At 42.0% G+C, this 288358-nt stretch overlaps 2 protein-coding genes and 2 pseudogenes across 2 annotated transcripts in view; 2 read left to right on the forward strand and 2 right to left on the reverse strand.

The window, feature by feature from the left end:
• The first annotated feature begins 22756 nt into the window (after nucleotides 1–22756).
• On the forward strand, nucleotides 22757–183895 carry LIPC (lipase C, hepatic type). Its single transcript, XM_068963907.1, has 9 exons — nucleotides 22757–22871; nucleotides 153782–153969; nucleotides 158290–158472; nucleotides 159246–159363; nucleotides 162046–162279; nucleotides 165114–165359; nucleotides 176862–176979; nucleotides 178515–178733; nucleotides 183654–183895. Exons 1-9 carry the CDS (start codon nucleotides 22787–22789, stop codon nucleotides 183763–183765), a joined length of 1503 nt encoding a protein of 500 aa, XP_068820008.1. The 5' UTR covers nucleotides 22757–22786; the 3' UTR covers nucleotides 183766–183895.
• Nucleotides 79587–80381, reverse strand: LOC138074244 (acidic leucine-rich nuclear phosphoprotein 32 family member E pseudogene; annotated as a pseudogene).
• LOC138074715 (5S ribosomal RNA) lies at nucleotides 120032–120150 on the forward strand (annotated as a pseudogene).
• A 17132-nt stretch (nucleotides 183896–201027) lies between the features above and the next one.
• Nucleotides 201028–288358, reverse strand: part of ADAM10 (ADAM metallopeptidase domain 10) — a 144957-nt gene continuing 57626 nt past the window's right edge. Inside the window, exons 5-18 of the mRNA XM_068992556.1 lie at nucleotides 278320–278438; nucleotides 276116–276274; nucleotides 254918–255018; nucleotides 244355–244504; nucleotides 240434–240526; nucleotides 237457–237640; nucleotides 230261–230424; nucleotides 226595–226778; nucleotides 219182–219332; nucleotides 216964–217147; nucleotides 216157–216265; nucleotides 215466–215686; nucleotides 205612–205738; nucleotides 201028–203862 (exon numbers count right to left, since the gene is read on the reverse strand). Of these exons, the coding sequence (XP_068848657.1) occupies nucleotides 203768–203862; nucleotides 205612–205738; nucleotides 215466–215686; nucleotides 216157–216265; nucleotides 216964–217147; nucleotides 219182–219332; nucleotides 226595–226778; nucleotides 230261–230424; nucleotides 237457–237640; nucleotides 240434–240526; nucleotides 244355–244504; nucleotides 254918–255018; nucleotides 276116–276274; nucleotides 278320–278438 (2041 nt within the window). The 3' untranslated portion in view covers nucleotides 201028–203767. The remainder of the gene's footprint in view (nucleotides 203863–205611; nucleotides 205739–215465; nucleotides 215687–216156; nucleotides 216266–216963; nucleotides 217148–219181; nucleotides 219333–226594; nucleotides 226779–230260; nucleotides 230425–237456; nucleotides 237641–240433; nucleotides 240527–244354; nucleotides 244505–254917; nucleotides 255019–276115; nucleotides 276275–278319; nucleotides 278439–288358) is intronic.

Here is a 288358-nt window from a genome sequence, read left to right on the forward strand (position 1 = left end):
GCAGAGGGAGGATGCTAGGAGGCTTCTGATTATAATGAAAAATATAAAACCCACAGTGAAGACAGGGATTACCAAAGCTAGAAATGCAAAGAGAAGGGATAAATACTACACAATTACCATATCAGAACAAGTAGATTTATATTAAACTCAATAACAACATAGACTATACATTTTTTTCAATGTATTGGGCATTAGTAGATATATACGAACTCTCAAATAAGGCCCCAAGACTAAATCAAGAGAAAATTTATATAGAACATTTTTGTTATTGTTGTATAGTCACTAAGTCACATCTGAATCTTTTACAGTCTCATGGACTATAGCCCGCTGGGCTCCTCTGTCCATGGGATTTCCCCAGGAAAGAATACTAGAGTGGGTTGCGTTTCCTCCTCCAGGGGTTCTTCCTGAACCAGGGATCGAACCTACATCTCCTGCATTGGCAGGCAGATTCTTTACCCCTGAGCCACCAGGGAAGCCACAAGGAAAATTATATCAATATATTTTCTCCCCACAATGCAATAAAACTCAATGTTAATGATATAAGTAAAATCAATGAACGTTTGGGGCAAAATAGTGATCTACTCTATAGCCTTGGAGGCAGACAGGGCAGGATTTGGATTATAACTCCATCCCTTACTGCTGTGTGACCTAAGCAATTTATTGAACCTCTCTGAACTTTGGACTCTTCATCTGAAAATGTGGCTCTACTTTGCAAAGTTGTTATGAACATTAGCTATAAAGTATTAAAATAATAAAATGCTGAGACTTATATGAAGACTAAAATTATATAGCATATAATATGATACCATATTAATGTACTTATATTTTATTTAACAAGAAAAAAATCCAGAAATTTTGTTGATTGAAAGCACACGTCTTGAATATATACATCTAAATACTAATGATGGTTATCTCTAGGCTCTGAAACTTGAGTGATTGTTGTTATTTTGCATTATTTTTCTACTCTGAATAAATACTAACTTCATAATAAGACAGCAATAAATATGAACTTCTTTAGATCATACTACAAGAAGAAAATAAATGCTCATCTATTAAGTGCCCTATCTGGAGTAGTTTCTGTAAGTATACAGCCACTTCAGTTGTCACCACTGTCACCTTCATTATTATCTCTCAACTTCTCTCTCTCTATATATATATAATATATATTATATATAGCAAATAAAATATATTATAAATTTAAATATAGATTATATACATTTATTTCTATTTATTATTCATATTTTATATTATATATAGTATTTCTATTAATTCTAACTATATATAAAATACAACATTGTGATAACTGACAATTATGGACGACAGAATTAGAAAATCATATTGTATCAATATGAAATTTTCCAATTTTATTAACCATTAAATTTCCTTTATAAGGAAAATGGGTTTTCTTATAAGGTTTTGTAAGAGAAAATGTCTGCCCCAGGAAATGGACATCGAAGTATTTAGGTATACATCTTACATCTGCAACTTATTCTCAAGTGGTTCAGAAGAAGAATTCATATATAGAGAATGAATTATAAAGTGATCAGAACAAGATAGAAACAAGCAAAATATAGACAAATGGTCAGTTCAGTTCAGTCGCTCAGTCGTGTCCACAGACTGCAGCACGCCAGGCCTCCCTGGTTGTAACCAACTCCCAGAGTTTACTCAAACTTATATTAGTCGAGTCAGTGATGCCATCCAACCATCTCATCCTCTGTCGTCCCCTTCTCCTCCTGCCTTCAATCTTTCCCAGTATCAGGGTCTTTTCCAATGAGTCAGTTCTTCGCATCAGGTGGCCAAAGTGTTGGAGTTTCAGCTTCAGCATCAGTCCTTCCAATGAATATTCAGGACTGATTTCCTTTAGGATAGACTAGCTGGATCTCCTTGTAGTCCAAGGGACTCTTAAGAGTGTTCTCCAACACCACAGTTCAAAAGCATCAATTCTCTCCATCAAAACAAATGGTGAATCTAGCTAAAAGTTACTCTGGTTTTCAACATTTCTGTAAGTTTAAAAGTATATGCAAGCAAAAATTTATAATAACAATAAACAAATACATGACTGACAGCTTCTAACAACAAAAACAAAAATTTTCCCGAGCAACAGGGTCAAGTTGAAAATTAAAAACATGATCATAATTTCCAAAGTACTATAAAAAATGAAAACACCACCTATTAAAAGTAAGAGTGTGGATAAATCAAGAGGGAAAGGTATAGATCTATGTGATTTTATTTTAGAAATAAGAAATAAATGAACTAAGCACTTGGTTTAAAATCTTATGAAGAATGTCAACGTAAGAGGAAACATGAAAAAATGACAGATATAAACTAAAAAATAGAAAATTGGTAGAAGTAAATTTAAATGTTCATTCTCTGAAAAGAGTATAAGATATATTAAAACCCTTGTAAATATAATAAATAAAAGGTATTAGTCAATAAAATTAAAAGACTGGTGATTTAAAAACTGATTTAATGGATTTTAAAATATAAATCATTGCAGTCACAATTTAGGATAATCAATTTGAATTGTTTAGCCAAATGGACAATACAAATACAAAATAAAAAGTTAGCAAAACAAAATACAAAAAACATGAAAATACTGATGGAGAAGGAAATTGAGAAAGTTGTTAAGAATTACCTCATTCACCAAAAGAAATATGGCCTGAACAAATATTCTGAATAATATTTCTATGAGTCAACACACAGATTTTCCAAATCACAGAGAAATAAGACCTGATACTTAGTTCATTCTAAGAGATAAGTATCATCCTCATCCATGGATTTGTGAAAAATATCACACAAGCACACTCACACATAAACACTAGGCTTAGGATTGTAAATATGCACAAGTATCAATTCCAATACAACTGGTTTGAAAAAATTAGGAGCAGACTCAGGAGGATAGCAGGCACATAGCAGATTTTTCAAAAACAGTTGTTGAATAAGTGAATAAATGAATGCATGGGAACACAAATGAATGAAGAAATTAATGTAGCCATTTAGCATTACCTCAGTAATATCAATAACCTCAGATATGCAGATGATACCACCCTTAAGGCAGAAAGCAAAGAGGAACTAAAGAGCCTCTTGATGAAAGTGAAAGAGGAGAGTGAAAAAGCAGGCTTAAAACTCAACATTCAAAAAACTAAGATCATGGCATTCAGTCTCATCACTTCATAGCCAATAGATGGAGAAACAATGGAAACAGCGACAGACTTTATTTTCTTGGGCTCCAAAATCACTGCAGGTGGTGACTGCAGCCACGAAATTAAAAGATGATTTCTCCTTGGAAGAAAATCTGCAATGAACCTAAACAGCATATGAAAAAGCAGAGACATTACTTTGTCAACAAAGGTCTGTCTAGTCAAAGCTATGGTTTTTCCAGTAGTCATGTATGGATGTGAGAGTTGAACCATAAAAAAAGCTGAGCACCAAAGAATTGATGGTTTAAAACTGTGGTGCTGGAGAAGACTTCTGAGAGTCCCTTGGGCTCTCAAACCAGTCCATTCTAAAGGAAATCAATCCTGAATATTTATTGGAAGGACTGATGGAAGCTGAAGCTCCAATACTTCAGCTACCTGATGCAAAGAAGAACTGACTCATTGGAAAGGACCCTGATGCTGGGAAAGACTGAAGGCAGGAGGAGACGTAGACAACAGAGGATGAGATGGTTGGATGGTATCACTGACTCAATGGACATGGGTTTGGGCAAGCTCTGGGAGTTGGTGATGGACAGGGAGGCCTGGTGTGCTGCAGTCCATGGGATCCCAAAGAGTCAGACTCGACTGAGTAACTGAACTGAACTGATTTAGCATTATAAATTATATCCAATAAGGGCATGCAAAGCAGGAATGTCTTGTGCATATCACTTATCTGCTTTTATTGAACATCACGTCAGGCCCAATAAGCATAGGCAGAAAAATCATTTTTAGCTGAACTTAGAGATTGTAGCTGTAGCAAGAACCCTTGCTGACCAATAAAGTTAAATTCTAGGAATGCAAAAATTGTGACAAATCACAGAATACCTTTGTATTGTTTTAAGCTACAGGCACTTGAAAAGCATCCTGTGAGAGGGGCATTCTTATCACTCCCTTTCCTCCTAAAATAGGAGATTTAAATCCCCATGTGGAAGATGGCTTCCCAGTAACAGGAGAAAAGAAACATTTTTTAATGGGGAATCAAAAGCAAGAAAATCCTGTACTAACAGACCCTGTTAAAATAATTTTTATCTGCCTTTAGCCTCTCTATATGATTTACTTTTCCACAATTGCCTCTCTTTGTTCAAGCCAGTATAAAAGCTTGTAAGTTTCACAGTTTCTTTGGGTCTTATAAGGGCTCCCATTGTCACATAATACTTGGATAAATTTGTATACTTTTCTCTTACTAGTCTGTCTTCAGTTCAGTTCAGTTGCTCAGTCACGTCCGACTCTTTGAGACCCCATGAACCGCAGCACGCCATGCCTCCCTGTCCATCACCAAATCCCCGAGTCCACCCAAACCCATGTCCACTGTGTCGGTGATGCCATCCAACCATCTCAACCTCTGTTGTCCCTTTCTTCCCCTGCCTTCAATCTTTCCCAGCATCAGGGTCTTTTCAAATGAGTCAGCTCTTTGCATCAGGTTGCCAAAGAACTGGAGTTTCAGCTTCAACATCAGTCCTTCCAATGAACACCCAAGACTGATCTCCTTTAGGATGGACTGGTTAGATCTCCTTGGAGTCCAAGGGACTCTCAAGAGTCTTCTCCAACCACAGTTCAAAAGCATCAATTCTTTGCCGCTCAGCTTTCTTTATAGTCCAACTCTCACATACATATATGACCACTGGAAAAACCATAGCCTTGACTAGACAGACCTTTGTTGACGAAGTAATGTCTCTGCTTTTCAATATGCTGCCTAGGTTGGTCATAACTTTCTTTCCAAGGAGTAAGCGTCTCATAATTTCATGGCTACAATCACCATCTGCAGTGATTTTGGAACCCAGAAAAATGAAGTCAGCCACTGTGCCACTGTTTCCACTGTTTCCCCATCTATTTGCCATGAAGTGATGGGACTGGATGCCATAATCTTAGTTTTCTGAATGTGGACCTTTAAGCCAACTTTTTCCCTCTCCTCTTTCACTTTCATCAAGAGGCTCTTTAGTTCTTCTTCACTTTCTGCCATAAGGGTGGTATCATCTGCATATCTGAGGTTATTGATATTTCTCCTGGCGATCTTGATCTTATATCAGTTTAATTATTAGGCCCTGCCAAAATACTCTAAGAGTATAAAGGTAAAAATCTACCTGTTCTACAGAATGTTCCTGAAGGAAAACCCTGATGAATCTGACGTGAAAATTTTAAATTCTATTCAAAAAAAGGCATCATAAGCAATATGAAAAGACAATGCAAATGGGAAGAAGATATTTTTCTTACTGAAAAACACTAATGAACTAACAGAAAGATGGATAAAAGATATGAACAAGCAACGTATAGCAGAGGAAATTTGAATGACCAATGGCACATATAAAACTATGCTCAACCTTAGCAGTAATCAGAAAGATGAAAATTAAAACAACGAGATACCATTTCATATCCATCAAACTGGTAGAGATTAAATAACTCAGTACTATCAAGTACTGGTGATGATGTGGAAAAATTGGAGAAATGTTCAATTTTGTTGATGATGTATTCATTGGAACAACCATTTTGGAGAATAAATTGTCAACATCTAGCAACACTAAGGACACACATGTCTCACAAGCCCTCAATTTCACTCTTCTAAGAGTAAACCCTGGAAGTTCACTTGTAGAAGATGAAAGTCCATTGCAACATTGCTTGTAACAGCAAAAAACAAGCACAAATTAAACCACACAAATACCCGTCAAAAGAATGAACAAATTGTGATATACAATGTGACTATTTATAGCAATTTTATCAGCAGAGGCAAATCCCAAAAATAAAATGAAAAAACAAATGATAGATAGTATAGTAATTTCTAAACATACAAAATAATGCTATATATTTATAACCATATGCCTAGGCTGCAAACATATACAAATAAAGATGAGGATTATAGGTACCAATTCAGGATGGAGTTGCCTTTCAGGAGAAAATGAAATTAGGTTAGGGTAGAGAGGTATACAGGTCCTATTTTTTAACAAAAATAAGAAGCATACACAGCAAAATATTAGGATTTGATGAATCTGGGTATATGGTGCTACACTCACAAACATTCATTATTTGTCTAAAGTGGCTATCTCTGGATGGTGAAATTATGGATCATTTTCACCATGTTTCTATTTTTGCTCTTAATGTCCTTATTTTTCAATAATCAACATTTATGGATTTTTATAATAGAAAAAGTAATTAAAAATAAAACACTCACCAAAATAAGCTTTGGTTGATTGAAGATTTAAATATAAAATCTAATTATAGAACTTGCAGAAAATTGAAAACAAGTGTTTATCACCTCTCTTTGGAGAAGGAAATGGCAACCCACTTCAGTATTCTTGCCTAGGCAATCCTATGGACAGAGGAGCCTGGTGGGCTAACGTCCATGGGGTCGCAAAGAGTCGGACACGACTAAGCGGCTAACACACCCACCACCTCTCTGAGGGAATTTTAACTTTCTCAACTTTGAGGCTATTTAAATAATTGCACTATAAGAATTAGCATTACTGAAGATTTTTTTTAAACAGGGAAAATATTTTTATTAAACATTACAAAGAATTAAGATCTATCAAAGCCAGCTGATTCAAATTTGTAAGATAAAATGTGAAGATTCCAAAAGACAAATAGGTAAAAGACAGGGCCATTCTCATAAGGGAATACAATTAACAGACAAACAGCGGGAAGATGTTAGAGCTCACTAGAAATCAAAGAAATGTAAATGAAAGCATTCTGAAGATTACAATTTACATATTCTAAAAGAACAAAAAAAAAGTTGAATGCTAATATTCAATGATGGTGAAGCTGCCCAGAAATCGATTTATACCTTCATTTACAGACTCTTGTTCCCACTCTTTAGCCAGAAATGTTACCACTAAGAACTTGCTCTTAAGAAATAATTCTGCAAAAGCAGAAAGGTCCCTCCTCACTGTCCTGACTTCTACATGCTGCAACTCCCAGAGCTTATCCCCTTGACATCTTCTCTTTTCCATCCACATGCATTGCTCAGAGGATCTCACCTGTATACCCAACCTTTCTCCTCATGGGTCTCCAGGGAGAAAGCAGAACCAAGCAGTAATTTTCCTGGGGAATGGGTTGGGGGGCAGGGGGCGGGGGGAGGGGGGGATGAAGGCAGTTCAGGGGCTCAGAACTCAGTAAAGGAGGGGGCAGCGAAGATAGGAAGGGCCAGCAGAGAGTCAGAGAGACAACCAAAGCAAGCTTCACTGCAATATTAATTCCTTACCATGTTAATAATTAGAGGAGGGCATGGTAACCCACTCCAGTATTCTTGCCTGGGAAATCCCATGGACAGAGGAGCCTGGTTGGCTACAGTCCATAGGGCCACAGAAAGAAAGTGAAAGAAAGTGAAGTCGCTCAGTCATGCGCGACTCTTTGCGACCCCATGGACAGTAGCCTGCACCAAGCTCCTCCGTCCATGGGATTTTCCAGGCAAGAGTACTAGAGTGGGTTGCCATTTCCTTCTCAAGGGAATCTTCCTGACTCAGAGATCGAACCCAGGTCTCCCGCATTGTAGGCAGACACTTTACCGTCTGAGCCACCAGGGAAATCCATAGGGCCACAGAGTCAGACACAACTGAAACAATTTAGCATGCACGCACCTGGTTAATAACTAAGTATATCAGGCTTTATTCACTAAGGAGTAGGGATGAGGTCCCCAGTACTTCCCACATTGCAATAGCCCTCAGTTCTCCTGCAGTCCACTAGATCTCGTCTGCCCTTGACCCCCACCTCCTAAGTCTGCAGGAATTATTTTTGCAAGGTAGCCCATTCATGTTTTGCCTTCCTCTCTGAAGCTCATGTAGGGGAGCAAAATTTGCCATTCCAAAACATCTCTTTGGCAGGCAGATTATTTTGAGCTGAAAACAATCAAAGCCCAAAAGACTCAGGAAGAAATTGTGACCTTATCCCTAACTACCTAAAAGAATTTAGATAGGTGCCCTGTTTCCAGAATAGAGCTAGCACCAGAGATCTCTGCGAAGAATATGGGTTAGCACTAGTCGGAAAACTCAGCAGGAACTAGAGATCAGAGTCCACTCTGTGTCCATCGTCTCTATGGTCCAGCAAATGACTGTTTAAACATATGTTGCCTTTTTAATCTTCATGTGAATTGCATTCCTCTGTTTTGAAGCCCCAAACCACTATCCCAACATCCTCGTGTATCTTTAGCTGAAGACGGTATTTAAGGTAAGGGCTTTGGCCATTTTGGCAAGTTACTCAGTTTTCCCAGATCTCTCCAGTGTTATTAAACTTCTGTTTCATTTTTCTCCTATTAATCTGCTTCATGTCATTTTAATTTTTAGACCAGCCAGAAGAACCTAGAAGGGTAGAGGAAATTTTCTTCCTCTTCAATACTCATAAACCACTTAGAGTGGGCATTTCAGCATTCCCTCTTTGCCTTCTAAGAGAGTCCTGACCTGCTAGGAACCAGACCTTTCCCTGTGTTGGTGGCTGCTGGCTGCCCTGGGCCCCTGTGGTAATGATAAGTATCCTGCTCTGAGGTCAGGAAGCAGAACCGTTTGGACCCCCAAGTCTGCTAAAATTTCTATGTTCCACAAACACACTCACCTACTCAACATCCCAGCCTGGGGTCTCTACTTCATGTGGGTTCTTTCATTGCTTAGGAATGTTTACATATTTACCATCCTTCATTTTCATGACCTTGTGAGGCTGGAATCACGGCTTTCATTATTCTCATTGTAGTAATGTCATAACTTACCCAAGGCAGAACTGGACTCAAACCCAGATCTTCTACCCTCAAATCCACGCCCCTCTCTGTGGCATATGACCAAAAGTCAGTATTGCTACACATAATGACAGGCTTTCCACTTTCTTCCTTGTTTATACATTGCCTGTGAAAAAATGGACAAGGGAAGTTACTTTTCTATCAAGAGCTAAAACAAGCAGTTTTGCTCTCTCAGAGATGATATGATAGCAAAAAAAATATAAAAGAATCCCTAGAGACAAGAAGCCCTGTGTAAATCTGACTGTGTTCTCCTAGCCCCGAGATTCCAATTACACACCGGCTGACCTCCGAGATCTAATCTTCACTGTTTCCTAAGGCATCGATATGATGGTTCACTCTCCCAAAATCCCCACCCTCCACTCAGCCTGACAGTCAAATTAAATGATAGGAGTGGAATTGTAGAGTGAAAAATGGCTCTGTTGGGGATATCACTCCCGTAGCCATGCATTCAAAGGAAGCTTAGACACAGCAGTATTTTCCTTCTCCTTTCCTTGAAATTAACCTAGAGGGAAAATCTTAACCCAACCTGGTTCACTCATATCAAGTGCTTACTGGAGAGTCTTGTTTCCTGCAAATCTCAGGCCACTAAGGAAAGGGGAGGACGCCTGTGGGCCTCACCTGAAGAAACTGGCAGTTTCTCAGGGCATGAGAACTGAAACTGGGGCTGATGGCATTGGGACTTTCCTGTTGGGCCCGTAATTGTTCTCCTGCCAGGTGTCATTCGAGCCAGTAGAAGGAGATTGACTTTGGTTCAGAAGCAAAGAAAGGCAGAGGAGTAAGAGCTCCTGCTGTAGAGTCTGTGGTCTCCCAGACAAGCCTGAGCGGGGGCTGCTTTCTAGGAACCTCCTCAGCAAGGGCGGGGCAAGGAGCTCACGAGAGCGAGGATCTCGCGAGGCTGGCCCAGGGTGTGCCCCTCACCTCCCCAGGTGCGGCATCTCTGCACACGGCCCACCACTGCCACCATCTTGAATTACAGCACCTCTGCACGCTCCCCAGGGCTGAGGTGTCAGGCACTACAGCCATTTCACACTAAGGATTCTGGTCTGAAGGGCTGGGTTCCAGGCCTCTGTACATGACCCCCTTAGAGCAAGTGAAACTAGACTAAGCACAGAGGAAAAGGAAAAAAAAAAAGTAGACTTTGTTACCCAGATTCTATTTTTATTTCTTGGGACTTGTTAATGGGCTTTGCTAGTGACAATGGGGTCAAATCCAGACAGGTATTCTGACCCAGAGACATCCAGGGCTTTGAAAAGAGTCCCTCCTCTACCCAACCCAAGGGGAAAAATAAACTTCCCAAAGGCAGGTTTGCACCACCTGTTCTGGGCAGAGCTGTGTGGTCGATTTTCTCCTTTGCCTGTGACATGCTGTGCCTCCCCCAAAGAAGACTCTCTGGCCCTCAGATGTGACCCCTGGGGTCTGAAGAGTCAGACAGGGAGAGACTCACCCACAGAGCTCCGAGTCCTGACTCCCATGAGTCAGCCTCCAGGTGGTGGGTCCTGCCCTGGGCGCCCCTGGAAGGACCCCTCTGAGGGCCTTTCCACTCTAGAGCCTGCTTTCTCTGGCCATTAACCTGAGAAAAGGAGCCAATTGAAAAGGAGTTTTTCAATTTAAATTCAGGATTAGCTGTTCTAAGACTGATGGTGGAAATCACTCAGAAAACAAATTTTTTGTTTTGGACAATGCTTTTTGTTTTTTTAAAAAATACAAAGGCATACATAACAACTTATGTAGTTAATTTTCAAAATCAAGACCAAGAAGCATAAACCCCATCTATACATTTTTCAAAACCACTATAAGTAGTTTTCCTATTCTTTATCATAGTTAAATGGGCAGAAAGAGAGAAAAGGAAAGAACACATAAGTGTAGGAGAAATAAAAAGCATGATGAAAGACTGTAATAATAAGGATGGTGGGCACTATGCTAAGCACTGTTCACAGGCTATTCTCATTTATTCATCCCCAATACTGTCCCTATTTTAGAGTAGGGAAATTGAGGCACAAAGATTTTAAATAATTTGCTTGCTACTGAGGCTAAAAAAGTGGAGATGCCACCAAGAAAATCCAGTTCTCTATTATAACAAAATATGCTCAATCATGTCTGACTCTGCAACTTCATGGACTATAGCCTGCCAGGCTCCTCTGTGCATGGGATTCTCCAGGCAAGGATACTGGAGTTGGTCACCATTTCCTTCTCCAAGGGATCTTCCCCACCCAGGGATCAAACCTAGGTCTCCTTCATTGCAGGCAGATTCTTTACTGTCTGAGCCACCAGGGAAGCCTCTACTCAAAAGATAAATATCAAAAGAGATAGCCTTTCCTCCAGAAGAAGCGCTAACCTATTATCTTAAAATTCTGCAGCTACATACTTCCTTTCTCATTTCTTAACACAGGAATTGTAAGAGAAAATTGTGCTTCGGTAGAAAACTATGCACTGTCCACACCCAGCGCAACCTTCCTAGGTTATCTGATTCCAGCATCCATTGCCCTTGAGGCACTCTGCAACTGTGTACACTGTAGGAAACTAACAAAAGTACAAAATGCTGTCCTGTAGAAGTTTAACTGACTTTGGAAGCTAGCTGCATTTCTATTTGCCCACATAAATTTTAGGAGATTTTAGCTTTTCCTTTGAACTAGTTATAACACCCTTACCAGCTTCCTCATTAATAAGTTGAATAAAATACTTACCATATGTTCAATTTTATATCTGAAAGTCATGATTTTACCTTTTAAAAAATTTTTGCTGTAACAGAATTATCAAAGCATGTCAAAGCACCTCGTCGTTTCATACTGGAGGACCCTTAGACATGACCTGGCCCAGATGGTTTCAAAAATAACTGGATGACCATTGATGATGTGTAAATTAGGTCTTTTGTAGCATAGTCTCACCCTAACAATTGCCTGTCAAACACTTTGTTCTGTACTTGTCAAAGGTTATGAGTAAAAGTTCCAGTCCCCTCATCTTGGCTGGTCTTTTTTTACTGCCAATTGGGGAAAATTAATCTTCATGTAAATTATATAAGTCTACCATAATGTCTCCATTACATCTATCTTCTGCTATGTTTCATGGACTGTTTCAGGCTACCTCCACTTAGAAAGGGCTTGAAAACATTTGTTTTTAAAAATAATGATAATAAACACACAATCTACATCTTTATCTGCAACGCAAGAGCACAACACAATCCCATTTTTTAAGTCTTAGATTCATACAGAGCTAACAGCCAATTCCTACTACTCTTGGCAAAACTACTTTTTGTTGTGTGTACTTTGAAGTTAGTGAAAAAGTGAAAGTGCAGTCGCTCAGTCGTGTCTGACTCTTAGCGACCCCATGGACTGCACCCCACCAGGCTCCTCCATCCATGAGATTTTCCAGGCAAGAGTACTGGAGTGGGGTGCCATCAGTCAGTTCAGTTCAGTCGCTCAGTCGTGTCCAACTCTTTGCGACCCCATGAATTGCAGCACGCCAGGCCTCCCTGTCCATCACCAACTCCTGGAGTTCACTCAGACTCACGTCCATCGAGTCAGTGATGCCATCCAGCCATCTCATCCTCTGTCATCCCCTTCTCCTCCTGCCCCCAATCCCTCCCAGCATCAGAGTCTTTTCCAATGAGTCAACTCTTCGCATGAGGTGGCCAAAGTACTGGAGTTTCAGCTTTAGCATCACTCCTTCCAAAGCAATCCCAGGGCTGATTTCCTTCAGAATGGACTGGTTGGATCTCCTTGCAGTCCAAGGGACTCTCAAGAGTCTTCTCCAACACCATAAACAAACACAATTCAGTTTTCATCCCACCACTTACTAGAGTATGGATATGGGTGACTGAGTAAGCTCCCTAAGTATCAGTTTTCCTCTCTGTATAAAGGGCATAATTATACATGCATCATCACAGGGTTATTTTGAGGTTTCAGCGAGATCACATCAGAGAAGGCAATGGCACCCCACTCCAGTACTCTTGCCTGGAAAATCCTATGGATGGAGGAGCCTGGTAGGCTGCAGTCCATGGAGTCGCTAAGAGTTGGATATGACTGAGCAACTTCACTTTCACTTTTCACTTTCATGCATTGGAGAAGGAAAGGGCAACCCACTCCAGTGTTCTTGCCTGGAGAATCCCAGGGACGGGGGAGCCTGGTGGGCTGGTGTCTATGCAGTCGCACAGAGTCGGACATGACTGAAGTGACTTAGCAGCAGCAGTACCAGTGAGATCACATAGAGAGTCTGGCATGTGGAAGCAGGCCCCTGAACTATTAACCCCTGACTTGTAGACCTGCCTAGGAATTGATTACTAACCTTGACAGTAAGACACTATGTATTAAAATGATGAGTCATTGGCAGCCCTTGAATCAGATCATTGTTCCTGATTTCTTGCAGCCAAGAACTTCATTTGCTAAGCTCAGAAAACTTCTGTGAAATGATTGTGTGACATGGAGCAAGTACCAGCTGCTGTAGAGAGGCTTGGGCCATTTGGACCTAAGTGACATCCCAGAACTGCCTGCTACTCAGAATAAAGACAGTGCCCCCTGGCAATCCCATTGTCAGAAGCACTGGTGTAACAGGAGAGAAAGGGGCAGGGCACAACTTTTGAAAGAATGACATAGCCCAAGGACATGACATTAACTGATTAGAATCAAATGGGACCCAAGATAGCAGACAAGACTATCCCTTGATCCTCAGTTAGCAAGTGAAATGACACACCTAGAGATGCCATGACAGTTCCAAGGCACTGTTAAAAGACCAAGGAGCGGGCAGTGGCCCAAACCCTGGAAATCTACCCCCTTCCCAAAAATCATTGAAATAATCCTCTCACTCATTAGCATATGAAATTACCCAGCTTATAAAAACTAACCATACCACATTTCATGACTGTATTCACCCTCTGTGATGGCTCACACGCTGTCTGTGGAGTGCGCTTCTCTCTGAATCTGAATAAATCCTTTCTTACCTAGCACTTTATCTCCCACTGAATTCTTTCTGTGATGAGGCATCAAGAACCTGAGCTTCATTGAGTCCTGAAACCAAATACCATAGTCCAAGCCACATGGGTTCAAGTTCCAAGCAAGATTTTGGCTGGGTTCAAGTCCCAGCCATATGGGTTAAGTCCCAAGCAGAGTTTTGACTGGGTTTGAGTCCCAACCACATGGGTTCGAGTCCCAAGCAGGTTGACTGGTTTGAGTCTCAGCCACATGGGTTCAAGTCCCTATCTGAGGTAAACGGTTTCACTGAGACCCAAAGAAAGGGAGCTGCTATGCTGATGGCCCAACTTCCCAACTTGTGCCCTTAGTTTACTGCAATCAGTCAATTCACTTCATAGCTCGGTTGGCCTCCCTTAGGAGCACAGCGTGACAACCCTTCACCAAGGCCAATCAACACCTGAAGCAGCTGAAGGATGCAGGCACAGAGTTTATTCTATGCTCACCTTCTTTCCCATGGGGAGAAAACCCTTGTCAAACTTGAAGGAGCCAGCAATTGTCTGTGTCTACCTAGTTGCTCAAAACCAACTTAATCTTTACTTCCTTTTGCTTCCAAGCACAATGTAAACAGAGGAAAGGGGGTTTTCCATTCTACTGGAACTGCTAAAATCATAAAGTGCACTATGGGTTCCAGAGCATCCAGTCACAGCTTTGGTTTCGTTTGTTGTTGTTATTCTTTCTTCAATTATTCCACAAACCAGTAGCTGTAATTCTGATAGAGAGAATAAGTGGGTCAGCCCAGAGCAGGGAACATAAAAATAAGTGTAAAAGGAGATCTCAGTTCTTTGTTCCCTAGTTTTTTCAGTTCAGATTCTGCAATGAGAGAGGATCAGAGTTTATAGGGACTCAGAAGTCCTCAGCTCCAATCTATATGTCTGACGTGTGACCTCAGACAAGGACTGTTAGGGTCTCAGCCTCCTCACTTGTAAAATGGAGGAAGTAATTTTTGTCTCATTTGTTACAAGTGAGAGCTGACTGTGCCGAGCACATTCCACGTGATAACATTCCACCCTCACACTTTCATTTTACAGATGAGAAAACGGAGGTAAAGAGAGGTTGCATTATTTGCATGAGGTCACACAACTAGCCAGAGGCAGACCTCATGGAGAGGTTAATCTTCAAATGTTAATCAATGCAAACATGATTATCTTGAATGCATAAACACCTGCTTGAAATGCTTGAAACGCTTCATTCTTTCAAATAGTCTAAAACAGCCTCTGCAACCTTGTGTTCATCTTTCATTTGTTTACCTGTCTTAAAAAGAAACAGATAAGGAAACGGTTAGATTCCAGTTCAACCCCTTTTCAAATAAGGACATGTTCCAAGCCAACTCAAAGAAGCGCCCCTACTTGCTTTGGTCATATTTCTGATGCCAAAAACTTGGCCTCTGCGTCACTGAATTGAATCTCAGAGACAGGGTTTTGGGTGAAGTAGACAAGAATAGCTTTATTGTTTTGCCTGGCAAAACACAGAGGGCTCCTGCACTCAAAAACTGTGTGTCCCCAACCCTGGAGGTTTTGGTGAGGAGTTTTATAGCAATAGTTCAAGGATGATGCTGTTGATAAGATTAGAATGTGGGTAGAGCCTGCACTCCTTTAAACTGCTCTCTTGATGAGCTTCTCTGGTTCCTTTAATCTGACTTCTCTGAAGATCTTCTCTGAAGAAGAATGCTAAATCTTCCACTGGAGGTTGTAGTTCTATAAAGAGCTTAAAGTGAAGTTGCTCAGTCGTGTCCGACTCTTTGTGACCCCATGGATTGTAGCCCAACAGGCTCCTCCATCCATGGGATTTTCTAGGCAAGAATACTGGAGTGGGTGGCCATTTAAAGATACTGTTATATGTATCCACTGAGGTGCAACCAGGACCCTACTCCAAGGCTGCACTATTGTTTCTTGGCTGCTCCCTCTCTTGTCTTTGCATCCCCTCCCTTCCTTTGCTGCTGCTGCTAAGTCACTTCAGTCGTGTCTGACTCTGTGCGACCCCATAGACGGCAGACCACCAGGCACCCCCGTCCCTGGGATTCTCCAGGCAAGAACACTGGAGTGGGATGCCATTTCCTTCTCCAGTGCATGAAAGTGAAAAGTGAAAGTGAAGTTGCTCAGTTGTGTCCGACTCTTCTCAACCTCATGGACTACAGCCTACCAGGCTCCTCTGTCCATGGGATTTTCCAGGCAAGAGTCCCTTCCTTTATCACTGTTCAAATCTGCCTTTCAGAACTCAGCGAAGGTCATGGAGGCTGAAGGTTGTTTCCTATAAATAAGGAATGGGGGACACAGAAAGTCTTCCATGCCCAGAAGCCCCACAGGGTCCTGCTCAGTTTCATTCCCTAATGGTACAAAACTGTCCATACAGATCAAGTTGGATCAATAAAAGCTTGAGCATTTTCCTGGTGGTAGTCTGGCTCAAAGCAGGTATAAGAGAGGTGGTCATTTTCCAATGACATGATCCTACAGATTTCATAAATTTAATCTTGGAAGTGGAATAGTGCTGAAGAAAGAAAGTTCAGTGTGGGGCTGAGAAAGGCCAGGGATTAAGGGCTTGTGGTTGAGAAAAGTGATCCTGGATTCAGGTGGTCTTGATTTCCCTGCTGTCAGCCTTTCTTGGATAAAGTATGGTTTTGTCCTAGTTCTTAATCTCTTAAATCTCAACTATGAAGTGAGGGAAATAATAGCACCAATCCAAAACTTACTGTTTTGATGATTTTTCCTATAATTCTACCAAGAGAATACCATTCTCAGGTATCCCAGTGTCTGATGATAAAAGCAGGAAAATCTGATTCAGAATAGAAAACCCTGCTTCTCTCATCAGAGATTTTTACCTGATACCATGGTTTCTCCCTCTTCTAGCTCTCTTTATCTATGTAAAATATTTTTCCTTCTGAGTAACTTTCTTATCACCATTACACTAAAAGGAAAGTTACATTCAGGTCATTAATACCCATCTTCTTGAAATCTCCATTTCTTCAAGAAGCTCTTCAAATTAAAAGAAAGCAAACACTGAGCAACTTTTAGGGATCTAACTTAAAGATCATTATTATTTTAGACTGAGGCTTGCAAAACAAAGTAAGCACTGGGCTCTACCACTATGCATAATGCTGATAACTCTCTGGCTTCAGGCTCCATGGGATCTAGCCTGCTCCCCTTTTCAGCTCATGGGAAGTGAAGGGTCCCCCATGGACTGCTGGGCTTTCCAGGGTGCTCCCAAAAGTATATGAATATTTATCTGCTCATAAATTATATAGCACTAATATCTTACATGAACTTCCCTTGTGGCTCAGTAATAAAGAATCTACCTGCCAATGCAGGAAACCCAGGTTCAATCCCTGGGTCAAGAAGTTCCCCTGGAGAAGGAGATGGCAACCCATTCCAGTATTCTTGTCCGAGAAATCCCATGGACAGAGAAGTCTGAGGAGCTACAGTTCACGGGGTTGCAAAAAGTCAGACACAACTTAGCAACTAAACAATAACTATATATTACATAGTGCTATATATAAATGATATAGTGTAAATATATAATAAGCATTGTATTTACACAAACAAAATGTTCAAAGGTGATATGTTGGTCTGTTTGACTGCTGTAATAGAATACCATAGACTGGGTGGCTTATAAAAAACAGAAATGTATTTCTCACAGCTATGGAGGCTGGGAAGTCCAAGATCAAGGCACTAGCAGGTGTGATATCTGATGAGGGCCTCATAGATGGCCATATTTTCACACTGTAACCTCACATGGAGGAAGGCTCATGGGATCTGTCTGGCTTTCCTTTCATGTGAGCACTGATCCCATTCATGAGGGCTCTGCCATCAAGACCTAGTCACCTACCAAAGGTCCTATACATCTACCATCACCCTGGGGCTAGGTTTCATGTACTAATTTGTGGGGGACACAAGCATTCAGCCTATAGTAAGTGATATGAGAAAAATTAGAAAGATCTATTATTTTCTTCTTCCTCCCCAACAGATCTCTCAAGCACCACCCTGAGGCAATGGTTCTCAAACTTTGGGTGAGCAAGAACAATCTGAAGAACTTGTTTAAAATTAAGATGGTCCAGGCCCCAGCCCTGGAAGTTCTTGTTTACTCTTTCATGGGAGGGGCCTGAAGTTTTTCCTTTTTCTGAGCTCAGGCTGACTCTGATTCCAACCCTCAATCCAATATTTTGGATCCACTGATCCAGACTCTTCTGTTTTCTTCCCCTTTTAATTTTCTGCTGAAATTTTAATCCTGTGATCTTGCCGGTACCTACCTCCTGGACACCCTCATGACTCCCTACATGAATTAAAACAATAAAAATAACAATAGCTGCTATGTATTATTTCCTGCTTGGCAAGACTGCCTAGGGTTTACCTCTCCTTTAATCTAATCAAGTAAATATGCATAGTCCCACTACACAGATGGAAAAATTGTCTTGCCCTAGGTCACCCAGTTAGTAAGCAATAGGCCAGGGACCTGAACCTAGATCTGTCTGATTCCAATGCCTTGACTGCTTCCAAAACAAGCCACTGTATTTTATTGAACCTCTACTATGAACTGAGGCTTCCCTGGTGGCTCAGTAGTAAAAATCCACCCGCCAATGCAGGAGACAGTGGTTCAATCCCTGGGTCAAGAAGGTTCCCTGGAAAAGGAAATGGCAACCCATTCCAGTATTCTTGTCTGGGAAATCCCATGGAGAGAGGAGCCTGGCAGGTTACAGTCCCTGGGGTCACAAAGAGTCAGACACAGCTGAGCGGCTGAGCACACACACTACTATAAACTCGGCACTTGGCTGGGCACTTCACATATAAATCTCTAATACTCATGACATACTTGTGCTTGCAGAGGTGTGAATCTCACTCCACAGATTCTGATGTAGAAGAAATAGCTTTGCTTTCTGTAACCCACCCAAATTATAATTTTAAGCTCCTATTTTTCAGGCCCTCCTGGGTTCTTTCTTGCTCCAGTCCCACATACCACCAGTTCTAGGTCAGACACAATACCAAGGCCTGGAGTTGGGGTGAGCACCCGGTCCTATCCCATCAGTCCACATAGATGATGCCCCATCCTCCCCGTCTTCATGACCTGTTGTCACTGGTAGCTCACTACTACTCCCAACCTATACCAGGCAGAGGGGTATATTTTGCCCCCCACTGACAAACTCACAGCCATTTCCTCTTTGAGTTCTTACTACCTTCTGGAAGCAACGCACTGTCCCCTCTACCCTCTAGGCAAATCTCCTTTTCCCCAATCTACTTACAAAGTCCAAGAAACTCTCTTTCTAGTGATAGGAAGGTAGGAATATTCTTTCTCCCTTCACATCCCTTTAAAACATTCTTAGCCTTTTGCTTGCTTTTGTTGTTTAGAATTCACTTATGCCAGGTCCTAAGCTTTAGGATGTTCAAGCTGGTTTTAGGAAAGGCAGAGGAACCAGAGATCAAATTGCCAACATCCACTGGATCATGGAAAAAGCAAGAGAGTTCCAGAAAAACATCTATTTCTGCTTTATTGACTATGCCAAAGCCTTTGACTGTGTGGATCACAATAAACTGTAGAAAATTCTGAAAGAGATGGGAATACCAGACCACCTGTCCTGCCTCTTGAGAAACCTATAAGCAGGTCAGGAGGCAACAGTTAGATCTGGACATGGAACAACAGACTAGTTCCAAATAGGAAAAGGAGTATGTCAAGGCTGTATATTGTCACCCTGCTTATTTAACTTCTATGCAGAGTACATCATGAGAAATGCTGGACTAGAAGAAGCACAAGCTGGAATCAAGATTGCCAGGAGAAATATCAATAACCTCAGATATGCAGATGACACCACCCTTATGACAGAAACTGAAGAAGAACTAGAGAGCCTCTTGGTGAAAGTGAAAGAGGAGAGTGAAAAAGTTGGCTTAAAGCTCAACATTCAGAAAACGAAGATCATGGCATCTGGTCCCATCACTTCATGGGAAATAGATGGGCAAACAGTGGAAACAGTGTCAGACTTTATTTTGGGGGGCTCCAAAATCACTGCAGATGGTGATTGCAGCCATGAAATTAAAAGACACTTACTCCTTGGAAGAAAAGTTATGACCAACCTAGATAGCATATTCAAAAGCAGAGACATTACTTTGTCAACAAAGGTCCGCCTAGTCAAGGCTATGGTTTTTCCAGTAGTCATGTACGGATGTGAGAGTTGGACTGTGAAGAAAGCTGAGCACCGAAGAATGGATGCTTTTGAACTGTGGTGTTGGAGAAGATTGTTGAGAGTCCCTTGGACTGCAAGGAGATCCAGCCAGTCCATTCTAAAGGAGATCAGTCCTGGGTGTTCTTTGGAAGGAATGATGTTAAAGCTGAAACTCCAATACTTTGGCCACCTCATGTGAAGAGTTGACTCACTGGTAAAGGCCCTGATGCTGGGAAATATTGAGGGTGGGAGGAGAAGGGGACGACAAGGATGAGATGATTGGATGGCATCACCAACTCAATGAACATGAGTTTGGCTAAACTCTGGGAGTTGGTGATGGACAGGGAGGCCTGGTGTGCTGTGAATCATGGGGTCTCAAAGAGTCAGACATGACTGAGTGACTGAACTGAACTGAAGCTTCAGGAAGACAAAAGATTTATAGCCCTCTGTTTACTTTACTCTTCTTAGATGAGAGGGAGGGTGTGAGGGAGAGTTTGGGAGAAATATATTATTGATATCTCAAAGTATTATCTCTGGCGCATGTTCTCTTACTTTACAGATGAAGAGATGGAACTCATGAAGGTTAGTAGCATTGTGCACAGCTAGTTGGTAGAAGACCCAGGATCTTGGGGCACATGGATTCACCAGTGTCTTGGTGAGTTAATCTGCAGAGTGAGGTCGGGAGTAGAGTTGGCTCCTGGCAGTACCCAGAAGACAAGAAATGAGGTGGGCTCAGGGGAGAGGAGCTAAGTAGATAGTCAGCTGTTTTAGGTTCCAGCTTTCTGGGAAATTAGTAAACGGGAACCTTCAGATTCTGCTTAACAGTGCAGGTAGGACGGAGCCAGCCAAAAAGCCAGCACAGAAGCCTCTGCTCAGGAATCATGCATCCAATTAGAAGGTCTCCATGCCATAGACCTCCAGAAGGAGGTGCAGCCACCAGACAGCCCAGTCTTAAGCTTTGCCCTGGGCTCAGTCTGTCCAAACTAATAGGACCAAATGAAGGTCCTGCTCAGTTCATTTCATCCAGGCAGTGATCATCAAGTCAGCTAAATACCTGCCCAACATTTCAACTTGGATGTCTACGAGGCATCTCAGACTCCACCTAGCCAAAACTGAATTTATGGTCTTCTACCACCCACTCTGCTGCACTCACAGCCTTTCCCGTCTCAGCTAATAGCAACAGCACTGTCCCACCTGCTCAAACCAAAGTCCTTGAAGTCATCTCCAACTCTTCTTGCTCTTCACCCCAGCAGTCAGGAAATCCTGTTGCACCTACCTTCAAAATACATCTACCATCCATCCATCACTCCCCAATTCCACTTTGACCATGCTGAACTAAGGCACCATCACCTCTCACTGGATCACTGCAATAGCCTCCTAGCAGATCTCACCAGTTGCATCCTAGTTTGCTAGTAATCTGTTCCTAGTCTTGTAAACTAGAATGACCTTTTACAAATAGTATAAAAATTATATCACTCTTCTGCTCAGAGTGAGTCCCCATGTCTCGCAGTATCAAAGCCAAAGTCCTTTTAATGATGCTTCCCTAGTCACCGGCCTCCTTGCTGTTCCTGGAACATTCCAGGCATGCTCCTGCTTCAGGCCTTTGCACTGGCCACACTGGCTGTTCTAACCACCTGACGCTCGCCTCCTCAACATGTCCACAGGGGCAATTCCCTCAAAGCCTTGCTCAGAATTCAACTTCCCAACAAGGCTCACCCTAACCATTCTAATTAAAATCACTACCTTCCCCAACCCCCTTACCTCAGCCAACTTTTCCTTCTCCTGTCACTCAGATAGTATTCTACCAATCTACATAAATCTCTCGTGTATTATACCTGTTGTCTCTTATCTGACTCTCCCGTCTCCCATGGTACATAAATACCACACGGACTGGAATCTTGGTCTGTACTGTTCACTTGTTCATCCCAAGTACTAGGACAGTGCCTGGCATGTAATAGGTACCTTTTTTTAAGTTGAAAAAAGTGGATAAAGTTTACCACGGAATATTACACGAGAAACATGGTAGCGTTTCCCCTGTCTGGTTTCGCCAAGTGGCCTTACCTCTCAGTCCTCTACACAGTTAGAGCTCCGTTAATACACAGGAGGAAACAATGTGCTTACTCATTTTTCAAAGCGGCCCCCAGCAAAAGCATCCAGTTCTGCATCTTTGCTCCTTTACCAACTCCTTTTTACACTGACATTAGAGGTTTTCTGCCCCTTTCAGTTATAGAAATTTTGCCCATCACTCTTCGACCACAGGACCAGTAGTTTTGCTAAACTCAAAAGAAAACAGACCCCATGGGGGCTCTCCTCATAGCAGAGTCCTTTCCTTTCTCTTTGAGTTTAGTCTGCATTTGAAATACCACTGCCTGTATCCCCTTTACAGTGCTGTCAGAGAGAGACTTAGGCAACTCTGTGGAAGCCACCTATCCCTGACCTTTGACAGAATTTCCAAACGTATTAACTTCAAACTGATGCATTTGGAACTGTGACCTTGGCCCTGGAAGGCAAGAATACATGACAAGATATTTTATTTTCAAAATGTATCAGGATAAAAAATACTTCTGTAAATCAATCTTCTCTTTTTTTGCATGAGGCAGATTTAGATTTGGGGGTTGGGTGTAGGAAGGAAAGAGTCTGAACACTAGAGAACATGTTTAAAAGGTTAATTATTAATGGACAGTCTTCCCTAACAAAGTATCAATAGGCAATCTTGTCTCTTTAGCTTCAGAAATTAGCAAGAGGACCTCGGACCCCAGGTGAAACAGGAGAAATGGAAAATCCCCTGTATGTCTCTATCTTCTTATTTTTGTGCATCTCGATCCAATCAAGTGCCCATGGACAAAGCCTGAGACCAGGTAAGAGCCTGCCTTTTCTCCAGAGATGGGCATGGACTTTCTTCTTTAAATGTACATTGCAGTGAATCCACGCCTTTTGACTATGTCCGATAGAGTTTGCTTCACAGTGTATTAGGTGATTCAGTGATCGGCATCACAGGTCATAGAGACATGTAGCTGTTTGTAGGCGTTTCGGAAAATTCTGAAATTTAAATTTTAGGAAACTGCTCTAGGAGTAGAAGTCTTCTCAAAGCGATGAAGTCTCTCTCATATCTGATTCAGAAATAGTCAGGCTAAGACTTCTTTGGTGGCAAATAATCTGAAAGAGTCTCAGATCTTCCTGAGAGTTAATTTGGTGTCTAATTTGCAGTTGAAGAGAACAGCTTGTAATGAAACCTTCTATCTTGCTGAGATTTTCTAATTGCTGGCTTTCTCAGAAGAGAGGAATTTGTAAAATCTTCTTTCCAGTCAGGTTGAACACGGAGCTATCATTGCACATTTTCTAAACCTCACTTTTCTGTCAAAGTTTTACTCTGAGACTAAGCAGTCACACCTATTTGTTCTGGAAATTCATAGGTTGATGGTCAAGGTGATCCAAATGCTTGATTAGGCAGGTGGATCACAGGTTCCTGGCTAAAGAGTGCATTGGATCAATACATGATGGATCTGAAGTGAACTGAACACTTTGGCCAAATGAGACAGGGCTTTGGGACTTTATTTTTGTGTTGGTTACTGGTTTTTCTTTCCTCTAAGACTATGACTGGAGGGAGCTCCAAAAAGAATTAGAAGCTTACTACCCAAAGACATACCCAAAAACTCCAGAATATTTTTTTTCTCCTTGAAGAAAAAAAGGCTATTCTTTGTATTTAATTATTATTTTATATATTAGGTCAGTTAATAACTTATTAGCAGTATTAATTATTACCATTCATTGAGCATTTTGTATGTCAACTACCAGGTTAGTTATTTTGCATACATCATCTCACTTACAAAACTGAGTCCAAAAATATTAACTTAGAGCCATGCAGGCAGAATTGTCCATAATTTTTCCTCCCTGTGTTCACAAGGATATTGGTGAAGGGCCTTTCCTGCCCTTTGGCCCAGAAGGTTTTTAATTTCTTATCGAAGCATAACATATATCTCAAAAAATACCTCTATCATAAAGTGCTCAATGAATTTTCACAACCTAAGCCAGCATCCCAGGAGCCTCCCTTGCACACGCATCCTTGGAGCCTTAACATAGATTATTTTGACTTTTTGGAGCTTTTCAGTAATGGTTGCATATAATATGTGCTCTTTTTGTTCTGGGCTTCTTTCACTCAACATTATGCAATTACATGTAGTATGACACTGTCACTCAGGTCACTGTAGCATCCTGCTGTAGGAATATACCACCTTTGGTTTATTTGTTCTGCTTCTGATCAGACCAGATGTTTCAGTAGAGACTTGGGGGTTGGACGCCATTAGAGTCAAGGTGAAGGATGAAAGGCAGGACAGCCTCCCCCGGGGTTGCTGGGTATTAGCCACATTTCTCTCAGCAAAGCCTGTGCGGGTCAGCTACTGCTTCCCCAGGGTCCTGGCTTGCCAAATGCTGAGGGAAGTTCCCATTAGCAGGAAGGTTCTTCAGAGAAAAGGATCAGAGACAGGAAGCCTTTTGTTTCCTTGAGAGCAGAACATCTTGGCAGAATATTTTCTGCGGGGAGTGAGTCAGATCTGTGTGCACTAGGCTGGTGTGACATCTTTCTCTTCCCGGGGCACTGCAGGCAACCAGGTACCCCACCACGGAGCCCTAGAAGGTTGAGTATCTATGCCTGGTAGGATAGTTTCCCAAACTGCCCCCCAGGGGATGTTTTTGGCTGTCAGAACCAGGGAGACAGTGCTATTGGCAAGTAGGGCTTAGAAGCCGGGGATATTGCTAACCATGCTACAGTGGACAGGACAGCCCCCACAGCAATGAATTATTCAGGACCAAGTGTCCATATACCAGGAAGAACTCCCATGGGATCCCTCCTCCTTAACCCCAGACCTCCCAGCTTACTTCTTTTTATTATTATTGATGACATTGCTAATGGACCCACTAATGTACTGTACACCCAGTATATGCCAGACATTGCACAAACATCTTACCCCACCTTCACCTTGTGGTGGAGTCAGACAGCAGAAAAACGACTTTCCGGAGATTCCACAAGAGGAGCAAGAGGTCCCTAGACTGGATCTATCTGCTTAATGCTATAGGGTTCTGGCCATTGTGCTCTCACCTCATGGTTTAACAGCCATGGATCCCTAGAAATCCATTCTGCTCAGTTCCTCTCCCAGGAGAGGAATATTGGGTAATTCCTGTCCACCAATGCCAAGGGAAAGAAGATACAGTGAGCATCCCGAAGACCCTAGGACACAGAGCCTCCATTACCCTCATCCCCAGACCCCACTCCTGAGGCCAACACTGCTTAAACGGTAGCCAGTGCTCCTAGACCCTGGCAGCCCCCACCGCCCACTGATATCCACCAGCACTGCCTCAGGAGCCTCACCCCTCCCTGCACTTCCCGCCACAGCCTCCACATCCCAGAAGCAGCTGAAGCCCATCCATCAGTCCCTCACTCATTTAACCAGTGTACATAGGCATCTGCCACATTGAAGGCGGCGCGTTAGTACAGAAATTCTCAACTTCCCAGACGGTCCCATTACACTCTCAAAAATTAGTCACAATTCCAAAGAGATCTTTTTTATGTGGAATACAGCTATCAGTATTTACTGTATTAGAGACTAAAATGGAAAACACTTTTTAATGTTTTGAATAATAACAACAAACTCATCACATGTTAGCATATGAAACACTATATTGTGAGGAATAACTGGTATTTGCCAAACAACAATGAAAAATGAGTCAGAAGAGTGACACTGGGTCACAGAGAAATTCTGCTACTTTTTTCATGTTTGGCTTAATAAAAAGGGCTGGGCTTTTTTTCATCTGTTTCTGTAATGAATTTGTTGTGAAATGTTACTTTGTCTGGACTACACAAAGAAAACCAGCCTCAGATATAGGGAAAGGGAGTCAACCTTAGAGGTCCCGCCAAGGCCCTCACTCAGAACTGCTTTGTTTGTGCAGCAGACACTGTACAATGTGGAGTGCACGGCCGCCCCTGCTCCCCGCAAGCTTACTGACGAATCAGGTTGACCAGGGGCAGGAAGACAGGAACTGCCTGCACTGCCAGAGGGCAGTAAGGGGGCCATAATCCATAGAGAATGTGACAGTAATAAAAACTTATCATCACGATTCTAAATAATGCCAGCGATAAAAATTAACACCTCCTCCAAAACAGTTCTTTTGGTCAGAGTTGTAAACAACTGCTATGGTTACTACTGAGTTTTATTAATGTATACAAAAACTTCAAATGATCACAGTCCATATCACTTCTCCTTGAATATATATGTTCTCTGTTAATGTCAATTTAGAGGACCACCCCCCCCCAGTTACATAGTTGGTCCCTGGTGTTCATTGACCACGATGTATGCTCATTGCAACTGTCTAATTGTTCAGTATCCTCCCAACTTACTTTGTCATCTCACATCCCAAATTCCATGGTATTTATTGCTTGTTTTTGCCTTTAAATAGAAATAGTAGATTTAAAATTAAAAATGATATCGTACTGATTTAAAAAACAAAGAAATAGAATCTGACTTCAATTCTGTTATCCTGTGTGACCGCTTAGACTTTTGGGTTTAAAACGTAAAACAGAAAAAGAGGTTTTACAGTGAACTGTGAGGTATAATATTTTGTGTGGGAAGTAAAAATGTGGGTTCTTCCAGGAAATATCTTTAATGGATTTGTATATCTTTAAAGTGGAAATGTATTCTTTTTTTAATTGTTGTTTTAAAACTAAATAACAAATCAAGAAAATAGTGATTATTACTGGTTTTTGCATATATGGATGCATATAACTGAAAATAGTTCTCATAGAACAAATGGTATTAAAATGATCCGTTCTGGGTTTTACATATATAAGGTATAAACAGTCTAATAAAGGAGATAAGATGTATATGTAAATTTTGTTTCAACTGGATCATAAAATGTGATGAGTACCACTGGAGAGGAGGAAAAAGCGGTGAATGTTTGTGTCCCCCACAAAATTCATCTGTTGAGATCCTAACCCCCAACAGGATGACATCTTAGGAGGTAGGGACTTTGGGAGGTGATTCAATCGTGAGGGTGGAGACCTTATAAATGGGCTCCTTCTAAAAGAGACCTCAGAGAACCCACTGGCTCTCTCTACCATATGAGGAAACCTGGAAAGGGGTTTTTACCAGAACCCCAATATGGTGGAACCCTGATCTCAAATTTCCAGCCTCCAGAAATGTAAGAAATAAGTTTCTATTGGTTACAAGCCACCCACTCTATGGTAATTCGTTACAACAGCCTGAATTAACTCAGTCAAGGCACAGGTAGAGATGAAGAAGCGCTCACTTCCAAGTACAGGTAGAAGACAGGCTTCTGGGAGGAGTCAGCCTGTGAGCAGAGTCTTACAGGATAGAATCTGGACAAACAAGAAGGAGGCTTTCCTTGTGCATAAGCAAAGGCACAGAGACAATAAAGTACACATGTTTTCCAAGCTCAAACATCTTCCAAAAACAGGCCTTCTGGGAAGGAGAAAAAAACTATAGGAAGGAGTTGACAGCAGCAGTGCATCACAACTGTCAAAAACTAGAGACAATTTGAGTGCCCAACAATAAACCATCAAGGAGGGAGCGGGCGGCTATTACTAAGTCCTCCTTTAAACAAGCATTGTGTTGAATACCTGCTACTAGAAGTGCCAGGAAATTTGTGGAGCAATAATGATGAGAATCTGAAATAAAAGCCTTACTGCTAACACTTAGGCACTTATAATGGCAAATTATCAAAAAGATCAGTGACCTCCAAAAGGTTACATAACAATTGGTCTTGTAGCTTTTAAAAACAAGTATGAGGAAATTTTATATGCAATAAAGTGGGGGAGAAAACAGGAATAAATGAATTATATATTGAATCACAACTACGATAAAAAATTCTTATATTTGTATATCACTAGGGATTAAAAGTATATGTAAAGATCGATAGAGTTTTAAGGCCATGGAATCTGTATGTGTGTCTGTGTTTTAAGTATTTACACGTAAAAGAAAAAAATTAAAAAACCACCTGATTAGCGGCAATTAGATCTGTCCTGGATTTACTGTCCCTCGGAGACCACCTCCACCCATCCCCACAGGCTTGCGAGGCCCAGAATTACATCCCCAATGGGGCCTGCAAATTCCTAACAGGCCTCCACAACTGCAGGAAAGGTCATTCATGAGTAACATCCGAGGTGGGATCCAGAGATGGAACTCACCCAGGCGAGTGCATGAAGTCGAATCAGCAGAAAGTCAGTCCATAGAACTCTTGTGAAATCGTGCCTGCCCTCTGCTAGAGCCCCTCCCACCATACTGCCAGACTTCCTGCCTGTGGCTAAGCCAGTCTGGAGCCCTCCTGAGGGCATGGTACCCAGAGAGGAGTAGTCTGGGGAGACAGGACTGCAGGCCATCTCCCACCCTGCTCGCCTTTCACAAGGGGCTCAGGACTTGAAGCCATATTTAATTCTGGGCCAGGTGAACAAGATCCCCACCACCACCTTTCCACTGCCCTGTTTTCCATACCAGCTGCCACACTGCTGTGAGGCATGCTGTGTCCCTGCAGATGAGTCAGCTGGGAGAGGGGAAGGAGAAGCAGGGCTGGGCCAGAGGCTTGCCCAGTTTTAGGCCTGGTGCACAAGACACGGCTGAGCAGTTCCAGTTACATTCTCCAAGGACACATGATCACCTTGACCTCAGCCTGGGGTGTCTCTGACATCCCTGAGGTCCACATAGGACACGAGGCACAGCATTTCTCATAGGTGTATGCTGGTTCTTAGAAGAGTGTTCGTTTTAGAGTAGGGCCCTGTCAGCCAGGGATTACAGTCCACCCCACTAGGGCAGGGGGCTGGCCAGGAGCAGGTAAAACATCTGCTGCTGCTGCTGCTGCTAAATCACTTCAGTCGTGTCCGACCCTGCGACCCCATAGACACCAGCCCACCAGGCTCCCCCATCCCTGGGATTCTCCAGGCAAGAACCCTGGAGTGAGTTGCCATTTCCTTCTCCAATGCATGAAAGTGAAAAGTGAAAGTGAATGTGAAGTTGCTCAGTCGTGTCCAACGCTTCATGACCCCATGGACTGCAGCCCACCAGGCTCCTCCACCCATAACCCCTGCCAAATGTGCTGAGGATCCTAGCCAGACTCTAGCCCCAGGGTTAAAACTAGAACAATGGGTCAGAGCCCAGCTAGTCCTGCAGAGAGTGGAGTCTCTGTTAAGGTAGACAGCAGGTGCACCCAGCTGCTGACACTCAGGCACCCAGCTTAGGGCCAGGAGACAACCTGGATTCAGGTCAGGGGGCAGCTGTACTTCTCAAGAGAAGGTATCATTCTTGGATGTTGCCACAAGGTAGCGTGGCGACTTCTTGGCAGCCTCAGGGTTTCAGGAAAGGATTTAGGTAAGGTAAAACCTGTGTTTCTGGATACCTCTGGAAAACTCAGGGCTACTGACTGACATCACTTTCCTCTCTGTTTATGACTATTTCCAGAAACACTCATAGTTCCGATGTTTCTGCGGGATCTGGGGGGAGGGGCAGGAAGAAGTACAGAGAAGGGGAGGCCTCCATGTCCGTCCCAGCACTTCCTCTTCCATGTGTGCCAGCTCACCTTCAGGGTCCTGGTGAGGTACACTTTGGCACAGCTTTTAGATAACGTATTGTGGAACTACTGAAAATAGTTCTCATGACCAGCGGCCCCCAACCTTTTATGTCACCAGGGACCAGTTTTGTGGAAGACAGCTTTTCACAGACTGGGGTGGGAGGAGATGGTTTTGGGATGATTCAAGCATATTACGTTTATTGTGCACTAATCTAATCTAATGTCACTGCTGATCAGACAGACAGGAGGTACCAATCTGTAGCTCAGAGGTGGTTGAGGCTGCTTATGATGATATAAAAGTGGCACACTGAATAATATTTTCATTCCAAGGCTAAGTGGGACAAAAGTAGCATACCTAATTGTGTGTGTCTTCTGATTATAATTCCATGAAAACACGTGTATTTGAGGGAAAAAAATTACTAAAGAAAAGGAACAAACATGTTCATACTTCAGTTGAGTTTACACCTAAATTTCTGTCTTCCAAATTTTATGTAATGTTATAGTTTGTATATACTATTTTGCTTGAATGATTTGAATAATTTGAAATTTTATATCAAAATGATAAACCAAAGGGATTTGACTAGTCAGACTCAAACTTTAGTGTGTACTAGAAGTCTATTAAAATATGATTTTATTAAATCTCATTTATTTATAAAATAAAAGGTTCTATTAAATTTGTTAGCAAGTTCCAGACTCAGTGAGCCTGGGTGGATCCAGGAATTTGCATTTCTAAAGGTCGCAGGTGTTGCTTCAGGTCTGGGGTCTACACATGGAGAGAGAACCACTGAAAAACAAAAATAGTTAATGCCAAAACATTAACTTGACTTGAACCCAGGTCCCCTGACTTCCTGGCTTAAAGTTCTCCCCTCAGAAATAATGCAAACCCTGGGGCAAAACTGGTTTTCATTTCTCAGTATCCTGCAGCAGGTAAATGGAGGGATATCAGTGTTCATGATCCTGAATATTGACTTCCCTCAAGGGAGAGTAAGAGTGTTGGTTGCTCAGTTGTGTCCAACTCTTTGTGACCTCATGACTGTGGCCTGCCAGGCTCCTCTCTCCATGGAATTCTCCTGGCAAGAATACTGGAGTGGATACCCATTCCCTTCTCCAGGGACTCTTCCCGATCCAGGGATTGAACCCGGGTCTCCCGCTTTGTAGGCAGATTCTTTATCATCTGAGCCACCAGGGAAGCCCAAGAGTAGCCATATTCCAAATAATATAAAACCACTAAATATTCGTGACAATTTAAATTGTTTTATTCTCCAGAATAAAATACCATCATGCTGAAAAGGCAGTGGTTCTTTAATTGAAAAAAGCAATTCCCAAGTTGAGATTTAGTTGTAATTGGTAGAAAAATACTAGTTGCAATAATGAATTAACCATACACAGTAAAGCATGCCTTAGCAGGCCTGAAAATAGGATCAAACAAATTCTTTTCCTATGAGCTGGGCATTACCATGAGTTGGGCAGAGTCTGTGATAATCCTAGTTGACTAGGACCGGCCTTTCCATGACTGAGAAAAACTTTCCAGTGACAAATGTTCCAGTCTCCTTGTCCCAGGAGAGACCAAAAGAGTGAAAACAATATACTTCTGAAATTTAACAAGATCAACAACAACAAATTACAGCATTTATTAACCCCCTACTGTGTACCAGGCCCCATGGTTTGTACAAAAAGGTGTTCCTGAGGATACAAAAATGAAAAAAGCACACTTCCATTCATCAAGGAGCTTCCCAGCTGATGAAATCTGAAGTCTCCTACAACTGTGTGTGTGTGTGTCTGTGCGTGTGCGTATTAGAGATTGGAAGAGGTATAATTTCAACATGGTGTGATAAGTGCACAATTAGATACAAAACATCACAAGGCAGGAAAGTTAGCAGAGGAGGCTTTATAGAGGAATTGATATTCGAGATGAGCCTTGAAGGAGAAGTAAAAGGATATGGCAAGCAGAAGGAAAAGCATGAGCCAGTCTTGGAGACTTGAAAACATAAAATGAAATTGGGAACCCCTGAGATGTTTGCTGGGCTTCCCTGGGGTAAAGAATCTGCCTGTAATGGCAGGAGATGCAGGTTCAATCCTTGGGTCAGGAAGATCCCCTGGAGAAGGGCATATAGGGTCATAAAGAGTCCAACACGACTGAAGTGACTAAGGTGACTGAGCATACACACAGTCTTAAATATAAATTGAGTACATGCACACAGACAGTTGCTATAGCTCAGGGTATGGCACAAAAGAAGTGGTCGGAGATGAGGGCCTCAGAGGCCACGCTAATGAGTTTGGCCCTCGCCCTGGAGGCAGTGGGGCTGCCACTGAAGTTGGTATTTGGAAAGGGGAGGGACTCTATCACTGGCTGCCTTTCCTGCTGGGTGGATGGCTCTGTCTCACAGCCTGGCTGAAATTCTAGCCACTCCCTGATGGAAAGCCATGTTATCAGCAGGAAAAGACAGGGGTGGGGCTCAGAAGTTACAGGCTCTGCAACCTCACCTGACTGAGGCCGACCAACACTCAGACTTACCCATGGGCAAGTCTGTTTGAAGTTTACATGTTAATTGCTATTCCTAAACACTAAATGATAGGAGAGATTTATACCAATGAAACTGAGGCAGGTACACATAATAGAACCTTGAATAGGAACCTACAATTTAAAAAGTATAATACCTTCTTCTGAGTCTCAAAAAAGAACCATCTGCAAATTCCACATCACACTAGTTTATAGACCTATGGCAATTTCAGTGTTAAAAACTCACTTTCCCTTGTGATCCAATGGCTAAGACTCCACACTCCCAACTCAGGAGACCCAGGTTCAATCCCTGGTCAGCAAACTAGATTCCACAAGCCACAACTAAGACCCAGTGCAGCCAAATAAATAAGAAAATACTCATTCAAAAAAAAAAATCTTGTTCCTACCTGCATGATGTCACTTGATTCACACAATATCCTGGGTAGGTATCATTATGCCCATTTTACAGATGCAAAGATTCACCAGCCAAGGGTACAGGGAACACACTTGGAATCAGATGATAGTTAGGATTATTTGGCTTACTGCAGCTAGGGAAGACATACTCCAGAGAAACTCGAGAGCATCCCTACATGAGGAGTTGAGAGGGGCTTCTTAGAAAATCTGGGCTTGTGCTGGGTGAGACTACAGAAAGGCTGGGGAAGCTGGGGAATTCTACAAGGCAGCTGTGCTCACCACTGCACCGTCAATGCTGCACAGTAGTAGCCGTTCTCAGTGGGATTCTGTCAAAAGGGGAGGGGATCATTCAGCTATCTGGTATCTTAATCTAATTAATTGTTGTGAATAGTGCTTAATTTAAGCAATAACATTCCAGCAGGCGAGGCTAAAACTGGCATTGCTACAGGAGCAGCAGTCAGTCCTTGTTAGCTGGAAGCAGGCAATGTCTGGTCACGTTTTTGGAGCCAGAGTGGCCTCCTTTCTGTCCTGTTGCAAACATAGATGCAGAGAGTTTTTGTAGCATGTTGCTTCTGTGTTGTGGGCATTGTCTATGTTCAGTTGGGAACATCATGGTCTGGCTGCCAGCAAGGCTCATTTTTGTTGCTGTTGTGTTTGTTTTCCTTTTCTCACTTACCCAGTAACCCAGGTAATGTCATTGACATCTCTTGATACCTCTGCCCTAGCCAAACAGCCTTGGGTGCCTGCCTTCACCTCCTGAGCCTACAATCTCTGACCAGTGTTGGCCCTTCCAGCACTGACAGCCTGAGTGTCACCAGGGCTCATCAAGAGCCATTGTGGTGCCCTGAGACCTTTAACACCTACCTCATCAGCTGTCAGCTATTTAACCATTAACGGGAGAGAGAAATATGAACACAAAGTTCTATCCACTTCAAACATGAAACATTGACCCTGCCTTAACCCTAGTGCAACAAAGTTGCCTTGAGCCATTCAAAGATTCCCAAACCAGAGGGATGAAGGTGCAGTTCCGTAAGAGCAAGCCAAGCAGTAGATAACCATTCGACCTTTCCTTTCCCAAGGCTGTTTTCTACTGGTCCAGACACGCATTTGCTTTCGGTTTGAGTAATGACAGTGAAAAATGTACATTTGATGTTTACATTGTTTTGAGTAGAAACGAGGTGTATGAAATAATGTGCTTAGTTGCTCAGTCATGTCTGACTCTTTGCAACCCTATGGACCATAACCTTCCAGGATCCTCTGTCCATGGGATTCTCCAGGCAAAAATACTGGACTGGGTTGTCATTCCCTTCTCCAGGGGCTCTTCCTGACCCAGGGATCAAACCCTGGTCTCCTACATTGCAGGCAGATTCTTTATCTCTGAGCCACCAGGTAAAGCCTATATGAAATAATAGTAACTACTAATTTTGAGAACTTTTAAATGTGCCAAATGCTTTGTCTATTTGTTTTCCTTTATCCATGCAACCTTCCTGGAGATAAGTATCATTGTCACTACTTTACAGGGGAAACTGTGGTTTAAGAGGGATGAAGCAGTAAGCGCAGCTCCAAGATCCCTGGGATCCTCACTGGTGCTTATTTCTGGTGATGCTGGCTCCCTTCAGAGCCCACATGGGTACATTTGCTTTCAGAGGTTTCCCACTTTGAATGTTACTCAATGTCAGGGGAGCCTCAGACATACTCTGAGCCTCTCTGGGCCTGGCCCCTTCTAACTAGAAGTTTGTACTCATCTTACCCATTGTGAGTGATGTCTACCCCTTAATGGCCCAGGAGAAAATCCACGCCTGGACAAAGTCCTGGTCCCCTTGTGTCTCAGCTCTCATCACAGCCACTGTTTCCCAAAGTCAAGCTCAGAAACAAGGTGCAAGCACAAATCCAGGCAGATGAAAAAAAAAGAAGAGGCCTTATAGCATCAAGCCTGAAAATTCTGGGCCAATTTAAGGCAACCAAGGATGCTGTGAAAAGGTTAAAATATTTTTTTCTTCACCCAAGAATCCTCTAGGAACAGAGTTATTTTCGCAAGCTGAGCCAGACCCTCTGCAGAGAGCTTGGTGACATCAGCAGATAGCACCTGAGAAGTCTCCTTTGGTGAGGTCTTGCCACTGTTCCATGACGAGGTCCTCATGGTACGTTGTCATAGCCTGGCCACCTCCTTCAGCCACACAGAGGGACTCCTGTCCCTGAGATTTATGATCAGAATAGGTGATATCAAAGTGAAACCATGTAACTCACATTTGGACTGGAACGCAGTCTCACACCTGGTCTCAGGAATTAATGAAACAGGTTCTCGATGTCTCATCACAGAAAGAATTCAGTGAGAGACAAAGTGATAGATAAGAAATTGATTTATTTAAAGAGAAACACATTCCACAGAGTTTTGACTGTCTCAGAAAATGAAAGCAGCCTAGGAATATGGCATGTTTAGTTTTTACGGGCTGAGTTTCATAGGCTAATGAGTGGGAGGAGTATTCCAACTATTAATATTTCAGGGAAGGGGCAAGGATTCAAGGAACTGGGCCACCACCCACTTTTTGACCTTTGATGATTGGCCTCAGAACTGTCAGAGCAATGTTAAGTGTGCCACTTAGCTTGCTGATGTGTTTCAATGATCATATTTTTGTTGTTCACTTGCTAAGTCGTGTCTGACACTTTGCCACCCCATGGACTGCAGCACTCCAGGCTTCTCTGTCCTTCACTGTCTCCTGGAGTTTGCTCAAACTCATGTCCATTGAGTCAGTGATGTCATCCAACCATCTCATCCTCTGTCACCCTCTTCTCCTGCCTTCAATCTTTCCCAGCATCAGTGTCTTTTCCGGTGAGTTGGCTCTTCACATCAGGTGGCCAAAGTACTGGAGCTTCAGCTTCAGCATCAGTCTTTTCAATGAATATTCAGAGTTGGTTTCCTTTAGGATTGACAGGCTGGATCTCCTTGCTGTCCAAGGGACTCTCAAGAGTCTTCTCCAGCACTACAGTTTGAAAGCATCAATTCTTTGGCACTCAGCCTTCTTTATGGTTCAACTTTCACATCTGTACAAGACTACTGAGAAAACCGTAGCTTTGACTATACAGACCTTTGTTGGCAAAGTGATGTCTCTGTTTTTTCATATGCTCTCTAGGTATGTCATAGCTTTTCTTCCAAGGAGCAAGCATCTTTTAATTTCACTGGTGCAAAATCCACAGTGATTTTGGAGCCCAAGAACACACTGAGACTCAAACTCTAGTGAAAGTTGACTTGTCCACCATCTTGGACCTATTTTGTTCTAAGCAGTTTATGTCATGTCCTGGGGCTGTCATTCGTTTAAAGTTTGTACCCTGCCTCCTTCCCTCCTGTTTCAAAAGCAGGAAGAGCTGGAGAGAAGATCTAGAAGGGAGGGTGGGGCTATCCACTCACACCTGGAGACATCCAGATGATCAGTTCAAGCAGTGGTGCCTGGGCCCGTATCTGCTCACAGATGTACCCACACACCAGCTCTGTGCGGGTCTCGTGTCTCTACCACATCCAAAATTCATCAGTATGTTCCTTTGCTGGGGCTGCCACAACACAAGACCACAGACTGGTGGTTCAAACAACAGAAATTTATTTTCTTCAGTCCTGGATGTTAGAAGTCAGAGGTCAAGGTATCAGCAGGGCTGGTTTCTCCTGAGGCGTCTCTGCTTGGCTTGCAGATGGCAGTCAGGCAGTCAGTCAGCCTGGGGCATCATTGTTCTGTCTGAGTTTCAGCAATTCCCTGGGGGTGGTGGCACTTCAGGATTAGAAAAAGAAGCTTATAAATACACCTGAGACTGGAAAGTAAGTATAAGTCTATACCCTCCAAACCAGGCCCAAACAAGGGGCTTTTGCTACTGGTGGTGCAGAAAGCTATGGCTAGCTCAGGTGCACAGGAGCCAGCTGGCAGCTTGTGGGGGAGGGGGCTCGGCCCTTTCCAACAGCATGATTAAGAGTTTCTGGCAACAGGAGCAATAACTGGCTAGAGACCAAAAAGGAGCCGTTTATCTGGCTGCTGGTGGGGGTGAGTGATAAAACTCACCCTCTGGCTCGGCGCCCGAGACAGGGTCATCCTCAAGGGAGGTGCTCACTGTGAGCCCCCCTGGCCTCTCTCTGGCTTGGGAAGGCGATTTTCCCCACACAGGCAAGCTGTCCCCAGCCAGGCCACTGCCTAGACTCACCCTGGCCTCAGTCAGGGATGGCTACCATCCTCTCCCAGGTGTCTGCTTTCTCCCTTCAGGCCCCACAGACTCCGAAGGAGGAGAGGATGATCGCCAGCCGGGAGACAAAGCAGGATTGGGAAGATAAACACCGCAGCTTCTCTTCGGGGAAGTGAACCACAGATCGTGAGGGAGACTGGGTAAAAGAGACCTGGATCTGGAGTCTAAAAGCCTCATTTCCATCCTGGCTATGTCACGGACTGCAGGTGGCCTCGAGCAAATCACCATAGTCTCCAGGCCTCTGCTTTTCAGTAGTGAGTGGGGTTGGTATTAGAGACCCAATAGGGCTGTTCTGAGGATGAAATGGGTCATCTAGGTATGTGAAACTATGTAAAGCAACTCTGCATGACTGGCCATAAAACATTTGTAAGAATGTACTCTTTGCTAAGTCGTCCTCCATTATAACGCTCTTCTGATTCACTGAATGCTCCCATTGCTTCCCCTACTTTTTATTACCAAAGGATCCCAGTACAGAAAAAATTGAAGGAAGAGCCCAAAGAATTGCTGTATACCCTCCAGATTCAATAACTGTTAACATGTTAGCATAGTTACTCTCTCTCTCTATGCATATTTATGTGTGTGTGTGACACAGAACCATTTGATTTCTATCTCTCACTGTATGTATATATATGAAAATGAATGTCTGTAAGTCTCTGTTCTCTTTCTTTCCCACATATATACTTGAGCCCAGTCTCTCAGGCCTCCAACGACCTCTCTTGTTCTTACATTAGCTGCTGATCTCTCTCTCCCTACTGGACTAGGAACACCTCAAAAGCAGGGACAAGGTAGTCACCATTGTCTCCCCAGGACTCACAGAAGCTGACATGGAGTAGGCATGTGACAAGTGACCATTGAGTAAATCCCTCTTCAACTAACCAACATACACTTTTTTTTTAAGTAAATCAGTTTTAAGTCATTTCATCTGGCAAATTCCAGATCCCTGCTGGTGATAATGGAAAAAAACACCCAGAGGTGCAGGATGTTCAGGTCTTGCTCTACTTCCCCCTCTAAAAGCATGGGGACTGAAGTCACTTGAGACGCATAGAGAGAGGCTGTACTCTACAGCTACGATGCAGCTATCTATTTGCAATATGGAAATACTCTCCAGACCAGAATCTACTCTGGAAAACACACATGCAGGGACAAGCTGATTCTGTCCCCACAATGGACCTCACAGAAGTGATGTAAGTCCTTCAGGTTTTCAGGGAACCAGCAACCCACTTTCAGACCAGTAAGGGTGGGAAGAGGGTATGTTGTTGTCTGGCCTATAAATTCCCTACAACGCTCATGAAATTGATGGGAATTTTAAGCTTCCCTCAGCCTCAGATGGGGCTTCTGAAGTAGCACTAGTGGCAAAGAACCTGCCTGCCAATGCAGGATATATAAGAGACATGGGTTTGATCCCTGGGTTGGGAAGACCCCCTAGAAGAGGAAATGGCAACCCATGCCAGTATTCTTGCCTGGAGAATCCCATGGACTGAGGAGCCTGGCGAGCTACAGTCCATCGGGTTGCACAAAGTAAGACACGAATGAAGCAACTTTGCATGCAGGCAACTTCAGATGGCTCTCTTTAAAACAGTTTCTCAAATTTTAACGTGCATATGAATCACCTGAGGAGCCTGATAAAATGAATGTTCTGTTTCAGTACATCTGGGATGGGCTCCAAGATCTTACGTTTCTACCAAGTGTTTGGGTCGTTCCAATGTGGCTGGTCCCCAAAACACACTTTGAGAAACAACATTCTGAAGAACACAAAATAGCTCCTCGGTTACTTGGTGAACTAGTAATTAGCACCTACTTCCAGATATAAGAGCTTCCCTGGTGGTTCAGAGGTAAAGAATCTGCCTGCCAAGCTGGAGACATGGATTTGATCCCTGGGTTGGGAAGATCCCCTGGAGAAGGAAATGGCAACCGACTCCTGTATTCTTGGCTGGGAAATCCCATGGACAGAGGAGCCTGGTGGGGTACAGTCCATGGGGTAGCAAAGAGTCGGACACAACTTAGCGACTAAACAACAACTAGATATAAGGCAGTGTGCCAGCACTGGTTGTACCTGAAAATGGGAAGAAATGCGAAGATGGACAAAAGGCAGGTCTTTGCCTCAAATCCAGCTGGATCTGCCTCATTACTATGTTTAGGCCTTAATTCTTACAACCTATAATCTATACAGTGGATATTGTTGTTCTCATTTTGCTTGTGAAGAACGGGGTTTATTCATTCTGTCTTATCCAAGCCAGTGAAAGGATACTGTGAGATCTGAGCTGAGGTCTCCCTGACTCCAAGACCTGTGTTTTCCACGCACCTCTCTCACACCTGGTCTTCATGTACTTCTCACTAAGTGCTCAGATAGAAGGGCAGGGAGTGCCCTTAAAGCACACCTCAGTAGCCCCTAGGGAAAGAAAGTGTGGTAGCAGCAGGCAAGAGACACTAAGTGACCACCAGAGAGGGGAGTTAGGACCCAGCGGGTACCTCGAGGGTGCCTTGCCTTGGGTCTTTGTCTGTCTCAGGTAATATATTTCCTCATGCAGTGGATCAAATGCAGCCTACACTAGTAAACGTCAGCCATGAATTATCGCCGGAACTTTGGATAAATCACTGCCCTCACCTGGACTCAAAGTCGGAAGCTGTTTAATTTCTTTCCTCTCTGACAAAAGTTCTTCCGGTCTTCCCTTCACCCTCAAGTCAAGGTGAATGTCTCTTTGCTATGTCCCCACTTGGGGTCCCCCAACCCCAACTTCTTAGCTCAGGACTGGGAGTTTCTGGGGCTCACTCTGCAGTCTTCCTGCTTTCCTTCCTAATTCTACCGTGTTTATGAGCACAACTGTGCCAGATGCTGTGCTGAAAACTGGGGATGTCAAGGCGATGAGATGACCACCCCCACACACATCAGTGTGGCCCAGGGATGTGGAGGATAGCAACTAACTCAGCATGGGTGGGGACAGGCAGCGCTGAGTGGGCAGCTTCCCCACCTGCCAGGGCTTCATTCCCCAGCAACCCTATGAGGTGAGTATGCATGTAAAATCACCCCCATTTTAAGATGAAGAAACAGGCTTACAAAAGTCATCACACAATTATTAAGGATCAAATAAAATATGCAAAACCACTTAGCAGAGTGTCCAACAAGTAGGAAATAAATGGTACCTACAATGCCTTCTTTAGGGGGAAGAATTAGGGGAGGAGACATTTAGGGAGTTTGAAATTGACATGTACACACTGCTGTATTTGAAATGGATAACCAACCAGGGCCTACTGTGTTGCCCAGGAAACTGCTCAGTGTTATGTGGCAGGCTGGATGGGAGAGGAGCTGGGAGAATGGAAACATATATGTATGGCTGAGTCCCTTCCTCGTGCACCTGAAACTACTACAACATTTTTAACTGGCTATACTCCAATGTAAAAAAAAATTTTTAATAATAATAAAAAATAAAATGCCTTCTTTAAACAGCAGAACAGAGAGGAGGGGCCAGTTAGCCTTGCTCTCAGTCACAAGAAACTGGAGAGTTGAAAAAAGGCCTCTTGACTCCCCTGGAGGACAAACAGCAGGCTTGGGACTGGCCACACATAATGAGAAAACTGCTGAGGAGCAAACTAAAAGAGCCATCGAAAAAGGGCTTGGCAGGGTCCAAAGTGCCCCAGCGCACCGGTGAGGGCAGTGAGAGCTCTGATGGAGGGGTGGCAGTGATAAGTCACTCTGCGGGCAGCTCAGACAGCAGTGGCAGCCCCACGGCCCTCTGTCCTTCTTAGACGGCTGCTCACCCCAGGCTCAGCTGGTCCACGTTTCAGCTGTCACACTCCCCATCTGGGTAATGGAGTGTTATGAAGCATGTTGGAGGCCATCAATTAGCGCTTAACTCCGTGTCTGTTGGGTCGTATTTCCAAGGATGCTCCACTCAGATTCACGGCAGAGGTAAATCTTGCTCCTTTTCATTCAATGACTTGGAGTTAAAATGCCGCCCAACAGTTTCTCCCAAAGAAATTGAGATTTATGGGTCACTGTCAATATCAACACATGTTGGCCATTATTTGAAAGCCTCCTAGGTCCTCGAGACTGATTGCTATTTACTTTGAAAGATGACTGTGGCTTTATAATCCACTCAGGTTGCTGCATTTGTTTCTTCCCTTGGAGACATTTTTATTCTGCTTCATGCTGTTTCGCCTGGTGGCATAACCCCATTCCCCCCACCCTCAACCCCATGGATACTCTAATGTACTTGAGGCTCTGGGACAGACACAAGAGGGACCTGCTCATCCTCAGTCCAGATGCCAGTGTGGCAATAGGGAAAAAGCACCTTAGTAACAAAGTGCCCCTATTTTATGGACTGAAGCCACTAGACACAATCTGAGGTTACCAAGGAGCTTGCTTGAGGGGCAATAGGTGGGGTCCCCTCATTAACACTTCTGGCCTTTGGTGTGGCTGGGCAGGGTGTGGATACTGATACAGGACTGAGTCACTTAGATCAGTAATATTGACATTGGTTCTCAAACATGAGCCAGCATCAGAAATGCCAGGAATGTTTGTTAACAGAGATTTCTGAGCCCCACTCCAGACTTCTTGGTTCAGAAGGTCAAGGGTAGGGCCCAGGACTTTGCATTTCTAATGAGATTCCAGTTCAGTTCAGTTGCTCACTAGTGTCCGACTCTTTGAGACCCCATGGACTGCAACAAGCCAGGCTTCCCTATTCATAACCAACTCCCGGACCTTACTCAAACTTATGTGCATCGAGTCGGTGATGTCATCCAACCATCTCATCCTCTGTCATCAACTTTTCCTTCTGCCTTCAATCTTTCCCAGCATCAGGGTCTTTTCCAATGAGTCAGCTCTTTGCATCAGGTGGTCAAGTATTGGAGTTTCAGCTTCAACAACAGTCCTTCCAGTGAACACCCAGGACTGATCTCCTTTAGGATGGACTGGTTGGATCTCCTTGCAGTCCAAGGGACTCTCAAGAGTCTTCTCCAACACCACAGTTCAAAAGCATCAATTCTTTGGTGCTCAGCTTTCTTTATAGTCCAACTCTCACATCCATACATGACCACTGGAAAAACCATAGCCTTGACTAGACGGACCTTTGTTGACAAAGTAATGTCTCTGCTTTTTAATAGGCTGTCTAGGTTGGTCATAGCTTTGCTTACAAGGAGTAAGCGTCTGTTAATTTCATGGCTGCAATCACCATCTGCAGTGATTTTGGAGCCCCCCAAAATAAAGTCAGCCATTGTTTCCACTGTTTCCCCATCTATTTCCCATGAAGTGATGGGACCAGATGCCATGATCTTCGTTTTCTGAATGTTGAGCTTTAAGCCAACTTTTTCACTCTCCACTTTCTCTTTCATCAAGAGGCTCTTTAGTTCTTCTTTACTTTCTGCCATAAGGATGATGTCATCTGCATATCTGAGGTTATTGATATTTCTCCTGGCAATCCTGATTCCAGCTTGTGCTTTTTCCAGTCCAGCATTTCTCATGATGTACTCTGTGTATAAGTTAAATAAGCAGGGTGACAATATGCAGCTTTGACATACTCCTTTTCCTATTTGGAACCCATTTGTGGCTCCATGTCCAGTTCTAACTATTGCTTCCTGACCTGCATACAGATTTCTCAAGAGGCAGGTCCGGTGGTCTAGTATTCCCATCTCTTTCAGAATTTTCCACAGTTTATTGTGATCCACACAGTCAAAGGCTTTGGCATAGTCAATAAAGCAGAAATAGATGTGTTTCTGGAACTCTCTTACTTTTTTGGTGATCCAGAGGATGTTGGCAATTTGATCTCTTGTTCCTCTGCCTTTTCTAAAACCAGCTAGAACATCAGGAAGTTCACAGTTGACATATTGCTGAAGCCTGGCTTGGAGGATTTTGAGCATTACTTTACTAGCATGTGAGATAAGTGTAATTGTGCGGTAGTTTCAGCATTCTTTGGCATTGCCTTTCTTTGGGATTGGAATGAAAACTGACCTTTCCTAGTCCTGTGGCCACTGCTGAGTTTTCCAAATTTGCTGGCATATTGAGTGCAGCACTTTCACAGCATCATCTTTCAGGATTTGAAATAGCTCAACTGGAATTCCATCACCTCCACTAGCTTTGTTCATAGTGATGCTTTCTAAGGCCCACTTGACTTCACATTCCAGGATGTCTGGCTCTAGATGAGTGATCACACCATCGTAATTATCTGGGTCATGAAGATCTTTTTTGTACAGTTCTTCTGTGTATTCTTGCCACCTCTTCTTAATACCTTCTGCTTCTGTTAGGTCCATATGATTTCTGTCCTTTATGGAGCCCATCTTTGCATGAAATGTTCCCTTGGTATCTCTGATTTTCTTGAAGAGATCTCTAGTCTTTCCCATTCTGTTCTTTTCCTCTATTTCTTTGCATTGATCGCTGAAGAAGGCTTTCTTATCACTTCTTGCTATTCTTTGGAACTCTGCATTCAGATGCTTATATCTTTCCTTTTCTCCTTTGTTTTTTGCCTCTCTTCTTTTCACAGCTATTTATAAGGCCTCCCCAGACAGCCATTTTGCTTTTTTGCATTTCTTTTCCATGGGGATGTAGTCTTGATCCCTGTCTCCTGTACAATGTCACAAACCTCATTCCATAGTTCATCAGGCACTCTATCTATCAGATCTAGGCCCTTAAATCTATTTCTCACTTCTGCTGTATAATCATAAGGGATTTGATTTAGGTCATACCTGAATGGTCTAGCGGTTTTCCCTACTTTCTTCAATTTAAGTCTAAATTTGGTAATAAGGAGTTCATGATCTGAACCAGTCAGCTCCTGGTCTTGTTTTTGTTGATTGTATAGAGCTTCTCCATCTTTGGCTGCAAAGAATATAATCAATCTGATTTTGGTGTTGACCATCTGGTGATGTCCATGTGTAGAGCCTTGTGTTGTTGGAAGAGGGTGTTTGCTATGACCAGTGCATTTTCTTGGCAAAACTCTATTAGTCTTTGCCCTGCTTCATTCCACATTCCAAGGCCAAATTTGCCTGTTACTCAAGGTGTTTCTTGACTTCCTACTTTTGCATTCCAGTCCCCTATAATGAAAAGGACATCTTTTTGGGGTGTTAATTCTAAAAGGTCTTGTAGGTCTTCATAGAACCATTCAACTTCAGCTTCTTCAGTGTTACTGGTTGGGGCATAGACTTGGATTATGGTGATATTGAATGGTTTGCCTTGGAAATGAACAGAGATCATTCTGTCGTTTTTGAGATTGCATCCAAGTACTGCATTTTGGACTCTTTTGTTGACCGTGATGGCTACTCCATTTCTTCTGAGGGATTCCTGCCCACAGTAGTAGATATAATGGTCATCTGAGTTAAATTCACCCATTCCAGTCCATTTTAGTTCGCTGATTCCTAGAATGTCGACGTTCACTCTTGTCATCTCGTTTGATCACTTCCAATTTGCCTTGATTCATGGACCTGACATTCCAGGTTCCAATGCAATATTGCTCTTTACAGCATTGGACCTTGCTTCTATCACCAGTCACATCCACAGCTGGGTATTGTTTTTGCTTTGGCTCCATCCCTTCATTCTCTCTGGAGTTATTTCTCCACTGATCTCCAGTAGCGTGTTGGGCACCTACTGACCTGGGGAGTTCCTCTTTCAGTATCCTATCATCTTGCCTTTTCATACTGTTCATGGGGTTCTCAAGGCAAGAATACTGAAGTGGTTTGCCATTCCTTTCTCCAGTGGACCACATTCTATCAGACCGTCCATGGGACTGCAAAGAGTCAGACACGACTGAAGCAGTTAGCATGCACATCCTCGGCTCTACCCAAACCTGACTGAGCAGCATTCACATGAGAGGGTGCGTCCTCTGATGGGGAGATGTCAGCCTGACCACAGGGGACTGGCTGTGAATCACGAGGATGTTGGGGGAGGCAAGGATGACTCCTGCTTCCTCAGGGACAAGCAGAACGACTTCTCTGTTCCTCACACATTGGGTCCCTGCTCAACGGTGTGCTGTAGCAGCTCATCTCCATGGCAGGGCTGGTGTGTGAACATGGGGAAGATCCCGGATAACCTCACAGACTCAGCTGTTTGTAGAGTGATGGATTGTCAATTCATTCTTTCATACAATGAAGCCGTAATGCAACTTTTAAGCCTTGATTCCTCCAGGGAAAGTAAATGGGTGAAATAAATAAAATTAACATTTTCATTGGCTTCTTTGGAAGTTCAGGAGCCTATTTTCAAAGCTGTGTTAAATACACACTTCAGTGATGCTCTAATCCATACCACAGTGATTCTCAGATTATAGTTCCCAGACTAGTAACGTTAACATCACCCAGGACCTTGCTAGAAATGCAAATTCTCAATCCCACCCCAGACCTACTAAGTCAGAAACTGGGTGTGGAGCCAACTGTCTATTTTATCAAGCCCTCAGGCGATCCTGATGTGTGCTAAAGTTTGAGAATCAATGCTCTATACACGTGTTTGATTCAATCCACCAAGTTCAAAGGGACCACCTACAATAAAAACTAAAGCTTTATGTTACAGATTTATTGCTCAATCTGAATTTTCAGTTCAGTTCAGTCACTCAGTCATGTCCGACTCTTTGCGACCCCATTAATCACAGCATGCCAGGCCTCCCTGTCCGTCACTAACTCCCAGAGTTCACTCAGGCTCACGTCCATCGAGTCAGTGATGCCATCCAGCCATCTCATCCTCGGTCGTCCCCTTCTCCTCCTGCCCCTGATCCCTAATGAGTCTTTTCCAACGAGTCAACACTTCGCATGAGGTGGCCAAAGTACTGGAGTTTCAGCTTTAGCATCATTCCTTCCAAAGAAATCCCAGGGCTGATCTCCTTCAGAATGGACTGGTTGGATCTCCTTGCAGTCCAAGGGATGCTCAAGAGTCTTCTCCAACACCACAGTTCAAAAGCATCAGTTCTTCGGCGCTCAACCTTCTTCACAGTGCAACTCTCACATCCATACATAACCACTGGAAAAACCATAGCCCTAACTAGATGGACCTTAGTCAGCAAAGTAATGTCTCTGCTTTTGAATATACTATCTAGGTTGGTCATAACTTTTCCTCCAAGGAGTAAGCATCTTTTAATTTCATGGCTGCAGTCACCATCTGCAGTGATTTTGGAGCCCCCAAAAATAAAGTCTGACACTGTTTCCACTGTTTCCCCATCTACTTCCCATGAAGTGATGAGACCGGATGCCATAATCTTCATTTTCTGAATGTTGAGCTTTAAGCCAACTTTTTCACTCTCCACTTTCTCTTTCATCAAGAGGCTCTTTAGTTCCTCTTCACTTTCTGCCATAAGGGTGGTGCCATCTGCATATCTGAGGTTATTGATATTTCTCCTGGCAGTCTTGATTCCAGCTTGTGCTTCCTCCAGCCCAGCGTTTCTCATGATGTACTCTGCATAGAAGTTAAATAAGCAGGGTGACAATATACAGCCTTGACATACTCCTTTTCCTATTTGGAACCAATCTGTTGTTTCATGTCCAGTTCTAACTGTTGGTTCCTGACCTGCATACAGGTTTCTCAAGAGGCAGGTCAGGTGGTCTGGTATTTCCCATCTCTTGAAGAATTTTCCACAGTTTATTGTGGAATTTAGAGGAATACAAATGTGAAACAGTTTTATATTGCTCCCATCCATGCCTTTGACCATGTAAAGTCATACTTTTTCATCCCTTAATAGCATCTTGAGATTTCCTAACATTTGGTCATTAAGTCTTTTTTTTTTTGTCTCACTTTATTCTAAAGCCTCAATCTCATCATCTGATTTTTTGACATTCTTCCTTTTTTCCCTTAGGAGCTAGATTCAGCAAGGAAGTGGGATTTGTAGTGGGGAGAGGATAGTTGTATTCTTTCTATCCTTTTCTCACTGGGACAACATGGGGTGGGGTGGCGGAGCAGGCCTGGTGCTGAAGTTGCTCCCCCTCTCTTTGCAGGGCCTACCCTCTCTGGGGAAGCTTAATGAGGTGTCAGTGGGGGACACAGAGATTCTAAGTGCTCATTGGCTGTCTGGCCTCACTCAGGTCCAGTCTGGGCCCATCTGCCGCTGGTAGCCTTGGCTTTGAGGATTTGTGCATGGCTCTGAGGGTCCTGGCACTGTGGGCCCAGCTGCTCTGTCACCAAGAAGGACAGCTATGGCCCCTTTTGGCTTCTCCAGTGGTCCATGCCCCTGCCACTCTGTCCTCATATACAGAGCCTCAGAAACTGCCAGAATCCTCTTACTTACCCTCTGAGGGCCAAAGGAAACCGAGCTGAGGATCCCCCTCAGACACACCATGTTCCAGGTGCTTCTCTCCCTTGGCTGAACTGCCTGTCTTCAGATAGCTGAAGCAGGCATGATCTCTGTGTTCCCACAGAGACCCCAAAACTCTCTCCATCACTGTATGTCCCCCACCAATGGGGCCAAGGGTCTCAACACCCCAGCAAGCATCTGGCCTGAGCAGTGTGACTACTGCTGCCTCCTAAAGGCCCTGCACCCAGTCACCTCCATACATGATTCTGATAGATGCCCCCGATTTGATCTTAAATTATCCTCCCACAAACTCCTACCTCCCTTCTCCCACCTGTCTCCTTACATGGAGCCAAGGGAGGGCAATAATGATAGTTGGGCCACTTCTTGGGACCCCCAGAGTTAGGGAAAATCTGGCCTTAATTGCTGATTCTCTTTAGAGAATATGAGTTACTTAGCACCTGGTGTTTCCAGCCAGGTTCCAGTGCAAGTCCTGTTCACTGTCCTCTTTGCTATTTGCTATGTGTTTGCACAAGTATTGGGCTTCCCTGTGGCTCAAATGGTAAAGAATCCACCTGCAATGCAGGAGACTTGTGTTCCATCCCTGGGTGAGGAAGATCTCCTGGAGAAGGAAATGGCTGCCCATTCCAGTATTCTTGCCTGGAGAATTCCAGGGACAGAGGAGCCTAGCAGACTACAGATCACAGGTATTATCTGAGTTGACCACACAGTGATCCTGTGAGGCATTTAACCTAAAAGAAGCCAGCTTGAGGGGTTAAGTCACAAGCCCAGTGAAACATCCCTGGTCACAACAGTGGAAGAGGAGCCAGCCCTGCAGCTTCTGGGCACCTGTTCTCTCCCTACTATTTCATGCAAATGCCTCAGCAACACTTGTTTTTCAGCTCTAAACAAACTCAAAGCAACTAAGCAGAAAAATGCTTGCTTTCAAAGCCCCTGAGCAGCTGACAGTGGAGGGTTTAGGGCATGCTGTTTCCTTAGAAAAAATACAAATGTTTCACATCAGTGATCCTAAGGGTTGTCTTCCCAGGCAAGGCCATATGACCCCAGGGAATCTCTAGGTGGCTTTAGTTAGCCAGCCCCTCCTGCTTTTCTGGGGTTAGGGAGTGGGCAGGGAAGGGGATGTAAGTTGGTACTTCTAAAGTAAAAAGCTAGGCAGCAGCTGATAGCACTGACTGGCCAGACCCTATGCTCTGGCCTCATCAAACACCCAGCCCAGGTCATACAGGGTCAGGGTACCATCTGTCCTTCTGGATGGCCCTGTCCAAAATGACTCATCTCCTCACATGGTGGGTGGAGGTTCATGGTTAAACTCCTTGCAATGGCAGAGTGCATGGCAATTTTCTAATCAACAGATGGTGTTGGAGCCCCTGCTACACACACAAGAGGCTCCTTTCATTCAAGTTTAAGTAAGTAAGGACTCATGGTGAACATGAGACCCTCACATGCCCTCGTCTTGCGCACAACTTCCCCCAGGGCTGAGGTTCAGTGAGGAGCCACCCAGATCATATTTCCCCATCAAAGATCAAAGCCCTTACCCTTGATAGAAGCAGTTATTTTATTTTCAAGAATTCTGTGAGATTATTGTGAAGCACAGCCATTATTTTAATGTTAAATCATAAAACCTTAAATTACGTTAAGAACAACAGTAGTACTGAATCACTTTAACGTACAGTAAAGATAAACACAACACTATATATCAACTATGCTGCAGGAAAATAATTTTTTCTGAAAAAAAGAACAATAGTAAATACTCAAATTCCTCCGCTCCTAATTATTTTACTGCATTTTAATATTATCTCCGTTCTTAAGGTTATTGACATTTATGACGGAAATATTATATAATGATGCGCTAAACTGCATGTCTTCTCGACTCCTCATTAGTAACATCGCACTGGTAGCTAAATAGAAGCCATGATGGCTGTATTCACACATGGAAACTGGCAAATACTACATTGTATTTTACGTAAATAAATATATAAAAATAAGATGAATATAATTAATCAGGGTTTGGTTAATTGTTTTGCTGACTATGTAGAGCAAAGGCCAGCAGACTTTTTCTGTTAGGGCCAGGTAGTAAATTTTCCCCTTTGTAGGTAATGTAATGTCTATTGCAACTACACAATTCTGCTATTGTAGCTTGAACACAGCTACAGACAATAAATGAATGAGCGTGGTTGTGTTCCAATAAAACTTTATTTATAAAAACAGGTGGTGGGCTGGATTCGACAGGCCATAAATTGCAGGCCCCTGGTCTAGACTTAAGAAAGCCATGGAGAAAATGTTAACTATGTAGATTAAACTTAAAAGTATATTGTATCTGTCGTTGTTCATTGTAAATAGCACTAAAAATTGAGGAAATGTTCTTCTAGGATTCTAAAACAACTATCTGATACAGTATCTGATATAGCGAAGAAGTAGCCTACGAGATTGTTGAATACCTGAAGTTCTGAAACAGGTCTTCATTGTTTAATTTTTGTCCTACTCCATGTATATAAAAATATCAGCTAACACTCCTATCTGAATTATCCATGTTCATCATTTGCAACCATGAGTTGGCTAGCAATAAAGAAGCTCAGCAAAAATTGACAAGAACGTTCTGTAAGAATCAATTGACTATATGAAGTTTACAAAAAAGAGTATTGGATGTTTTATATCATATTATTTTCAAATTGTGTAATGAGTATCTTTGATGATAATAAATTATATAACAAATTATATATGCATATATACGCATAATTTTTTTTCCAGTGAGTCAGTTGTTAGATACTTCCCATCACAATACTGCCTAAGGGGCATTTACATAAAAAGAGATGTTACTGTCCAGAGTAGCACATGTGAAGGACCAGAGGCACAGTCCAGAGCCCAGGGAAGGGGAGGGGTGTCAGGGAGGGAGGAACATTCAGGGCCCCCATCCAGGGTGTCCTGGAAGGCTTCATGGAGAATGTAGCACCCTAAAGAATGACAGGACTGAAAATGAACGGAGGGTGGCTACGTTTCATTCTGTTGCATGAGCAAAAGAGCAGAGATTGGAATGCCCTGACCTGGTCAGGACAACCAAGAGAAGAGGGTCAGCACTGGGGAGCAGTGGGAGGTGAAGCAGGCCCAGATATACTTAATGACATGCAAACACGCCATGAGGTTGAGCAGAAAAAAGCAGGCTACAAAATCTGTGCACTTGTGTTAAGGGAAAAAAAAAAAATTGAAGAAAAGGCACTTAATGCAAATAGCTCTGGGTGACAGGATTATAGCCGATTTTGTTCTCATGCTTCTTAACACTTTTCCATACCTTCCTTCTCTTCTGAAGTGGTGTGTATTGCTTTGATAATCATGGGGAAAAAATGGGGTTTCCAGGTAGGAAGCTCAAGAAGCAGGCAGCCCTCCAGCACTGAGCTAAACCTGCAGCCATAGCATGGAGAGGGCACATTTGCCCTGAGGCAGCCCAGAGGTCCCTGGAGGGAGGTGCAGTAGAGCCTTGGAACAATCCGCCTCTCCTGGGAAGATTGCAGGAGCACAAACACCACAACCTCGGATTCCCCCTGCCCCCTGCCCCCACACCCCCCCACCCCACCCTGCATACGCTCACCCCCCCTACCCCCCACCCCGGCTCCTGGGCCTGAAGTACTGCTGTCCAGGAAGGGGATCTGCCCCGCCTCTTAGCCTCAGGGGAATGTCTTCTTTCTCTTTTCTCCCCCAAGCACTAGTTTGCAAAGTTTTCCCCTCCATGCTCACAAAAGCAGAACAAATTGAAAAAGACAAGAGATCCTCTGTGGTTTTTTTTTTTTTTTTTTGGGGGGGGGGGCGGTTCACCACTGCAGTTTTCCCAACTGAAGAAGGAAAACAATTTTTTTAAGTACACCAGATTGATAAAATTGGAAAATTAGAAGGGATCCTGAAGAACATCTAGTTCAACTCACTTTACTAATAAGGAAACAGAAACTAAGGAGGCCAAGTGGCATAGCCAAGGGCACAGAGCTAGGTGGAAACTAGTCTCCAGCAGAGGTGACACCTCTTTTCTCAGCATCTGAGTCCTATCAAAGGAGCCCAGAGGCTCATCACCAGATGTGTGCTGAGCAGCCATGGGCTTCAGAGCATGGCCAATTCTAATCCTTTCTCAAGCTTATCCATGGATAGCAGGAATGCCTACAAGGCACCCAAGTTTTTTGTATTGTTTTGTTTTAATTTTTATTGGAATATAGCTGCTTCACAACACTGTGTTAGTTTCTGCTGTACTCAAAGTAAATCAGTTATGCATATACATATACATATATCCCTTCTTTTTTTAGATTTCCTTCCCATTTAGGTCACCAGAGAGCATTTAGTGTGTTACACACTCAATGAGTGTTCCCTGTGTTACACAGTAGGTCCTCAGGTTCTCAGTTATTTTATGCATGGTATCAATAGTGTATATATGTCAATCCCAATCTCCCAATTTATCCCACCCCCTTTCTTCTCTTGGTATCCAAAAACTTGTTCTCTATGTCTGTGTCTCTATTTCTGCTTTGCAAATAAGCTTGTATGTACCATTTTTCTAGATTCCACATACAAGCAATATTACAGGATATTTGAACACAACACAACCTAGAGGAGCTCCTCAGTGCACTGGACTATCCTCTCTCCACACATGGTAGATAAGACCATCAAAGCTGTCTTCTCCATAATGCCTTTCTTTGACTGAGGCCTTGTTATTTTGTGATCAGTCACCTTATTGTTATTATCTTTACTTACAAAACTAGCCAGATAATTTTGTTTGGTAATCTAAAGGTCTTAACACATTGGCTTGGTCATTTTCTCCACATAAATTTGGCCAAACTGGGCATAAGATGGGGATTTTCTCTTGTACCTAAACACCTATCTGCCTCCATAACTCACACAATTCCTTTTCCTCTTCTTCCTGGACCAAAGCCCATGTCTCCCATGGGTATTGTCTTCACATCTCTCTGTATACATGCCATGTTGTTACTCTTAAATTATACGCTACTAGAGCACAGGAAATTTATAAGCTTATGCTTTTTCTGTATCAGAATCATCTGTAGGCTGGAAGATTAAGAAATACATTTTCATGAGCTAGATAATAACAAAACTTAAATGGCAAAAGTCCTTGCTGTTCCCAGTAGCTGGAGAGCTTTAAAAAAAAATAGTAATAATCACCTATTTCAGATTTTTAATACTACAGAGACAGGGAAAATTCTGGAGAAAAACTTGTGCCTGTATATCTCATGCCATGCCTCTTAAAAGAAGAATAAAATTTTAAATGGGGTTGTCAGGAAGAACTAAGTCAATGTGAAGTTCAAATACTGACCTTTGAAGTTTGGACATGAACTTCTCTGGGCAAGACAGACGTTTGCTATCATTAAAACAACAGGTGAAGCTCTCCACTACATCCTCCACTTGGTGCGATTAAAGCATAACCCAGGCTAATGAAGGAAAACAAGGAGAACCACTCCAACTGTCCTTTGTATTAGTATACACACTAATCCATGTGTATGCTGTTGTTATCATATAGCAGAGAGATTGTCCTCATCCCGGACTCTTTCCTCCAGGTCGTAACATCTGGGATGACATCCTCCAAAGAATAAGTCAAATGTGAGGTTTTTCTACCTAGTCTAAACCCTCTGTCTTAGATGCTTTTGGTTTTTAGGCCAGCTTTCCATCAGAGCAAAAGCTCAGAAACAAAAGATTCCCTGTTTCCAAGCTCTTCCCAGTAGAATCTGGGTCACACTTATGTCCCAGGAATTACACACAGAGAACCACCCTGTACCTTGTCCTTCACACCAGTGACTCAACAGAATGAGGAGTAAAGGCACCTTCTGAAAGGGGCCCCGTGCCAACCATCTCCCTGGTCTTTAGGAGATGGATGAAATTATGCATTAGCTCAACCCCAATGCCTGCTGTCAGTAACATCACTCAGATCCTTATATCCATGCTGTATTATTTTATGAGGAAAGGTAATAGATTATAGAATGTTGGAAAGGCTATAAATCTCCCTTTGGCTATGAATGCAAAATGTTCTAAAAGGAGGGATGGGGGAATCACTTCATATTTTTCAGGTGAGATATGTATTTTCTTGTTTTGTTGGTTAAAAAAAAAATAGCTTTTGATCACTAAAAGCTAATGGCCTAGTAGACATGAGGTCAGGCAGGTCCCTCTTAGCACAAGACTACTGGCAAGCTTTGTCACACTCTAGAGGCTGACCTTTGACCTATCCTAGTGAGCAGGAAGTGACACAGAAAGTGTCTTCCTGGACCCTGATTTGGATGATGCCCATTGAGGAGGCAAGTATTTCCTGGTGAGGTTGTATTTTAGTCCACTAAGTTTCAGTAAAGCCACCTTCTCAAAGCTTTTAGAGAACTGGCTTCATTGTTTTTCCCCCTTTGAGGGCCTCTTTTAGAGCTTTAACCATAAATACATGCACACATTAAACCAAATAAAAGATAAAAAGACATAACAAGTCCCAGGCATGGTCCACGTTTTCAGGAAAAAAGCAGTTTCTGCAGGAAGTCCCACCCATTCCTAAAAAATGGAAAAAAATAAACATGGAGAGCCCACCAGCAAACAGGTGTTTCGTATCCCCTCAAGTCAGATAAATAGATTTTACATTTATGAGAAAACAAATAAACATTCCCCCAAATTGGGCTTGGCCCATTTCAAGGTAGGAAACCAGCCTGCATTCTGCACACTGAGTTCTGGCTGTATCTACAGACGTCACAGGAAGGAACTGGAAAACCCACCCCTTTCCCAAGGATGCCAGAACTGGCCGAATTTCTTCTCCGTGTACTCGTAGGGGAGGGACGGAGTTATTGTGGGGCCTCATAGGTCCTGTGCAAGCAGCACGCTTTCTCCTTGCCTTATAGGTCCCCAGCAGCCCTGGACAGGTTCCTCTAAGATCAGAACAACAGCCAGGCATAGCCTCTCCCTTTTTCCTAAGAAGAGTTTCATCCTGGGGACTCCCCTGCAAGGCCGTGTAGGTCCTGCCTCTCTGCTTCCAAGCTCACCTGTAGGTATCAGAGTGCAGCCCCTTGAGGCCTGATCCCAGAAGTCTTTCCAACTCCTAATGAGCACCACTTCAAGTAAAGTGTTAGTCGCTCAGTCATACCCGGTTCTTTGCAACCCCATGTTCTGCAGCCCCCCAAGCTCCTCTCTCCATGGAATTCTCCAGGCAAGAATACTGGAATAGGTTGCCATTCCCTTCTCCAGGGGATCTTCCTGACCCAGAGATCAAACTTCCATCTCCTGCATGGCAGGCAGTTTCTTTACCATCTTATCTACCAGGGAAGCCCAGAAGTCTGCTCTGGAAGTCCTTCCACCTCCTAATGAGCACCACTTAACTGGCTCTACAATAGCTGAAGACACAAACACCTGGCTTCTCTCTCTAAGGACACTGAAAACTGCAAACTCAAAGTGACCGACAGCTGAGTACATCAGATTTATTTTCTGCCTTATCTCTGTGTCTCCCAGGGAGGGTCTGGACAAGCCATGGAGCTGAGAAATAATAGGGTCCCAGACTAGGGAGCTGGGGGAAACAGGACCATCTGAGAGAGGGAAGGAGTCAGACAAAGAATAGGAGGACCAAGCACCAAAAGGCTAGGAGAACGGCCGTCTCATTTAGCCTCTTGGCCCTTGCTTTTCTCATCTGTAAAAGGGCAACGGGCCAGATGGGTGCTTCTCTGAAACAGGGAGCATCAAAGCTCTTAAACAAAGGAGTGACTACAGCATAATGCTTAAGGGAGCTGTGTTTGGGGCTGGTGCACAGGCTGGTTACAGGGGAAGAAAGCAAGCCAGCAAGACTTGCCTCACAGATGTGCAGACACCCAGATGTGAGTGAAGGGGGTAACACTCAGGTGCAGAGAAGGAGGTGGTCCCTGCTGCAAAAGAGGTTACTGCTGCTCCCTGTGTGCTGAAGCGAAGAGCTCCACGCTCACCTGAGCCTCTGCACTTCACTAACATTGACTGACCTTCTTAGGATGCCTCCTCCTCTCCCTGGTCCAAATTCCCTTTAAATTCCAGATTCTGCTTCTCCTTAAAACTTTCACACCCTGCTCTGTCCACCCATCCACACCTACCTGCCACTGTTTCCCGCTTAGTACCCAGGCCTGCTCCTGGAAGTCCCAGAAAGTACTATGCTGGCCTTGCACCCCCTCTCGTACCCAGCCAACATCCACACCTCATCCAAGCTGCATGCCAAGCCTCATCCTTCTGCCCCCAGAGTTAGATTCCTTCTCCTCTTGGCTTCTATCATCTCTTTACCTATTTCTTGCATGTATCACACTGTATTTTATTATATATTTTTTGCCTCCTTGCTAATGTTTCCACCTTCCCTATAACAGTGTGAGCACTTCGAAGAGAGGAAGAGGCTGCATCTTAGTCCAATCTGTGCATGTGTACTGTGCTAAGTTGCTTCAGTCGTGTCCAACTCTTTGTGACCCCATGGACTGAGGCCCGCCAGGCTCCTCTGTCCCCGGGATTTTCCAGGCAAGAATTGTGGAGTGGGTTGCTACACCCTCCTCCAGGGGATCTTCCCAACCCAGGGGTTGAGCTGCATCTCGTGTGTCTCCTGCATTGGCAGACAGGTTCTATACCCCTAGCGCCACCTGGGAAGCCCTAATCTGTGCGTGTGTGCTCAGTAGCTCAGTCGTGTTCGACTCTTTGTGACCCCATGGACTGTAGCCTGCCAGGCACCTCGGTCCCTGGGGTTTTCAGGCAAGAATTGTAGAGTGGCTTGCCATTTCCTCCTCCATCTCTGCATAGTGCATGGTATATAGTAGGTGCTAGATAAATGCTGATGAGTGTTTTAACACAATTGATTGAATAAGTGGATAAACATCTAGGTCCAAGAGAGGGGTCCTTCTGGCTCCAACTCATCCCACAAAACAAGATCACATTTTGTGTTTATCCTAAAGGCTTTTTGAGTTAGGACAAGAGTTTATTCTAAACTCTTAAAGAGTTGTTATCACTGGTCCACTTTCTACATTATCTATAATCCATTCCATTGGTTCATACACACATATGCACATACACACACATTCACAATCACACACACACATATGCACACATTTCTTCCCTAAGTGGATCCCAGACCAACACCAAAGAAAGAAATATCCCTCCCTGTTCTGTCCCCACTCAGACAAGTCAATTCTAAGCACAAGAGGAGAGAGCCCAGGCCGTGCAGGAATGGGCCAGATGAACCCAAACCGGTGCCTTAGAAGTAAGGCTCTGTGGAGCAGGGTAATCGCCAATTGGGTTTTCTCACCTGCCTGGCAGCTCTTGGCTTCCCCTCGTATGTGAGAGGGGCACAACCTGGCTCAGAGGCCTCCCACATTATTCTCCCCTCCCAGGCAGTCTGAAGGGAGCCCACTGGCTAAGCTCTGGCCTCTGCAGGCCCAGGCAGAGGGACTGGGCCTACAGAACCACTTCAAGGACCAAGCTCTGCTCCTCTGCCAGGTCCTGCCTGCCAAGACGGGTCCATGGAGTCATTTGTGGTACTCATTAGCACTTGTGCAGTATAACTCGGTAGCCCCCAGAACGCTGCAGGAGAATCCAAAAAGTTGATTCCAAGCCCACCCTCCCAGCAGGGACTCCACTGGAGCAGCCCCAGGTTATGGAGGATGGAAACCAGGAACCATTTGTTCCCCAGGGATAGATGAGACCCACTATGGCAAAGGGCCTCCCTGTCTGCCTGTTTTGTTCTCATCTTCTGTGGATGACTGAGATGGGAGAGAAATCCCACATCATTTACTCCAGGTCTTCCAGCCGCTAGCTCAGTGCAAAGAAGACTGATGGAGCCCAAGTTTGAGTACCAGCGCCAGTGTGCTTCATGACTGGGAAAAGGGGCTTAGTCCCTCTGAACACTGGTCTCTAGTCCCTGTCCTGCCTCCTGAGTGGTGAGGACTAATCATATACGTGAGTGGACTCTGAAGTATTAAGGGGCATGTCAGTGTGACTCGGTGGGTCACAGAAAGCTGTCTGCGCTCTCCCTACAACCAGACAATTCAGGGAGAGGGACAGAAGCCAGACCCTGGCTCCAAAGAGCTGGTTCCTACTGCTTGCCAACAAGGTAACCAGGGAAGACAGAGAGCAAAGGACAGACCTCCAGACTGAGGTCCCCCAGGGGCCTGAGCAGGTGTCACCACTGGGTCAGGAGAGAACGTGTCAAGTAGGTTGGGTCAACACCTCCTCACAAGCCAAACAAGCAAAGCCAGAAGATCGAGAGCACACAACCCCCGAGATGCCTGGTTTTTAAATATATGTCTGAGCAGGCCCTGTGCTAGTCTGTTCTGTGTGTGAGAGAGAAGACAGAAAAGTAAGGGAAGTTGGTAATTACAGTTTCTAACCCACCGAGAGCATGGCAGAAACTCATCTAGAAACATCACCCCTCCCCCACACCATACTCTTTTACAGCTTCAATTATTATGCACACGGACACACCTCCCAGCGTCCTTTACCCTTTCTTTCAGGATGCACAGAGGCTGTGTCAGGCTTGCAATGGCATCCTGGTCTTCCTAGGGAGGCAGGCAGACCACCCCCCCCACCCCCCCAGCCTCACTACACTATTTGACCTGAAGGTTAGTTTAAAGCAGGCAAGCAACCAACCAACCAGCCTGCAAACACTAGCCTTTTTCTGCCTTACTGTTTCCTCTGTCCATCCCTTCTCCCCTTACTCCTTCATGACACACTCATGGTGGGCTTACCCCACTTTGCTCCTCTGAGCTTATTTCTGTCAGGCCTCATCCCCTTGCTCAGGTCTGATTCAAGCCTCCCCTCCCCCATGGAGGCTTCTCAGATTCTCTCTTCTCTGAATACTGGGCTACTTGCAGCTAACCTGTTGTTTTTTTAATTAATTTTTATTGGAGTATAGTTGCTTTACAATGCTGTGTTAGTTTCTACGACACAGCAAAGTGAATCAGCTATATGCATACATACATCCCCTCTTTTTTGGATTTCCTTCCCATTTGGGTCACCACAGAGCACTATAGTAGGTTCTTATACTTACCTATTTTATACACAGAATCAATAGTCAGCTATGTGTTTTGAACACTTACCATGCCAGGCATTCATTGTGCTAAACCCTATGAATGAATTTTTATTTCATCTTCCCTATAATCCTATGATCTTTATTCATCAGATGACATAGCTAAGGCTCAAAAGATTACATAACTCACTCAGGCTCACACAGCTAGTAACTGGCAGAGCCAGGATTCAAGACCAAGGGTCCTAACTCTAAGCCAGCGTGGCCATGTGCAAAGAGAGTGGCTCTCCAGTCCACAGACCAGAGTCTGAACTCAAGTTCCAATACTGACAACCTTGGGGAAGTCTCAACACTCTCTGAGAATGGGTATCTTCATGTAACTGCACCAGCTGTGGTTAGCCTGAAAGGACCTCTCCCAGTAAAGGCCACGCCCCTCTCCTGGTCCGTCCCAGTGCCATAACACTCCTTCTAATGCCCTGTTCACTCTGACCAATCATCTCACAGGCAGACTGGGCGATCAGTCCTGTCTACAGCCAAAACACCCTGAACGTGCCCAATCTGATCTGATCTCAGAAGCTAAGCAGGGTCAGGTCTGGTTAGCACTTGGATGGCAAGGAGATCAGTCCCTTCAGTGGGACACCAAGGTTTATGCTCTGGGTTCCTACAACCTACATAGCTATTCCAAGGGGAAGTTACATAAATGTTTAAATTGGTGAATCGAAGTCTTTAGAAGGATGCTGCATCAAAAACATTTTTGCCTCTGTAGGAGTCTATAACCCAGACCAAGTCAAGCTTTCAGAACCTGCTCTGCTCTCTCCCATGTGCTCTCCCCTCCCCTGCAGCCCCTTCTTGCTGTGATGTATCCACAACGTGCCAGCCCAGGCGGACTCCGGCTTCCTGCCCACCGCTCACCTTCCTGCTATAGCACCAACCCTCTTGTCCCAGCTTGTCTCCTCCATCTGAACCCCTGCAACCAGCCTGGGCCAGCCATGCTCCTCCTCTTAACAGGAAAGAGAGAAAAATGCTTCAGGTCTCCTCTCTGTGAGATTGAGCACATATCTGTCTTATCCAGTCCTGTCTTTCCAGCCTCTCTCCTGCTCTCCTCCTCAGCAGCCCAGCCTTGGGTACTTACCACCTTTTCCAGCTTCCCATCCAGCCCCTTAGGATTCTCGACTGTTGTGCTCATCTGGGGGAAGAAAACATCAAATAAAGGTACTCATTATATTTGAACATTTGACTTCACAATACCTCTTACATGACTCTCAAATATTGAGGTCAATACACAAAAAATCATTTAAATTGCCTGATATTAAAAACTCTGACCCAGAGAGGAAAAATCTTCTTGAATGATGTTACATTGATACAAGAGATACAATGACAGGTTTCCAAGATGAAAGTAATGGATCAGAAAATAGAACAGTAGAGAAAACAGATGAAAGGCAAATAACCCCATTTGAAATCCAAAGCTTTCATTTTGGGGGAAAATATTGCCAAAAGCACTATTTTGTGTTAAATAGATCATGATGAAAGGAACACACACTTGCCACCTTCTCAAGCTTTTATCCCCCAATATACATGTCCCTCGGAGAAGGCAATGGCACCCTACTCCAGTACTCTTGCCTGGAAAATCCCATGGACGGAGGAGCCTGGTAGGCTGCAGTCCATGAGGTCGCCAAGAGTCGGACACGACTGAGTGACTTCACTTTGACTTTTCACTTTTATGCATTGGAGAAGGAAATGGCAACCCACTCCAGTATTCTTTCCTGGAGAATCCCGGGGATGGAGGAGCCTGGTGGGCTGCCGTCTATGGGGTCACACACAGTCGGACATGACTGAAGCAACTTAGCAGCAGCAGCAGCAGCATACATGTCCCTTTCTGTCTTTAAATACCATGGCCTTTGTTGTGACTATTTCCTGAACTGTGATGCTGGCAATGTAAGTACTGTGGGCACCTGTGGTTGGGCAGTGCCACCTGAGTGACAGAGCCAGGCTCATCAGACCTCAGCTTCCCATCCACAGGGTTAGCTGAGCCAAATACCAGCCTACTCTCCCCTACACCGAGAACTCAACACGGCTTTTCAGTAGAAGAGCACATAGTGACAAATACTTAACTAGTACAAAGAAAGCATTTTATTTAGCCTGAGATTTAAAGAGCATAAAGCCTCTGAACCACTCTTCTTTCATTGCTATTTATCACAGCCTAAGCCAGTCTTGAGCTTCTCAGGTTTGAGCAATAATGCAATTTTCTTTTTTAAAATATTTATTCATTTATCTATTTATTTATTTGGCTATATTAGGTCTTAGTTCACCATGTGGGACCTTCATTGCAGCTCATGGGCTTTACTCTAGTTGCAGCTCAAGGGCTCTAGAGCTCAGGCCCAGTAGTTGAGGTGCATGGGCTTAGTTGCCCCATGGCATGTGGAATCTTAGTTCCTCAACCAGGCATCAAACCACTTCCTCTGCATTGGAAGGCGGATTCTTAACCACTGGTTGTTGCTCAGTTTCTAAGTCATATTTGACTCTTTGTGACCCCATGGTTTGTAGCAGGCCAGGCTTCCTTGTCCTTCACTGTCTCCTGGGATTTTGCTCAGACTCGTGTCCATTGAGTCTGTGATGCTACAGGCTCTATGGTAGGGCTAATGATGACCTCCTCCAAGAGGACTTATGCCAATATGCCACACCTCCCACGACTGCTGCTGCCAATGCCCCTGTCCACAGCAGACCATTACTAACCCATGTGTCCGCAGGAGACCCTCAGACGCTCACAGGCTGGTCTGGCTCAGTCTCCTGTGGGGTCATGGCTCTTTTGCCCTGAGTCCTGGTGCACACAAGGGTATGGGGTTTGATTTTAATGTGACTGCACCCCTCCTACTGTCTCATTGCTGTTTCGCCTTTATCCTTGGATATGGGGAATCTTTTTTTGGTAGGTTCCAGCATCCTCCTGTCAATGGATGTGCAGCAGCTAGTTGCAATTTTGGTGTTATAGCAGAAGATGAGTGCATGTCCTTCTTTCCCACCATCTTGAAAATACATGTAACCAGTGGGCCACCAAGGAAGTCCCAGAATGCAATTTTCTAACTCACTTTCAATCTTCTTGGAGTTGGTCCTAGAACTTTCAGTGACATCACCAGGCATCAAAACAGTGGGGTCTTTCTTGTACTTTGCCTTTAAAGTGCAAATAAAAGAATAGGACTATTACTGGTTTGCTCTAGAGTAAATAAAAGCCCTATTATTTCACCCCTATCACATCTCTGGACCTTTGGAGTTTCTGTATCTCATCACTTCAGAGACCAGAAGATTCTTGGTCACATATGGCCCCCATGTGCCCATGTCCCTCCTGTCCTTCCCGTCAGAAGAGGTCAACTTGGCTCACCTCACTGCCTCCCTAACCTTAACTCTTTGCCCTGTGGAGAGGGACATGTTTACTGATGGACTAGGTGGCACCAGTAGGAAAGAACTCACCTCCAGTGCAAAAGGTATAAGAGACACAGGTTCGATCCCTGGGTCAGGAGGATTTCCAGGAGGAGGACATGGCTCCTCCACTCTAGTATTCTTGCCTGGAGAATCCCATGGACAGAGGAGTTTGGCAGACTACAGTCTATAGGGTTGTAAAGAATTGGACATGACTGAAACAACTTAGCATGCATGCGCAATTGATACTTATTTGCTCCAACGGTTTTCACACTGGCTTCTGACATAGCCTGCTCTTACATAGTACTAATGAAGAGTTCAGGTTTTAAAAACCACATTTGGAAAGAATTCTGTGAAATTCCACAAGAAAACGGGAAAAGTTTTAAATGTGAAATTAAAGTGATTGAATAAAGATAATAGGAAATTACTGAATGCAGGGCTGGGTTTGACAGAAGGGAAAAAGACCAAATGTCCAACTGAGAGCAGAGCTGAGGTATGCTCTCTAATGGTGGAGTTCAAAGATGATACAGTGAGCTGGAGGGAGCCAATGAAGGGCTTGGGTCAGACATTCATGTGCCTGGGAAATCAGCTACAGCAGGAAGATTCAGACAAGTGTTGAGAGTCAAAAGCGGGAAGTTAAGTCACAGAGGGCAATCATCACCAATAACACATCCTAGAGTGCCAAGCTCTCTGTCCTCTGCCATCTACTGTGTGTGTGTTTGTGGTCAAACCAGGTACATATAAGTACACATGAAACTAGAGATCGAGAACCAGAGCCCTGATGTCAGTTGCTTCTAATTAACACAGGGGCCAAGGAGTTAGATGTTCTGTTGTTTATCTAGTAATCCTCTGAAGTTCTATCAAGCCCCATCTCCTGATGGTTAAATGCCAGTTCCAAAATAGGGAGATTTACTCTCAAAACCAACAGATGTTTGGGCTGTCGTCATTATGCTTGTTTTAAAGTCAGTTGTGATTTCACTGTGAAGTCCTGTCTGTATGATTTATTAGAAATCACTTATATAAGATTATTTGGAAAATCATACTAGTCATGAGGTATCTATCTGTCTCAATGATTTGTCTTTTCACAGCAATGCAATCTGGCATTCTGTAGGAGCATTTGGTCAACTTTCCATCTCATCAAACTAAAAATGTTCTAGAAATCTCCCACACTTTTTAAGGTGGCCTTAATCAGATACCTTAGTTTCATGAAAGGTAAGACTAATGTTTTCCATCTTAAATACAATGCATTCTCTAATTAGTTATGGGGTTAGCCACTTAGCTCTCTGGACCTCAGTTTCTCACATATAAAATTAATCAATAAACTACATCATTGCCATGGCTCCTAAGTTCTAAGGATCTAGTTATTTTAAGTACTTTGTTAGCTATCTTGACCAAACTCTCATCAAAGGAGACAAACAGGCTGCAAAGACCAAAATTCTTCTCTGGTTTATACTTGTCAGGGACAAAGAAAATTTCCTATCCTTTTAGGTTCTTCTGGCTAGTCTAAGAATTAAGTTGATAGGAGAAACATCAACAGAAAACAATCAAATGAAAGTTTAATAATGTGCACATGGTAGAGACCCAAGAAAACAGAGTAACTCACCAAAATAGCTAAAGTCCTCACTTTAAAAGCTGTCTTTAATCAAAGACAAAAATGTATGTTGGGCTTAGTGGTTTGGGACTTCAAAGGACAAGAAGGCAATTCACTTGCAAATGGAAATGCAAATGTCTGGTAAATAAATGTTTGCTGGGCCACCACAGAGACAATGGGTGGAGCGGACTCTGGTCTGCAAGCCCTGCTGAGTCTCCCCAATCACACTTAGCCAGGTCTCTGGTGTTAGCTCTATTTCAGGAATAGGCCTCTATCTAAATTCTTTTAGGCAGTTAGGGAGAAAGTTCAAGTTTCTTCCTGAATCTTTGGGCACTGATTGTTTTCAGCTCAAAATAATCTGCCTGCCAGACTTTCGGGGGTGGAAAATTTTGCTCCCCTACAACACCCATTAGGTCAGAGCCAACCAGTTCATCTGTTGTTTGGGTACAGTTCAGTTCAGTTCAGTCACTCAGTCGTGTCCAGCTCTTTGCAACCCCATGAAGTGCAGCACTCCAGGCCTCCCTGTCCATCACCGCCTCCCTGTCCATCACCATCTCCCAGAGTTTACTAAGACTCACGTCCATCAAGTCGGTGATGCCATCCAGCCATCTCATCCTCTGTCGTCCCCTTCTCCTCCTGCCCCCAATCCCTCCCAGCATCAGAGTCTTTTCCAATGAGTCAACTCTTCGCACGAGGTGGCCAAAGTACTGGAGTTTCAGCTTTAGCATCATTCCTTCCAAAGAAATCCCTAGGCTGATCTCCTTCAGAATGGACTGGTTGGATCTCCTTGCAGTCCAAGGGACTCTCAAGAGTCTTCTCCAACACCACAGTTCAAAAGCATCAATTCTTCGGCGCTCAGCCTTCTTCACAGTCCAACTCTCACATCCATACATGACTACTCGAAAAAGCATAGCCTTGACTAGACGGACGTTAGTCGGCAAAGTAATGTCTCTGCTTTTGAATATGTTTGGGTTACTTGCTGCTAAACACATCATGATCTTGTCCACATCAAAGGACATCTTCTATTTTTCTGTCCATTCACATGGCCCCATTTCATCTTTACCGGAGGCTGAGCATCTTAACTCCTAAGATGCATATGGATTCTCGCTTCTCTTACCAGGTCAAATAAAACTCTTATAATTGTTGCAATTACTGAGTAAGGTCATTTTTCATAGCTCTTTGTTCAGAAAATGATCTGAGTTTTTGTGATGCCTTTATTCCAATGAATAACAGTTACAGATTTCAAAGCACTTTTTAGGCATCTGTTGCCTTATCAGACCCCTCACATAATCCCATTTCCTTTTAATCATAAAGTAGTTTAGGTTTCCCTGGTGGTTCCAAGGTAAAGAATCTGCCTGCAATGAAGGAGACACAGATCCAATCCCTGGGTCAGGAAGAGCCCCTGGAGAAGGACACGGCAACCCATTCCAGTATTCTTGCCTGAGAAAACCCATGGACAGAGAAGCCTGGTGGGCTACACTCCAAGGGTTCACAAAGAGTTGGACACGACTTAGCAACTAAACAACAAGTATGTTACACAACATTCCTGTGAAAAGTCAGAGTATTAGTCGCTCAGTCGTGCCCTACTCTGCAACCCCATGGATTATAGCCCACCAGGTTGCTCTGTCCGTGGAAATCTCCATGTGAAAATGACACAACATTCCTACCCATGTGTAAAAGTTATAACAAGTTTTCTTCTAATAAACTTTAGCATGAAACATTATCAAATTCTCTCTGATAATCAATTTTTTTTTTCATTCATTGTACCCCTACCCAAACAACTTACCTGGGGAAACAAATCTGGTAGACCCTTAAAGCATGGATCCAGCTTCCAGGTCACCCCTGGATCTAAGAGCTGCAATGATCTTCAGGGATCACCTGTCCGAATCACCCAGCCCTGAACATGGGGTCTTGTTCCCAGTGACCCAAAGACACCCATCTCTCCAAGGCTTCCTAGTTCGAGGTGCAGAATCTTTGATTATAGGCTCCTTATCTCTGCAAGCTCCCCTGAGTAGTACCTCAGCTCACGGTTTCTGATTTGCACATACTGGATCCCACTGGATGACTTTTCCTGATGTCCCTCATAAGCATTTTTTCTTGCTTCAAAGAGCCCTTTCCCCACGATGGCTGCTTTGACTTAATGAATTGGTGCCAGCCTTTGTGATCTGCTGCCAGGTCTCCAGGAGACAGCTTTCCTGGGCTTCGGTCAGCCTGTTACAGAGGCCTCTGGTCTTGCTGCTGGCTGTTTGTTCTGCTCCTTTTTTCCTCCTAATTAATGCCTATGTCTTAACTGAGTGGCCCGTTCTCAAACAGAGTTACAGAGTGATTGATGTGTTTTGTTGTGTTTTCTCTTGGAACCCCTCCCAATCTGCCCAGACTTGAATTAATCGGGGTTTGCTCACTGTTGCAGAGTGATTCGCCCACCAGGTACCCCTTACATCAAGCCCTGCTCACCACTCAGAAAAACCACAGCTAGATGCTGCTTGGAAGATCTTAGTGCTCACAGGGTTTCCAACTGAGGGTCAAGGATAGCTCAGTGGTTGAGAGCTTGAACTCTGAGGTTGGCCAGAACAGCCTCTGACTCAACGCTCCTATCAAGGTACTGAAGCTGCCTAAACTTCAGTCTCTGAGCCTATAAGAATAAGAGGACCTACTTCATAAAAATGTTGAGAAAAATAATCAAAATCATGCATGGGGAACGTTCAGTACCTGGTAAATTCCAAATGAAATGTATTACTGATTATCCCACTCAAACCTTGGAGACAGGTAAACAGTTCATCTTATCCCCATATAATGGACAAAAACACTGAGCTCAGAGAGGGCACATGCTCACCCTAGGCCGCACAGTCTGTGCGTGAGTCATGGCAAAGCCAGGGCCTGAATCCAGGTCCTCAACTTCCTAGACTCACAGTCTTTCCACTTCACCAGCAACACCTCTCAGGGCCAAGACCTGTGTCCTCTACAACAGTCATTCCCAAAGTGTGGTCCCCAGACCCATCGCATCAGCATCACCTGGGACATGCCAGATGTGTTGGTTTGGGGGTCCCAGACCTAATGAACCAGAAACTCTCAGGGTGAGGCTCAGTAATAGAAGCTTTAGCAAGGCATCCAGGGGACTCACACCCACTCACGTCTGAGAACCACTGCTTTGGAATAATAATGTCTTTCTTGATCTAACTCCTGAGATGGGTGGTCCATAAGTCCCAATGTGATTCCCAACCTGAGTTACCCTTTCCAGCTCTGTGATATCCTCGCCAGGAATTTGTGGTTAATACCTACTGACAATGTTCAACTGTGTTGTGGTTCTCACATCTGGACAAACATTAGAATCACTTAGGGAACTTTTAAAATGACACAAAGGCCCACTGCAGAGCAGTTAGAGTTCAGCCTAGATTGAAAACCCCAGCAAAAAAGCTGCCCTGTACAGATTCCATGGAACTGTGCTGGCCTTGGGACATTAAAGCCACATTAAGGCTTGTATGCTTTACAATCCACTTTCATTAAATTGGTTTCTTTCCTTCCTGTGAACCTTGGCTCCTCTGCCTGGTCAAGCCCTCCACCTTGCACCCACTTATTTGCACAGCTGATAGAATTCACACAGAGGTGTTGACTTAGTATATCTCAGCTGTGCTGCCCCTGTCCACACCCAGGGCTGTCCTGCTTGATCTAAAAGGTCATGACAAGGTATGATAAATATAAAGCATTGACTCACTATTGTTCCTATTTTTCTTCTAATAACTTAGAAAGGATCAGAGAAAATTGTTTTATGATCATGTTGGAGTATTAAGGATTCTAAGCTCATTTCCAGGCCAACCAGAGTCACAACCATACGCACAGTCATGGTTACTTAGAGCACAGTATAAGTCTTTTTGACCCTCTCATTGGATGAGAACATTTGACTTGGGCCCAAGGCTATATAGTAAGGCCTTCTCTTCCAAAACTCTATGGATTGAAAATCAGTTGCTTTCTAAAAGGGCCAGCCCTATTGCTCACCTGGCTCAGATAAGGAGGCTGAGCAGCTTGGGGGTACATCACTCACTGCAGGAGGCTTGGCCACCATCTTTACAGCCCAGAGCAGAGAAAGATGCTAGTCTTTACAGGAGTCCCTCCATAGAAGTGACCCACCCGCTAGTAAAATTCTAGTTATTATCATAGAAGTAGATTCTAGTTATTAATGAATAAGGCTTATGGAGAAGAAACAAACAAACAAACAAAAAAAAGAATAGGGAAAAAGGCAGGTACTCTGTTCCCAGCATATCCCAAGGAGAATCAAGGAGTTGGTGACATTGAACACTGTACAGACCAACGAGAACAGCGCCTCTCTACCCATAGCAGAGCCTGGCTATATGAGGCCAAAGCCCCAGATTGTTGGAGACAGGGAGAAAACGCTCACTTTAAGAAAAAGGAAGCAAAATTACAAATATAAAATTAGACATGAAAGTACAAAAGACACCTTGTAAGTGAGGACCTAAGCTTAAACTTCATTTGCTGGGACTTTCCTGGTGGGGAGTGGCTTCTCAGTGGCTAAGACTCTGAGTCTCCAATGCAGGGGCACCAGGTTCAATGCCTGGTCAGGGAACTAGATCCCACATGCTGCAATTCAGAATTCACCTGCTACAACTAAAGATCCCACATGTCACAACTGAGAAAAGATCCCACATGCCACAACTAAGACTGAGCACAGCCAAATAATATTTTTTTAAGTTTCACTTGCTGCAGAATAAATTCACCTCTACCTAGACTTTATTTTTTAAATCACAAAAGTGATTGAGAGCGCTCAAATAATGGAGTTTATGCCAGTTACATACAAGGATCCTGCATATATCAAAGACCCCAGTATCATATCTTGATCACCTCTCAGTAAACATCTTTCCCAAATGCTAGATGACTTTCCACCTCCTTAGTATCTTCAAGGAATATGTTCTTTGACTTTTAAGAATAAAGGGTATTCACAGGTGCAAACACAAAGACAAGCTTTTAATTTATTGACTTTATTTTTATTAGGCAATATAGTCACATGGTTCACTGTTCAAAAGGTACAAAAGGGTATACAGTGATCAAGTCTGAGTAAACAAAATGAATTTTTATGGACTTCCGTAGTAGTCCAGTGGCTAAGAATCTGCCTGCCAAGGCAGGAAACACGGGTTCAATCCTTGGTCTGGGACAATCCCACATGCTGTAGGGTCACGAAGCCCATGCATCAAACTACTGAGCCCATGCGCCCTAGAACCACAACGCTGCAGCAAGAGAACCCGCTGCAATGAGAAGCCCATTCACTGCAGCTAGAGAAAGACTGCACACAGCAACGAAGACCCAGTGGAGCTAAATAAAAGAAAAAAATGTACTGTTTCTGTAAAAAAGTAAAACTTAAAAAAACAAAAATACAGAAAGAATCACATTTAACCCCATGATCCAAAGTCAAAACTTTAGGTCTATCTCACACAGTCCAACTACAAGTAGATAAAGGTGGAGGTTTATCCTTTTGTCTGCTTGCCTTTCAATTTCCTAATCCCTAACACCTCTCTAGTCTTCTAAGCAAGGGGAGAGAAATGGGCTTCCATAAAGAAAGGCAGAAAGAATTGAAGCTTGGCAGCATTTTGTGGGGGAAATCATAAACTTTTGAAATGTACAGAGGCCTCAGCACATATCCAGTGATCTGGGAGTCTAGGCCAAAGATACAGATGGCTTTCAGTTCAAGTACCAATTCCATTCCATCAGAGATGACTGCTGTAGGGAGGATTTTAAGATGATACTAGGTGTGGTATAGAAGAATGACTAACAATCCATTAGCCATATCAGTCATGGTCACAGAAGGGCAAAGAAATTATCTGAATGCCGCACATACGTCATAGTGATGTAGAGGTGGGTTAAACAGTGACTAAAAAAGTATTTAGAGTAGAGTCAGTCTTCCCAAAGTTTAACTAAATGAATGAATTAAACCAAAGAGAGAAGAAAGACCACCCTATCCTCATTGTGTAGAGAGGCTTAGGAAAGGCAGGTTGCCTAAGGGTGGGCCTCCAGCCTCCCCATAACCTCACCCAATCCTATCTGTCCTTGGTAGCTCTCTCCCCGTAGCCCTCTCCCTCCTCTGTCTCTTTAGGCTCCCCTCCTGCTGCTCTTGCCCACCTCCCCACTGAAGCTCCCTGGTGGCAGGGGCCCAGTTGTGTGCATTTCCTTAACTTCCTTTATGCCTTGCACAGCATCCCTCACAGACTATGAACTTTGCCCAGTGCACTTAAGCTCTTTTTCATGGAGAAAGCAAGAGAATTCCAGAAAACATCTACTTCTGCTTCACTGACTACACTAAAGCCTTCGACAGTACAAATCACAACAAACGGTGGGAAATTCTTAAAGAGATGGGAATACCAGACCAAGTTACCTGCCTCCCAAGAAACCTATACAGTTAGAACCTTACATTGAACAATGGATCGATTCAAAATTGGGAAAGGACCACGACAAGGCTGTACATTGTCACCCTGCTTATTTAACTTATATGCAGAGCACATCATGTAAAATGCCAGGTTGGATGAATTATAAGCTGGAATCAAGATTGCCAGGAGAAATATCAACAACCTCAGATATGTAGATTATACCACTCTAATGACAGAAAGTGAAGAGGAACTAAAGAATCTCTTGATGGGAATGAAGAAGATGGCTTGAAGCTCAGCATTCAAAATACTAAGTTCATGGTATCCAGTCCCATCACTTCATGGCAAATAGATAGGGAAAAAGTGGAAGCAGTGACAGATTTTATTTTCTTGGGCTGCAAAATCACTGTGGATGGTGACCACAGCCATGAAATTAAAAGACACTTGCTCCTTGGAAGAAAAGCTATGGCAAACCTAGAGAGCATATTAAAAAGCAGAGACATCACTTTGCTGATAAAGGTCAGTATAGTCAAAGCTATGGTTTTTCCAGTAGTCATGTACAGATATGAGAGCTGGACCATAAAGAAGGCTGAGAGCCAAGAATTGATGCTTTTGAACTGTGGTGCTAGAGAAGACTCTTGAGAGTCCCTTGGACTGCAAGGATATGAAACCAGTCAATCCTAAAGGAAATCAACTCTGGATATTCATCGGAAGGACTGATGCTGAAGCTCCAACACTTTGGCCACCTGATGTGAAGAGCCAACTCATTGGAAAAGGCCCTGGTACTGGGAAAGATTGAGGGCAGGAGGAGAAGGGGGCAACAGAGGGTGAGGTGGTTGGATGGCATCATCGACTCAACAGACATGAGTTTGAGCAAACTCTAGGAGATGGTGAAGGACAGGGAAGCCTGGTGCTGCAGTCCATGGGGTCACAGAGAGCTGGACACGACTAAGTGATTGAACGACAAACAACAACAAAGAAGGGTGAGTGTTTCTGGTAATTTTGAAACAACCACCACCCTTCAACCCTCCAACACTGGCACAGGGGAGCTGGACAACCAGCTGGAGGGGCAGGGCAGCAGCTAAAAAAAGTATCCACCCAAGTCCCAACTACTCAGACCCAAGGCCTCAACCAAGGACAACCCAGCCCTGGACTAGGGCCCCAGTGCCTGAACACTGGGTATCAGCTCAGAGCAGAGAAGGCTGCTGGGAGCATGTGGTTCCTGTATTTCCTGCACACATGCTGCTAGAGTGGGTTTTATGTGACCAGAGAGAGGCAGAGAAAACTGATGAGAAATCAGAGATCTGCCAGACCGTCAGAGATGAACCACAGGAACTGCTTTTGTCTAAAAATATGCCATTTCTAAAGGGAAAACAGTCATTAGAGGGTGTGAGAAGCCCCCGTGGTGAGGAAAGCAAAACAGTACGACTCACTGGGAGGCCAGTGGAACAACAGAGAAGCACATTACCCACCCACTTCCTGTGCGATTAGCAAGGCTTCAGGAGGATGAAAGGCAAGCAGACAAAATGACAACCCACAGACAAAACTCCAGGGGAAATGTCTGGGGACAGCATGTGAAGATGCAGCCGGGAGGTAGGAGGAGAGGAAACTGTTCCAGTTAATATTTTTTTCACATTAGCTGGTTCAGCTGTGGATGATAGTTTCCTGTGTCCTTACTGTATGCCAGGTGCAGTGAGGGGCTTTGCCTACATCATCTCTTGCCTTCCTTGAAAGAACACAGAGGAGAAAGAATGTGAGTCTAAGAGGTTAGATGACTTGTCCAAGGTCACAGAGCTCATAAGGGACAAAGACAGGCTTTCATGCCAGGTTCCCTGACCCCAAATCTCTTGCTCATTCCAGGGCACCATGCTGCCTCCCAAAGGATTAAGGGTCCTGATTATCTCCAACCTAGACAAGTCAGGTTGGCCTGACTATGGCCATTTGACAGTCTCTAACTTGTCTCACCGGCTTCCCCACTGGCTCAGCAGTAAGGAATCTGCCTGCAATGCGGGAGATGCAGGAGACATGGGTTCGATCCCTGGATCAGAAAGATCCCCTGGAGGAAGGCATGACAACCCACTCTAGTATTCTTGCCTGGAGAATCCCACGGACAGAGGAGCCTGGCCAGCTACAGTCCATGGGGTCACAAAGAGTCAGACACTACTGAAGTGAGTGAACACACATGCATGCTTCTTGTTTCACATTGAAGCAAATCTGGATAAAAGGAAAGCTGTCCCCTTTTTGACTCACTGTCAGCTAAAACCATGTTGTAGCCACACCAGATCCATCTGCTCACCCAAAAGTGGTGGGAGTAGTCTTGGAGTGGGAGGGTAACCCTTGATCTGAAGCCCTTCTACATCCGCTGAGAGCTCCAGGGACGGGGGCAGGGAGCAGGGGAACCTCAGGTGGGAGAGGTGAGGACAGTTCTTCCAGGCACCACCTGACCACTAGGGAGCACATCCTCTGTGCTGGGAGCAGGAAAGAGCACTTTACACGCATTTCTCTTGAAACAGGCGATCTGTCACCGTCTTGTAGAGAAAGAAACAAGTCTCCTTTATGCTGAGCCCAGATAGAGCATCTCCGAGCTCTCTCTCACATGTCGAAGCTTGGCGTTCGGGAGCACAAAGAGCTGCGTCTTCTCCGTGAAGACATGAGGGGTAACGGCTTCTTCAGTCCCTCGACCCAAGCTAAACAGCCTCAGGCCCCTCCACTGCCCTCTGTGTCACAGTCCTCACCCTGTGAAGGGCACGAACCCCTCCCAGGCTGGGCCAGCCGGAGCCGGCTGCTGGGTGTCCAGGTCCCCATGGACTCAGGACCTCCGCCCAGCGGCCAAAGCAGAGAGGCTCCCTTCTGTCCCCCAAACTGCCCGTGCTCAGGGAACAATGGTTTCTCAGATGCCCCCTCACGCAGCCCCTTCTCAACCCTCCCTTGTCAGACCTTCCCAAGTCAGAGCTCTGAAGCCACCTTGGGCGGCTCTCTCTCCCTCCCGGCACATCCGGCCAGTCACGAAGTCCACCGACCCTCATTTCACCACAGGTCCCACAGCCTGCCTGCCCTGTGCTCCCTGACTCCCATGCTCTCCGCACCCTGACCCCCCTGCCCTCACTCCTGCTCTAGAGCCCCAGCAGCTCCCACTCTCCCATCCAACCTTTCTCTGCAATCCCAGTGATGTTTCAAAGAGGCAGATTTAATCACAGTTTCTTCCCAGCTCCTCACAGCCTCCAGAGAAAATGCAACTGAGCCTGGTCGCCACGGCCCGCCACCCGCTCCCCTGCCTGCTCGCTGCCCCTCTCCAGTGGCCCACAGCTTCCTGAATACGTCCTCTTTCCCCTGCTCTGCCCAGCATACTCTTGCTCTTCCTTCAAGGCCAATTCCACTGTCTTTTCTCCATCACCTCCTCCCTGTCCTTTCTGCCCTCGTATCAGAGGTGACTGTCCCTTCCTGTTTCCCATGACCGCAGCTTCATCCTCACCCCCGCTGAGGCACTCTGGAACTACACTGCAACTGCTGACTTACTTGTCTGTCTCCATCAGGAAACCGCAAAACTGTGACGAGGTGGCCTCTGTGCTCGGCCTTGAGCAAAAAATGGATTTACATCAAAGGGAGACACTGAAGGACACACGAGCTGGGTCATGACATTCCGTCCCCATGAAACAGACGGCCCAGGACCTGGGCAGAGGCCCAGACCTGTTTAACTGTGCGGAACCCTAGGTTAACAACAGGCACCACTGTCAGCACTTTCCTTAGGCCAGGAACTAGGGGAAGCTCTTTACCTGTATTATGTTGTTTAATAAGACTGAGTGACTTAATTTATAGAAAGTGGTTAGCACAGTGCCTGACACAGAGTGAGCACTGACCGAATGTTAGCAATAAAAGTGATATATCATTTAGTGGACACTTCTTTTAATTGCTAAAAATTATTTATGTGTTTTTTGTTTGCTTGTTTGCTGCCTGGCTCTCTGTTGCTCTGCACAGGCTTTCTCTAGCTGCGGTGAGTGGGGGCTACTCTTTGCTGTGGTTCCCAGGCTTCTTACTATGGTGGCTGCTCTTGCTGAGGGGCACAGGCCCTAGGGCACCTGGGCTCAGTAGTTGAGGCTCCTGGGCTCTAGAGTGCGGGCTCAGTAGTTGCGGCATATGGGCTTAGTTGCCCCTCAGCAGGGGAAATCTTCCCAGACCAGGGATTGAGCCCATGTCCCCTGCATTGGTGGGCAGATTCTTAACCACTGGACCACCAGGGAAGTGCAGGGACACTCCTTACGCCAGACAGAGCGCCGAGCATGGTCCATGAGTTGTCTCACCTCTCACAACAACCCTAGCAGGATGCTATTCTCATATGTCCCCATTTCACAGATGAAGACCCTGAGTCTCAGCTGGGCTAAGCGATCAGTACAGAAATGATGAACTTGGGCTTCCAGCCCAGCTCCATCTGCTCTGGCGCCCAGGTTCTCTGAGTCTCTGGTACAGCTGAGAGCCAGGCAGCCCCTAGGGCTCATTTGGGAAGATAGCAGGATAGGTTCCCTCGGAGCAGAGCCTATGAACTGTCCAGGGGAGACACAGGTACTGGGAGGCTTCCTTTGTCATCCTATTTATTCTAATCTCGCATTTTGCATATCATCCTCCAAGAGACACAGCCCCAGGAAGTGATGTAGACTGGTTCCTCTTGATTTCTTCTTTGTGTGCCAAGTAGTTATGCCTTCCTTCTGGGCTGGCAATAAGTTGGAGCCAGTCCCCTCCTTCATGCAGCTTGGCAAACTGAGGCCCCAACCATTACAGTGATTCACACTAAGAATGGAATACATAGGGGTCAGTCCATTAGCTGGTCTGGGCCCCATTCTGCCGGCTGTATAACAAATGACAGTGGCATGGTGCCAGGAAAGGAGCATGGGGTTAGCCGTTAGACCCTCTGAAGCACCAGTTCTGCCAGATGCTAGCTCTGTGACATTTTGAACAAGCCTCTCTGAGCCTTACTTCCTCACCTATGAAACAAGGCAAAGACCTCCTTCCTCACAGGGCTGGGTCAGAATCAAATGGATGGCACATGTTCCCAGTTTGGGAGGCTGTAAAATGTTCTATAATTGCTGCCTGGTAACAGTTGGCTCAAAGTTCATTTGGCCTTGAACTCCATAGCCTCTCTGTTTCTGTTGGCTTGCATTGTGCCCAGGGTTCTGCCTGCAGTCCACCGATAATCAGGCTCATTCTGACTCATGTCGATCAAGAGCAGCGATGTCTCAGTATAATCAGTCCTGCACCAGGGTGTCTGGGTTCCCCATCAGCCAGTGTTCATCAAGCTCTGACTGAGAGCATCCCCACCAAGCTCCTTTAGGTTTTCCTTCTTAATGATTATTATTATCACTTTATTTATTTCGTTATGTTTTGGTTGCTCTGGGTCTTCGTTGCTACGCACGGGCTTTCTCTAATTGGAGCCGGTGGGGGCTGCTCTTCATTGCAGGGCACGTGCTTCTCACTGTGGTGGCTTCTCTTGTTGCAGAGCATGAGCTCCATGTGCGCAGGCTTCAGTAGTTGCAGTGTGTGGGCTCAGTAGCTGTGGCGCATGGGCTTTAGTTGCTCCTTGACATGTGGAATCTTTCCAGACTGGGGATCGAACCCATATCCCCTGTGTTGCCAGACAGACTCCCATCCACTGTACCATCAGGGAGGTCCCACTTTCCCTTTAAAAATATTTTCCCTTCAACTGAAGTCACAGGCATTGGATAAGGAAGCCAGAAGGTTGTCTGTACAGTTTCTTCCAGGGAAGAAGGGGAAATCTGCCATCTCTGACCTAAAACAAAACCAGCCTTAGATTTCCTCTGCCAAGATATGTCTTAGAATGGGGTAAGGTGCTTCTGAGGCCCCATGAGCCCCATGATAGCTGAAGAAAGAAGTGATAGAAGGAGGAAGGGCTGAGACAACCACCTTAATTCAGGGGCTGGGCCCCAAGTTTCCAGAAATCCCACTTAGCAGTTCATCCACATGGACCAGCCCTTGGGGACAGAGCTGGAAAGGGCTGGGAGAGAGAAGATGTGAGTGGGGCCCACAGCCGTTTTACAGGCTTTTGAAATCTATTACTTTGGGGGAAATATTCTCTATGTCATCTTAAAGGGCACAAAACTCCACAGTGAGGAAAATAAAAGGTTTGACGAGCATTGGTAACGTGTCCCCTTTAAGCCTGTAGAAGACTTATGTCTACCCTGACCAACCCTGTTGGAAGTTCCCACAGAGTCTCAGAGATGGATGATGTAGAAGTTAGAAAATGCCTGTGTTTTCAGCCTTGCCTTAATTTATGGATTTGCCCAGGGAAGCAGTGATTGAATTTCATTTGGGGAATAAAATACTAGATCTCCAGGGAAGCCAGGCCTCAAGCAACAGATTTTCACTTCCCTTTAGCTTATGAGGACTGGCCTGGTTCTTGGGGAAAATTTGAACAACCTGCCAGTTTGCAGGGATCCACGAATCCCTCCATGACAAGCCACCTACTTCTCCAATCTCCTCTCACTTCTCCCACTCATGTCAGAGGGACCCACACCCCGTACCCAAACCCTATCCACCTGCCCCGGCTCTGGTTTTCAGCTCCTGCCTGCGAAAGGCCCATCTCCTCCACACAACTCAGCTTATCCAAGGCTCACCCATCACAAAGTCCTTCCTGATAACCCCCACCACCACCTGCCTTGCTGTCAAGTTTGGCTGATTGATGCCTGAAATCTAAGAATAAACAGTAATTATAAAAGCTTCCATTTCCTGAGCTGAGTATCAGGTACTTTGCTCTTCTAAAAACCCCATCATGGCTGTGGTTTATCTCCATTTCATAGATGAGAAAACTAGGACCTAGAGAGCTTATGCAAACTGCCCAAGATCATATAGTTGGTAAGAATTGACCTCAGAGTATGGTTCTAAACCTATCGCCTGCCATCTCTCCCAAGAACAAAGCTTTCAGACCACAGACCACTTCTACCCTGCACTACTAAAATTAGTATGCGTTTGTTTGGTAGCCTTTACAGGGTTATTGCTCAGTGGGCAAAGACAATGAAGGATTCTTCAGACCCCAAACAGTACTGAGCTCTCAGAAATGAATGAATGAATATGAAAACGTGCATCAAACTGGAAAGCTAAAGCAACTTTTATAAACAATGAAAGGATGTCATGTCAAGGAAGATCTATTAAGCAACAAAATAACCTATATTCTGACGGGCTCTGTGTCCCAGAGATGAAGCCAGAGTTTACTGGACTCTCAGATGTTCAATGAATTTCTACCTTCCAATCTGTAAGACCCAGTTATCTGTTTAGCACTAATTTCCAGTCTCGTAGCAGCTTCTCCGGAGAAGGCAATGGCACCCCACTCCAGTACTGTTGCCTGGAAAATCCCATGGACGGAGGAGCCTGGGGGGCTGCTGTCTATGGGGTCGCACAGAGTCGAACACGACTGAAGTGACTTAGCAGCAGCAGCTTCTCAGTTCTTTATTTCTTGGCAAACAATGTGATTTATGCATGAGACACACATATTAAGATGCAATGTAGTTATTCCAACTGTCATAACTACTAAATTGGATTGAATGGCAATGCACTAATAGTTCAAGTTCTGCAGAAAAAAAGTCAGCCTGAAAATAATCAATTCAGTGGTACTTTACAGCATTGCCAGAAACAACTGTACAAACAGTGCAAAAGGTGATGTCTTGACTGTCATTTATTAACACGTGGAGTTTGGGTGTTCTGCACTGAGATGAAGCCCACTGAAATGTGAAGCTAATTTATCCAAACAAATTCTAATAAATACCTTTGATTGTTCCGTTGTCTCTATCCTTTACTAAAGACAGGCAATTAGCAGCATTTGCAATATTACAAGTAAATGAAATTGGGTCTCTGCCCAGCTCGCCTACAAAAGACTTCTATAGCAATAAAAATAATCAATTGGATTCTTCATTTTCTGCTGGGTCCATGTGATTTCCTTAATAATGTCAATGCAGATTATAATTTGCAGGAAAAAATAAACACCACTTGCATGAGCTGTGAAATTTCAGACCACAAAAATGTCATCTTTCCTTGCAGATGGTTTTGTTATAAGGGTATGCAGCTTGGGCAACTGGAATAGACCTCAGATCTGGTACCTAAATTATCCTTCATAAACTGACCTATATTTTATCTCCCAAATGGGTTTTGTGCATTTTCCCTTCTGTACCTTTGCTTTCTAGCAGTTAGCAAGGGATAATAAGGACCAGACAATAAGGATCAGAAAACCAACATTAAGCTTCCAGCTTGGCCGCTCACTAGCTGGGTGACCTTGGGCAGGTTATTTAACCTCCCTGGGCCTCAGTTTGCTCCTCTGTAAAATGAGGCATACAAGTGTGAAAATGCCTAGAATCTAAGTTCCCCAGGCTCCCAGTAGGCATGCAGGACTTGTTACTTGAGCAAATTAATTAATGTCTTGCACAGTATCTGACATGTATGTGTGTGTGTGTGTTCATTCAGTTGCTTAGTTGTGTCCAATTCTCTGTGACCCCATGGATTGTAGCCCACCAGGCTTCTCTGTCCATGGGAATTTTCCAAGCAAGAATACTGGAGTGGGTTGCCATTTGCTACTCCAGGGGATCTTCCTGATCCAGGGATTGAACTCACACCTCTTACGTCTCATGCATTGTGATCAGCACCAATTAACTGCTGCGTAATAACTAAGAATCTATTTCCCCTCTAACACTCACATTCTCCCTTTGGCCTAGCAAAATCTTACCCATTCTTCAAGGTTAGCATAAATTTTGCTTCCTCTGAGAAGACTTCCCAAGGCCAAAAGTGATCCGACTTCCCCCAGCCTCCAGACACATTTATTGTTCATAAGCCTCACTTAGAATCTGGGCTTTCAGTCTTTTGTACTGCTGCTTCTCTTCTCATAAAGGATTTCTTAGCTGCCCAATTAGATCACAGGTTTCTTGGGGGCAAGTCCAGAGTCTGACTCCTGGTGATCCCTCCAGGTCCTAGTAAAGTACATGGCACACATGGATATTCCATAAATATCCATAGACTGACTGAGGAGGGAAACCCAGTCCCCGTGGAGATGGGCAGAGGCCCTGTGGATATGGTTCTGCCCCTGCCGTGGAGAGGCCATGGAACCAGCCCTTACAGCCTTTGCACTGTGTCTCTAAAGACTTCTCTTCCATAGAAAGTGGGCTCCTCTCTGCAAAAACCTTCCCTTGGTGTGAAGAACCAACATCCTCATGCCTTGCTGTGGAAGGGTAATTGTACAGGAGACAATATGACAGTATCTCTCAAATTTTAAGCTGCACATATCATTTTTAAAAATCAAAGACATGGGACTTCCCTGGTGGTCCAGTGGTTAAGACTTTACCTTCCAATGCAGCGGGTTTAGGTTCAATTCCTGGTCAGAGAGTTAGGATCAGGAAAAACCAGGGCATGGAACAGAGCACTATTGTATTGAATTCAATAAGGACTTTAAAATGGTCCACATCAAAAAAATACCTTAAAAAAATAGTCAAAGACACACAAATATCCTTTGATCTTTTGATGTGCACCGCTAAATGTTTATCTTACAGACTGACCTGCACAGTGTGGAAAGATATAATAAGAATATTCACTGTTAGGTTTCTTATAAAAGCAAAGACTGGAAACAATTTAAATATCTATCAATAGAGAACTGGATAAATACATTTTAGTACATCCACATAGGAAAACATCAGGCAGCCTTTGAAACGAATGAAGTAAACCTATGTGTACTGATGTGGAATAGTCAGTGAAAAAAACAAGCTACCACCCAATATGTACAATCTAATCTAACTTATGCTAAAGAGGACATGTGTACATGTGTGCACAAAGGGTCTTCAAAACAACAGCAATGGCTGATGGGGGCCATGGTGGTGGGGAGGAGGGGTAGCAAGAAGGACTGGGCTCAGTAGCAGAAGGACATTCATGGCCGTGTCCCACATTCCATTTGTATAGGCTAAATTCTTCAGCAAATACATGCATTATCTTTCTCTTCTCTCATCTTTTATTATTTATTTTTTTAAAGCGATCATATTTTAATTATGCTAAAAATGACTAATACAATGAGCTTTAATTAGAAAATTTAAGATTCTAAATAAATTTCTAGGGAATTTCACAATGGGGGGGTCAATGAAAATTTTTCTCTACATACAATATGATCATTAACAGACTAGTTAATCTTATTTGGAATGATAAGGCAAAAATAGTAAAACCACACTTTTCCTATAAAAAGTTACACATTATATTCTGTAGGGATAGCTATCATACAAGAAGAAACAAAGAAGATGTGACCACTCTATTGCACACCCAGGAACATTAGGAAATCTGGTCTTAGGATGATCTAGTCATCTTCCTCCTCTCCATCATCTTCAGCATCTCGTTTCCTCTTTTCCCCTCGAAGACCTTCTTCTTCCACTTCTTCTTCTTCTTCTTTCCCTTCTTCAACATAGTCATCATCATCTTCTTCATCCTGAATTTCTTCTTTCATCAAATATGAGAGGCCCACCTCCTCTTCTCCCTCTCCCAGTTCTGAGCCTGCTTCCTCTTCATCCTCATCCTCATCCTCCTCTTCTTCTTCCTCCTCTTCCTCATATCCTTCAGGTGGACCAGCTTCATCTTCCTGTTCCTCTTCATCATCTTCATCTCCATCCTCATCATCCTGCTCTTCTGAATCTGGTGCTTCATTATCCTCCTGGTCAAATCCATCTAAGTATGTGATTTGCTGCAGCAGTTCAAAAATACTTTCTCTGTAATCTTCCAGGTTTGTGATCTCACAGTTAAACAAGTCAAGACACTTCAAATTTTTAAGATTTTGCAGAGCTTCTACTGTACTGAGATCTTTGATTTTGTTTCCACTCAAATTGAGGTAGGTAAGATTTAGGCATTTCTCTGCCAGGACTTCCAAGCCTCCAGAAATTATATTGTCACTAAGTTCCAACTTCCGAAGTTTATTTAAGCTGGGCAGCCGGGCCAGTGAACTTAGTTCCATATTAGCCATACTCAGAAACTCTAGTTTTTTAAAAGTATCATTCAGGCCCTCAATTTCCCCACTGACACAGAGGCAATTATCAAGGACCAATTCTGTCACCGCCTGCGGGGCTCTGTCCCTTAACTCCAGGTTAATCCTCTTCTTCATCTCCACGTCCTCCTCCTGCTCTTCTGCTACTGCTCTCCTCCCTTACCTTTTCCTGCCTTTCCCACTACCGCCACCCTAAATTTTTAAAAGATTTGGAAATGAATGAAAAGAAAGGCAAATATAAACGCCCACCACCACCAGATAGGTATGGGGAAGAAAGAAGAGAATCACAAATGGAGTCCAAGGAGTTGGGACTCCAACTCGGCTGCCCCCACCTCCTTGTCCACACACTCACGCGTGCACTCACACGCACACACATACACACACCCTCAGTTCCTTCCCCTTCAATGGCTGCTCGGAGACCTCTCCTCTTTTAAATTTAAATTTTATTTACCATTAATAAGGTAACACATTTGCATGTACAAAATTTTTAAAGGTACAAAATAAGTATATGGTAAGAAAAAAAAAAAAAAATGTCCCTCCTATCCTAGCCCTAGCCTCCTGGTTTCTACTCCAGAAGCACCTAGTGGGAACCTTTTCATTTGTCCGCTTTTAGAGGTAGCCCATGCACTGCAGGTATTCTCTTTAAAAATAATCGTAATAAAATGAACGGGGGAAAAGCTTCCATCAACCTCATATTCTCTCTCCAGCTAAGGTTCTGTGCCTCTCTTCTTTACACAGCCAACTCAACTTCCGGACAATGTTGTCCATTTGTATGGTGTCTATTTATATGGGAAGAGCTTCCTCAGGCTTCAGAGTCAGGCAGATCCGAGTCTTCAATAGTTACCTAACCTAACCTCTCTAGAGGGCTTCCCAGATGGCTCAGTGGTAAAGAATCTGCCTGCCAAGCAGGAGACCTGGATTCAGTCCTTGGGTTGGGAAGATCCCCTGGAGAAAGAAATGGCAACTCACCTCAGTACTCTTGCCTGGAGAATCTCATGGATAGAGGAGCCTGGTGGGCTACCGTGCATGGAGCTCACAAGAGCTGGACATGACTTTGCAACTAAACAACAACAGCAAACCTCCCTGGGCCACATTGCTTCATCTATAAAGTGGACAAGGAATACCTACCTACCTCTTAGTTTGTAAGAGTAAGAAACAGTTCAAGAAAAGCAGGTGTGTGGAGCTACTGTGGTCACTAGAGCTCTGGGCACCAGCCCCTCCTCTGCTTGGGCCCACACACACTGGGCAGTGTCCCTGGGGACAGCAGGAGAACACAGCACGATGGCTGTCTGCACTAAACCCCACGTTCTGGGTTGGCCAAAAAGTGCATTCAGATTTTACTGGAAGATGGTACTGAACACCTGAATGAACTTTTTGGCCAACCCAATACATCCTGTCTCTGGGAAAACATTTTGAGGCAAACATCTGCAGTGAATTAGAAACTTTGTGGTGTGATGTTACACAAATGATCAACACCAGTTTTTCACCTGGGGTGTGGGGACTTCTGAAAGGGTTTAGGGAAATCAGGAAACCTATTTCTGAGACCTGACTCTACCACAAACTGGTCCTTCTTCAACAATTAACCTCTCACCCCAAGCCTTACACAGAGTGGGTGGGTGTTTTCTCAGACTCCAGACAGCCTCAGACTCTCAGGGATGGAATGTATTAAGGGAACCCTTCACTCAGAAAGAGGGTGGCTGGGGTGTAAGCATGATTTCCAACCTCAACTATGATGTCCCTACTTACAAATCAAACGATGTGGGTATAGAACAAGCATTTACTAAATGCTTCAAAGCTAACTAACCAAATACATTCTTCAAAAGGGGGTTAAATATGTGTAAGCATTTTAAATTAACTTTAATTCATTTTTATCATTACTGAAATGAATTGCAAAGCATATGAACTGCTTAGAGCGTCTCACACTCCTTTGTACAAATGCTAGGTTACTAAAGATTAAGAAGGGACCATGTGTAACAGACATTCTACAGCCCAGCGGCCGCATGGTACAGAATCTACCTGCCAATGCAAGAGATGTGCTGGGATCCCTGGATCCCTGGATTCAATCCCTGGGTCAGAAAGAACCCCTGGAGTAGAAAATGGCAACCCACTCCAGTATTCTTGCCTGGAAAATTCCATAGCCAGGGGAGCCTGGTGGGCTACAATCCATGGGATTGCAAAGAGTCAGACAGGACTGAGTGACTGAGCACACTGGCTCAAAATAGCAGTTAGAAAGAGCTAATCTAAAATTCCAACTCTAGGGGCCTCTGATTTGATACCTGACAAATAGGCAGTTGACACGCTAGTACTGTGATTTAGTGACTCTGATGATATTGAAGATAAAAGGAGATATTGCACCTGGCAGAAGTTTCCCAGAAACACAAACACACATGCGCGCATGCACGTGCACACGTGTGCACACGCGCACACGTGCACACACACACACACACGCACACACACACTACTAGAGACATAGTGGGGGTGGGAGGGGAGCCTGTGTACCCCAGCCATGCCTCTCTCACTGCTGTACCACCACTCAGCATACAGATTTCATTCCCCAAAATAAATCACACACATAAAGTAGAAAGATGGTTTTCCATCTATTCTTTAAGTAAATTTGGGGAGTTAAAGAGCACAGCTGTCTCCGATAATACCATGCTCATTGGGTACAAATATCTCTTGGCAAGTTGTCCTAAGTCAATTTTTTTAATGAGTCCTCTTTTTTCCTCCCCCCCCCCCCCACTTAGTACTGGTAATTTAAAGCTCAGCAAAAGAGGCTATTGAAGCAAAAAAACTGACTAATTTTGTAATTTATTCTCTGGGACATTTATCTGTTAATCTAATATCTTAATTCCCTCCATACTTAAAAAGGGCATTTTAAAGTGACATTCCCAGCCATTCCAGATCACTCCTTGAGTTTTATTGCCTGTCTTTTAAATTATGCCCAGTGTGCGCTTTGTCCTTTAGTAAAGAAAATCTCTATGGAAATTTGAGTGGATCTGCCGGTGGTGTTGAGTCTACCCTAGAGGGCAGGACACTAAAACCCGGAGGCTCTCCCCTTGGACCCTGCCTTTTGGCTCTCATGCTAGCGGGCATGGGCAGAGTTAAGCATGCAGGCCTGCCTCTAGAATATGGTTCTGTTCTTAGCGTTCGCCTCCGTCATCACATGTTATTCCTTTCCTGCACCATTTCTTGCTAACCTGCTGTGCACTGAGCACTTTTCTGGGAATCAGCATACAGAGAATGCCTAAGCCATAGTCCCTGCCCTCAAAAGGACCTTACAGCTGAGGGAAGCAGGTCTGAACACAACACAATAGATGCCACACCTGGTGTGTGAACAAAATGCTTGGGAGCAAATCATTTTATTTATGTAACAGATACTTGTACAGTGACTTAATATGGGTGAGGTATGGCACTAGTGAGGACTTTTCTAATATTAACTTGTTTAATCCTCACAGCCCACTGGGATGGTTACTATTATTATCCCTTTGTACTGATGGGGAAACTAAGGTGAGTAAATAATTTTCCCAAGGTCACAGCCAATGAGCATCAATGGTTCTGAGCCCACACTCCCTGGCTTCCCAAGCCCATGAGTCTAGCACTTGGTTACACTGCCTCTCAAAACTTTCACTTTTCACTTTCCTGCACTGGAGAAGGAAATGGCAACCCACTCCAGTGTTCTTGCCTGGAGAACCCCAGGGGCAGGGGAGCCTGGTGGGCTGCCGTCTATGGGGTCACACAGAGTCGGACACGACTGAAGCGACTTAGCAGCAGCAGCAGCAGCAGCAGCAGCAGCAAAACACCTCCTCCAAATGCAAAGATTCTTAACTAAAATCAGATGCAAATGGAACATGCCGGCTGAGAATGCTACAGAGCACAGTGAGGAAGTAACATATATGCAAAAACTTGAATGATGAGCAGGAGTGAACTAGGCTAATGGGGAGGAAATGAAAGGGTTGAAAGTCAAGGTTCTGGGTGGGGAAGGAGTAAGACATATTCTAGGAACTGTGCAGAGCCACCCACCATGGCAGGAGAGTGTAGAGGAAGGAGGAGAGGAGCTCAAGGGGCAGCTAGAAGTGGGCAGGGACCACACCATCTGGCACTTTTGCTACATGCCAAGGGTTGTATGTGGTGGGTTCCCCAAGAATTCTAGGAGCCTATCAAAGAGCATTGGTTGGGCTTCCCAGATAACTCAGTTGGTAAAGAATCCACCTACAATTCAGGAGACCCCGGTTCAATTCTCTGGGTCGGGAAGATCGCTGGAGAAGGGATAGCCTATCCACTCCAGTATTCTTGGGCTTCCCTTGTGAGTCAGCTGGTAAAAGTCCACCTGCAATACAGGAGACCTGGGTTCGATCCCTGGGTTGGGAAGATCCCCTGGGGAATGGAAAGGCTACCCACTCCAGCATTCTGGACTAGAAAATTCCATTGACTGTATAGGCCATGATATCACAAAGAGTCGGACATGACTGAGCAATGCCCTTAGCACACACAGGGCAAAACCAGCATCAGTTTTCATGATCTGCTGGTGTGTAGACTGGACTGGAAGGAAGCAAAAGTGGAAGCAAGGACATCCATAGGGAGTCAGTGATGAAGGGAGAGCTGATATCCATTGGACGGGGGTGAGTGAAAGTGGATTCAAGGGAGACTTAGGAGGCGATATCAACAGGAAAAGGTGACTGACTATGAGGGATGAAGAGAGCAAAGTGTCCCTGGTGGCTCTAAAGATTCTAGGTACTCACAGGGTCGGGGAGCAGTGGGGACGGGCAGGCTGAGGGTAGAGTTTGGGGAGAAGGTCCCACACAACAACCACATGCACTGTCCCCAGCTCCCCTAGGTCACAGGCTGCTGCGGGGCTCCATGCCTTCATACATGAGGAACCAAGTTTTCTGAGTGTCCTCTCCCTCCTTCACCTGGAGAACGTCCCTGCTGAGAGCTGGCTTGAATGTCACTTCCTCCTCACACCTACAGGCACTGAGCCCTGGGGCAGGTGCTGGCGCAGTCATTCTCCTTGAACCTCACAGCATCCCTGCGAGGAAGCACTGCCATTCTCGTTTTACAGATTCCTGAGGCTCCCAGAAGGCCCCAGGTCAGCTGGTTAATCCAGCAGTAGGTGGGATATCCCACAGACACCCAGCGCTGCCTTCCCAGTGACACTGCAGGAAGGGTGAGCTGGGCCTGGGGCCTCTTCTTCCCAAAGGCCCAGATTAGAGATGCGAACCTGAGGAACAATGAGAAGTTCTGAACCCCACACCGAGGGCTGTGAGGGGAGGCAACAGCAAGGAGCACAGATGAGAACCACTGGGCCCAAAGCAGGTATGCACCAAACATCACGCTTCTCTCCATCCCCGGAATTCTAGCAAAGTGCCTCCCAAGCATCAGATACCCAGGGTTTCTCTGCTCTTCCTAGAAATAAATTCCAATAAACAGACAACCCACAGCATAACAAAGCACAGATGTTGTGTCCTCTCTCCTGCTCCCTCGACATTGACCCTCTGTTGCATCCATGTCGCTTTCGCCACTGTGGCTTTGCTCGCATCCATCCCTCTGCCTGGCCGCTCCTCTCTCTCCCCTTCACGTGCCTGAGTGAAAGTGTTAATCGCTAAGTTGTGTCTGACTCTTTGTGACCCCACGGACTGTAGCCCCCAGGCTCCTCTGTCCATGGTATTCTCTAGGCAAAAATACTGGAGTGGGTAGCCATTCCCTTCTCTAGGGGATCTTCCTGACCCAGGGATTGAACCCAGGTCTCCCACATTGCAGGCACATTCTTTACCATCTGAGGCACCAGGGAAGCCTGGCTAGGTCCTATACTGGCTAGGCCTCACAGAGCATCCTTTCTATGTTTCTGCTGAGTGTAGGGTAACAAGCTGTCCCGGTTCTCCAGGACTAAGGGATTTCCTAGGTTGTTGGACGTCTGGTACTAAATCAGGGCAGTCCTGTGGAAACCAGGGTGGTTAGATGCTTGGTTGCTTGGATTGTGTCAGCTTATTGCAAGCCTAACTAATGTCCAAGCTGTCTTGTATCCATTAGTTATATCTCCTCCTTTAAAGTAGACGTGACTTCTCAAGGTAAGGTTCAGTGCCTTGCTCATGCTTTTTTAAAAACTATTGATTGATTTGATTTTTTGGCTGTGCTGAGTGCTGCTACAGGGCTTTTCTCTAGTTGCAGTGAATAGGGGCTGCTCTCTAGTTGCATGGGCTCTCATTGCAGCGGCCTTTTTTGCTGCAGATCACGGGTGTGTGGCCACAGTAGCTGTGGCATGTGGGCTCAGCAGTTCCAGCTGCCAGGCTCCAGAGCACAGGCTCAATAGCTGTGGCATGTGAGCTTTGCTGCTCTGTGGCATGTAGGATCTTCCTGGACCAGGGATCAAACCCGTGTGTCCTGAATTGGCAAGCAGATTCTTTACCCCTGAGCCATCAGGGAAGCCCTTGTTCATCCTTGACGTGTGCAGTCAGTGTTTGTAGAATGAGTGTATAATGTGAGAACAGACTCAGAGTGAGTGTTGTGAATGACTTAATCTTGCAGAATTCCAATGCCCTTTTGTGTAAATGGGCCTAAACCTAATACCTGTACCCCAGAGGCTTGCTGTGAGGATTAAATGAAAAGAATGCATGTGCAATGCTCAGCAGAGTGCCTAGGACATAGTAATACTCAGGAGACAGTAAATAGTAAACAATAGCTATTATTTTTAGTAAGGGTAATATCGATAACATTGCTTTTATTGGGCATTTAAAACTTTTAAAAATTAAAACACTGTTTAGTCAATCTGAGTGTTCCACCATGTTGCTGAAGCAAAAGACAATCCCTTAATAAATAACTTCTGGAAGATCTGTTATTTAAAACTGTGGCTCAGTGGTATAGAATCTGCCTGCCAATGAGGAGATTTGGGTTTGATCCCTAGTTCAGGAAGACCCCTAGAGAAGGAAATGGCAACCCACTCCAGTATTCTTGCCTAGGAAATTCCATGGACAGAAGAGCCTGGTGGGCTACAGTCCATGAAGTCGCAAAGAGTTGGACATAGCTCACCAACTAAACAACAAAATCGTCATTTAAAACAATTTAAAATGATGATAGTTTGTTTCTCAACTATCAGCCGAATTATTTCCCACCTGATAGTTCTTGCTTCAGAACAGTGTGGCCCAAACAGGCTGACTAATTATAGCATTTCCAGAGCACATACGATCATTCAGAAGCAACTTTCTCTAGAGCTGGGACAGAAATAAATGAGCAATCAGCAGGTTTAACAGGATTTTCTTCCCCCACCCTACCCTCTGAACCCTTAACACATGAAGTTGATCCCAACAGTTACTTTAAGGAAATCCAGCTGAAGTATTCTTGGGGTTTGAGGCGATCTTGTGTGCACCCTGGATCCATCATGAATCCTGTTGTCCAGAGCATCATGAGGGTGGCAGGGAGGCTGGAGGTCAGGAAAGCCACGCTCCATCCTCAAATAGCCTGGGGCCTGGGACAGGTTACTCTGCAACCCAGAGTCTGTCTCCTCATCAGTAAAGTAAGAAAACAGTCTTATTTAATTTAGTCTTACTTAATTTCTAAGTCTCCCTCCAACTCAGGAATCAGATGGTTCTCAGAGGGAACACCCTGATTGGCCAATGAATTACATGTTGCCACCAAATGTTTCTATCTCCTTGTCTGTGCCATGCATCCTACAGCTATTTATTAAGCTCCTACCAGGTGCCAGGCACTGCACTAGATGTTCCTAGTAGTCACGTTCATGCCCATCCTATCTTTACCACCTGTAGGAATGCATTGCTTCCAGAGTTAGGCTCCTTGGAAGTGAAAGTGTTAATCACTTTAGTTGTGTACAGCTCTTTGTGACCCCATGGACTGTAGCCCGTCAGGCTCCTCTGTCCATGGGATTCTCCAGGCAAGAATACTGGAGTGGTGTGTGTGTGTGTGTGTATATATATATGATATATAAGGTATATAACATATATAAGGTATATATATATAAGAAATTGAAAGTCGCTCAGTCATGTCCAACTCTTTGCAACCCCATGGACTATACAGTCCTTGGAATTCTCCAGGCCAGATTACTGGAGTGGGTAGCCTTTCCCTTCTCCACGGGATCTTTCCAACCCAGGGATTGAACTCAAGTCTCCGACATTGCTGGTGGATTCTTTACCAGCTGAGCCATCAGGGAAGCCATATATATGTATACCTATAGCCAATTCATATTGATGTTTGACAGAAAACAATAAAATTCTGCAAAGCAATTATCCTTCAATTAAAAATAAATTTAAAAAAAAATTTTTAAACAGAATATTGAAATGGGTTGCCAAGCCCTCCTCCAAGGGATCTTCCCAACCCAGGGATCAAACCCAGGTCTCTTGCATTGCAGGCAGATTCTTTACCATCTAAGCCACCAAGGGCTCCTTGGACGAGGAACACTTAATCCCATTTCCCATTTCCTTCCCATCTTCAGAAACTGTCTCTCTGATCTGATCCATCCTCTGAAATATCTCAGAGCAGTGACGCTCAGGCTTGAGGCCTTCAGTACAAAGGAACCAGGTCTTAGGGGAAGAAGAAGCTTCAGGACAGAAAAAAATCCTGGGTGTTTTTTTTTTTTTCGGCCTCTCATTTTCCAAGCTTAGACCAAAATGACTATATAGATGAGCTAACCTCTTCTCCTTAACCATTCCTTTTGGCAATACCCAGGACCCTCTCTGAGAAGGCCACACCCCAGCATCCTCTGACAACCCAAGGATGAATTCCCTATCATATCTTACTGTGGGGAGGAAAACAGGGTTTAGCAGTCTTAGTTTCACCACTTGAGAAAAGCATTCATCTTGACTTCTATTTTTCTCATCTGCAAAATGCACATGGTATTAATGGCAACTTGACAAAGCAGAGTGTGCATTTCAAAGTTCACTGTAAACCACTGAAACGTTAACTGTGATCCCCACTGGCCTTCTTTACTTTATGACGATACAGACCTGACCCTACAAATAAGATGAAGAGATGAACATCTCCAGAGTTTGAATGACATCAGAAATTTCCACCTGTCCAAAAATATCTTCCCTATGTCCTGAAATTCAACTACTGGCAATTCACTCAAGCACCCTATCAGATAGCTTTGCCAGCTCTGACCTACCTACTTATCCTATGAAGAAAATTTATGTGAATTGAAATCTCATCATGTCCCAGGCCCTTTGTGATACTTAGTTCTTTTTTTACCCCACACCAATAGGTGAGACAGGGCTTATTACTTAATACACTTTAAAACTTGGGAAACTGATCCTCAGAGAATTTAGGAAACTTGCTTAAGGGCTATGTGAGTGACGGTCAGGACTTAAGTTTGGGTGGGGCTGAGAGGGCAGCAGGCCCAGGGGAACATGCAGGGCAGCTGCCTGGGGAGGGAGGTGCGCAGGAGAGGCACACACCAGCACCAGGGTTGCTCAGCCACTGTATGACTTCCTCCAGCCCAGTGCCCCCAAACACCCAGGCCGCATCCACAAAGACCACCCAGCATTTCTGCCAAAAGAGAGAGAAAGGATGTTGATGCCGTTCATCTTCTGAAACAGCATATCCCCCCTGGCTAATCTGGAAATGTTATTTACAGAGCTCTCGAATGCCCCTCTGTCACTGAGTGGGTGGATAGGCATCACGAATATTTGGCACCGCTGCTCCTCTAAGAGCCAGCACCATTCATTGGATAATTATCCTGTTGTCTTCTCACCTCAGGAGAAAATGCAAGACGCCCTCTTTCCAAATCTGGTCCATCATGCCAGCGGCACTTGTATTTTTAGAAGCTGTTTTTCCCCAATAGTTTCACAGCCTCTAATCTGCCACTCTCTAGATGAATATAAATGAAAACACAACAATGAAATATGGAGAAATACTTTCTCCAATCATAATCTCCAGTCTCTGAACCCCAGGGCCAGGAGTGGGTGGAGCCCTGACTTGCCTCCAAAGCTATGTATGGGGAGAGTAAGGCAGTGAGGACAGGCATCACCCAGGGCCTTCTTGCTCTGATAAACGGCTGCCAACCAGCTATTAGGGAGGGCAGAAGCCCTTGCTAAAACTTCATGTCTCCAGGAGCCGGGAGCTGGGAAGCATAGAGGATTATAATTATACCCGGTGGAAGCCTGACCACAGCTCACCTGCCAAGCAAAGAGTGACCCCGTTAAAGAGCCAGGAAGGAATGGTGTTCATAGGGGATTGGATTTCTACACAACATCCTCGAAGTCATTTCTCAAACTTACCCTAGAATCTGGAGGTAAAGGAAAAAAATGTCCTTTAAGAACAGGTAAAGGGAGCCCTGTCCAAAGAGAGAGCTGCCCAATCCTTAGCTCCTGACAGCTGAGGCCTCAGGGGGACAGACATCTTGTCTACCCAACCCCACCCTGAAGGCCCAAGAAAACCCCAAAAGTGGAAACTCAGAAGCTAGCATTTCAAGAGATGCCAGTGTCCACCCTAAAACAAGAAATAACAGTGGCTTAATGCAGCAAAGCAATGCCATAGAGTGGTTGTCACCTACGGGTTTAGCCAGACTGCCTCAGGTTCTAATCCTGAATCTACTTCTTACTTGAAGAAGGAAATTGGCTGGGACGTCTCATGGACAGAAGAGCCTGGCGGACTATAGTCCATAGCGTTGCAAAGAGTCAGACATGACCAGGGCAGTAAACAGTAGTCTTACTAGCTGTCTTACTCTAGGCAAGTCTCTCAACTATTTTGAGCCTCCATTTCCCAGACTGTAAAATGGGAAAAATTATATTATTACCTTGGTTGTGAAGTTTAAGAGACAAAATGAACATGAAGTGCCCAGCAGACTATCTGGAATAGATGAAATGCCAGGATATGTTTAATCTGTCCCTCTCAACCCCACCCCTATACAACAGAAAGCAAATTCCTGATGAATTACTAAGGGATATCTCTGCTAAATACTGATCACAGTTTTGCAACCAGCCGTCAGGCAGCAGTGACTCCACAGTCCTGCCTCCCTGCTCCATCTTTCAGCACCTGGCACAACTTCAGGGACCAGAAGCAGAGAACCAGGCTCGAGTGGGAACTGCCCCTTGCCTGACCAGGGACATGCAGCACTGTCCCTCCCCTCATCCTGGGACTGACCACAGACTGTCCTAGTAAGACGGTTGGAGCACCGTGGACTGTTTATCCCAGTGAGAGCTGGTGGTGCCAACAGGCCTGAAAACTGGGGCCCTCTCTGCCCACACTGTCATCCACGACCTGGGGGCTGGAGCCCAAGCTCTGTAGCTGCTTCTCTGACCAAGCTGGATACCTTGACACGGTCCCAGCAAGCAACAGAGCACCCATTGTTCAGCCCTCCCAGCCCCACAGAAGCACTCGGCCTGCCAAGTCCAGAGGACCCACCTAGATTCTAGCAGCAGAGAGAGACTCCCCAGCCTTCCACCCGGAAGCGCAGCTACCCTCACCCACATGGCCAGTGGCCCACTTGGCCCTCAGTGCCCGTAAGAAGCTCAAGTCCATCTGCTCTGCTATTTGTGAAGGGCAGGGAGGCAGGGTTGGGCAAGCAGATGAAACTTAAACTTACTCTCTGCTCATGGCCATGGAGATATTATAGGCATTATTATTATTATTATATAGCTGTAATATGGTAATATTACTATAACTAAATAGTACTGCTCCCCATTTGGCTCAGACAGTAAAGAATCCACCTGCAATGCAGGAAACCTGGGTTTGTTCCATGGGTTGGGAAGAATCCCTGGAGAAGGGAATAGCTATCCACTCCAGTATTCTTGCCTGGGAAATCCCATGGACAGAGGAGCCTGGTGGGCTACAGTCCACGGGGTCATGAAGAATTGGACACAACTGAAACTTAAACTTACTCTCCACTCATGGCCATGGAGATGTTATAGGCATTATTATTAAAGAGCTATAATATAATAATATTCCTCTAATTAACTAATACAACTAGAATTAGGGTCACTATAATATATTCAATTATAATATAAACATATAATGTAGCTATAATAGCTAACATTTACTCTTACAAATAAGAGTAAGAGTGGCAAGTTTGTGCCAAACATTATTTTAGCCTAAACTCCCTACATACAAAGTAGGACCTATCATTCCATCCCATTTTAGAGATAAGGACAATCCAGAGAGTCTATACTAGTTGCCGAGACCACACAGTCCATAAGAGTCCGAATTCTCACTCAGACAAGACGCCATAAATGTGGGCACCCAAACCTGCAGGCTGGTCCTGCTGGTGGCTGACTTCTCCAGACCAATCTAAGCACCTGGGAAACTTGCTCAGCCACACAAACGTCACTTGCCCCACCTTTACCTAGTGCCTGAAATTGCCCTATTTGTGTTCCTTTGTTTTAAAGCTTCATCTTCTTCTTAAACCCAAATATTCCTTTCGGGTTTTTTAAAAATACTTATTTATTTATTTGGCTGTGCTGGGTCTTAGTTGCAGCACACAGCATCTTTCTCGTGGCAACATGTGAACTCCTAGCCATGGCATGAGAGATCTATTTCCCTGACTAGGGATCAAACCCAGGACCCCTGCATCGGGCGCACAGTGTCTTGGTCACCAGACCAGGGAAATCCCCAAAGATTCCTTTTAGACAGGATCAAAAGCCACCATCAGATGTCTAAGTCAAACTAATGAATAAGGCCTTTCCTCCAAGCAGCTCACTAAGAGCAGGAGAGAGGCCCTGAGCAGACCTGAAACATCACATCAAAGTGTATTTTTCCCCCATATGCCTTTTATTTCTCATGTATTTCCATTCTCCCCATCATCCAGAAACTTCATGTTATCAAAAACTGATTTCATAAATGAACTCATGCTGAGAAGTTCTACCCACCTCTACCCACCTTAATGACACCCCACATCCTCATCAGACCCAAAGCATACCTCTAGACTCATCAGAGATTTTTTTTTTAGGAAAATGAATCCCATGTGATTAGGAAGTTCAGGTGAATAGCAAGTCACCAGAGCCAGGATCAGCACTCTAGCTTCTTGACACCTATCCAGTCCTCCAACCAGCACTGTGGGAGTTCTAGAAAGAGGCATTTCCTAGTGAGAAAGTTCTCAGTGCCCTAAATGCCTGGAGTTAAACTGTTTTGAAGCTCAACTTTATTTCCACTAGAATCATGTCACAAAATTGGAGGCATCATGGGGAACTCAGGAAAGCAGAGAAGCAATAAAGTCTCCATGTACACTGGACCCATATTAGAGTCTTGCCCAATACACATATATTAGGCCCTATACTTCTCAATTTAGAAAAAACGGGGGGGGGTGCTACACTCCCTATAAAAACACAACAATTTTTAAAAGGATGCTCCTTAAGTAGAGACTTCATCGCCCAGGGGTATTTTCCTTGTAAGAGGCCTGTGAAGGCAGCCATGGCTAACTGAAAGGGAGGTTTGTCACCTATGGTGGGATTCTGTTCCCTGGAACAGCCCAGGGTAGAAGAGGTTTCGAGAGATGAGGGCAGGGGCTCTGGCAGAGGTCATCTTACCTTCTAGCATAGCAGGTGCAAAAGTTATCCACTGCCATGTAGCAAATGATTTCCAAGCCTAGCAGCTTAAAACAAATGGGGAGGGAGGTGGGAGGAAAGTTCAAGAGGGAGGGAATATATATATACACACCTATAGCTTTATTTTTTTAGGCTCCAAAATCACTACAGATGGTGACTGCAGCCATGAAATTAAAAGACACTTACTCCTTGGTAGAAAAGTTATGACCAACCTAGATAGCATATTAAAAAGCAGAGACATTACTTTGCTGACTAAGGTCCGTCTAGTCAAGGCTATGGTTTTTCCAATGGTCATGTATGGTTGTGAGAGTTGGACTGTGAAGAAGGCTGAGTGCCGAAGAATTGATGCTTTTGAACTGTGGTGTTGGAGAAGACTCTTGAGCATCCCTTGGACTGCAAGGAGATCCAACCAGTCCATTCTGAAGGAGATCAGCCCTGGGATTTCTTTGGAAGGAATGATGCTGAAGCTGAAACTCCAGTACTTTGGCCACCTCATGTGAAGAGTTGACTCATTGGAAAAGACTCTGCTGCTGGGAGGGATTGGGGGCAGGAGGAGAAGGGGACGACCGAGGATGAGATGGCTGTATGGCATCACCGACTCGATGGACGTGAGTCTGAGTGAACTTCGGGAGTTGGTGATGGACAGGGAGGCCTGGTGTGCTGCGATTCATGGGGTCGCAAAGAGTTGGACACAACTGAGTGACTGAACTGAACTGATGGCTAATTCATGTTGACGTTTGGCAGAAACCAACACAGTTCTGTAAAGTAATTATCCTTCAGTTAAAAATAAATAAATCTGTAAAAACAAAATCTATAATCTCACCGTTATCACAAATCAAACACCTGGGAACAGCTTAGTTGAGTGGTTCAGGCTCAGGGTCTTTCATGAGGTGGCAAGTCAGCAAGAATTGCAGACACCTCAAAGTTCCACTGGAGTTTGAAAAACACCACCAAGCCCCTTCAGGGAATTATTAGCAGGCCTCAGTTCCCCGCTGGTTGTTGAGCAGAAATTTCAGCTCCTTGCCATGGGGGACTCCCATACTCCTGACTGGATGGAGGCTTTCTCCAAAGTCAGAGATCACAGAGAGGAAGAGATACTCTAAGACAGCAGGCTTGGTCCTCTACAATCTAATCCCAGAGAATGACACACCATCGCATCTGCTCTATGTTCCCGGTCACACAGATGAACCCTGGTAGCATGTGGGAAGAGGCCACACAAAGGTGTGGGGACAGGGGCAGGGACCTCTGGGGCCATCTCAGAGGCTGGCCACCCCAGGAGGGCACCGGGAAGAGTGAGGCCCACAGTTGGAAGAATCCACATGGCAGGCCCTGAGCAGGTGTGCCCTCAGCATCGGCTTACACTTCTGTAAGAGGCAGGTAATAGAGCTGTCAGGGATCAACAATGGCTAGAAAAGGGTGTTGAGTAAAAGTGTAGCGTGAACAGAAGGCAAACAGTACTGTGATCGTTACCAGCAGGAGCAAGGACATGCCGTTCTGGGGCTCCCTTCTCTGTTGTTCCCTCGGGCCTGCCCCACTGTATGAAACAGTGCATTTCAAATTGCCAATACCCCACGCCAGACAATGAAGTGTTACAAAATACAGCGTGGGCATGACCCCTTTAATGATCTGTTAGAGCTGATTTATAATTAGCCTTTCACCTGAATTCAAAAGGCACCCAAGTTCTTGCTGGTTCCTGCTTGGAAATGATCTCTTCTCTTCATTTAAATGTCCTCCCTTCATCCCATTCACTTAGCAACCGTGGCTTTCCTATTTAATACACAGTTCGAAAGAAAGCATCAGCCCAGCCCTCTCTGAGTATTACAGGCTCCGAATCAGCCAGCTCTGATATCAACAGTTCCAGCTGAAACCCACCTGACTGTCCTCCCCTCCAGAATCCCTTGCCTTGTTACAAAGGCTCTCAAGACAAGATCTGGCTTAGGACCCTGAGAACTTCCTCACTAGGAAATGCCTCTTTCTAGAACTCCCACAGTGCTGGTCAGAGCACTGGATAGGTGTCAGTGTCAAGAAGCTAGAGTGCTGATCCTGGCTCTGACCCTTGTCCAAGTGTGGCCTTGAGCAGGTCACTTCACTACTCTCATTGATTTAGATCTGCTTATCAAAGACACTGATACCACCACTTACGGTATTCACTGTGCACTTCTGAGCCTTTTCCAACAGCCCCATCCCTCAGCTTCCCTACAGCACCTCACTGAAAACAAAGTATATGCAACCTTCTAAGGTATTCCCCCTAGTTCTGTTTCTCTCCCTGGGGGGTTTTCTTTCAACACTGGCAGGACTCACCTGTGAGTGTCATGCACTGGGCATGGAACATTTATAGCACTGACCTGGTAATTCAACCTCATTTTCACAAGCATAGCTGACCCTTACTGAACATTCACTATGTGCCAGGCACTGTTCTACAATATTGAGCTTCACAGCAGCCCTGATGTTGTAAATATCATCATTTCCATTTTATAGATGAGGAACTGAGATTCAGAGAAGGCAAGCAACCTAATTGAAGTCACCCAGCCTGCATGACGGAGAAGGCGATGGCACCCCACTCCAGTACTCTTGCCTGGAAAATCCCATGGGTCGAGGAGCCTGGTGGGCTGCAGTCCATGGGTCGCGAAGAGTCAGACACGACTGAGCGACTTCACTTTTACTTTTCACTTTCATGCATTGGAGAAGGAAATGGCAACCCACTCCAGTGTTCTTGCCTGGAGAATCCCATGGCCGGGGGACCCGTGGGCTGGCGTCTAGGGGGTCTCACAGAGTCGGACACGACTGAAGTGACTTAGCAGCAGCAGCAGCAGTAGCAGCAGCAGCCTGCGTGAGGCAGAACCAGGACACAAACACAGGCTGTTGGGGACAAGGGTGGGCTGATTAAGGCTGACTTCTTCCTCCACAAAGAGTCTGAACTTCTTGATCACTGGCTCTATTTCTTCTATACACAGTCAGAATTCATAACTATTTGTTGATTGATCACAAGCTTCCAGACCAGATACTTGCACCATAGTGTGTGTGTGCTAGGTCACTTCAGTTGTGTCCGACTCTTCACAACCCAGTGAACTGTAGCCTGCCAGGTTCCTCTGTCAATGGGATTCTCCAGGCCAGAATACTGGAGTGGGTTACCATGCTCTCCTCTAGGGGATCTTCCCGACCCAGGGATCGAACACACGTCTCTCTCATCTCCTGCATTAGCAGGTGGGTTCTTTACCACTAGTCTCACCTGAAGCATAGGGTGAAGCATAAACCCTGCTCCTGTCCAGAACATATGATCTAACATGTGATAATAGCCAAATTCAAGGTTTTCATAGACTCAGAGGAGCCCTCATCTTACAAATAAGGAAAAGAGGCCCGAAGAGGTTAGGTGAGTGTCTTCTGATCAAACAGCTCCCTGCAGCAGAGTCAGGACACAAGCTCTGTCCTATCAGGAGCTCAGGCTAGGATGGTAGTTCTCACCTGGTGTGACTTTGTACCCCAGGACATCTGGCATTGTCTGGGGACATTCCTGGTTGTCACAGCTGGGGAAGAAGATGCTACTGGCATCTAGTGAGGAGAGCCCAGGGTTGCTGCTCAACATCCTCAACTGCACAGCACAGTTCCCCCCAAAAAAGAACTATCTGGTCCAAAGGCCTGAAGTTCTGAGACTGAGAAACCCACTCTCTGGGACTCACCAGTTCCACATACGGCTCTTGACTTCTATTTATTACACATAGTCACCTACAGTTGGACATCTTGTCTTAGTCATCTTTGGTTCCAGCCCAACAAAGTACTTGGTGTGGAGTAAAAACTCACTGAATAGGAGAAGAGGGGAAAGGACAAAGGAAGGAGAGAGAGAAAAAGGAAGGATGAGAAAGAACATCCTAAAAAGATATCAGGCTTTCCTGGTGGCAAGAAAGTCAAACTCTGTAAATCAAGACCTCTATTCATAAAACAGAAGATTACTGATTCTTTGAAATCAATTCTTGCATGTCTTTCCAGAGAAGAGACCAAGTCTGAACACCTTCTTAATTATGCTTCAGCATCATTTAGGCTAACACTAACAAAGTAAATTAAAGGGAGAAGCAACTCCTGCTCCAGAAATAGTCCTCCTGAGAAAGCAAGCCCTGATTGATGGGTATGATGGAGACAGTGCGGTGCAAATGCGCTGCCCTTTTGAAGAATAACTCGTTCCTTAGAGGTGTCCCCTGGGGAAATTACAGTAGTCACAGACACTGCTGAGGAAAACAGAATAGACAGCTCTCATTCCAAGACAGCCGAGCCTCCAAGGCGGGGAGGCCAGTGGGCTGTAAATCCACATAGCCAAGTGCAGGTGATGCCTCAGCCCCTAACCAAGTGACAAATGGCTCCCCCGTCAGAGCTGCCAAGTGACACACCACTCCCCCCAGCCTACCCACTATGGTGGGATAATGGGTGAGCAGCCACTAATTCTCAGGATGGGTGGGGAAGAGAAGGGATGTCAGCCTGTGGCTATTGGGCAAGGGGAAGGGGCCTCTGACACCTTCTTGCAAAATGCAGCTCCTGCCCTATGCAGCCAGTAAAGCTCCGCGGTCAACCAGAGGAGAACAGTGCTTCTCTGTGTTCTCATCAAGGGGTGCTGAGCAACCCAGAGAAAACCCAGAAACCATCAGATCAAAAGTCCTTGTGTGGTCCTCTCTCCTTCTATGATTCTCCCCTTATTCTCCATAGATGCACCTCTTCCAGAACCCCTGTGAGGTTCCAACCACCACAGGAGGCTCTCCCCAGGTTTCACATCAGGATGACGCTCTCCCCACTCCATGCCCCAACTGCACATACCCCAACTCCATCAAAGGTGCTTGGCACACTTCGCCCCCTACACACCCCCAGCTGGTAGTAGCTCAGACCTGCCTGGCTGCCAGAGACTCTATAACCACCTGCTGGGTCCTCTACTCCTGGTGTCCATGGAGCTTGGGTTTCAAGATCCCTCACTTGCCCAAGACCTTTTCAAAGATTTTGTGCTCCTTTTCTTAAAGAGGCCCCCCAGGTGGTACCCATGATTCAGGGCCCATAGAATCTCTTTCCTGCCCACAGTGATCTCCAGAACCCTGCATGCCTTACACATAATCAGTGTTTAAAAAGGACTGGGGGTGGTTTAGTTGCTCAGTCATGTCTGACTCTTGCAACCCTGTGGACTGTAGCCCACCAGGCTCCTCCGTCCATGGGATTTTCCAGGCAAGAATACTGGAGTGTTTGCCATTTTTTCTCCAGGGGATCTTCCCGACCCAGGGATTGAACCCAGGTCACCTGCACTGCAGGCAGATTCTTTACCACCTGAGCTACGTGGGAAGCCCTAGAGGACTGAAAAGAATGGATCCTGGCTAGGATCACAATTGATTAGGAATCGGTATGTGACAAAATAAGGAAGATGTGTGCTTCCCTCAAGTAAGCTTTAATCACTCTGTCATCAAGCCAAAAAGAACCGGTGGTGTCCTCTATCTGCTACCCCAGTGGTTCTCCAACTCCAGTGTGCGGCAGAATCCCCTGGAGGCTGGGCTCACCCCGGAGTACCTGGCTTAGGAGGTCCCAGGCAGGGCCAGGGTCTGCATTCCTCGCAGGTTCCCAGGCGCTGCTGCTGCTCCTGCCCCTTGGCGGAGGACTAGACCTCAAGAACCACTTTGAATCTGTACATTTTCAACAGGGAGGACGTTGCCCTTAAAGAAGTGAAAAGTGGGTTTTGGGGGAGACAACATCTTATGCCTTTTTATCACAAAGCAGATACACATACTGTATAAAAACAAATCTACAGAGTATCCATGCATTGAAATCTCATGGATGAGAATCACTGATCTGACCCAGCCTCCCACTTGGTGCTGAGCCCCACCGTCTGGTGACCCAGACCACACAGCACACCTGATGCTGTGAGAGGAGCGCTGGACTTGTAGTCAAATCCCAACTAGCTCCACCCAGGAGCAACGGGGAGATCTGTCCCCCCAAACTCTACTTTAGCTTCTACACTGAAACAGTATATACTATCCTACCCTGGAAGGGAGTGCTGTGTGTGGATGGGAGAGAAACTTCAGTAAGTTATTACAGGGATGGGGTTAGCGAACCCCCACAGTGCAAGGCTGACTAACAAGAGCAGCATCTTCCCAGCAGTAGGGCCTGTCCACCACCTTGCTTTGCTGAGCAACAGGAGCGTAGGAAGGCACATTTCAGGGCAGGACAGGACTCCTCCATCCTCTTGGATGTGTGGGGAAGGATGGAGAGGGATGGTGCTGGGGGCAGCCTAGGAGAGTCCTGCTGCTGCTGCTGCTGCTGCTAAGTTGCTTCAGTCATATCTGACTCTGTGTGACCCCATAGACAGCAGCCCACCAGGCTCCCCCGTCCCTGGGATTCTCCAGGCAAGAACACTGGAGTGGGTTGCCATTTCCTTCTCCAACACAGGAAAGTGAAAAGTGAAAGTGAAGTCGCTCAGTCGTGTCCAACTCTTAGGGACCCCATGGACTGCAGCCTACCAGGCTCCTCCACCCATGGGATTTTCCAGGCAAGAGTACTGGAGTGGGGTGCCTACTGCCTTCTCTGAGGAGAGTTCTAACTGTATTAAAATACACAAACCGATCCTGACATGGGCAGTCTCCTGAGTGACAGCTAAATAAACTCTTTCTTCATTACCCCCTGAGTTCTGAACTAAGTTTCCTGTCACTAAATAATGATCTGGAGACCAGGTGGTTATTTGGGGGTAGAGTCCAGAGGGGTTGAGAATACATTCATGTTGTGTTGGCTCAAAAACAAAGATTCACATGTAGGACCCATCACGCACCTAAGTCACACTTCTTAGTTTTGTTATCATCTGCCCAGTCTCCCGAGCCCCAAACTGGGTGTTGTCATCAACTTCCACGTCTCCTTCAGTCCCGATGTCCAATCAGCCACCAAACCCTGTGGATGTGCCCCAGGCAGAGCTGCTCTTCTGCTCCAGGCTCTCTGATGGCCTGGGACCTGATCCTCTGTGTCTCTCCAGGGAGCCTCTGGAAACTTCTCACCTGGGCCCAAAACCCTGGCTGCTCAGCCCAGAATCCACCCTGGCCCCAGAGCGGTCTTCCTGTTGTACAGATTGGATTGTCACAGCTGCACAGCCCCGGCCCAAAGTGAGGAAGTGTAACAGAAGTTGTCCAAGCCAACATTGTCCTGGGAGAAAGTTAAGTTGTAGATAGGACTTGACCAAAAGTCTTCTAGGCAACAGCCATTACCAACTAAGGGAAAGGTCAGAGTCATCCATCAGGGAGGTCTGATTTGGCCCAAAGACGCAGAAGTAGGATCTAGCTGGAACAGAGAAAGGAGAGTATAACAGCAACAAAGTGATCAGATCCTTGGGAGAGGTTAGGGGGCCGACCAAAACTTAGGGGTCCCCAGACCCCCCAGCAGTCCCTTAGATGGGAGGTTTGGGAGGCAGTGAGGAGTAAAAAGAGCATGGATTTTGGGTATCAATTTTCCCTCATGCAAATTGTAGAACCAGGGACAAATAGTATTAATCCCTGAGCCTCGGGTTCCTCCTATGTAAAATGGGAATGATAATGTCTGCTTTGTAGGGTGTGGTGAAGAATGAGCTGTAAGAACTAGCAGATGGTGGTGTTGATGATGGGAATGGGGGTGGGGGGGCATCTCTCGTCCCTTCACCATCATGCTGGTTCTCCTCTGAACATGCTTCAGTGGCTCCATGTGCTCTGAGACCAAACACAATGCTCCCTTGTCACTCAACCAGCACAGAATCAAACAGCACTGCCATGTCCCTTTAACCAAAACACACGCAGCTAACAATGCAGTCTATAATCACATGAGGGCTGGGGGTGGGTGGGGGGACTCTCCACAGTATTTACTCCTGTTGAAAATAAAAATCAGAATCAAATAAACCCATGGATCTTCCCACAAATGCTATTACTAGGCCATCACTCACTGTCTTTTCCTAGGCTACTTGGGTTTAACATCCAAGTTCAGTTCAGTTCAGTTGCTCAGTCGTGTCCGACTCTTTGCAACCCCATGGACTGCAGCACACCAGGCTTCCCAGTCCCTCACCAACTCCTGGAGCTTGCTCAAACCCATGTCCATCGAGTCGGTGATGCCATCCAACCATCTCATCCTCTGTCATCACCTTCTCCTCCTGCCTTCAATCTTTCCCAGCATCAGGGTCTTTTCAAGTGAGTCAGCTGTTAGCATCAGGTGGCCAAAATATTGGAGTTTCAGCTTCAGCATCAGTCCTTCCAATGAACATTCAGGACTGATTTCCTTTAGGATGGACTGATTTGATCTCCTTGCAGTCCAAGGAACTCTCAAGAGTCTTCTCCAACACCACAGTTCAAAAGCATCAATTCTTCGGTGCTCAGCTTTCTTTATAGTCCAACTCTCACATCCATACATGACTACTGGAAAAACCATAGGTTTGACTAGATGGACCTTTGTTGGTAAAGTAATTTCTCTGCTTTTTAATATGCTATCTAGGTTGGTCATAGCTTTTCTTCCAAGGAGTAAGTGTCTTTTAATTTCATGGCTGCAGTCACCATCTGCAATAATTTTGGAGCCCCCCCAAAAAAGTAGTCTTTCACTGTTTCCATTGTTTCCCCATCTATTTGCCGTGAAGTGATGGGACCAGATGCCATGATCTTAGTTTTCTGAATGTTGAGTTTTAAGCCAACTTTTTCACTCTCTTCTTTCACTTTCATCAAGAGGCTCTTTAGTTCCTCTGTGCCTTGTGCCGTAAGGGTGGTGTCATCTGTGTATCTGAGCTTATTGATATTTTTCCTGGCAATCTTGAGTCCAGCTTGTGCTTCATCCAGCCCAGCATTTTGCATGATGTATTCTGCATATAAGTTATATAAGCAAGGTGACAATATATAGTCTTGACAGGCAACCCTGTTAACTTTTATCTTTTCAGTTTTTCCTCTCTCTCTCTTTCTCTTTCTTACCTTGTGAAATTTTTGGATTTTTTTTCTGGTGTCATCTCCAGCTTCTTGACCTCAGAAATTTGATGTACTCAGATTCTAAATTATTATCCAAATCAATGACAAAATTGCTAAGACAAAGGCAAGGATCAAACCCTGAGTCAAAGTACAGGAGCCCTTCCTTCAAGGGCACATGAATCTCTACGTTGGTACTGTGGGTACATTGGTCCAGTGAGTTATCCATCAATCTAACTGTTCTTGCAGCCAGTGCTTATTTCTCCCATCTTTCCACAAGGATATTATGAAACCTTATCAAATATGCTGCTCAAGACTTTTTTTTCATCCTTCACTCCTTCATTTAGTAAGTTCCCGAGTCCTACTCATTCCACCTCAAAATGTCTCTCGTAGATCTTCCCTCTCCTACATCTCTACAGTCAACACACCTCATCAGGACCTTTACCATCTCCCCCCGGATCGCTGCGGTAGCTCCCGCATTGGTCTTCTCACCTTTACAACTACGCTTTCTGGAGAAGACTTGAGGCAGCTCAGTATATGCATATTCAAATGTCTCCACTCTGTCAGAGTATAATCATTACCTGGAAGACACCCTTACTATCTTGCATTCCTTAAGGTTTGTTTTTCTTCCCAATTCTACACTCCAGTACTTTTGGGGGTAATGGCAGGTCTGCTACCAAAGTGACAAAGAATTTAGAAACATTTTTCAATTTACTTTTAACATCTACTTCAGGGAACAAAGGAATCATAGTTGGTGACAGAGAGGGGAAGGAGGGAAAAGGGAACTTAAATAGCTTTAGCTTTTACAGGAACTTGCATCAGTGCTGGTTACACTGGTATGTGATGTTAGATTAGGTCTAGCATGAGAAGAGGTACATTAAATTGTCCTGAATATATTTACCAGTTTTTATCATACCATTTTGTAGTCTATGCAGAAGTCAATTTCCTCATGAGGAAATTACCCTACCAAGATTTCTTAGAATAAGCAAACCCCAAACTTCTTTCTTGGGCTTCCCTTGTGGCTCAGCTAGAAAAGAATCTGCCTGCAATGCAGGAGACCTGGGTTTGATCCCTGGGTTGGGAAGAGCCCCTGGAGAAGGGAAGGGCTACCCACTCCAGTATTCTGGCCTGGAGAATCCCACCAACTGCATAGTCCATGGAGTCACAAAGAGTCCCAACTGAGCAACTTTCACTTTCACTTTCTCTTTCAAACTTCTTTCTTAACATAACTTAGTCATCTGGTTCTAACACCTTGATTCTGAGAACAGACAATGGCACAATCTTAGTGCCTCTGGCTCTCTACCCTTCAGAAATTTTCTGCAGCCTGAATTTAGATAGGATGGAAAGAATAACTAGATATCTGCCATGCTTCTTGGTGTTAGAGGGTGGGTGTAAAATCCCAGCTTGGCCACACTCCTAGGCAGGCCAGAATTTAACAGGATTCTTGGGATGTCTGGGCTGAGAGAGAAGCAGTAGCTGAAGATGCTCGAGGCTAGACCCAAGGCCTGGCTAATTAATTCAAGGGTGGTAAGTTGGAGCCTTACATGGGACTTAGTGATACCACAGCCCCTAGAATGCAGTGAGAAGCGGCTGACACACCAGGACATCTTTTCTTCCTCTCTTTCTCTGCTGTTCCTCTGATGCCCCATGTGCATTCAGGAACCTACTGGCCTTTTCCTTCCTCTTAAGGTCCACAGTACTGTCTGCACCTCTTCCAAAGCACTCCTACGCTGCTCTTTATATGCAGGACCACGCTCCCCACAAGACAGTTTGCATCTAGACAACAGACTTGTGACTTACTCGGCTACATATCCTGAATACTACCTGGCACAGAGTAAGTGCTGAATATACATTGTGTGAGCATGTTCAGTCACTCAGTCATGTCCAGCTCTTTCCAGCCCCATGGACTATAGCCTGCCAGGTTTCTTTGTCCATGTAACTTTTCAGGCAAGAATACTGGAGTGGGTTGTCATTCCCTACTCCAGGGGATCTTCTCAACCCAGGGACTGAACCCATTTCTCTTGTGTAGTATTCATTACATTCAAAGAAAGAAAGGTTTGTGGTGCATCATTACTTAGCTCCTTCCCTTGAGTTACATTATGTGTTCAATTCCATGTAAATTTCTCCCTTTTTAGAAAACACACTGTAATTTAGTTTGCCATCACTCTTGCTTTAGGGTCACAAATGTCAACATAGTTAGCTTCAGGGAACTAATGTTTGGACATCAGGGTGTAATGTTCCAAAATCAGAGGTAAGTTTTTTTAAACTAAGTCTTTCAATGCTGAAGAAAAGGTTTAAAATGAGTAGGGCATATTCATTCATTTATGTACTCCATAAACAACTCCTGGAGTGTTCCCAGTGTGCCAGACAATCACATTGGACTTAGGGGGATAAACATCAGTAACATATTGTTACCACCACCCCAAGAGACTGTCAGGCTAAAGACCTTTCTAATCCTTCGGCAAGCATTTTTTAAAAATATTTATTTACTTACTTATTCATTTATTTGGCTGAGCCAGGTCTTAGTTGTAGCACATGGGATCTTTAGCTGCAGCATGCAAATTCTTAGTTGCAGCGTGCAAGATCTAGTTCCCTGACCAGGGATCGAACCCAGGGCCCCTGCATTGGGAGTCTGGAGCCTTAGCCACTGGACCACCAGGGAAGTCCCTCCTTCAGTAAGCATTTAATGAGCCTAAAAGGTACCCAGATATTTCTCTTGGCCTTTTTTCTTTTTAAGCAAACACTTCCATCATATGTGCAAAGCATCATTGAAGATGGTATATTAACATAAATAATTTACACAGGCACTTTGTGAACATTAACTATTATCTTCATAACAACTCTATGAGGTTTGTACAATTAATTGCCTATATTATACACAGATCATCTCTTTTAATCTTTACAATTAAATAAGAACAACATTGCTAGTCCTATAACAAAAATGAAGGAACTGAAGCTCAGAAAGTCAACTATTAATAATTTTCCCAGAGTCACGCGACCTGTTAAGTGGTAGAATCAGAACTTTTTTTTCCTAAGAGAACTCAGTGTGTTCCTTAAACCCTGGTTAGAATCCATCACTGGGTTTCCCTGCTGTCGATACAGAGGCTGTAGGAAGAGGGCAGAGGGCAAGGTTAGGGGCCAGTCAGAATCACACAGAGTGGTTTATGATATGACTTTAGGGGTATCATGGCCCTGGGGTGACTGGGATATGGGGACACCAGTAGGTATCTTTGTCAGAATCACACAGAGTGGTTTATGATATGACTTTAGGGGTATCATGGCCCTGGGGTGACTGGGATATGGGGACACCAGTAGGTATCTTTGTCAGGACCCCAGGAGGTGAGGGCTTAGTTTGCATGTGCAGAACTTTGCATCTAGTCCCGGCACCCACCATTATTCTACCTGCCATTCAAACCCACAGCACCCCATTTGGGTCTTGTTACCAGCAAGTCAGGCTGCAAATTCACCTGCTCATTCCAGAGTGGGCCTCAGCCCCTGGGTGTCAACCAAGGGCAGAGTGCATATGAGCTGCTATTGACACGTGTCTCCATGAGACCCCACACCTGTCAGGGACCAAGCCCCAGAACAAGTATCTGAGAGCAAGTCACCTGAGCAGGCAAAAGAAGAAGGGGGCAGCAGAGGCTGAGATGGTCAGATAGCATCAACAACTCAGTGGACACAAATCTGAGCAAACTCTGGGAGATAGTGAAGGACAGACATGGGAGCCTGGCGTGCTGCAGTCCCTGGGGTCACAAAGAGTTGGACAGGACTTATCAACTGAAAGACACAAGAACACTTGAGCAGAAAGAATACTGCAGAAGCTACAGAGAGGGGGGTCTCCTCAGCCTGTGGATTTCCAGGCACTGGGGCCCACAGCACTCAGCTCCCAGGGCAAACACACACGCACACACACACACACACGCACACACACACACACTCTCATCGGGTGGGCGTTTTCATAAGAAAACCAGAGAGGAGCACTCCTGAGTTCACGATCTGCTTTAAGAGCTGACAGGACATAACTTTCAAATGGAAAGAAGAAAAGAAATGCTCAGAAAATCCTGTGTATGACAGAGCTCCAAAGCCTAGCTTGAAGTCTTTTTCTGTCATACCAGGTCCGAGTGCAGGGCCCTGTGGTGTCCTAACTGGAATAAACGAGCTTTATCCTGGCTCCAGTGAAACCCCAGGCCTGCAACATAAACGTGCCCACTATAGCTCAGTAATTCCTGCCCCATCCAGTGCACTGAACTTTCCAAGCAGAGGAGCATAAATGTGCCATTGTCAGGAACCCCGCAGCAGCAGTGAGGGCAGCTGTCCATTCTACAATGTTCTTTTTTACCTTGTGGCCACCTTTAGACCTTTGAGAAAAGAGATGGGTTCTGAGTTTCAAGCAGGCAATGCTTCAAGCCAAAGCTACAAAGAAATTTCTGTTTTAGCCAAATCTGTCTCTGGAGGTCAACATCACAACACGCACATGTAGAAAGCACTCTGAGGTGGTCAGGGTGGCATTCAACAGGCTCAGGAAGATCCGAGCGCAGTCTGACTGCAATGTCCTGTCCCTCAGCCTGAGTCTCCAGGCCAGCTTGGTCTCCTTGACACTTTCAACAACTCTTTTTTCTAGATTTTTGATTGCTAAGGACAAATTTGGATCTCTCTTTCTCTTTTTTTCCTTCTCCCTGCAATCTCAAATGTGTCAAAAGAAAGAACATTTCTACCATTGTTGTCAGAAACGAGATGCAAATAACTTGCCATCATCAAACACCAGTGTTCTTTTCACCAGAGAGCAGCACTCTGAGGGCAACAGATCAGAAGCCCAAATGCCCAATTATCTCCACCCTAGGAGAGTGGGGCAAGCTGTACTCTGCTTTATAAGGACTGTTGTGCTTCTGATGGCAAAAAAAAAAAAAAAAAGCAAAACAATCTCCTGGTTCCTAAGTGGCTCTGGGGACATCGAGAACCACAGCCCTAGAAAGAATAGAACTCATGTGGTCAAATATTTTCATTCATGTCAGGCTTGAAAACCTGGGTCACAAAGAAATTGCAGTAACCACTGAGGCAAAGAGGATGAAAACTTCCCTGACACTGGGCATGATACAGTGAAAGTGAAAGTCACTCAGTCATGTCTGACTCTTTGCCATCCCATGGACTAGTCCATGGGATTCTCCAGGCCAGAATACTGGAGTGGGTTGCCATTCCCTTCTCCAGGGGATCTTCCCTATCCAGGGATCAAACCCAATGTCTCCCTCATTGCAGGCAGATTCTTTACCAACTGAGCCATCGGGGAAGGGGTCTCCACTTTTGGGAGGCATTGGAAACTTGATGTGACAGCACTGGAAGAGGCCAACTGTCCATGAACAGGCAGGAACCAAAGGGGTAGGGATGCTACTGGAAAGCCACCCGGGAGCCAGGCCAGGGGTAGGGGTGGTGGGAGCAGGCTCAGGCCCGTGTAATGACGGGAGGCTCTGCTACCTATGGTCCCAGCCCCACCACTCACTAGCCATGTGGTCCCAGGCAAGTTATAAATGATCCCTGAGCCTCAATGTCCTCATCTTTAAAGGTGAAATAATAAAAGGTGAATGTACGTCATTGCGTTGTTGTGAGGATTGTTGTTGTTTTGTTGCTAAGTCATGTTCAACTCTTTGTGACCCCAAGGACTACAGCCTGCCAGGCTCCTCTGTCCATGGGATTTCCCAGGGAAGAATACTGGAGTGGGTAGCCATTCCCTTCTCCAGGGGAACTTCCCAAGCCAGGGATCAAATCCATGTCTCCTGAATTGGCAGGTAAATTCTTTACCACTGAGCCATTTGAGAAGTCCATTATGAGTATTAAATGATCTAATACACAAAAAAGCATTTAGAACAAGGCTCAGCACATAGAAAGTGCTCAACTGTTATTATTATTGGACAGTAGTGAACCGTATGAGGTAGAACATTTCATGAGTATTAAGATATGCTGTTCCAATGATCTAATCAATTGCTGTGAGAATGTGCCTGCCTTTATTGTACCAAGATCTGTTTCCTTCCTGTTTCACCCTGCCCTACCCTAGCCTTCTTCTTTGGCTAAATCCCTTCAACTGGTCTTCAGGGGACATGGTTTCCAGTCCTTTCTCTCTTAGGTCACTCTCCTTGGAACAAGTTCAAGTTGCATTTCAAATGCCCATTTCTAAGCCAGTTTGCACTCAAACCTACATTCCAGGGACAAAATGAATCTCCTCCACCATTGACTATCCACTTGCATTCTCAGGCCTGCAAAGCCAGCGCACATGGCCTCCTGAGCTCCCTGCTTGCAGGAGATGCCTGGACCTAAGTGCTTGGAGTGTCCTCTTTACCCAGCCAACCTGGAGGGGCTCCCTCAGAGGGGAGGGCAGCAGCCTCCGCCGCCCCTGCCCGTGTGGGGTGTGCCCTGCCTAGGCTGAGCTTGGACCACTCTGCACCACCTGTCTGCTCTGCTCCAGTCTCACGAAAACACCTGTGATGGGCTCCTTCCCCCAGCACCTGTGCCTTACAACTGGGCTCTGTTTAGCCCAGGAGAAGAGAGACCATCCCGGAAGGATATGGCTTTACTTCCTGCGGCATCGCTGGAGACAAGGGCATTGTTTTGCTTCCCATGTAGATCCTTAAAACCACAGCTACACTCAAGGCCAGAAATAGAAGGCACGCCCAACCTGCTCTGGTATCTGTTCTCCTGCCAGGACCGAAAGGGCACGCTTCCACAAGAGACGCTCGGCCAGCTGTGCGAGTAACAGCCCCAGGGAAGAGGCTGAGGAGTAGGTACCGCAGAGGGGCTCCAGGCCCCCCACCTGTCCCCCTCCATTCCCAGGCAATTCTGCCCACAAGTCCAAACCCAGACCCCCAGCTTCTGAGAAACCCTTGTGGGCAGACGGCAATATTTTCTTTCTCCAGATGATGCCAACTGCCAAGGGGCTCCTCCAATAAAGCGCTAGTGTTCTCCCTGGAAACACAGGCTACAATTGTGCTCTGCTCAAATCTGGCTCTGTTCCCTGATTTCTAAGCCCTGCTGGCTTCCCCCAGCCTCCACCCTGCCCAGGGAAGACACTACAGTTGCCCAGGGGCAACCAGCTACACATCAGCATATTTACGTGTACTTACTGGTTCACAAATGAAAACGGCTTTTACAATGGCTAGGCCATCTGAAATTCACCACCTGAAATTCTTTCTTTCTTTTATCCACTAAGATGTCTAACCAAAAGGGAAAAATACGTATTTTCTTTTTTCCTCTTTCTAACAAAAAGGAAAACCAATATAAGCCAAAGTGATTTGACTTAGCTCATTAGTAAAACATACAAATGGGGAGCTTCCCTGGTGACTCAGTGGTAAAGAATCCACCCGCCAATGCAGGAGACACAAGTTTAATCCCTGGTCCAGGAAGATCCTACATACCACAGAGCATCTAAGCCTGTGGGACACAACTATTGAGCCTGTGCTCTAGAACTGGGAAACTGCCAACTACTGAGCTCACGCACAGCAACTACTAAAGCTCACACACCCTAGAGCCCATGCTCCGCAACAAGAGAAGCCACGACAATGAGAGGCCCACACATCGCAGTGAAGAGTTGCCCCAGATCGCCCTAACGAGAGAAACGCCCATACAGCAATGTGCCCGTACAACACAGTGGAAAATACATACACAGATAAAATTATTTTTAAACACATACAGATATGAGAGCATCTTTTTCTTGGAAGGTAATCTTTCACCTTCCTGCAGGTCATGGGATACATCTCCCTTGAGGGGTGCCTTGCTCCCCCAAAAGGTACGAGTACTCACCTTACTTGGATAAACAAAAGAGTTCACTAAAGTGGTCGTCCCTAAAACAGAGAGTAGACCCTAGTACAAATTTCAGCCTCTGGAATTCTAGAAGGCAGAAAGAGAAACTTGCTAGTAATTTTAAAATCCAGACTCTACCAGTTATTTCCAAAAATTAAGCCAATCATCCCCAAAGCCATTAGTCCACTCCAGTTCCTTTCCATTTTTTTTTTTTTTCTTTTGTCTGACAGAGTCTTTACCTTGGCTTCCCAGGGAGCTCAGCTGGTAAAGAAACCGCCTGCAATGCAGGAGATCCTGGTTCAATTTCTGAGTTGGGAAGTTCCCCTGGAGAAGGGATAGGCTAATCACTCCAGTATTCTTGGGTTTCCCTGGTGGCTCAGACAGTAAAGAATCCACCTGCTATGAGGGAGACCTGGGTTCGACCCCTGGGTTAGGAAGATCCCCTGGAGGAGGGTATGGCAACCCACTCCCGTATTCTTGCCTGGAGAATCCCATGGACAGAGGAGCCTGGCGGGCTACAGTTCATAGGGTCACAAAGAGTCAGACATGACTGAGAGACTTAGCATATATAATATCAGTACATCAAGCAGTAACATGTTCTTGAATTCAATCATCTAGTAATTTTGATTAAGAGAAACTAAAAGCAGCCCAAACAGTTATCCTAGTACCCACTGTCCCAACCCTTAGTCAGAAAGGACTATTTTAAGGCTGGTTGCTGCATCACAGAGGTTACAAACTACTATTTACTATCTTTTCATGGATAAAGACGCTGACTTTCAAAAGATTTAGGGGAAAAATTAATCCCTTTCTTTCTTAAGAAAATTGGGGTTTAAAAAACTATCTAAGAAAGAAAAAGTCAGTACTGATATACATATGCCGCTTGAGCAAAAAGGCAAGTGGCCTGAACACAGGCCTCAGAGAGTTTTCCTATTGTGCTGCGGGCACTATGGGGGTGAGGTGATCCTGAACCCTCACACTTCGGTGAAATAGAAAATGCTTTTCCTAGCTCTGTGCCTGTTGTAAAGGCACTCTCTTTATTAGCAAATTGTTGATATGGGAAAGCTTGAGCATATCACCTTTGTTCTGGACCAAAACTGTTTTCATCCCCAAATACTAAACTGAGGACTGAGGGGGTTTCTTTAGGCTGAAGCTGTTTCTGATGAAGTTCTCATTAGCCCAGCTCCTGGGATGCCTTTTTCTCTCCATTCTTTCTTGCACCCTGTCCAATCCCTTGTGTGAAGAACCAATCAACATGTCCTGACCTTGGTGAAAAAAACAAGGAATTTTTACCCTCCGCTCTTGCTACTTTCTCTCACCATAATTCTATGCATCTTTCTTTCCTTTCTCTTGGTGCAAGTTGTAGCCAGTGCTCCTTCATTCACAACAGTCCGGGGCGTTTGTCTCCAGTCCAGAGCGCACCTGGTACAGTAACTCCTCTAGCCTAATGCAACAAGCACTAGAGGACAAAACAAGCCACCTGAAGTACAATAAAGCAGATGTGTGGGGGAAGGTGAGGGACACGTTACTGGAATCTTTTCTTTGTTCAGTTCAGTTCATTTTAGTTGCTTAGTCATGTCTGACTCTTTGCGACCCCATGAACTGCAGCATGCCAGGCCTCCCTTGTCCATCACCAGCTCCTGGAGTTTACCCAAACTCATGTCCACTGAGTCAGTGATGCCATCCAACCATCTCATTCTTTGTCTCATTCTCTATCTTCTCCTTCTGCCCTCAATCTTTCCCAGCATCAGGGTCTTTTCCAATGAGTCAGCTCTTCACATCCAGGTGACCAAAGTATTGGAGTTTCAGCTTCAACATCAGTCCTTCCAATGAACACCCAGGACTGCCAAGGGACTCTCAAGAGTCTTCTCCAACACCACAGATCAAAAGCATCAATTCTTCGGTGCTCAGCCTTCTTTATGTTCCAAATCTCACATCCATACATGACTACTGGAAAACCCATAACCTTGACTAGATGGACCTCTGTTGACAAAGTAATGTCTCTGCTTCTTAATATGCTTTCTAGGTTGGTCATAACTTTCCTTCCAAGGAGTAAGTGTCTTTTAACTTCATGGCTGCAATTACCATCTGCAGTGATTTTGGAGCCCCAAAAAATAAAGTCAGCCACTGTTTTCTTTGTTACTATATCCAAACCCACAAGTTCTCCCCAGTGTCATCTGTGAGATACACCAGTCCACTTCCAATGCTTCAGATGAAATAGAATCCACCAAATTCAATGCCCTGACTTGTCTCCATAGGATGGGCCACGTTCTCTATTCTAATTCCAATGCTGGCCCAAATATTTCTGAAGGTTCATTAACTCTTATTAGACATTCCACAAATGCCAGGCTTTCTGAGTTGGCACAGAGTAGTTGGGAAAGCAGTGACTGCAGAATCAAGAAGACTTAGATTAGAATCCTAGAGAAGCTGCCCACTAGTTATGGGCAGGTTCCGCTCCTGAAGTTTCAGTTTCCCCATTTACAAATGAAACAATATCAGCTAATCCAAGGGTTTCTGTAAGGATTGCATGCTAGCCTACAAGTGTCAGGTAAATCTGCATTAGCCTTCAAGATTCACTTCCCACCATCCCTGGCACAGCCCTTGTTCTTTTTTCACAACTTTCTAAAGCATAACAGCCAAACTGTGGCTTGTCAGTCCTCAACAAGCCAGGCCCCTCCATGCATTCTGAGTGCTCTGCTACACCATTTACAGGAATGCAGCTCTATCCCCTCTCCTCTCCAACTTATACTTCTCAGTGATCAAGAATTACTTCTGTCACTATTCCCAGTGTTAGCATGTCTGTGTTTGAAAACTGAACAGTGTTAAGCAAAAGTACATCATAATATGATAATTGAATTGAATTGAATTCTATCAATGGGAGTCTACCCTTACATCCATGAGTTAAAATTTCACTTCTCATAACTGACATCAGTAATTAAATGAATTCAGAATTAAAGAGCTTTTTAAAATAGCAATGCTATTTATATACTATTTTATTTCCGTAAGACTTCAATTAGTTTCACAGTTAACAAAAAAGTTCAAGTACAGAATCCTATTACTTCCTCCATTCATTTGACACATATTTATTGGATTCCTTCTGTATGCCAACATTGTGCTAGGTGCTGGGCAATGGATGGTAGACACAACCGACAAGAACTCAGTTCCATGGAAGAGGAAAGAGATACTTCATCAATAAGAAGGCACACCTTTCTTGCATGTTTAAAATACTTGTGAAATTGGAATCTATCTTATAAATGCCATGAGCTAGGCCATGGTTGTGAGATTGGTCAGATGTACCCATATTATCATCACTTCAATTGAGTTAAGTGCACTGTTGTGACTGCCTGGGTCAAGCTTAATTGCTGGTTAAAATGTTTTCAAAATGACTAAGCTTTGATTTTTCAGGTAAAAATGCATCAAGATGGTGGTAAGGCATAAATTTTATATTTATTATGGGAGAAATGACTGCCATCTCCTAATTTCTTACAAGGTAACAAACAGATGTTTTATGGAAAGATAATTGCAATATATGAAGTCATGCTGTACTGATACATGGGGATTGTCCATACTCTAAGCAAAGCAACTGACAGTAGGAGAAATTGCCAAATCCTCAAAATAGATGAAAGAACTCTCAAAGCAATAAGAGGCTACTGTGAACAATTCATGCATGGCCCAGGCAGGACTATGATTAAGGCATTCATGTCACAGTTTAATTTGTAGCTTTCCTTTATCCCTTTTTAGTGGTATATAAAACTATCATACTATCCATGGCACGTTATATTCAGGGAACCCAAGTCTCCACATTGCAGGCAGATTCTTTACCAGCTGAGCCACAAGGGAAGCCCAAGAATACTGGAGTGGGTAGCCTATCCCTTCTCCAGCGGATCTTCCCGACCCAGGAATCAAACCGGGGTCTCCTGCATTGCAGGCGGATTCTTTACCAACTGAGCTATCAGGGAAGCCCTAATGAAATACTACAATAAACTCAAAAGCTTTTACACAGCAAAGGAAGTCACAAACAAAATGAAAAGACAACCCACAGGACAGGAGAAAATATTTGCAAACAATGTGACCAACAAGGGATTACTCTCCAAAATTTACAAACAGCTCATGCAGCTTAACATTAAAAACAAAAAACCCCCACATAGCTCAATTTTTTAAAATGGGCATAAGACCTAAATAGATACTTCTCCAAAGAAGACATACAGATGGCCAATAGGCACATGAAAAGAGGCTTAATATTGCTAATTATTAGAGAAATGCAAATCAAAACTACAATGAGATATCATTTCACACCAGTCAAAATGGTCATCATCAAAAAGTCTACAAATAATAAATGCTGGAGAGGGTGTGAAGAAAAAGGAACCCTCCTGCACAATTGGTGGGAATGTAAATTGGTATAGCTGGTATGGAGAAAAGTATGAAAGCTCCTTAGAAAACTACAAATAGAGCTACTGTATGATCCGGCAATTCCACTCCTGGGCATGTATCTGTAGCAAACCATGATCTGCAAGGATTCATGCACCCCCTGTTCCTTGTAGCACTGTTTCTAAAGCCAAGACATGGAAGCAACCTACATGTCCATCAACAGAGGAATGGATAAAGAGATGCGGTACATACACAATAGAATACTACTCAGACATTAAAAAGAACAAAATAATGCCATTTCCAGCAACATGGATATAACCAGAGATTATCCGACCAAGTGAAGTAAGCCAGAAAGACCGATATCATATGAATAGCACTTACATTTGGAATCTGAAATATGGCGCAAATGAACCTGTCTATAAAACAGAGACTGACCTGTGGACCTAGAGAACAGATGTGACGTTGCCAAAAGGGGGAGGGAGGCAGGAAAGGGATGGACTGGGAGTTTGGGGCTTGTAGATGCAAACTATTATATATAGGATGGATAAATAACAAAGTCCTACTGTACAACACGGGGAACTGTATTCAATATCCTGTAAGAAACCACAATGGAAAAGGATATAAAAAAAGAATATATATACGTATATACCTGAGTCACTTTGCTGTACAGCAGAGATTGGCACAACATGGAAAATCAACTGTAGTCCAACCGAAAATATTAAAAGCAAACAAAAACAAGTAATCAGAACAAAATTTTTCCAGGTCTTGAAAATGTTATAAAACAATAAGCCAGATGCTGCCATAGGGAATACCAGTACAACTTCATCTGGATAGACAGGCAGGAAAGGCCTCCCTGAGGAGCTGAAGTCCAAGAGAAACCAGCCCTGCAGAGAGCCAGCAGAATATTCTAAGCAAAGGGAACCCGTAGTGCAAAGGTCCTGCAGTGGGAAAGAGGTTGTATGTTCTGGGAGAGTTTTATCACTGGATACAAAGCTCTGGCCTGCTCAGAAGCCCATGACAACATCATAAGGCCACAAACCAGCCCAACACATAGCAAGCATTACACAGTGGTCCTCACTTATCTGTGGTTTCACTTTCCTCAGTTTCAGTTAACTTCGGTCAATCAGCATCTGTAAATATTAAAAGGAAATTCCAGAAACAGTTCATATGTTCTAAAGTGCACATTGTTTTGAGTAGCATGTTGAAAGCTTACACTCTCCCACCCCATCCCATCCACAGTATGAATAGTCCCTTTGTCGAGCACATCCATACTATATACGCTATCTGCCCATTAGAATAGGAAAAAACAGTACATATAGGATTTGGAACTATCCAGTTTCAGGCATTCCCTGGGGTCTTGGAATGCATCCCTCATGGATAAGGGGTGGGAGACTACTACTAATTTGGAACTTCTACAAATATTTATTATACTTCACCCTGATAAATATGTGGAGTCTAATAGTCTAATTCTTCTGGTAAAGGCAATGCCCATTGGCATCATCACCCACAAAGAAATTCAATAGCAAATAACCATAAAGGGAAAAAATGAAAAATCAGTTCAGATAAGGCAAATCTCACTTCTCTGCCTCTTTAGCTTGAGTGCTTTATTCTCCTATCCACTTCTCTTGGTGTCCTTCACAGCCCTACACTTTGCAGAAATGCCATAAATTCCTTCAAACCAGTGGATGGCTTAGTTCAGGAGACTTACAAGAATTTAGAAGCAAATAAACCCCAAATTCACCAGAATACTGATAAATACACTAGTTAATTTCCCATAGCAAATTGGCCTGCTCTATTGGTTTGCTTACTTTCAGACACTTAGACTGATCCTCCAGGATTCCCTTTTAAGAGCTGTTCCTTTTTCAAGAGTTTAGAATCCTTTTCCAGACGGCAATAATAACCACCGTCCCCCTGAGGCACTACAGTTTCTGAAGTGAGTTTCATACACACGATCCTGCATCGTCTTCACACACACTCTATGATGCAGGTACTAAGTTCCATTGGCAGACAAGGAAACTGAAGCTGGGACCAGGACAAGTGACTTTCAGAGCAAAGACGAAAGCCCAACTCAGGGCCCTTTCACATCCTTAAGTAGGTCACATGACCTACTCCTCCTCACGAGGAGCCAAAATAGATGTTAACGTGGGGTTGCCAGATAAAATATGAGACATCCAGTAAATTTAAATTCAGATAATGAACAATTTTTAGTCTAAATATGTCCCAAATATTGCATGGTGCATACTTATACTAAAAACTGTTCACTGCTTATCTCAAGTTCATATCTAATCGGGAGTCCTGTGCTTCGATTTGCTAAATCCTACCAGTCAAATGGATGTGGGCACCTTTGGACCAGTCGGTATAGTTACCATTTCTTTCTTTTCCAACCAAATAAGGAATTTGGTTTGTTTGTTGGTTTGGCCACAAGGGAAAAAAAGACACTGTCTTCGGTGCTGCGTGCAGGATTTGTCCAGTGAGTGGGGGTAACGCTCTATCTACAGTGCTTGGGCTTCTCATTGTGGTGGCTTCTCTTATTGCAGAGCCCAGGCTCCAGGGCACACAGGCTCAGTGGTTATGGCTTGAGAGCTCTAGAGCACAGGCTCAGTAGTTGTGGCACTTGGGCTTAGTTGCTCTAAGCACGTGGGATCTTCCCCAGCCAGGGACTGGACCCATGACTCCTGCAGTAGCAGGCAGGTTAACTACTGAACCACCAGAGAAGCCCTAAACAAGGAATTCTTTAGAGTTCATAAACTCTCCAGGGACCTGTGGATAGAATTCAGGAAAGTTCATGAAACTGAGTGGGAAAAATGATCTCTTCACTAACCTTTAACAAGAACTTAACATTTCTTTTGATTATCAACATAGGCAACCAAGCAAAACAGAGCACATTATGGTTGTTGCAAATATTTCCCAATATAATTTATGCTCACAACAACTTCAAAATTACAGTTGTTATTAGATTGGCTGCTGGATCTTATGTAATGCATGATGCAATTTGTATTCCCCAGGAAGCAAATAAAGAGACAGAATTCAGTGTTCAGAGGTTTATTAGGGAGGCCCTTTGGGATCCATGCTTACTAAGAGAGGAGAATGAAGCAGAAGCAGGCAGGGGAGCAGTCAGAGGCCCCAGAAGCTTTGGTCAACAGCAGTCAGCTCTGGGTGTCAAGTGGGCTGTCAGAATCACCCCCATTAACCAAGATGGCCCGCGTTTTACTCTCACCTCTGCCATCACTGGCTATGTGGATGACCTTGGGTGAGGCTCTTCTCTGCAACTAAAGCAGACCCTGAAGGACCAGTAGCTGAAGGCCACTTGCTGACCACACCGCCAGCATCCAGGGCAGCATGTCCTTCCTCGAAGAGCATCTGGACGGTGCATTGCCAGGACCACTTGGATAAAGGAACTCTATATGTATCACGGTATTTTATGTCCTACATTTGAAATCAGTTCCTAGGCTTCTTCAGGCTGCCAAAGGGATTCACAGAACAAAATGGTTAAGAACCTCTTAGCTGTTATTTCTCCAAACTCCTTCTCCTCCCCCTTCTCTAGCCCATCACAGCACCACAGTTACCACAGCCACGTATCCCCAAAACACTCCTCTTCAGTCCAATACCTCTAACCCATCGAGGCTGGAAGAGGCCAGAGAAGGTCATTTTCTTCATCATGGTCTCCAAATTTTTCTCTTACTTTCAGGCCTCTATATGTGTTTCCACCTTTTCCTCTCTTCCACCTATACCCACCCCTTCCCCACCCCATTCTCTGCCTGTGCTGAACCTGGATGCAGACCTCGCTGTGCGCCCTCCACTGAGCACTTCTCACGCTGCTGGGCTGCTGCCTTCTCTGCCTTCTCCACTGACCATCAGCCCCAGAGGACAGGACTATGACCACGACAGGACAGCTCACCTCTGCTGCCCCACTGGTGCCAAGCACAGTGTAGGCATGTCATGTATCTTTATGGGAAGAGGACGAGGGAGGGAGGGAAGGAAGGACTGTGTCCTGCTGTGTCAATCATATCTCACCATAAAACAGGGGACCCCAACCCCTAGGCCGTGGACCTGTACCAGTCCTCAGCCTGTTGGGAATCAGGCTGCACAGTAGATGAGCAGTGGGCAAGCAAGCAAAGGTTCATCTGCCACTCCCTAGAGCTCACATTATCATCCGAACTATCCTCCCCACCACTCCATCCATTAAGAAACTGTCTCCCATGAAACCGGTCCCTGGTGCCAAAAAGGCTGGGACTGCTGCCTTAAAGGATTCTGGCTGTTCCACCCTCTTTTCAGTTTGTGCACTGGCTTTTCCTCCCCAAGCTTTAGCCCAGAGCTATATGTTCACTGTTTTCACCGATGCACAGCTTGCACGGGGCCATCCACCCCACGTACTCTTCTCACTGGCATGTCTTATATAAAGGGACCCGGCCTCTGTGGTTGTGATTGCAACTAATAGTGCAATCCCCCAGAAGAGTGTAGGGAAGAATAAGGAACTAATTTCCAGCTAATTCACCAATTCGGTCATCATCCCCAAACATACTGACTGTGCTATACTCCAAGGAATAGCATCCCCTCAGACCCAGGGGCACCACACCTTGAAAGCTAGCTCCTCAGGCTTCTGTTGGAATCAAACAGGCCTCTTCTCCCACAGACTGGTCACTGGGACATCACACAAGTCTCTGAGCTTCCACTCCTCCACCTGCTCGAGTTAGGTGCTAATGCTGCCTGTGCAAGGCTCTCGGGGACCGAATGGAATTATCTTCCCAACTGCCTGGCTCTCAGTAGCCCTTATCGAATGGGCGCTTCATCATCTCTTTCTTCCAACCCAGCCCCACTCATCAGACAGCACAGACCTGTCATACAGAGGACAGGCACTCTTTCATTGGCTCAAAACCTTCTGCAGCTTCCTAACCAGAGGCCTTGCTGGCATCTCTAGTTTTCATCCCAGCCAAGTAACCCACCAGCAAAGCAGCACAAACAAGTGCCCATAGGGTGTGAGTACCAACCCAAGCTGTGAGAGACACGCGGGGAGCAGAGCCAGAGCCTCTCTCTGAACCACGGATGTCACCCACCCCCACCTTACCTGCGGCCCAGGCAGCCTTTTCCATAAGGGAGAAAACCGCTTTCTTAAGAAAAATCATCTCTTTCCAAGCTGCATTCTCACGGAGAATGATAAATGCCCCACACATTCTCCTGGATCTCACTGTCCCAACTTGTACAAAAACTCCTACTAGCTTATTTAATCTACAAGTATACCACCCTGAACACGCCTGATCTTGGCTGATCTCGGAAGCTAAGCAGGGTCGGGCATGGTTAGTACTTGGATGGGAGACTGCCTGGGAATACCAGGTGCTGCAGGCTTTGGGGCTTCCCTCATAGCTAAAGAGGTAAAGAATCTGCCTGCAATGCAGGAGACCCAGATTCGATTCCTGGGTCAGAAAGATCCTCTGGAGAAGGAAATGGCAACCCACTCCAGTATTCTTGCCTGGAGAATTCCATGGACAGAGGAGCCTGGAAGGCTACAGTAGTCTATGGGATCGCAAGAGTGGGACATGACTTAGCCACTAAATCACCACTATACAAATAATAGAAGACTGAACCCTCCATATGCCAGGCAATGTGCTAAAGTCTTTACAAAGCTATTATTTAATATAAAGCACTATTGAAATGGGATTCCCTGGTGGCTCAGAAGTAAGAGATCCACCTGCCAGTATAGGAGATATGGGTTCAGTCTCTGGGTTGGGAAGATTCCCTGGAGAAGGAAATGGAAACACACTCCAATATTCTTGTCTGAGAAATCCCACGGACAGAGGAGCATGGCCAGCTACAACTTGTGGGGTCGCAAAAGAGTCAAGCACAGTTTTACAACTAAACAACAACTATTGTAAGGCCGTGAGCACTGCGTCCATCTTATTTACTGGTTTATTCCTGGTATCTAACCTAGCACATAATTAAGAAAGGAAGGAGGGAAGGAGAGAGGGAGGGAGAAGAAGGATGTATGTGTGTATGTGTGTATGAGGGAATGGATCATGAATGAAGGGAGATGATACTAATAAAATGCCTGGTACATTGTTGGCACTCAAGAAATAATAGCTTTCTCCCTGGTCCACTGTCTTCGTACTTGATCCAGCCTCAGCAGGACATCTAGACACATCCTACCAAATTGAGGCTCCTGTACACTTTGTCACTCTTGCTCACTTCATGGATGAGGGAGTTGAGGTTCTGAGGAGGTGGCTCAGATGTGGCAAAGGCCACAAGGCCACTTGTCTTGTGGCCAGGCCTGGGACTATATCTCCCTCACTGGAAACCTCAGTGTCTTCAGAAATGACTACGCCAAGAGCACCTGAAGGACAAATGGGTTTCCTCACATATGCCCTTTAGCCTAGTTCCTGATGACCTGCACCAGGCTGGTCCAAGGGTTCGCAGGCAGCTGTCCTGAAATGCACACTGCCGATGACGTTGCCGAGGAGTCAATGAGGATGACAGCGCCTCCTCTGGCCGTCACCTAGTGGGCACACAAAGTGCTGGCACACAGCGTCTCACTGCAGCATCTCGATAACCATGCCCGGAAGGCGTCATTACTATGCGTCTTTTAGAGATGAGGCCACTAGGGCTCAGTCAAGAGACTCCCCAGAGTCACTCAACTAATGCCTGCAAGAATCAAAACTGGAATCCAAGACTCCTGACTCCCTATCCTGGGTTTCTTCCTCTGCACTACAGAAAAAGATACAAAAGAAGAATTAAATGACCATCCACATTCATATGTAAGTCTACCATGTTTCCTGCTGAGATTTTCTAGGAGAAGACTCTTGAGAGTCCCTTGGACTGCAAGGAGATCCAACCAGTCCATCCTAAAGGAGATCAGTCCTGGGTGTTCTTTGGAAGGATTGGTGCTGAAGCTGAAACTCCAGTACTTTGGCCACCTGATGTGAAGAGTTGACTCATTGGAAAAGACTCTGCTGCTGGGAGGGATTGAGGGCAGGAGGGGAAGGGGACGACAGAGGATGAGATGGCTGGATGGCATCACTGACTCGATGGACATGAGTTTGAGTAAACTCCAGGAGTTGGTGATGGGCAGGGAGGCCTGGCGTGCTGTGATTCATGGGGTCGCAAAGAGTAGGACACAGCTGAGCAACTGAACTGAACTAAACTGATCCAACTCAAAGTTATCCTTCAGTTCTCTCCTATGATTCCTTCTTAGTCCCTGGAAAGGGAGAGTGAGGAAAGGAGAGTGACTCAGTCCTCATTAAATGTGCAGCTTTAACTCAAGGAAATGCAGGCAATAACTTATCCCACTGCATCTGCCATGGGGCTCTCCAGTGATAATGGCAGGTGCTTCAGGGACATGAACCAGGAGTACCCCATCCAAAGGTTAGGCTCCAGGGTGGGAGAGGGGAGAACTACAGGTAGGGCAGACTTTAATCAGGTGGGACTCACTGTGCCCACAGGCTGCCCTCTCGTTGGTTTGCATGAGTTAGAGCTAGATTGGAGCTAACAGACAACTGACAATATGTATTAGAAGTCTCTTAAAAGTTCAAGTCATTTAGCCTATAGTTTTACTTCCAGGAATTTATTCAAAAAGTATGAATCTGGGTTATAGAAAGAGGTCCATAAATAGGGAGGACTGAATCACATGTTGTTTATATTTGGGGGGAGAGGAATGGGCACACCTTAAACAACCGCAGTAGAAGACTGGAAAAATAATCCTGACACAACTACACTTTGAAATTCTTTGTGGACGTTAAAGCCAATTATTGATGTCATGAGAAATGTCCAAGACAAAACATCACGTTGTAAAATCAGGACTCTATATAAGAAATATGGATATATTTATGTACACACAATTTTCCATATATACGCACATACAGCGCATATCTCATTTTTAAAAACTAGACAGAAACCATAATCCAATGAGTGTCTTTTATTGTAGGATTACAAATCCTTTTAGATATTTTTCTTTGTACTTTTAGTGTGTCTATTTTTTAAGTTTTCTACAATGAACATTTATTCCTTTTTTAATTTAAAAAAAAAAACATCGTTTTTTTGGTTTCTTTTATTTTGTATTTTTAGTGAGAAGAGCCCATTCAAGTCAGAGGCAGGGAGAGATGTGAAAAATAAGGACAGAGGTCTTTGAGCCAGGAAGATCCCAGGAAGGTGGATGGATGATGCAAGAAGGCTGAGACAGCCAGGCTGCTTGGGCACACCACAGGGGTCAAAGGCCATCGAGTGACTTCTCTAGATCCAGTGGTCTTTTCAGAAGGCAGGTGGAGACTTGTGCCCATCCCATTCCATCTTAAAGTGGTCTGGCTGTGAAGCTGGACCTTAGCAGATGCATACAACTTGGGGTCAGGGACCAAACACGGGCTGAGCACCTGCTGCATGCGGTACAAGGTGGGAAGTGGGGATGAAATGCGAAATCATAGGCTCTCTCCTCAAGATGCTTGCAGTCAGCATGAAGTGAGATGGCCATAAAAAGAGGAACTACCACAATGGGTCTGGATAGTCAAAGCTGTGGTTTTTCCAGTAGTCATGTACAAAAGTGATATTTGAACCATAAAGATGGCTGAGAGCCAAAGAATTGATGCTTTCAAACTGTGGGCCTGAAGAAGGCTCTTGAGAGTCCCTTGGACTGCAAGGAGATCCAACCAGTCAAAAAGGAAATCAACCCTGAATATTCATTGGAAGGACTGATGCTAAATCTGAAGCTCCAATACTTCAGCCACCTGATGCAAAGAGCTGACTCATCGGAAAAGACCCTGATGCTGGAAAAGACTGAAGGCAGGAGAAGGGGACGACAGAGGATGTGATGTTTGGATGGCAGCACTGACTCAATAGACCCGAGTTTCAGCAAACTCTGGGAGATGGTGAAGGACAGGGAAGCCTGGTGTGCTGCAGTCAGTGGGGTTGCAAAGAGTCAGACATAACTGAGTCACTAAACAACCACCACCACCACAATGGGGCTCACTCAGCAAACATTCTCCAGACCTCAGGGCCAAAGTCCTTCCACCTCCGTTAAACTAGGCAAAACAAAATGCACTAACCCAAAAAAAGGTCACCAGAGAAAGGTACTTAGCAAAGGTGACACAGAGAAGCACATAGAAACAAAAAACTCATCTTGTCCAAACTGATGAGCATTTCATCCCAAAGGACACTCCACGTTTCTCGGGCCTCCTGCCCCTGAAGAAGTCCAGTGTTCACAGCCCAGAGCCCCAGATTCCCAGCACCACCAGGAGTCAAGGAGTACAGCTACTGGAAGCTTGGCAGATTCAGGTTTCTCTGCAACTCCACATCCGTTTCTGACAAGGAGCCATTTTGAAAGACACTCCCTTGATGTGAATTTCCCACCTGCCCCATTAAGGAGGCTTCCCTCAGAAAACAAGTTTAGATCAACCCTGTTTCAGACACTTATTCCCAAGGACAAACTAGAACAAACTCTGCACCAGCTCAAACCTTTCAGAGCTCTTTGATGATCAGAATCAAGGGAAAATATTAGAACGAATGTGGTTGATCCAAATACTCTCAACAGCCTTCAAAGCAAACCGTTCTTCTTTACTCTGGGAAGCACAGCTCAAGCAAAGCTGGCCCCTTTGGCCCTAATTCCCGTTAGCCAAGCCAACCCCTTAAAAAACAAACAGACCTGAGAACAATGGGAGGAAGTCGAAGGCAAGAGGAGGAAAAAGGAAGAGGAAATAGGTACATGAAAGAAAGGGCAGGAGGACTGGAAAACAGACTGCAATTAGCATGTGGCTCGTCTCATTACAAAAGGGGATGAGGGCTCAAATCCCACAGCCCCCTCAAAGAAACCGCTTGAGTTCACGCCTGTGCAACCAAGAAGTCTGAGGATGCTGGAGGCAGCCAGGATCTGTGTCCTGTCTCCACTCACAAATGGCCAAGCACTGGCCTCACCATATGCAACCGCCTTTCTCTAGGGTGTGTAAAGAAGGGTGTTTCCATTTCCAAACCTCAGAGCCATTTGCTCTCAGATAAACAAACATCTCCTCTGCCTCTGCCAGCTTCACCCAGCTGGAAAGTCGTAACGCTAAATTAGTAGCATTTCAATCACATCTGTGACAAGTTGGCGACAGGCTGGGGTATGATGAGTGGAGCAATCAGCTGTTGTTACAGGAACGAGGCATGTGGACAGAATAATAACAGAGTGGTATAGTAATAATCATCATTGTAATGGTCCCTATTTACATAACGTTTTTAATTGCCAGGATAACCAAATGCGCAAGAGCACCCGTTTGCTGTCAGACAGACCTGAGACAGAAGGCCTGCGCTTCTGCTTTCTAGTGCTGTGGCCCGGAGCTACTTTCTTGACCTTTCTGAGCCTCAGTTTTCCATCTTTAAAAGGATAATGATCTCTGTTTCATAAGGCTGTTTGGAGGTTTGAATGAAATAATGTCTGTAAAGCATTTATGCAATATTACAAGTATCCTAGTTGCAGTAATGTTGGTATTACAAGTAGTATTTGTATTATTTCAACTAGTCTTAAGGGCTGTTTCATTTTGCCCTTAACCTCACATAGGAGAGACAGTTTTAACACAATTTGGCTGAAAGTAAAATAGAGACCCAGAAAGGTTAAATGTCTCTCTCCTTGTAAAGATGAGTAGTTAATGGGGAAGAAAGGACTGTGTGTTACTTTCCTTTTGTGTTTGCAACAAATTGCTACAAATTTAATGGCTTAAGATATTTTGCTGTTGTTGCCACTAAATCGTGTCTGATTCTTTTGTGACCCCACGGACTACAGCCTGCCAGACTCTGTCCATGGGATTTCCCAGGCAAGAATACTGGCGCAGGTTGCCATTTCCTTTTTCAGGGGATCTTCCCAACCCAGAGATTGAATCTGTGTCTCCTGCATTGAGAGGCAGATTCTTTACCATCTGAGCCACGAGGGATGCCCTAGACTATTTCGCAGAGGTTATTGACAGCTAGACAAGTCGAAAGTCCTGAAATGATGGTGTCAGTGGGGTTGTGTCGCTTCTAACTGCTCTGAAGAGAGAATCCATTCCCCTGTCTTTTTCAGTTTCTAGAGGCTGCCTGAACTCCTTGGTTCACGGCCTCTTCCAATATGTTCAAAGCCAGCAGCCTAAGAAACTGTGTGGCTACCTTGGGCCCATCTAGATAATCCAGGGTCACTTCCTTATCTCAAGATCCTGAACTTAATCACATCAGCAAAGCCCCTTTTGCCATATAAGTTAACATACTCAGGTTCTGGAGATCAGGATGTGGACAACTCTGGGGAAGGGTCATTAGTCAGCCTACCACAGACCGAGTCCTATTCTGCAGAACATAACTATCAGGATTTGGTTGGGGTTTTGTTTATTTCTATTTTTGTTTTGCTTAAAACTATTTATTTAGCAAATATTCTGTGCAGGGCACATTTATAATTTATAACCTGTTCCTCTCTAGGCATAAGCACATCAGAATCAAGCTTCATTAGTGTGAAATAGAAGAGGTCTGTACATACATAACCTAAAACATCACTGAAATCCAGACTTTAAATGTGAAAAGAACTTTAAGAGATCATTAGCCAAAACTCATATTTTGTACTGGGGCAAACTCAGACCCAGAGAGGTAATATGATGTCCCCAGTGTCAAAGAGTGAATTTATGAGATATTTTGAGACCCTGGATTAGAACTGAAGGAATAAAACTAAACTGAGAGACATCTTGGAGACAAATATCAACTGGCTAGAAACGAAGTTAAAGAGGTGTAGGAATCAGGGGTGCCTGAAGTCCATAGCGTGGGAGTGTCATGAGCTCAGGATATATAGCAGAGGAAACATGTTTTCTAGGGAAAATAATGTATTTAATGTGTTCTGGAACTTGGACCTCTTTTTGTAGGACTGCCTAAGCATCACTGTGAAATTTCCAGTACTCTTTCTCGTCATGTACTCTCACAACTATGGGCATGAAAATGTAATCTTCATCTGATAATCACTGATCAGTGCCTTTTTTTTTTTAAGTGATATACTTTATTTTATACTTTATTTTTTAGAGCACTTTTAGGTTACAACAAAATTGAGCAGAAAGGACAGAGTTCCAACATATCTCCTTTTCCCACACCCAACTTCCCCCACGGTCAACAGCCTGCACCTGAACAGCACACTCATTTCATTTGGTGAACCCACATGACATACCATCACCCAGAGCCATAGTTTACATTAAGTTTCATTCTCGGTGTGTTACGTCCTCTGAGTTTTGCCAGAAGGTTAATGACATGTATCCACCATTGTTGTATCGTACAGAGCAGTTTCACTGCCCTAGAAATCCTCTTTGCACCACCTGTTCACCCCTCCCTCCCCCTGTCCCCAGCCCTGGTTACCAATTATGTTTTTACTGTGTCTATAGATTTGCAGGCAGTGCTTTTTCTTTCCTGCTGACACTGAGTTAGGCCTCTGGCTGCTTTTAAGATTTTTCTCTTAATCCCTGATTTTAAGCAATCTGATTATGCTATGCCTCAGCACAATTTTGTGGGTTTGGTTTTTTTCTGTTTGGTTTTGTTTCTTAACATCTATGTGCTTAAAGTTTTCATCAAATTTGGGCATTTTTCTGCCATTATTTCTTCAAGCATTTTTTTCTGTCCCCTTTTTCTTCCTTGGAATCTCCAGTTACATGAGCGTGAGACCATCTCAAGTGACTATGCTGTTCACTTATTTTCAGTCTTGTTTTCTCTGTTTCACTTTGGATAGCTTCTACAGCTAGGCCTTCAAGTCCACTGACCTTCCCTCCTGCAATGTCTATTCTGTTGTTAATCCCATCCAGTGTATTGTTCATCTCAATACATTGTTCATCTCAGACATTATCTTCAATCTCTAGAAGTTCAATCTGTATGTTTTAAAATCTTCCACACTTCTTACCATGCTTACATGTCTTCCACCTTCTTGAATACATAAAACATAGTAACAACAACTGTTTTAATGTTGGGTTTTTCTCATTATAGGTTGTGTTTTCCTACTTCTTTGCATGCCCGGTACTTCTAGCTTAGAGAAGACAGTATGAATTTTACCTTGTTAGTGCTAGATATTCTGGTATTCAATATTCTCTAGCTTTGTTCTGGGATGCAGTTAAGCTACTTTATAGCAATCTTTTTGAGGAGTGCTTTAAAACTTTATTGGATAGGACCAGAGGAAGCTTTAGGGCATATTTACCTTACTCTGGAAGCGATAGGACCAGGGGAACCTTTAGGGCATACTTACTTTACTCTGGAAGTGATAGCCTTTTACTTTTTTTTAATTATCTGTTTATTTATCTGGTCGTGTTGAGTCAGGTCTTAGTCGCAGCATGCAGGATCTTTATTGCCTCATGTGGGATCTTTCACTGTGGCACAGGCTTAGCTGTGAGCTTGGGATTCTAATTCCCCACCCAGGGATCGAACCCATGTCCCCTGCATTGAAAGGTGGATTCTTAACCACTGAGCCACCAGGGGAATCCCAGGAAGTGATAACTGGGAAATGAATAATTTAGTCAACGCCCTATGTTCACATGTTTTTTTCACCTCTGCTGGTGGAACACAACTCCTCCCAGCCTCTGCGTGTGCCAGGGGACTGTTCCCCTTGATCCCTTCTGCTCATTCTTTCCCAGCCTCACATAGATCCCTCACATGCCTGTGCTAATCCCTGTCAGCTGAAGACTAAAGGGAGGCCCTCTGCAGCTCTCGAGAGCTCTCCCCTCCTAGCACTCTGCTCCATAAACTCAAATCGCCTCGGAATTCCCTCCCTCTCCAGTGGGAGGGGCCTGTGAGACGAAAACTCTCTTTATCTTACAAAGTGGTCGAGCTCTCTGCATTCATCTCCCCTCTCTGTCATATGCTTACAGCCAAGTATTTGAAAACTGCTTAATTATACTTTGCCCAGTTGTTATAAGGTGAGAAAATCAATCTGAATTCTCTCTTTTTTTTTAAAATGCACACCATACATTAATGCTGGGTTTCCATGGTGGCTCAGACAGTAAAGAATCCAGGGAGACCCAGGTTTGATCCCTGGGCTGGGAAGCTCCCCTGAAGAAGGGAATGGCAATCCACTCCAGCATTCTTGCCTGGAGAATTTCATGGACAGAGGAGTCTGGCAGGCTACCATCCATGGGGTTGCAAAGAGTCAGACACAACCGAGTGGCTTTCACTTCACACATGTTAATAACCAAGATAATTCAGCTGTTTTTCTCAAGTATGTTTCAGAGTTAGCATATAACCCGTATGTGACAATATTGCTGTGTTTTTAGCCATTTTATATTTAAGAGTCTGAAATATGTTATAGGCATAAAATATTAATGTTTGTGAATGTCAACCAGTTTTTAATTTATATTCCTTCAGAAACACGATATCCTTGTCACACATACTAATCCATATCACTGAAAACAACCAAAGATGATAATTCACGAACAGTCTCACCTCCACATAGAAGTACAAATTGCCCTGAAAACCTGCAGGTCAAGTTCTCAGCTTTTGAAAACAAGCAAAAATGTTCCAGAACAGTCACCGTAGCCATGTATTTGAGCTTTGTACTTACACATTGTTTTGTATATTTATACATATGTTATAGCTTTAGATTTGAGACCTGAATTCTTATTCCATCTTGGCTGACAGCAAAAGTCCTTTGGTATACACTTATGAATACTAGAATTTGGGCTGGCTCTCTTAAAACCATTCAACCAATCTCAACTCTTGTATTAAGATTCTTAACAAGACTGCTGATGTTATTAACAGTTACAAAATACCATGCCCCACACTATCCATTACCACACTAAAGTCTCTCTTCAGCACCATATTTAAGTAGAATTGTTCACTACCTCACCTTATCCTCTTAAAAAAGGAAAGTTCCCTGATGTTTTAATAAAGCAAAGTTCCCTGATGTTTTAACAAAGACCTAACATTTCTTTGGCACAAGCCCCAGGCCTCTTGCCTCTCGCTCTCTGAGAGTTGTACCCCTCTCTACATTACATGACACAGCACACTCAGCTGAACAATATTCCATCAAACCAGTATTGTCATAACATTCCACATCCTCACCCAGAAGGGCCTATAGCCCTCAGCTTCTCACATGACAAAGTCAAATCCAAGATTCAACCCTAAAAATACCTTTCTTTTCTGAAGCAAACCCCTTTGGAAGTCTCACAAGATTTTAAGAGAATTTGCAGCCTGTAAGTTCCAGTTTGAGAACTGCAGCCTTAGAGAATAGCAGGGATGTTTGAAGCCCTGCCCACAGTTCCAGGAAACACCCTTTGTGAGTGAGCTCCTTTCCCACACAGATGTGAGAATGAGGCTATGACCCTGGAAATGGAACACAGGAAGACAGAAACCCTGCTGAACATATTCTTGCACTGACATTAGATACAAAAACACCCATAGGCTGGATTTGCTGTCACAGTCCAAGAAAATAGTAACATGTAAGCATTTCAAAGTGGTTTCATTGACATTCTCACCTGATCCTGCAAAACAGTCTGTAAGCAAGACAGGCTGGCAGAACAGTTCCCAGCAAAAGATGAGGGAAGTGAGGCTCTATGGTGTGAATGAGGTCTGACGGCTACTTGGCGACAGAGTAAGACTCTAAACTTTTAGGGTCTTCTAACTCTAGGTCAAGAACTCTTCCCATCATGCCCTGCTTCCTCGCTCCCTGTATTAGAAAGCAAGCTCCAGATTTCATGTGGCTCCTAGACCAGGGTTTCTCCACTGCAGCTCCGCTGACATTCGGGGCTGGAGAATTCTTTCCAGATGTGAGGGTGGAGGGCACTATCCTGTGCGCTGTAGGATATTTAGCAGCACCGCTGGCCCCCACTCACTAGATACCAGTAGCACCTCCACTCCTACTCTTGACAAGCAACAATATCTCGAAATGCTACCATATCATCTAGTGTCCCCACTAGGGGAGAGGGGAAAGGAGACCAAAAATAGTACCCCTCAGTCAAAAAGCACCATCTTAAATGATGCCTAAGGGTGCTGTGCACCTGACTGAGGGGGTGTCAGGGACAAAGTTTGTTCTGTAAAAGGAGAGACAGAAAGCAAAAGAGGAACTTGCGCTTATCCAATGAGTCTGGGACCTGGAACCCAGCAGTGAGGTACTGAGAATTGTTCAGCAGCTGGGAGTTAGCTAAAAGGTTCTCTTCTTGGCCACACCCTGAAGTTAAGCTCATGTGTTCTCATTCCCCACCCCTTGAGGCTCAGCTAACTCTGAGTGGCCCAAACTACTTTCGAAGGGGACATTTCCAGGAGGCAACACAGAATTAGTTAACCTGACCAGAGGCAGTATGACACAATATTATAGCTATGATGCAGGCTCTGTTCAGGCAACACCATGGATGAACAACACATATTATTAAGTGAGTGAAGTTAGGCATAAAAAAAGCACATGCTGTATGAACCCACTTACATGAAGTACAAGAACAGGCAACACTAAACTCTGGTGACAGAAGTCAGAAGAGTGACTACGGCTGCCGTGGTATTACCTGGAGGCAGATTTCGGAGGACCATCTGGAAATGGAAATGTTCTGTCTTGCTCTAGGTGGTGGCTACAAGATTGTAAACAGAGGTAGAAACTCTGGTCTACATTTAAAATTTGTGCACCCTACTGTGCATGAATTATACTTCAGATAAATAGATAAGCTTTATCACCTCCATAAAGAATGTCCACTCTGGAGCCAGACTGCCCGGGTTTGGAGAGGACTCTCCTACCTCAGAGGGTTTCGTGAGAGGTCAGTAAACTGTGTGGGGTACAAGAAGTACACAGTGAGTATCAGCATCATTATAATTAAAGGGACCACACTTCTACCCAGCAGGTAAAGCTAAGGATTAGGAGGGGTGCTTCTGCATGGAACTAACTCCACTCAGTGTTATGTGGCAGCCTGGATGGGAGGGGAGTTTGGAGGAGAGTGGTTGCACGTATACATATGTCTGTGTCCCTTTGCTGTTCACTTGAAAAAATCATAACAATGTTAGTTAGTCTCCAATACAAAATAAAAAAAATTTTTTTAATAAACTGAAAAAAAAGGAGAGGAGCTTCTAGGCCCCTCTGTTGTCCCCTCCTTCCACCCTGTCACTGCACTGAACACAGAGTGGTCCATTTGGCTGAGGCACGACAACTCAATTAATCCCTTTCCTTTGTAGGTACCCCCACCCCGGTCATCAAGACAGACAGACACATCTGCCATGATTCTGTCTTGTTTAGCTCCTCCCGAACTCTCTCAGGAGGCGTAGTTAGGCTCTGCCCCTGTCTACAGAGATCTTCATCAATAGACTGCATATTTACAGAACACAGCATTTCTGATCAAATAGTTCATTCCGCTGGAGACAGGGGTATTGTGCTGTGTCCCCTTATGAGTTATTCTTGGGAGAAGCAGCCCTGGCTCTTATCATCCGTTTCTTTACGTTTTAAGAGCTTGAATTAGAAGAACTGCTATGAAACAGATGAAATGAGGAGCAGATGGGATCGTTCTGTACCTTTCCCCCAGCTGCTTCTTGGTAGATTTACCCCAATATCCTTGTCACTATGTGCTCTTGCTGTCTTTTATTCTTCTCTTTGAAAAGTGCTTCAGTCCATAGGAAATAAACACAAGATTATGTAGAAAGAGCATTAAATGGTGTGTCAGGAAACTTGGATGCTGGATCCATTATCCAGATGCCTGAGTGATTTATATGTGTTTTAACCTTTCTGCACCACAGTTTTTGTTTTATTTTAATCTGTTAGGTGAGTGATTGTGGTTTATGAACATATGTTAGCCATGGAAGCCCTCCTTAAAATGACTTCCAGAAAAAAAAAACCTGAAAGCAGCGTTGTTTGAGGTGGACATCAGGAACCTACCCTCTCAAATTCTGCATCCCCTTCCCACCCGCCCACAGCAGCCCCCAAAGTACCTCCACAGGGCCCTCGGGCTTAGGATCCTAGGAACACAATTTAAAAACCATTACATCTGGTCTTTTTTTTTTTTTTTAAGTCATTTCTCAGCCAGGTAAAATACTGGGTTTTCTAAAGGGTCCTCCTTTCTATTTATTCCACAATTTTAATTCACAGACCCTCTGGACTTTAAGAAAACACATAAGTAAAATCCTATATGACATATCTGCATGGAAAAAGCTGCAAGGAAATACACCAAAAGATTAAGGACAGAGGTTATCTCTAAGTGATGAGAATATCATAGCAATGACTACAACAGATGTGGTGTGGGTCTCACGTTCTAGCATCACAACCCATAACCAATGTCTGAGAAGACCAGTATACCTTTCTGTGGGGCTGTGCCCCGCAGGCCTGCAGGTCCTGGAACAATACCTACACTGTGTACAGCCCGCAACAGACAAGACAAGGCAGCAATGTTTGCTACTCAGGAGAGAAGGAGGCTGGGCTTCCCTGGTGACTCAGCAGTAAGCAATCCTCCTGCCAAGCAGGAGAACATGGGTTCGATTCCTGGGTCAGGAAGATCCCCTGGAGAAGGAAATAGCAACCCACTCCAGTACTCTTGCCTGGAAAATCCCATGCATAGAGGAGCCTGGCGGGCTACGGTCACAAAAGAGACAGACAGGACTTAGCAACTCAACAGCCACAAGAAGAGGAGGTTACCATCTGTAAGGGAGTTGACTTCAGGTTGGCTCATCAGTTACCAGGAATACCAGGACTTGGCCATGTCCCTCATAGCGCCTCAGGTTGACAACCATCACAAGGCAGGTATTTCCCTTGACTTCACTAGAGCAGCTTGTTGTCACTCACTCTTGTCCAACTCTTTTGCAACCCCATGGACTATAGCCCACCAGATTCCTCTCTCCGTGGGATTCTCCAGGCAAGAATACTGCAGTGGGTTGCCATTTCCTTCTCCCAGGGATCTTCCTGACCCAGGGATCAAACCTGAGTCTCCTGCATTGCAGGCAGATTCTTTACTGCTGAGCCACGAGGGAAGCCAGAGCAGCTTCCAGACACAGATGAGTGTGCGTGCCGCTCTACAGGATACAGGCACAACGGAAAACACTTCTCAAATGGAATTTCCTCCAGTGTGTCCCATGAGATATCAGTCCCAGAAATGTTCGGCCACAAAGAGGTATGGGGGCAGGGGACAGGGGCGACTTACCCCTACTCCAAAGCATAGCTGATGCTTAAACAACACCCATCTGCATTAAGTGGGCTTGAACTGTGCACGTCCACTTACATATGAATTTTTTCCCATTAATATAGTACCTGTACTTATTTTACAGATCTTTAAATTAACTAAATATGGGGGAAAGTTTGTATTCAATTAGAGATCACAATATGGACTCAAAAGGTCTAGGATTTGAGTCCTGATTCTATCTAAACTGCTTCAGCTTCCTGCCCCTGGGTGAGTCGTTTATCTCCCCCTTTGTTTTTGAGGTAGAGATAGCAGGACAGAGTTTCCACTGCGCAGGGTGTTGGCACCCCAATCCCCCACACTGCTCAAAGGTCGACAGTAATCGAGTTGGAGAATCACAGCACACCATTTGTCCCTTCTGGAGGTTAAATGTACAGGAAGTAGCGTCTTAACATCTCCAGCCAGCAGGAAGCCTGATTCATGTTGCTCAATACCACATCTCCCAAACTCATTTGGCTACAGAACTCTTTCCCCCACAGCCCCTGTTAACATCTCAACAAATTTCCATATGAGAACAGGCTTCACAAAGGCAGTTTTTAAAAACTGAATTGTGAGGCTTGAAATAAATGAGGAATAGCAAAAGAGGAGAGCAGAGAGAAAGGGATGATTTGGGATCTGGAGGACTTTGAGTTGAAGACAGAACAAAGGACTATTTATGATTCCAAAGAATGCCTGGAACTTTCTTCTTATCTACTAGCGTCTTTTTTCCCAGCTCATTCCTAGGGAGTAGACAGAGGTGAGGATGACGTGTTAGTAGCTGAGCAGCTCTTATCCAGAATGGCACTACTGGTATTAGAAGGGACACAGTGTAGAGCTGCTGCCTTTACCCCTCCCTCTCTCCCACTGTTGGCTGACTGTGACACATTCTCATTCCTTCCAAGGTGAGGGTTGAAGTGTAAGAAGGGGAGAGAGAACTCCCAGCAGAGGGAACAGTGAGAGTGAAGTCATGGAGGTAGGAGCTGGCAGGGTTGCTAGGGGCTCCTGAGCAGCAAGAGCTGGTTGGAGGTAGGAGGTGGAAAGTCAAGTTCAGTCCTCGACCACTTGAGCAGGTTATATAAGAAGTCTAAGCATTGATGGTGATGATAATGGTGGTGATGATGACAAAGATGACCGTGAACTCTACCTCCCTTCTCTCCTGGCTGTGGGACTCGTGGGGGAAAACAGAAGACAATAATCAGAAAAGAGAGTTGTTGGGTCTTCTCTGGAGAACACCTGGGGGTAGGTAGAGCTGAAACAAGCTTCCCCATCCGTCCCTGTTGCTTTCCCCACACCCCCCAGTTGTCCCTCTGCAGAAGGTAGACAGGCCGAGCCCTTCCTGCATCACCACTCCCAGGACCCCAGTGGTGCACATCCAAGACATCTCCTCCCTACTCTCCTCCCTCCTCAGGACCTGCCTAAGCCCAGCCCTACAGGCCTGATGGCAGCCCCTTATGGGGGTGATCCCACCCTCCTTCTTCTGGCAGGTAATGGTCCTGAGTGGTCACCACCTCAGCTTCCTCCACTCCTCAGCTCCCCAAAAAGCCTGGCGTGAGCCATCTTCCTGCAGATGCAGAGAAGCAGTAACACTACATACAAAACAAAGGTCATACTGAAAACAGAATAGCAAGATACCCTCCTCTGAAAATGCATTATCTCCAGGGTAGATATGGAATTCTAGTGACACATTCCCTGGGAAGTTTTCAAATCCAGACACACTGGAGCCTTGTTTCAGCCTTGAGCTGGGCAAAGGCCCCAAGCTCACTTCCAGCCTCCAACAGGCTCTAGCTGCTGCCCCTGCTCAGTCCTGGTGGACGGCACTTCATAGGCCAGTCTTGCAGCCCCAGTGCTGTGGGCAGCGAGCCCTACCAACTCCAGCCCCGGGCCCCTGCTTGTGCCCTTCTGTTTCTTTATGCTTCTGCTCCTTCCTGCTGGCCTCTGTAAATGCCACTGCTTTCTGCCAAGACCTCAGGCACTCACACATGCCAGCCCCATCCGCACTGATTTCGTGGTTCTGTGTCCACTTGAAGAGCCCACCTCATTCGCCACCCACATCCGAGATGGCAAGCAGAAGCTGCCTGCTTTAAAAACTTCCCAATTTCCTCCAGAGTTCAATTGCTTCCAAAAAGCCTGGCACATCTCAGCTGCCAGTGTGAAATGCGAGTTCCCAGAGATGCCGATGGCACTTTCCAACATTCGTCACTTTTGACACATCTAAAATATCCTTGCTCCCAGCACTCCAAGAGCACCAGCCCAGATGGCCTGGCTGCTGGGAATGTGTCGTTCTCTGAAAGGCCTCAGAGAGTCCCTGGAAGAAGCTTCCTGACTGAGACGCAACTACTTTCCTCTTGCACCCCCTCCACCCACCCCTTCCAGAGCTGAGCCAGCTGAGTCCTCTGGGTACCAGAACCTCCTTCTCTACCTGGCTTTCATGCTCTAGGTAGGCTTTTTTCCATAGAATTCCTCAAACTTGGGCTCCCCATGACACCAAGCAGTTTGCCATTTGCTGAGCCCAGTCCTACCAGAGAGGAAGCTGCCCACTTGGGAAGCTCTCTGTGGCACCCACCCTTACTCTTTCAGACCACTGAAGATCTCATGGGAAGGAGCCTAATGCCCTGACTTGTTCAATAGCTGAAGTCAAGGGCCCCTGAACCCGAGGTCAGTAAAGGCATATACGTGTCTCTGGGTTTTTAATTCTGTTCATTGGTCTGTGTATCTACTTTTATGCCAACACCATACTGTTTTGATTACTATTGTTTTATAATATAGTTTGAAATCAGGATGCATGACACCTCAAGCTTCATTCCTTCTCAAGATTGCTTTGGCTATTCAGGTTCTTTTGTGGTTCTATATGAATTTTAGATGCTAAGAGCTGACTCACTGGAAAAGACCCTGATGCTGGGAGATACTGAAGGCAAAAGGAGAAGGGGGCAACAGAGGATGACATGGTTAGACAGCATCACTGACTCAATGGACATGAATCTGAGCAAACTCCAGGAGATAGAGGAAGACAGGAGCCTGGCACGCTGCAGTCCACGGGGTCACAAAGAGCTGGACACAACTTAGTGACTGAACAATAACAACATAAGCTCTAGAACCTTTTTTATTTCTGTGAAAAATGCCTTGGTTATTTTGATAGGGATTGTATTGAACAAGATTGGTTTGCTTTTGTTTTCAGATAGTTCATTGTTAGTGTATACAAATGCAACTGATTTTTGTATGATGATTTTGTATCTTGAAACTCTACTGAATTCATTTATTAGTTTTTTGATGCAGTCTTTAGGATTTTCTATCCCATGCGCTTCAGTTCACATTCCCCCACCCATGGTTTATTTTTGCCTTACAGAGTAACCCTGGGGCTGTTTGACCAAGTAAATGGTTAATGCTTTCCTCATGCTGCCAGTGTTTATCTTTGCAAAGTGTCAGGCTCAGATTCCAGGGCAGGAGAGGCCAGCATTCCTATGAGAACAGATTCAGGTGACCCCAGGTCACCCCTGTTCTGACTTTCCCTTTTCTTTTTGCCTGATTAGCCCTGGTCTCAAAAACTCTGGTATCTTTTATTTGCTGAACATCAGAGATAGGGCACTCTTAGGAGTCACACATCTCAGAACCAGAGGGACCCTGAAAGCTTCGCCCAACCTTCTGGTTTTCCAGAGGTGGAAACTGAGGCCCAACTGGTTTTGGGGGAAAGCCAGGTCTAGAACCCTGGTCCAGCTGAACTCAAAATGCCAAGGACGTCTCACGGTACCACCATGGAGACATCAGAGCTGGCTGGTCCTATGTCCTCATTTTCCAGATGAGGAAATCAAGGTCTAGAAAATTAAATGACTTGCTCAAGGTCAAGCAGGATGAGTTAATGAGAAACCAGGACCTATGGAGATCTGCCAACACACATAGTCCACCAGTAGTTAAATATAAGTGAGGTGGTTCTGTGTCTAAAGTCACATTGTCTATACAACAGATGGCGAGGTCATGTTCAGTTGCTTATCTCATGTGAAATAGCTTCATATCAGACTCTGAGCTCTCTTCTGAGTCACCATAAACACAATTCAACACAGCCACACTCTAGACCATAGGAATGCAATTGTGAAGACTGATTTCAGGGACCTCGTGGCTGGCAAGCCTCCCATGGGGTGCTGAAAGGCCTCACAAAGGAGATTTATGGGTCTGTCCCAGTGAGTAATTTAACTTCCTAGTGTGCAAGAGAGCCACTCTCCAGGGACTTCCCTGGTGGACCAATGGTTGAGAGTCCACCTTGCAGTGCATAGGTTCAATCCCTGGTCAGGGAACTAAGATCCCACATGCCACAGAGCAACTAAGCCTATGTGCCACAACTAGACAGCCCAGGTGCTGCAACTAGAGAGCCTGTGTACCACAACCAAAGATCCCACAGGATACAACCAAGACCCGTCACAGCCAAGTAAGTGCAGGAGCCGCTCTCAGAATGAGGCTCCCCTCAACTACTTCCTGTGTGACCTTGGTCAAGATACTTATCTTCTCTGAGACCCAGTTTCATTGGAGATAGCATCTACTCACATAGGTGTTATGGGGATGGGATAAAATATAGAATTCCAAGTTATCAGCAAAAAGTAAATGATAGCCACATAAATAGCCCTTTCACCAGCCTTACCAATTCCTCCAGCACTGCATCATACCTTAATGAGAACTTTTGGGTTTTATGGATTCTCTGGGTGGGTAATAATTACAATTACACCTCTGGGGGACTTGGAAGATTACTTCAGCTCCCATGTCAGCAAAATGATCCCACCATTTAACCAAGTAATCCTACACCAGGTAATTCATCCTCATGGGAATAACTATTTGAAAAGAAAAGCTCTCTGTGTGAAGTTCATTGCTGCTCTGTTACAAAGGTGAAAACTGAAAACACAGTGCTCATCTCAGATTGGGAAATGGATACATAAATTACAAAGCATTTCCTCCATGGAATGTTACTCAGCCTTTAAAAATGACGAGTATGAATACTGTAAGGATATGGAAAGATGTTTATTACATAATGTGAAATTTTAAAAAGCGGTTATATCTGCACAGCTATATTAAAAATGTTATTTGCTTCTGATTCGTGACATTGTACAGGAGACAGGGATCAAGACCATCCCCATGGAAAAGAAATGCAAAAAAGCAAAATGGCTGTCTGGGGAGGCCTTACAAATAGCTGTGAAAAGAAGAGAAGCCAAAAGCAAAAGAGAAAAGGAAAAATATAAGCATCTGAATGCAGAGATCCAAAGAAGAGCAACGAGAGATAAGAAAGCCTTCCTCAGCGGTCAATGCAAAGAAATAGAGGAAAAGAACAGAATGGGAAAGACTAGAGATCTCTTCAAGAAAATTAGAGATACCAAGGGAACATTTCATGCTAAGATGGGCTCCATAAAGGACAGAAATGGACCTAACAGAAGCAGAAGATATTAAGAAGAGGTGGCAAGAATACACAGAAGAACTGTACAAAAAAGATCTTCACGACCTGGATAATCACAATGGTGTGATCACTCATCTAGAGCCAGACATCCTGGAATGTGAAGTCAAGTGGGCCTTAGAAAGCATCACTACGAACAAAGCTAGTGGACGTGATGGAATTCCAGTTGAGCTGTTTCCAGTCCTGAAAGATGATGCTGTGAAAGTGCTGGACTCAATATGCCAGCAAATTTGGAAAACTCAGCAGTGGCCACAGGACGGGAAAACGTCAGTTTTCATTCCAATCCCAAAGAAAGGCAATGCCAAAGAATGCTCAAACTACCGCACAATTGTACCCATCTCACACACTAGTAAAGTAATACTCAAAATTCTCCAAGCCAGGCTTCAGCAATATGTGAACTGTGAACTTCCAGATGTTCAAGCTGGTTTTAGAAAAGGCAGAGGAACCAGAGATCAAATTGCCAACATCTGCTGGATCATGGAAAAAGGAAGAGAGTTCCAGAAAAATATCTACTTGTGCTTTATTGACTATGCCAAAGCCTTTGACTGTGTGGATCACAATAAACTGTGGAAAATCCTGAGAGAGATGGGCATACCAGACCACCTAACCTGCCTCTTGAGAAATCTGTATGCAAGTCAGGAAGCAACAATGAGAACTGGAAATGAAACAACAGACTGGTTCCAAATAGGAAAAGGAGTACGTCAAGCCTGTATATTGTCACCCTGCTTACTTAACTTCTATGCAGAGTACATCATGAGAAACGCTGGACTGGAAGAAACACAAGCTGGAATCAAGATTGCCAGGAGAAATATCAATAACCTCAGATATGCAGATGACACCACCCTTATGGCAGAAAGTGAAGAGGAACTAAAAAGCCTCTTGATGAAAGTGAAAGAGGAGAGTGAAAAAGTTGGCTTAAAGGTCAATATTCAGAAAACGAAGATCATGGCATCTGGTCCCATCACTTCATGGAAAATAGATGGGGAAACAGTGGAAACTGCATCAGACTTTATTTTTGGGGGCTCCAAAATCACTGCAGACGGTGACTGCAGCCATGAAATTAAAAGACGCTTACTCCTTGGAAGGAAAGTTATGACCAACCTAGATAGCATATTCAAAAGCAGAGATACTACTTTGCCAACAAAGGTCCGTCTAGTCAAGGCTATGGTTTTTCCAGTGGTCATGTATGGATGTGAGAGTTGGACTGTGAAGAAGGCTGAGCACCGAAGAATTGATGGTTTTGAACTGTGGTGTTGGAGAAGACTCTTGAGAGTCCCTTGGACTGCAAGGAGATCCAACCAACCCTTTCTGAAGGAGATCAGCCCTGGGATTTCTTTGGAAGGAATGATGCTAACGCTGAAACTCCAGTACTTTGGCCACCTCATGAGAAGAGTTGACTCATTGGAAAAGACCCTGATGCTGGGAGGGATTGCGGGCAGGAGGAGAAGGGGACAACAGAGGATGAGATGGCTGGATGGCATCACTGACTCGATAGATGTGAATCTGAGTGAACTCCGGGAGTTGGTGATGGACAGGGAGGCCTGGTGTGCTGCGATTCATGGGGTCGCAAAGAGTCTGACACGACTGAGCGACTGAACTGAACTGAACTGAACTGAGAGAATACAAACATGGGAAAATAAAAAGTCAGTCAATTAGGGTGATAAGAATATGAATCTATTTTTTAAAACTTGTTTTCTACTGATACACCACTTTTGTGCAACAAATATGCTTTTTAAAGAATAGGAAAGAACCCAATACTTGCTCCAGAAACAATTTAGCTGAAGGCAAGTTTCGTTTGTAGGAAAATGCCCGGCACAGAATAGGTACTATGGAAGTGTTGGTAGATAGAATGAATGAGTAAAGTGAAGAAATGAATGAATAGAACACCAAAGCCATGCCATTGGGAAGCTAAATCAAGAAGAAGGATTTGTGTTCTCTTCTTCTATTTAAGCCACTGGCCCAAGGTCTCTTTGGAAAAGCTATCCCGGGTCTACGCTTCCTGTGGAGCTGAGAATACAAGGGTAGGTGCAGTACTGGCATACCTGAGCAGGTACAAAGGAAGATGAAGCATGCGCGAGGCTAGGAAAGTATCAGACGCAGAGCAAACACTCAGCAGACCCTGACTGCCTGCATGACCATCAGCAGCAGACAGAGCAGAGGCAATCCATCAGGGATTGCCTGGGTCTCCTCTGAAGAGGAGTGTTATTGTGGGGAGAAGCTGGCCTAGGGGCAGAAGCCCTGTGTTCAATCTCCTCTTTGTCCTTAACTAGCTCTATAATCTCAAAAAGGTCAGTTTGCCTCTCTGAGTCTCAACTTCCTCATCTTTAAATACTAGAACAATTTATTGAGATATTATTGTTTTGAATGTATTTTCCTACCACCACCATTGCTTGGTTTAGAGGTTTTTTAATGTTTTTAGAGGGGGCATGCCTCGAGGTATGTGGGATCCTAGATCCCCGATTAGGGATCAAACCTATGCTCCCTACAGTGAAAGCTGAGTCTTAAGCACTGGACAGCCAGGGAAGTTCCCAGAGGTATTTTCAGGACTGAGAACGTGAGACACTTGAGTCTAATATACGTTCTTACCTTTTGTAAAAACCTAAACTCATCAAAAAGATAACTATAAGTATCCCCAAAAGATGAGAAAGTGAAAGGATGCTTAACTCCCTGACTGGGAGAGGATAAGGGCTGGTGTGTCCCCAGGTAGCAAGAACCCAACCAGAGATTCCATGACGCTCTTAAGGGAGGAGGTGGTGTGGTGCCCCCTGCCTCACAGGGCTTCCCATCCCTAAAGTACAACTCCAAAAAGTGGAATTTCTGAAGGAACTATGTGAAATGGGACTGGACTTCTTAGTGGCTGGAACGGATATAAAAAATTACTAGTTCAGAGAGTCCTTTGCCCAAAATTGGGATAAACGGACTCCACCCAAACCACACATGATAGGGATTCAATGCTTCATTTAAGCTGACCAAAAGAAAATAAAGAAGTGTGCTGCTTGCCACTCAAGGTTTGTGGACTAAGATCTCACCCAGTGGTGAGCTTGTTTTTCAACTGATGTTCTCTCAAAAACAAACACACACACACCTTGAAATGTAGCCAACTTCCATGGTGTAAATATTCCCATATGACCAATTTCAAACTACCAATATTAAGTCCCTGAACATGGAGAGTTGAGAAGAGGTGCACACATTTGGCATCAACACACCACTGAGATTCACACATTATGAGCTTCCTATGTCTGGAAAGTTCTCAAAGACCTTTCTCAGCATTAGGATTCATTCCAGAACAAAAGTTTGAGGCTAATTCATAATGGTTAAAGCCATTCATCTTTATCAAGTATAATCTGCTAAAATATGGCCTAGTAGAAGTGTTGATACTCCTACCTTTGAAAAACACCCCTCCACAAAAATAAGCTGACACCTTTGTCAATAAATAAATGTAAATTTTCCAGGCTGAATCTGTTCTTCCTTTGATTATGTGGTCTTGTGACTGAGAACAGACCATGCATCAGAGAGGAAATCCATCAGTCTTTCCTTCAAATTGTTTTAAAACACTCTATTCTAATCCATAACTCACAATAATCTTAGGGTGAGATTAGGACTAGGAGATTACTTCTGTAGTGGTGGTGATGGTGGTTTAGTCATTAAGTTGAAAAAGTTGAGTCCAACTCTTGCGACCCCATGGACTATAGCCCACCAAGCTCCTCTATCGTGAGATAGGACTGACTACTGCTAGTCCCATTTTATAAGGGAGGTACAAAGAGGTTAAGCAAATAACCCAAGGCCATGCAGCTAGCAAGCAGCAGAGCTGGGTCATCTGAGCCCAGAGCCCAGACTGCTAAACTCTTCATAATCTCTCCGCAGCACACGGTCTCTCTGTGCAGTCACAAGCCACGTACAAGATGGGGTTCATCTCGGGTCTCTTCCATCCATGGGGCCAGAATAGAAAGGAGCCGGCAATCTCTCTTCTTTTCTCACCTGGATATAAGTTACCCAGAAGCAAAGATCAGGCTGTTACACAGAAACTCTCAGAATGATCAACAGTAGGAAGAGCAACTTTTATCGCCTTTTCTCTCTTCACTCAATTGCCCTTGAGCTAAGTCAGGTGTCCAACTCATCCTGGTTAGACAGAATAATTGGCTACCCTACCTCAAACCAATCCGGAGTGGAATATACCTGTGACTTTGGAACCACCTTAGGGAAGTAAGCCCCATTACCCCCAGAGGATTCCAGTACAAATGGAAGATTTTCTGAATGGCATACTCTTTCATAATCAGATTTCTTGAAAGAAAAAAAAATCTGATTCAAGCCAGAGTTCCAAGGAAGTACAGGCTAAGAAGAAAGTTTGGAAGGGGGAAAAAAAACACTTTTCAGCAAGAAAACACAGCCTCTATTTACTTTCTTTCCGGGAATCCACAAAAGGAGAAGCTATAATCTGAGACTACAGGATAGCCAGAAAAATCAGGCAGAGCAGACAAAGAAAACAGAATACATTAGACTTGTGAAAATGGTTTTCCTTCCATCTCTCATTTCATCATCTTACATGACAGCAAAATGGTGAAGAGTAGAAAGCAAAAACAAAGACTCAAAAAGAACAGGTGAAACAGGAATGCAAAAGAGGATGGGAACAGCACAACCTCTAAAAGGTAATAACTTGCCTCAGCAGCTCTAGATCTCAAAGCTTTTTTGAAGACCTGCTATAGAGTTGGCCAAAAAGTTTGTTCAGATTTTTCCATATGATGTAACATAAAACCTCTAACAACATTTTTGGCCTACCCAATAAAAATAAATTCATTTAAGGCAAACTTATGAATGTCTGCTGAGTTCAAAATAATATTCTACAGGGAAATATAGTCAATATCCTGTGATAAACCATAATGGAAAAAAATATGAAAAAAATATATGTATAACTGAGTCACTTTGCTGTACAGCAGTAATTAACACAACACTGTAATTTAACTACACTTCAATAAAAAATAAAATTTTAAAAAGTAAATTAAAAAATAAAAAAACAATACTCTAATGACCTGAAAAGTTACCCCAGCCATTTCAAGTACCTCATAGGAGCAATTTATGTGTGGGGTCCTTTGGGTTCAATATTACAGTGCAGTAATGACTATGCCAAAGCCTTTGACTGTGTGGATCACAATAAACTGTGGAAAATTCTTCAAGAGATAGGAATACCAGACCACCTGACCTGCCTCTTGAGAAACCTATATGCAGGTCAGGAACCAACAGTTAGAACTAGACGTGGAACAACAGACTGGTTCCAAATAGGAAAAGGAGTACATCAAGGCTGTATATTGTCACCCTGCTTATTTAACTTATATGCAGAGTACATCATGAGAAATGCTGGACTGGAAGAAGCACAAGCTGGAATCAAGATTGCCGGGAGAAATATCAATCACCTCAGATACGCAGATGACACCGCCCTTATGGCAGAAAGTGAAGAGGAACTAAAAAGCCTCTTGATGAAAGTGAAAGAGGAGAGTGAAAAAGTTGGCTTAAAGCTCAACATTCAGAAAACTAAGATCATGGCATCTGGTCCCATCACTTCATGGGAAATAGATGGGCAAACAGTGGAAACAGTGTCAGACTTTATTTTGGGGGGCTCCAAAATCACTACAGACGGTGACTGCAGCCATGAAATTAAAAGACGCTTACTCCTTGGAAGGAAAGTTATGACCAACCTAGATAGTATATTCAAAAGCAGAGATATTACTTTGCCAACAAAGGTCCATCTAGTCAAGGCTATGGTTTTTCCAATGGTCATGTATGGATGTGAGAGTTGGACTGTGAAGAAGGCTGAGCACTGAAGAATTGATGCTTTTGAATTGTGGTGTTGGAGAAGACTCTTGAGAGTCCCTTGGACTGCAAGGAGATCCAACCATTCCATCCTAAAGGAGATCAGTCCTGGGTGTTCATTGGAAGGACTGATACTAAAGCTGAAACTCCAACACTTTGGCCACCTCATGCAAAGAGTTGACTCACTGGAAATGACTCTGCTGCTGGGAGGGATTGGGGGCAGGAGGAGAAGGGGACGACAGAGGATGAGATGGCTGGATGGCATCACCGACTCGATGGACATGACTTTGAGTGAACTCCGGGAGTTGCTGATGGACAGGGAGGCCTGGCGTGCTGTGATTCATAGGGTCGCAAAGAGTAGGACACGACTGAGCGACTGAACTGAACTGAATGCTGGGGTGTCACATTAGCTGGGGGAGGCCACAAAGATTAGTAATTGTACTGTGCTATATAACTACTATATCAGTAACTAAACTGAAAAATTCAGGCATAGAAATATTTTTAAGATATTAAGTAAATAGGAACATGGGATATTTAAGTCATTGCAAAATTCAAGATGGCAGGCATGAGAGGAGCACTGCTCATACCTTGGGCAGAAGGAGAAGCCTTGGGCAGAATCTGCTTATCATCAAAGGTCAGCCACAGCAGCTGAATCTGGAAGGGCACAGCAGTGAAAACATTCTCATTCAGGTTTTTCCATCCTTCTGTTGTCCTAGAAATTCTGAAGTCAATGTTGCCCATGTACAGATCACAGGTCTGACCACAACATCCACGGGCAGAGCTGTGGCTACGTTCATCTCATAGGTTTGTTCCATCCTAAGCAGAGGATATGGCCCAGAGGACGTTCAGGGTAATCATGAAGTCAAGGTCTTCCAGAGAACCCCTCCTACTAGCCCCAGGTCTGCGAATATTTTCAGTATGTTAACCAAGTGAAATCTCGCACGCGCACAGACACACACACACACATACAATGCAGAGATACACAGTTAGCCATTTAAATAATGAATGTGAAGAAATTTCACAAACAATTCTGTGGTGGGGGAGGGGCACATTCATCCTTGCGGATCCCATCTTATGCACATATGTCCCCAACACCAGCCAATATACACGTGCTCGACAAACATGGAAGGGAGCAGAAGCACCCAGCCCAGGCATCACGACAGAAGACAGACCCTGACTCCTATCAGGGGTTTTTACTGTAGAATCGTAGCTTCTGCCCTAAGCCAGCTCAGTTGCCTGCAGTCATCCACCTAACGACGTCCTTCCCCCCACCAAAACAAAAAGAAATAATTAACTCTTATATGAAATTTTAGGAACACTTGAACCTGGGAGCTGACTTAGGAACAGAGAAATCACTTGCTGTAAGACAGATAATATTGGAACTGTGGTGGCTGCACCCAGCCTCTCCTTCTGACTAATTCTGGAGCTGTTTTGCTGCTCTGGGAACCCAGTGTCCCAGGGAAACAGCCCCAAGCCTCTCCAGCCCCTCAGTTTGCTCTCCAGGTCACAGGGGCTGACTCCCTCAGAAGGCTTTGACTGTCTGCCTTTGTTAACACTCTCCCTCTCAAAACCACAACCTCACCCCCAGCTTATCACCGGTGTGGCTTTATCTATTCTAAAGACACGAGAAAATAACGATTTCAGAAGACATGCCTGAAGAAGGTTAAGTTCCTCTCCAATATAATGAGGACAAATTTCCTCACACATAATGAAATTACCAAACTTCCTAACCATTTACTCATGAGTTGTGAGGCTGAAATGAGTTCATACAAATAAGACTGCTGGAAAAGTGCCTGGCACAGAGAAGGCACTCAGTAAATATTAGCTTTAAAAAGTGCTATCAATTTGGATGCATATGCCTATATAAAGAGATATAAATCAGATACTCCTTGGAAGAAAAGTTATGACCAACCTAGACAGCATATTCAAAAGCAGAAACATTACTTTGCCGACTAAAGTCCATCTAGTCAAGGCTATGATTTTTCCTGTGGTCATGTATGGATGTGAGAGTTGGACTGTGAAGAAGGCTGAGCGCCAGAGAATTGATGCTTTTGAACTGTGGTGTTGGAGAAGACTCTTGAGAGTCCCTTGGACTGCAAGGAGATCCAACCAGTCCATTCTGAAGGAGAGCAGCCCTGGGATTTCTTTGGAAGGAATGATGCTAAAGCTGAAACTCCAGTACTTTGGCCACCTCATGAGAAGAGTTGACTCATTGGAAAAGACTCTGATGCTGGGAGGGATTGGGGGCAGGAGGAGAAGGGGACAACAGAGGATGAGATGGCTGGATGGCATCACTGACTTGATGGACGTGAGTCTGAGTGAACTCCGGGAGTTGGTGATGGACAGGGAGGCCTGGCGTGCTGCGACTCATGGGGTCACAAAGAGTCGGACACGACTGAGCGACTGAACTGAACTGAAGAAGCCAATGATTCTACTTTGGGGAATCGTGGTTTTTTTATTCCTTTTAAAGATTTATTTGGCTTCTCCGGGTTTTAGTTGCAGCATGCTGGATCTTTAGTTGTAGCACGTGGGATCTTCAGCTGCAGCATACAAACTCTTAATTGCAACATGCGGGATCTAGGTCCCCGACCAGGGATTGAATCTGAGCCTCCAGCATGGGGAGTGCAGAATCTTAGCATTGGGAGTACAGGGAAGTCCCTCCATTGGGGAATCTTTACTAAAACAATACTCATAGATTCAGACAAAGATTTATGTATAAAGATAGTCATCAGAACATTGTTAGTAACAGGAACAAAAAAAAGGAAACTGGAAAAAAAAAGTTAACTGGAAACAACCTAAATGTCCCACAATAATGAAACAAACAATGCTACTTTCCAAGCATATTTCTAAAGAATGTTTAATGCTGTAAGAAAATAATCATGATGGGTAAAAACGGATATATAACCATTCACGTGACTTCCCTGGTAGTCCACTGGTTAAGGGTCCACCTGCCAATGCAAGGGACATGGGTTCAATCCCTGGTAGGGGAAGATCCCACATGCCGCAGGGCAACTAAGCCTGTGTGCCATGACAACTGAACCCCCCACACACAGGGCCCAATAGCCACAGCTACTGAAGTCTTCTTGTCCTAGAGCCCACGCTCTGCAACAAAAGAGGCTGCTGCAATGAGAAGCTCACATACCACAATGAAGACCCAGTGCAAGCAAAAAATTAATTAACTAACTTTAAAAAACCTTTCACATCATATGATCTCAGCTATAGACACTCCAAATAAACATCTATGGAACAAATACCTCTATAAGAAAAGGTTGAAAGGAAATATAATACTCCAAATATGACTTGTGTGTTTTTCTGAGTAAGGAGATTATTCATTTCAGCATTTTTCAGATTGTTTATCTACAATGAATATGTATTAATTCCACACACACAAAAAAAAAAAAACAGTTAAGAGTCTATTACAATATCACAACTAATACAAAAACTACTGTGAGGATTGTCAGGAAGCAACCCTGACAAAATAATCCTGAGACTGTGTCCTTTGAATTTGGTGACCCTAATGGATCACCAAGGGGACAGAGGAGGTATTCCAGGGCAGCTCTTAAACTTTCTAGTTTGAGCAGAAGCATGGACAACTGATGGTGTCATGAACCACAAAATGTAGAAAGGAAGGAAGAAGAATGAGTTGGAAGGAAAGAAAATAAATCCAGTTTGGCCTCACTCAGTCTGTAGTGTCAAAAGGTCTTCAGGCAAAGAAGCCCAGTCAAGAGCTGATTGTGTTCCGGGTCAAGGGCTAGGAGAGAGATTTTGGGTATATACTTCTGAGTTTGATTCATAGTAGTGCATCCTTTCTTAGCTATTTGTAAGGCCTCATCAGACAACCATTTTGCCTTTTTGCATTTCTTTCTCTGAGAAAAAAAGAGAAAACTAAAGACAAAGGAGAAAAGGAAAGATATACCCATTTGAATGCAGAGTTCTCAAGAATGGTAAGGAGAGATAAGAAAGCCTTCCTCAGTGATCAATGCAAAGTAATAGAGGAAAACAATAGAATGGGAAAGACTAGAGATCTCAAGAAAATCAGAGATACCAAGGGAACATTTCATGCAAAGATGAGCACGATAAAGGACAGAAACGGTATGGACCTAGAAGAAGCAGAAGATATTAAGAAGAAGTGGCAAGAATACACAGAAGAACTATACAAAAAAGATCTTCATGACCCAGATAACCACGATGGTGTGATCACTCACCTACAGCCAGACATCCTGGAATGCAAAGTCAAGTGGGTCTTAGGAAGCATCACTATGAACAAAGCTAGTGGAGGTGACAGAATTCCAGTTGAGCTATTTCAAATCCTAAAAGATGATGCTGTGAAAGTGCTGCACTCAATATGCCAGCAAATTTGGAAAACTCAGCGTAGCCAAAGGACTGGAAAAGGTAAGTTTTCACTCCAATCCCAAAGAAAGGCAATGCCAAAGAATGCTCAAACTACCGCACAATTGCACTCATCTCACACACTAGCAAAGTAATGCTCAAAATTCTCCAAGCCAGGCTTCAGCAATACATGAACCATGAACTTCCAGACGTTCAAGCTGGATTTAGAAAAGCCAGAGGAACCAGAGATCAAATTGCCAACATCTGCTGAATCATCGAAAAAGCAAGAGAGTTCCAGAAAAACATCTTACTTTTGCTTTATTGACTATGCCAAAGCCTTTGACTGTGTGCATCACAATAAACTGTGGAAAATTCTGAAAGAGACAGGAATACTGGACTACCTAACCTGACTCCTGAGAAATATGTATGCAGGTCAAGAAGCAACAGTTAGAACTGGACATGGAACAACAGACTAGTTCCAAATTGGAAAAGGAGTACGTCAAGGCTGTATATTGTCACCCTGCTTATTTCAGTTATAAGCAGAGTACATCATGTGAAATGCTGGGCTGGAGGAAGCACAAGCTGGAATCAAGATTGCCAGGAGAAATATCAATAACCTCAGATACGCAGATGACACCACCCTTATGGCAGAAAGCAAATAAGAATTAAAGATCCTCTTGATGAAAGTGAAAGAGGAGAGTGAAAATGTTGGCTTAAAACTCAACATTCAGAATACTAAGATCATGGCATCTGGTCCCATCACTTCATGGGAAATAGATGGGGAAACAATGGAAACAGTGTCAGACTTTATTTTTTGGGGCTCCAAAATCACTGCAGATGGTGACTGCAGCCATGAAATTAAAAGACGCCTACTCCTTGGAAGGAAAGTTATGACCAACCTAGATAGCATATTAAAAAGCAGAGACATTACTTTGCCAACAAAGGTCTGTCTAGTCAAGGCTATGGTTTTTCCAATGGTCATGTATGGATGTGAAAGTTGAACTGTGAAGAAGACTGAGCACCGAAGAATTGATGCTTTTGAACTGTGGTGTTGGAGAAAACTCTGGAGAGTCCCTTGGACTGCAAGGAGATCCAACCAGTCCATTCTAAAGGAGATCAGTCCTGGGTGTTCTTTGGAAAGACTGATGCTAAAGCTGAAACTCCAATACTTTGGCCACCTCATGTGAAGAGTTGACTCATTGGAAAAGACTCTGATGCTGGGAGGGATTGGGGGCAGGAGGAGGAGGGGACGACAGAGGATGAGATGGCTGGATGGCATCACCCACTCAATAGACATGAGTTTGAGTGAACTCCAGGAGTTGGTGATGGACAGGGAGGCCTGGCGTGCTATGATTCACGGAGTCGCAAAGAGTCAGACATGACTGAGTGACTGAACTGAACTGAACTGAATAAGTGTTTGTTGAGAAACTAAATGAATTAATTAACATATATACAACTTCCTCACTCACACACATGCTAAAAGTGAGCCAAGCCCAAGGAAGAAAAGGGAAAGCCCAGCCCAGTCCAGGTGTTTATGAGCCTCTCCATCTAACAATTGCTTTTCCCTGGGACTCTCCTGAATAGCTTCAAAGTCCCAGGCACTGAGGCCAGAGCTGATTCTCCCAGCTAAATCCAGAGTAAATACACATAAGACAGAATTGGTCCTATGAGGGCAATTGGGATACTTTTTCATAGAAAGAATTTCATGGATCAAAAGTACAAGATGCTGGAGGCTCTGAGCCACATTTATTTTAGCAACACACCCTTACATGGGTAATAATTATGTGCCAGACATTATTCTAAGGTCTTTACAAATATCACCTTTTTTATTCCTTGCAATGACTTCACAAGATGGGTATTATATCTATCCCTATTTTATTTTATATAGTCTTTTAGCATTCAAGTCACCTATCCTGAAATGAAGGAAGATAAAGCTATTCAATCACTGGATAAAAGAAAATTATTTACCTTGAGTCCCAATGCATAAATGGCTGACAAATCGAATGATAGCCTTTGATCTGAGACCTAGACCCCACAGAATATCACATCACACGGTAAGCAGTTATTGAGCACCTCAGGTTTGTCCTCCGTGAGTTCACAGCCTGGTGGAGAAAACAGCATGCATAGAAACAATTGACCTTAGGATCAGCGGACCAGCAAGGTGCTGGCAGCAGAGGTGGTAATTGCCTCTGGCTAGAGGAGAAGGCTTCCTGGAGGGGGTGACGTTTGAGCACCACTGTAACAGATGGACCAGAGTTCACAGAGGAACAGCAGAGAGGGAAGTGAGAGTGCAAAGGTGCAGGGAAGGGAAATGGCAAGGGGGGAACTGCAGGCAGCCTGGGACAGCAGGAGAGCGTAAAGAGGGGAGAATTTGAGGGATCAGGGTTGGCATTCAGGGGATGGCCTTGGCTGCAAGAATCTTAAAGTCACTGACGGGTATAATAGTCACTTCTCTTCTAGAAAGAGTCTTTGAGCAGCAGTGTAAGGGAGGGAGGTGAGAGTAACCAGAGAGAGACCATTTAGGAAGCTGTGGCAATAAACCAAGCAAGAAACAGTGTGCACCTGAGCTAAGGCACTGGCTTCTAGGGATATTTGGGAACCTGAAGCTTTGGACTGATTAAATAGCTGCTAAAATAGTGTAAGATGACACCCTGGCTTCTGACGTGGATGCCAGGGGAGTAGTGCATGCAAAGAGATGCGAGCATCATCTGGGATTACACTTGCATGAATGAGGACAAGCTCAGACAGTCTGTGAACTTGGGAAAGCCTCTCTCGGTGCCAGAAATTTTCTTCATTATCTCAGAGAAGTTACTCAGATTCTCCCTCACTTCTCCTTTTAATAAAATATGATGCATTTCATTCTGTCATCATTGTGAAAAATCATTGCCCTTTGCTGGGAATTAATAACCTGTCAAATTAATAACCTTTGGGTAGGAAAATTGGCTTCATTAATACCTCTCCTTGCTCTTTGTGTTTCATCATCTTTCTGTCCTACTGTCCCCGGAAACCAAAAGCCCAAGACTTATTGTTTGAGAAGCCTGAATGACTTTGTGCTCGGAAGGAATGATCAGGGTTCTCAGTAACTGGGCTGAACTGAGTTCACTGACCAAAACTGTTGGTATGGCCTTGTGTTCACCCCTCAGCCACAGGGGAGGCCCCCTCGGCTGGTAGGGGCTGTGGGAGCATCCTCCCGGGCTCTTGGTCTGATTCCTAATCTTGGCAGAAGAGATGTCACTCTTCCTGGGGTGCCACGCCTTGGGACCACGGCCCCTCCCTCAGGCTCCACTCCGCTCCTGATCACAGGGTTGTGTCTCTGACCAACACCATGGTCTTGACAGATGTTGGGAGACTGCTCACCCTCCACAAAGTGGCTCAGAGTCAGGGTGAGGCTCCCCAAAAAGAGAAGCTAGAAGGCCTTTCAGGAAAACAACAGAAGGTATAATCTTAAAAACAGTCTTTTTCTCCCTACCTCACCCTCCCACAATCTTTGAAAGATTCCAACTGGATATTCATTTATCTTTTTCTACTGAAAAAATCTTCAGCAGCATCTTATCATCTAGAGCATAAAGCCTCAGTGTCCCAAGGGCCCATAAACTCTGGCTGCCCATTCTTCTGCCTCCTTATACCCACAAGGTCTCCTGGCTCTGAGCCCTTCCTCAGCTGTTCCCTCTCAGAAAGCTCCTTTCACCCACCCATACAGACACACAAGCCCTCATTCAACTCTCCAGGCCAGCATCAGCATCACTCCCCCTGAAAAGCCCCCCTGAAAGCCGCTCCCCCTCAGCACAATTCATCACTCCCTTTGTAGTCCTCCCCACTCCCATCCTATCTGGTCCATACAAGACTATATGTGAGGACAGGTTGAGCCACATGAGAGCATGCATCGTGCCATCTAACTAAGATGCTCTCTGTGCTATCTCCCTGGCATAGGGATGTGGGGAATTGGAGTCAGAGATACTGGGTCCAAAATCCTGCCACTTATTGGCATCGTGACTTGGGGTGAAACAGTTATCCTCTCTGAACTCAGTCCCAGTTGCTTCTCCCATCTTCCCACTGACATAGAGCTAGTCTGGAGTCTGACTGGCTGATCTCATGGTCACTGGGATGGCAAGATGGAGGATTTGGACCTCTCCATCTCTGTGTGGGGTCCTCCTAGGTCACCGTCCATCATCTCCCAGGAAAGGAATGGCCACTGTGCTAGAAATAAAATGCTCCTTGGGTTCCCCAAAGCCACAGCCCGTGCCTACCTCCAGCACCTTGCAGTAACCTTATTGCCTAGTGCTCTTAGAAACTTTAGGGTTGTCCCAGAACTGGCAAAGGTGGAACAGATGCCAGGTGAAGCATTGTCCCCAATTTTATCTTCCAGAGTCATTTGGAAGGAGATCTCGAGCTGCTGAAACAAACAAAGTATCACAGGAGACAAGAACCAGATTTCTGCTCTTTAGAGGAGAAACCGATAAGGGCTGTCAGATTCGGCTCAATCACTCAGACACGTTACAGCAGTGTGGCTTCAACTCCTCGCTGCCGCTGGTGATGATAGTCCACGGGTGGTTGGTAGGAAATGCTGACATGCTTTTCTCTCTCTGCTTTTACTTTTTTTTTCCCCTCCCTAGTGTGTTCAATTTTAATAAAGAGATAGGGAGCTGGTGATAACAACTCCATGCATAATATTTGTAAAGTACATTCTAATTTTCCAAGTGCTTCCCCACACATTATCTCATTGATTATCTCAATTTCATGAGTAAGCAGGGCAGGGGAAGTATAATTATCTCCACATTTCATATAATAAAATGTGGCTCAAAGAGGTCACACAGCACATAAGCACCCATAAGAGACTGCAGTTCATGAAGGTGAATCTGCATGTTTCCCAAGAGCTGATAGGAAGCCAGAAGACACAGTCTCCCAATGAGATGTTCTGTCTGTAAGGGTTAAGTTCAGCTGCAGATAACAGAATCCCAAATTAGCAGTAGTTCAGATACAACTGAAGTTTGTTTGTTTGTTTGTTTTTCCATTTCATACAACAGTCCCGTTGTATGTCATCCAAAACTAGTAAAGAGCTTTAGTCAATGAAGTCCTCAAGTGCCCAGCTCATTCCCTGCTCACTATAGTGCCATCCTTAGAGTATGGTCCTCATCCTCATAATCCAAGATAGCAGCTAGAGCACTAGCTATCACATCTGCATCCCAGGTAGCACGAGGTAGTAAAAGATATACACACACAAAAAAGTCAAAAAGTAGGATTGTTTAAAAACAGCTATGTTGAGGTATTATTTGAAACCATACAATTTATCCACTGGCTTTTGGTATACAAGTGTGTTTTTTTAGGTTAGCTTCCCAGAAGCATCTTTGAAATGCTTCCAATTACATCCATTGGCCATACCTAGATGGAAAGGTGGCTGAGATATGTATCCTCTTAGAGAAAGTGTAGCTTTTCAGTGATGCTAAAATTCTATTACTGTGGAAGAAGCGGGAAAAGAATATTGTGGGCAATGATTGAAGTCAAACAAATGTTTCCGAGAAGAAATTCTGCCTAACTGGTTTCTAGGCCACCCACAATTTGAAGCTTGGTTCACACTGTGAAACCTGCAGAGATTTCATGACTTGAAAACCTTTCCCTACCATCTCTTTGAAAACTACTCTTGAGACCCCCAGCCATCCTAGCTTAGAGAGAAAAATGAGCCCATCTGCCCACCACCAGTCTTTCAACATATATTCACTCATACCCTCCACACGAACAAAACAGACCCCACACCTGGCCTCATGGGGTAGTGCAAAGCACATGATTCCATGTGGGTATAGCCACAAGGTGGGGTGTCTGCTATTGCCATCCCAGAAAAGCACAGGGGCTCTTGTAGGCTGCCAGCACCTTCCTCCTGGAAAATCCCATGGACAGAGGAGCCTGGTAGGCTGCAGTCCATGGGCTCGCTAGGAGTCGGACACGACTGAGTGACTTCACTTTCACTTTTCACTTTCATGCATTGGAGAAGGAAATGGCAACCCACTCCACTGTTCTTGCCTAGAGAATCCCAGGGACAGGGGAGCCTGGTGGGCTGCCGTCTATGGGGTCGCACAGAGTCGGACACAACTGAAGCAACTTAGCAGCAGCAGCATCCTAGGGCTTCCTAGGTGGCGCTAGTGGTAAAGAACCCACCTGCCAATGCAGGAGACATAAGAAACGTGGGTTCAATTCCTGGGTCGTGAAGATCCCCTGGAGGAGGGCATGGCAACCCACTCCAGTATTCTTGCCTGGAGAATCCCATGGACAGAGGAGCCTGGTGGGCTACAGTCCATTGGGTCACAGAGAGTCTGACATGACTGAAGTGATTTAGCACACAAGCACACATCCTAGGGAAAAAGGGCAGGGATTCCACCACAGCACAGGGATGGCAGTGAGGGTGGTAAAGGCTTGCCTGCCCCTAGAAAAGAGACCTAATACAGATGCCCTGTAGGAACTCGGCCCTTTACATTAGTTGTCAGCTCACTTAACCCTCACAGCTCCCTACATGACCACTTGAGTTAGTCTCATCGCTTAGATGAGGAAACTGCAGCCCAGAGGGGTCAAGCAGCAACCATGGGCACACAGCCCTCAGTGGACAGAAATCCAGAACCAGAACCCTCATGCTCCAAAGCCCACAAACCTTTGTCATGGATGGACTCGACAGGGGCCCCATCACACTGCAACCTGCTCACAGCAACCTCTCTCCAGCTGAGCCAGGAGCTCCATCCCTATTCCCTTAAGGAAAGCATGGAATTGGAGCCAGAGGGTAGCACCCTGAGATGAAACCCATCTTAAAGGGAACTAAAGATCAGACGTGGAGGGAATTCACTGACAGTCCAGTGGTTAGGACTCGGCGCTTTCACTGTGATGGCCCAGGTTCAATCCCTGGTCAGGGAACTAAGATCTCCCAAGCCATGTGGCCCAGCCAAACAAAAAAGATCAGGCATGGAAAGCTTTCCCATGGGAACAGAGTAGATGAGGGGGGATTGGAAGGCGAGCCATTGTAAGGGAAGAACATGCCATCTTTCCTGTCGTAAGGGACCTTCCCTTACAAGAGAAGAAAAGAAAAGAAACTGGGAAGGAGGGAAAACAGGCAGAGCAAAGCTTTGGACAGAACAGAGCTGTGGACTCGATGCCTGACTTGAGGTGGGAACTTGAGTTGAGAGCCTCAAAGTAAGGCCGGTTGCACACAGCAGAACAGGCATTCCCCCTCTGACCCTGCCCCTACCACCACGCTCCCTACCTCCCCCTCACCTCTGCTTGCAGCTCCTCCCACAGGCCATGTGATTTCTCTCCTTTAGGCCTTAGCACAGGCTGTGCCTTCTGCCAAGTGTGTCCTTTGTCTTATCTTCTGCTGGACAGGATCCATACTGTTGAATATATTAGGTGCTCTAAAAATCTTTGTTAACTGAATTAATGGCTGACTAAATATTTTGTTCACAAACATGAAGACAGCAGGGTCCTCTCACTGTGATCCTTTTACTAGAATGAGTTCTCTGTTTTCAAAATCTTGTGCAAACTGAAGTACATCTACTGTTGCTAATAACAATAATACCAACAACGGCTGTTGTAACTGCCATGCACTGAGTCCTCACTGTGTTCCAGGCACTGTTCTAGGTGCTTTATGTCTATTCATTCATCTCATCTTCACAACAATCCTGGAAGGAGGACACTATTATTACCCCCATTTTCCCAACAAGGAAACGGGGCCACTGACCAGTTATATAACTTGCCCAAGGTCACCCTGCTAGTAACTAGGAGAGTCTAGCTTTGAACCCAAGATGCTACGTCCACATAGAAGGTCCTAGGTGGACATTTATTAAATTAAAGCATCTTACTCATGAGCCAGACCATCAGTACTGCTGTCCAGCTTCACTCCTGTTTTCATATCTTCGATTACACCTGACTCTTCCCCTCTTCCCAGACAGATCACACTGCCCTTTTGAGATTGTGCACCTGTAAACATGATTTCCTCTACCTGGAATCCCTTAGACACCCCCTCTGCCCCCAACCACCTCCATACTTACCTGCCCACCTGATTCTCCCCTGTGAATTCCTATTTATCCTTCAAGACCCAACACAAACATCTTTGCTCTGTGAACCCTCAGGCGTGTCCTGCAAACTGGCTCTCAACCAGGTACATGCACAGAATGATTCTTCAGAATCAATCAGCTTGATCGTTATGATTTCCTACTATGTCCCAGCTCATGGTGCTAGTCCCTCCAGAGCAAGCAGAACACGGTGGGTGGGGACAGAGTAAGTGATTGAGGTGTGACTCAGAGTGGCAGCTGCACAGGCCTCCCAGAGGAGGTAGCATGGGAGCTGACCCTCAAAGGACAGGCCATCTTTCAGACCCCATCTACAAAGACTTACATCGTTTTAAGGCTTGGAAAGTCCTAAAATAGAGAGTGCTAAGACAATGGTTCTTACATGTGTTCCCAAACATGAAACCCACATGTAAGAATTAAAGATTTTAAAATTAAAAAAAAAAAAAAAGAAAAAAAAAATAAGACAATGGTTCTCGTTTGAGGGATGGGACATTTGGAATGTCCAGAGACATTTCTGGTTTTCACAGCTTGAGGTTTGGCGGGGGGGGGGGGCGGGTGATGGGGTGCTGCTGGTATCTTGTGGGTGGAGGCAGAGATGCTGCTCAATGTCCTACCATGCATAGGACAGCCCCCACAACAAAGAAATATCTGGTACCAAATGACAGCGGTGCTGAGAAGCCCCAAGTTAAGCCCTTTCTCTTGGAGAGAAAGACTCAGAATGAACCCAGAGTTGGAGAAGGGAAGAGATGGGCAAGAAAAAAAGAGCAGCTTATCCAGGGTTCCCTCCTCTCTCCCCGGGAGGCTGATGATACTGTGGGCCCACCCTCAGGTGGACGGCATACTGGAAGACTGGGTCTGGGAGATGGTAGCCGCACTGAAGTCTCAGCTGGCCCAGCCAGTGAACGTGGGGCTGGCAGAATGGGTCACCCTGGCTCACAACCACTACACCACTGCCGTCCGCAACACTCGCCTCGTTGGCCAGGAGATCGCAGCTCTTCTCCAGTGGCTGCAGGTGAGACCTGCCCCGACCTCTCTTCTCTCCTCTCCCTTCCCCTCCCTTCCTCCAAGACTGAGTGAATTAGGCTGGTCTCCTACAGCAGCCAAGACAGGACGCCACTTCCGCTAGGCTCACAGGAATAGGAAGGCACAAGAAAGAGACCAGACCCCAGGGCTCTCTCGGATGCCTCCTTGAAGCCCTGTCTTGTAGAATCATCTATTCCTATTACGCTCACCTCCTTGTATGTGCTAGGGTATCTAAACACACCTTGTAAACTATAAAACTCCCATATGCATGGGTGAGATCACTCCTGCAAGGGATTCATGTCCAGGTAAAGGCGTGCAGGGGGCTTCCTTAGTAGCTCAGTGGTAAATAACCCACCTGCAATGTAGGAGACACAGGTTCCATCCCTGGGTCAGAAAGATCCCCTGGAGAAAGAAATGGCAACCCACTCCAGTATTCTTGCCTAGAGAATCCCATGGACAGAGAAGCCTGGCGGGCTACAGTCCATGCGGTCTCAGAGAGTCAGACACAACTGAGCGACACAACAGCAACAACAAAGATGGGCAGACAAGAGGTAGCATCACCAGGCAGGGGCCCAGGCTAGCTGAGCCTGAGCGGAGGCAGGACGGAGTCAGCAAGATGAGAAAACATTTTGGATCCTGAATAGGAATTAAGCATCTCACTTGTGGTACAAAGAACAGAGAGCCAGAGCAGGCTGGACCCACGAAAGTCTTTTATCCAGGCAGCTCTCCCCCTCCTGCAACCATCTCACCACTGTCTTCCAGGAATCTGTTCAATTTTCTCCAAGCCATGTTCATCTAATTGGGTACAGCCTGGGTGCACATGTCTCAGGATTCGCTGGCAGTTACATGAGCAGAAAGCACAAGATTGGAAGAATTACAGGTAACCATGCCTGATAACTAACAACTATAATCTCCACGACTGCACGGGGGCGTAGAGCAGGGACCTGCTTTTCCAACAGGCTCATAATTAACACACCCCTGGCTTCCTTCGAGCTGTATTAGAGTTCACAGGAGGACTTGTAGCACTATTTATTTCAAACATGACCGCTGTCATAGACTGCTGTTCCCCGAGAATTTAGAGCAAATCACCGCCTTTCCTCAAACAAATGCCTCTCACAGTCATGCCAAATAGGACCTAAAAGGTACATTTTCTCTACACTTTTGTAATAGGAAAGAGTTTATTTTCCAACCTATAGTTTTAAAATCCCAATGTGAATTAAAGAATGACAGCTATAATAATATCGTATACTAATGCATATACATGGAATCTAGAAAAGGGGTACTGATGAAGCTATTTGCAGGGCAGGAGGAGAGGCGCAGACATGGAGAATGGACAGACTTGTGGACACAGTGGGGAGAGGAAGGGTGGGAGGAACTGAGAGGTAGCACTGACATGATACACTACCGCGTGTGAAACAGAGAGCTAGCAGGAAGCTGCTGTAGAGCACAGTGAGCTCAGCTGGGCACTCCGTGTTGACCTAGAGGGGTGGGGTGGAGGGTGGGAGGGAGTCTTAAGAGGGAGCGGATACATGTGTACACATAGCCGATTCACTTCATCGTACAACAGAAACCAACACAACATTGTAAAGCAATTATCCTCCAACTAAACATAAATTTAGAAAAAAAAAGGAACGACAGCCTTACATTTCCTGTCACAGCCACGTTTGCACCTCTGTTTCCACTTTAATGAAACACGTGGATCCTACGCTGGGGCCCATCTGGATTGGGGGAGGGATCCCAGCACCAAAAACCCCAAGCTCTATGCCAGCTTGGAAATACCCCGAGATACCTAGGAAGAGCTGATGACGCACAAGAAGGCCTTTCCTAGCAGGCTGCCCAGACACCCACCTCATCCTCCCCACCCATACTCACCCATCCCTGCTGCTGACCCAGAATCACATTCAGAAGAACAGGCCTGATGAGATGACTCCTCAGCCCAGTCTCGGAGGCCCACTGATTCCTACAGGGTGAAACTTCGGAGGCCTAGACAAGGCCCTTCCCAGTGTAGTGTCCCCAAGGCTCTCCAACATCTCCTCACCCTGCTCCCTTCTTGTGGCTCCAGACTTTCACGACACTAGATTTTTCTCCACTCTACTACAAACATGCCATGGCCTCTTGCTCCTTTGGGCCTTTGCAATCACTACTCCCTTTGCCTAGAATACCAAACCTTAGTCTACCTGCCAAATGCCTACTCATCCTTCAAGACCCAGCAGCCTAAAATAATATTTCACAATTTAAAACAGTCTGAACAAACCTTAAGATGAATAGAGTTGCTGTGACCTTTTATTTTATCAAGAACGAACACTTTTGGCAACTGCTATCTACTGTAACCATTCCTTCATAAAAGAAAAGATTTATTTTAGCATTGAGAAAAGATAAGGATGATGGCAGACATTTAAATGAAGCCAGTCTGTCATGATGAGAATTTATTTTCCTTTTTTTTTTCATCTCATTGGTGACTGGGGAGGCCTGATCATGGATCAATACGTGGTGCCCTCCATGATTTAACCCTCAAGAGGCTGGGAGTGAACAGACGTCCCATAAGATCTTATCACAGAAGGGCAGTGAGGCCCTTCACAGACAAACCAGGCCTAGAAGGATAAGTCAGAACTGCAGAGAGGCAGCACTGGGCCCAGGACCCTCTCCACGCTGGCTGGTGTCACAGGCCACATCAGGCGTTATTAGCCAGGCCCACACACATCAGAAGTGACAGGACAGCTGACTACTCTGCTGTCATCTCATAGTCAGCCTGATGAAGAAAGAAATATAAACCACAGCCTTCACGTGTAACTACCGCTGAGGGTTGGAGAGCAGGGACTGTCATGACCCCATGTCAATTCCTTCATCCCCACCGAGGATAGAAGCCAGGCCTGATACAGGTCAACAAAGGGTCCTCCAGAAAAGGTAAAGGAAGAAAGACAGACAAAACTCCTTGAGTGCATAAACACTCGCCAACTATAGTCTGCCAGAGACTGCCACTTGTCTCATGCAAACATATCTGTCACTTAAGGACAGAGCTGTGAGCAATCCTATTTGCTCATGACATTTTCCCCAGAGAACAGTAATGTCCCAAGGCTGTTCTGAACATTCCAATGAAATGACATTAGTGTAGAGAGAAAGCCAGCTTGTTTAGGAAAATTATTGACAACAAGCAGGCAAATAAATTCTTTCTTTGATGGGTAGGTTAGAACTACTTACAATAACACAGTGGTTTTTTGTATGCAAACAGATGCTCTCGAAAGTAGCTTGAAAGGTACTTAAAACTGATTTGCTTAAATAAATCAAGCATTCCCTTATAACCTCATTTCTACCACTGGATATTTCCTGCAAACCTCTTTTCCCCATAGATAATAACCAGCCTGTGTCCGATTTTAAGCACCATGAATTACTTTAATGTTACTGCAAAAAAGTCATGGCAAGATTTTCTAGAGAAAGATTATGCCCTAGGATTTTCCTCTTCCTGCTAGCTCATGAATGTGCAATAACATCAGAAAGCTAAAAAGAGCCTTTCTCCCTGCCTCCTCTTGCTCCAGTTTGATCCTTCCCGTTGCTTTCCTCTTAGGGCTGGATGCTGCAGGCCCTTTGTTTGAAAAAGCCTCCCTCAGTGACCGGCTTTCACCAGATGACGCCAATTTTGTGGACGCCATTCACACCTTTACCTGGGAGCACATGGGCCTGAGTGTGGGCATCAAACAGCCCATAGCACACTATGACTTCTACCCCAATGGGGGTTCCTACCAGCCTGGATGCCACTTCCTAGAGCTCTACAAACATTTCGCCAAGCATGGCTTAAATGGTGAGAAAGAGACATTAGCCTATGATGGCTTACACTCCCCACAGTTGGTGTGGCCTCTGGATCCAGGGGAATCCAATCTGTGAGATTTGGGGAAGAGTTTGGCAAGGATGGGGCTCAAAGTGAATGGTCACCTAGTCCGTGCAGAGAGAGGGCTTGTGTGAGTGGGAAAGGGTGCTGTTTCCCAGGCAAGGCCTTCCTCTTCACAGACAGTGGTTGCTGAAGCTCAGACATGGAGGATGAGCTGAGGGCACATCCAGGAATTCCCACTTCTCATCTCCACTCATCATACCCAGCCAAGTCTCTCCTGGGGTATCAGCCCTTCTGAAAATTGAGCCCTGCTGCCTGTGGTCATTCCTCTTTCTCCAGAAGCTTCCTCATTCAGGGGGGCCCTCTATTCTGGCCCCATGCTAATCCACTTAATAGATCATGGCTTCTTGGTCTCCCAAGTATGAGGTTTAATCAGCTGACCCCACGGGACATTCATTACTGAGATTCTTCTATTTCAAAGTTCAGCTCTAAATAGGTCCTTGTGACTTCCTTGGGACTTGGTCTCAGTGCAGAAAATGACTGTGGCATTATCTGGGTTGTGTTTTCCCCCTTCTCTCCCAAACCCTAAAACCAAAACATTAACATGAACCTTGAAAACAGGCCCTGGATTAAAGAACAAAAATGTGAGCCAAAACCATACATTTCATAAGCATTCCAAGTTTCTCTTCATTATAAAGTAATATCCTGATTAAGACCTGCCAACTCACTCTAAGCCAACTGGAGACCCCCAGCCCACCCCTACTTACCACCTTCTCCCAATCATTTGAAAACTGAGCTGAGCACACACTATCTTGTGTTTCCTTATCCACCTTCATGTCTCCTGTATCAGAAGGACCTTCACATTCGACATTATCTCATCTTGGCTGGACTCCCAGCCTTTCACCAGCCTGAGAACTTCCTGGGAATTTCCCCTTATCGTTCCTTAACATCTCTCTCCGATCACTGCCCTCTAGTCACCAGCGGTCCCTGGTGATCAGCCAGCTCTCTTCCCAGATCTACACCCTCCCTAAGGTCAACACAGACCCCTAGACGCTGTTCATTAACTGACCACCTGGTGAATGCCTCTGCCCAGTTACTACCATTTTCTATTTTGTGCTAAACTTCAGAATGATGGGACCAAGTACATTTATTTAGCTTGCCCACCTTAGGCTGGTTTTTCTCCATTTCCTTTACCCTTATGTTTGAAAGTGACCCCATTCTGGGGTGAATGTGTTGACATGGTCAGTTGATAACTGCTTTACCATCCTCACCACCTCCTGGCTAGGTGAGCTTGCATGAGTTAGAGACTGTCTTTGAAACTCAGTTTTCTCACTTGTAAGAGCTGCCTTCAGGAGCTGTGGTGAATATTCAGGGAAGGTACTCAGTAGTACCTGCCTCATAGCAGGTGCTCAACAAATAGAGCCGCTTGTGACCAGGAATGGAGATGACTAATCCTGGGGAAAATTATTTGGCTAAGCTACCTGGGGTCCACTTTCACAGGAAGTTCTTGTCATACCTTGCGGTGGTTCAACACTCCTAGAGAACGCTAAAGATTAAGATTTGGAGATCCCCAAACAACCTCCCCTCCCCCAAAACGGTCAAAATCCTTAGTATAGAAACCTCCTAAACTTGTTTTGGCTTAGGTCCATTCAGACCTGGTCACTGGAGCACGTCCTTCTCGAAGCAAATCCCCATGCTGGTCGTCCAGGACAGTTACATTCAGCAGGCTATGGCTGCTCTGGGACATGGTCGGGGAGGCCTCAGCTCTTACCAGACCAGTAGTCAAGTCCCAAGAGTGCTTGGGCACTGGCTTAGCCAGCTTTATTAAGAAAAGAGGCATTCCGGGGACTTCCCTGGAAGTCGAGTGGTTAAGACTCCCCGCTTCCGCTGCAGGGAGAATAAGTTCCATCCCTGGTCCAGGAACTAAGACCCCACATGCTGTGGGGCAACTGAGCCTGTGCACCACACTGCTGAAGAAACCAACACACCGTAGATCCTGTGCTCCACAGTAAGAGAAGCCACCACAATGAGACGCCTGTGCACCACAAAGAGAAAGTAGACCCCGCTCTCTGAAACCAGAGAAAGGCTGCGTGCAGCAACAAAGATCCAGCACAGCCAAAAATAAAATAATTGTTTTAATTAAATCAATAAAAAGAGGCATTCCACACAAGCCTGTTCTGCCAACTCACCCTTAGAGCATCAGCAGTTGTGCATTTTTAACTGTTTGAGACTAAAATATTTCCAAAATGAATTACAATTTATTTCCAGAAGAATTGCTTAAAGAGAACTTTCTTGGTAGCTCAGATGGTGAAGAAGCTGTCTGCAACGCAGGAGACCTGGGCTGGATCAATGGGTCAGGAAGATCTCCTGGAGGAGGGAACGGCAACCCACTCCAGTATTCTTGCCTGGAGAATTCCATGGACAGAGAAGTCTGGCGGGCTACAGTCCATGGGGTCCCAAAGAGTCAGGCATGACTGGGTGATTCACACACACATACACACACACTGGCTTAAAGAACTCAGTATTTTCTTAGTGACTCAGGGCTCCTATTAAAACACCTACCGTAACATACAGAGTGCCCTCAGCAGCCCTTCAGAGCCTGGGATTATGCCCCTACAGTCAGTGCCTGCAAAGGGTCTACTTTTTGTGTAGTTTTCCGACAGCTATGCCACCCACTGTAGTCAGTGGGCTGACCTCTGACCTCAGCGCTCCCGTCCTCCTTCCTGAGATGGTGCTACCCTGCACTGAGAAGCAAGGTGATCTTCCAGATTAAGGGATGATAACGTCCTTCTTGCCCTGTGTTCCAGCCATCACCCAGACCGTCAAATGTGCCCACGAGCGGTCAGTGCACCTCTTCATCGACTCCTTGCTGCACGCCGACATGCAGAGCACGGCCTACCTGTGCAGGGACATGGACAGCTTCAGCCAAGGCCTGTGTCTGAGCTGCAAGAAGGGTCGTTGCAACACACTGGGCTACCACACCCGCCAGGAGTGGCAAAGCAAGAAGAGCAAGAGCCTCTTCCTGGTGACTCGAGCCCAGTCCCCGTTCAAAGGTGAGTGCAGGGGAGCCTTCACAAGGGCAGAATGCAGCCGCTTGTCTGAAGGTTCACAAGTTCTCTGGAGTCTTTTCCTGGAGTTATTGCTGGATCTGCTGTTTGCACAGATTCCAGACCGGGATGATGACACATGCCTCTCTCTTTCCCCAAGAATGTGGCCTCCTCGCTGACAAGTGCTAGAGGAGAAAGCTTGATACTTTCTGGAACAGTCCTTTGGTTGGCTGCTCTCTTCATCCATTTTCATGGTCCCCTAGCATTGGTGCAGGAAGGGGGACCCCTTCCAGGACGAGAGAGTGGTCTCTTTTCTAACACTCAGAAATGAATTGTCCGAGCTGATAAAGCAAGAGACTTTATTGGGAAGGGGCACCCGGGCAGAGAGCAAGAGAGTAAGGGAACCCAGGAGGACTACTCTTCCATGTGGCTCGACATCTCAGGTTTAAAGGTGATGGGATTAGCTTCCAGGTTCTCTGGCCAATCATTCTGACTCAGGGTCCTTCCTGGTGGCACATGCATCGCTCAGCCAAAATGGATTTCAGCAAGGAAGATTCTGGAATGTGGTAGGACACAGGGTGTCTCCTTTTGACCTTTCCAGAACTCTTCCAGGTGGTGGTAGCTTGTTAGTTCCACATTCCTTACCAGGACCTCCTGTGGTAAAATCACCCTTGCAAGTGATTACTATGGTGCCTGACCAGGATGGGCGGTTTCAGTCAGTGTGTTTCCGCTAACAGAAAGTTAGATCCGGAAGGCCTGGATCACCAGGTTTCATTGTACAGGGCCTTGGAAGCTTCTCCAAACCCAGACTAGAACCCAGCGCTTTCATCTCTCCTCATGGCTTCCAGGAAAAACCTGGGCTCCAGACTACATTTATGGTTCCCCATTTCTTCCTAAATTTTAATCAGCTTATCTTACAAGAGATCATTGTCTTATTGAGGCCCTCCCTAGAAGAAGTTCTGCTTCTCGGCCTCAGGGGAGAAAGTGAGCCCCTTCTGCTTGCCGGGTTGAACTGGAGGTCAGAAAAAGGGCTGTGGCCATGATTTGGGCTGAAGCCAGCAGAGAAATACTTCACTGAAACCTAAATCCTCCTGGAGGGAACAAGCCGACATCTGTTGCCATTAACATTTCTGCCTAATCCTTAAAACAGCTCGGGAGTGATTTAGCATCTTACTGTTCACAGCACTGGCTCACGGCCCTGGGAGGAGCCCAGTGCCGTTTGATTGTTACTCTGCATATATCTGTAGCTACAGAAGGTGAAAGCCCTCAGCACCGCTTTGCATTTGCACAGCGTTTTACACAAAAACATTTGGTGCAGCCGCAGACTCCTCATGGTGCCCACAACAGCCAGGCGAGGTCCACAGGTTCGGTTAGCCTGGAAGGAGGCTTAGAACCCAGGTCCCTCTGACTCCCAGGCTGGCATTCCTTTCATTACCACACTCCCAAGTTCAGGCTCCCACGCACAGGATTCTTTTGTTTATCTGAACTTTTGCTCTCCAGCCAGATTGCCCTTCTGTGCAGCCCAGGAATGACAGAAATCTGTTTGAGCAGCGAATAGCTTCTGAGAGCAGAAGAGTGAGAGCAGGATCTTTCTTGCCTGAGGGGCAGAGGGTCCCTTCAGCTGTCCTTCCTGGAGGGGTGGAGGAGCCTGAGGCACCCAGAGCAGGTGAGGGAATTTGGAAGGACTCCTGATTCAGGGAGATCCCCCGATCCAGGCTGCCAGTTAGACACTCATTTCAGTTAACCAGCTCCTCTTTCAAATGGCAGTGCAGCCTGGAGTGATTAAGCCTCTCAGATAATCACATTTCACTGGATCTACTCTAATCCTGGAATGTTAGCATTTCAAGAAACTGTTCAATTCCACATTTCCCAGACAAGGAAACAAAGGCCCAGATAAGAGAAAATCATTTGCCCAGGGACACAAGAGGAACTCTTAGCAGAGCCAGCATTTAGACCCAGGCCATCCCCTGGAGGACGCTATGGCAACCCACTCCAGTATTCTTGCCTGGAAAATCCCAAGGACAGAGGATCCTGGTGGGCTACAGTCCACGGGGTTGCAAAGAGTCAGACAAGACTGAGCAACTGAGCACTCCCAACAATTAGTCAAATGGTTTTTATCTCAGTAACCTGCCCATGGTCTGTCTATGGGGTTGAGGGAAGGAGGAGAGGTGGGGAAGGGTCTTGCTTTCTCCTTGAGATCAGCTGGAAAGAGACAGGGTCATTTTTCACTTTCCTGGGCAGGGCTGTGCATCTGAAGTGAGGGACTGGGTCCTGCTGGAGGACTTCTACTGGGGCATGGAGACAGGGTCGGGAGGTGAGAGAGTCAAGAGAAGGAAGAGGGGAGGGAAGAGTAGCTGCCACAAGCTGGGCTGAGTTTTTCCCTTGCCAAGGAGTCAGATGCCTGATCACCACACACGGCTGGTATGAACTCAAAGGAACCCTTTTCTTATGAAGGAGAACCAAGGAATCGCATTAGGGCAGCGCCATCCCACACAGCAGTTGCCGAAACCACTGTGCCAGGCCTTCACTCCTTCTTCAAACATAATATGAGCCAGGGTCGGCAGAGGCCCTCCTTCGGGGGCTCAGGGAGACCAACCCTCTCCTACGCTCTGTGCACAGGTGCTCTCTATCCCAAGAAGACAGAAGAGGAGTCCCCTGGAGGCAGCACTTGAGTCTTTCTCACCAGCTGCTCATCTTGCTCCAGGGATATCCAGGGAAAATACGGAGTTGGGACTGTGAGATAAGACTGCCTGAACCAAACCCCCAGCCCCAACGAGATTCCAGGGATGAGCTGCAGCCTGCACCACAGCCTCCCCTCCCCTGGGCCCTCCAAATTCTCCCCAGATCCACCTCAGCCCTTCAGCCCTAATCTGCTCAGCCTAATTTCACTTGCTGGCAGGGAGCACAGCCCTTCGGCCACATCAGGTACCCTGGGTACAGCTGGAAATTATGCCTAGATGAGACTCCCACCCATGTGAAAGCCGCTGCTCCTGGGGTGCCGCAACTTGTATATTGCTTCCACTCGTACATGCTTAGTCGTGTCCAACTCTGTGCGACCCCATGGTCTGTAGCCCACCAGGCTCCTCTGTCCAGGGGATTTCTCAGGCAAGAATATTGGAGCGGGTTGCCATTTCCTACTCCAGGGGCTATCTATCTTCCAGACCCAGGGATTGAACCCATGTCTCCTGCATCAACAGGTGGATTCTTTACCATTGTGCCACCTGGGAAGCCCTCTATAATGTACACTAGCCATATGTGGCTATTTAAATCACTTAAAATCAAACCCTTGAAGCCTCAGTCATACTAGCCGCTTTTCAAATGCTCAACTGTGTGGCTGCCATATCAGAGAGTACAAAAATAGACCATTTCCATCATCTAGAAAGTTCTATTGATAGTGCTGACATCAAGTCTTTAATCTAGGCCCCATAACTGCTCCCCTCCTCAGCCACCATGCCATGATCATTGTGACTTGGGCTCCCAAAGTCTATTTCAGTGACCACCTCCAGCCTTTGATGAGTACTTATAGATTCATAAAGGAACAAACTGGCCCATCCCTGGTTACAGTGCATCCACAAGCCACATTTTTCAAGAACATCTAATTGTACTATATATTTCAGTGCAGGGTCTGGCTGGGCAAGATAAACATCGCCTCCTGATTGTAGTTGCAGAAAGGATGACTAACTTGGTCCTCATTCCTCTGGCTCCCAAGATATTTTGACAAAACCATCAAAGGATCTATTTTCTACAACCATACACCAGAATTCGGGTAAACATGGAAGAGGACAGCAGGAACAGAAAAAGAATTGGAAAACAGTCGTTGAGGAAAACGAGGCAATTTATCGCCCACTTCCAAACTCACCCTCTTGGAAGGAAATTTTGCTAGTTTGGGAGCTTTTTTTTTTTTTTAAAGAGAAGGAGGAGGGAAACAAACCTGTATGTAGTCCTGCTAGCAAGCACCTTATCTAATTTAATCCTCACAGCAACTGGAGGTGGTAATGCGTGGAAGAGAAGGAAGCAGCACTCAGGGGAGCTTACTAGGTTCAGGCACTACGCTGGATGTGTTGCATAAATTATTTCATTTATTATTTAATCCTCACAACAACCTACAGACAGAGACGGAGATGGAAGTGGGGAGACTGATATTGCCTAATTTTCCAACAGATAAATTGAGATTCAGTGAGGCTAAATCACCTCCCCAAAGTCACCCAGCTTATAAGGAGCAAATGTTATGTTGAAAACTTGTACCCTGGTGCTGAATCGAATCTCAGACAGAGTTTTGGGTGAAGTAGAAAAGAACTTAATTGCTTTGCCAGGCAAAGGGGGCCACAGCTGGCTAATGCCCTCAAAACTGTGTGTCCAAACTGGGGCAAGATAGTGAGAAGTTTTATAGTAACTGTTCAAAAAGGGTATGATCAGCTCGTGGACATTCTTCTTCTGGGTTGCTGGTGAGGTAAGTGGGAGTCAGCATCATCAACCAGTTGCTCTGGGGTCTACATGCTGTGGGCAGCATACCATTGTTATAACTTCTTCCACCTGGGGTGGGTTTCCAGTATCTGCAAAATGGGTAAAGGATACTGTGGTGTATATCCCTTGATGTGGAAACAGGACCTTGCCCCCAAGGCCGCACTATTGTTTCTCCTGACCGTTAGTTTCTCCATGGTCTCAAATCCCCTCCCTCCCTTAATTAGCAACTGCTTGAATCTGCCCGTTGGAACTCAGGGAAGTTCATGGAGGCTGAATGAAGGCTGTTTCCTACAATCAAGGAAATGGGGGACACAGAAAGCCCTTGTGCCCAGGAGCCCCACAGGGCCCTGCACAGTATCAAACGCAATGTTTGACCCCAGGTGTCCCCCATTCCATGGCCTTCACTCCTTTCACCACACATGGCCTAAGCATTAGGACTGAGACCAGTTCACTCAGTATTATTAACAGCTCGTTCCTGAGACATAGTAGTCCATCATACCTCCTCTCTTCCCTGTCTTCCTCCTGCCTGTACTTTCTCCCTGCTCTCTGGGCCCAGCCAGCCAGTGAGAATTCGCACCAGCTGATGAGAGCACTCTTCTCTTCTGGACATATGTATACGTATGGCTGATTCATGTTGATGTATGGCAGAAACTAACAATATTGTAAAGCAATTATCTTTCAATTAAAAATGGATGAAATGAAAAAAAATGCTATCTTAAACTAAAATCAGAAAAACAAAAGAGCCCATTTCTCTTCTTCCCTTGAATCTGTTCTAAGTTCATTCAGCCAGCCCCTGCTAGTGCTGGCTAGTCATGCATTAATCCCCTGCTTAAGACCATCGTTTCAATTTCATGCTTTTCAGCCTCCCTCTCGGGTTCATATGAAATTTAGGAACAAGACCTTAGTGCTGCAAGAGAACACAAGATCTCATTCTTACCATCTCCATGAGAGAAAAATCTATACATTCAAAAAAAACGACCTCTCTGCAAAGAGAGTCATAATATCTCCCAAAGCTACTATCTAATGATTCAGAATATTTTCCGTGAGAGCAAAAAAAAAAGAAAAAAAATTTGCTTTTTTATAAATTTCCATCACCTGGTGCCCATAGTGGCTACCTTGTAAAAAGAAACTTATTTTTTTTGTTAAGTGGCACCAGTGGGGTCCACATGAAACTAGGATCCAGGGTTTCTAGGGTATCTGAACCCTAAGGGGCGATCTGGTGAGGAGACTCTCCAGAGGCCTCGTATCTCTACCCCAGGTGGACTTTGCCTGATCTCATCCAAGGTTAATGGGCTATTTCATGTTTTGCACCGTTAAGTCCTGAAATAACTTCTGCCTGGACTGAGGAACACGTTGTGCTCCCTGCAGTCACAGGATCAAAAGCATTACCCTGAAATCATTTTTTAAAATCCTTATTAAACATGCCATAAGGTAAAGTGAGCAAAAATTATTCATGCTTTTTTCCTTAATCGTTAGAACAGCATCATTGTCCTGGGGTGTGGTGGAAAATAAAAGGCAAATGGTCTTTTTTTCTCTTTTTTTAAGGAAAAACACAAAATCCAAAATAAGAACAATTGGTTCTAAACATGAAAGTCTCTTATATATTGAAAAAAATAATTTCAATATTTCTCACCAAAAGTGGCTTTCCTAGTGCGGGGCAAACGGAATTCCTTATGCTGTCATTGTGTGACGGGTTCGGGCATCATGCTTCTGCAGACGTGGGTGCCCATGTTTCTGCACGTCTGTGACCTCCGCGATTTACACAGCCTTGATGGTTCTGACCCCCTGCATAGGTTCTGCCCCAGGGAGACACTGCAGGGCACAGATAATTCTCATCCATAGGATGTAAGAGCTAACAGGACCTTTGCAATCATCAAAGCCAATCCCTTCCTTCAGAATCTTGGGGAACCGTACATATCAGATATGGAAATTGGTCTCTTCCTACTCACATTTTAAGACCAAAGGAAGACAAAAACCCATCTCCAGTGCAGGGACATGAAACATTTATCCCTGCCCCAGGGGCTGGACATTTAGCAGACCAGCAACTGCGAAGAAGCCGCAACAGTGATAGCCCAGGCTGGATGTCAGTGGATCAGACCCTGCAGGCACTTTGTTTCGGTGGCTTCACAGGAGGCAGGTTTAGACTGCAGCTTTTCTTCAGGGCTGTTGGCTGTTTGCTTTCAAAGGGAAGATTCAGCTTGCCAGAACCAGAATCCCAGGACACAGTGGGAAGGGCCTTTTGGAATCAAACAGACACCTGGGTTCAAAGTCGGCTCCACTTCTAACTACCTGAGTCACTTGGACTCCTCCCCAAATCTCTGCTTTGCTGTTGTTTAGTCTCTAAGTCATGTCCATCTCTCTGCAACCCCCTGGACTGTAACTAGCCAGGCTCCTCTGTCCGTGGGATTTCCCAGGCAAGAATACTAAAGTGGGTTGTCATTTCCTTCTCCAGGGGATCTTCTTGACATAAGGATCGAACCTGCATCTCCTGCAATGGCAGGAGGATTCTTTACCTAGTGAGACACCAGTGAATCGCAAATCTCTGCTTCCTTATCTGTAATTCATTGGGATCACTGACACCCTACCTCTCTGGGTCTCAGCAGTAAACAGGACTCTCCTCACCTGAGTCAGCTAAAGAGAGCAGGCAGAACTCCTTAGAGAAGGTGGGTGATATTAAGGAAAGCAACATGGGGTGTTGATGCACCTCAAATCTAACAACAGGGTACTCGGAGAAGCAAAGAGAAGGAATAGCCGAAGAGAATGTAAGCTGTGGAGGAGAAGCTACTGACAGCAGCTCATCAGGGAGAGCAGTTACTACAGTCAGGCTTCAAAGCAGGAGGCAGCAGAGAAATACCCTGAGCTCTCTCTGCTCTGCCCTGATCTCCTGCTGGCGCGTCCTCAGTGGGTCAGTGTGAACCAGAAGCCATCCAATAAGGAAGCCGGGAGATGAGACTCTGGGGCTCACATCCTGGGGTCCAGAACTGGGTAGAGAGTGGACCAGGGCAGCAGGGGCAGGTGTAGAAAATGCAGTCTCACCGTATTATCCTCATTTAGTCTGGAGGACAAAAATAATGTATGCAAAGCACTTAGTATAGGGCTTCCCTGGTGGCTCAGCGGTAAAGAATCCACCTGTCAATGCAGGAGATGTGGGTTCGATCCCTGGGTTGGGAAGACACCCTGGAGAAGGAAATGGCAACCCACTGCAGTATTCTTGCCTGGGAAGTCCCATGGACAGAGGAGACTGGTGGGTTACAGTCCAGGGCGTTGCAAAGAGTCAGACACGACTTAGCGACTAAACAACAACAAAAAGCACTTAGTATGTAGCCTGATGTTTAGTAGGATCTCAACAAGTGGAAGCAATATTCTGATCAGTCCTATTCACAATTAGGCTCCTTAATGTAACATGTGTTCTGCCTTGTTTTCACACAAAAAGCCCCAGAAGCACTCCTTACATTCCCAATGTTTGCTGTGAATCACAGAGGTTCAAGTGTTAACATGACCCCAACACTGCCCTCAAGGAGAGAAGATCCTGGACATTGATGCCCATGAGACCGGATAGGAGGTGACAAGGGTCACAGAAGTGACTCTGCTTCCCAGCTGCAAGCCCCTCTAAGGCTAGGACCACAGCTTCTGGTTCTGTGATCTTGCTTAATACTTAAAAAAATTTTTCTTTTTCCAGGAAGAGTCTAATTAGAATACATGCTCATTGCAGAAAATGTGGAACTTGCAGAAAATCACAAAAAAGATAATAAAAATCACTTCTCTCCCCTCCCCAGAGATAATCACTTAATATTTTTGCAAATCTCCCTCCTTCTGTGCATTCTGTTTTATTAGAATTAGTCTCATGTTAGATGAACAATGTGTATCCTGATGGCTGGTTGGGGTTTTTTTCCCCCACTTCTTTCATAAGCATTGAAACCATTCCAAAAATATCTTTTAATCACTTCATAAGAGTAAATCACATGTTTGGGAATATGAACTTGGAATCAGCAGACTAAAGTCTAATTGCAGCTTTGCTAGTTCATAGCTGCACGACAATGGACAAGTTACTTAAATTTCCTGAGCTTCAGCTTCTTCATTTGTAAAATGATGCAAATGGAGGTTAAAGTAGGCATCTTACAAAGTTGTAGAAAAGAGAAATGAAATAATTTTGAGAAACAATAGTTCAGTGTCTGGAACAAAACAAAGAGCTAAATGGTAATTATAATAACTGTCCTTATTAGTCCATAGTCATTTCTCTATTGGTGAATATTTAGGGTGTTTTTAATTTATTTTTAATTAAAAATTCTGTTATGATGTCTTTGAACTTCAACCTCTTTCCACACATGAACATTTTCCTTAGGGTATATAAAGCTATTGGTCCTGGGTATAAACATTTAAAAGTTCAAGTTCTGGAGTCAGGGGGCCTGGACTTACATCATAGCTATGCTACTTACTAGCTGTGTGATACTGGAAAAATCACTTAACCTCTCTGTGCTTCAGTTTCCTCTTCTCTTAAATGAAATAATAATAGTATCACCGGTCATAAGGATTAAACGAGATAAAAATACAAAGTGCCAGGCACAGGTAAACAAAATAAATGTTAGCCAATGTATTACCATGCATACAGCCAGTTACACTGTTTTATTCATTTATACCCAGCAGCTTTTAGCACTGGGCTGGGTAGTAGATTTCTAATGAATACATATTAAACTGGTTGCTATGAGTTCCTTGCATACTCTGGAAGATTCTCTGTCTCCTTGTTTGGGAATTAACTAGAGACCAGTTTTCTCATGTCATCCTGTCCACACTCTACCCCACACCCCCAATGTCTTGTCTCGATCTTTTTGTGTCATTTCAACTTACAAGACTATTTACTTGTTACAGAGTTCCCTAGACAGACCCCCAAATAGCATAAGATCTCTCCAGAGGCTTCTGCAATGATAGACCAGAGTCTCTGTCTCCACCACTGTCACTCCAGGGTTTAGGGACCCTTCCTGGGGTCCCTCGCTCCTTCTCTTATTTCTCACCCACAGCCTCACAGTCTTGAGAGCATCTAACTATTTTATTCCAGGCTGGAGTATTTGAGCACCTATTATGCAGAGGACTGCAGCCAATCCACTGCAAAACCCAAACGGGAAAACGGGCTTATGCCAAAGGTTAGAGTCATGTAAATAACTCAGAAACCCAGCAATACAGGCACAGCAGAACCCTGCAGCTGATGTGTTGGCAATGTGCCATTAGCCACCACTGCTGCCAGGTCTGTGTATAGCTACCAACCTCCAGTGGAAATGTACCATTTGGGAGTAAGTAGATTGATTCATGAGGATGGTGAATTTCCACATGCTGAATGCATGGAATGGATAACCAAGTGGTTAGTTCCATGATCTATGCTTTCCAGGAGGAATTCTACAACAAAGCTTAGAACTCTGACTTTGAATTCTCTGGGGTGATTTCCATCTTCCTAATGTTCAGACACATCCTGATATTCCCAAACAAATTGTCAGTTCATGCATCCCACACGTTTATTAAGCAATGACTATGTGCAAGCACTGTATCAGGATTAGTAGATTAATCATTATCTAGAACAGAAAAAGCAAATAACACGTAATCATATATCCCCTATCCTTTGCCCAAGGCAGACAGCAGTCCTCCTAAGAGCCTAGACATGGTCTCACAGCCCATCTCAACATAGGGCCCCAGGGAGTCCTACCAATCAAGTTGACATGCCATATTAAGCCTGTTTAAGCTAAAGTGCTACTTAGAGAATATGGAGACAACAAGATAAAGAAGTCCAAGCAGCCATCAGTTATTTGGAAATGAGGTGGGATAATTTTGGAAACAGCCCCACACCTGGTTGATGTAACAGTGCAGGCTGAGCAAGGCAATTGCTCCAGGCCATGAGCACAGACTCTGCTATGTGACCCTGAGCAGGTCACTTTACCTCTCTAGCCCTGGTTTTGTTCTTTATAAAATGAGGCTGATAGTACTTCCCTGATATTCAGTGGTAAAGCACCTGCCTACAATGCAGGGGACATGGGTTTGATCCCTGCTCCAGGAAGATTCCACATTCCTCAGAGCAACTAAACCCAGGCACCACAACTCCCGAGCCCATACACCTAGAGAATGTGCTCCTCAACAAGAGAAGCTAGCGAAATGAGAAACCATTCACTGCAACAAAGAGTGGCCCCCCACTCCCCGCAACTAGAGAAAGTCCCTGTGCAGCAGCAAAGACCCAGTGCAACAAAAAATAAATAAAAATGTTTTAAATGAGGCTGATAATAGCAATATCCTCCGCATAGGGTCATTATGATGAGTAATTGAGATGATGCCATGTAAAATGTTTAACACCACCTGTCTGATAGTAATTTGCTTTTATTGGCTAAATATAGGCTATATGTAGGTAAAGAAAATAAAATTAATTTCCCTATTCCAAAAAACACAGAAGAAGGACATTCTGGACACTTGAAAAGATAGGACAATTTTAGGTCCAGGTACTAGAACTCGTTGTCTTATTTCTATCAGGAAATGTGCTGTTTGAACCCCACAAAACCAGTTTCCAAGCCCCAGAAGGCAGATATGTGGTCATCAGGGCATATTTCTTGGCTGTTGGTCTGTCCCACACTAAAACTAACACCATCAAATTTATAGGCAAAAGTGAAAATAGCAGTGTGTTCTCTTGCTTTTGTCAGTGGCCTCAAAGGCAGTCTATCCTTTCATTTATAAATGGGGACTCTTGCTAAATACATGGAATAGTGCAACAGAACTTCATGTAGAAATTAGTGAGAATACCAACTATACTCCTATTTTGCCTTTTTTTTTTTTGCTGGATAATACTTATTATATTACAAACATAAGCTCTCTTAAACATTAAAGAAATTCAGAGAAGGAAAAAAAGGAAAATAACATTTGGAATTCCACCACCCAGAAAACAAAACTGGGGTATCTATTCATCCATAGTTTTCTCTCTGCTTTCTTAAATTTTAAAAAATACAAGATTTTTTATTTTAAAAATTTCTGCTTATGTTGTCTTTCTCTCTCCCTCGCCATCCCACCTCCCTCTAGTTTATCATTACCAGTTCAAGATTCGGTTCATCAACCAAACTGAGAACCCTGTAGAACCGACTTTCACCGTGTCATTCCTCGGAGCAAGAGGGGAGAGGCGGAAGATCCCCATCACTCTGTGAGTATGAGATGCAGCCCCGTCCGTGGGGAGGACAGGCTTAGTTTTCTCACAGCGTCTGGATGGACTCTCCTTTCCAAGGGTCGGGCCAGGCACAGCTTACTTTTCTCAGCCCAGTATGAGTGTCCCAAACACCCTGTCAGACGGGACGTCCGCCCGAGCTCGGCACCTTGTCACGCCTCCTTGGCCTCGCCCAGTCCCAAAATTCTTTATGTTGCTGCCACGTGTGTTTGTGATGGGCCCGAAGCGACAGGGGCTGAATGGAGAGGGGAACCAGAGGCGGCCAGTCTAGGAGGAGAGCTGGGAGCAGACGCAGGGCACCTTCCTGTCCCCAGGAAGGCCCTGAGCACCTTGCCAGTGAGTCCCGAAAACCGTAACCCGGAAATAAAACTGGTCTCATTCAACTTGGCATGAATTCTCCATTCAGTCAGCCTGCATGCCAGCCCTCCCCAGCGGTCCTTCGCCCTGCTACACACCTGCTCACAACACAGGCAGTGGCCTCACGCCTCCTGCACAGGCTGGCCAGCTTCACCGGTCGCTTTATTTCAGCATCTCCACCCTCAGCATGGGCTCTCCTTGGGAAGTGACACCAGCCTTCACCTGCTCCAGGAACGGTTCTCAGGCTCCCGAAAACCACCCCTGGTTTTGAACCTCCAATCATCCCACTGATTCAGTCACTCAGCAAGGATGTGTCAGTTCTCTGCACTAGAGGTAGAGAGGACCCTACCCTTAGGGTGCTCCCAGCCTAGTGGAATTCCTAAACGGTGCTTTGCAACATCCTGCAGGAAGAGCTAAGATGAGCTGAGCCAGGGAATTCTCCAGCCACCTGTCTCACCCTAAATCCAGTGTTAACTCTGCACCATCCCAAATCTCTCCTTGGGGGAGCAGGGATTGTTCTAAGTAGTGGAAAGAGTGCCTGACTGCTCTGTCAATATTGGGACATTTTAATGTCTTGGAGATAGTGAGTAAAGCTGATAATGAAACCTAAGGATCTGCATTTAAATTTTGCTCCAAACTGGTGCATCCCTTTTATATGTGGTTTTCTATTACTGCTATACTTGTTGTTTTAATGGAAGTTTCTATTTATGTTGGGGAGGAAGAAAAGCACTGATCTGGAGGGAAGACTGTAGTGTGGTGCTCATGTGTGTTGATCAAACCTACAGAGAGCTGTATTGCCCAGAGACACCTGCCTTTTTTGGAGGCAGTTCTGCTGATGTATTAAGCTAGAGATTAGGAAGCCTGAGCTAAATGAAGTTAGCTAGATTCATCCCTGCAGAACACTTGCAACCTTTTAAACATGCTATCACAGAAAATAAGATGGTTTTCCCAGTATTACTGCTCTGGAAAACCCCTTTTTATCCTGGCACATCTATCGCTATCTCTATTAATAGTCTGTCCACCACCACTTTGGGAAATGCAGAAGAAAAGACCACCACAAGTCATTCAGGCAAATCTAACACATCCTGAAAGTCCCTAAGCATCACTTTGCTGTTGCAAATCAACTGACTATATCTGGTTTCCTTTGTATCTTCAAGGAACAAAGGAATTACTAGTAATGAAACCTATTCCTTTCTAATAACATTGGATGTGGATATTGGGGAACTGATCATGATCAAGTTCAAGTGGGAAAACAGCATGGTGTGGTCCAATGTCTGGAATACAGTCCAAACCATCATCCCCTGGAGAAGAGAGTCCCTTCACTCAGGGCTTGCTCTGAAGAGCATCCGAGTCAAAGTGGGAGAAACACAGCAAAGGTGAGTGCTATTTCAACCTCCTCGTAACATCTGTTGAGCATCTACCTACGTCAGCACTTTCACAATTTAATACTTGCATTGATCTTATGAAGTGGGCATTGTTATGTTCCAACGATGGCATACAGATGCTCAGAAAGGTGCAATGACCATCCTGAGTTCCCAAAGCCACAGGTGGAAGGACCAAGATTTACACCCAGGTCTCTGATTCCCATCTAGCCTCTTTCCTCTGCCCCTCGCCCCCCACCCAGTTAACAGCTACCTGCCTCCAGAGTCTGAGAACCACTCACTGGCCCAGTGCTTTTCAGATTTCACCACGTGCTGGCCCAAGGACCACATTTTGAACAGCAGGGACCCAAAAGTGACATTTCTTCTTTGTTGTTTACCCAGAGAAATGCTTTTAGCAGATCACAATCTCAAAATCTCACACTGAAGTGGCACCTTTCAAATCTTAGAATGCCAAGGGATCACTGGGAAGCTTATGAAACATGCAGAATTCCCAGACCCACCTGAAGAGCTTCTGACTGGCTGTGGTCTATGGAGGACCACACATTTGGTAATAAGAGCCCTAGGAAATTCTGGTGTGGACCTGCGGGTTACCCTCAGGAGGTGCAGTTCTGTGTGACTGAATGTCTCCCTTGGCCCACGGGCCCTGGGACACGCAGGGGTGGGTTGAGGGCAGGGAGTTAAGGCAAGAAAGGATGTCCAGCTGCTCCCTTAGTCCTCTCAGCAGAGCAAAGGGATGCTCGGTATATTTTCCCAGGGCTGCCGTGCTTTTCTGTGATTCTGCAGTTCTGCAGACCCTCTCCTGTCTCCTCCCCACTCTATTCAGGAAATGTGTCTCTCCTTTCCTACTGCCCTCTGTCGAGCAGCCCGCTTTCTCTCTGGAGTGCCGCCAGCGGAGCTGAAGAGCAGCACGCCCCTCACCTCTGAACTGCTCTCATCCCTTACCCCTGGGGTGTCACTGCTAGCAGCCGCCTGTGGCAGATTTATGCCCCCTGAGTCCCTCACACAACCGCACTCTGAGATTTTATCTCCCTGGGATACAAAATCCAAGCAATTACTAAAAGCATGCTCTGCAGTCAGCCAACAGATTTCTCCACATGATCAATTTGAGAAAATTAAACTGCTTCTCTCCTCTTCAGCGCTTAGCTATTCTTGCATGACTTGTTGGCCCTTTAGAGCAGCTCAGCTTCTGAGCATCAACCCTCCCCGGATTCTCTCAGCTAGAGAGTAAATCCTCAGTTTTAGAGGCCGCTCGCCATGACAGTTCTAGGTGCCTCGACCTGAACGATAGTATAAAACACAGGGCTGCCTTCTCCCCTGGTGCTTACCCACACAGCTCTGCAGAAGGAAGGGAGGGATGAGAGCAGTGTTACAGAGCCCTTGCTGCACCGTGGGCTTGAACTAGGGGCTCTAGAGCATTCACCTCAAGGAAGCTTCCCAGCGACCCTCGGAAACAGGCAGTATTGCTGCGCAGCTTAGGAGCCTGAGGCTCACGGGAATTACACAGCTTGGGGACATTGCTAATAATTGTCTGAGCCCAGGTCTGACTTGGTCCGTCTGATCCATTGCCCATTCGTTGCCTCTGCAGTTTCTACCAGCTCCGCCTCCATTAGCCATGGTCCCATTGATCTGACTTTCTTTAATCTAGCAGTGTTGTAGAGATGGAAATGAATATATATGCACATCACAGCCTTCCTCAGGGCTGTAAGAGGTACAGCATGAAAAGGAAGGAAGGGATCTGGGACCTATAGTTCTTTAAGTTTTTAACTCAGTGCTTCCTAAGGGTCTTTGGAGTACCCAACGGCACTGGGAAGGAAGCCAAAAAAATATCAGAGTTGTGGCTTTGGGCATTAAGAAACTCCAGGACCTAATTAGGAAAACAAGATGCGTTAATTTTACTAATGATCTGCTTCATCCCGGGGTTTCTCAAACTTTAATGTGCACATGAATCATCTGGAAATCATGTTAAAATGTAGGCTCTGCTTCAGTAGGTAGAGATGGAGCCTGAGCGTCTACATCTCTAACAAGCTCCCAGGCGCTGCTGATGCTGCTGGTCCATGGATCGCACTCTGAATAGTGAGAATCTAGTATTGCAGGGTCTAGAAGTCTAAGAAAGACAACGGTTCAGGTTGGTTCTGTGGGTAAATGTTGCAGCAGGCTTCAGGGAGGCCAAGACGTATTCCCAGAGAGACAGGCAGTGAGAAGGGCAATATGCAGACAGAATCCAATGACCTCTGCACCAGTTGGACCTAAAGTCAAATTTTGATTTCACTGCTTCCACCTATGTAGGCTCAGACAATAACTGTTCCTCTCTGAGACTCAGTTCTTTAGGAATGAATGGGAATTATAATATGTACCTCATGTGGCTAATAATAACTACCAATTTCTGAGTACCTTTTACAAACTAAAATCCCAGAGCTGGGATGCAAACATTAAACCTCACACTCTTAATCTCTTTGCTAACAATAAGAGAAAAAAAAAAAAAAGGTTAAGTGACTTGCTCTTTACCTCTGTGGAAGGAGTTGAATGAGAGGTGACTTTCCTCCTCTAAAGCACAAAGTCAGGGGTGAGAGGACTGTTGTAGAGTGAAGACTGAGAGCAGAGAAGATTTTCTATAGCAAGACATGAAAAGCGATTGGCTAAACAAAATGAGAAGATATTTGATTGCCTCAGTAATCATATAAATGCAGACCAAAAATCAATGAAATTATCACTGGTCACCCATTAGTTTTGCAGGAGTTAAAACACAGATAACATCCAGAGTTGGTAGAGGTGTGGAGAAATGGGCATTCTCATATACTATTCATGGAAGTATAAATTACAGAGCTTCTGTAGGGGAATTTCATTCAACAACTAACATTTAGTGAACATATATCTTATGCTAGACAGTGCTGTGGGCACAGGATATACAGTAGTAAACAGAGTAGATGAAGCCCTTGGTCTCTTATATTATCAAAATTTGACATATGCAGAATCTTGACCCAGAATTTTATGCTAGGTGTCTACCTGGAGAAATATTCAACATATCCACTAAGGATATCTATGCACTAAAATGATTGTTGCAGTACTGTTTGTAAATACTAACCCATTGGGGAAAATCCCAATCTCCTTTAAAAGGAAAATGGCTAAATGCATTGTGGTACATCCATACACTGGAATGTTATGTAGCAGGTGAGAAAGAATCAAGTAGATTTTTTAAAAAAATATAGTCGATTTATAGTATTTCGGGTGTACAGCAAAGTGATTCACCTATCCAGATTCTTTTTCATTATAGGTTATTACAAGATATTGAACATAGTTCTTTGTGCTAAGGTCCTTGATGTTCATCTACTTTATGTAGAGTAGTGTATATCTGTTAATTCCGAATTCCCAAATTATTCTTCCCTTTCACTCCTCCCTTTGGTAAGCATAAGTTTGTTTTCTATGTCTGTGAGTCTATTTCTGTTCAGTAAACAAGTTCATTTGCATAATTTTTTAGATTCCACATATGAGTGATATCATACGGTATTTGTCGTTCTCTGTTTGACTTACTTCACTTAGTATGATCATCTTTAGGTCCATCCGAGAATGAAATAGATGTGTATATACTTACACAAACAGGTTTCCAAGTATGTTATTTGATAATGAGGAAATTTTTTCAGAAAAATTCATGCAACAAATTTTATGTTTGTATATGAACACCCAAACAAATGTAAATGCATACAAAGAGGTCTGGAAAGATAGAAACCAAACCATGAAAACAGGGAGAGGAGTCATATTAGTGAAAGGTGATGGAGAAGACCTTTAATACTCAACTTTATATACTGGAGATCAGTCCTGGGTGTTCTTTGGAAGGACTGATGCTAAAGCTGAAATTCCAATACTTTGGCTACCTCACATGAAGAGTTGACTCATTGGAAAAGACTCTGATGCTGGGAGGGATTGGGGGCAGGAGAAGGGGACGACAGAGGACGAGATGGCTGGATGGCATCACCGACTCAATGGACATGAGTTTGGGTGGACTCCGGGAGTTAGTGATGGACAGGGAGGCCTGGCGTGCTGCGATTCACTGGGTCGCAAAGAGTCGGACACAACTGAGCAACTGAACTGAGCTGAACATATATTTCTTTACTATTTGAATTTTTCAAATGTATCCATAATTACAATACTTTTTAATTTTAGAAGTTTGATTTAGTAAATACTTGACCTTAGATATAATTTTTTTAAAAAAGAAGCTATAAACTACAATTCTCTGTGACTATTGCTATTTTTTTTTTCCCCAAATAGATTCAATTGAAGTCAGTAACACAAAATAGCATCTCAGGCCAAACCAATAGTCAAAGTCATCAGCTGTTGGTCTCCAAGAGAGACCCAGAACCCATGGTGATGTCCTTTGTGGCTGAAAGATCAAATAAGAGGGAAGGGCAGGCTTATAGTGCTGAGCCAGGCAGACGCTGGTGACAGTGGCCTCATGCCCAGGTACCTTTAAGAGGGCTATTGACAAACTGGAGTGTGTCCAAAGAAGGAAGGCTGAGAGCGAAGCCTGCCTGTGAGGAACAGTTGAATAAAGTGTGAATGTTTGCCTTGGAGACAGGGTCATGTAGTGAAAGAAACAATTGTTACTCTCAAATCTTTGATGAGCTGTATAAGGCAGAACAAAGCAGGACTGCCCCAGGACTTTGAGTTCTTTACAGAAGTGAAATATCACACCATGAAGAGCTCCTGGAAGCCTTACACAGATTGCTTTAACTGATTTGGGTTTTGTTTTTCTCTGAAGTTATAAAAATATTTGCGGTCATAAAGACCTAGTTTATTTTTTTTTCTTTTAAAAAAATAGCATAAAGTTTATGTTACATGAATTGAGTATTTAACGAAGGACAAAACATTTCAATAAGCTCCATCCAAAACTTAGTGCTATGTTTGATGTTTCCTATGCAGAATGACATTTTGCTCAGAAAACATGAATGATCTAGTACTTCACCCAGCCCGGGAGAAAACCTTTGTGAGATGTGAAGCAAACTCTGAAACACTGAAACGAAAGATCAGATGAGCTTTAATGAAGACCCAGTGTGAAGAATAAATGATTTTATACCGTATCTGGAATGGTTACTTTGTTTGGAAACCAAAGTTACATAAAGAATCTTGCATAAAGCTTTAATAGGGTTTAGATTTAAAAGGGAGCTCATTTCACTATTATAAACTGAGATTTTCAAAACTGTTATGTAACTATATTCAAATATTAGTGTAACCAGAAATTTCCCAATTTTCTGACTAATTGGTAATATATGCAAATAAGTACAAATTTAAGAGCCATCTGAGATCCACTGTTCTAATTTAAAATGTCTTTTACAATTAAGTCAAATTTTCCATATTTCCTTGCTAGTTTGTTCTGATCAGTTTTTTGAAGCATGCTGGAAAGGTACTTCTTTACAGTATAACTAGCATTTCCATAAAGTGAAATTCCAGTTAATCACAGCTGTGTGTCCCAAAGCACATACCCTTCAAGACCATTCAGCTCACCCAAAGAAAAAAAGTTCTACTTAAACTAAGAGTTTCCATCAAACAAATCATACAATTATTTCACTGAACCAAACCGAGAGTAGTAGAATTCTCCTAAAACTACTAATGATAACCATAAAAGCTGGGCAGCCGGTCACTGTAATGATTAAATTACTCTTTAAGTACCATTTTCCTCTTTCACTAATGCTTGCTACAAAAGCTGATGGAAAACTTGGACTATCTCAAAGACTTAGATATCAAATCTCAAACTGCCCAATAAATGAAATAATGATGCTTTGACCAGCAAATTCCACCACAGAGCATGCAAAGGAAATATTAGATCTGGCAATTACTTGGATCTGTGTTTCACGTAATTCAGAGAAGAGAAGCTCACTATGCGTGTCAAAGCTTCACCTGACCTTGGCATAGCCCCAGCTCTACACAGCTCATCATTCACATGCTCTTCCCCAGAACAGGACTCCCACAGACAAAAGTCCTGAGGAGATGTCTGCCTCTGATGAAATCAATTGCATGATTCACTTTTATTTTCCTTGGAAAGACCCACAGAACTAAAGGGTGTGGGGGAGGAAGGACAGCTGGGTCAAGGCTGTATGTTGTGTCCCGAACGCTACTCTTGTCTGCAAAAGCATCTGACTGCCCTTTTAGCTATTGTGTCTAGAAATATTAGATACTAAAATGAACAATGTTTTCCATTATGTCAGAAATACTAAGATTTACAAGAAGATAACCTTTGCATTAGATTAGCATGTTTTATCATTGACTATCCAGAGAAAATTTTAAATATCACTTTTTGGGACTTCCTTGGTGGTCCAGTGGTTAAGAATCCACCTGCCAATGCCTTCCCTGCTCTGGGAAGACCCCACATTGCCTTGGGGCAACTAAGTCCATGCACCACAACTACTGAGTCTATGCTCCGGAGCCCACAAACCGCAGCTACTAAAGCCCGCACACCCTAGAGCCCAGGCTCACAATAAGAGAAGCCACCAGAATGAGGATCCTGGTCACTACAACTAGAGAAAGCCCACTCACAGCAATGGAGATCCAGCACAGTTAAAAACATAATAATTAAACTTAAAAATTTTTAAACACCACTTTTTAAATATATTCTTTGCTATATACCCTGTAGAATCTATGCACAAGTCAAAGGATACTCCTATCAGCCTTGAAAACATCACAACCCAAAACAGTCCACATATTCACCCATGCAATGCAATGAACTGTGGTATATTCTTACTAATGGTTGTTAAACAGCAGCAAAAAAGATGACCCAAAGCTACACACATAACAAGATGAGGCTGAGTCTAGAGGGAGACAGAGAAGCATCGAGGCAGCAGAATTTAAGGAAGCACTGTGGGCTTATGCATTTACACAAACACACAAATATATATGTAGTATGTTACACGGAGAGCTAAAGTGTACCATTAATGACAGACAAAATAGGTGGTAAAGGACTCGGTGGTTAAGAATCCACCTGCCAATGCAGGAGACAGGGATTTGATCCTGTGCCCAGTAAGATCCCAAAGGCCACAGGACAGCTAAGCCCATGGGCTGAAATTACTGAGCCCACACACCCTAGAGCCTATGCTGTGCAACAAGGGAAGCCATGAGAAGGCCGAGCACCGCAACTCGAGCAAGCAGCCACCACTTGCCGCAACTCGAGGAAGCCCATGCTCAGCAACAAAGACCCAGCTCAGCCAAAACTTCAAAAATAAGTTTTTCTAATTAAATTAAGTTTAAAAATAAAACCAGTTTTATTTTTAAAAAAAGATAAGTGGTAAAGTACTAAGTGAAATCAATAACACCCCTGGCCCAAGAATGAGATTGTAGTAATCTGGAAAGAGGAAGTGCACATTAGAGTTCTGGGTGCCAGCAACATTGCACATGTCACTCCGGATGGTGGTTGCATAGGTGTTCATTTTTTCACCGTTCTTTAGTGAATTTTTTCATGCACTATCAGTATGAATGTCACATTTCATTATACAAAGAAAAAAAAGGGCAGAGTTAAAACCATTTTTCTACTCTAGCATACTTTCCAATACTAATTAGTTTCACACAAAATATAATTAGAAATTATTTCATCTTCTGTAGGAAAACTTGAAGTGACACAGGACGTCATAACATTTGGGGCAGAGAAATCAATAAGCAACCAACATGACAAATGGCTCACAGGAACATTTGAGACTCCTCTTGGCATGGATTACTTTTCACTCAGGAAGATGTGTTCATCGACATCACATTTTCTGAAGAACATCTTAGGAGGGAAGTCAAATAGGGAAACTGAATAATGCAGCCACATCTGTTCATTGCACATGCAAAATGCTGGCTGGTTCGCTGATTATACTCACCTCTCCTCCAAAGAATCTGTATTTATGAGCCCACTCAGGAAAGATAACACTGGCATCTTGCCTTTCAGGCAAAAGCCTGTTTGTGCTTTACTTGTTAGAAAGCACAAGGAAAGAAATGGGGCATCAATTACACTGCAGCTGGGCTCTTTGAGGTGCCCGGAGTCAGAGAGAGGGAAACAAGCATTCCATTCAACACTAAAATGAATGTGCTGCCCTCCAGAGCAAAGCTGCCCGTCCTCAATATTCATCTTGGTGATAATGTTGCCACAAACACTGAAAGTTTTGGTGGTCGTTACACATCTCTGGGGTGGCAAAGCAAGAAGTCAGACTACCCAGGGCAAGGCCAGCTCTCCCACAGAGCCTGGATGCGAGGGAGGTCAGATGGATGGGAAATAGATAGGCAAGAAGAAGCCTGAGGAGACTTCCCTGGCAGTCCAGTGGTTAAGATTGAACCTTCCAATGCAGGGGGTTTGGGTTTGATCCCTGGTTGGGGCGCTAAGATCTCACATGCCTCGCAGCCAAAGAAACAACATAAAACTGAATCAGTATTGTAACAAATTCAATAAAGACTTTAAAAATGGTACACACTGAAAACTATATGTTAAAAAAGAGGGATACTGAAGTCAATCCACAGAGACACCACCTACCTGCTTACCTTATCTCATATTACAAACTTTTTGAATTCCAGTGATCTCTATGTGATGAATGGCCCCCAGCAAACCTCATTCCTTCAGTTGGGGCTCAGGATAGGCTGCCCCTCAAAATGCCACAATGCCATATTGGTTATTTTGGAATAAAGTTATTTAGGAAATGGCCAGTGCAAGAGGGACACCCTTTTGTACCTCCCTACAAGCAGGGAATAAATCTCTCCTGTGAAGGTGCCCTTTCTGATCTGAAGGTAGAACGAGCACCCTCATCACCAGAGACAAAGAGCTAGGTCTGAGAAGCCTATATAAGCAAACCTCGTCACTTGTTTAATTTACTACCCCAAGACGAAACTCTGCTTATATTCTTTACTAATGGAACACCCAAAACCTAAGTTTCTTCGTCCTGTCAGTTCCTCACAAATGCATTGTCTGTCTAATAAGTATAGAAGTTGCCTGCTTTGGCCACGTCTTAGGTCCCATTTTATGAGACTGCCTTGTGCATGAATTCAATGTTTCTTTTTCTCCTGTTAGCTTGTGTCAACTTCATTATTGGTCCAGCCACAAGGATTTCCCAGGTAGATAGTGGTAAAGAACTTGCCTGCCAATTCAGGAGATATACGAGATGCAAGTTCGATCCCTGGATTGGGAAGATCCTCTGGAGAAGACAATGGAAACCCACTCCAGTATTCTTGCCTGGAGAATCCCAAGGACAGAGGAGCCTGGCGGGGTACAGTCCACGGGGTCCCAGAGAGTCAGACACGACTGAAACAACTTAGCACGCACGGCCATAGGAACTCAAGAGGAGTAGAGGGGGAAACCTCCCCCTCCTGACACTTCTCATCTCTGCCTTTTCTCATGCCTCCTTCCTCTTCTTCTTTCCTCCAGAATGTCCTCCTCCCTGCCTAACTGGATCTTATTTACCCACCCAGGCAGCCACTTCCCAGTTCAGCCCAGCTGGCAGGGGCCTCTGTCCTCTGAATGCTCGGCCGTTGTGTGAGTGATGCTCTCTCTGGGGCCTCGGGAATTGGTGCCCTGCTGGTTTTCTCGCCACCTCTCCATCTCCTCTCTGCTCCTCGCCCTCTATTCAGCCTGGCAAGGTTGGCACTCCTCTGGGTCGAGGCCTCCTTCTCTGCTCACTTGCTTCTCCCTCTCTAGGCCATTTCCCACTTCTATGGCTTCATCTCCGACGCACGCAGGCCAACCACTCCCACATGAGAGTCGCAGTGTGGGGTGCCCTGAGTGGAGGGCACTCCTGCATATGCAATTGCCACTCTCGACGGCTCCCCCTCTGCTGCCTCACAAGCTCCAAAGGTTCAGAACTGAGCCCGTGGTGTCCTCCCTGCACCCCCCAATCCGGCTTCCCCCCAAGCTGTCTGTTCTATGGCTCAGTGTGTAGCATCTACTGCACCACTAGTTGCTGATTCCAGACATGGGGGTAGGGAGTGGAGCATCTGTAATACTTCTTCGCCTTTGGCCCTTCACAATAGAGCAATCGCCAAATCCTATGGATTCTGCCCATACTTCTTTTTTAAAAAAAATTTAAATATTTATTTGGCTATGGCAATGGCACCCCACTCCAGTACTCCTGCCTGGAAAATCCCATGGACGGAGGAGCCTGGAAGGCTTCAGTCCATGGGGTCGCTGAGAGTCCAACAGGACTGAGCGACTTCACTTTCACTTTTCATTTTCATGCATTGGAGAAGGAAATGGCAACCCACTCCAGTGTTCTTGCCTGGAGAATCCCAGGGACGGGGGAGCCTGGTGGGCTGCCGTCTATGGGGCCACACAGAGTCAGACACGACTGAAGCGACTTAGCAGCAGCAGCAGCAGCATACCAGGTCTTAGTTGCAGTATTCAGGGTCTTTAGTTGCAGCATGTGGGATCTAGTTCCCTGACCAGGGGTTGAACCAGGGTCCCCTGCACTGGGAGCGGGAGTATCAGCCACTGGAGCACCAGGGAAGTCCCCTACCCATACTTCTTGTGTTTACATCTCCCTGATTCCGCCGTCATCATTCTAACCCAAGCTGACACTCTTACCTGGATGTTGGCGACCACTTTCCGCCTCTTCTCGCTGTACCCAATCCTCTTTCAATCCATTCTCATTACAACACTAGGGTGTGTTTTCCTGCTCTGAGCCTTTCAAATGACTTCCCAGTGCTCTTCGGAAAAAAGCCCCAAATAAATTACCAATACGGTAGCTTTCCCTTTTCCCTCCAGTCGCCCTCACTCCCTACATCATGGTCCACCTGGTCCCAACTCAGCCTGCACGTTAGAACTGACTTGGAAGCTTTCAAAAATGCCTAGCTTTCAAAACTGTCCCACTCCTAGGGACTTTTATTAACTTGGGCTGGGTAAAGTCTGGGTATCGCGAGACCTGAATGCTTTCCTGGTGATTCTAATATGTGCTAATTTTGAGAACCTGGGTCTAGGCATGTGGGCCGTCTTTCAGTTCCCTGAAAGGTTCAAAGCTCTCTCTTGCTTCTCCGCCTTCCTCTCCTATTCTCCCAGCTTCTTCCCATGCTTAAAGTCCCAATTGAGGTGGTACTGCCCCAGGGGTAATTTAACAAAGATTTTGCCACCCTACACAAATGTATTCGGCTGCCAAAAAGTTTGTCCGGGTTTTTCTTTAACATCTTATGGGAAAATTCGAATGAATATTTTGGCCCCTACCCCCCTACTCCCACGCACTCTTAACATCTTTTATTTCTTCTGGAAAAATTATACTTGACCATGCCACTTTGGAACAACAACAACAAAAAAAATCAGTGATCCTGTCTTCATATAAAATATGGTATTTCATTCATCATAGGTTTTTGCATTAATTTTGATTTTTTAAAATACTGCACTAAAATATTGTTTCTCTTGATAGCTGAGTTTTTGGAGCCACCTTAAACTGTACACCAAAGGCAAATGCCTCAGCCCCCTCACCCTGGTGATGACAATGGGTGGGTCTATTTGTTTAATGGCTTCTCGTCCCCGTCAAGGACAAATATGTCTTGAAATCTACAAAACTGATATCAAGTTGTCTTTACATTTATATTGTTTGGTACACGTAGTCTTAACTAATGCTAACTCTGCATATGTGCTTTACATGGTTAGATAAGATTCCTCTTATGTTGCTTTTAACGTTAAATTTCTCCTTGTCTACTCTTAAATTTGCTATTTTTTAAAAAGTTATGTTTGCTTAGCATCTTTGTCCATCCCTTTCTTTATAATTTTTTGTTTAGAAGGTTTAGACATTTTCCTTCTAGATGTTGATTTCTATCTCCAGCTCAGTCTAGGTGCCTCTTTTAGTGGGAAACAGTCCCTTCAAATTTAGCATAATAATTGTGCCCCTCTATCTTATCTTAGTTATTGGTTTACTTATTTCCTACTTTTTGTTGTATTTATTTTTGCAGGCTGATTAAATTGATATTATTTCCCCTCTTCATCTTGTTAACATGACTTGTCTTGTGAATTTTCCCTATATTTCCTGCTAGTGTCCCTTTCCTGTTGCTCATAATCAGATAGCAATTACTTTACTTTGCTGTCTGAAAACCAGACATAGATTTCTCCCATGAAAATATTCTTTCACCATTTTCACTCCAAACCTTAGAATACAGCCACTTGCCCTGCCAGTCCCACAGCTAATGCCCCAAAGGAGACCTTTGGAAAGTTTCCCTGCTTCCCACCCACCTGCAATGCCCAGACTTGCAGAGCTTCTCTGTTTTTAGTTCCAGACTGTTTTTAGAGGAGTTGTCAAGGCAGATGGTGATGTGATCAATTCAGGAAAAGAACAAGCTTTCACAGAGTGGAGAGCCCAGCAGCACTCCTCAGTCAGAGAGGTGAGCTTCTCCAGGCGCTGTGTCCATCCAGGTACTAGCAATACACCCTGATTTGGGCGATGATCACTTCTACCATTCTAAGATTTTACATTCTCCTGGCCCTTCCTCATTCTTATGGAGACTTTGACTCTGAGTTTATTTGGTCACTAAGTAAAAGAAACTGGTAATGTATTTTTTGAGTTATTTTGGAAGGCTGAGTGAACTGAAAGTTCACTCAATTTCCATAGAGTCCTTTTCTCTCATTGGTGGCAGCACTCAGTGTTTGTAGACAAGCAGTTCAGTACTAGGATGGCTCTTCCTCCTTGAGGAGTAACTTGTTCTTTGCTATGGAAACTCATAAGATTTTTTTCTATTCTTGTAGCTCAGAGATATAATATGCCTAGGAGTATTTTTTTTATCATCAATCGTTCTTGGAACTCTGTGAGATGCAAATCTCTCATCAGCTAAGAAACTGTCCTTATATTACTGATTGCCTCTTCTAGTGTATCCTCCACCCCCTTCTTGGTGTCTATCCATCTCCTGATTTATATCTGTGTTTTTGCACCGTGCTTTGAGGTGTCTTTCTCTTATCTTCCACGATACTAATTCAGACATCAACCGTGACCACTTTCTCCTTCATCTCTTGAAATTTTTACATCAAAATCTTTTTTGGTCTCAGAAAATCAGAGTGTACGTGTGTGTGCGCGCACTTGCATGTGCACGCATGTGTGTTGCACTTAAATCTCAAGTTTTCTTATTCTTTTGGTTCAAGTTATCTATGCCAACAGCTATTTCTGCTCTGAAGGCTCTGTTGTAATCCTTCTCTCTGGCTCCTGGGCCCCATAAGGGAGCTTCTTTTGCCTTGTTTGTTCCTTCGGGCTCTGTCCCATATTGGGGTATCTTAAGTGGGAGCATTCCCAAAGTAGTGGAAGGAACAGCAGTCTCAACTTCCCCTGGCCACAGCTTAGCAGCACACAGGTTGCCAGTCCTCCAGCGAAGCACGAGAAGGAAGCCTTTCCTGGTCTTTTCACCTTTTCAACTCAGGGTTGGAAGCAACTCCACTCACCTGCTCAGGTTCTCAGGAGCCAGGGAAACCAGGTACACTCCCAAGGACTTCCCCCACCCCCACATCCTCTGTCAGGATGGTAACACCTCACCAACATTCCAGGCACTGTCTGCCTCCTGGAGGCCCCAGCAGCTCCTCTGCTCAGGAGAGGCAGGTGGCTTAAGCTGCAAGTAGAAAAAATGCACAATGTGCTCAGGCTGCTAATCTTTCTAGAACCTCCTGTTCCTCATTCCTCATGTGTCAGAACTTCCTCTCTTGTTATTTTCTTGTTTCAAAGTGCTCAATGACTATCACTGAATAAATGTCACCAACCCTACCACAAATACTTTCTGGTACCGCTTCTATCATTATGCTTTCAGAAGCTAACTCAAACTGGCTTAAATAAAAAACATTTTAAAAAAATCTCAACAAACAGGAAGTCCCAAGATAGCGTGGGCTTCGGGGAAGGTTGATTCAGCAGCTCTTTAATATCATTAAGATGAAGTGGGTTTTTTTTTCCCCCCCTCTCTCTACCAACCTTGATGTTGGCTTCATCCTCAGGCTGATAGCAAGTTGGATGCTGCAGCCTCAGGCAGCACACTAAGACTTGACAACAACCAGAGAAAGTCAGAATCCCCGCATATCTGGGCCGACTGGGTTATATGCCCACACCTAAGCTTGCCAGAGTGACAGCATCAACCAAAGGCCAACCATCCCTAACCAGGTGGCTGTTTGAGAAAATACTTAATCAGTGAACACTTGCTCACAAGCTAAATGTTCTCAGCTCAATAAGCAGTTTTTCACATGAAAACAAGAAGAGCTGGCATCTGAGTGCTCACCATATCCAAGGTGCCTTACAAACATTCTCATTTAATCCTCATCACAGTCCCAAAGGTAGCTAATATTATCATCCTTGTTTCACAGATGAGGTGCTTAAAGCTTAACTAACTTTAACAAGTCACACAGTTAATGAACCATCATTTTCCTCCTTACAGATTCTACGTCTGTGAATGCAGCCCAGCACTGCATCTGGCAACAGAAAATATCCTTTATGTACTAACTCCCTTGGACCCTACCATGAGAGTTATCACGAGGTACTCTATGCCCTTCATGTCACAGAGCCTGGGAACTGGCTCACCGTGCAGATCGTTCACAGCAAACCCTCAGCTGTGCTCTCCCTGACGCAGCTAGGGAAGTGCAGAGCTGCCTGGCCATGCCTTGGAGTTTCACCTTTGTTTATTATCTATCGAGCTCAAGAATCCTAATATAAAACAAGCCTCAAGATCTGATTATGCTACAGCTGAGCCCTACCCATAAACACTCATGGCTTGTGCATCCATTCTGGTATTCCTTAAGTATGTGGGAAGTCAAACAAGTATTTTATACCCCTTAAAAGCAACACACACTCATGGAACATAAGAACTTACGGGGAAAAGGTATCTGAAGCTCCATTCCTCAGCTCTCTTCCCATTCCCAAGACAATCAATTACTATGTGGTGTATTTCTATAGACTCTTTCTGTGGTGCATTTATTTTTAAATTTTCATTTATGGTAATATTCAAAGATACATAAAAGTAGAAACATAGTAAGGAAGCCAATTTTCCAATCACCCAACTTCAACCATCAACAATGACAATGTGTTGCACTATATTTGACATCACACTATATGCAATCATTTTTAAATTATTTATTATAAAAAGAATGTTTCATAAAAATTCAAACAATATAGAAGAAAAAAGTTAAAAAAAACCCTCTTCCTCTCCCAAGACCCTTAATTCCAGTGCTGAGAAATAATTTAACAGTTTCCAATGTATCAAATAGACATTTTCTATACATAAATTATGTATCTTTACAAACTTCAAAAATTTCACACACAAGAAATCATGCTACACATATTTATTAATACTTGCTTTTTCCATTTACTGTTTACTTTATCTGGGAGGCCTTCAGAAGTGAGTACCTAAGAGTGCCCTGCATTCTTCAACAGCTATGGTGTTCCATCGGAAAGCATACTTAACCCAGGAATGTGGGGAGGATGAAAGCTCCTTGACTGGGAAGATAAGTAGATTATGTCTCTAAAGCCAGAGGTTTACAAAGTGAGTTGGGTACACACCAAGGTGTGTGCAAAAAGACCTATTGGAATGTGGGAAGAAATACTGTAGGTCCCATTAATCTTTTACTCATCCCTTTAAATTTTTGCTTATTTTAAAACATAGAAACATAAGTAAAATATCTGCATTATTTATAAATATTTCCATATTACTCAAGATTTTTCAGTTTGGGATACAAGATCAACATAGTTGGTAACCACACTCATAGAAAGCAGAGATGCATGTTAAGACTGAAAGAGCAGGCTGAATGCCTGACCTCTGAACCTCTGTGATCCATGCTTCATAGGTGACAAGTGTAGTAGCTGTAAAGCTCCAAACCTGTAAGAATTCTTTAGGTAAGGGAACCTATCCCTGGCTGGGGATCTTACAAAGGTATACACCTTCTACACAGCAATACACGCTTCTACAGAATCTAGACCCTCGGATGGAGGGGACAGAGGAGAACAGGAGTTTCCTAGTTTGGGAGCACTCTATAAGACCCTTTTAGAGAACACAATCAGAGTTAATATACAGTATTAGATGCACTTAGAAGAACCTGATTTTTTAAAAAATCAGTCAATAAACAAAAACCCATTTGACTTTTGCTCAGCATTTTTATTTGACCCTGGAATCCACATCCCCTCCCAACTTATTTTTTTGAATAGTTATTTTAAAACCTATGGAACTAGTATTTTGTGAAATTTATAGAAAAATGTTGATCTGGATGTTTGCTGCAGGAAAAGAAAAATGTTTCACTTCTACCTTTTATTATGAAATAATCAGACAAAAAAATACTATTAATGATTTAGCTAAAGAAAATACTTGTCCGCACATACAAAGAAGCTAGGGCCTCCCCATTTAACTTCTAAATTGAGCTTTAGGAATCCATTTCTTGTGCCAGGAGTTATAATGTGTTGCTTATACACTTCAAAGCTAAGCGTGCTTTTCCCACTTGAGCAAAACATGGTGGGTATATTTTATATTCTAAAAATACAAATGCATATTAGATTTTGAAAGCAAACTTCTCTCTGGGGGTGAGAGGAGGAAGACATGCTGCCAAGGGCCTTAGAATCAGAGACGTTAAAAGCTACACGTTCTGGGTGTGGGTAATGTGATGACACTAACTTTTGTGTATTATTTCATGAAATTAGCCACATTGCCTACCGTTCAAAGCACACACCCTTGATTAAAATACAAATGTTTCTTGAATACTTACTATACACAAGTTCAAGAAAATGGCGATCAATAAAATTCAGCGCTATAGAACTGAGAGAGAAGGGCAATCAAGACAGAGGAAACTGGATTCCCACTGGCATCAAAGTATAACAGCATGAAACAGTCAAGAAACTGCCTTGCAGTTAAATTATATCTAAAAGTAAAAGTAAGTTTGGGCTAAGTTTTACCAAAACTTCAAAATTCAGCTCAAGCATATATCCTCTGGGAAATCATCTTGGCTCACAGAGGCGTCTCCTCTGAGTTTCTAGCTACACTGTATTCGTAGTTTATGGACAAATACCATTGTATTATGATTGTGGGCATTCTTCCTTTCCACTAGATTATGAGCTCCCTGAGAACCTGGATTACAGTCCCTGGGGGGCTGAGGACAAAACGCAGCAGGTTGATAAGCGAATGGGAACTCAAGTGGCCACTGGGAATAGACGATTTTTTCAAGAGCTTGGCTTGGGTGGGGCAGGATTATACCATGATGTGATATGTGCTATGACAGAGAATGCACAGAATGCTGCGCCTGCATGTGCGCTCGCTCAGTTGTGTCTGACTCATTACCCCATGGACTGCAGTCTACCAGGATCCTCTGTCCATGGAATTCTCTCAGCAAGAATACTGGAGTGGGCTGCCATTTCCTACTCCAGGGGATCTTCCCACCCGAGGGATGGAACCCGCGTATCCTGCGTTGGCTGGCACGTTCTTTACCACTGCGCCACCTGGGAAGCCCCAAACAGAATGCCACAATGCAGCAAAGAAGGAGGACACCTCACCCAGCATGGTAGGAGGTTAGAGGTCCTGATTCTCAGTTTATGGTAGTCAGGATACAGATAGCAAGGTCTGCAAAGCCAAGGGCCTTTTACAACTCAAACTTTTGCCAACATCCTTAAGAACAGTAACCAAGTAAGACATCTGCCAAAGCACAAGCCAGCTCTTCAGTAAATGAGTATGTTCCGCAAAGATGAAAAATCATTTAAAAAAAATGCACAAAGTAATCCAAATAGCTGGGTTCACATATGATACAATCAAGAGCAAAAAATATTACCTTTCCCCAAAGAGAAACTAGCTCTCAGTGCCCAATATATAACCACTCACTATTAATAAAAGCCCTACTTGACCTATTTAATCTCTTCATTCTTCAGATTTGGACTCAAGCATCACTTTCTGGGGATACATGCCATGTCCTCCCTGACTAGATCCCATCTCCTTCCTCAATCCCATCTTTGCATGACCAGCTCTTAGACCACCAAGGCCTCCCCTCACAGCATTTATCATGGTTGATATTGACATGTATTCACATGGTTATTGCTCATATGGTAGTTCAGACAGTAAAGAATCCACCTGCAATGCAGGAGACCTGGGTTCAATCCCTGGATCAGGAAGATCCCCTGGAGAAGGAAACAGCTACCCACTGCAGTATTCTTGCCTGGGAAATCCCATGGACAGAGGAGGCTGGTGGGCTACAGTCTATGGGGTCCCAAAGAGTCGGACACGACTGAGCACTGAGCACATGATATAGGGTTAGTGTCTGTCTCACCCACCAGGCTTAAGTTTCCCGAGGGCTGGGACTGTTAAGTTCACTACTGATTTCCTATCATCCAGCAGCGGTGCTGGAGCAACCAAGAGCTTAACACAGATCCATCCATCCAGTGACTAACCGAGGTAATCAGTCCACACAAATCAGCACATGCAGACCACATAAGCCAAAAGATTCCAAACATGTTCTGATAAGGTTTCAAGGGAGAAGAAGAAAAAATGGTTAATAGGTCAATTCAGTTAATCAGAGTTGCTACTAATAGGGACTGCAAAAAATAAAAACTACGATCACAAATCCAAAATAATGAAAAGTTAATCATAACATTGACACTTTATAAAAGCAGGCCTTTTGAGGTTTAGAAATACAAACTGTCTAAAAGGCGGGGGGAGGGGGAGGAATTAAACATACATGAGAACGAAGAATAAAACTGCTTAACAGGTTCAGTATTACCAAATAGGTTTCACTTTTCAAAATGATGTCTAAAACACATACAATAGAAACACATTTTATAGGAAGACAACTTACACTAGATCAAATTATTCTAATTTCTTTACACAGAAATCAATTTCAAGATAGCTTTTTAAAGATACATTTCCACCTCCAGGGATGATTATCATTTTAAGGAGAAAGAGTAGAATGCAGCTTACTGTACTGAGCTACTTAACACATTCTAATATGGGACACACAGGTTAAATGTGGATAATCTGATCATACTCCCTAACATGTTTTAATATAAAATATTTTCCTTAAATAGCTATTAAGCCCCTCAAAATCTAGCGAGCAAGGAGGGATCTAATGGCCTGCTTGCTATGATTACTGAGTGACTGACAGCTTTAAGCACTCACCCTAGCAGTTGAAATCAATTAATCATTCATCATAACTGGAGCAGAATATAATTAATTATGCTTGCTTGACTGGTTCAAGTTTAATTCCACTAAAATCATTATTTAAAAAATCGTTATGAATATAGGTCATTGTCATGAATTGTTGCTAAAATAAAAACAGTAATGAATGAGCTGCTATAAGAATTTAATCCACATTAAAATTTTTAATTTTTATAGAAAGCTTTGAATAGGAACACAGGTAAAGAAGACACTATAATGAATCCCCAAGTAGCCATCACCCAGGTTCAACAATTATCAACTCACAGTCAAAATTGTTTTCAACTTTACTCCCAGATATCACCCAACTGCAGCTCACTTTTTTTAAGCAAACACCATATCATCACTTTTAGGTGTTCAATATGCATCTCTAAAAGGGCTCCTTTTAAAAATGTAACCATGATACCATTTTCAAACCTAAAAAATAACTGCAGAAATCCTTAAAATCATCAAATATCTAGTTAAGTTTTCCTATTTTCCCAATGGTGTTATTTTTCATTATTTCAATCAGGATCCAAAGAAGTCCACAAATTGTACTGGCAGATACACTATCTGGCAGGTATAATATCTTAAGTTTCTCTTAATCCATCTTTTTTTCCCTGGAATTCAATTGTTGAAGAATCAGGGTCATTTGTCCTATAGTTTTCCAGTCTGGATTTTGCTGATTAAATCTTTTGTGGTATCATTTGACATGTTCCTTTGCATGCATGCATGCTAAGTCCCTTTAGTCATGTCTCTGCGACCCTGTGGACTACAGCTGCCAGGCTCCTCTGTCCATGGGATTCTTCAGGCGAGAATACTTGAGTGGGCTGCCATGCCCTCCTCCAGGGAATGTTCCCAATCCAGGGATCGAACCCGAGTCTCCTGTGTCTCCTGCACTGCAGGTGGATTCTTTACCTGCTGAGCCATGGGTATCATTTCTAGTAAAGAGGTGGTTAGATCCAAAGGCTTGATCAAGATCAGATCTGACTTTTGGCTGGACTGCTTCATAAGTGGTATGTGTGTTTCCATTAGGAGGCACAAATTATTTGACTGCTCTTTTGTGAGGTTAGTGGTCACTACTGATCATTGTCTGGGTCCCTTAATCATTGTGGGATAAAAATGGTGATACTGTATCACTCCTCTTTATTAGCTGGAATAGTTAAGTTTCAAAGGTAACTATAGTTTTGTAAACTATCATTATTAATTCATAAGTAAAACAGTTTTGGCCAATGAAAATTTCAAGATGCTTCCTGAATCTTTTCTGATAGACCTCTAGTAGCTTGCTTGCTTTCTGGTATGACAGTGCTTTTTCTCAACTCTACATACACATTTACTTCCCTATAACCTGGAATTAGCCAGTTATCCAAGGAAATCAGGTTTCTTTGAAGAAAGTGATATTTAGAGACCACATCAGGGCATTACTTTTGACTTTCATTTGGGTTTTGTCCAAAGCTAGCAAAGTCAACTAAGCAGGAGTCTTCCACTATTGTTTCTAATAAGTCCACATGGCTACATGCATGTGAATTTTTAACCAGAGGGTTCTCAGATTTTAATAAATTATCTATATAATATGCTAATATATGTTAATGGAAAAAGTATTAACTTGGTACATATTATCTGGAAGACAGCATCATAATTTTTATCAACAACCTTTAGAAAGTCTTTAACTCACTTTTAATTCCACTTTTAGGAATTTATTTCATTATCTGGCTTAGAATTTTCCTTAAAGGATTACTTAAAATAATGAACAATCTAAAAATCTCAATGTCCAAACAATAGGTTTTTTAAAATGTACAATACATCCATAGAATGAAATATTTACAGTCATTAAAATTATCTAGATACAATATCAATATATTGTTAAATAAGACAGCTATTTCTTATTGTTAAATAAGAAAATAGAAAAGTGTTGAAGACTATATCCCAAAATGTTAACAATAGAAACTGGGCTATTCTCATGTTTCCAATGCTGGTTTAGGATTTGGCTTCCCAGGGTCTGCCAAGTCAGACACTACTTCTCCAAATGCTTTCCAGAAAGTCTCCAAAATGCTGTTCTTGTTATCTTCAGTATTCCTTATCCTTGTTGGATATGGTCTTTTCTTCCCCCAATCTGTGATTTTAGCAGAAACTTTAGGACAAAACAGAGGCTGATAATTATTTTGCTCTACCCTCCATTTTTACCTGGCATTGCACTGTTTTTCATAGGAGAGATCAAATGCTCTGAAAAGCTTATCAATTATAAAACATAAATTTCTACTGAAAATAGTGCATACATGATTGCATTTAACATACACAAATAATACAGTAGTGCAGAATACAAGGGTTCACTTGTATCCTAAATATAAAGGTTTGTATACAGAAAGGAGAGTGGAAAAACTAAACTGGTAATAAACAGAAAAAGATTTGAATGGAAGTTGTTTTTAAATGAGAACATAAAACCAGAAATGCTTAAACTGAAGCTGAGTTCTGTGAGGCAAACTCATTATCCTTTTTGCTCCTTAGAAGTCAAAAGTGCTTTTCAGGAAACTTCAATTTCTTGCAACTGAGGAATAACTGTCCCTGGCAGCTGCTTTAAAGCTAAATCCAACTTGCTCTCTAGTTTTGGGAGACCTTGACTCTTTAAATTTGGATAAGGAACATCATTTCCTAAACCCCTGAAGATGGGCTGTCCAGTTTTACAATGGACTTACTAAATGGACCCTCCGATACTTTTGATTAGAAATACTTAGGAAATTAAAACCCTTCCTAAGAACAAGAACCCATAATTGCACAGCTGCCATGGACACTAATCCCATCTTTGGGGAAATAATAATCCTTAGGTCTTAAAATGTATAGACCACAGGGACAGATATAAAAACTTGAGAGTGGTTTGCTCAGTTTGGAGAAATCTTCAGTTTTCACTAGTCTGTGAATATAACAAAAACAAAGTACCCAAAGCACAAACTGGTGAAAACACCTCAGAAAACAAGACTGATCAGATAACACTGCCATTCCCATAAAGAAGGGCTTCCCCAAACTGTATATTTTCTGACACTATAAAGGGCACCAGTCCAGAAAGTGTAATAATTTATTCTATTGCTGATTTTACCTAAACAAAATTTAAATATGCAGTTGTAAGTATAAACAGTAAACTTGTAATCATCCAAGTTAATACTGATAGTTTAATAAACATAATTAAACATAATACATATTTTGAGGTTTCTGAATTAAAGAAAAAGTATTGCATGTTTTTACTGACTTAACAAATACTACTTATTTAAACTGGCCTCAATATATTAAAAAAATAACTTGGGTTTGGGGTATATTATTCTGTGCAGGGCACTATTCTGGGCTTACAATTCTTTTTCTAGGTAAGGCTGAAATGTCAAGTCTTCTTACGTGCTATGAATTTGACAAAGCAGAAAAACATGGCTCAAATTTTTAAAATACACTTAACATCAAACTCAACATTTAAAATAAATGAAGCACTTAGCATTCAAAACTTTGGAAAAAATATATAAGACCACAGTTTCCAAAATGACTCAGCTCTTCCACTAAGACACGTTTAAGCACTCTGAATACTGATTAGAAATAATGCAAAGCAGTTGAGATTAGTTAAATGTTTTTCAAATGTTCACTGTGTATAGAAAGAGAGAGCTCTAATCACAAAAATTTTTACATGAAGTCCTAACTAAGAATAAAGATATCTATACTTGTGTGGGAAGAGGCAATTCCCTTTCTGCTTAACCATCGCTCTCATTTAGTAAGGAAAGGCTGCCTTGCGGGACACTTCTTCTGATAGTTCTCAAAGTTCAAAGAGTATGAAACCTTCAAGTTGTTTCATCAAGTCTATTTATTAATGCATTTCAAGTTTCAAAAAACCTTACATCTTTGCACAATACTTTATTTTTTGCAATTTTTTAGTAAAAATTTCCAAAGTGAACAAAAAGATACTGTATAAAACACAGTGGACATTAAACTGACAGTAGTATTAGATCTCACTTGTCTTGATCCTTTTGTTTTACCACATCTTGATTTGGAGTGGAAAGAGTTCAGTGCATGTATCTCTTTTCAGAAAACATTTAACTTAGACTCAAAATAAAATAGGGCAGTTGTATACCTGCCAAAACCCTACCACAGGATAACATTTCAAGCAAAAAATGTACATGTTCAAAGTCTAGCACACTCAAGAAGTTACTAAGAACTCTGGCGGAGTAAAAGTCACCATTTTAGAAATGCAAACCCACTTCCAACCTTTGCACAGTCCAAAAACAAAGGCATTTAAATGATTTAAAAGCAATTACATACATATCTACCTACTTGTTTGTTTAGAATTATTTATAGTCTATCTGGGGTTTCATGTACAAAATTTGTCTCTAAATCATGTACAAAAAGCTGTATTTTGAAAAAAGTCACCACATACTGTACAAGTTTACAAGGAAGAGATCCCATTATTTTCTCTAGCATTTTTGGCCTTGCTGGCTTGCGTCACATTATGAGAATGATTGTGTAAACCTTATACTCTTAAGAAAAAAAAGGAAAAAAAAAAGCCAAACACAAATCGTTTCAACTTTGCCTAAATTTGCCTCCTATGTGAAGCCAGGAAAATCATAGCTGTTTACTTCTAATTTAACATGATGTAGTTGGAAAACAGAAGCAATAAATATGTCACAAGCTTAAAGTTTTTTTTTTTGTAATGCCCCCTTCCATTCCTGCATAGCAATAAGCCTGTTAATACATTAAATGCTTTTGACTTCTTTCTTTAAAAAGCCAATTATTTACAACTGTTTAAAAAATAAATTTGGAATGGGACATTGTGCTGTTTCACCTTCACTGCTGACAAAATATCTTAGGGAAAAAAAGTGTCGGAAGGCCTATCTACAATTTTAACTACTAGTTGAGCAAATCACTCCTCTTTAGTGGTTACCGATGATCACGATGATATGCTGAAAACTCTGTCCAAATATCTTGATAAAACAGACACACAGCTTTTCTTTTCCATATCAGACAAAACCCGAAACATAATTAACATACAAATAAGAGGCTGCAAATAAAAAGAATCATTTCATTGACCTAACTGCTACCAACATGAATAAAAATTTCACCTATCAATTCAAAAATGGAATTGAATTAGAAAGTTTAAAATAAGTAAGCAGAAATCAGACATTTACATAAAGAACTAGGTCTGAAGTAGTAGTATGCTGCATATGTCCAGTTTTCACAACACGTAACTGTGTTCTTCAGTGTCGTCAATCCTGTGCTCTTAGCAGCCGTTTGATAAAACAAAATGAATATCAGAACCAACTCCATCATGAGGAAAAGGTGAACTGATTCTCTTCTCATAACTGCCCATGTAAAGCATGACAGAATCCTGGACCACTGAATACCACCATTCTCTGTTATCCTGAGTATGTCAATTAACAGTAATTTTTCATTAAGAGCGGAAAAAATTTTATAATACAAAGAAACATCCATATTGCAATTTCTGTTTACAATTGCACACAGAAGTACAGTGTACGTAAGAAATAACATGTCTGCATATAACAAGGTATGTACATTGGCAAGTGATGTCTCCAATGTTGAGGTGGTCGAGCCTCCTAGCCTTGACTGGCAGTTGAAAAAAATATATATATATTTAAATTTGTGATAAAAGTTTATCGAGAGCCAAGTTTGCCTGCAAGTGAAGAAAATGCAGCAACGAAGAACAGGGAACACGGGGCACATAATAATATTCTAAGACTTTGTGCCATTAGGTTAAAAATATCTGTCTATAAGAAAATGGGGTTCCTTTTTTTTTTCACATCCCACCCCCAAATTGGAATTTTCAGGCTTTAAAATTTAAGTAATTCCACCTGATCTGAGGACATGATCTCTTGCCATTTTTTTTCTTCTACTGTTATTTGTGAGGGTTTCATTTGGGGATGATGATTTAATAGGTTTCTCTTTGGAGTGAAGTTTTCCCATTGTAGGCACTAGGAAGAACCAAGGCAAAAGCTGAGTTAACGTCTCATGTGTCCCATCTGATAACTCTCCCGGGGCCTCTGACGCTGGGGCTGTTGAATGGGCTGTGGAGGTCTTCTCCTCTTTAAAGTGCCTGTGGGTCACAAACAAAAGCAAAAGAGGTTTATCATGACCTTTTCAATTTTTTAAAGACAAAGTTGCCATTTCAATAAAAAAAAGAGGTTCTGGTAGCCATAATGTAAAAAATAAAACAGAGACAGGTAAAATAATTTCAATAATATTTTTATTTCATTAACCCAATATAGCCAAAATATTAGTAATTATTAATAAAATATTTCATCTTAAAAATACTAATTCTTCAGAGTTTGACACTTAACCGTCTGAGCCACCAGGGAAGCCAGAGTTTGGTAGGCATTTTATATCTACAATACATCTTAACTGACACTAGCCACAGTACAATTGCTAAAAAGCTACAACTATCAGATTAATATGGATTCTGAGGACAGACTCCAAGAGGACGAAACTGCTGGGTATCTTTGAGCAAATGACTTAACCTCTCTGAAGCTCAGATGATTAGTCTGTAAAACAGAGACAATTAACTAACTCATATAGTCTGTTGTGATAGTTCATGTAAAAGTGCTCAACATCTTTTGTGAGGGTTCAATAAATAGCAGTTAAGAGCTGGCATTTTCTTAAAATGAAATTAAGTAAAAGAATTTTCATTGAATGAGAATAATGTAGTCTCATTCAATAAAATGAACTGGTAGTGTAGTTAAAAAGTGTCATGTGGCCCTTGGAAATCCCTAAGAAACTGACAAAAATTCCTGACTGCTAAGGCAGTAATTTGAAAAGCAATGACATCGAAATCAAATTTCCTTTGCTTCCCTCCAAGATACTGTCCAAGAATGACTACATAAGGAAATACAGGAGAACGGAGGGAAAATTATAAGAAAGCCCTAGTTTTAAACAACTTTATGTAGGGCAGTGGATTTGGCCTGAGGCAAGAGGCTTCAAGAGGCAAAGTGAGTGGGAGGCAGGAGAAGGAATCCTTGGATGGTGCCCGCCCTTGAACATGCAAGAACAGAGTCCAAGGGTCCTGAAGAAAGGGTGGAAGGGACACCCAGCCTGGGGAGGAGGAGGGAGAAATAGGCAGGGCCTAAATAATCTGGTAAATGGATTTCTTATCCTTCTCCAAATCCATGAGATGAAAAGTCACTCAGTCATGTTCAACTCTTTGCGACCCCATGGACTATACAGTCCATGGAATTCTCCAGGCCAGAATACTGGAGTGGGTAGCCTTTCCCTTCTCCAGGGTCTCTCATATAAAGGTCTTTCCCATCTCTCATCTCCTCCCAGCCTTGGCTCCCTGAGAGCTAAAGGATGGAGACAAAACCTTAGGAGTTGTTTTCAGAGATGGAGAATAACTACAGTTGTTTGGTAACTGAAGCCTCTACCCTAAGACTCTCCCACAGACTGGAATCTGTATGCCCCACAAGAGAAATCTGTATTTTTCCCTAAGGAAAATAAGTTTATGTGACAGAATATATTTCAGGAGCATGAACACAAAACCCGTAACTGAAGCATAGCTATTAGAAGGACCAATCCTTTAAAAGTGGTCTATCATAATAAAACCAAAAAGGGAAGATTTTACTATTTTTTTTTTTAAAAAGGATATATTACCATTAAATCAGCAGCCATAAGCTAGACTGCGTTGATTGGCGGGGGGGGGACACTTAAAAATCAACTAAATAATCCACCTAGTAATCCCATTCTCAAGGAGAAAGTACTATAAATCAACGACTAAAGACTCCTTTAAAATTCAGTCCTACTTGCTGAATGGTTCTGAGTAATAAAAATATATACCATGCTCAAATTGTCTTACCTGGAAGAGGTTTAGGAGGAGGCAACTTTGGATTACTACTTGGAGTGTGTACACTGCATATCTTAATAAAACCAGCCATTAACATGATCAGGGCAATTCCCATAAGTAATACTGCCCACCAATAAGCCTAGAAATAAAAAGATTTTTCCAATGAAAAACCTATAAAATATTTTAGAATATTTTGTACTATATATTACATTTTAATTTTTAAACATTTGTTCAATGGGAGTTGATAGCTATCACATAAAAGCACATATATATGTTTCTTTAAATATGAAAAAGTACAAAGGAGGAAAGAAAAATCACCTATAATTTCACTTCCTAGAGGAAACCACTCAATCTTATTTTCATTTCAGTTACTCTCTAGTGACTTAGAAGATATATAGCTTGCTTTAAATTCTACTAGATTTTAAAAATATTCTTTAACCTATAAATTTTTCTAATCATCAAAGCTAAGACTGAAATTCTACCTTTTTTGAGGCCCCTCTTTCCTGTTTCTCTATTTCATTAGGAACTCTAGTCTCAGACTACCATTATTAAATTATTTTTATACAATCTATCTTAGTTTTCATTATATATATATATAATAGCTATTACATATATATTCATTTATTTAAAGGTTAACTGCCTTCTTTAACATGAAAAGTGGAAGGATATACACATGCCAGAAGCAGGCAAAGTTTATCTCTGAGAAGGTACTAAAATTTCACTTCCAACTTAAATCATATTAGATCAATTAGCCAAACAAAAAAACTTCAAAAATTACTGGCATAATTTATAGAAAAATTATGCTGCCATTCGTAATAAATCCTAAATCTATTTTGCAACTCAAAATATTCAAGGTTTGTCTTAAGATAGCATATAATAAACACCATACAAAATAGTAACAATTAGAAAACTATGAACCTTCTATTATTAAAATGCATACATAGTTATTGCTAATTTTGCCAATAAAACTCACATTTAAGAAGAGTTTCTATGATCTAGGGCCTTACAACAAACAGGCTACTACTTCTAGAAATAAAAGCTAAAAGAAAAATGAATGCTGTGGCAAAACACTTTCCCCATGTGTGTAAAGCCATGTGTATAAATTTATACAAACATATAAATTTGTTTAATTTTGAAAGACACCCCAAACTTACAGAAAAGTTCCAAGTACAATACAAAGAAGTTTTTAAAATCTAGAACCACCTAAGAATACGCTGCTTCCATGATGTCCTATTACACTTGAACAATTCGACATACAGTTCCTACAATCTATGGGTGTTTTTCCTAGATAATCACAATATAATCATCAAAATCAGGAAACTGGTATTGTTACATTAGTACCATTAAATCCTCAGACTGACTCATTCAAGTTTTGCCATTTGTCCCAATACCATCCAATTCAGACCCATGTTGCCTTTAGCAGTTGTGTTTCTTTAGTCTCCTGCAATCTGGAAATAATCCACAGTCTTTCCAGCTTATATAACTTGGACACTTTTGAGGATTACAGATCAGTTATTTTGCATTGGGATGTCCCTCAATTTGGGTTTCTCAGCTGTTTCTCCATTATTAGAGTCATCTTTAGTTAGAGTATCTCAGAAATGATGCTTTATTCTCATTGCATCTGATCATGAGACACACGACTTTGATCTCATTACTGAAGATGGTTTACTTGACCACTTCATCAAGGTGTAAACTGCCAACCTTTACCAAAAAGATACTCTTCTCTTTTGCAGTCAATGAGTATTTCATACAGACATAATTTAGAACTATGTAAATATTCTATCCCTTATAAAACTTCCAATTTATTCATTTGTTCATTCCCTCTCAGTTTCCTATTTTCTTGAATGGGTTATAATCCATTACTACCATTATTATATCTTTTGGGCCTGTCCGCACCATTCTCTGAGCACTGAAGCTGGCATGAGGAGTTCCAGATCCATCTTGTTCTTTCCCTGCCCCAGCCCTGGAATCAGCCATATCTCCAAGGAGCCCCAGTTTCTCTTAGAACTGCCCTTCGTAAGCAGACAATTCCTCTCAATACTGATACTCTGACATTCCAAGCCAGTCACCCCTCCACAGGGCACACAGGGCACCCTGCCCTGTGCCAGGAGAGCTCCCCTCACCAGGCAGGTATGCCTTGCCTGCTGGTGTCACCTAATTGCCTTTAGGAATGAAGTGTTCAAAAAAGGAGAGAGTAAGGGGTGATGCGATTCAGCCTTGCTGCTGAGAGATTTGATCTTTCAAGAGATGCTACAAATCTGAATTTTTATATGAACTCTGTTTTTAAATGCTGACAACTCATTCAAAATTTCTAAAAACAACAGGCAGACCATACAAGACACATGTGCTGGGTCGAATGTGGCTTGGGAACCAGAGTTTACAATCTACTTTTCAGAAGCCATTTTTTATATCTTCCTGAGAGTGCCACATAGTTTCCTAAATTTTTCTTTTGGTTTCTATAGAGAATAATTTTCAGAGGACTGCTCCTCCCTGTGAGTCTTTAGGATAATATACCCTTTCCCTTGTTAAATAAATCTCCCATTGGATCCAGCTGTTCCTCCTGTTTTATTCATCCTCAAATAACGGACCTGCTATTTGTCAAAAGGTAGGGTTTACGTCCTGTTGTTAGTCTTTCAACTCGAGTGCAGGCTCACTCCTCTTTTCATTTCTGCCTACTGTCACATGCAGAACTATACACATAGCTTTTGTCCTATTCCAAGCATCCAGAGGCTTTTGAAATGTGGCATTTAATGCAGTAAGACATTCTTCGACCTTTCCTGTTTGCAACTCTGGCACGCTGACCTAGTGAAAAACATTAGGAACCAAAATCACCAGCTTGTACTGCTATAAGCACTCTTCCTGCTCTGTAACAGAGATCCACAACCTTGGCTACCCATTACAATTACCTGGAAAGCTTTTAAAACTCAGTTACCTGGACTAAATCTCAGATTCTGATAGGGTGGGGGTAGATCCGACATCAGCAACTTTGTTAAAGCGGCCACATGATTCCATTATGTAGCCAAGACTGGGAACTACCTGTCTCTACCAAGGGTCAGCAAACTTTTTCTATAAAGGGCCAAACAATAAATACTTAGGCTTTGTGGGCCATATGATTTGGTCAAAACTATTCATATCTGCCACTGTAGTACAAAATCAATCACAGATAAGAAACAAACAGGTGAGTGTGGTTGTGTTCCAGGAAAACATTACTTACAATTCAGTGTGCTGGTGTAGGGCCCAGGCAACTGCATTTTAAATGAGCATGCCCATGGCCAGCATGCAGATGAGTGCTTCTTAGTGTAGACATGTGGGCACTGTGGGAAGGACCATTTTGAGCAATGCAGGGAGTCTAGCATACATGGCTCTCATCCATCAAATGCCATCAGAGTCCCTCAGCTGCTCTGACAACTACTGTATATTTCCAAATATCCTCTGGAAAGGCAGTATCACTTCTAAATGTGATCCAATCCAAAGCACAAAGAGGCAAGGATCTTCCTACTATTTTCAGGCTGGTGAGCTAGGTCTGTTTCAGGAGACACAACTTCCATTCCTGGAGTTCATTATATTCTCTAACACACCTCCTTCCTTCTAGTCTTCGCTGCTGAAAACCATTCCACATGGTCACCAGTGTTACAGTTACTTAAAACATGGAATTACGTCACTCCTCTATGTAAAACTTTTCTTCAAAAGCTTCCCACCAAAGATCTCCAAGATAAATAAGTGGGAGACAGAAAATAACAAAACCTGTGCATACAATGAACTGCAGCCCAACATACATATAATTCTGCTTGTTTTTTAAAACTATATTTTCCTATAAAAATACAGCTTCTGAAAAATATATAAGAAACTCATCTTGAGAAAACTGGGCACAAGGGTAAAAAGAAGGCTTGCTCTTCAATGTATCACTCTATCAATTAAAAAAAAAGGATAATCACACTTTTCAAAAGGAAAAAAGTGAAAAAAATTATTTAAAATAGTTCATACTCTGGTTACTATTTCAGGTGCTCCCTCTTCATAAAACATTTACCTGTCCCTCTACTTCTATTAGCCCTTTAGAACTTAGCTTTGGCATCACCTCCATAAAAAAGCCTTCCCCAAATAGGTTCTCTTATTTCTTATGAAAATGATGCAGAACTGAAAATATGTTTCTATGTGCTTACCTTCTCTATCCCAAACTGGACTGAGAGCTTTTTGAATTTATATTCTATAAACTCAGTATCTACTCTACCAAAAAGTATCCACTGGACTAGTTATTAACACGTTAATCATTACTCCAAATACTGACTTTTCAGAACACTTCTACCAGCTCATTTATTGTATCTAGATTTCCCACATATACAAATAATGTAAAAGGCTCTTACAACACAGAACAAAAAAGTTATGGTTCAATCCTCTTCTGATACCAGTTTTTCAGTACCTACACAGTCTTACATGGAAATGCAAGTGGTATGGGAATAAGACAAGCAGACTAGAAAAAGGAAGCTTGAATTTAATACTGGTTATAACTTTGCAGAAAAAAAGGTCAAAAGGACCAAGTCCCAGCTGAGATTAAAGACATTTGCGAAAATACGGTACCTAGGTCTCTGAGTATTTGCAGTCCCTTCTAGCATTGTTCCTGGTCTTCCTCTAAAATCTTCCAGGTAACTACATATTTCAAAAGCCCAAGGCTTGAGATATTTTCATGAAAATAACAGTAGCTTTTCAGAAACTGAATATTGCAAAGGATAGAAGATAGCAAGAAAAAAACAAAGCAATAGTGCATTTGAGAATGTTAATAAATACAGCCACCTCTGGTAAAGGGAATTTTTTAAATGCTTCCTTTAAAACAGAATTATCAGAAAGCAGTAAATGTTAAATTACATGTTTTCTATTTTATAGGTACTATAAAATCTGGGAAAAGAATACCAACAAGGCTAATAAATGCAAAATATGTGTTTCATCTCAAAAAAGGGATCACGATTTGTCCACTTGTTAGGAGTTTAAAATAAAAGAGAACTGTCATTCATTCAATAAGCATTTAATGAGCGTAAATTATGAGCCAAGCTCTTGTCTTTCATAGACACAAAGGTGTTAAGTGAAACTTAAAAGAGACAAAGAGAAGACATCCAAAAGTTAAAAAAAAAAAAAAAAAAAGCTTAGAAGCTAACAAAGTACTAAATCAAGTCTGAGAAAATAATCCTACAAAAGAAACAGACAGATGACGTTCAACATATCCACTTAGATGGCCAAAAAAAACAAAGTACAAAAATGGAGTCAAAATGACAAAATAAAAGGTCAAAATTTACCAGTCTAATTTATTATATTCCAATTAGGATAATTTTTTATTTAATAATCTAAATAAACAAAAAGGACCTCTAGGATAATAATAAAAAAAACAGGCTTCATCCAAAAAACTGTGAGGGGGAAAGAGCAAGACAAACAATTAAGTATCTTCAGACATAAGATAATCTGAACTGATTTTTAAGATCTCTAGAAAAAGTCAATCACAGAATCCTCTCAGTGAATTTCCAGTGTTAACAATGATCACTCACAGCAAACTCACTCTAGACTTCCTGTGGGTCACAAGACCATGTGGGGCCCACAGTTCCTTGTCATGATACTGATTATGCCATCCTGCAGGGGCAGAAAGCTCCCCTTCTATCCTTCAGAAGATGCCATTGTCCAGCCTCTGACTAAATGTTCTTTCATCCTTCAACCCCATGCACCACTCCTCACACCAATCTGCCAAGCGGAAGGCAACTGGCTATTGATCTCCTGTTACTTTAAACTCAGCCTGGGCAAGCAGTTAAAATACCACTGAGTGAAACCCGAAAATATTATAACTTAAAATTACAATAATATTACAATTTTTCTGTTCCATATAAATCATGACATTTATTCATCAAGCAAATGCATACTGACTCCTCATCATATGCTAAATAAGCCCTGCGACAACAATGCATCTTTGTTGTTAAGGTTTCAATAGTGGTGTCCATGAGGTCTATTCTATCAGGTAATGAAGGACTCTAAAGGTCCACAACCACCTTTCACTTTCAACACAGCAGGATGGCAAAGTAGAAAATTTCTGTTACAAGTCTCTTAAAAGAAGACATTATATTGCAGAGACTGTAAAAATGGTTCCCAAACTTTAGCATGCATCATCATCTACTGACTCAGTGGGTCCAGGTGGGACCTGATCATATTTGCATTTTTATCCAGTTCCCAGGTGATGCTGATGCTGCTGGTCAGGGGACTACACTTTGACATCCATTAGTCTAGATTAGGGTTAGCAAACATTTCCTATCAAGCCCAGACAAATATTTTAGGCTTTGTGAGGCCACGCAGTCTCTAAGTACAAACAAAAGCTGCCATAAGCAGTATGTAACTGAATCAGTGTGGCCATGTTCTGATAAATCATTATTTATGGACAATGAAATATGAATTTCATGTAATTTTCAAAAGAATATTATTCTCATTTTTTTTAACTACTTAAAAATGTGAAACCATTCTTACCTTGTGAGCCATATAAAAATAGGCAGTGGGCTGAATTTGGTTCATGAGCCATAGTTTGCCAACCCCTGCTCTACATGAATGATTGGTTCTCAATTCCAGCTACTCATCAAAATTGAGTGCTGGGAGCTTTGAAATGACCCGAACACTTAGGCTCTGTTCCAAGAGATTCTGATTCAACTGGTCTATGTTGTTAGATGATTCTCATGTACAACATGAATAAAAGTCAGGTAAGTGTGGAAAATGGAAGTTTAAAAGATTTCTTACTGTAGGATGTCTCACAATATTATCACAAATCTCCAAGATGGGAACCATAATATGCAGTATTTTCCAGATTCATTTGACAACCAAGTGCATAATGTTTTGTGAAACACATGGAAACACTGCTCTAAATCTTTCATAAAGAATACCATACACTTAATACTTAGGTTCATAAAATTACAGAAAAATAAGAAGAAATTAATTAAAAAATGAGAAATACATTTGATGTTTGTCAAAAATAATAATGAAAAGATAAATTTCTGATAAATCTGAACAAATTAAAAAGAAAAAAGCCACCAACAGGCAATTATCTTAAAGTGTGGGGGAAACACACCAATAAAACTAAAAAAATCAAGGTTAAAGATGGTTTTCTATGTCAGATCTAACACAAAAGGTGCAGAAAATGTGAATTATGGAAGAAAACAAAAAAGAATTACCAATGCACCTATTTAAAGAAAAAGTGACAGTGATACAGGATCTTAACAGATTTCCTGGTGACTTTTTTCCAACTTTTCAGGAACTAGGTAAACTCTGATAAATCTGAAGGATGTTTATCATCATCTCCTGGCCAGACACACAGTAGGCACTCAGCCTACTTTATTTAAACGTTACTGTCAAGAACAACTTTTCCCTAGAAAAGAAAAAGTCTTTTCAACATAATTTCTTTGGTGCCAGTAGCAGGCAGTAATTCATACTCTGAACTATTAAACTGTTAAGGTTCTTCCCACTCTACCTTCAAGAGGGAAAATACCACCACAGGATACCATGGAAGGGAGACAGAAAAGCCACCAGGTATCAGTGGAAAGGAAAGTCAGTGAAACTAACTCATCATTCCTATCACTGCTTCTTATACCAGAGCGAACTAATAACCTACATTACTAACTAGATGGACATACCTTATACATGATGAAAGACCTAAGCACAGCTATTAATACAACAAAACAAACTCTGTCATGCAACTGAACTCTACAAATAACACAAATATGACAAATAACTCACAAGAAACTGGCTGTTGTTTATCTTACTGTTTGATATGATTAATGCCCACAAATGCACCAAGAGCCTAATGGTACTCAGGTATTATGGACCATGCTCTTCAAAAGGGTGGCATGTGGATACCAACACTGCTATTCTATACTTACTTAAGGCAAACTTGCATAAACCTGAAAGTGCCTAATTAATCAGTTCCACAGCATAAGAAAAGACTTCACATTGCTGAAATCCATTGCAAGAAGCATTTCACAAAATCCTCAAAACTAAAATATGAAAAAAAGGTCTTCAAAACACTTTAACTAAAAAGATCATTTCTAGTAAACATTTTAAAATAGGAATAAATGAGTTTTTTAAATTCTAAGTGAGTCAAAATCAGATACAATGGAGAAAAATGAAAAAAAAAATTTCTAGGTGATATGATTTACAATCTAGAAAACCTAAAATATGCCTGAGTTTATGGCACAACATAAACTCAGCAGAACATAACCCTGTGATTCCAATTATCAGATTTTTTTCCCTTTGATCATACTGTTTCCCATTGTAGACAAGTATACCAGATCTCAACTTTTTCTTATTAGAGATAATCAGAAAAAAAGAAAATAGAAACTGGATTTGATTTGAAAACAGGGAAATAAGTAAGGGGGCCAAGAAATGTAAGTTACTTGAAATCACAGAATAGTCCAATGTGAGATTGGTGACCTCAATCCCTGTGTAATTCCAAGCCTATACTCGGTTCACTTTAGCACAGAGCCAGAAGGCATCTTTAGTTTAACAGATACTTTCTGAATACACTATACATTCAACACAGGGGTACAAAAATGAGTCACATACAATGTGGAGACCCAATTATCTGGATTAAAACCTAGGTCTCCTAAATCCAACTTCAACAGTCCTCCCACTATTCAGTCATTACCCATCTAAAAATCGCATATTCTAACCTGCAAAGTATTATTCTTCCTATATATAATAAACACTTCCGATATATAATAATCCTAGAGATAATTCCAAAAGTCTTATTGTCGAGTTTTACTACAATAGTACCCAGAAGGACTGACAACCCAGACAGAGGGCTATTGTTGTGTGTGCTTTTAAGCCATCCTCGTTTTTAAAAATGTAAAAAATAATTTGGGAAGGGGGAGGAATCAATTTCCAAAGCAGACTTATTCAGTTCAGGCACAGCACACTCTCTAATACATCACTTGCAAATTTCCTACTGTTACCTAAATGTAAACACTTAGAAATACTTAAACGACTTAAGATAGTCATTCTCAGTGATCTTTTTCAAAAATTTCAGGTAATTCAACATTTATACAATTGGGGAAAATGTGGTTTAAAAATAATATAGTTCACTAGATTTAAGTTGAATGAACATCCACAGTCACTAATAAATCTACAAAAGGCTCGGTATCTGATCTTGCCCTGTTCAACATTTCCTATTATGGATAAGACGAAGATCCAGAAATTATACTAAAACATCAGAAAAAAATCTTCAGAAAATTTTTCATCTCTCCTGTTCAGCAAGGTAGAACCCAGAGCTGGCTATCTGTCATATTGAGACAAGGGAGAAGTATAAAAAGCAAGCAGGGCTTTCCAAAATCAACTTGAAGAAATTCTATGACAATACTCTTAATCCTATGAGGTTAACGCATCCAAGACATGAACCAGGGAGCCAAGTAAAACAGAATGACTCCCATCACCTACCAACCAAATCTATGAATGATACATATGTGAAGTGTGTATCTGACTGCTTTAGAAGAAAATAAAGCTCAGGGCTATTTGAACTTTAAAACTCATTCTTCAGATAAAGTACAGTTGACCCTTGAAGGAGACAGGTTAATCATAGTTGGCCCATCACATCCATAGTTCCTTTATATCCATGGTTCCTCCATATCTGCAGATTTAACCAGCTTCAGATTGTGTACTAGTACAGTATTTACTACAAAAATAGCCACTTGTCGGTGGACCCATGCAGTTCAAACCCATGTTGTTCAAGGGTCAACTATAATTTCAGTATAAACAGGAAAGAAGTGATTTTCTAATAACACTGGTGACCTCTAACCAAGTAAAATTATGATCAAATCATTTTAAGATAAGGTTTCTTTAGAAATAAAAACTATACTTACCACAATCCATTCAGCTATGTTTTCATAGAGCTCTGGACTGAAAATTGCTTTTTTAAGCCTCGCTAGAGGACCATCAGCATCTACTAATCTGCACCGCATGAAAACATCACAGTAGCCTCTAAAATCGTTGCATGGGGATCCAGGTTGCAGGGTGATAGTTCGACCAAGGAAGTACTTGTTCCACTGCACAGACCCTGTACTGGCACAAGTTGATGGCTCCACTGTAAAAGAAGTGCCAAATATAAGCTGAAGATCAGATTCTCTATTGGGTTAGCTGGGAGAAAGGGAGGAAAGGAAGAAACTGCCTAAAATCATCACTGTGACATGCTACATAGGCTTTCATTAGTTAGACTGGATAATACCCTTACTAATTCACCTTAAAAATCACAACACAAACAACCAGCAACTCTTTTGACTTAGTGCCTACAATGGCTTAAAATCCTTCTAACAGTGTATATATTAATTATTGCAAAAACATTGGCAGGTTTCATCTACTTCATCATGTTAAAAACACTGTAGGGATCACAAAACTGGAAACACAATGCTATGCCATATTTAAATATTTCTCAAGAGAATCAGTTCAGCTGGAAATTATCTGTCCCAACTGTATACCAAAGTTTAACACTTAACATTTAGGAGAAAATAAGGTTTTTCAAACAGATTTTATACTCGTGCATTTTCAAAGCCTTACTCTTCTTCATACAGCAGACATGGCATAATTCCTTATCATCTTTGCCATCAGAACTGGCACAGGTACACTCCTCCAAGCCATGTTTCTCACAGATAGAACCTGCACATTGCTGAAAGAAAAATAAAAGACCAATTATTTAATCACTATACAGTCAAACCTCTTGTTCCCAGTAACAGACAGATGCCTCCAATGCTAAAATAACTAAGTAAAAATACAAGAGGTGGTGGGAGTACAGATTAGAATCAGAAATGGACCATATAAACACATCTTAAAAAGAGCAAGTGCAAATAAGATAGTAAATCTTAAAAAAGTGTTAACAAAGATCTAGACAAAACAGAAACAGAGGCGATTAGATGAACACCAACTTTATGTTGGTTATTATTGTTCCTTTATAAGAAGAGGAAAATGAAAAGCTCCTCATGAAGAGGAAAGTGACTGTTTAGCCAAGAAAGCTTTAAAGGCTTCAAAGGCACAGGAAATAATCAAGAGTCCTTTTATTTAGGGTACTAAAATATTAATTTATAAAACTTAAAAGCAGTACAAAGTTACATGCCTAGTTACATAACTATTTTTCTCTAGAGTATCAAACACATGCAGTAGAAAGTTGAAAGACAAGTCAATAACAAATCGAATGCCACCAGGCACTTATGCCACATAACGCAGTCAACAGCTTTGTGGGGAAATAGATAGGGATGCTGAAACTGGGACTGAGATGAATTACTTTAACTGTGAGGCTTTAAGTGTCAAGAAACAATTATTCTGAAAAAGGTTTCATAAAATTAAATGAAAAACAAATCAAATGCTTACCCCATTAATGCACACTTGTGTATGCCTATTACAGTCTGTGAAGTTCGGTTTAGGATCAGAGGCTGGGCAGAGAGCTGTGATGCCATTACATATTCCTTCTTTTGCACAGTCTGAATCATCCCGACACTTTTCAGTTTTTGACTTGAACGCACACTGTGCTGTACAACAGGGACCTTGACTTGGACTAAAAGAAGTACTGAGTTGAGTAAAGAAAATCACTAGGACATTTCCTATACAACAGATACAGTCTTAATTTTTAAATCATAAGTATTATCTTTTAAATGTTAAGTATGTTACTGTTATACAACTCTTACTGGAACAAGAGGTTACTAAATTTTAACATTCTAATAATCACAGAAAAATGATGAAGAATCTTGTTTTTATAATGAAGGCATACTATATTCAGCATTTTTATTCTATTTGCCTTTAGTAAAAGGTTACAATGGAAAATGGGTTAAACACTAGGTAAGTCATCAGTTTTTCATAGATATATCACACATTAGTCAATTTATCATTTTTCTCACATTTACACATTAAAAACAAATTAGGATACTCAGAACATCTATTTTAAAAGTACTGCACAAACAATATTCTATTGCTTATATTTATCACTACCAGAATCATTTGAGAAGTGAAATAAATTGTATGACACTAAGTTACAAGAATGTATGGAATCCATATTACCTAAATATTTAAAGCTAAAATTCTAAAAATACTGATGAAAGTCACATTTTTAATATTATGAACTAAACAATATGTATTTTATTGAGCTGCTTATTTAACTTATTATGCAGAGTACATCATGAGAAATGCTGAGCTGGAGGAAGCACAAGCTGGAATCAAGATTGCTGGGAGAAATATGAGTAACCTCAGATATGCAGATGACACCACCCTTATGGCAGAAAGTGAAGAACTAAGGAGCCGCTTGATGAAAGTGAAAGGGGAAAGTGAAAAAGTTGGCTTAAAGCTCAACATTCAGAAAACGAAGATCATGGCATCCAGTCCCATCACTTCATGGCAAATAGATGGGGAAACAGTGGAAACAGTGGCTGACTTTATTTTTGGGGGCTCCAAAATCACTGCAGATGGTGATTGCAGCCACAAAATTAAAAGACGTTTACTCCTTGGAAGGAAAGTTATGACCAACCTAAACAGCATATTAAAAAGCAGAGACATTACTTTGTCAACAAAGGTCCATCTTGTCAAGGCTATGGTTTTTCCAGTGATCATGTATGGATGCTAGAGTTGGACTATAAAAGAAGCTGAGTGCTGAAGAATTGATGCTTTTGAACTGTGGTGTTAGAGAAGACTCTTGAGAGTCCCTTGGACTGCAAGGAGATCCAACCAGTCCATCCTAAAGGAGATCAGTCCTGAGTTTTCATTGGAAGGAAATGAAACATCTTTCAACTGATGTTGAAGTTGAAACTTCAATACTTTGGCCACCTGATGCAAAGAGCTGACTCATTTGAAAAGACCGTGATGCTGGCAAAGATTGAGGGCAGGAGGAGAAGGGGATGACTGAGGGTGAGATGGTTGGATGGCATCACTGACTCAACGGACATGGGTTTGGGTGGACTCCAGGAGTTGGTGATGGACAGGGAGGCCTGGCGTGCTGCGGTTCATGGGGTCGCAAAGAGTCGGGCATGACCAAGAAGAGACTGAACTGAACTGAGCATCCTTTGCATGTCTTTAACACCCACCACACAAATTGTAATTATAAGTAGCTCAATCTGCCAGCAAAGGTACACTAAATAATCCTATTCCAGAAAAATAAAACAAATAACAAAGTTCCAAAACCACATACATCTCTTAATCGATTTTTTTAATCTGGTTTTAAATATGACATAACTACCTTCAGGCCTCCCTGGTAGCTCAGCTGGTAAAAAAATCAGCCTGCAATGCAGGCAACCCCATTTCAATTTCTGGGTCAGGAAGATTCCCTGGAGAAGGGATAGGCTACCCACTCCAGTATTCTTGGGTTTCCCTGGTGGCTCAGCTGATGAAGAATCTGCCTGCAAATTGGGAGACCTGGGTTCAATCCCTGGGTTGGGAGATCCACTGGAGAAGGGGAACAGCCACCCACTCCAGTATTCTAGCCTGGAGAATGGACTGTATAGTCCATGGGGTTGCAAAGAGTCAGACATGTCTGAGAAACTTTCACGAACTCCACTCAAGTGACTTCATAGGAACATTAACATTACTGGAATTAACAAGGTACCTGCACTGCTTTCCAGGTTTCAGCTTGCATTTTTTCCCCTCTGGCTGATTGGCATCGTAGCAGCACTCGTCTTTACACTGGTCACTATAACCACAATCACATTCTTCACCTTGTTCTACCATCCCATTTCCACAAATAGGCTGGCCAGATTCTGAAGAGAATGAATAAGACAAAGTAAGCACTGTATGCGACACTTATTTTATCTCAAATTCACAAACTCTTTAAAGCGTCATTTAAAAAAGGAGAAAGGAAAACTTTGAAGATTAAGAAAAGTAGAACAAACTAAGAATCCGGAAATTAAGAGATCTAATTATAACAGGGGCTCAGTCACTAACTAGCAATGTGGCCTTAGGCAAGTCACTTCCCATTCGGGGGCTTCAGTTTCTCAATCTGTGCAGTGAGGGAATTTGACCTGATGCTCCGTTCTAAAGTCCCTTCCAGAAGTGACAGTACTCTATTTAGGCCATGCCACACTGAGCTTTATTGAACAATGACTGTACTATTTATAGTATATAACTACCAAGTAAGTCAGTGCTTCATCAACCAGAAAAAAAAAATCAAACCTTTTGTTAGAAAATTTCAAACATACAAAGAAGTAGTAAAAAAAAAAGTAAGCACAATGAACTCCTATGAACCAATCACTTAGCTTTAACAACTATCAACGATATGCTGTAAACAACTGCATCTAACCTATTCATCTGCTCTTACAAATTCATCTACCAGGATGAATCTAATAGGTAAAGAGTTTTTCTTTTTTAAATCTAACCATAATACCATTATCACTTCTAAAAAAACTAACAGTATGCTTAATAGCATCTAATAGCCAATCTATGTTTAATTTGCTTCAACTACCTCTTTACATCAGTTTATTTGAACCAAGTTTCACACATGCTTTCTCCTCTCTCCCCATAGCTGCTTTAAAGGCATCTTAAGTTCTTTTAATAGATAGCAGATTCCCTCCTCTCTTGTTTTTACACTATTAGTTGTTTAAGAAATTGGGTCATTGTGTCCTATGGAATTTCCCACATTCTATTTGGCTGACTGTATCCTAGTCAACTAGTAGTTTTTTTAATGTACATTAGTTTTGATTGTCAGCTAGACCAAACTCCTTAAGGGAAAAGCATGTATTATTTATATCTTTTGTATTTCCACAGAGTCTAACATTAGTGGGTCAAATCTTGGTTCATTAATGTTAGACTGTCTGGTCTAAGCATAGTGAGTAATTTCAGAGAGACTTTCAGGGTCTTTTTTTAAAGTTCTTTGATTTTGTTAGTAAAGTTTGAAATTGGAACAAGAATGCTACTCTTAATAAGAACATAAAAATCACAGAACTTCAGCATCTGCAGAGAAATGAAAAGAATCAAATGTCTTCATTTTAGAGAAAAGAAAACTAACTTTCAGAGAGCTTGGGACTTCCTGGAAACCATATGCCCCAGTATGGGCAAAACACAAGACTAAATCAGGGTCTCATAGGTCTAAAGTCTGGTGCTCTTTCTGCTGCACCAAATCAGTGTGGGAAACAGTTGTAGCACAGACTTCAAACCGAAAGCTGAGTAAGTAGAAGGGAACATACCTCAAGCACAGGAACCCAAAACAAGGTACATCTGAATCAAAAATACTCTATAGAGACCTTAGCTTTATATTCGGAAATTTCATTCTTATCCTTGGCCACATCAAACATTAAAGGAAATTTTAGGGCTAACTGAAGCTCCATCCCTTTCTCTCTCTCTCTTTTTTTTTGGCCATGTGGGGATCTTAGCTCCCCAACCAGGGACCAAACCTGGGCCATAGCAGTGAAAGTGCTGAGTCTTAACCACTGGATGCCAGGGAATTTCTCCTTTCCTTCACTTTATACCATCTCTTTTCTTTTCTAAAACTAGAATCATACACATGCACATATATATTAAGTAAATAATAATGATTTTTCTAAAGTTTAGCAATAATCATCTTATAATTCATGTGACATGTAATTTAGGAGAAAAGGAAAAATTGAAAAAGTCAGAAAACCACACATGTAATATTCATTACACATTCATTTGTGTCTCATACAGAAACAATACTTCAAATTAGCTCTTTGCTAACGGCTTAAAACAAGGGAAAAGATGTTGCTTAAAATACAAAAATTGTAACAGGTACAATATTTCATTGTAATTTAAGAAACAAATTTCTTTCCCATAATACTAAAAAGCAATGTGCTCATTTTTTTCTATCTTATGGTAAATATTGTTTTTTTTAATTGAAGTAGTTATTTTACAGTATTGTGTTAGTTTCAAGTGTACAACAAAATGATTCAGTAATACATATAGGTATAAAAGTGACAGTGTTAGCTGCTCAGTCATGCTGGACTCTTTGTAACCCCATAGACTGCAGCCTGCCAGGCTCCTCTGTCCATGGAATTCTCCAGGCAAGAATACTGGAGTCTCCTGCATTGCAGGCAGATTCTTTACCAACTGAGTCACCAGGGAAGGTCATACGTGTGTGTCTGTATGTATTTATTTTTCAGAATCTTTTCCATTCTATGTTAATACAAGATATTAAGTATAGCTTCCTCTGCTGTACAGTAGATCCTTGTTTACCTATTTTATATATAGTACACGCATATGTTACTCTCAAGCCTCTAATTTGTCTCTCCCCCTCACCCCTTGTCCTTGCTGTCCCTTCTGGTAACTCTAAGTTTGTTTTCTATGTCTGTAAGTCTATCTCAACCTTATAAATAAGTTCATTCGTATTCTTTTTTTAGATTCCACATACAAGTACTATCATATGATATTGGTCTTTCTCTGACATTTGTCTACACTAGGAAGGTACAGTAATCAAAATAGTAGGGTGCTGGCACAAAAACAGACATACAGATCAATGGAACAGTATAGAAAGCCCCAAAATAAACCTATGCACTTATGGTCAATTAATCTATGAAAAAGGAGGCAAGAATACACAATGGAGAAAAGATGGTCTCTTCAATAAGTGGTGCTGGGAAAACTGGACATCTACATGTAAAAGAAAGAAATTAGAACATTCTCTAACACATATACAAAAATAAAATGGATTAAACATCTAAATATAAGACCAGATACTATAAAACTCTTAAAGGAAAACACTGGCAGAACACTCTTTGACATAAACTGAAGCAGCATTTTTTTTTGGATCCATCTCCTGGAGCAATGGAAATAAAAACAAAAACAAACAAATGGACCTAATTAAACTTTAAAATCTTTTGCATAGCAAAGGGAACCATAAACAAAATGAAAAGACAACCTGCAGACTGGGAGAAAAATATTTGCAAATGATGGTACCAACAAGGGTTTAATTTCTAAAATATACAAACAGGTCATGCAGCTCAATATCAAACAAACAACCAACCAAATCAAAAACTAAGCAGAAGACCTAAATAGACATTTCTCCAGCGAAGACATACAGATGGCCAACAGGTACATGAAAAGATGCTCAATATTGCTAATTACTGGGCTTCTCAGGTGGCTCAGTGGGTAAAGAATCCACCTTCAATTCAGGAAATGCAGGAGACTTTGTGTTCAATCCCTGAGTGGGGAAGATCCCCTGGAGGAAGCATGGCAACCGACTCCAGTATTCTTGCCTGGAGAATCCCATGGACAGAGGAGCCTGGTGGCTTACATTTCTTAAGGTCACAGAGAGTCAGACATGATTAAAGCAACTGAGCATGCACACACATTTCTAATTATTAGAGAAATGCAAATCAAAACTACAATGAGGTATCACCTCACACCAGTCAGAATAGTCATTATTTAAAAGTCTACAAATAATAAATGCTGGAGAAGATGTGGAGAAAAAAGAAACTTACTACACTGTTGATGTAAACGTAGACTGGTGCAGCCACTCTGGACAACAGTATGTAGTTTCCTTAAAAAACTAAAACCACATAATCTTGCGATCCCACTGCTGGGCATATATCTGGAGAAAACTCTCATTTGAAACAATACAGGCACCCCAATGTCCAAAGAAGCACTATTTACAATACCAAGACATAGAAGCAACCTAAATGTTCATGAATAGATGAATGGATAAAGAAGATGTGGTGTACACACAAACACACAGACACAGGAATATTACTGACATTAAAAAAAAGAATGAAATAATGCCATTTGCAGCAACATGGATAGACCTAGAGATCATCATATTTATTAAGTGAAGCCAGACAGAGAAAGACAAATAGGTTCATAATTTTTAAAGTCATTTTCAATCAGAAAGTTTCAATAATCAGAAACATTTCAATAATCAGAAAGCTTATTGCAAAACTCCAGTTTACAAATGAAGAATCCAGATGTCACTTCTACCACTGAGAATAATAATAACAAAAATGATAATATCAATGTAATTTTAATCTGTCCTTTCAAAAGAAAATGAAGGTTTTGTAAGAAAAAGTCAATCAATAAAAGTAAAAATTGACTTTGAATCTTCTTAAAATTTAAGTTTTGCTCTGGGAAAGACTGTGAAAAGGATGAAAAGACAAGCTACAAAAAGGAAGAAAATACATGCAGACTGATATGTGACAAGTGACTAGCAGCTGAACTACATAAAGAACCCCTCAAAACTCAACAGAAAAAAAAAAAAAAACCCTCAGTGGCCAACACGGAGATTTGACCAAAGATGATATACAGATGGCAAAAAAACACATGATACTCAACATCATTAGTCATCATAAAAATACAAAGTAAAGCCATAATGAATTAACACTATACACATGTCACAGTGGATAAAATAAAAAATATCAAAAGCTGACAAGGATAGAGAGAAATTAGACGACTCATACACTACTGCTGGGAATGTAAAATAGTACAGCCTTCTGAACAGTTTGGCAGTTTCTGCCAAAACATAAAAACATAAATAAAAACAAACAGCTGCTATATTAATCCATCAGTTCAATTTGGAGGTATCTGAAACCTATATTCATATGAAAAGCCTGTTTATAGCTGTTTATTCAGAACAGCCCAAAACTGAAGTTAACCCCAAATATTCTTTAACAGAAAAATGGTTGAATGAACTGAGGTACACACATACTACCTGCAATAAAAAGCAACGAACTGATGACACAGGTAAAAATTTGGATTAATTTCCAAGCAATCACATCAAGTGAAAAATCCCCAAAAGTTACATTTTGTATGATTCCATTTATTGAACATTTTTGAAGTGACAAAATTTTAGAAATGGAGAATGATTTTGTGAGGCAGGTGAAAAAGGCAGGAAGGAAGAAGTTGCTTTTCAAGGTTATAAAACAGTGGTAATGGAATTGTTCTTTTTTTTTTTTATGCCACACCATGTGGCATATGGGATCCTAGTTCCCCGACCAGGGATCAAACCCATGCCCCCTGCATTAGGAGCATGTGGTCCCAATCACTAGACAGCCAAAGTGAAAGTGTTAGTCACTCAGTCATGTCTGACTCTTTGTGATCCCACCACGCTCCTCTGAACATGAAATTCTCCAGGCAAGAATACTGGGGTGGGTAGCCATTCCCTTCTCCAGGGGATCTTCCTGACCCAGGGATTGAACCCAGGTCTCCTACATTACAGGCAGATTCTTTACTGTCTGAGCCACCAGGGAAGTCCCAATGAAACCATTCTTAATCATGGCTATGGTGATGGACACATAAACCTACACATGGTAAAACTGTATAGAACTAAACACACACAGAGATGAAAATATGAAAAACTAGGGAAATCCAAATAAGATCGGTGGATTGCTTATCAATGTCAATATCCTTGTTGTATGCAACACTGTACTACACAGTTTTGCAAGATGTTCCCATTGAGGGAAACTGAGAGAAGGAATATGGAATCTCCATTATTTCTTACAACTGCATGGGAATCTAAATTATCTCGATATAAATTTCAATTACAAACAAAAGGGCATAGTGTTATATCAGTTTTATGTCAAAACAAAAAATGCAGCTAAAAAAACAAAAAGCCATAAAACTTCTTCAGTTCTTTTTCCTTTGGTGCCATAGAGTGCTGTTTATGTGCAATGTGAGCAGGCCTCAGTGTTTCCCCTCAAGTAACTTAAAATCTTATGAAATAGAAGGATTCCCAAAAATGTAATACAAGGTGGGGTATTTAGAACATATTAAATGCCTCAAGAGAGGCAAAACAGATCAATGGATAGACAAAATGTAGTATATCCCTAAAACAGAGTATTATTCTGCCATAAAAATGAATGGCATTGTGATACATGCTGTAGCTTGTGTGAATCTTGGAAATACTATGCTAAGTGAAATAAATCAGATAAAAAAGCATAATCCCACAAATATGAGGTTCCTAGAATAGGCAAAGTCGCAGAGACACAAAATAGAATAGAGGTTACCAGGAACTGGGAAGAGAGAGAAACAGGAGTTAATTGCTTAACGGTTACAGAATTTCTATTTGGGGTGATTTTAAAAGTTTGAAAATGGAAAAGTGGTGATGGTTGTACAAATGGTAAATGTACTTAATGCCAATGAATGGTACACTTAAAACTAGTTTAAATATAAACTCTATGTTATATATATTTTACTACAGTAAGAAAAAAACTCATAGCAACTTTATTCATAATAGCCCAAACCTGAAAAGCCCAGGTGTTCATTCAACAGGAGAGAGGATATAATGTACTTCTACCCAGACAAAAAAAAAAAAAAAATGGTACAAAACACTAATAATGAACTTCAAAATAGTATGATGAGTGAAAGCAGCCTTCCACAGAAGAATGCAAACTGTATAATTCCACTTATATGAAAACAAGCAAAATTTATCTGTGGAGAAATAAATCCATTTATTATGGGACAGGTGCAGAGACTGATGGGGAAAGGAAATGAGAGAACTTTCTCGGGTGATAGAAATGTTGTACATTTTGACAGGTGCTTAGGTTACACAGGGAGACGTATTTGTCAAAGCTCATCAAATGGTAGAGTTGATTTGTGTATTTCACTTATGTAAAAAATATAGGCTGAAGGGCTTAGAGTGAAGTATCCTGATATCCCAAATCCACTTTAAATTAAAGTAACAATAAAACATGGATTGAGAGATGAATAGATTGATACACATGTGGTAAGTGTTAGTTGTTCAGTTGTGTCCAACTCTTTGTGACCCCATGGACTATAGCCTGCCTGGTTCCTCCTCTGAACATGGAACTCTCCAGGCAAGAATACTGGAGTGGGTAGCCCTTCCCTTCTCTAGGGGATCTTCCCGACCCAGGGATCAAACCTAGCCTCCTGCATTGCAGACAGATTCTTTACCATCTGAGCCACCAGGGAAGCCCCCCTGTGTGATACAGCAAATGTATTAAAGTGCCAACAACACTTTAATATACAGGTGGTAGTGGTGGATATACAGGTGTTTGCTATTTAATTCTTTCCAGTTTTCTGAATGTTTGAAAATATTCATATTAAAACGCTGGGAAAATATACATACCAACAAAACAGTTGTTTCTCTTCTTCTCAAGAACTTGACTTATATTTCTAATACTACAGAGTGAGAATTTATTGTTGTTAAGTTTGTCCCCAGATGTTGCTCTTGCATACATGATGTAATTGCCATTTTCTTTTTGTCCTAAATTCTTAGATTCTCCTGGAGTGCACTCTGTTCCAGAATCATGCTGTCAAAAAGAATATAAAGTTACATAAACAGGAAGTAAAATAGGGTTTTCAGGTCATCTGATTAATTTTCTCGTCAGAAGAACAATGGAAGCTTGAGGACTCTCCTTTAGACAGACCTTACCATTATTTTAGCCTGTGAAAAGGAAAGATAATTTGCTCTTTTAGGGGCCACTGTCTCATAAAGAAGAAAAAAAATCAGTGAAGGTCTAATTGCAATGGATACCTTTTTTTATTTTTTATTTTTTATTCACATGAATCTTTGACACATTCTGCAATTACTTCTTTTAGTTGGGTTCCCAAAGGTAGAGTTACTGCATTAAAAGGTCAAACAGTTTAAAGATGTTGATACATACTGCCAAACTGCCTAACAAAAGGGCCATATTAATTTACATTATATAGCAACATGGATCAAGATTTCAACAGGCAGAGATGGGAAGGAATTGGCTTCTTGGCAGAAGTACACATTTTTAAATGACTTAATTTGACAGGGAAGAGGAAATAACACAGAAAACATACTTAGCCCCAAATTATGGAAAACCCTATAAATACTAAGTTAAGGAAACTGTATTAGCAATATCAACTGGTATTGGATGTAGGGTTGTAAGCAGAAATGACATGATTCAGAATGACTAGAACTATACCTAGGCAAGGGCTTCCCAGGTGGGCTAGTGGTAAAGAACCTGCATGGCCAGTGCAGGAGACATAACAGACATGGGTTTGATCCCTGGGTTGGGAAGATCCCCTGGAGGAGGAAACGGCAACTCACTTCAGTATTCTTCCCTGGAAAATCCCATGGACAGAGAAGTCTGGTGGGCTACAGTCCATAGGGTCGCAAAGAGTCAGACACAACTGAAGTGACTTAGCACGCACATACCTAGACAAAGATTAATCTGCTGAGAGTAAATACATAAAGACTTTCATACTGGGAGACAGGAACTTGCCTCTTGATTGCAATTTCCAACAACAATGTTTATAAACTGGTTAACAACAGGTGTGTGAACATTTAGGATAGATTCCCTTGTGGTTCAGATCGTAAAGAATCTGCCTGCAATGTGCAAGACCTGAGTTCAATCCCTAGGTTGGAAAGATCTCCTGGAGAAGGCAACAGCTACCCGTTACGGTATTCTGACCCGGAGAATTCCATGGACAAAGGAGCCTGGAGGGTTACAGTCCATGGGGTCACAAAGAGACAGGACTAAGTGACTTTCACATAAACAAATATATGCAATACAGTGAACCACTCAGACAGAAAGTAACATTGACATAGTACAGATATATGACAGAAGACATAAAGACAGATTTTAGACAAAAATGTCAAAGAAGACAGGCTCAGGAGTTCATGGTCTGGCCGACCTCAATATTAAATTACTGAAAACAAATTTACTAAGCACCTGCTATCTACAGTATAGTATCATGTGTACTCTATATATAGTATCATGAACAATATACACAAAGGAATGAGGTGTATTTGAGGATGACAGAATCACTAGAAGTAGACTGGTATGACAGGAAAAGATAACAAGGTAAGCAAAAAAAATGTGAACCTATTTATACATTCAATAATAAGTAATAAGTAATATTACATCGATGTATTAAAAAACACCTCTCTGGCAACCAATTAGAAGACAAATTAGATGGGAAGTGCAAAGGGAATATACTGTATATCCTACTCCAAGTGTGATCCACAGATCAGCAGCAGCAGCATCACATGGGAGTCTTAGAAACACAGACACTAAGACCCACCAAAGGCCCACTAAAACGGAAGCTATATGTGAGATCCTCAGTAATTTGTATGCACATTAGACTTTGAGAGGTTGAGAGGTCCTAGACTAACAAACTGAAGAGTATTTGGAAAGACACTAAAATTCCCCTGGTAAGGGTTAGATGAAGTTGACTGGGAGAGTAGAGGACATTTAACTGACCTTGAAAATACAAGTTAACCATGAGAAAGAGTTCTCGGCTCATCTTTAAAATTTCAATTACTCTTTTTTAAGAACAAATCACAAAAGCAGCCAAGAGGTAGAGAGATTAGACGCACTTTAAATACTTTATCCATCCATTCCTGATTGGAATTAGAAAAGAAAGACTTGCAACTTAGTGAGAGGACACTTACATTTTACGAACTGTGGAAACATTAAGTAAGAGCTTGAGAATTTTAAGCTATTAGAATTCAATTTTTTTCTAAACTTAAAAATTCCCATTTTTACAAGCGGTAAGTACAAGTGAATTTATACAGTTTTCAAATGAAAATTTCCCAAACTTGTAATTTTAATAAGCCCCACCAAAATCACAAACAGAATACCTTTCAGTATTTTGTACTTCCATGTATATTAATCTTCAGTTCACTTTAAAATCAATACAATAGACCATATATTGAAAAAATGGAAGGAAAAGTGTTAGTCTCTCAGTCGTGTCTGACTCTTCGTAGCCTGCCAGGCTCCTCTGCCCATGGAATTCTCCAAGCAAGAATACTGAAGTGAGTAGACATTCCCTTCTCCAGGGAATCTTCCTGACCCAGGGATCAAACCCAGGTCTCCCCCATTGCAGGCAGATTCTCTCCCTTCTGAACCACCAGGGAAGCCCCAGGGTATTAAATAATACCAAAGAATTACTCATTTTGTCAGGTATCATAACCATGTTGTGGTTATGGAAGAAAATGTCTCATTTTTTAAGAAATGCACACTGAAATATGGAAGGGTGAATGACTTTGTTTCTAACACCTCACAAAGAAAAGGAAACACAGAAAGATGTGGCAAAATCTTGATGATCGCTGAACTGGAATCAGAGGTCAGCAAATAGCAGCCCACAGCCTGTTTTCATATGGCCTAAGTTAAGAATGGTTTTTCCAAGTTTAAAAGATCGTAAACAATAACAAAATAAAGAAAAATATGCAACAGAGACCAAATGTTGCCCCACAAACCTAGTTTATTAGTAGAGCCTTTACAGAAAATGTTTGTTGACCTCTGTCCTGTATGATGAGCATAAGATTGTTGTACTATTTTTCTCTACTTTTACGCATGTTATCAAGTTTTAATACTGAAAGATTTTAAAATAACAGTCTAAGTAGAAAAAGACAAATCTAGTAAACCCCAATAATGCTTTAATAGAAACCAAGCAAAAAATCCACAATTTGCTAACATCCAAACAATGGAAACTTTAAACAATGAAAAGTGATTCTCACTCAATAAATATTTGAATGAATCTTGTACCAGGCACTGTTTCAAGGTCAGGAGTGAATGAAAGAGACAAAATTCCTGCCTTCATATAATTCTGGCACTGTTGTGCTTATTTTCTTATTTTAATTACAAGCATTCTATTTTCCTCCTTTTCAGGACTATGGTCAAGTACATTACTGTGTTCTGACATATAAAAACTAAGCATTCTCGTGGACTTGTTTTCACTGTAAACAGTATCAACAAAAATTACACAACATGAAAGACCAGCAACCTAAAAAAAAATCTAATAATTAGGCAATACTTACTGGAGATCCAAAGTTATGTCCAACTTCATGAGCAAACGTAATGTGAGAGACTTTGGGGGGTACATGAGACCCATAGTTCTGAACAGTAATAATTCCAGTGTTTAAAGACTTCTTCTTACCATCTGAATAGAGCTTACTTTTTTCACATATTCCTCCAGAGCTTCCTAAGTCAAAACAAAAAATGGCTAAAATTAGCATCTTCCCCCCCAAATAATTCTCTAATATATGCCATATTAATTTGAAACATTTTATATGTATTTTGAGTCCAAATTTGGTACATACATATGTCAAGTTCTAAAAAGTCCACGATTAGAAAGTCATTCAAATAAGTTTTAATGGCACAAATAAATTCTCAGGATTGAATACAAACCCCTTATAAAATGTTCCTCTTCATAACCAAAATGTCTCCAAATTTTTACTCCTCTTAATTTAGCTAAACAAATATTTAAGATTCTGTTAAACTTAAATATTTCAACATTTACACTGGGTCTTTTTCACTTTTCAAGAAGAAAACTTATATTTAAGTTAAATGAAAGCTGACAAACTATGCTCAAGGAGATGCTAAGAAAGTCACTTCTACAAATAATAACAGTGATGGACAGGAGTATGTGATTCATGTCCTAAAAGACAACGCACTATATACTCCTTAAAAAGGAAAAAGTAGTGGCGGCTAGGATGTGGAAGAAATAGGCTGACAGAGGTACGAACTTCAAGTTGTAAGATGAATCAAGTCCGAGGATCTAATGTGTGACACATGATGACTATAGCTGAAAACATGGTATTATATAAATTAAATTTGCTAAGAGAAGAGAAGTTAAACATTCTCACATACACACACACACACACACACACACACACAAATGTAAATATGTGGGGTGACGGATGTATTAAACTTGGTGGGGGGAATCATGCATTCACAATGCATACAAATATCAAATCACATTGTACACTTTAAATATCTTACAATTTTATTTGTCAATTATATCTCAATAACACTCAAAAAATGTCAAGTGGGTAAGAGAAAAAAGGAATGAAGGACAGAAAGTGGGAAGGGAGAAAAAGCAAATGTGGTAACATGTTAACTGATTAATTTATCAGGAGTTCACCACACTATTCTTGCAACTTTTTGGCAAGTTTGAATTTTTTTCCAAAATAGGTTCAAAAAACTCAATTATGATTTTCCAACATGTCTTGAAGATATTTTCAAATTTTAGTCTTCATTTTTCACTTGTATGATACATACGAAACCATTTTGTAGTTCATCTGTTCACTTACAGTTCCTAAACTTCAGAGCTTAATACCAACATGAAAGCGTTTTCACATCTAAATGCAGTTAATTTAGAAATTAAAAAAAAGAACATCAGCAAATTAGAAAATCCTTGTTTTTATATACACTGCACCAAGACAATCACAGTATTTTAAATAACTACTAAAGACTTTCAGGGAGAAGTACTTTGGTTTACATTCACATTTTAAGAGATTATTTGCATTTTTTCATTAAAATACAATCAAATGGATTAGGATATTCTGATAAATGATCTAATTATTTCAAATTAACTTTCTACACACACAGCTACAATCAAATTACATTTTTAAAAGCCTAACATTTATAACCTCTGATAAAGTATATAATAGGAGAGCAATTCAAAAAAGATGTGCAAGATATGCTATATTTAAAATGGATAACCAATAAGAAGCCTGAATGTGGCAGCCTGGATGGGAAGGGGGTTTGGGAGAGAATGGATATATGTATATGTACAGCTGAGTCCCTTCGCTGTCCACCTGAAACTTATCACAACATTGTTAATTGGTTATACCTAAATACAAAATAAAAAGTTCAAAAAAAATATGCAAGAATAGCAAGAGGCTACAACTGTTGCCTTGTTCCTTTTAATATTAGAAAGTACAGGAAAACATATCATAAATTTAATGACTATTATGACACAATTCGAGAAATTGAAATGATAATGTGCTTTCACAGAAAACTAAACTGAAAGACTAAGTCATACATGCAGATTTTAAAGGGCAAAGGATTGAGAACCTTTATATTTAATATTTACTACGTTTTCTACACAGAAAACTGAATAGAAAGATAACAGCAAATGACTTACAAATATTTAATATATTCTCTTAATCTACTTTTGGAGTCCCAAGGACTATATCACTATTCTAGAAACTAAAAAAGATATAAATAAGCATTCTGTATGTAATAATTACAGTCTCTATATTACAGTTTTAAATAAGTAGCAAATTAATATCCTGCCTTATCGAAGATGTGTCATATGCAAATTGGCCCAGTGCTGTACTGTCAGACTTGAATTAAGCATAGAAGGTTCCACACTGCAAATCTTTATCAGTCAAAAAAAAAAGTAACAGTACATATTAAAAACTCCAATAATGCACTTCCTATATTTTTCTATCTAATTTAAGGAAAGATAATGCATAAATTTGAGTGTAGTCTTCTGAAATACAGTCTTTTAAATTCATATCTAGTTTAATATGTTTAACTGCTTTTGGTTTCAATAACTACTGCTTATCTGCAAAGTTTGCTATTTTTACAGACTAACAGCATATGTTAGAATAATTCAGTTATACAGAAAAAAATACAATACTATGTCTAACTTTATTAGTTGTGATTTAACTTTTTAAATACTGCAACAATTTTTGATATGCCAGAAACTCAATTAATGTTATAAATACCTACAGCTAAGTCATAACTCAAGTTCAGTAATTGCTTTACACTGTAAATTTAAAAGTTTACTACATACAGTCATCACTGAAAAATACAAATTATGAATAACAATGATGGATGGGTAACTCAAAGACCAACAAAGAAACAGAAACATTTTTCTATCTACAAGATAGTCTGAGGGCTAGTCACAGAATATCGGTCCTAAACTTGTTAAAACAATTCCCAAAAGAAAAAAATTATAAAACTTACAAGGGTAAATTTAATACCCTGAAAGAATCCATAAATACAGTTTTGGTGTGAGCAGCCCTAAACATCTACAACAATAGTAGCATGCTGACCATTCAACATTAATCTGAGCAGTAATTCTGAAGCAGAAATTAGTATACTGCCAGACAGGTTCTAAACAAGAAAAACAGAAAAGAAGAGCTCTACCAAATGAAATGTCCCCCAAAATGTTCTTCATAAATGGTGAGAGAAATACTCAATGGTTCAGGACTGGCTCTGCAGATAAACTTCACAGTTGGCCTTCAGTGACCTGGCAAACTGAGACTGTGTTCACTGGGTTAACTGGTAACAGTAAGGTGGGTAACAGATGAGCAGAACATGCCTTAATAAAACAAAGACCCCCTCAAAAATCATGTTAGAAGGGTGTAGCAAATTAAGTACAAAAAAGGGCTATCTAATATAAAGAATTTACTTTGTGAAGGAACTGACATTTTAATCTCTAAATAAAAGGCTGCTACCTGCTTATCACAAAACTTTGCTTATAAACAGAGAAGTTTAATATTTCCAGTTTCTTATTCAAGACTAACTTTGTTTTGGAGACCAGACTCCTCCCTTTCTAGCACTCCTTTCTAAGTCCTGTATGATTTCACATGGAAGCCTCCAAGTTAGCCCAGTTTATGAGCTGTTCTATTTATTATGGAGTTAGGGCAGGAGGAACTGTTTTTCTCACTAAAAGGAAACTGAAGGCAGAACCCAACCACAATAAGAAATTTTAAGAAAACAAATAAAAAGTAACATAAAAAAAGACTGAAACACAAGAAACATTATTGGAATGTTTCAACTCTCATTGTTTTTTCCACCTTAACTGAGTCAATGAAGAGGACTACAGCTAGTAATTTGAGTAACTATCCTGTGAAAATTAACACAACAGTATCACAACAAAATTCTTTTCACTACTCTATATCTGAATAGTGAAACAGCTGCAGAATTAAATGAAATTAAGCTAAATAATACAATAGAAATTAATGAGGTCAAATAAAAATGAAAAAGGTTAAGAAAAGCAAGAGACCACCAGCTGAACAGATCAGCTATAAAATACTATTGCAAAAAATTAGGCTAAAACTAGCATTACTCAGATTTGCATACAGAAATATTAAGTCACAAAGAAAGGGCAAAGACGGAAGAAATTACAATGAAAAATAAACAAGCTGAAACAACATGATTTACCTGAATTTACAGAGACAGAACAGACAAGGACCCAGTACACTAGCTCCCAATCCAGAGCTCTTCTCTTTATCTCACGACAATTACCCAAAACGATGCCTAAATTCTAGTCAGACACGACTGAGCGACTTGGCACGCACGCATGGCTCCTCTCTCTTAAGAAAGAAGGAAACAGATTCCATCTCTACTTAGATTCAGGAAACATTTCAACTTCTTCTTGGAAATGTCTTAGAGAGATAAAAGCAGGATGTTACATTATAATAATACCGAGTGAAATAACTACCAAATGCACAAAACGTGGAGCCAAAAGGTCCAGATTCTAGGTTCTTTGCGGTACTGGATTGTAACCCAACTTTCCTCATCTGTATAATGGAGGAAATAACACCTATACATCACAAGGGAACTGAATTAATTAGTAAGAGCAAATACATAAAGTTGCTTATAAAAACAAAATGCAAACCAAATAAACTCAGTTCAGGTAGTCTAAGGGCAAAGGGAAATGAAGAAGAAAGCTGTCAGGGCAGGTATCCTATTTTAGAAAAAGTTGTGTCAAAGGAACAAAGACCCCTTCTCTTTCCCACTCTGGCCCCATTCTTTCGTCCCTGTCTAGCTGTTCCCCCAGAAGCGCCTAGAAAAAGGCTTGTGAGAGTTGGAGTTGGGATTTTAACACAGATTAAAGGAAGAAGGCATCAGATGAAGAACAACAACAAAAATGCAAGTAATGTGGCCTAGCATTCTCAAACCAGAACTCTACCTACTGTCACTTCAAAAAAATAAACAGTACTTCATAAATTAAGTGGTCCAGATACCACAAACTAGACAGAAAAACTAACTGTCCCCCAAACCCTAGTTCAATCATGAGAAAAACATCAAACAGACTATGACTGAGGGACATCCAACAATATCCCTGACCAATACACCTCAAAACTGTCAAGGTTATAAAAAATAAGAAAAGTCTGAAAACTCATCACAGCTAGGAGGAGACTGAAGAGAAATGACAAGTGTATGGTTGTATCCTGGACAAGATCCTGGGATGGGAAAAGGACCTGACGAATAAGAAATCTGAATAAAGTACGGGATGATTTTAGATAACAATAATGTACCTATTATTACAATAATGTAATCATTAATGTTAACAATAATGCAGCATGTAATACTGGTTCATTAAGTGTAACAAGTGTATCATACTAATGTAAGCTGTTATAAAACAGAAAGGAAGGGGAGATGAAACTCTATACTATTTGCTCAATTTTTGTATAAATTTAAAACTGTTCTAAATATATAGTTTTTTTTTTTTTTTAAGTAGACATACAGATATCTGAATATTCAGAAAAACTTAACCAAACTCTCACAGAACCACTACATTCTTAATGAACAACAGTTTGGAGTTGAAAATACAAAATGGCAGGAAGTTTTTAGTCTGAGATCATCTAATCATTTGCCCAGGACATTTTGTGAGCAAAAATATTAATATGCTGGTTTTCAAACTTCAGAATGTATCAGAATCACCTGGAGGGCTTCTTCAGACAAAGACTGATGGGCTCCACACCACCCAGAGTTTCTGATACAGTAGACCTGAGTGAGGCCCATAAATTTACATTCCTAACAAGTTCCCAGGTAATATGGATGCTGCTAGTCCATGGAGCACAGTTAAAGAAACACTATATTAACCACAATATATAAAGAAAAACGAAATGAATCCTTGAGTTTCTATAGTACCTACTGATGAATAAGGAGAAGGGATTATAAACATTGTGATAAAATTATTCAACTAATCTTTTTCCCAAGCAGGGAAAAAGAAATTTCAGCATATACAAGTTATAAAATATGTGAATTATCACAGGAAAGAGTGAAACATACAATCTGCTGACAATGCAAGTAACACAAAACCAGCACAGATCACTTTAAGGGACAAATATCCAAAAATACTGTATTATATAATACATGCAGCCTATGACATAAACATGTATTTTAATGACAGCAGGGCTTGAGTACACTTCAAAATGTGGCAGAGAAACAAAAGCTTTGGAAACTGTAAAAAGGATATTCACTGCAGGCTTTTACGAAAGAGCAAAATATATAAGAGGAAAACTATAGTACTAAAGATGTTAAAATATGCATAAAAAATCAAAGGATAAATTAAGAATAGAAGAGCCTGTCCTATCCCATATGAAGTTGAAGTTGATTCTTTTAAAAAGATATGTCAGAAGGAGAAACTGCTGTTTACAGCTCAGAAGATGACAGACTACTCATCAAATCCTATATGGCAAATTTATATTCAAACAGTCAGAGATTCTTTCTACTTATCTTTCACTTAATAAATCTGTATTTCTCTAAATAGGCTACTGAACCTATTATGCTGTAAATGACAGATCCCCATTGGACTGCAGTAGAAAGGAGATTATCCTACTCCAGCTTTCTAAATGATAGTGGCTTTCATGGCTAAGCAGACACCAGCAGAACGTGGGTCCATGCAGTCAAGCCAATGGAGCTATGGATCCTGGGGCCTGCTCTCATCTCTTTTCAGGCAATACTTGACTTTTGTTAAAATAAAGGCTAGAAATAAAATGATGATAGTAAAGGTAGTCTCTTTTTCTTCCCACCTGCTGTTCTTGAGCAGGATTTCTCTGCATTTTATCTCACTGCAGAACAAAAGCAAGAACATAATTTTCCCTTGTTGACTCTAAGAACCTCTCCCCTACCCCCATCCCATTAATTAATTACATTAACTTTTGTGGAACAATTAGCATTCTGCTTTTCAGTTTCAGAAATAAGTACCACTTTCCCCCATAAAATTATTTATTTCAGCCACTGAATGTACAATACCAAATGTCAGGATATCTGCCTGTTAGTACTCATGTAATTCATTTCAAAATAAAAAGCTGCTTCATCTATTTTTCCATTTACATTATGCTTATGAATTTTACCTAACTTGAGCTGTACAAGTGAAAATACTGTACGGGCATCACTTTCTCCTATACTTTGTAAAATTCAATCCATCATGAAACTGCTTTTCATTCCAAGTAGTAAGTCAAGACATATCTAGATAAACTACCTGAAGGTGCTCCAACCCACGCCAGACCAAGGACACCATCATCAAAATCTCGATCTGTGAAAACGTAGGCCAAACAGTAGTCATCATGATTCTGCTCAGAATTCAGCTCCAGAAACTTCTCCACACCAATATTTGGAAAACGGAATGGATTTGTAGGGTCCTTCTCATCAGCAGTTGTGTTGATCTAAAACCCACAAAACAATGATTTTAATAAGCAGCTAATGTTAGCAGAGCTTTAGTAGAAGTAGTATCCACTACTTAGTCAATTTTTTTTTTAAGTAGCCATAAGGATATCTGAAGAATTAGAAAAATTTGACCAAGCTGGACAATATACTTGGGGCCCAAGAAAGTTGGGGCTAAATTAATGCTTCTACAATTATTCCCACTTCCTCCACCCCATAGCTGATCAAAAAAAAAAAAAAATGGAAAGACAAGGTAGAGGAATTAAAACTGAGTATGTTACATTTCTGAGAAAATTTTCACCCCTTTCCTGAACACGTGGGATGAAAAAACAAGTTCTGCTTTCAAAATTTCTAATAAGGAAGTAGAGTTTCTCAAATTTAATCATCTGATCAGTCTCCCTTAGTGCTGATCTCCTACATACGGTGATAAGTAAAGGATATAAAACCCTATATTTCACCTAATTAGCAGAACATAAAATGGATATTAAATCCAAGACTGTCAATTCAGCAGACAAATCATATTCCTGGTTCTACTTGCCTAGAAAATCATGAGTCAAGCCCAACTAAATTCAAGTTCAATTTTTTTCCCTGTGTAAGAATTTTTTTTTCTTTGCCCATTTGTTTCTCTATTTCAAGCTGAGTTCCTCCAGAATGTTTCCTTCAACACTTTATCTACTATCTACTCTTGGGGCAGGTTTTTCTTACACAACGTGAAAAATAATCAATTCTGATACCAAAATTCACCAAAACAAAAGCTTTTGTTTATGAGTCATTACTTCTTTTCGGAGACCTCTGCCTATCTTTTGAAGTCCTAGAACAATTTGGTTTTCTCCAAGTAAGAGAACTACATATAAGACAGTTGATAGGGAATAAAAAGGAATATATATGAGAATAAATGTTGCTTAGAAGGCAAATCTCAGTCTACTGAAAATATCAGTGATAAGGTAAGGCTATTACAGTCAATAAAACAAAAACTACAGGTCTTTTTATGATCCACATCTTTCAGTAAAATCAAGGGGTTTACAAACAGGATGGCAGAAACCCCTTGAGGGTAACTGCCAAGGACAGATATGAGAATATTTGGTTTATCCATTAACAATTAATCAAAAACAATCAGTTATGGTCATATAACAACACACACACAAAAATCCCGAAAACAAGAATACTAAGTATTGTAAGTAGCTCATGCTTAGAGACATGCTACATTGCTTTTCCCCACAAAACACAGAAATGAAATTCTGATACTTCTATAATAATGGCTATAAATAAAAACTGCATCTAAATTTTAGTTACCTATATTAAAAATGGGATGATGAGTACTTAAATATGTGCTTACAAAATATAAATTTCAAGTTATTTAATGGGTCACAAACTTCAACTGATGAGATTTTAAACTAAAGTTTTAATCTTGATTAAAGGCCGGAAAAACAACCAACTGCCACATTACCCTTTTATATACATGTGTTTCTTCATAATGCAAATTATTTTACTCAAAAAAATGTACCTTACTAAAACTTCTTAAGGTGTTCTCTATTTTTTCACTATTTTGCATTTTATTCCTCTGTCTACTAAACAGCAATACTTATACAACTTATCATTTTTATTTGCTCATTTAAATGTTTACATCACTCTCAAAATACATGAAACCAACTGATTACAGTTCTTTATCTATCTACAAACCATATTTCACCTTAAGACTCAATGTAGTATTTAATCATGTCACTTTTAAAAGTAAAGACCACTTTCAGCTATTTTAAAAAATATATTACACATGTATACTAAAACTATAATCTAGTCAGCCATATTTTAAGAAATATAAAGAACTGTCTATGGGAAATTCCCTGGAGATCCAGTGGTCAAAACTCAGTGCTTTCACTGAGAGGGCTAAGGTTCAATCCCTGGTTGGGGAACTAAGATCCTGCAAGCTGCCTAGTGAGGCCAAAAATAAATAAATACATAATTTGAAAAAAATAAAAACCATTAAAATTTGTATTAAAAATAAAGAAGTTCTGTGGAAAGTATTTTTGTAAAATGATGACTTTTAAAACATGGGTTATCTAGCTTATAAACTCAGATTCCTAAAAGCTATATACTTTGAAAGAATTCATATTTAGAAAACATTTGAAACAGTCCAATTTTGTTAATAATTGAGTATTTACTTATTAACAATTTATAACATTAAAACTAAGAATCAGCATTTCTCAAAATGTGTACTGTAATTCTTTGGAGTCTCAGATGATGTTAATACAAAAAAGGCTAAATGAGCTTAGAAATGTATGTATTTCTCTCCCAAAGGATTTCTCAGAACATGGAATACATTAGTGTGCACTGTTAAATTTCAAGAGGAAATAGAATAAAGTGTTTCTCCAACTTCCAATTTTACGTAACCACTGTATCTATCCTTCCCTCCACTGGAGCATCAAATGGGACACATTCTAAAATATACTCTATAAGGAAAATCTACAGAAACTGGTGGAAATGTCAAGTACTGAATCTCTAGTTACTAGAGCACTTTATAACTAGTATGTTAATCAGACAAATAGGAAACAGTACTTTCTACCATACTTCTTCTACAGTTCAGATTAAAGCTCTATAGATTTCATTCTTAAATCATAAGTCCAGGTATCCCCTCTGTGTTCATGTACAACCCTAGAGTAAAGATAACCTGTATTAGTAAATACAATTTAAATTATTTAACGCATAAAGATGAAATAAAAAGCAAGCATTTTCATTTCGTAAACATGATCCTTATTGCTTCTCTTTTTTAATGTTAACTATTGAAATTCCTTACTTACTCTTATGCGTTTCACCATGAAACTGATGTTACGGATTCCAGAGAAGTCTGTTGTCTGGTAAATTGTATCAATTGCTTTAACATGACTGGATATCTATTGATTTTTTTAAAAAAAGAAAAACATTTTAGGGGCAATGTTGAAATGTGAAAAAGACTGTGAATTTCCATTTTCCAAATCAAGAATTATTCATATTCTACCACATTCAAATTTTAAAATGTCTATATCATATACTAGATGAAAGGATGAAAAAGATTAGTGAGCTGGAACTGCGAAGAGAAACTGAATAACTCTCCAGACTTTTCTCTGGCCAAAACCAAACATGCACTCTTGCCTCAGTCATATAAACCTTTGTTTCCTCAATTCATCCTGCAATGTCATACTTCCATGGCTTTTCACTTGCTGCTGCCTTATACCTAAGGTTTTACTCCTTAGACTCAATTCAAACATATTCTGTGAATATCTCCCTGTTAGTATCAGAGCACTCAGTCATTCTCTGACTCAGTCTTTCCACTGCTGCACTGGTACACATTCTGTAAGTTTTGTCCACCACTTACTATGTAGTAGGCACTGGGCTTCCCTAGTGACTCAGTGGTAAAGAACCCACTTGCCAATGCAAGAGACACAGATTTGGTCCCTAGGTTGGGAAGATCCCCTGGAGAAGGAAATGGCAACCCATTCCAGTATTCTTGCCTGGGAAATCTCATGGATGGAGGAGCCAGGCAGGCTATAGCCCATTGGGTCGAAAAAGCATCAAAGATGACTTAGCAACTAAATAACAACAAAGACACTGTTTTAGGTGCTGGAGGTATAGTGGTAAACAAAACGGAGAAGGTCCCTATAAATTTATAGAGATTTATTTTAGAGGGGGGAGAAAGGGAAGGAAGTAATACAAATATAAATAATACACATTTAGATTTTGCTAAAATTGAGAGAGACAAGCAGAGTGACAGAACACAGAAAGATCCTCTTTTTACCTAGCTGACTCCCAATTTAACTCTCTGGCTTCTAAATCACTATACATGAACCTTCCCATCTTCATTTACAAAAAGCACTCCTGCTACCACTTATGTGAAAATATGCATGAATATATAGTTTCAAAACTATTTTCAAAGAAATTATATAAACAAAGAACAGCCAAGTAGAAGCATTAACAATTTAAAAAGTAGCCCAGTTTGCCACACATTGATAAAGAACATCATAACACTGCTGGTAAAGTCCATTATAAATCTGTGCTACCTACACTCAGCATGGTTTAGTGATCCCTTATCCAATTCTCTGTTCTTTCTCCACCCCAAACATTGGCGGTTCAAACATTTCTCCACAGATGACTAATTAGATATCTTAGTTTACTGAGAGTTCATCTTGAGTTCCTGCTTTTTTAACCTTCAAACTTTTCTGTCTTTATTCATTTCTATCTTCCTCAAATGGTATCTCTTCCTTATGGAGTAACTTTCTTATATTCTTAACCCCAATCCTTACTGGATCTTCAAGAACATTGTCTTACATCAATTTTTCTTTTTCATATCTTACACTGCTTCTCTACTGGATCATTTTCCTCTTCTGACCAACTTCTCGTGTGTCCCCCTTTCACTCAAATATTCCATGTTTTTCTTGTGAAGTGAAGTCGCTCAGTCGTGTCTGACTCTTTGCGACCCCATGGACTGTAGCCTACCAGGCTCCTCCATCCATTGGATTTTCCAGGCAAGAGTACTGGAGTGGGTTGCCATTTCCTTATTCTTAAGCCACCATATTTCTGGTTTTTCACATCTCTTGAAACTCTAACTGTTCCTGCCAACCAGTTCCTTATTGTTCACAATGTTTTCACCCTCATAACTTTACTGAAAGCTCGCTTAAAGCATATCAATAATCTTCTGATAACTAAGTCAACTAATATTTATAATCATTCTTTCTTTTTTCCAGCATTCAGATCAGTCAGGCAGCTCAGTCACTCAGGCATATCCAACTCTTTGTTACCCCATGGACTGCAGCATACCACGCTTCCCTGTCCATCATCAACTCCCAGATATTGCTCAAACTCATATCCATTGAGTTGGTGATGCCATCCAACCATCCAATGCCAGGCTTCCCTGCCCTTCACTATCTCCTGAAGCCTGCTCAAACTCATGTCCATTTAATCAGTGATGCCATCCAACCATCTCATCTTCTGTCATCCCCTTCTCTTCCTGCCTTCAAACTTTCCCAGCATCAGGGTCTTTTTCACTGAGGTATAATCGACAAATTAAACATAAGATATTTAAAGTGTACATCATGACAATTTAACAAACACACACATTGGGAAAGGATCCCTTCCATCAAGTTAAGTAACACACTGAAGTCATTCTCTTTGATATCTCCAAATATGAGAATACTGGCTATGCATTTAATTTGAAACTTTTCTTATTCCTTGATTGATCCTACTTTATCTCCTACCTCTTTAACTATTCCATTTTAGCCCATAGTTTTCTCCTCCTCATCCTATTCACTATAAAGAGATTTTATCTCCCAGTTCCTTCCCTTTTGATTTCATTCTCTCCCTTTCATTCTCTTTCCTTGTTTTAACTATCTCTTAAACCCTTAAACTCCATGCAGAAAGCTCAAGGCTAACCACTCCCATGCTCCAATTCTATATTTTCAATACCCTGAAGGGACAATCATGTACATGGGTTTTTAAAACATGTCTAAAAGTAAGTTCATTACCACCAACAAAACAAGTTCACCATTTGTACTAATGACACCTCTACCATCTCAGTCTCAAATCCCTGGACTCAAAACACATTAACCAAACTCAATGGATACCTTCAAAATGAAGGATATTTTGAAGAGTATCTCCAAAACATTTATACTTTAATAAGGGTTTTTCCAGTAGTCATGTATGGATGTGAGAGCTGGACTATAAAGAAAGCTGAGCACCGAAGAACTGATGCTTTTGAACTGTGGTGTTGGAGAAGACTCTTGAGAGTCTCTTGGACTGCAAGGAGATCCAAATCAGTCCATCCTAAAGGAAATCAGTCCTAGGTGTTCATTGGAAGGACTGATGTTGAAGCTGAAACTCCAATACTTTGGCCACCTGGTGCGAAGAGCTGACTCATTTGAAAAGACCCTGATGCTGGGAAAGATTGAAGGCAGGAGAAGGGGACGATAGAGGATGAGATGGTTGGATGGCATCACAACTCAATGGACGTGAGTTTGAGTAAACTCTGGGAGTTGGTGATGGACAGGGAGGCCTGGCATGCTGCATGTAGTCCATGGGGTTGCAAAGAGTCGGACACGACTGAGTGACTGAACTGAACTAAACTGAAGGGTTGAAAAGATACAAATGCAGATAATAGTGTAACTATAGAGTGGGCTTCTCAGACAGTAAAGAATCTGTCTGCAATGTGGGAGGACCTGGGTTCTAACCCTAGGTGGGGAAGATCCCTCGGAGGAGGGCATGGCAACCCACTCCAGTATACTTGCCTGGAGAATCCCCATGGACAGAGCAGCCTAGTGGGCTACAGTCCATGGGGTCTCAAAAAATCAGACACAACTGAGCAACTAAGCAAACAGCACACAGAGTGCTAAGTATAATGAGAATACAGAATAGAAATTAAATACTCTTATTAGGATTCTTCTACCTTTCTCTCCTTTAAGACCACAAATGATAATCTAACCCTCTTTTCAAAGCTAAGCTCCAGTGCCAGCATCTTTTTCATGGAATCATTTTCTTAAATCTCTCTTTCGAATGACACTAAAATATCCTAACTGGTCTTTCAGTTATTTGTGTTCTTATCTTACATATTTTATCACATCACAACTGAAAATACATACTCTTTACTTTTCCAAAATGAGATATGCACTAACTTTAACTTTTAGAGGAAAATATAGGTATAATGAAACAATATGAGAATATCAAAACTAAAATAGTAGCAAAATTATAGATACCTGGGCAATCACAGCTTCTCGTGTTCCGTAATATTTAAAGAATAGGTGATCAGTCTGAATATAAAGCTGACAAGTATTTTTTTCAGCTACAGTTGTACGTTTTTTCCTCAGGAGTTCTGGACCATTAAGAGCATGTTCTTCTTGAGGTGTCTATATGTCAAAAGAGTTATTTCTGGTCATTAGCATGTTTCACTATCATAATTTATATAACCAATGATATACATTTTAAACAACTTCATTTTCTATTATTATTTCCTCACAGTGTTAAAAATTTCTAAACACCACTTCCAGTCTCGTAACATTCTACTGTATAGATGATTTATTTATTCAAACAATTCTTTAACTTTGAAACATTTTCAAAACATACCATTTAATATGTAATCATGCGTGTGTGTGTGTGTGTGTGTGTGTGTGTGTGTGTGTATACACATACACATAAAGCAAGTCTTACAGTAGTCTATAATACTTTGACATCTTCCTCTACCAATCTATCACCCGGCTGTGTCAAATTTAGCATCTAAGTACTTAGGGCATCTGCCCACATTACCTCTAGTCCATCACATTAGCCCAAGCCACCATCACTTACTACCTAGAGTATTGCACTGAAAGTGATGGGAATCCATCTCTGTCCATGGCTGACCTTCAATCTGATCTTTAAACTGCAATCTTTTCAAAACACGATTTTGAAAATACTACCCATCTGCATCTGTATTTTAATGGCTTCCTATCACTCTAAGAATAAAATCATAAACCCTTTATATGTACCACCTAGTCAACACTACAGACTCTGTTTGCCTGTTCAGTTTTGTCTCATTTCATATTACTTCACAGAGAGACCTTACAGCACTACCCAACTCTAGCTCTCTCTGCTACAGCTAAACAGAACTTCTTTCCAATCCTGCAACACATCATCTGTATCCCTTCACAGTATTTTGCACATGGTGATACTGCCTTCCCTGATCTAGTCAACTTCTTTCTTCAGACTTAGCAAAGGTTAAATCACCCATTTTACACCTCATAGAACCATGCACCCATGTCCGTCACAGTTAATCATGTGGTTATTTATCTTCTGTGCCCAGTCCACCGCCATTACTTCAACCACTAGAACATGAGTTATGGAAAGAAGAAACTATCTCTGCATTTGCTTCCTACTATACTGCTAGCTGGCAACACACACTTCACAGGCAAATGGGAGACACTCAATAAGTATTTGTTTAAAGAAATAACACTGCTATTGAATCTAAAGATTTAAATATTTGCTGACATCTAAAAGCACCATGTTAAGTGAACTGTAATGACAGTAATAGAGAATTCAACTTAAATTTTAAGCCACAATTCCAAATTTACACTCACATTTTATAATTTCCTTCTCCCTTGACAACTCCATGTTTGTTCTCTTAGTTACTGTCTTCATTGTACTTTTATCTATTTTCACTCAGTACATCATTCTAGGATGGCAGTTACTGTTTCAGCACATTCCATTGTCTTCTGGTTTCAACTGTTTCCAATGAGAAACGCGCTGTCATTTTTACTGCTGCTGCTTTGAAGGTGACTGGACTTTTTACTGGTTGTTTTTAAGAGTGTATCCTCGGTCTTCAGGCTTTTTTAATACTGTGTAAAGTATAATTTTCTTCATGAAAGATCTGTCCTGTACTAACAACAGGGTCTACTACATTTGTTGTTTGATTTTCTCTGTCCTACGCGGGAAATTCTCAGCCACCATGTCTCTATTTCACTCTCAGGCTTTCTCCTTCTGAGATATCAATTATATATACTTCAGACCTTTCTGATGTTTCACTATGTCTCTAAAACTCATTTCTGTATTTTCTACCCATTTGTTTCTAAGCGGTTTACTCTTTTTCTTAGGACATACTATCCAGGTCTAAGTTCATCAAATTCTTAGTTTCTGTTGTTATATTTTTTAGTTCTAGAATTTCCATTAGGATCTTCTGTTCACTTCCAATTTTCTGCTGAAATTTTTAATTTTGTTTTTATGCACTTGAACATACTATAAAGTCTGTATCTATGTCTGATCATTTCATTATTCAGATACCTTTAGGTTGTTAACATGTCTGACACCTCAGCTAAACCTTTTTGAGGGTGTACACCTGTCGTTTATCTTTCTTTTTAAATTTCTATTTCTTATATTTTGGCCATGCCATACCATGAGGCATGTGGGATCTTTGACCAGGGATCAAAACCATCCTCCCTGTAGTGTCTTAACCACTAGACCACCAAGACAGACCCGGTCATTTAATCCTGAATGACTAACGTTTGGTAAATAATTTTTTCCCTCTCTTCTACCATGTTGTCTCATTTGTTAATATGCTGATTATTTTGAACTCAGGGCTGGACAATGTACATGGAAAATCAGAGACATAATCTGAGCCTTCAAGTAATGATATCTTTCTCAAGATCTATCAGTATTTTCACCTCTGGCAAGCAATGAGGCTCGGTGCATTAGTAATCCTCCATTGCCTTAATTCAATCAGAGATTAAGATGCTGTGGTGAGAAACTCTAACCCCTGTAAGGGGAGGCAGAACACTTTCTGATTCACTTTTACTTCTAGACAGCAACCCTTCCTTCATTCACGATCCCAACATAAAGTCCCTAAACAGTACTTTTATCGTTAGCCTCAAGAACCTGGAGACTTCTACCCAGGAACTGGAAGATATAGCTAGAGAAAAGGTAGCCCAAAGCGTCAGGGTCACTTTCCTAAGTGCCCTTTTTCTCCCCAAAGATCTGTCCCCACACTTCTTCAGAGCCCTGTTATTTCTCTAATGCCTTGAAACAGACACGCACATATGCGGATACAAATATAAATAAACACATTTTTTTAATATTCATATTTTGAGGTCAGGTTGGTTTATTAGCTGTTCTAAGCAGGAGGACTACTTCTCTATTTTTGGAAACAATTCTTTGTCAATGTCATGTATTGTTAACATAGTCTCAGAGTTCATAACTGTCTTCACTGTAAGGTGTCCTTCACTCTTAATTTTCATATAGTGAAATATACCAATTTTTAGTAGTCAACGATTTCATGCCTTATTAAAGAGTTTCTCTATCTCAAAATACAAAATATTTTTTAATATCTTCTTTTGTCAAGTGTCTTTTCAAATGCTTTTGCCCATTTTCTATTTATTTATTTTTTTAATGCTTTTGCCCATTTTTTAATTGAGGTTTATGTGTTTCTTTTTAATTGAGTTCTTGGGCTTCCCCTGAGGCTCAGATGGTAAAGAATCTGCCTGCAATGCAAAAGACCTGGGTTCAATCCCTGGGTTGGGAAGATCTCCTGGAGAAGGGAAAGAACCCACTCCAGTATTCTGGCCTGGAGAATTCCATGGACTGTATAGTCCATGTGGTTGCAAAGAATCAGACATGACTGTCACTTTCACTTTAAGCGTTCTTACTATATTCTGGAGAGGCCTTCTGTTATTTATACGTACTGTTGACATTTTGCTCACAGTCTGTGGCTTCTTTTTCACATTTTCTTAACTATATCTAATGAGAAGTTCTTAATTTAACAGAGTCAAACTTGTAATTTTGGGTGGGGAGGATGGGAGGCAGGCTATTTTTGTGTCCTAAGAAACTGTTTTCTATTTCAAAGTCACAAAAATTTCTACGCTTCAATCTAGAAATTTATGTTTTACCTTTATGCAGATTTATTATCAATTTTATATAAGGTATAATGGTATAAACAGGCTTCCCAGGTGGCTCAGTGGGTAAAGAATCCACCTGCAATGCAGGAGACACAGGCAGATGAGAGTTCAGTCCCCGGGTTGGTAAGATCCCCTGAAGGAGGAAATGGCAACCAACTCCAGTATTCTTGCCTGAAGAATCCCATGGACAGAGGAGCCTGGTGGCCTAGAGTCCATAGGGTCACAGAGTCAGAAGCAACTAAAGCACCTGAGCACACAGCACGTAACAGTATAAGTGGAGGTTCTTTTTTTTTTTTACAGTACTATTTGTCAGACCTTCCCTGATAGCTCAATCGGTAAAGAATCCGCCTGCAATGCAGAGGACGCCGATTTGATTCCTGGATCAGGAAGATCTGCTGGAGAAGGGAAAGGCTACCCACTCCAGTATTACTGGGCTTCTTTTGTGGCTCAGTTGGTAAAAAAATCCACCTGCAATACAGGAGAACTGGGTTCAATCCCTGGGTTGGGAAGATCCCCTGGAGAAGGGAAAGGCTACCCACTCCAGTATTCTTGCCTGGAGAATTTCATAGCTTGTATAGTCCATGGGGTTGCAAAGAGTCACATACAACTGAGTGACTTTCACTTTTCCTTTCATTTGTCAGACCACTCTTCTGTCCTTTAACTTACTTTTGGACTTTTCTGAAATTTAACAGACCATTTGGATATGGACTCTCTATTCCATTCCATAACCTGTAATAAAGCTATCCTGAGGTCAGGATGATACCATCTTGATGACTGCAGCTTTATAGTTAAGTCTCAAATACAGGTAGTATAACTCCTCTGGCTTTTGTTCTTTCTTGAAAATTCTTTTGGCTGTTCTAGGTCCTTTACATTTCCACATAACTTTGAAAATCTATTTGTTCATTATTAGCTAAATCCTCACAGGGGGATTATAACTGATTCTTTCATTATAATCACTGTTCTCTTTGTTTTCAGTAATTTTTAAACATATTAGTAACAGTTATTTTAAAGTCCTTGTTTGCTAATACGTGTAATTTCTAGTCTGTTTCTATCTGGTTGTTTTTTTTATACTGATCATGGATCACATATTTCAACTTCTTGAGCTTCCTGTCATCCAGCAATGTTTTCTGAACGTCTTACATTCTAAATGTGACATCACTGAGTATCTACATTCAGTGTCCTTTTTTAACAAGCACTACTGAGCGTCGTTCTAATCAGTTCAATTCAGTTTAGTCTCTCAGTTGTGTCCGACGCTTTGTGACACCACGGACTGCAGCACGCCAGGCCTCCCTGTCCATCACCAACTCCCGGAGTTTACTCAAACTCATGTCCACTGAGTCTGTGGTGCCATCCAACCATCTCATCCTCTGTCATCCCTTCTCCTTCCACCTTCAATCGTTCCCAGCATCAGGGTTATCTCCAGTGAAATAAATCTTCGCATCAGATGCCCAAAGTATTGGAGTTTCAGCTTCAGCATCAGTCCTTCCAATGAACATTCAGGACTGATTTCCCTTACGATCGACTGGTTCGATCTCCTTGCAGTCCAAGGGACCCTCAAGAGTCTTCTCCAACACCACAGTTCAAAAGCATCAATTCTTTGGCACTCAGCTTTCTTTTTAGTCCAACTCTCACATCCACAAATAACTACTGGAAAAACCATAGTTTTGGCTACAAAGACCTCTGTTGGCAAAGTAACGTCTCTGCTTTTTAATATGCTGTCTAGGGTGGTCACAGCTTTGCTTCCAAGGAGTAAGCATTTTTAAATTTCACGGCTGCAGTCATCATCTGCAGTGATTTTGGAGCCCAAAAAATGAAGTCTCTCATTGTCTCCAATGGGACCGGATGCCGTTTTTTGAATGTTGAGTTTTAAGCCAACTTTTCCCCTCTCCTCTTTCACTTTCATCAAGAGGCTCTTTAGCTCCTCTTCACTTTCTGCCTTAAGGGTGGTGTCATCTGCATATCTGAGGTGATTGATATTTCTCCTGGCAGTCTTGATTCCAGCTTGTGCTTCTTCCAGCCCAGCATTTCTCATGATGTACTCTGCATATAAGTTAAATAAGCAGGGTGACAACATACAGCCTTGACGTACTCCTTTCCTGATTTGGAACCAGTCTGTTGTTCCATGTTCAGTTCTAACTGTTGCTTCTTGACCTGCATACAGATATCTCAAGAGGCAGGTCAGGTCGTCTGGTATTCCCAACTCTTTCAGAATTTTCCACGGTTTGTAGTGATCCACACAGTCAAAGGCTTGGCCATAGTCAATAAAGCAGAAATAGATGTTTTTCTGGAACTCTCTTGCTTTTTCCATGATCCAGTGGATGTTGGCAATTTGATATCTGGTTCCTTTGCCTTTTCTGAAACCAGCTTGAACATCAGGAAGTTCACGGTTCATGTATTGCTGAAGCCTGGCTTGGAGAATTTTGAGCATTACTTTACTAGCGTGTGAGATGAGTGCAACTGTGCGGTAGTTTGAGCATTCTTTGGCATTGCCTTCTTTGGGATTGGAATGAAAACTGACCTTTTCCAGTCCTGTGGCCACTGCTGAGTTTCCTAAATTTGCTGGCATATTGAGTGCAGCACTTTCACAGCATCATCTTTCAGGATTTTAAATAGCTCCACTGGAATACCGTCACCTCCACTAGCTTTGTTCATAGTGATGCTTTCTAAGGCCCACTTGACCTCACATTCCAGGATGTCTGGCTCTAGGTGAATGATCACACCATTGTGATTATATGGGTTGTGAAGATCTTTTCTGTACAGTTCTTCTGTGTATTCTTGCCATCTCTTCTTAATATCTTCTGCTTCTATTAGGCCCATACCATTTCTGTCCTTTATTGAGTCCATCTTTGGATGAAAGGTTCCCTTGGAATCTCTAATTCTCTTGAAGAGATCTCTAGTCTTTCCCATATTGTTTTCCTCTATTTCTCTGCACTGATCACTGAGGAAGGTTTTCTTATCTCTCCTTGCTATTCTTTGGAACTCTGCATTCAAATGGGTATATCTTTCCTTTTCTCCTTTGCTTGTCACTTCTCATCTTTTTACAGCTATTTGTAAGGCCTCCTCAAACAGCCATTTTGCTTTTTTGCATGTCTTTTTCTTGGGGATGGTCTTGCTCCCTTGTCTCCTGTATAATGTCACGAACCTCTGTCCATAGTTCTTCTATCTATCAGATCTAAGCAGTCTACAGATCTACCTACTCTTTCTATTAGATCCAACCCCTTGAATCTATTTCTCACTTCTACTGAATAATCGTAAGGGATTTTATTTATGTCATACCTGAATGATCTAGTGGTTTTCCCTACTTTCTTCAATTTCAGTCTGAATTTGACAATAAGGAGTTCATGATCTGAGCCATAGTCAGTTCCCGGTCTTGTTTTTGCTGACTGTATAGAGCTTCTCTATCTTTGGCTGCAAAGAATATAATCAATCTGATTTTGGTATTGACCATCTGGTGATGTCCATATGTAGAGTCTTCTCTTGTGTTGTTGGAAAAGGGTGTTTGCTATGACCAGGGCGTTCTCTTGGCAAAACTCTATTAGCCTTTGCCTTGCACCTCATTCTGTACTTCAAGGCCAAATTTGCCTGTTACTCCAGGTATTTCTTGACTTCCTACTTTTGCATTCCAATCCCCTATAATGAAAAGGACATCTTTTTTGGCTGTTAGTTCCAGAAGGTCTTGTAGGTCTTCATAGAACCGTTCAACTTCAGCTTCTTCAGCATTACTGGTCAAGGCGTAGACTTGGATTACCATGATGTTGAATGGTTTGCCTCGGAAATGAACAGAGATCATTCTGTCATTTTTGAGATTGCATCCAAGTACTGCATTTCAAATTCTTTTGTTGACTATGATGGCTTCTCCATTTCTTTGAAGGGATTCTTGCCCACAGTAGTAGATATAATGGTCATCTGAGTTAAATTCATCCATTCCAGTCCATTTTAGTTCGCTGATTCCTAGAATGTCAACATTCACTCTTGCCATCCCCTGTTTGACCACTTCCAATTTGCCTTGATTCATGGACATAACATTCCAGGTTCCTATGCAATATTGCTCTTTATAGCATCGGACTTTCCTTCTATCACCAGTCACATCTACAAATGAGTGTTGTTTTTGCTTTAACTCCGTGTCTTCATTTTTTCTGGAGTTATTTCTCCACTGATCTCCAGTAACGTATTGGGCACCTACCAACCTGGGGAGTTCATCTTTCAGTGTACTATCTTTTTGCCTTTTCATACCGTTCATGGGGTTCTCAAGGCAAGAATACTGAAGTGGTTTGCCATTCCCTTCTCCCGTGAGAAGATAGGTGGCTAATTTACTTGAAAAGCACTTTGATCTTTCTGAAGCTTGGTTTTTCAGCTTAGTTAGGACAAGTCTGGAGTAGTCCTTTAGACTAGGGTGAGATTAGCCTATTCCAAGCGTGGGCTGGAACCTCTACCAAGTACAATTTTTGATAGGTGTTTAGTTCATAGATTGCTCAGTAGTTTTTCTTTCTTGGGTAGTTTTCTCATAGAATCTCACCCTGTATGTGCATAGGTTGGAATCCAGCTAAGATTCAAGGTGACCACTGTGCAGATATCTAGAGCTTTTTATCAGCTTAGCTGCCTTGTCCTCCCAGGTACTATGTCCATAAATCCAGATACCTCAGCCTTTCTGAATCTTAACCTATCTCTTCAATTCTGCAAGAGTGCTATGCATTTCGTACTCATCTTGAAGTGCCCTTCATTGTGCCATTCCTGAAATTTTGCCTCCAGTCAAAAAGTCATAGAAATCAGAGATATTTATTTCTCCTTTCTCAGGGATGTCAATCCTGCATTGCCTGTTGGCCAATATTTGAAAATAATTGGGGCCTTTTTTTTTTGGTTTTTGTTTTTCCAGTTGTTTTTTGCAGAATGGCTAGTTGGATGCCAGTCACTTTAGCATAACTAGAAAGGGAAATTTCCACCCACTTGTTCTACTAAGAGTTTCAAAGTTTTTGTTTCAGACATGCAGTACTTACCGAATTTTGTTTTAAATATAATATGAGGTAAATATACAACTTCTTTTTTTCTCCAAATGGATAAACATTTTTTTGGCTCCATTTATTCAACAGTCTCTATTTTCCCTTTGAGATTTTATATCTACCACATAACAAAGTTTCATATCTGTATGGATCTGTTCCTGGGCAATTAATTTTATCCCTCTTGTCAATCTGTTCGTCCCTATGCTAAAAGTACTCTCTCAGTTACTTTAGTAAGTCTTAATATCTTCCAGGGTAAATCTTTTTCTTGTTCACCATCTTTAGATGGGCCTTATTTCTTCTTAGCCTTCACTTTTTCTTCAAACATTTTAGATCCATCAAGTGCTATGAATAATCATGTTGTAATTTACACAGAATTGCACTGAATCAATAAAGCAATATGAGGAAAATTAATGTTTTTCTATTAGTTTATCAGTTCCATTAATGGAACTGATGGAGTGTATCTCTCCATAATAAAATCAGTCACCTGTAACATTTCTTATAAAGTTTTATAATTTTCCTTATATAGGTCTTTCTTTGTTACATTAACTCTTTGATAGATGATATTCTTGACACTATTTTTAATGATGTCCACTCTTGCATTACATTTTTGGTGGTCTACTGCTAATATAAAAAATATATATAACCTTCTTTTGTATATTAATGCTATATCTAGCCACTGATAAACTCTATTATACCTACTCATCTATGGTTTCTGCCTATCTATCCACATTGTCAACACCTCAATACAAGTGACTATCATTTCCCAACTGAATAATTGCAACAACTTCTAATTAGTCTCCCAGTCTCTAGTTTTTCACTCCTAGCCTGAAGCTAAGAATTCTTTACTGGTACTGCTATCTCTCTGGCCTTGTATACACTGTTCCTTCTCTTTCCATCTCTTCATGGTTAATCTAACTTCTCCTTATTCTTTTAGTTTCTGATTACTGTCCTCAAACACTTTTGAGGCTAGGTTAACTAGTCTTTTTATGGGTAGAATACCACCCACAAGTATTAACTCTTACCTTAATTCTGTATTTCTTACTACCTTCAATTTTTCTGTGTCTCCAATTAAACCATAAACTTTGTGAGGATAAGCCTTCATCTTAATTTCCAGAACCTGCCACAGATATTCTAATATATGGGAGATCAACAGAAAATTGTTCAGTGAATATAAGAATAAAATCTCACTTAGACTTGAAAGACCCATTTGAAATGGTATAATCTTATGCCATGTTGCAGATTAAGAAACATACAAATTTGCATTGTGACTCAAGAAATGTTAATCTACCCTACTACTTTTAGAAAGTATGTTCAAAATACATGATAAATGTTTTTACTATAAAAACAAAAGTTTAAAAAGTTTAAACTTGTGTTTTAAATAACTACAAAACTATCACCTATGAATAAAATAAAATCAAAAAAGAATCAAAGGTCAATAGTCAACAACAGAAAAACTTACAATTAAAATGTTAAAAGCACTGTGATTTTTATTAGGGTAACTAACCATCTGAGTTTGCTTAGACACATGATTTTCAATGGTAAAATGAAGATGTCCCAGGCAAACCTGGGGAAGTTGGTCACTCTAATTTTCATACTAATACAAACACTGACATTTATATGAAACACATGTTTAGACTGAATACTTTTAATTTTATGATAAATCATGTAAGAGAATATTTTGGACATGTTATGATTTGGGGGTCATGCAGACTGTATTCAAATCTCAGCATCACATTTTTTTATTATAAGCAAGTTATCTGGCCTCTTTGAGCATTAAGAAATATAAATATTTCCTGACAATAGTATAAATATTTTAGAAATCCTAGAACACACATCTTAAATGCAGAAACACACACACACAATTTCACTTTCATTTCTTACACACAAACTTGTAATAAAATCTTACCTGTATTACTTCTTCTACACCAGTCATCTGATATTTCCTCATCCTTTCAAACACTGAATGATCTGCACAACCCCCCTGTGGACCATATTTATGGGGATACTCTAAAACACAAAGAAGAAATGCTATTACTGTCACATGTTAAGATATGACAAATTATCTTATAAACAAAAATGTAACCGTCATAATTCATGAAAGCCAAAATGCTTATTGAGCACCAGTGGGAAAGGCATTATGCTAGGTACTCTAATTTTAAAATATGACAAGTGAGGACTTCCCTGGTGGTCCAATGGTTAAGAATTCATGCTTCCAATGCAGGAGGTCCAGGTTTGATTCCTGGTCAGGGAATTAGAACCCACAACTAAGAGGTCAAATGCTGCAACCAAAGATCCCACATGCCACACCTAACACCTGGCATAGCCAAATAAATAAATAAACTTCCGTTTTAAAAAAGTTTGGCAGGTTCCAAAGTTCTCCTTCAACATCACTGGTCTCTAGGCATTTTTCATATAAATGATTTGTGAGTTCTAAAAAAGAATAATAATCATTCTTTATTCTGGGTTTAAATTTCCAAACCTTGCCCACTTCAGATAAATAGAGCATTTTAAGACTGCAATTTACTTCATTTTGTAATTTATAACTTTCCTGTCAAACACATTAAATTTCTTATTCTGCAAATATATAAAACTACTTCAATCTGAACTAGTTAGGCTAATATAGTATTTATTTGTTTGAATTCCTTCAATGAATACCAACTAGCCTTAAAGGAAAGTAATGTAGAAACATGCTCCATGGCATGGTAAAAGTAGACTGAGTTTAAACTTCTTCAATGTATAATTCAAGTGAATGCTTTACAAAGCAGTAACTATTTTATCATCATTTGTTTTCCCTTTCTAATTAAACAGTGATTAATTTTGCTTTAACTGAATTGTTTCTATTTACAGACAGCTGTTCAATTTAGTGTAGTCGTTTAAAAGTTTATTCCACTCTCTCAGTTCTTATACTTCTCCCTTGTTAAGGTTCGCCTCAGTTCATGAACATATTTTATAACTCAATCTAGTACCCGTAATTAAGAGAAGTGTCAAAATAAAATACCAAGACATGGGTGAGAGGGGAAGCACTAAAACATCTGTAAGTAGCTATAGTTATAATACATAGAATTAGAATTAAAAACACTTTCTTGAGTAAATCTAGAACCTAAAGTGGACACTAGTGACCTATTCCATAAGAAATACTAATTAACTATTACAATATAAATCTAAACTGGCTGGTAGGAGGCAGGGGTTAAGGTCAACCTATCTACACTGATATAGTAGCTATAATTTAAACCTTAGTTTTTACCAGAGGTCAAGACTGCAACAGCTGTAAATTCCCACCTATAAATGTGGAAGAAATGATAGACTTAAAAATCTACCATTTTGGAACTCCATATGCATAAGCTGATATAGGCAAGGATCACCCATTCCCAGGTGGCACCAGTGGTTAAAGAATCTGCCTGCCAATACAGGAGATGAAAGAGACCTGGGTTTGATCCCTGGGTCAGGAAGATCCCCTGGAGGAGGGCATGGCAACCCACTCCATATTCTTGCCCGGAAATCCCATGGACAGAGTAGCCTGGCAGGCTACAGTCCACGGGTTACAAAGAGTTGGACGTGACTGAAGCAACTTAGCATTCAGTTCAGTTCAGTCACTCAGTCATGTCCAACTCTTTGCGACCCCATGAATCACAGCACGCCAGGCCTCCCTATCCATCACCAACTCCCGGAGTTCACTCAGACTCACGTCCATCGAGTCAGTGATGCCATCCAGCCATCTCATCCTCGGTCGCCCCCTTCTCCTCCTGCCCCTAATCCCTCCCAGCATCAGAGTCTTTTCCAATGAGTCAACTCTTCGCATGAGGTGGCCAAAGTACTGGAGTTTCAGCTTTAGCGTCATTCCTTCCAAAGAAATCCCAGGGCTGATCTCCTTCAGAATGGACTGGTTGGATCTCCTTGCAGTCCAAGGGACTCTCAAGAGTCTTCTCCAACATCACAGTTCAAAAGCATCAATTCTTCAGCACTCTGCTTTCTTCACAGTCCAACTCTCACATCCATACATGACCACAGGAAAAACCATAGCCTTGACTAGACGGACCTTTGTTGGCAAAATAATGTCTCTGTTTTTTAATATGCTATCTAGGTTGGTCATAACTTTCCTTCCAAGGAGTAGGCATCTTTTAATTTCATGGCTGCAATCACCATCTGCAGTGATTTTGGAGCCCTAAAGCCATTAGGTCAAATGTACAATAATAGGATATTCAAAGTTCCTGAAAGCATCACCTCATAGGTGGTGGTTTAATCATTAAGTTGTGTCTGACTCTTGTGACCCAGACTGTAGCCCCCCTGGCTCCTCCATCCCTGGGATTTCCCAGACAAGAATACTGGAGTGGGTGGTCATTTCTTTCTTGAGGGGACATTCCCAACCCAGGGATTGAACCTGTGTCTCCTGCACTGCAGGCGAATCTGAATGGCTGGAAACAGACAAACGGAGAACGGCAAGAGTAAAATTGGCACCAACTACAGTAGCCTAGATTCCTGAGTCATTTCTTGAAAAAAAGCTGACTGATGATGAATATTCACATTAAACTGTTACAACAGTGAGAAATGAGGTTTCAGTGCATTTTGTCATTTAATTTGGGACTGTCTGGTACTGCAAGCAGCATTATCTTATACACAGTAAAAAGTTTTGTTAAGGAGAATAGAAGAACTCATTCTATATCTGAGCTGCACTGGCATTTAGCAAAGTTTTCCTGTCACAGTCAGTATCAAAATAATCTTGGCCCAGCACATCAGAAAATGTTTAGCAGTATTCATATTTGCCACTATTTCCTGAATATTTTCACCTTAAACTAGTTTTCACTTATCCCAAGATACAACATTTGCCCCCGAAAAAAACCAGTCAATGGTTAAATCGAAGACTGATAACTACATAGACTCTACAACACTCAGATTAAACATTTTGCATGTCTAGAGAAATAAAGTGCTGTTATCATTTTTCAAATAGTTTTTTCAGAGAATTTACTCAGTCAAAATTTTCAGTTTTAGAAACCAGAAAGCTGTGATGTTCATTAGGAATTTAGTTATAAGTCCCTCACACAACAAATATGTCAAAACAACATTTTTTATTTTCATATATAATTCAGTTTAATTAATACACTTCAAAATATAGTGAAATCAGTTGCTATGCCTGATTTTATTCAAATTTAAGAAATACCAAATATCATAACATAATCGTGACAGATATTAGGATTTACCTTTCATTCAAAGCATACCATAAAATGTATTTTGAATCTCCTCCTACACAGGCACAAAAGAGCTGCTACAAAGTACTTCTGGAAGAGATAATTTCCTCACCAACACTTGAACAAATTATATGTGTATAGCATTTAACTAAACATCTGACAAAACTGAGGAATGGAACAAAAATATCCTTATCTTAAAGAACTGTAACATCATTTTTAATGCAATGATAAGGGAAGTCAACAAACAATATACATGTCTGATTTATATATAGTCAGCAGTCCCTATTATATAGTATCTCAATAAAATATATTTTCTAAGATATTAATAATGTTGAATACTAAGCACACTGGCATTCTGTATCATCAATATACCGGTACTGATGCTAGGCCTGTGACCGTTAGGATTAAGGTAATCAAGTTAACTACTGTCTAATGGGTATCTCATCTACTTGATAAAATACATAGTTGACTTATATATGTAAACATATACAGATACATACACGTATGTATTTGTGACATTGTAAATGCAGGTGATATTGGGGTCAATCTCTTCCCTACCACGCCTCCACATGATCAGAAGTCAGGCAAGTACTGGCATAATACCATACCATCAATAGGCTAATATATCAGCAGGAGTTGACAGGAAGCCAATTAAACAACCATCCATGTAGCAGGCTATCACTCCCCAGTAAAAAAGGTAGCCTGGATTCAAAAGCAAGATTGCCATGTCCCTATCTCACTCCTAATAGGCTGCATTTGGCTGGAATCCCTTGATGTTCCACAAAATCACTTCCTCTGGTCCATCATGACAGGGGCCAAGAGAATCATTCTGCAGCACTCCTTACCTCTATCAGGAGGATTCCAGCAAATACCAAGGGAAACCCCAGAACTCTCGCTGTTCACAGAGAGACATTCCCCTGACCCCCACTTCCTTAAAGACTCACAACTGTCTACCATTTTCTGCCTTGGGCCCATTAGAACTATCTCACTGGGGCTCAGCTTTTATGGTCATGAGACTATACCACCAAAGACTTCAATTTACTATAAGTTTTTGCAGCCTCCAAATCACTACTTCCCTCTATTATCTTATTTTTGGCTCCTAATTCACCACCACTCTCTCAGACACCACTCCATCATAATTCTTAGTGATTTCAACATTCAGGTTGATGATACTTAAATACACTCATACTACCTTTTCTCCGATGGTCTTCTCCTACCTCGATTTCTCACTTACATGGTCATACTTGTGAACCTGTCAACACTAATTACTGAAACCTCTTCTCCATCTCAAATTTCCTCATCCTACTTTCCACCACTCATCTTTTCAGAACATTCCCCCTTAGACTCAGGCAATCCTTCAACATCTAGAAAACCCTTCAATCCACCAATGCTACTGTCCTGTCCACTACTGGATATTCTCTTTCTCTTTATTCAGCTTAAATCCCAGAGTCGATTATTATTATAATTACTCCATTCATTTACCTTAAACTCCCTGGCTACCTACTCTTCCCAACTCTCAAACAAAACCTGTTAAAATTCAACTCTCTACTAAAAAAAAAAAATTCAACTCTCTACCTGTACCCCTCCAGTTGAATGCAGCTGGAGAAGAAAATGGTAACTATAACTATTCTCATTCAAAAATTATAATCTGTAACTTCAAGCAGTTCCTTTATGCCACCTGGCAATCATAGTGCATTTCCAGAGACCCTTCTCAATCCTATTTCACTGTTTAACTTTACCACATTAGGTGTTCAGTCCCTAAGTCGTGTCTGACTCTTTGTGACACCGTGGACTGCAGCATGACAGGCTTCCCAGTCTTTCACTATCTCCTTGAGTTTGCTCAAACTCATGTCCATTCAGTCAGTGATGTCATCCAAACATCTCATCCTCTGCCACCCCCTTCTCCTCCTGCCCTCAATCTTTCCCAACAACAGGGTCTTTTCCAATGAGTTGTCTCTTACCACATTCATAGAGGCAATAAAATTGACCAAGTAAGCTTAAACTATGCAAAGTTATCTTAATAATCAGTGGAGGAAATTACAACTGTTCCATGACCTTCAAAAATTTTTGTCAAAATATTGAAACTCTATTATTTATAAATGTGTAGGGAAATAAAAAATAAGACTATTTATATTTAGTATGCAGGCCAGGAAGCAACAGTTAGAACTGGATATGGAACAACAGACTGGTTCCGAATAGGAAAAGGAGTACGTCAAGGCTGTATATAATCACCCTGCTTATTTAACTTCTATGCAGAGTACATCATGAGAAATGCTGGACTGGAAGAAACACAAGCTGGAATCAAGATTGCTGGGAGAACTATCAATAACCTCAGATATGCAGATGATACCACACTTATGGCAGAAAGTGAAGAGGAACTAAAAAGCCTCTTGATGAAAGTGAAAGAGGAGAGTGAAAAAGTTGGCTTAAAGCTCAACATTCAGAAAACAAAGATCATGGCATCCGGTCCTATCACTTCATGGGAAATAGATGGGGAAACAGTGGAAACAGTGGAAACAGTGTCAGACTTTATTTTTTTAGGCTCCAAAATCACTGCAGATGGTGACTGCAGCCATGAAATTAAAAGACGCTTACTCCTTGGAAGAAAGTTATGACCAACCTAGATAGCATATTCGAAAGCAGAGACATTACTTTGCCGACTAAGATCTGTCTAGTCAAGGCTATGGTTTTTCCAGTAGTCATGTATGGATGTGAGAGTTGGACTGTGAAGAAGGCTGAGCGCCGAAGAATTGATGCTTTGAACTGTGGTGTTGGAGAAGACTCTTGAGAGTCCCTTGGACTGCAAGGAGATCCAACCAGTCCATTCTGAAGGAGATCAACCCTGGGATTTCTTTGGAAGGAATGATGCTAACGCTGAAACTCCAGTACTTTGGCCACCTCATGCGAAGAGCTGACTCATTGGAAAAGACTCTGATGCTGGGAGGGATTGGGGGCAGGAGAAGAAGGGGATGACCGAGGATGAGATGGCTGGATGGCATCACTGACTCGATGGACGCAAGTCTGAGTGAACTCTGGGAGTTGGTGATGGACAGGGAGGCCTGGCGCGCTGCGATTCATGGGGTCGCAAAGAGTCGGACACGACTGAGCGACTGAACTAACTAACTAATATAAAACATTAGAAACATCAAGAATTAGTATATTTAAAAGAAACAGAGTGTTTTATTTCTTTGTAAATTGTGTTTTATATATCATGAATTTTAAATATACATTCTTTTGGAAAGCCTGATATTTAGGATTAAGAAAAAAAAGTTTCCAAAGCCACAAAACAGTATTATATATGCTTCAAAATCTGTCAGCACAATACTCTCTTAATAGAAAAAACAAGAAACAAGTATAAAATGTTTCCCATATACTTTCAAAACTTCTAAAAGAGCCTATTTTCCCTGGTCACCACATAAACTATGAAAATGGACAATGACATTTCCCTCTAAAATTACTGACAATATAATCCCCATTTCTAGAAAAAGCCTTTGTTCCACTAATGAATAAGCCCTCATTGAGATGCTAAATCATAGGATGCACTGTAGTTCCCCTGAAAAGGCCAAACAGCATATTCTTTCACAAAGAATGAGTCATTGGTGTAGAATATCCAGCCTATTTAAAACAAAGATCAGCTTTAAATCTAAGGCCTTTCTTCCAGTTCCTTTGCATGCCAACCTCTTGCTTTTGCTTTGTTGTAGGAGGCACAGATATAAATAATACATATATTGTGATACCACCTCAAGCAGGAAATAGCTCTAATTAACTCTCGATCATCCACTCCAGGAAGGGGAAATATTTACAGTTTAGATCATCTGCCCCAACAGAGTCACACATAAAACACCCACTTCTCACTAGATACTAACTACAGTAGACTTAACGTCCTCACTACTCCCAGCAAGCCATCCCTCCCTCAATGTGGCTGCCAGGTTAGGAATTTTACTGCAGAATCCAAAGCCTTAGCTATGAGATAACTCTAACAATCAAACTTGGTATAATTTCTCTAATAATGAAACAGTTTGGTGTCATTTCGAGGGGCTCCAAAGAGCTCTAATATACCATAGTCCTTTATGTCTCAGTGCAGAGAAGAATTCGGTGAGAGCAAAGTGATAGATAAGAAGTGATTTATTACAATAGGACCCTTGTGAGGCTTACAAGCAGGCAGGGAGAAATTCCACATCCCGAGTACTTACTGGGCTAGTTTCATAATCAGGTAAAGTGGAGGGGGTGGAAAACTTTATCTTTCTTGAGTAGACATCATGTATCCATCATTAGTTTCTCCTCCAGGTTGGGCAAGGGAATTTTCTTATCCCTACATGGTCAAGCTAAGTCCACAAATTATTGTTTTTTATGTGTACAAAAAGCATGTCCTAGGGACCATTAACTTACTGAGCTCACTGGGCAATCAATATGTGGGTCTCATCCTACCACTGTTTTATTGTTTTGGGGAATGTTCCATGCTTCTGTTGCATGGTTTTGTTGCTAAGGAAGCTGGCTTGGTTTTGTCATTAAGCAAACCTGCTTTCTTAAGTAATCATTAAATTATAGGGATCTCTCACTTTTTTCTACTTAAAATCCTCTAGGCAGGATTAACTATCTAATCATCATTTGTCCCTTTACTCTATCAATAACACACTATGAATCACTAAATTCAATCAAATGACCCAACTTTTATGCTAGTCAAAGAATTTAAAAGAGAATGGCTCCATAGACAGTTACTGTACAAAAACTTGCTTTGCTAGTATCTGAAAGGTAGATAGGTGAGGTCCTTCCCCATAAAAATGCCCTTTATTCCCAAAGCTGCCAAAAACCAGCAAGGATTCACTGAAACAATAAAAAGAAGAGGAGGCTTTTTTTTTTTTTTCCTTTTCAAGGAGAGATGGTGAGTTTAAAGGAATGGAAGAACAGGTCAGGCAGCCCCCAAATATCCTTCCCCCTTCTAATTCCAGTGGTCAGAGGTCCTTTTCTCCCTTTCCCCATCCCTCACAACCAGTCTCCGTTTGGGGAGGGTGGCGAGACCAGGAAAAGAAAGGTATAGTATGAATGTCCCTGGGAAGGAGAGTAAGCTAAAGAGGTCCCCTTTTCCACATGCTCTCACAACACTGATCTCCAAGGAAACAGAAACATGGAGCTGGTCCAGGCATGTCCCTTCCCACGTATAGTTTTTAAGATGGGCTGGTGTTGGGGGCCAAGGGAGTCATGGGTATCAGGTCAATAGGAAATATGCTGCTCTATTATTCTGATCAGCAGACTCTAGATGGCATTAGGACAGAAACTCTGCCTTGTTCATCCAATATATCTAGAAGTGTCTTGTACAGATTAGACACTCAAACAATATTAACTATTAAACTAATCTATCGTTAAACCTGTAAATCTTAAAACTGAAATGGAATGAAAACTTGTATCATACTGATTTAAAGTGACCATTAACTCTATTTATTTGATTTGGCACTATAAACCTATACACAGAAAACAGGTCACTTCAGGCCAAAGACGCTAGTTTCTTTTCTGAAGTTCCTGAGCTGCAGCAGCTAAAAATAAATATGGTCCTAGCCAGAATAATATTTATCTTTCTCCTATTATCACAGATTCTTATCTCCAGCAGTCAAAAGTCTACCCTTATCTTCAAGGTTCAAGTTAAATGCCACCTCCACTGGGAATCTTCCTACATATTCCTATGGGTCCCCCAGTGCATACCAGTGCTTTGATGACATTTCTGATATAAAATTTATCACATTGTGACTCTCAATTATTTACTGAGAATATTCCTGAAGGTTTAAAAAGAAGTCTCAATCGTTCCTGTATATTCCCAAGTCAATAAACACTTGTTAAATTTAATTTTTCAGTCACAGCTGATTTTCATGCCTCTTTTCAAAGCGCATCAATTAACTAAAGATCTGTAAATTGTTGGCTCCAACAACATCCTTTTAACCTTCATTCTACCTGCAATAATTAGGCACTGTCTATCATTATGTTCTAAATCTCTAACTACTTTACAGATTGACTATAAAATAGGGCACGTTCAAAATTAGGGCCTGTATGCACATAAATTTCCTAATTAAATGTCAGTGTTATTCCTAATTTTATTAATTCATTTACAAAACTAATAATGGGAGGGAAAAACTATTATTATCAAACATAAGCAATACAAGAATAAATGACACAAGAATATATACCATCAAAGAGCTTACCGTCTAGCTGGGGTGTCAGATATGTAAACAAGAATTCCATTTAAATATCTGCTTGCTAAACATTAAGTCTCTCTGCAATCATCCACAGTTTATTAAATAATGGTTGAATTTAATTTACTCATCCAGCCAACAGCAATTTTCCTTCCATGCCTCTTCTCAAAGGTCATCATATGACCAATGGTCTGAATTCAAAACATACAGAGGACTCACCAATGTATCAATCGAAGTAAAGCGAGGATACCCAGAACTAAGGGGGCAGAAAAGGTTTCCAGGACATTATACCTGGATTATATTTTGAAGGATGAGTGTGGGTTTGGCCAAGAGAGAATTTATACATAAGCAACATGAGCATTTGTTCAGCTCTTTCGTTTCTACAAGGCTTGTCTTAAATTTCCAAAATGCCCCCTCTTTAGAGCCAAGTTAAGCCCGTTTTAAGGAGTATATAACATATAACTGCATTACATAAAATTCTAGATAATGCAAACTCACCTACAGATTGGTGCTTGAGGAAAGAGAGGTGGGAAGAAAAGAAGGACTACGCTGAGGAGAAGGAAGCAACTGGGGGCAATGAATACGCAGACTATTCTTGATTATGCTGACAGTTTCACAGATATATACATGTTTAAAATTACCAAACTGTATACTTTACATATTTACAGTTTATCTTATGGCAATTTTTCCTCAATGAAACTGTTTAAATAAAGACGAGACAACCAAAAACAACGTATAAGCTTCAACTGCATCTTATACATACGTTTTTCTAATGCCACTTTTGTGGAGCAATTAGAGAAACAGGCCCACAATGTCAAGTTTCTAGATAGAAAAGTATAAACCTGTACAACTTTCTTAGAGCATCATCTGGCAATATATAATATGCTGAGGGGGAAAATTATGCACAATAATGTGCACTGCAATAATAAAAAAAGATTAAACAATCTAGTTGTCCATTTAGTTGATGAGTTGATAAATAATATATTCATTACTGAAACAACTAAATACTATGCAGTCATTAAGGCATTGAAAAGGTAGGGCTACCCTCACCTTCAAAAAAATAGGGCTGTATTTATTGGTATAGAAACAATTATAAGATATATAAATGAAATTTTAAATGGTTAAGGCTATTCACTAAAATGCTAATAGTGATTGACACACTTCGTCTTCTAATTAATTCACAAGCAAAAATGTCTATTTTATATAGTCATTTCATAATCAGAATGGAGAAGGCGATGGCACCCACTCCAGTACTCTTGCCTGGAGAATCCCATGGGTGGAGGAGCCTTGCAGGCTGCAGCTAAGAGTTGGACACGACTGAGCAACTTGACCTTCACTTTTTACTTTTATGCATTGGAGAAGGAAATGGCAACCCACTCCAGTGTTCTTGCCTGGAGAATCCCAGGGACGGGGGAGCCTGGTGGGCTGCCATCTATGGGGTCGCACAGAGTCGGACACAACTGAGGTGACTTAGCAGCAGCAGCAGCAGCATAATCAGAAAAGCTAAGAGTATTTCCAGCTTTGGAGAAACAGTAGTTTGGAATTATCAAATTTTGGAAGAAATAAGAAATGTTAACAATGTAACACCTTCATTTTATAACAAGAAAATGAGACCCAAGAAAAGAAAGTTCCTTCCTTGCCTAAGGACACAAAGCCATTCTACAACATCGTCCTGCTTTCCCCTCAAACTGCCTTCTCACACACATGCCAGGCCTCGGTGCTCTGACACGCTGCCTCGCATGTTTTCTCCCACGCCTATCACTAACTTCTGTGATTTTAAGTAAACGAATTAAACTCAAAAACAGTTGTAACTGTTGATCTACAAGGTCTTTAAATCTATGATTCTGTAAGGGAGCAAAATCTGACACCCAAAAATGTCTTTCATTGGTATTTTTTTAGCTTTAATTTTTATTTGCTTAAGTTATGAAAGTATGATGACATATTTATAGGAGACTTGGAAAATACAGAACAAGGTTACATATAATTTCACTATATATTACAATTATTTTTTAAGTGGATAAACTAAGATTTTTATTTGGAATTTCAATACCAAACTCTCAAAAATTAAAAGAATGAATATAGAGAAGTAGAAGGATATAGTAAATCTGAAAAGCTCTGTGAACCAATTCAACGTAACTAAGATTTATACAATTTTCACACAACAGTAGGATACAAATTATATTCAAGTTCCCGTTAATTTTAAACTAGGAGACACTGGAACATACAGAGGGACATAAAACAAGGTGCAAACATTTCATGGTCTAAAGGTATTGAAATCATACACAGTCCTTCTCTTATCACTGTGGAATTATGCTATAAATCAGCATCGAAAGATTTTTTAAAATAACCCACATATTTTCAAGTGCATGTGACATTTACGAAGAAAGTGCTTCAACTTGGCCATCAAAAGCCTCAATAAAGTTAGACTGAAAAAAACACAAAGGGTGACTACAGAGATGAAAGCATTTAAATTAGAAATTAGTATCAAAATGAGAAAGTAATATTCAAGATACTTTAAACAAAACCCCATGTATTTCAAAATTAAATTTCTACTATTAAATGATGGATGTATTTAAGAAGCCATAACAAGAAAAATTAGAAAATACTTGTCTTTTTTCTAATATAAATTTATTTATTTTAATTGGAGGCTAATTACTTTATAATATTATATTGGTTTGGCCATACATTGACATGACTCCGCCACGGGTGTACATGTGTTCCCCATCCTGAACCTCCCTTCCACCTCCCTCCCCATCCCATCCCTCTGGGTCATCCCAGTGCACCAGCCCCAAGCATCCTGTATCATGCATCAAACTTGGACTGGTGATTCGATTCACATATGATAATATACACGTTTCGGTGCCATTCTCCCAAATCATCCCACCCTTGCCCTCTCCCACAGAGTCCAGAAGACTGTTCTATACATCTGTGTCTCTTTTGCTGTCTCGCATACAGGGTTATCGTTACCATCTTTCTAAATTCCATATATATGCGTTTGTATACTGTATTGGTGTTTTTCTTTCTGGCTTACTTCACTCTGTATTATAGGCTCCAGTTTCATCCACCTCATTAGAACTGTTTCAAATGTATTCTTTATAATGGCTGAGTAATACTCCATTGTGTATATGTACCACAGCTTTCTTATCCATTTGTTTGCTGATGGACATCTAGGTTGCTTCCGTGTCCTGGCTATTATAAACAGTGCTGCAATGAACACTGGGGTACCCATGTCTCTTTCAATTCTGATTTCCTTGGTGTGTATGCCCAGCAATGGGATTGCTGGGTTGTATGGCATTTTTATAGAATAAAAATGAAAAGAGAATTTACCAGAATCTGTTGCATGCAGCTGAAGTTGATCAATGCAATTAAATACCATGCAGAGTCTTGAAGAAAGTATGAAAACAAATAATGGACACTGGCATAAAATTTTGTGAAATTTGAAGAAAATCTGTATTTAGTTATTAATACTGTATCACTTGTTAATTTCCTGTTCATTTGTTTTACAACATACTACAAAATGTCTTTCTTTGGCATACAGATTATTTTAGACCAATTATTTTTAAGAAAGAGGAAGACTCAAGAAGTGTTTCTTTTTACCTCTCCTTTAACTGCCTGAAAGAATTTAGATAAAGGGTCTGGTCTAGGAAGAGCACTATCAACACAGAGATCTACAAAATATATGGAGTAGGTTTGGCAGGAGGAACTCAGCAGGGCCTACAGATCAAAGTCCTCTCTGGGTCCCATTGTCCCTGCATGGCACAGCAAACACCTATTTACCCAACATTTGCTCTCCCATCTTCCTGTAATTTTTTTTTGCTCCCCTTTTAAGTACCAAACCTTTAGCCTCTTCACCTCTGAAATGCCATATAAACCTCAACTGCCTAAGTTGTTCTGGGGTCTCATTTTCCTGATGAAGACCTTGTATGTACATAATTAAATTTGATATCCTTCTTCTTTTAAAATCCTTACATCAGCTAGAAGAACATTAACAGGGAAATTTTTTCCTTCCCCAACAGAATCCAAGACTCCACAGTTGCTGAAAGCAGTAAAATCCACATTAATGAATTCCTAGTCTAATATTTGAATATAAACATAAGATACAAGATTGCTTACCAAGATATCTAATCTCCAAATTTATAAACCATAAACAGAATTTTTACATTTTTATAATAAATATGATACCACAATGTAAAGCAGTTCTTTACAGGGCCAAGTCTTAGACCAATGTCTTTAGACACACTTGCAAGGTCACTGAACATAAACATCAAGAACTGAATTGTGCTAGAAGAGATGTGAAATATAAACATATATACACTTTTAATGCTACTTCTATTAGTTTTTCTATAAATCATCACTCATAAAGTTGAACCTGAAATGCAAATTTACTCTCTTTTCCGGTAGCAAATACAGCCACACTTCTGCAAAATCAATGATACCAAAAATGCAGTCTTCAGTTCAGTTCAGTCACTCAGTCGTGTCTGACTCTTTGTGACCCCATGAATCGCAGCATGCCAGGCCTCCCTGTCCATCACCAACTCCCAGAGTTCACTCAGACTCACGTCCATCGAGTCAGTGATGCCATCCAGCCATCTCATCCTCGGTCGTCCCCTTCTTCTCCTGCCCCCAATCCCTCCCAGCATCAGAGTCTTTTCCAATGAGTCAACTCTTCTCATGAGGTGGCCAAAGTACTGGAGTTTCAGCTTTAGCATCATTCCTTCCAAAGAAATCCCAGGGCTGATCTTCAGAATGGACTGGTTGGATCTCCTTGCAGTCCAAGGGACTCTCAAGAGTCTTCTCCAACATCACAGTTCAAAAGCATCAATTCTTCGGCACTCAGCTTTCTTCACAGTCCAGCTCTCACATCCATACGTGACTACTGGAAAAACCATAGCCTTGACTAGACGGACCTTTGTTGGCAAAGTAATGTCTCTGCTTTTGAAATCTTTTTAATCTGCACAATAATTGTCTTTACTGTCATTAAGTCCTTTGACTTTAGCCCCTTTAAACAAGTCTCTCCTAACTTACAATGTACCCAATAATGTACTGGAGGAAGTCAGGATACATGGATCCTTACCATGAAAATATCTTGCCCAAGCTGTTTAATAAGACTCCTTAGGCTTCAGTTCTAGGCTTCCAAGGTGACATAGTGGTAAAGAATCCACCTGCCAATGCAGGAGATGCAAGAGATGTGGGTTTGATCCCTGGGTTGGGAAGATCCCCTGGAAAGGAAATGGCAACCTACTCCAATATTCTTGCCTGGAAGATTCCATGGACAAAGGAGCTACAGTCCATAGAGTCACAAAGAGTTAAACACAACTGAGCACCTACACGCACACAGACTTCAGTTTCCATCATCTTCAAACTTAAGAGTTTTAGAAGTAATTCTAGTGCCTTTTGCAGCAGTACTAAAATTACAGAATTCCATTAAATTCAGAACTATCAATACATCAATCTTCCGGTCTATTCCAAAAAACTCTTTTTCACGAACAGCTTGCCGATGAGGGATGAAGAAGAAACAATGCCCCCCATAAGAAAATCCTTATTTTTTAAACACACATGGTTATAAAGTCTTAATTTAAAACTTTCATTCTTCTTACTGTCAAATCAAATATCTATAACTTTTTCCAAACTCTCAAAACCTGTCACTTAACAGTATAGTGAGAACATATTCAAACTGCATCCTTAATGTAATATTCAGGTGTACAATGAATTAAATTTCTTATTCAATCTCTTTGTAAAACTATAGCAAAACACTGCAAAACAAAATCATGAGGTAATATTTCTCAGAAGAAAAAGAACAAAATTTCCAAATATAATTTTACTTTCTAAGGTGAGTTTAAAGCTGTTTTATAATGTAAGAGCTTTCTTATTTTTAAATAATCTATGTTTCTGAAATGATCATTATGCAGCTAAAGTATTTCCTATTTATATTTTTAAATAAATATATATACAAATATACATGCTAACCAATCATTAAATGTCCTTAACTTGAGTCTTATTTACATACATAAAATAAACTGTGATTGAATAATATGAAAGTGCTGGGTATATTTTCTCCAAATTCTGCAAAAAGAATCAAATCCCTTAAATGTGTTCCTGACTAAATATCTCACATTTCTAATTAAATATTTTTCAAAAAGCTATCATTTCTCACAGCCTTCTCAACTTTTCTTCATTTGTGCCTGTGGATTTTTTGAAGAAATTATATTTCCCTAGAGATTAACTCAGGAAAAAACAAAGAGAGTCAACAATGCCTCTCAGTTTTTATATTTCTTTCAAATATTATCACTGTGCTTAATAAAACTAAATATTTAAGATCAATGCTAGGTAAAGCAAGTTTATAGACTGACAATAAACCTGTATACACTATGGAAGTTCTGAAGTCATGAGCAATTCCAGTCACAGCTGAGCCACTCTGTGACTGAATTATCAATCAGAACACTTCATTCCTTAATCTTTCTAAGTTTCTACCACTGTCTTTCACAACTTCAATACACATAAGCATATTTCTAAGCTCCAGATTGGACCTTAAGCACAGACAGAAACATTTCAAGATAAATCCTCAGAATTTCCTGTGACCTCTAGATGAACACGATCAATCAATATATAATGTCAGATTTGAAAAATGCTAGTCATTATCAATACTTTCCAATTCAATTCTTCCTTCCCTCTTTTTCTTCTATTCCTTGTCGCTTCTTCCCACTAACAGTAACACAAAAAGAGTTGAAAGTCTTAATGCCTATAAGAAAACTCATTTATGTCCACAACTTCCAAAGCACAGTATGGAACAAATTGTTTTTTTAAGGTTAATTAAAAACAATATCCTTATGTTTCACAAATACAGACTTCTATGTAAAGGAGTCATTCATCTTGAAATGATTAAGTAAAATTTAACAGTCTCAATTTTTCAGAACAAGAAATAAGGAGTCTTCTCATTGAAACACAAGATAATGAAGCTACTAGTCCAGTTTCAGCTAGCACACAGGCTGAAAGTAAAAGTATCCTACTACTGTATGAGGCACAAGCAAATGCAAGCTCTCTGGGCTTCTCTATACCACCCAGATGACAATAATCTGAAGTGAACGAATTTGACTCTTCCTCTGCAGCATCAAATATTTACTTAAAATACCTTTTAATTCAGAGGCAAAATAGTTCTTTATAAGTACAGCATGGAAAAATTAGACCTTTGCCTCTCAGAAAGGTAGTACACAAAAGGTACAAAGATCCACTATTTAACATTATTTAAAATAATTCCAAGCAATTTTACAGACATTCCTAAAAGTACTCATATTAATAAGATTAGCAGTATAGTTTATGGTATAGTATAGTATAGTTTATGGAACAATGTTTTTTCCAGTTTCTTTGAAATAAACTGGTCCAAGAGGTAGAGAACTAAACTGTATTCTTACCCTGTCATAACTGTTCACACTTCTATCTTCTAGAAGAGAGTGCTCTTTAACCACCTAAGTAAAGAATTGAACAAGTGCTAATTTTAAGCTGGTAACTACATGTAGTTATCACCTTCATGTCAAATTATGGGCACTTAAGTAAATTATATCAAAGCATCTAGAAGTTATTAAGTATTTTCACTGAAAACTGGCTCAGTGTTCCTATATACAGAAATGGCCTCAGAAGCCATTCCCTAAGGTTCTCCAGAACAGCAGTTATATTCCATGGTAGTTTCATATATTCAAGGCCTAGAGCTACAAGAACAGTGTTAAGGGGAAGGCAGCCAAATTCTCGTCAGGATTCCTATCCAAAGCTGGCATGCCTCCCCTGTAATTTGCTTCTGCTGAAAGTGACACATATAGGGACACCAAATTCACTCAAGCCTATAGACAGTGACCTAAACAATCATGCAGTACTTTAGTCATAAAAATAAACTACTGGCACTTAAGTGAATTATATAAAAATAATATTATTACTAAATAATAAAGGGACTGCTGCTGCTGCTGCTGCTGCCAAGTCGCTTCAGTCGTGTCCGACTCTGTGCGACCCCATAGACGGCAGCCCACCAGGCTCCCCCGTCCCTGGGATTCTCCAGGCAAGAACACTGGAGTGGGTTGCCATTTCCCTCTCCAATGCATGAAAGTGAAAAGTGAAAGGAAGTCGCTCAGTCGTGTCCGACTCTTTGCGACCCCATGGACTGCAGCCCACCAGGCTCCTCTGTCTGTGGGATTTTCCAGGCAAGAGTACTGGAGTAGGGTGCCATTGCCTTCGTCTCCCTTTTAATCAGTTGTGAAATAAAACATCTACTGCTAAATATGTTAAGGAAAGAATTTGGCTCTAAACAGCGATAAATGCAAATGTGTGATTTCAGGGAGAGTTACAGATTTCAGAAAAGACCCAGAAATCCTTGGAATAAGGGCAGTGAGAATTTACAGCTTCATTTACAAGAATGAAGCAGAAGACACAGGGATAAGAACACAACATCCACCATCAAGCAACACAAAGTTTTCTATGCTCAGTTTCCTCATCTGTAAAGTAGAGATAACATGTGTGCCTATATACCTCATCAGATTATTGTGAAGATTAAAATAATGCAGGCAAGGAACTTCATATGGTGCTGGGTAAACATTAAAGAATAGTAACTAATTGTACTTCTACTACTATTAGAACCTTAGGTATTCTACACTGAGAGGTTAAAGGGCCAATTAAAAGTAAATTTAATCTAGACAAATATCATGTGATTTCACTTACACGTGGAAACCAAAAAAACAAAGTAAATGAATGAAAAAAACAAAACAAAAACAGACTCATAGACACAGAGAACAAACCAGTGGTTGCCAGAGGGAAGAGGAGTAGGAGACTGGGCGAATAGATCAAGGAGATTAAGAGGCTCAAACGTCCAGTCATGAAATAAGGAAGTCATAAGGAAGTAATACATAGCATAGAGAATATAGTCAATAATACTGTAATAATTGTGTACAGTGACCGATGTTACTAGCTTATCGTGATCATTTCATAATGTATTTAAACATCAAATCATTATGTTGCATACCTGAAGCTAATACAATGTTGTATGTCAACTATATTTTAACTTAAAGAAAAAGTAAATTTATCTAGCCATCCTCTAGAACAGGGGTAGGCAAACAAAAGCCTGCTAGATAAATGAGTTCTTTTGTTTGGCATGAAAGCTAAAGATGGATTTTACCTTTCCAAATGGTGGGAAAAAATTAAAAGAATAATATTCTGTGTCATATAAAAATTTCATGAAATTCAAATTTAAGTGTCAATGACTAAAGTTTTATTGGCAGACAGTCATTTTTATTCATTCACATATTTTCTACTCTGTTTTCATACTACAATGGCAGAATTCAGTTGCAACAGAACCAAGGTGGCCAATAAAGACAAAAAATTTAATATCTGAACCTTTTACAGTCTATCAACCTTGGTCTAGAATCTAGACTTAGAGCAACTATTTAACTAAAAAGTTAACAAGTGTATGCTTTCCTTTCATAGCTAACTTGACAGATTTTCAGGTAGTTTTTTGAAAGTAACAGTCTAAATCTGCAAGCATTAAAAATTCTGTTTAAGGCAATGCTTCCCATATTGTCATCTTCACATCACGACATTTCTATTTACCAGAGAAAGTTACAAACAAAATCACCCTAAATATGACTATTTTTAAGCTCTAATACCACTACTGGTATATAATAATAAACAGAATGTGAAAAGATCACCTTACTATGAATATATTTACTAAGACAATTAAGAATTAAGCACTGGAATCAATGGTAAAGTTAAATGCCAAAAGGAATTGAACACTAAGTTGCAGCCACTGCCACCAATTCTCCAAGCTGACTCATCACCTTTGGGGAAAAAGAAAGGTTGAAATAAAGGGAGATATCTGAAAATTACTAAAAGATGCAAAGTGGAAAAAATGCAATTATATGATGAAGAAGAAACAGAATTCTGAAAAAAGAGCAGGACATGCTTAAACTACATACAAGTAGTACACACATAAAAAGCAAAACAAGTAGAGGATACTTATAGGAAATAGAAGGCAAGGAATCGCTTGACTACAATATAAGAAGGAAACTATGAATTCAAAATCTGTCAATCACTCTCTCCCTCTCCTTTATTTCCCCAAAGGTCTTGTTTGATTCTGAGAAAACTTTCTGGGGAAAATGTTGTCAGACTTTATTAAGTATCAGTGAAGAAAAGTGCTCCAGAGATAAACAACATGTGAAATATTAAAGGAGAAAAAAAAACAGAAACTGTAGTTGAAGAACTTACACACCCTGACAAGAAAGGTAAACCTGCAAAACAATTAAATTACTAAGAAAATTACAAAGTATCATATAAATCAAGTAGATGATGATCCTTTTGGCAAAAAGAAAGGAAGGTAAAGGAATCCATACTCCAGCTTGTGAAGGAAGACTGCAGATTGGAGTTTAAGGAGAATTTGAAATATCAAGAAGGGAAATTGGAACAGAAATCAAACAGGGATGAGCAAAAAAGTGGATAAGCAGCATTAACAACAAATTTATGATTTATCAGGTAGTAGTAAAACCATAAGTGTGTTCCATCTCGAGCAATTGTGCTATTTTCTATAGTAATCGAGCATTAGAGATGACAGACTTCAGTACAGAAACTGTCAAAGCTGACAGAGCAAAAAGTCAACATGATTAAAAGACTTTCCCGTACATTACCAGGGGTGAGAACAAAATTACTGACAACAAATTTCTATATGCATAAAGGAAAATGAAGCTTGGAACCTGCCAAATAAGGAAAATAGGTAAAAACTGGGAGACTAGTCTTATTACAGTCAAAAATAAAATACGAGTATTCCAGAGGCATGTGAATTAGAGGAATGTATTTCTGGGTCATTTCATTTCAGTATTCTTATGATTTAATGATTATGGATATATAGACAATGTTAGAATGAAAAAGTCAAGTCTAAATACATTTTGTACTCTCTTAAGACACAGAAAAAGAACTTTCCCAACAAATTACTATCATATAAAGACTATCAGTTCAGTTCAGTCGCTCAGTCATGTCCGACTCTTTGCGACCCCATGAATCGCAGCATGCCAGGCCTCCCTGTCCATCACCAACTCCCAGGGTTCACTCAGACTCACGTCCATCAAGTCAGCGATGCCATCCAGCCATCTCATCCTCTGTCGTCCCCTTCTCCTCCTGCCCCTAATCCCTCCCAGCATCAGAGTCTTTTCCAATGAGTCAACTCTTCGCATGAGGTGGCCAAAGTACTAGAGTTTCAGCTTTAGCATATGAAGACTATGGTCAAGAATCAAATCCAGAAACAATATATTTGAAGTCTTACCCAGCGGAAGTCAAGTTATCATTTCAAGATCCCAAAAATGTTCAAAAGGCTTAGAAATTACAAAAACATCTAAAATATTCTTTAAATGTTATGCAAATATCCACACTGAAATTTACATAAGAAGATGGTGCTTCGGTAGGCCATACACACGCACACGCATACAGGTGTTACAGCATTAAATGACTAGATAACATCAGAATATAGAATTTCCAGTTCAGTCAGAGTTGGTTGACTCATAGTTCAAATACAATTGGTTGTATCATGTCAACGAAGTAGAGGCACAGACTGACAATGATATTGTCTCACTATATAAATCTATCATTTAACTGAGATTTTGGTTGTGAACCTACTTTCTAGCCTGATTAATAGCTTAGGAAAGAAAACAGCTCAGATTTCATTTGTCTCCACATAGTTTCAACTATTTATATGCTTTTGCAAAATTAAGTACTTACTAATATCATCTTCATGATAAATGACAGAGTGAAACGGCAGAGTTCGGTCTTTAATATATCTCTCTGCTGGTTCAACATAAAATGTGCCACCATGAGTCTGAATGAATCCTTCAAATCTTCCATCAATAACAGACCCATGGCTAAAACTTCCTTCTTCACCTATTAATGAAAGCAACAAACTCTTAACAAATTCAAATTGCACATGAATGTTAAATTTATTCTCCTTTAAAAAGCCATTCTTATGTATTGAAAAAAACCTAAATACAAATTTACCAGAGAAATTAATTCTCACATGAAATACATCAACCTAAATGTGAACAACTAGAACCTAGTAAATATATATATTTTATATATATATGTATAAACAATGAAATATGGAACATCTGTCTTGCCGACAATCAAATTCCCAGCACCTAGCTCAGAGCCTGGCATGCATGCAACAGTCACTGAATAAATGACTGCTAAATAAACTTTGAAAGAGACAAGCAGCTCTTTGTTAAAATACAAGTATAAAATTCATACTTTTAAAATAAAGACATTAAAGTATATTTCAAATTTCTGCTCTAATTGTCATAAAAAAAAAAGTTCTTTCCCACCTAATATATTCTGCATGAGCGTTTTGGCTTCCTTAGCATATCTGGGTTTTAGAAATACATTTTCAAAATAAAAGAGTGTTAAATATTTTGGAAGTATACCACTAATTCTTTTTAAGATACTGTAAGTTTGTGATAGTGTCTCATCAATGATACTTCTTTAGGGAAAGAAAATAATAAAAAAGAAAGTAGTTTTGGTTTTTAATACAGTCACAAAACATCAAATGATAGAGGTGGGAAGTAGGGGGGATCTATAAAGTTTAATTTACCATTTAAAATTTTCTCACTAAAACAAAGCTGAGGTCTAGCTTTTATTTTCTGACTTTGTATGGCTTTCTCTTTTATTCACCATAATGTATTATAACTTTCTCATATACTAACAATTAAAAGTTATTATGAATATACACAAACACAACTAAAAAAAAATTCTCAACATCAGGGGTTTTTTTCCCCCAATTTCTAAGTTGTAGATTAGCACTAATTAGTTGACTTTAATCATAGACTGAAGCTGAGTCCAAGACATTTGCATTTTAAATGATACGATGTTTATCTATAATTTTGTCATACGCGTCTCGACTATCACCTAGCAAAATAAAGGGAGGGACTACTAAGTTACTTATCCAGCAAGATAAACTATCAAGAAAATAATAAAAAAAACTATAACATTAGAAATCTTGATCAATGGAGAAACACTTTACTTTTCTATTACACAATTATAACAGTAAAAAAAACCTTTAAATTTATTAACTGTGCTCAATCTACAAATGAGAAATTTTAAGTACAAAAAAACCTCATTTATGCTCATTAAAAAAAAAAAATCTTTCTCAAAGTGTTTAATTTTTCAAGTTAAGATTTGAGGGGAAATCTCTCTACTATGGAAAAATGAAATTTAACTTTCAGTTAACTTTAATAACTCTTAATAAATGAGGATCATCTTGAGTATTTACTAATGTACAGAGTTATAATACCATGATATTTTGTCCATAATACCCCCAGAAGACTTTGATTTTTTAGCTTTTTTACAACTTCCATAAATTGTTCTGTTCTTCCTTCATTACTAAGCTGATAAATGTAGTTTTCCATTGAACTAGTAACTGTGCCTTCATCTCCCTAATATCTTTTAAAATCTGGTATAGCAAGAGAAGTTGTTAGAATTGTGAACAAAAAGCAAACAGATTCTGAGGACAGAAGGCCTTCAGAGGACTTTCCTATGAAAGACTCTGCACATTATTTTTGGCTGTTAAGATCATTGTACAGTTTCATTGTAGACTTCTCTTATAAAACACAGTTAAGTTACTGTTAATTTCTTTCTTGGAAAATTAGAAAAATTATATAAATCATTAAAATTTTTTAAAAATGTAGCAATTTGGAGGTAATGAGAGAATCAAAACTTCATACCTTTTAAAAGCCAGACACTACATAATTCAATATTAAGCATATATGTAACAATTGATCCAAGATTTACTTCATCCTTCAAAGACCACTGTTCTTCATGATACACTCAAATCTGCCCAGGATTTATACCATCTTTCTGAAATATTTGCCTACACTTCAAACAACACAAATTTCCTTGTGTAGAAAAAATCAGAGTTCTTTTAAGGTTCAACTTACCATAAATATGTCCAGTGTAAATATGAGAAGTATCATAATCAAGTACTGCATTTGATGTTTCCACCCTAAATTCCTCACTGAAAAGGGAAGTATCCCTCTTCATTCGAAGGTTGAAATGTCTGCAAACAGGGGGGAAAGGAAAAAAATGAAATTAAAAGGATCCCAACTTAAACAATTATTTTTTTAAATAAAGGAAATCTGAAAAATGTGGACTGTTCCACAAAACTTGTCTATTTGGGAAATAACTGACCAATTTTCTCACTAAAATTCTGATCTAAAATTCAACCTACCACTGGTAAAACTCACATACAAATCATCAGTAATCATCTAGGAATATATTAAAAAATAAATGCATATAGGCTGATTCCTACATGGTGAAACAAGATCATTCTGAGGGCAACTAAGGTGCTTGAAGATAAAAACAAGCTTCTTGACTCAATTACTGTTATTCACCACTATCTGTCTTTCCTCTCTAGCGCCATTTTCTCCTCTTATCCACAATTCAGATAATACATACGAAAGTGTCATCTAATTAGATACTTAACATCTCTCAGAAAAGTAAGTACGCATGCTCTTTCCTATAGACACGTACAGAAAGAGACACACACATACATACACACAGAGAAAATGTTTCAAATCCTTTATTTTTCCCTGGGGCACCTTATTCTAGTTCTTTTTAGATCTTTCTCAGTTCAGTTTGGAGACTCCAACACAAAGAACCATGATAGCTGAAATACTCATTCTAACTGTCCTCTATAAAAGAAAAGACCAAAATACTAAAATAAAATTAAGTGAAGAAATCTCAGGTTTTAGAATCAAACTCAGAATCAAAATCTTAAGCCTAAACTTACTAGTCCAGTATTCCTAACCACCAAATAAAGATAACACATTCTGTTTTCTGGAACCATTCTAAGGATTAGGGATTATAATCTATGAAAAAATAAACTCATTAACACGGTACTTGGCACAAAGGAGATGTAAAGGATAACAAATTAGCTATCACTAGTAAACTTTTAGAACTAAATCAACTGCCATAACTTTCATAATCAACTAACTAATCAATTTTCATAACTGCCATAAAAGTCTGCATATAACATAATTTCTACTTAATGAATATGAACCCAAGATTTTATTAGCCAACCTCCAAATGTTAATAGGATAAGAAATAATTTGAACTGTGACACACTGCTGGTGAAGGTAAAAAATGGAACAATTTGGAAAATTGGCTGTTATTTATAAAGTTAAACATGCAAAAACCCTATGATCCACAATTCTACACCAAGAGAAATGAAAATATAAAATATATGTCTGCACAAACAACTGGACACAAATGTCCAAAGCAGTTTTATTCAAAATAGCCAAAACCTGGAAATAACCTTAATGTCAATCAGCAAGTAGAGAGAGAAAAGGTTGTGGCTTATTCATATAGTAGCAAACTATTCAACAATAAAATGAGTCAGTTCAGTTCAGTTGTTCAGTCATGTCTGACTCTGCAACCCCATGGACTGCAGCACACCAGGCTTCCCTGTCCAATATCAACTCCTGGAGCTTCCCCAGACCCATGTCCATCAAGTCAGTGATGCCATCCAACCATCTCATCCTCTGTCATTCCCTTCTCCTCCTGCCTTCAATCTTTCCTAGCATCAGGGTATTTTCCAGTGAGTCAGTTCTTCCCATCAGGTGGCCAAAGTATTGGAGTTTCAGGTTCAGCATCAGTCCTTCCAATGAATATGCAGGACTGATTCCCTTTACGAAGAACTGGTTGGATCTCCTTGTGGTCCAAGGGACTCTCAGGAGTCTTCTCCAACAACACATTTCAAAAGCATCAATTCTTCAGCACTCAGCTTTCTTTATGGTCCAAACTCTCACATCCAAACATGACTGCTGGAAAAAACAAAGCTTTGACTAGACTAACCTTTGTCAGCAATGTCTCTGCTTTTTAATATGCTGTCTAGGTTGGTCATAGATTTTCTTCCAAGGAGGAAGCATCTTTTAATTTCATGGCTGCAGTCACCATCTGCAGTGATTTTGGAGCCCAAGAAAATAAAGTCTGTCACCGTTTTCATTGTTTCCCCATCTATTTGCCATGAAATAATGGGACTGGATGCCATGATCTTCATTTTTTGAATGTTGCGCTTTAAGCCAACTTTTTCACTCTCCTCTTTCACTTTCATCAAGAGGCTCTTTAATTCTTATTTACTTTCTGCCATAAGGATAGTGTCATCTGCATATCTGAGATATACAAGGTTGTGTCATCTGCATATCAGCATTATATATTTAATAAAATGATTCAATTCCTAAAAATAGGTACTTTTAACACAAAAGACTGCACATAGTATAATTCCATATATATGTAATTTAACAGGGAAAATCTATCTGTTGTGTCAGAAAGCAGATCAGTGATTACCTGGGATGGAGAGAGACTAAGAGCAAATGGGAATGAAGGAACTTTTTTGCTCTGATGGAAATGTTCCACACCTTGGTTTGAACGGTGGTTCACAAGTACATACATTAATCAAAACTTAAACTATATGCTTGAAATGATAAAACTATACAATAAAGGACAGAGACAGTATGGACCTAACAGAAGCAGAAGATATTAAGAAGAGGTGGCAAGAATACACAGAACTACAGTCCATGGGGTCACGAAGAATCAGACACAACTTCGTGATTAAACAACAAAAATAAAATAGTTTCAGAGCACTTTCACACATATTACTGCACCTCATCCTCACAGTAACCTTGCAAGGGAAGCATGATGATTTTTTTTTGATACTACTGATATCAAATAGTATTGATACAAAATACTATGGAACCATACAGTGAACACAGTGGTTCACTGTGTTCACACAGTCATCCCCTCTGTGACTCAAGTCACAAGACCAGAATTAGGACTAGAGCTCTAGTATTTGGTTGCTGCATCTTCCTTTTGACCGTATCACTAATGCCTCTCAAGCATGTGATAGAAGCAGTCAAGTTAAATATTTGCTGAGTGCTGTAGTGGTTTTAATGTATGTAATATTACCAGTCTTCACCAACAAGTTACCTTTTAAAATCTGAACAAATCCAAGTAAGATATAACTTTATTTGAATTTTACTGAAAATTTTACTTTACACCACCATACAAAGTACCCTTTGATTATTAATGCCTGAGACACTCTTAACACTAAGGCTAAACTCTGCCCCCTTTTACTATGCTTCTTTCAGTAAGTTTAGTTCTTTTTTTGTTATTATAATATAGTGCACTGCCACCAAAGATAAATTTTAGATTTCCTTTGAGGTGGAAGATGCTCTGTATAAGGAACATTTTTTGCACTGGGGATATTTTCCTACTCTTAGGTTTAACCAAAGTGTGCACTGTATGATCAGTAGTATTTTGTATCAATAGTATTTGATATCAATACTATTTGATATCAATAGTATCAATAACTATTTGTATAAATAGTATTTTGTAATCATCCTGATTACAGTAGTTCTATTATCATTCTTTCTACAGTGCCATATAGTAAAGTTATAAATAATGGAGTGAAATTATAGGCAGGCAAAGTCAGCTAACAAATGATAGTCATTTGAAAAAATACATGAAACGGATTTTCCAAATCTCTGGCTTTGAAAATTTCATGCTTTGAAAATGCAGTTGTACCATGTGGTAATAAAAGCTAGTTTTCCCCTCTGAGGCTTTAAAAAAGCACTCTGAATCTAAGCAGTACTAGAGGTAGAAGAACCACCTTCAGTATGGACAACAAAATAAATTAGTATATGATTCTGTAAGTTTCTAGATCATATACCTTCTACACTAATGAGGTACCATTCTATAGATTAGAACAGTTAAGATTATAGAGTAAAAAGAAGTTGTCTTTTCCCTCACATGACTATAGGTTATAGATAGCAAATGGCTCTGACTCTCAGAAGAAACCAGCAATAGTTTAAGATGCATCCCTCAAACTGGTCATAGTATGAGAGCTGGTGCAAAATTGTGATTTTGCATTATTGTGAAATTTTGCCATTTGATATTGGAATACATTCTTAAATAAATGTGGTTATGTTATACATCATTTTAATGGCATTTCTCACTTCATGTTTCTCTGCTAATGACTCACTGTTTGCTGTTTATGTTTATTTTAGATTACAGAAATGACGTTAGACAAAAAGCAAATTCAAGCGATTTTTTTAATCCAGTACAAAATGGGTCGCAAAACAGCAGAGACAACTCACGCAACATCAACATGAGTTTGGCCCAGGAACTGCTAATGAACATACAGTGCAGTGATGATTCAAGAAGTTTTGCAAAGACTAGAGCCTCAAAGATGAAGCTCATAGTGGCCAGCCATCAGAAATTGACGAGCACCAACTGAGAGCCATCAGTGAAGGTGATCCTCTTACAACTACATGAGAAATTGCCGAAGAACTCAACCTCAACCATCCTATGGTCATTTGGCATTTGAAGCAAATTGGAAAGGTGAAAAGGCTAGGTTACTGGGTGCCTCATGAGTGAAGTGAAGACGCTCAGTCGTGTCAGACTCTCTGCGACCCCACAGACTGTAGCCTACCAGGCTCCTCCATCCGTGAGATTTTCCAGGCAAGAATACTGGAGTAGGTTGCCATTTCCTTCTCCAACATGAGCTGACTGCAACTCAAAAGTTTTGAAGTGTTGTCTTCTTTTATTCTACACAACAACGACAAACCATTTCTTGATTAGACTGTGATGTGCAATGAAAAGTGGATCGTTTACAACCATCAGTGATGACCAGCTCAGTAGCTGGACCAAGCAAAAGCTCCAAAGCACTTCTCAAAGCTAAACTTGCACCAAAAAAAGTCACAGTCTCTGGTAGTCTGCTGCCAGTCTGATCCACTACAGCTTTCTGAATCCTGATGAAACCACTGCATCTGAGAAATATGCTCAGCAAATCGATGAGATGCACCAAAAACTGCAACACCTGCAGCCAGCATTGGTCAACAGAAAGGGCCCAATTCTTCTCCACGACAATGCCCAACCAACACGTCGCACAACCAACATTTCAAAAGTTGAACAAACTGGCCTACGAAGTTTTGCCTCATCCACCATATTCACCTGATCTCTCACCAATCCACTACCACTTCTTCAAGCATCTTGACAACTTTTGCAGGGCAAACGCTTCCACAACCAGCAGAAAGCAGAAAATGCTTTCCAAGAGATTGTCAAATCCCGAGACATGGACTTGTATGCTACAGGAATAAACAAACTTACTTCTTTTTTGCAAAACTGTGTTGATTGTAATGGCTATTTTGATTAATAAAAATGTGTTTGAGCCTAGTTATAATGATTTAAAATTCATGGTCCAAAACCGCAATTACTTTTGTACCAAACTAATAGGACAAAAAAGCCTCAGCTAATGAAGTACCTTGTTAACTGGGAAAGAAATCTGAGAGCAAAAGCTTTGCTTCCAAGTATGTTAGAGTGATCTGGCAGTCCCAGAGAGGTCTACTGTGTCTAAACGGGACAGGTTTGTCACAGGCCTGGAGAAGGACTCCTAGAAATAAAACAAGACTTAACACGCCTTCCTTAGAAAATAGATCACTTGGGCTGAAGTGGTATATAGAGGGGGTAGGAAACAGAACATAGCATACAGAAGAGATCAAAATCTTTGTTCAATTAATGAAGACCTGGGCAGCCTGCAAGTTATTCTTTATGTGACAAACACTGTCTAAAACATTTCCATGAATATATTTCTTCAAACTAGAATATTCCCTGTGCCCGTTGTGGGAAGTGAGAGGAAGGAAGGGGACTTGTCGTCCTGCTGCACATTCTCATTCTCTCAAATCTCTCCTCCTAAAAGATAAAACTTGCCATCTCCTCCCCCATGCTCCTCAAGGATTCTACTCCCATACACATTTTTCTGCCTTTGTTACCTTTCCACATCCAGGGCGGCCTGAAGATTCAAACCCCTCCTCCAAGCCCCACTCCCGGGCTCTTCTCATTCAACTGCAACCACGCAAGCAGTTCAGGTCTCCTTTTATTTGGGTAAGTGGGGTCTACACCGAATTCTTATCCTCAGCCTCCCTCCAACTTAAGATAACGTTTCTGATGAAAAAGAGCTACTGCCATTCTGCTATAGGAAACTGTTTAACAGCTTTTTGATTTTGCATTGCTGATAATATCAACTTCTAAAAGAAAAGGAACACAATGATGAGAACTACTCGAGATTTAATACTGATAAACTGTGAATAACTGGTTGATGATGCAGTAACAAGAACTTAAAAAGACAACACCATCACCTTATCATCATGGAGTTTGTTAAAACAAGAAATAAGTAAAAGCCTAAGAGAGAAAGTAAGTTCTAAGTTCAGCCACTTATGCTCATGTCCGACTCTTTAAGACCCCATGGACTGCAGCACAACAGGCCTCCCTGTCCATCACCAATTCCCAGAGCTTGCTCAAACTCATGTCCATCAAGTCGGTGATGCCATCCAACCATCTCATCCTCTGACATCTCTTTCTCTTCCCGCCTTCAATCTTTCCCAGCATCAGGGTCTTTTCCAAGGAGTTAGTCCTTCTCATCCGATGGACAAAGTATTGGAGCTTCAGCTTCAACATCAATCCTTCCAATGAACACTAAGGACTGATCTCCTTTAGGATGGACTGGTTGGATCTCCTTGCAGTCCAAGGACTCTCAATAGTCTTCTCCAACACCACAGTTCAAAAGCATCAATTCTTCGACACTCAGCATTTTTTATAGTCCAACTTTCACATCCATACATGACCACTGGAAAAACCATAGATTTCACTAGATGAACGTTTGTAGCAAAGGTTTTAATAAAGCAGATTTTTAAACATTCACAGGGAGTATGAGTAAAATCTCCTATTTGGAGACTTAAAATATATACACGTGAAGCTGAATGACTAACCATGTCTCCAAAATGTCATCCAAGTTGGACAGAGCAACCTCTGAAGTCTCTAAGATAAAAAATGTGAAAGGCTCACTGAGTTTAATAACAGGTATGAGCAAGCTACTGCTGCAAGCAAAACATTAAAAAGTTGGAGGAGTCATGTCAGAACAATTTTATTATGGACAATTAAAATGTGTTTGTATTTTTTACATACGGGGGAAAACTAGCAAAGCTATACTCAAAAAATGACCAGGTCCTTGCATTCAATCACCATAGAATTAGTAGAGATGGTTTTTCAAAGATACTGGCCCAATATACTCTTTTAACCAAAATGCACAAAGATACACTGGTTATTATCATGAATCATTAGAAATTCAAACAAAAAAATGTCACTTCTTTACCATTATACCTGACTATGAAGTCCCCATATTTGAATTACTTTGAATAACTAGATCAGTGAGGCCAAACAAAACTAGAGAAATTCAAAGAAGGATCACTAACGTGGACTAGGAATACTGGTAATGTTTCTCAAGATGAAAGCAGAAAGCAGCAATTAGCCACTCCCTTCCTCAAAACGCTTTTCCCCCTGGCTTCTAGGTATCATGCACTCAGGTTTCCTACTTCTCTAGCCACTCTTTAGTTTTCACACCGCCTCCTCCACTTAAAACTTAAAATATTGGCATTCAGCAGCACTTCAGCAACTGGGCCCACTTCATAAACGTCACATAACATGTTCAAAACTAAACTTCTGACTTCCCCTCAAAACTTATAGCTGTTCCAGTATCCTATCTCAGTAAATGGCTCCAGCAGTCACTTAGCTGCTCAAACTAGAAAAAGTCATCCTCGACTCCTCTTAGGACCTCACTATATATCAACCATGCCCAATAAATTCTCCCTTCAAAATATCTCTCACATTTATCCACTCTCCTTCATCATCTCTGCTGCTGCTGCTGCTGTTAAGTCACTTCAGTCGTGTCCAATTCTGTGTGACCCAATCATCTCTAGTACCATCCTAATCCAGGATACCACTTCTCATGTTCAGTTCAGTTCAGTTCACTTCAGTCGCTCAGTTGTGTCTGACTCTTTGCGACCCCATGAATTGCAGCACGCCAGGCCTCCCTGTCCATCACCAACTCCCAGAGTTCACTCAGATTCACGTTCACTGAGTCAGTGATGCCATCCAGCCATCTCATCCTCTGTCGTCCCCTTCTCCTCCTGCTCCCAATCCCTCCCAGCATCAGAGTCTTTTCCAATGAGTCAACTCTTCGCATGAGGTGGCCAAAGTACTGGAGTTTCAGCTTTAGCATCATTCCTTCCAAAGAAATCCCAGGGTTGATCTCCTTCAGAATGGACTGGTTGGATCTCCTTGCAGTCCAAGGGACTCTCAAGAGTCTTCTCCAACACCACAGTTCAAAAGCATCAATTCTTCGGCGCTCAGCCTTCTTCACAGTCCAACTCTTACATCCATACATGACCACTTCCCATGAGGATGTCTTAATGCCTTTAATGTTACTCCTTTCCAAACTATTCTTCATCTGCAGCCAGACCAGACTTTTTTACCTCATAAAGTTACCTACCATTAAAAATATTCCATAGCTAAGTAAAAAAAACTATCACCATGACTTACATATACTCTCAAAGATGTGGCTTCTGCTTATGTCAGCCTAATTAGAAACCATTCTCCCAGTCAAATAAATAAGCTAACTCTACACCTAAAGCAACTAGAAAAGGAAGAATTGGAGAACCCCAGAGTTAGTAGAAGGAAAGAAATCTTAAAAATTAGGGCAGAAATAAATGCAAAAGAAACAAAAGAGACCATAGCAAAAATCAACAAAGCCAAAAGCTGGTTCTTTGAAAGGATAAATAAAATTGACAAACTATTAGCCAGACTCATCAAAAAGCAAAGAGAGAAAAATCAAATCAATAAAATTAGAAATGAAAATGGAGAGATCACAACAGACAACACAGAAATACAAAGGCTCATAAGAGACTATTATCAGCAATTATATGCCAATAAAATGGACAACGTGGAAGAAATGGACAAATTGTTAGAAAAGTACAATATTCCAAAACTGAACCAGGAAGAAATAGAAAATCTTAACAGACCCACCACAAGCACGGAAATTGAAACTGTAATCAGAAATCTTCCAGCAAACAAAAGCCCAGGTCCAGACGGCTTCACAGCTGAATTCTACCAAAAATTTACAGAAGAGCTAACACCTATCCTCCTCAAACTCTTCCAGAAAATTGCAGAGGAAGGTAAACTTCCAAACTCATTCTATGAGGCCACCATCACCCTAATACCAAAACCTGACAAAGATACTACAAAATAGGAAAACTACAGGCCAATATCACTGATGAACATAGATGCAAACATCCTCAACAAAATTCTAGCAATCAGAATCCAACAACACATTAAAAAGATCATAAACCATGACCTAGTGGGCTTTCTCCCAGGGATGCAAGGATTCTTCAATATCCGCAAATCAATCGATGTAATTCACCACATTAACAAATTGAAAAATAAAAACCATATGATTATCTCAATAGATGCAAAGAAGGCCTTTGACAAAATTCAACATCCATTTATGATAAAAACTCTCCAGAAAGCAGGAATAGAAGGAACATACCTCAACATAATAAAAGCTATATATGACAAACCCACAGTAAACATTATCCTCAATGGTGAAAAATTGAAAGCATTTCCCCTAAAGTCAGGAACAAGACAAGGGTGCCCACTTTCACTGCTACTATTCAACATAGCTCTGGAAGTTTTGGCCACAGCAATCAGAGCAGAAAAAGAAATAAAAGGAATCCAAATTGAAAAAGAAGAAGTAAAACTCTCATTGTTTGCAGATGACATGATCCTCTACATAGAAAACCCTAAAGACTCCACCAGAAAATTACTAGAGCTAATCAATGAATATAGTAAAGTTGCAGGATATAAAATCAACACACAGAAATCCCTTGCATTCCTATACACTAATAATGAGAAAGTAGAAAGAGAAATTAAGGAAACAATTCCATTCACCACTGCAACGAAAAGAATAAAATACTTAGGAATATATCTACCTAAAGAAACTAAAGACCTATATATAGAAAACTATAAAACACTGATGAAAGAAATCAAAGAGGACACTAATAGATGGAGAAATATACCATGTTCATGGAT

The sequence above is a fragment of the Capricornis sumatraensis genome, chromosome 2 (genome assembly GCF_032405125.1).
Source record: "Capricornis sumatraensis isolate serow.1 chromosome 2, serow.2, whole genome shotgun sequence".
Lineage (NCBI taxonomy): Eukaryota > Metazoa > Chordata > Mammalia > Artiodactyla > Bovidae > Capricornis > Capricornis sumatraensis.

Bases quoted from the DNA above. Each gene is read 5' to 3' on its own strand.
- LIPC (XM_068963907.1), top strand. From the start codon at position 22,787: ATGGAAAATCCCCTGTATGTCTCTATCTTCTTATTTTTGTGCATCTCG. The intron at 22,872-153,781 runs GTAAGAGCCTGC...TTTATCTTCCAG, and splicing joins TGGACAAAGCCTGAGACCAG to AGTCATTTGGAAGGAGATCT. The intron at 178,734-183,653 runs GTGAGTGCTATT...TTTCCTATGCAG, and splicing joins GTGGGAGAAACACAGCAAAG to AATGACATTTTGCTCAGAAA.